Consider the following 243,793-nt stretch of genomic DNA (forward strand, 5'->3'; position numbering starts at 1 on the left):
CTCAATAATTCATTTGTGCAAGTTAATGAAATTTTAGAGTGTTGTAGTCTAGTCTATGTCGTTTCCAAAAAGTCGAGTAACTGCGCTGTGGGTGGTTATAATAGAACTGGAGATATGAGGGGTCAAATTTCACTAAATTAAAAAAAATCAAATCTCCGGTTCTATTTGACCGATTTTGACGTGTGAGGGCGCAAATGAAAGATCTCACAAAATACTACAACTTTCTAGATAATTTTAACTACGCTGGAGGCGCCACAGTCGAAAAAACAATTTTCATAACATATAACCCCAATTATCTCGACCCCTGCTTAACCGATCTTGATGATTACTTCGGTATAATTGTAGAGGACATTTATATCTATATTTCGTCCATACATCATTTTTGCTCAGAAAATTCCATCTGTCCGATTTTGTCGTTTTAGAGTTAAAAAAATCAAGTTTTCCCATAATAACGCTTTGAAACCACTCAGATGCCAATTTAACTATTTCTTCCTGACCAAGACACTTAAAATAGGGTTTTAAATGGAAAGTCTCACAAAATACAACAATTCTTTGATATATTTGAAGTTCATCAAATGAACACTTGGGGCACTCTGGTCGAAAAAACGAGTTCAGAAACAACCCAGCAACGATAGAGTTCCCTGTTCAACATGCCGCGACGGTGGCGGCCTCCCAAATGTTCAGAAAGTGGTGGCCATCAAAGAGAACTATTGCTTCAACCGCGTTCGCTTTTTCCCAGCCCGTAAGGATTTACATTGAACCGAACCCTGTTCCGAACGCGTTTGCTGAACGGTATTTAAACAGGGAACTTTCGTTGCTGGGAAGCAACTTCGATTATCTCGGCTTCATATTAATCAATGTGATCAAGTTCTACGGAAAAATTATAGGGAACATTCTGGTCTACATTTCACCCATTTGTCACTTTTCTGTCACTCCATCCAAATCTTTGATATTTTAGTTTAAATACAAAATTTGTATAATTTCACGAATTTGATTCAAGATAACTGAATGGCGTCCCCCAAATTTAGCTCTAAATCGAATTTGCATGCATTCCGAGTTAGCTCACGTTAAGAATCTCATCTACAATAAGCTGATCTAGTGTTTTATAGCTTTTATTACCATGAAGTGAAAAGAATATCTTGTAAACAATCTCGTAAAAATCTTGTAAAATAGTTTGATTTATATGAACTGCTTTATGTTTGGCTACTCTCGTTGTGAATTTTTTCCACAATTTTACTACCTTTAACGAGATACCTTATTTGATTCGAATCCATAAAGATTATTACACAAGATTCTTGTAAAATTTCTCTCAAAATCTGGTTTTATTGGAATTTCTTAACAGATGGCGCTGCAAAATAGTTCTCTCTTTCATTTTTTATCTCTTTCTCACCACATGGTCTTAGAATATATTCTCTGAAATTATTTATTAATAGCACAATTCGCGAAAAGAATTCTGACAAGACTTTTACAAGATCTTGTAAGATACGTGTAAAAATTGTGATGGATCCTCTGGCACCAGGGGAAGCCAAACATCTTGTTATTTTTCTTTTCGAGGCTACAAGATTTTACAAGATTTGTTTTAACGATTTTTTTGTATTTGTAAAAACTTTCCCTATTTTCCATAGGGGAAAGTACTCTCCCTTCGAACGTTCATGCCTTCGAATAATGTGAATTTTCTTTTATATTTCCTAAGAAATTTTACGTAATTATCACACAATTATTAATAATTGATAATAAGCTAACTAATATTTAATAGAAATGTGTAAGTCTCCTAGGCAAAGTAAAAGAAAATTCACATTATTCGAAAGTAGGAACGTTCGAAGGGAGCGTACTTTCCCCTAGATGTTTAAAATTCCAAACGGTTTTTCCGCAGTAGAATCTTCAGATTTTCCGAAGAGTTCTGCTAAAAGTCCAATGGAATTTCTGCCCCATTTAGCTGAGAGAACAAAACACAAAAAAAAACTGATAAAACATTTCTCTTTCTAATTGTATTCATACAGTTTTTTTTTCTTGATTTAAACTGAAGGGGAATCCCCTTTTTGTAAGATAACATGCAAAATTTTATGCTAAAAAAAATCTTAAAAATAGAAAATTTGTAATACATTTTTAGACGCCTTTGATTAAACATTCAGCTGCCTTGAGGATCTTGGATTCTGGCTTTGTGCAGACAATGGAATTGGTTGTCTGTCCAGTCACTTCTGGAGATTTCTGCTCCATGGCCTTGAGCGTTGTGAGGCACTCCCGGAAGGCAAGAAGGAATTCATCAGCATTCTCAACACTGAACACCATTGGAGGCTTCAGCTTGATGACATTGTTATTCGGTCCATCCTGACTCACCAGGATATGATGGAGATCCTTCATTCGGTTCACAACAAAAGTTGCCTCCTCTGTAGCTGGCTCTAGACTCTCCCTATTCCTTATCAGTTCAATGCCCAAAAACAATCCAGATCCCCGAACATCTCCCACCAAATCGAAGTCATACGTGAGTGTCTTTGAGTGCTCAATCAGATGTTGACCCACCTTCAGGGCATTCTCCTGCAGGCCCTCATCCTCAATCACATCCAGGACAGCATTGACAATGGCACATGACACGGGATTTCCACCGTACTGGAATCAAGGAATTTTTTACAAGATCTCTCTCAAGGAAAAATCTCAAAGGGACTCACTGTGTTGAAATAGGAGATTCCACTGGAAGCAAAAGCATCAGCAATTGCGGGACTTGTAAGGACAATTCCCACTGGATAGCCATTGCCGATTGGCTTGGCCATTGTTACAATATCCGGAATGACATTCTGCTGCTCAAATGCCCAGAAATGCGTTCCAACTCGACCAAATCCAACCTGAACTTCATCAGCAATCACAACTCCGCCAGCCTCTCGAATAGATCTAACAAAAAAGCGAAATTTAGCAAAATTTCACTTCGGAATCCAAAGTATCAGACCAATTTTAAAGAAAGATAGGGTAAATTAAGATAATTCAAAACCTGCTCCAAATGGAAATTTTTCGCTACTCCAAATGGAAACGTCATTCTTTCAACGATAATTACAGTACTAAATTATTATATTTATATATTTTCTATATCACAGTTTCATTATTTAGTTCATTTTACTCCAAATAAAGCGAAAATCCATTCAGATTCACAAATTTTAATTTGTTAATTTCTCAGAAAAATTAAAAGTGTACCTTTCCACCATTGAATTTTTTATCGATCAACCATGTTTTCCAATGAAAAACACAATAAAGCAAGGATGAGCTGATAAGAAAACGCGCCAAATTGAGAAAAACGCGGGACGACTTATTGGCAACCCTAATAGTCAATTTTGTATAATTTCCCTCCACTACCCGGCTGAACCTTAAGAGCGATTGTCAACAAGGGATACATATCAGTGAGTGAAAGGGATTTTCATGCAATTTACGATATAAATAAGTGTGTAAACTCAATATCTATATGCACATGAATAAAAAATCGTTGCATTTCAAAAAGTTTGTCGCACGAATTTCTGTCTAATTCGGCTGACATTTCGGTCCCATATGCCCGAATATGAGAGAGTCTACTGTATATTTTTATGTAAAATCATTGCCGCTCTGAATATGGACAGCGAATTGAACGTGTATTACAGCCTGCTGATGCGGTTTTACATTATTAGTGTGCGAGTTTTTCAATTCTTGGTAGCTTGCATGTGGAACGCTCCCATAGTTTTCTCTAATATCTTAAGTGTTTTGTCTAAAAATAACGTTCAAATTAGTTAAAACAAGTGTTTTCCAACATATAGTGATAAAAAATTAGTAAAAATCAGTCCGAGAAATGGTTAAAATATCAAAAAGAATGAAACATAACCTAACTTTGAAGTGTCAAATAAACTCCAATATTTTATCAGACGGGGCTTCGAAATTGCTAAAAATTGGTTCTGTGATTCATTTACAAGTAGTTTCCAGTGATTTTTGCTGCAAATTAATTAAATTCTTCGTACACAGTAAAATAAAAAATTTACACTATTATAGTGTGTAATCTTTCACACCACTATTAGTGTTAAATTTGGAAAATGTATTTAATTTAACATTGTTAATTTAAAATTATTGAATTTCACATTGTTGAATTTTCATCGGAAACATTACACAGAACTTTCTCACAGGAACTTTCTTCTACTTGTTTCCACCATTTGTAGGAAGTATCATATGTTAAAAAAATAATTTAATGCTTATTTTTCTAAGATATATTTTTGTGACACTCGAAAAACCATTTTTGCATTACATTCTGACAGTCAGTTAAGTGTTTGGTTAGGTATAATTCCCTCCTAATCACACCTATTGTAATCCTCGGATTTTCTCTAACACTTCCAATCGGTCTGACATAACATCTTTATAGAAACATCACTCATTTTGAAAATTACCAGTGACCAATGTAAAGTAAAAGGTGGAAAATTCCACTTGAAAACAAAGCAAATATTTAGCTTTTAGTTAAGAAGTTGTTTGAAAAATAATCGAATTATTTATAGATTTTAAAAATGCATATTTGCATTTTTCCATATATATATATATATATATATATATATATATATATATATATATATGGAAAAATTGCACTTTTGATACAAATGACGGAAACCACGAAAAGAATTTTAAGAAAATCATACGAAATTATGCTTAAATACAATATTTTTTCTAATTTTGAACATATCTGGACGATGAACGCATAATGCTGCCGCTTTGGGCATATTCCGGGCGGCAATGTTCGTTTGCCATGTGTTAGTGTAACTTTGGCATCAGTGTCAACTGTGTCATACACGCTCAATTCCCTATCCATATACAGAGCGGCAATATGGCACAAGAAAGCAGTGGATTAGATTTAAAGGTTTTAGATTTTAGTAAAAACACTTTTTTCGTTTAAAATAATAACAATATATGAGTAAATATAGAAATTTGGGGTATATTTCTGAATTTAAAAAGTAAAATTTTATTTTATTTTCAATAAAGTATCGAATGCTACGAGTACTACTACTAATAAGTGATTAAAAAGAACTGTCAAAGTATTGGTCAGCCGGGTTAATTTCAAGGAAATTTTAGGAAATTTAGAAATATAAACGAAAGTTAATTCTTTTAATCTTTGTGGTCCGTATCCACAAATAGCCGATTTAAAATTAATAAAAAATTACAATTTCAGTCATATAGGACCCATTTTGCAAATCACTTCCAATTTTGCGGACCACTCAAGTTTGTGCTTCTCGAAATTCCACTGCTTTCAATCAAATAGTAGTACATTTATCATATTTATATCTATAAAATTGAACTCCCTTAAACGTTTTTTCTTGAAAACATTTCATTTTATAGGGATAATTGTTCATTTTTACATAGGAAATCAAGTTTTTCCAATATTCAATATTCGTTGATTTTGTTCGCATTTAAAAATTTCCTATCCTTGCAATAAAGTAACTGTTGTTTATTCGTTTTGTTTAACATTTATGTCATATTTCTGGCTAATTTAGGTTAAATTAAGTGCCAATCTTTATTGTTTCTGATTTTTCTGAAGTGTCTGCAAATGCTTCAATACGAAACCCCGGAAATATAATTTCTTTGGATAGATTTTCTTATTGTTTTAGATGGGAAAGGAGAAAAGACCAGGAATAAGAACAAATCCTGCACTCAGGAGCAACTCGACAAGGTTTTGGAAGCCTTTCGTCGCGGTTTCACTTACACTGTTTGTCTCCAATTAGAAAATTTCCCTTGTCTCCATTTGAATTAATTTGTTTCCAATTGAAGCATTTTACACTCGTGTATTTTTCTTGTATTTAAGAAGATTTCAAATTATATCTACAGGATTTTCACTAAACAGTAACATTCTAGAAGAGTCAAGGAGCAAATTTATGTAATTCTCTTCAGAAGAAAATTGAACTTAATGTGTTGAATCTTCTATCAAAGTTAAAGCATCTGGAAATGGTTTTGAATCAGGACATTTACCCCAAAATCTTAAAACAGGAAGAAAATAAAAAAGTAGTAAAAAATCAAAATAGAGTTTCTTACTTGTAGACGGAACTCAGGTACTTTTTGGGCGGAATGATCTGACCGCCACAGCTCTGGAGGCTCTCAGCAATAAAAGCTGCCACTCCACGTCCTTCTGCTTTCACTTGAGCAATGATCTGATCAACTTCGGCAGCATAGAGCTTGGCCAGTTCATCATCAGAATGCTTCCGGCTCGTGTATCTGCCACGGTAGGTGTCCGGCGGCGGAGCCTGTTTTGAGGGGGAAGGACTCAATTGACGGGGGGAATCGTTCGCAGAAAGTGTCTGCGGAAGGGCTATCTTACCACGTGCACATAATCTGGCTTAGGATCACCATTGGGCTGATTGAACTTGTACGGGGAAATCTCCATTGTGGATATCAGATGTCCATGGTAGGCGCTACAAGAAACCTTCTTTTAGCCTCTAAGAATGGCTTTGGGAACGAAAGGGGAGAGAGAAAGGAATAAGACTGCTCATTAGTCGATAATCTCTCATTGCTTTCGTGCAACAAAATGCGGATTACTTTAAATAGTTGAGCTATTACATTGAAAACATTTTTGAAGCTGAAATTCAGCAGAAAAAAACGATCTTTTGAGATTCACTTTTTCGAAACAAAATGTTTTTAGAACATGCAATCAACTTTTAGTACAAGAAGATTGCATCTCTATATTACTTCCCTATCTACCCAAGAGCTTTGAACTCAATTTCCGTACAAAAATTAAAATCCTATCATAACTTAATTTTAGTACATATCTGTACTAAAATTCTTAGTTTCATCTCAACTAGGTTTAATCTATCTAACATATGAAATTTGATTTAAAAAGAGTATTTTCATTACAATTTTCCAGAAATGATAAAAATATTCGTAAAAAATTATAAACGGGATTTTAGCTCATGTCTGTATATATTTGTATTAAAACCCTTTTCCCATATTTTTTTTATTTTGACTATTTTCATAAAATAGCTCGAAAATGGAAAAAAAATATCTTTTTAATAATTTAATTATAGAAGATTAGAAGATTATTTTTAGTACATGCATGTACTAACTTGAAGTAGATTAAAAATACATTTATAATACTTGCACAAAATGAAGAAGATATTCAAAATTCACAAATGCTAACACCTGATAGAGATTTGTATTTTTGTTCAGAGAAAAATTATAATAATTTATATATCAAAAGATGTATACAATTTATACAATAATCAGATAGGTTAATAAAATTCCTGATTAAATATCAATTTTCCTTAATCTGAAATATTTAGTACAGGACTGTACTAAATATTGTATTGGAATAGAGGAATGTACTGAATATTTAACACGAATTTAGGATATTTTAATTAAAAAAAAAAACTCTTAAAGAAAAAGAATTTCTAAACAAGAAGAAATGAAACATTTAATTCTAATAACGTTTTTTATCCAAAGTATTAAGCACGTGCATGTACTAAATACGAAATACCTTACGGAGATTTGTATTTTAATTTAAAAAATAAAATAATTTCAGAACATTCAAATAAAAGCCAGATAAGAAATATAACCCTTGATCAATTTTCAATTTTTTTTTAAACCAAAGTTTTTAGTACATGGATGTACTAAAATAATTACTAAATAAATGTACTAATATAAAATGATTTGTCGATGCGTAAAGTAAGGAAATTAAAAGTTTAATTGTAATAACACATTTTTACCAAAAAAGCTAATTTTATTTTGCACATGCATGTACTAAATACGAAATACATTACTGAGATTTGTATTTTAATTTAAAAAACAATAAATAATTGCAAAACATTCAAATAAAAGCCAGATAAGAAATAAAGTCCCTGATCAAATTTCAGTTTTTCTTAATCCAGTTTTTAGTACATGGATCTACTAAAATAATTATTTACCAGTTATTTGCGACATTTCCGTTGAAAAAATATAAAGAAAATGATTTGTCGATGCGTAAAGTAAGGAAATGAAAAGTTTAATTGTAATAACACATTTTTAAGAAATGAAGCCCTTGATCATATTTCACTCTTTCTGAATCCAAAGTTTTCAGTACATGGATGTACTAAAATAATTATTTGCTATATTTCAGTGGAAAAAGTATAAATAAAATGATTTGTCGATGCGTAAAGTAAGGAAATGAAAAGTTTAATTGTAATAATACATTTTTACCCAAAAAGCAAATTTTATTTAGCACATGCATGTACTAAATACAAAATACCTGACGGAGATTTGTATTTCAATTTAAAAAAAAACTAATTTCAAAACATTCAAATAAAAACCAAATAAGAAATAAAGTCCCTTATCAAATTTCAATACTTCTGAATCCAAAGTTTTTAGTACATTGATGTACTCAAATAATTATTTAACAGTTATTTGCGATATTTCTGTTTGAAAAGTATAATTTAACACTTTTTTAAGCAAAGAATTACGTATATTTAGCACATGCATGTACTAAATTATGTTAAAATAATATCAAGTTGGAATAATTTATCAATATTTAGAAATAATTTATTAGCTTTTGAAAAAAGGGAAAACACTTTAGAAAATATTTACCATAACTTTACTGTACGTGTACTAAATATCATGTACTAAATACTCATTAATTCCGACATGGTTTTCATTGTAATAGCTCCATAAATCCGGGATTTCTCAAAAATCTCAGACTCATCTTCAGGAACAAAAAAAAATCTCAACAAGTCGCCAACCTTATCAACGGAAATTTTGTTTTGGGAGAAATGCAAAAAAACAGCTGGTGCTTTATCACCGAAAAGCCTCGCGTAAAATCTGGCGATAAGACGGAGAAAGAGGGCAAATACTCACTGATCCAGGGTGATGATGTCTCGCTGGTGAGTAGCTGCCCGTGCCAAACGCATGGCCAAATCATTTGCTTCTGAGCCAGAGTTGACGAAGAAGCAGACTGATAGATCTCCAGGTGTCTTATCGGCAATCCTCTGGGCACATCGCACCAGTTCATCGTGCAGGAAGCGATTGTTTGTGGCCAGGAGGGCCATTTGTCGGCATCCCGCGGCTACAACTCGCGGATGGCAGTGTCCCACTGGAAAATGCAGATTAATTTGAATAATTGTGGGCAATCACAAGGGGGAAAATTCCCACAGCTTCTGTCAACGCGGGGCAGTTATTTGGACAGGGGGATGTGTGTGGGTGGGCAAGTCAACAAAGAGATGACAATCAAACAATTATCAGGCGCAATAGCAAATAATTGCTCTCACCGCGACTGATAGCACGTGAAAAGAGCATGAAGAGAATACCTCAATAAATGGACTTTTAGCAGAGAGAAAGTGGGAAGAGGAAAAAAAATAAGTGGATTTTCCTAATAAAGATAGATGGAAAATCGTTTTATTGCGAAAATGGACTTTCATAGGAATTTCTGATACAGACAGAATTACATCAGACTAAAATTACTGGACTTTAAACCAAAACCGATAATCTGAAATAAACCCAGTAAACCTTTGGACCCCTCTCATATACATTTTTTTTGTTAATTTATAACGTGATCTTTTAACCGAAGAAACGGAAGATAAAGACCGAATTTATAAATAAAAACTTGTAATACCCTTATACTATTTGGCCTCAGTATGCTGAGGGACTGTCTTTTTGTCTAAATGATTAATCTGCAATTATAATTTTTTGTCTTTGTACTAAAAAGAGTTGTACTAAAAACTCCACAGATATTTTTCTATATAAAATTTTAGTACAAATACCAAACCACTTTTCTAAAAAAACATTCAGGCATTATTTGCAGAATTTCTTAAATTCCAGCAAGAAATTAGGGCATAAGTTCTGTGAATTACTAAGAAGTACTAAAAAAAAGTAAAGAAATGTTCAGTGATGTGGAGTGGCAAATTTACCTTTAAAATAAAACTCTTGAATCTAAATAGCATCATTTTATTATGGATTGGCATTACTTCACAATTTGCAGATATTACTTTGTACTAATAAGAATTGGTATACTAAAAAAATCCCCGACACGCTTCTGTCTAAAGATCAAATACAAATCTTAAGGAAATCTCCTAATGATCCTTACCAAAAATCCTAAGCATTTTCAGAGTATTTTTGAACTTCTAGGGAAAACCTATTAGGGGAAAGTACTCTCCTTTCGAACGTTCACGCCTTCGAATAATGTGAATTTTCATTTATTTTTTCTAGGCGTCTACACATTGGGAGCAATTTTCGTCAAAAATTGCGTTTTTGACAGAAATTTGACGTTTCCCCCTACAACGCTGCAGGGAATTTCCTTCAAAAAAGCAATTTTTGACAAAAATTGCTTCCAATGTGTAGAGGCAATAAGAGACTTACACATTTCTATTAATTATTAGTTAGCTTATCATCAATGATTGATAATTACGTAATAATTATGTATAAATGTCTCAGAAAAGATAAAAGAAATTTTCATTATTCGAAGGCATGAACAATCGAAGGGTGAGTACTTTCTCCTAGATTTTAGTACAAGACTAGGGAGTACTCATAAAGTGCTTGGAGTGGAATAGTGCTATTTAGTTCTATATTCTAATACTAGTACATTTCTGTTTAAACTGTCTTTTTCCAAATTTATCAAAAAAGTTTAGTACAGGGAGTTTCGCTTTGAAAGAATTTTTCGGGACCGAAAAAAAGAGCGTGAATTAACTCCAGTAACACAGTAAAATTGCATATCTGCAGGAGATATCTTTGGAAAAGTTACGGAAACACCGTGATTTAAGCAAGACTTTTTCGGCGCCAATTTTTCAGCCTATTTTCAGCGCCAACGGTTAATAAGAAATTCATTTCAAATTTACCGCGTGAAAAATATTTGCATAAATTCAGGGGCATTTCAATATGTATTTTAAAAATAGATGAGCTCCCAATAGTAGACAATTCTTATCAAATTGTTTCAGTCCATTTTCTCTCAAGCCGGAACTCCCTGTACTAATTTTATAAAGTACAGAAGATAAATTTTCTAAAATTTGAAGCTAATGACATGAGGATCAACTCCGTGCAGTACTAAAAAAAAAACAGCCAAAAAGATGTCTTCCGTTTTCTTGAATGTGGAATCCCAAGCATTTTCTAAATGACTAATAGACTAATTTCTAAAGGAAAAATGAAAAGGAGAGAATTTTCTACTGAATATTCTTTTTAGTACATGGCTGTTCTCATGCGATTCTGGGCTATCGACTTTTCTGTGTGTTGGTATGGTTGGTATGGTACCTATCATAAATATCTTCCATAGTGACATAGTGATATTCAACAGAAAATACGAAAAAAGAAATCTTCCTTTTGAACATTTTTTTAGTACATGACTGTACTCATGTGCTTATACATTATCGATTTTTCTTTGTGTTGGTTGCTGTCACTTCTTTCTCGTCGTGTTCCAAAACCACCAAACAGTCGTGACAGAAACCACAACGAACTAAATTCGATTACGCAGAAGCATTTCAGAACACCCATGTGCTTAAAAATGCCCAAGAGAATGCTCTCCCTTTCTGTAAAACACAAACCAACGTAATATAATTAACTAGGTGAGGATTCCGGAAATCGTCGGGAAATGCAATTCACTTAGGGAAAACTTATCAACTTATCGCAGAGCTTTCGGCTCGGTCTCCAAGCCTTCATCAGTGGTCAAGTCTTTCAATTGTTCTCTGAGATTCGTTCATTAACTGGGTCAGGATGTTCACAGGGCATATAGTTAATTAACGAAGCTCTCCCTTTCCATTTTTTATTTTAATAGCACCACAACATTTTAAACATAAGTTTTCAAGCCGTAAAAAATTACAAAGTTAAACCTAGTATGAAATTTAGTACATGTATGTGCTAAATTTTTAAATCTATGAACTCCAATAACATATTCATATTATGTTTTCATTGCATTGATATAATGTTAATTACAATAATAAAGGGTAGAGTAATATATTTCGTTTACTCAACTAAGTACTAAAAAAAATAAATTAGTACAACGTTATTTTTAATAAATTTGCATATAGAGTAAAACATTAATATCAGAGATATAAAAACTTGAGATACGTATTCTTAATTCAACATAATTATGATTTTTTTTAAGATAAACTATTCTAATATTTGTACTAAAATTCAAACGAAGTTCATAAAAATTTCTCCTGCTGTTTTTCAGCACAACTTAAATAAGACAGACATTTTCGAAGCTTCTCGGAATCCACCAGATCCAGAAACACTACTTTTTAGTACAATTTTTTAGTACATTTACGTAACCAAACTTTCAACTAATCAATTAGTGTTTTTAACTTAATTTTTATGACAATTATACTGTTTCTTTTAAACGCTGGAAAGTTAAATAATCACTATATTTATTTAAGAATATCTCCTTAAGAGGCCAAGAAGTCTATCGTTCGCAAGGTTAAAGGGCACTAAATATCAAAAGGAAATTTTAATGTTAAAACGTAATCATAGGTCATTAATAGATTAATGACTTGCAAAGAAAAGTGAACTTATGAAAAGCAGACTTTACTGCTTAAAGGCAATTTGTCGTATTTTCGCTATACATTATAAAAAGGGTTAGTCTTAAGAAAATAGTCAAAAGCATCAAAGGAGGAGTTTAGTTAATTGTAACGATACCCGATATTTTTTTAAGCACACCCTTTGCAATTATTCAGCAATGAAAAAGAATAATGCAGACAGTTTTATTTGGATGGTTACACTCAATATTAGATTAGATTCCGTATCAAATTAGAGCGATAAGGTAATTGTGACAAATAGAGAATCGTGATTAGGTGGAATTAGTTGAGACAGTGAGAAGTTCAAAAATAGCCCTCTCGACACATCCGTGATTTCAACACTAAACTCAGCTGTGGGCAGTGTTGACGACATCAATTTTGATTAAATATTTACGAGAGAATGGGCAAACAAGAGTCCCTGATAACAAGAGCCCAAAGCCACGTTTCATGTTGCACAAGTTGCAAGAGTTAAATCACGTGTATAGTGTTTTGGTGCACGCTGCCTCTGAGTGTTTCCTCCTGGCCTTTTGACCCCGACCACTAGCCCACAATATTCCCGTATCAGCAAAGTGATAAAATGATCACCAAACAATGATCGCACCCAAGTCTATTTGATGGAATTATCTACATTTCTCAGCACCGAATTCTTGACATAAGTAAAGTTTACCAAAAGAAAGATTAAATGGGAAAATTTTCCCAGACGCCACATGATAATTTCTCTATTTATGGTAAGTTGTTTGCATTTGGAGACATTTTAAAAATAAATCCCACGTTTTTTTGCACAAAAACTCGTGCATATTCTATGACTGTGTAATTATTTGCAAAATACACTTATCTTTGTTTAATCAGTTGCAAGATTAATTCATATTTGTGGATTAAAATTGATTTATTTCCTCAATTGCATTAAAAATATTTATATTTTCTCAGCAATGTCCCAAAAAACCGTAATGACAATAAATCTTAATCCAAGAAAATATTTAAGTCCCATCGCGTTCACAGATTTACAAAAGCTCTAAAAGCTTTTAAGCTCTAGCAAATCAGAAAACGCAATGGGACTAAAATATTTTTTGGGGAAAACAGTTGATAAATTTGAAAAAAATCGAAAAAAATGAAAATTGCTGGAATACATAGGAAAAAACGATTTTTAAGATTCACTTTCGCGAAACAAGATGTTTTTAGAACAGACCTGTGCTTATTAAGTCATGGAGTATCGGAAATTTTGTGTTGATAGTTCTAATGGAAATTGAAGATAGACTCGCTTATTCACGGTGCCATGATGAATATTTTTGCGCCAAAATGACATAACAGAAAGAGAAACTCTCATAAAAATAAATTGTCTTCTTGATATCTTTGTCGGAAGACGGATAGTTGTTCACTAAACACCCTTTTACTTGAATCTTGCGGAAATATGAAGAAATTTAAAGAAAATATCACTTCAAATGGAAAGTTCTTAAATCGCGCGCAATTCAACTCGAGAGAGAGATAGAGACACAAATAACTCACTTGGCAAACGTCTGGCGGCGCTGCAGTTGCAAAAAATCTCTGAAATGCGACAAAATATTTTCTTCTCTATTTTATCCTTATTAGCAGGTCGTGTCCCTTCTTCTAATATGTACTTTTGCATTCCTTATTAACCAAAATAGGTGTTGTACAAAAGGGTTTTTCTCAAACTTATCCTGAATTTTGGGACAGCTCAAAAGAATATGAGTCTTTCAGCTCAAAATTTTTTCCCAAAGTTTTTGTTGTAATATCGACAATTATTCACAATTAACCCAAATAACTGTATTTAACTAAATTAATAAAAGGATTTTCTTGTGAAAATGACTTAACTTTAAGGAATTAAGCAATTTTCACATTAAAAACTTCTCATTTTCTCTACGTGAATTTTCGCGGCATTTCGAAGAATGCCAACAGGCACCACCAAATTCACTTCGGATTTTATTTTAGCTCAGGGAGCTCAGTTCTGTTTTAGAACATATAATCAAGATTTAGTACGAGAAGATTACATCTCTATATTACTTCCCTATCTACCCCAAACCTTTGAACTCAATTTCCTTACAGAAATGTAAATTAGAAGATTTTCAAAAATCACAAATACTAACTTATTTGTTGATTTAAAGTATTTAGTACATGCATGTATGTACTAAACATCTGCAATATATTTTGAAAACAGGAGACTTTCCCCTAGTTTTTAAAACACATTGCGGAGCAATATTTATTCAGAAACATACAAAAAAAAAGTCATTATAAAGCTTGAGACCGTGTAAAGCATGGGCATTTTCCCCTATTTCCTGTAGAATAGCTCTATTCAGTAAATAATTAATGGAAAATTTTGAAAAGAAGAAATTTGTACTAATAATTGCATTAAATTTGAAGCATCGTTTATAGAAATACTATCGTTTTTTTCTTAATACAACTTAACTTATAGACTAATTTTTCCGGATGAAAAAATATACGAATAAAAGCAAATTTGATTGTTCAATTTTTAGTACAAATTTCTTCTTTTCAAAATTTTCCATTAATTATTTACTGAATAGAGCTATTCTACAGGAAATAGGGGAAAATGCCCATGTTATCATAACTTAAATTTAGTACATACCTGTACTAAAATTATTAGTTTCATCTCTACTCGGTTTAATCTATCTCAACATATGAAATTTGATTTAAAAAGAATATTTTCATTACAAATTTCTAGAAATGATAAAAATATTCGAAAAGAAAAATATTTATGAAACAGAGTTTTAGCACATGTTTGCACATATTTTTTATTAAGATCCTGTTCCCACATTTTTGAACTTGTTTATTTCTACAAAATATCTCGAAAATTAAAAGAACAATACCTTTTCAATAATTAAATTATAGAAGGTTAGAAGATTAATTTTAGTACATGCATGTACTAAATTAAAATGGATCTAAAACATATTAATATTTCTTGCACAAAATTAAGAAGATTTTCAAAAATCACAAATACTAACTTATTTGTTGATTTAAAGTATTTAGTACATGCATGTATGTACTAAACATCTGCAATATATTTTGAAAACAGGAGACTTTCCCCTAGTTTTTAAAACACATTGCGGAGCAATATTTATTCAGAAACATACAAAAAAAAAGTCATTATAAAGCTTGAGACCGTGTAAAGCATGGGCATTTTCCCCTATTTCCTGTAGAATAGCTCTATTCAGTAAATAATTAATGGAAAATTTTGAAAAGAAGAAATTTGTACTAATAATTGCATTAAATTTGAAGCATCGTTTATAGAAATACTATCGTTTTTTTCTTAATACAACTTAACTTATAGACTAATTTTTCCGGATGAAAAAATATACGAATAAAAGCAAATTTGATTGTTCAATTTTTTTAGTACATTTATATAACCAAACTTGCAGCAGTTAGCATTTGCATAACAAAATTTAGTCAAATTTAGTTCAATTTAGAGCTCACTAAAAAAAATTGTTCTACTTTTTTACTGTTCATTGCCTGCACTTTGCAATACGGACTAAATCTTTTTTAGTACCACAACGTTAGTACTTGTACGAATATTTTTCACTTAATTTGCCATATACTTCCGAAAAAATGTAAATTGATTATGTAATTTTTAGTACAATTACATTACTGAATTAAACTTCCACCAAGTAGCATTTTTATCATTTGAATAGCAGAATTAATTATTCAAAGCAAAATTAATTTATTCAATTTAGAGCTTACTGAGGAAAAAACTCCATATTCCAGATTTTTGACTGTACCACAACGTTAGTACTTGTTCTAATGTTTTCTACCTAATTTGCAAAAAACATCCAAAAAATGCAAAATTTGATTATTCAGATTGTTTGTACATTTACGCTACTAAATTTCAGGAAGGTAGCATTTTTATCATTTAAATAGCGTCATTAATGTCAAAGAAAATTCATTCCATTTAGAACTCACTAAACAAAAGCTTCATATTGTAGACACTTTTAGTATTGATTTTCAGCACTAGGTTAAATATTAATAAAATCTGATTTAGTACCCCAAAGTTAGTACTTGTACTAATATTTTTCTTTTAGTTGGCTAAACAGTTTCTTCACAATTTCGCAGAAATTAGTTTTCTTTTTCTAAAGAAACACAATGAAACTGAGAATAAAACTGAGGGATACAATAAACCTGGGAATGCTCTTTGTGTGCAAGTGGTGCAAGTGGCCTAAGCGATCAGTAATCTAATCTAATCTTGTCTTTTCATGACTGTATTTTCATATTATTCGTCACAAGAGTTCTTAATTACAAATACATTTTACATGCAATTTTTGTTTGTCAGATGCTTGATAAAGAAACGATGTCTGGCGGTTTTAGTACACGACGAAAAAGGGTATTTCTAAGTGAGAAAAACTTAATATTCTGACTTTTCTCCTCTATTGGTAAATATTAGCATGGAAAATTTACGCACCATGCAAAATTTATGAAACATCTTGTACTAAAAATCAATCATGTACTAAAAAGAATTACGATCATCATCTTCATCGAAATAAGACTTAAAAATAGTCAGAAAAAATCAAATCTATGGCAAAGAAATCATTATTAGGGGAAAGTGCTCTCCCTTTGAACGTTCATGCCTTCAAATAATGTCAATTTCTTTTATTTTTCGTAAGAGATTTACACTAAATTATCATGGAATTATCAACAATTGATGATAAGCCAACTAATATTTAATAGAAATGTGTCTTTTTGGAAAACCAAAAGAAAATTCCCATTATTCGAAGGTATGAACGTTCGAAGGGAGAGTACTTTCCCACAGGAGGGTGACATTAGCTCTGAAAAATGCGACCAGTTTTAGTGTAAATTTTTTCCTGTTTTCTTACACATTTCACGAGATATCTTCAAAACTACGTAGGTTGCCTATTTGGGGTCTTCGGTTGCCTATTCTATATTAAATTGACTTTTATTTTGTATTTGTATTTTTTAATAATTCATTTTACAATGACAGAAAACAGCTAATAAACTCAAAAGTTTTTTCGGCACGCTAGTAATATACGGGAAACATAGGAAACGTCATGCCCCTGCTTTCCCCTATTTGCTAAAATCTGAAACACATTTTTCGTCACATTTTCTTTTGCCAAAAAATATTATTTTTTATTTAAATATATTCTTGTAGTGAGTCAACATTCTATTTCTAAAAATAAATTCTTCCCAATAATGTTTGTTAATTAACAAGTATTTACGAGACATTTCAATTGATAACGTTTGATAATAGAAATCTTCCTGTGTATCAAAAATCATTGTTTACGCGTATGCTCGGCGCATGACGACAACAAATGCGTAGTTTTTACGCAAGAGAGTAATAAATCCGTCCCATCGCTTTCCCACTAAAACGGAGAGATGAATATGTTTTTTGTTGAAAGAGAAGTTCTTATCAAAATTAGCAACAAATCGAAAGCGTTATTCATCTGCTTGATTTTGGACAATCACAGAAAAGTCTCTGATGGTGTCACGAGTTGGTAGCAATTTTTCAGGCACGTCCCCATTTGCCCTCTGTCAATGACAAACGGATTTTGCGTGACGCAGAAGAGGAGCTTTTTGCCGAAGGAGGGAGGATGGGAGGCTTTTGCGTCAAAGGAAATGCTCCATTTTCTCTAAATTGAAAGAAATGGAAAAATGCGCGTCTCACTCACCGTGAGCAACATTGTTGATGCAGTCCAAGTAACGAGTCCCTTCCTCGTCGTACATGTACTGCCCTTGGCCACGTACGATCTTGAGGGGAGAGCCTCGGTAGAAGAGTTGGCAAGATTTCCTGCGACGCAAGTAGTCACACTTAATTGCCGCTAAATCACGGCTTTGGCGCCAAAACAGTTCACTCACCCAATGTGACGATTCCGAAGTTTGATTGTATCGGACTTACACATGTCCTCGGTCACCTCGATGGAATTCATCCTGGACCTGGTTCAGGTGCACAGAAAACACGTTGAAAGACAGAAAATTTAACCACCGACACGGAGTTGATCCTCCAATTGAGTCGACTGACACTCAATTGAATGCCCAACCAGTCGGAACATCATCTTTTATACTCACGCTCCGTGACGTCATAGCCTCGTGAGCACACACTTTTGGGCAGATTGCCGAGCCTCTCTTTCTCTCGAGTCTCTCGCATGGGACTGATAAGAGGCATCAACCAAGGGGACAACAACTCAGACTCAGACGCCTATTTGCATTATCAGTCTGAGAAACTATTCGAGACTAAACTTTCCCGTCCGTAATCCGAATTCCGTCGTTTGCATCACCTCTTGTCGTATCAGATTATAAGTGCGTCTATTGATCATATCTAACTCATAATAGACCATTGAGAATTCTCTTTCAGGAATAAAATTAATGAAGTGAAGAAAATCGTCCTGGAAGTTATCTAAATGCAGATACGACAACAGATAATGTAGTCGACGGTCCTTAGAAACTCATTAATTTCTTTCTGAAATTTCGCGATTTCCTCCGGAAATGTATTAGGCTGGGAACGTTACGAAATTGATCTTATCACCATCTTATCACAAGGAAAAGTCGATAACACAGGAAAAACACATTAACCCTTTAAGGACGATTGGAACACCGGTGTCCCATAAAGAAAATAATCTTTCCTGACTACCTGAAGTTATTTTTTTTCTTATGTCTGTACATAATTGTAAAGCAGAAGGTTGAAGGAATCTAGAATATTTTTTGCAGGTCTCTAGCTATTTGCTATATAGTAAATATTTAATCTCAAAAATGGCGAATTTTTAAATTCTTAAATTTATAATTAATTTTATTTATTTTTTATACTTCCAATTTTTTTTTAAACAAAACCCTTTTGGCAATAAAAACTACAATACTCATACGTAATATTTTTCATTAAAGCGAAAAATATTATTCATTGGTATTGTAAGAAAAATTACTTAAATTTTTGGGCTATTTTTGTCCCTATCGTCCATAGAAGCACAAAATACACCGAATCAGACTCTGTTGGACTTTCCAAGGTTAGATGTAAGACTTATCATTGATTATATTTCTCATTTTAATTTTTATTGTTGATTTTCAGTCCATAAAAAGTGTCTCGTCGTTAAAGGGTTAATTAACTGCTTTAATTAAACTGTATTAAAATAAATTTAATACTGTTTCAAGTTTCATTGTAAATACAAATCACTAATTCGAGTTTTTGTTATTATTGTTGAGAGAATTTAAATTTCCAACGAGGATTCTAATCAAGATTGTAAAAATATTATTTAAATGCTCACTTACCTGGGATTAAAATTACGTCAGAATGTGAGAAAAACTTGACAACTGTCACTATGACATCAAACAAAATTTATAGAAAAACTTTGACATTTGCCGTCCCGCTCGAATTTCAATTGTTCTTCAAAGTGCAGCTAAAAATTAAAGAAGCTAATTGGTTCTAACAATTCAATTTTTTTTAGAGTCTTCTGTAAAATTCTAAAGCCCATAAGGATTTAACTGTCATTGTAGGGAGAAATGGGGCACTTTTGAAAATGGGGCACCTTTGAAATTGGGATTTTTCACCTATTTTTAAATAAAATTGAACCTTATCATGAAATAATTTAGCTGCACAAACAAATTGGAAAGCTAAATTACATTGTGATATGGCTCAGTTCTACTTAAACATAAGAGAAAAATCCCGATTTCAAAGCTGTCCTATATTCAAAGGTGACCCACTGCCCCCTAGTACTGCCTAAAAATATAATATGGGTCCTATGGTTCCATCTGAAAAATAATTACGCGTCTTATATGTCACTGAAGTTCAAATTCTTTTCATTAAATTCTCTCAATAGCCATTAATTTCTATTGTGTAACTACCTGTTAAAAAAAATTTGCCACTTAGAATTCATATCAGAAAAGGATATGAAAGAAAATATTATCAAAATCGACGCAATGTCAAATTTTCCGTTCGTAACTTCTTGCAAAAACTTTCCACAACTTTCCGTTAAGTGATAAAAAATCAACAAAATGTATTCCTATCTCTATATCCTCTGTATCCTATTACGCATCGAGAAAATTTGCATACCAGCATGGGCTTTCTTTTGAGTAAATCGGCCGTAGAACGAATTTTGCGCGGAGTAAAAGTAGTCAAAACAAAAAAAATCAACTATTTAAAAGGAATGCATTAACAAACAGTACTTTTTGGCCAGAGTTCTTCAATAAATGGTTAGAACAAGAAGGTGACATTAGCTTTGAAAAAATGCGACCGATTTTAGTGTAAATTTTTCTCTGTTTTCGTACACATTTCACAAGATATCTCCAAAACTACGTGGGTTACCAATTTGTAGTTCTCGGTTGCGCGTTCAATATTAAGTTAGCTTTTATTTTGAATTTATATTTTTTTGCTAATTCATTCTACACTGACAGAAAACAGCTAAAAAAAACCCAAAAATTTTTTCGGCGCGCTAGAAACATATGGGAAACATAGGAAATATCATGCCCCTGGGTTAGAATATTTAAAAAATTTACCTTCATAAAAGAAATTAAAGTTTTATTCTGAAAAAGTAGCACGATGTTTTCAAATTTCCGACGTCGCAACATAGTATACATTCAGGCGTATTTCAAAAATGAGTTCATAAATTGACTCCCAATGGTAAGCAAACTTGCATAATTGTATGTGTATAATTCCGTCATATGCATAATCCCGAAGGACTTAATGCCGGGACGGAGTGTAGGTCTAAAATCCGTATAAAGCGGTCTTCAGACTGGAGGTTTAGTCCAGTTCCCGAAGGTCGCCGAATCCTAAATGCCAACCAATTTTATTGCTCTTGCAGAATATAATAGGCCATTCGTTCTTAATAATACAATCCTAAGTTAAATATTCCAAAACATCTTGACTGATAAGAAATTATAATAGTTAAGCCATAAGGCTAAGCCTTAGGTCTCTGAAGTCCGTATAAAAATCAAATATTAAGAAGTCTTTATGGGTTATATACAGTGCCCGCTTTGTAATCCGGATGATTGGGGGACAAAATGACAGATGTTCGCTTCGTAATCCGGATGATTCTTTGAATTTGTTCAACGTCTCGAAAATATAATACAAGATTTTTTTTGTAGAATTAGAATAAAACTTTTAAAGAAGATTTAAAAGACATAACTGGAGAAATCTATTCTATTGTACTTCATTTATTAAACAAAAACATCACAAAATAATTCATTTTTATTGCTGAACACGCATGCATACATAACCTCAAAAGTATTTTAAATGTAACCGTCGTGAACTTGTCCGGATTACGGCGATCCGAATTAGAAAGCGGGCACTGTAACATAAAATGTACTCTTATGTATTGGATAAATTATGGCTTAAGCCGAGAGACAGCTTACCGTAATTATAATCAAAATAATGCTTTAACTAAATTCAGATCAGTTTCCCACTAACCGTTTCTGGACTTAAAATAAGAAAAAGTTTAGTCAGAAACCGATGGAAATGCAATCTATTCATTATTTTGATCATTTGATTATAATTACCAAGCCGCCTCTCGGCTTAAGTCGTAAATGTCTCCAGAACTTTAATTTTACTCAGGTTTTCGTATACGTTTTCGTAAACTTGCTCCCTTAGCACTTACATATATACACAATATCCTTTTACCCCTTTTACCACAATTTCATTATGGGCAAAGGGTTTAAAAATTAATTATCTTTTAATCTTATTTCTAAAATTCACTAACGATATTATTGTCAAATAAAATAAGTGTAATATGCAAAAATTTTGGTTAAAAACCATACGAGAGCGTCATTCTATTAAAATAGGAATTTATTCATGGACCCCCTGGGGCTTGCTAAGCGGGGAGCTCTAATTCAGGAAAAAAAGGCTGGACTTACCCTTATTGACCGTATTGACATCCCTGGAAATCCATTTGGAAATTTCGCATCTTTTCACTAATCCATTCGAGTTTTCCAGAATTTTCTTTCCCGGCTGATATTAGAACGCGCCAAACGTGCCCCACGAAGTTTCCTCAGCCTTTGGGTGTCTTCTGAAAAGTAAACCGCGCAAAAAGTTAGGTTAATTCCCCTGAAGAATTTGTTTTGTGATTTCTTCTGAAACCCTAACTTACTTGCTTCATTTCTCTTTGTAATTAACTTTAATAACAACTGTCCAAGCATTTTCACTAACTTTTTCTATGATTTTTGGGGTTTTTGAAATAAAATAAGGAAAATACAAAGCTACAAAACAGCGCGTAAAAAAACGCGGGAAGCGTGTTCGAAATTTCGAATATCGAATTTTCGGCTCACACCTCGTTTGTCACCAGTTTTTTGTCGCTCAAACGTCATTTAATTTTGGATTTTTGCGGTCGCACGAGCAAGTGAAGGTTTTTGGTTCATCAAGCCGTGAAAAACCAAAGAATAAGCCATGGCAGAACACCAAAGTCCACATGAAAAGCTCATGAACAAGCTTATGAAGAAGAAAGGAAAATTTTCAAATGCAGATCTGCAGAAAATCAAGTAAGACAATTTTTCAGTGGAAAAAAACAAAGTGTCAACAAATTGTTTTCAGGGACATACCTCATCGGGATCTTGGGGAATACTTTGACGCTCCCCGATGTTCCAGCCTCGACAGGAATTACTTCCGGACGAAGTATTTTGACAGTCAAGCTGATTTCTGTACGAGTTTAGAGGATTTGTCTTGGAATCTCTCTAAACAGATACGGAAATCAAGGAGGAAGATTAAACGCAGAAGGGACAGGGGCCTAAAGCCACACCATGTCCCTGACTTGGAAGAGAGATTGCATTTCCGTGAGTATTTTTCTTAATTGATGTTTGTGACTTGTTTTTGCTGAATTTGTGTATTTTTTAGTGGAAGATATCGCCGTCGCAACTCCTGACCAAATGCAGATGCTGTATGAAGAAGGAATTAGAAGGGGTATTAGCCTGGTAGAAGATGAAAGACGTTCGGTTTTGGTACCTACTGATATTCAACTGAAAGAAAATGATTTCTTCGGCGACGAACCTTTTGTTCCTGACAATTTGATTGAAAATCTACCAGATGTCCTTCCAGAGCCACATCCAAGAGAACGTCCAGTTGAGCCTGATGATACATTTAATCCCAGGATTTCCTCAACTCCTCTGGCACCTAATGCCAGACATAATTTGGCTATACTTGGTCTAAGCAGGATCACTGAATCAGAAGAACAAGAAAGATCGGGCATTGAAATTAATAATGCTAAACGTTCGAGTCACTACACTCCTACAGCACGACGAATGATTCATTTTAACGTTGATGTCACAACGGCCGGTCAGAATAAATCCGGGATGGTTCCTCAACAGCCGGAACTGGTTTATCAAGAGCCGGAATTGGTTCCTCAACAGCCGGAATTAGTTCAGCAACAGCCGGAACCAGCTCAGCAAGTCCCGGAATTACCTCAACAGCAGCCAGATTTCGTGCAATTGAGAGCAGAAGCCATTCGCAGGCATATTGTCAATCAACCAACACCAAGCCATCCCCGTCCAAGAAGACGTAGGCGTCCTAGGCCACTAGAACTATGGAGATTTCCAGTTGTGGAACCTAGACTGGTAACAGAGCAGAGCCTGACTGCATTCCTTTATCCTGATATCCCTTATCCAATGCCTCACATCCATCTCCGCCCAGTTGCTGAGCAACAGAATGCAATAGTTCCTGATGATGTAGAACCAAGTATTCCAGCAGAAGCATCCGCAGCCTCCATTCCACAAGCTCAGCATTCGGGAAGTAATGTTCCACAGAACATAAGTTCAGTTTCTGGAGTTGCTTCGTTGTCCAAAGATAATTTACCTTCGACTCCATCAATGCCAATCATTCGTGAGGAAATTGTACTTGAGCCGAATATTCCAGCAGAGGCATCGTCAGCCTCCATTCCTAAGGCTCAGCATTCAGGAAGTAATACACAGCAAAACATAAGTTCAGTTTCTGGAATTCCTTCGCTAGTTAAAGATAATTTACCGGCGATTCCAGAGATTCCACAAGTGCAAATTGCTGTTGAGATTATCCCAGAAATGATCCCCGAAATTATCCCTGAAGCTACAGGTGATATACCAGAGATTGCCCAACTTCCACAAGATCAGGCACAACAGAAATCTCCATTCAATCTTGGGCCCTCGGAAGAGGAAAAAGAGACAGCCATAAAAATGACAAGGTTTCTCTACGGACAAGATCGCGATAAAATAATTATGATAGATTTTAAAGATGAATTCCCAACAAGGGCGGAAATTGTTAGAGTCTTCCGTACACTCCTCAGTAATTTATTTAATTGTTTTTTTTTTTATTCTGGCAAATATTACAACTTGGACTACTTTGCAGATTTCAATGGGATCCTTTGGGAGCTGGTCAATATCGGGAATACTACTGAGTTCGAAATATACAAGTTATCTGAGGAAAAGCGACGAAACTTTGGTAAATCACAGACATAAGTTAATAGTATAAGTTAGACATAAAGAGTAATGCCTTGCGCACAATAAATTTTATTTTAAAAATATAATATTCGAAACAAGGCTCCGGCACACCTTTTAGATCGGGAAAATTTCATAAAGTCGAAATTCACATACCTTTCTTTCTTAAAAGTTTTGCATATGTCTATCTTATTCTTTCACACTCTACTTCTTCCTTTTAACATCACACCAAATTAAATTTAGTTCAGTCGAATTTCGAGTTGGAAAGAGTGGGATTTATGCAAGTCCTTTGATAAAGAAAGGGACACGAATTTTGCTTTCATGAAATTTTACCGATCTAAAAGGTGTGACGGAGGCATAAAAATCTAGTTCTAGTCTTCTTACCCTCATACGTAGTTTCGAAAATATATTTACAAAATTAAAATCATTGTGTGCATGGCATTATCATAAAATTTGAAGTAAACTCAAATAAGTAGAAAAAAGTATACTAAATCAAGTATTAAACATTTAAATCAATCACAAACTAGATAAAGATAAAAAAAATCGTTTTCGAAACAAAGATTTCGAATTAGATTTTAGGCTAAATTTATAACTTCGATATTTTATGTAATTGATAATTTTAAAATTATAATTTCAACTTACTCTATTAAAATGAATAATCGTAAAGTTTTATTTTGATACTCACATAAATTGTAGAATAATTTAAATGTTTAAAAAAAACGTTTTAACATCCCGTTATGTATACTTGAAAAAAAAAAACGAGTGAATGAAATTTAGTACTATTTGTCTCGCTTCCGCATGTCGTTTATAAAATTTGTGTAGAACATAAATGCAATTATGCGTCCACCTTGATTTAAATGAATATGTTTAACTTCTTAAAATTTCCTTCAGACAGGATTAATAATTATAAATAGAAGTACAGTAGACTCTCTCAAATTCGGGCATTTGCGACCGAAATGTCACCCGAATTTGAGAAATTCGGGCGATAAACTTTTTGAAATACAACGATTTTTATTGATCTGCATACACATATTGAGTTTACATACTCAGATATACTGTAAATTTAATTAAAATCCCTTAATAACGCAAAATTACATCAAAACTAAGACAAAATCATGATAAATTTAAAGATATTTGCTTCATTTGATGATCATAATAATCAAACTTGAAAAATGTCAAAAAACTTTTCTTCGAATTTAACTGCCGCCCGAATTAAAAAGTAGTCCGATCTTAAAACAGCCGAATTAGCGAGAGTCTACTGTATAGATAGAAAGTAAATTTTGCAACTCTTAAGTAAGTTTTTCATTGCCAAGGGAATTTCTTCAAACTGTAATGAATATGAATGATTTTTTTTATTATTTTGCAAAGTTAATTTTAAAAGTTATGTGAGATTGAGATTGAGGGCAAATGGGATAAATGAGACGACTTTAACTAGATTTCACTCATTAAAATTTTAAAGCATATTTACAAAATATCAGTTATGCTATGTTCAGAATAGGCAACATTACTATTCCTTTTGTAAACAAGTATCCAAAATTTTGTTTATAAGTAAACAAATAGAATAGAAAGGACCTAGCTTTAACTTTGTAAATTTTTAAAATACCTTTTATCAGGCAAAATTAGATGTGCTTAACTTATAACCGAACACCTATTAAAAACACATTAAATATATTAGTAAATAAAAAATTAAATAATCTGAATAAAGAAAAATATTTGTAAATCAAAATATTTCTTAAAATTTTATTTCCAAGTGTAGGGTAACTGTCCTAATTCAAAACCATTTCCAGACGCTTTAACTTTGACAGAAGATTCAACACATTAAGTACTCATAGTTTTTCTGAAGAGAATCACATAAATTTGCTCCTTGACTCTTCTAGAATGTTACTGGTTAGTGAAAATTCTTTAGATATAATTTGAAATCTTCTTAAATACAAGAAAAATACGCGAGTGTAAAATGCTTCAATTGGAAACAAATTAATCTAAATGGAGACAAGGGAAAGTTTCTAATTGGAGACAAACAGTATAAGTGAAACCGCGACGAAAGGCTTCCAAAACCTTGTTGAGTTGCTCTTGAGTGCAGGATTTGTTCTTATTCCTGATCTTTTCTTCTTTCCCATCTAAAACAATAAAAAAATCTCTCCAAAAAAATCATATTTCCGGGGTTTCCTATTGAAGCATTTGCAGACACTTCAGAAAAACCCTTTTTGTTTACGAAATAGGTAATTATTTCATTTGAAAACTTCACGTACCGTTAACAATAAAGATTACACTTAATTTAACTAAAATTAGCCACAAATATGACATAAATGTTAAACAAAACGAATAAACAACAGTCACCTCATTGTGTTTTTTATTGGAAAACATGGTCGATCGATGAAAAATTCAATGGTGAAAAGGTACACTGTTAATTTTTCTGAGAAATTAACAAATTAAAATTTGTGAATATGAATGGATTTTCACTTTATTTGGAGCAAAATTAACTAAATAATGAAACTGTGGTATGGAAAATATATAAATATAGTAATTTAGTACTTTATTTATCATGAAAACAATGACGTTTCCATTTGGAGCAGCGAAAAATTTCCATTTGGAGCAGGTTTTGAATTAGCTTAATTTACCATAATAACTAGCGCACAATAACTTTGTTTATAAAAATATGTCTTCAAAATTGTATATAGGTGTGAGCGAGATGACTAGATCTAGATCTCACTCGCTCTCATAGAAATGTTAAAAATATGTTTGCAAAACTAAAGTTACTGTGCGTTGAGCATAATGCCTGCCGCACAATAACTTTTGTTTTCTAAACATGTTTTCGATTTTTCTGTAAGAGTGAATGAAACCTAGATCTAGTCATCTCGCTCACTCTCATAGAACTGTCAAAAATATGTTTACAAAACAAAAGTTATTGTAAGCTAGTCATAATGCTTAAATTAATATTAATTGCTTTAAACTACAATTTTTTTCAGAAATTGTAGAATATTCCCTTTGAAAAAAAATAAAGAAAATGTTAATATAAAGAGCCCCTTGATATTTGTGAGCAAAAAACCAAAATATTTCCACAGACCCAGTTTCTCAACTCTACTCGGAAAGTATTTCATGTGTATACAAGTATAATGTTTTCATTTATACACGTGACAGTCGGCTGAACGCGATTAACCCTAGGAACGAGCATGCTTGAAGCATGTGAATATTGGTCTCTCTAAAAAAAATTCTTATCACTCCAAAGCCTCCAAAGCATTGATTAGAAGATTTGATTGAGAAACATTCTTTAACGATCCAAGGAAATTTATTATAAAATTTAGTCTGTCCTTCGACTATTTTCAATTCACCATGGAATTTTCCGATGATATATAAATTCTTATCAGTGCTAATTTCTAAGCAAAATCTCAGTGTAAAGATTTTAAATTAACTTCCCGATTAATTTGCATAAAGTTTGTTTGAGAAAACCAGCTAAATCCACATCAACAGGGCAAATTTGTTGAGTGTCTTGACGATATCTTGATTTTCTCAAGAGCTAAATTGGTCAGATTTGATGGGCTTCAACCAATGCGAAATGACCCAGAAAGGAAAAACTAATTTTCTTGTAATGGCAAATAAATGCTTCCTGGTTTATCACTTGAGAGGTTGCAAATGGCCATGATGAACGATAAGGAATCTCAATATGATTATTCAGACCTTTCGCATCATCTCGAATGGCTTCTTGTGTTATGGCTTGAACCCGTCTTATCATGTTCAAGAAATAACTATCAGAAGCCTAAATACGAGTGCTTGAGAAATGATAAGAAAAACGGTTTCTTATTAAAGCTAATGCTGTATTGAATTACAGTAGCCTCTCCCAAATTCGGGCATTTGGGACCGAAATGTCAACCGAATTAGAGACAAATTCGGGCAACAAATTGTTTGTAATGCAACGATTTTTTGTTCATTTGCATACTCATATTACATTTATATGCTCATTGGTATTATAAATTTCATGTAAACCTCTTAATAATGCAAAATCACATCAAAGCTAAGACAAATCATGGCAAATTTAAGGCTATTTGCTTCATTCGATAATCATACACAGTAAAAAATTGTGTGAGAAATAAAGTTGTGTATTTGAAAAGTTGTGTAAATTCACAAGCAATATGGTTGTAAATTGTAAAATTACTATCATAGTGGTGGTACGATACTAACATAATGCTAGTAAAATTATGTATTGTGTAAGGAAATTTGTGTATTGGAAAATTTGTGTGAGAACTGTCAAAATTCCATTGTTTACTATTGCAATTTTTCTAAGATTTCAGATAGATTTTGCATTTTTAACTGCCTCATTGTCTTCTGGAATCATTCATTGGATTCTTAAAATGTGCCTCAGTCGTGAAAAATTAGGAATAATTATGTAATAACAGAAAACAGAGGAAGCATCATGTAAATTAGAAAAATTGACGATGCAACTCTTGGCCATTTGCTGAAGAGAAGTAAGCAAGTCGGTAGCGCAGGCAGAAAACACGAGACCATCAACGCAAAGATTATGGGTTCAAATCTCAGACTCTCTCTTATTTTTTTTCCTTTTTTTATTCTTTTTTTCTTTTTTTTCTTAGTTTAATACCGAGACATATCACAGATAATACAAATAAACCGATCAAAATTGCTCTACAATCAAAATTATAGACAGGAAGCCATTTTATAAAATTGAAAATACACAACTTTGCCAATACGCAACATTTCCAATACACAAAATTTACAACCATAGCGCTCGTGCAAAAATTACCAATCGTAGTGGTTGTAAATTTTTTTACTGTGTAGTCAAACTTGAAAAATTTCGACAAACTTTTTTCGAATTTAACTGCTGCCCGAAATAAAAAGTAGCCCGATCTTAAAAGAGCCGAATTAGCGAGAGTCTACTGTACTTACATTTTATTAAATACCATTAATAAATTTCAACATTTTGACAAAAGTGTCAATAGGAATGGTTTCCTGTCGAAAAGGTGTTCCTTCGACCCTATTTTAAATTAATGTCAAAATTTAAATTTGACATTTCACTCACACATAACAAACTTTCAAATGTATTCCGCCAGTTGGTGCTCGCGTTCCAATTCCAACACTTTTCTTTCAAAGACCGCAAATATTTTTATTGTTAAAATAACTTTAAAATTATTCATAGAAGACCGTATTTAAAATGAGAAAACGCCATATATCTTCTGATCTACCCTCATTTCCTTTTCTACTACTTCTGTTATAAATTCCACCCAATTGTCCCTAACCTTACTTTTTACTCCGTACTCATCTGGTATATTACAGTACAGTACAGTGGTATACTACAGAAGTTAAACTTTTCGTGAAGTTACTTACATGACGTAATTAATAATGTTAATAAATCATCTAATAATATCCTTTAAATAGCAAGCAAATAAGTTAAATAATTAAGATTCCTATTAAAAAAAAAAACAATTCTCCTGGTTTATAACCATCTGTCTGCCCTTAAGGACTTATTTGTCCAATAGGGGAATTCTTTAACCGTATGACATTGTCATATGACATGACAAATTAATTTAAAATTTCTTATGTGAAGAATTCGGAAAAATTATTCGAAAATGCAATACATACCAATTGCCGAGAGCTCCACAGATCTCCTTACAATAGATATTCGATGTTCAGTAGACTTTAAGGCTGTCCTGCTACCGAATTTACCACTAAAATTTATCATATGACTCTTTCATATTGTTACAGAAATCCCCTTTAGGATTCATGATCCTTCAAATCGCTCCTTGGAAATTACAAGGGGCCAACTCAATGTGAGCCATTTTTCAGGAGACAGCATGAAAAATTCAACTTTGTATAAATAATTATCTCAATTAAGTATATTAACAAAAACAATTTAATTCTCTTCTATTTGTATGAGCATTATTATAAACATCGAAATATACATATTTTTACCTTTCAAAATATGTTTTTTATGAGTTAGCTCTTTGTCATTCTAAATGATGCGCAAATTTTCATGAAATTAGAATGACACGGGATCAACTTGCTTGAGTTAGTCCCTTGTTTCACAAAAATTTGATCGATAAATCTATTTGGTGCCCCTTGACTTCAAACAAAACCGCGCAAGCAATCATAAAGAGTAAAATTTTGAAAAACTTTTCTAATAACAAAATTTATTGACTCATATCATCTGAAATTTTATTAAATTCTCTGTCTGAGTGCATTAAAACCTCAAAATCGCCAAAAAGTGAGTTGGCCCCTTGTAATTTCCAAGGAGCGAAATGTATAACTATTTGACCTAGCGTAATATGTGGTATTTTGGGACACTTTAGCACTTTCACATTTCAAACAGATTAATGACTTCTCAAATTATTTTTTTCTTTGTTTATACAAACATTTATGTTCCTTATTCTATCTAGAAGAAGATTCTTACCGAAAAATGTTGAAAAATGCATCATTTTTTATTCAAAATAGCAAAAAATGTAAAGAAGTAAAAATGGTGTATTTCGGGACAATTGGGTCGTATTTCGGGACAGACAAAAATCGCTATTATGCAAATAAATTTCAATTAGCCTGATTATTTGCCTTTAAATAGAAGGTCTAAGCTTCACTCTTTCATAAAAATTTTGTTTAAATTTCACTTGCAAAGTGGTATAATTTGAAAAAAAAACTCAGCAATGTTTGTGTTGACATCTGCAAAATTGACCACATTGAAGGTTTTGTAAAAAGTGAAATGTGACACTCACAATTCACGCGTTTATGTTTAATACGTAAAGAGCTTAATATTTCGTATAAAACCTAAAATAATTTACAAAAATATTTATTTTGATGTGTCCCAAAATACCCATATTATGTCCCGAAAAGCACCTTATCCAGAAATACCACACGTCACTCTAATCCGGAAGGGCGTAATCTGGACGAGCTCTCGACGGTTACATTTAAAATAATTTTGAGGTTATGTATGCATGCGTTTATCCGAATAACAAAACGAGCACTGTATTCCATCTTTTTAGACACAGCTAAAGTCTGGAATGTAAAAAAAAAATCTACAAAAAATCTGCAAAATATCTACAGAAATTCTTCACAGTATGCACCAGGATTCGTCAGAAAATCTGCAAAAATTTCTGACGAATTTTGTCCCAAGCCCAAATAAAATTCGTAGGAATATCTACACTACAAATTTATCGGGAGTTTTTCGGCAGAGATGTAGATATTTTCTGCAGAAATCTGAAAGATATTTGATGAAGTCATTTGACGGGTAGTTTACTATAAGTCTCCAACCTTTAAGTTTGACAGCTGTCAAACCGAAATCGAAATACAAGACAAAAATGGGAAGGTAAATGTCAAAATTTAAATTCAAATAAAACAACTGCTAACGGAAAATATATCTTAATGGCTTCAGAAAAAGTTCATTAATTAGTTCAGTAGAAAATTAGTTTAGGAAAATTTCATTCAATCAAAATTCACATCCTTTTCTTCTTAGAAGCTTTGCATATGTCTATCCTACTCTTCTACACTCTTCTTCTTCTTTTGAACATCACACTAAATTAAATTTAGTTCAATCCAACTTGAAGTCCAAAACAGTGGGACAGAGTTATGCAAATGTTTTGAGTAAGGCATGGACGCGAATTTTGATTTCATGAAATTTTACCGATCTAAGAGGTGTGCCAGGGCCATAAGGAGTAAATTATGTGATATGAAAAGTCAAACATTGGCTTAGATATTTTTATTCTTTCCTTCTTATAATAATCTGTGGATTTTTTCCCCTTTCTTATCTCTAGAGATACAATTTTTTTCTCAATTTTATTTATACTTTTTTTTCCTTATTGATGCACTGCAATATTTTTTCCATTACTTTCTCTTACTTTTATGTATATTTTTATGTGTATTATCTTGTTAATTTGCTAGAAATATACCTTTTTTTTTTGATAAAATTCAATAATAACTAAATTTCCTGATTTTCATTTCTTTTTTTCTTTATCTGCTTTTATTCTGTCATTTCTTAATATAGATAAAATTGTATAAGAAGTAATGTATTTTTTCTTTATTTTTTTTTTGTATTTTCTTCTTGCTTTAAATATTAAAATTCTAATATAAGATTATGTTAAATATTTTCATTTTTGCTTTAAAAATTGTGCATTTTATTTATTTATTTTTCTTTCATTACAACACCAAGATAAATATGTATATTTTTTTTAAAGTGAGTATTTTTTATGCTCAATAAGAATATCTCTTGTCTCTTCTACTCTTTGATCTCTTTTTTTCATTTTATTTCTGACAATGAAGATTAAGTATTTTTGGTATATTTATTTTGCTTTCGCTTCTGTAAGACACAATATTGCATGATAATTTTCATGTTATGAATTTTCTTTATTCTCTTATTACTTTCTGAATGTTGGTTATAGGTTTTTCAAATGAAATGTCTTTCTTTTTTTTGGTTATTGTGGGCTGGATGTACAAGAAAGAGGGATGTTGGAAATCTTCAGCGGGGATATTATTTTTTTCTTCATTCCTTCTTATCATCTTTAATGAGTGTAAAAATATTTATTTTTGACTCTTTTATTTTTTTATCTTCAAATATATAATTTTCTTTTTACACTCTATAAAATTCTCTTCACTAATCTCTGTTTTTTTTCTTTAAGTTTCCTATTTAATGCTTTTTATAAAGTGTCTGAAGTTGGTTTTTGAAGGTAAAAATAGAGACAAATTCCTAATGTTTCTTTAGAATTTGTCGGAAGAAATCAGCGCCAAACAAGTCAGTGAGGCTATTAATAAGTGCAAAATTTTCAGGAAGATAATAGAGATCGTTCTTAACTAATTATTTAAAAAAAGGTGGTTTGGATTAGTTCATTTTATGGGCCATTTTTAGGATTTAGCATGGAAATATCGTAAGTCCCTCCCAGAAATTTATGCCACGCCCCCTTGGAAATTTTCGTAAATTCAGGTAATTTTTTAAAGATAATTTATTATTATAAACAATAAACAAACTCGATCGTAAAAGTCTAAATGACCTTCATTATTTTATTTGGAATAATGAGTTAAAGATCCCACTTAAAAAAAGACCACGCCCACTTCAAAAGTAAACCGAATTTTACTAAAAAAATATTGTTTTCAATATATTTGTATATTATTTAATATGTCATATAAAAAACAAATCATTCGATCGCCTTTACAATTGGACTCAAGTGAGTCAAAAATTTAGTTAAAAAATTAGCCACGCCCACTTAAAGATTTGTGGTGAATTGTATTAAAAATCTTATATTTATTGTTGGTATAAATGATGGCAAATAAAGTTTCAATTGATAATTACGAATACACACAACCTGAATTGCAATCGTAGATTGAAGTGTTTGCCTAAAAAATATTTAGCCACGAGTTAACGTCAGGAGTTAACGCATTAAAAATCTATTAACTATTTAATGTTCAACGATAAATGAGCAGCCAGAGTAGAAAGTTCGAAGTCTAATGAATTATCAAGAAACAGATTATTCCTTGTTATTTATCATTACTCTTATACACATGTATTTACCATAGACAACTTTAGAAATGTTCCAAACCCACCATTGGCCTCTCAAATGACATAAACTGAAAATACAGCAGGTTAATTTTAAGTTAGTTGCATGTTTTTGACCATTTTGAGTAACTTTTCAAAGGAGGCAACAAACTTTTGGCGTATGCTAAATGAACAACTTTTGGAAAACAATTATTTTTTATATGAAATAAAATTAAATATTTTTCCAAAATACATAAATAAGATCTACGGAATACAGGCAACTAATTTGCGAAAAGAAAAAAAATAAAAAGTAATTTTTTCTATCGTTTTTTTTTTGCACCGGTTTCCCGGACATACATGAGGCAACAAACTTTTGACACCCACTGTATGTGCAATCGTAGAAAACAACGCTTCATGATGCGTTGTTAGCAACGAATGCACTTAGAACAGTTTCATTTTGAGGAGACGCACTATTAGGAACAAGCATCTCATTTCCCTTTGCCAAGCATGTCTAACAGATAGTAGGGTGGAATCACCACTTCTCGCCAATGCCCCACTTTTCGCCACTTATAATGAAATCGCTATTTTTTGCAATTTATGAAATAAATGAGCCACAAAGTTACTTGTATTTTTACTGCTGCTACGTATAGAGTCGAAAAATAGTAATTATTCGTTTTGAATTTAAAATTTTGAGGATTTTTTAGAGCAAAATTTGAAGCAAGTGCATCGAATCCAATATTTCTTATCCAATATACTAAGTGTAATCAAATTTTCTCCAAGAAAAATTGTATCTTTCTGGATAAATAATTTGTCTATTGAATATTTAATTACACTTATGGAATAGATAAAATTTGTATTTAGTTAATTAATATTTCATTTTATATTATATTTATATAAAAATGAGGCATGGCCAAAAATTGGTAATATATTTGAATGATTTTACCACCTGTCGCCATCTCTTTTCAATAGGTGACGCTAACTTCACTTCGTAGCTTCTCAATTGTCAAATCTGGATTGTTTACTTTGTGCAATAGTCCAATAGTTTGATTTCTCAAATAAAAGCGAAGAAAAATCACTTAAAGTGTATAATAATCGGGTGATCATGAGGAAAGAGAAATACTGAATGTATTCTTCTTAGTCTTTGCATAATATTGCCCAAAATAATTGAGATTGAACCTTTCCAAGTGGGTGGCGGGAAATGGTTACAGAACTGGCGAAAAGTGGTAAAAAGTGGCGACGAAGTGGTTATTTTTGCATTGTTAACAAAAATCAGTTTTTTAAGTAGTCTAGAGTTAAATTGGAGGACTATTGTTTTCGTGAATCTGCAGCTTATAAATTTAAGTAACTTTGTGTTAAATTTGAGTTATCTTGTAATAGGGGTTTAAAAGTTATAATAAAATTAATTCCCGTTTTTCCTAAACATGGTGATAAGTGGTTAATCCACCCTATTCATGAGATTTTTTTATTAAATGTGTGAAGAGGATCTTGGCCTACTTTTTTTAAGTGAAAACTTTAAGTCCCGCCCATTAAAGTGGGAGGGGCTTAATTTTTACTTGAAGAGAACAAGAGTGTAATTTCTTCAAGAATACCCTTTTATTGGAAGTAATGTCAATCTTACGATGCATTACTAATTATAATGAAGTTTTAGTACAAATTTTCGCTAGAGAAAAAAGGAAGGAGGGGCATCTTATATAATGGGCGTGGCTAATATTTAAGACGAAATTTATTTATTTATTCAAATATTTAAAACAAAATTTTGCCTTTACAAAGTTTGTCTAACAAACTGCATTGATTGCTTATTCAAGCCCAGTTTTTAGAGCGGTTTTGGCGTGTATTTTGTAAGTGGAGAATTTAGACCCCGCCCATTTCAATTTTTGAAGGTTTCTTGGTTATGACACACCAAAAATCCGTTTAGTATCCATTTAATAAGTTACTGACAAAAATTTCTGAGCAGGACTGAGAACATTATCCACATGCTAAATAATGAAAAGAAGTACCAAAAAAGTCCCACAAAATAAATAAATCCGAAGTATTAAAAATAAAAAAAATGTGCTTACACTAAGAAAAAATTGCTAAAGAAAACTTTTCGTGTCTTTTCAACTTTTCTCTCATTCTAAAATGTACAATAAGTGAAGGACAAGAGGTGGGTAAATTTTCTGTGTGTGTTTTTTTTTTAAATGTAAATGTTTCAATATATCTTTTTAATATTTTGTCAAAACTATTGCTGTTAGAAATTGCGCGTGATTTGCAAATACAATTCTTTCGTGATAAGAATCCACGAACAGAAGAAAAAACTCCATTAATAATTGATAACATCGAATGTACTTGTGTTTTCATGTTGTTTTCTTTCAAGAATAATCTCCTTTTATCTATATTTTTCTTTTTTTTTATAAGAATATTCCTAAATATATTCAATAAGTGTTTAAGGTAAGTTTTTTTTACATGACGCACTAAATACTACGAGTTTTTTTTCAATTTCTATCATCTACTATTTTAATCTTTTCGTTAATTCTTTTTTTTCTACTTTTTTTCTGAGTGTAGGGCGTGTAAGACAAAAAATACAGAGTAATTTTTATCTAACTTTGAAAATCTATGTTATTTTTTATACACGACTCATTTATCTTCAAATACATTAAGTTTATATTTAATATTTTCTTTAAATGTTAATGCTTTCTACAAACTACGACAAAAATCACACAAAATGCAAGAGAAAGGATTTCACAAAAATAAAACTGCTTCGTGAATTATTTCCATAGAAATGCTACCTTCCTTTCGAATATTTATCCAAAATAGTGAAAAGGAATATGTTTTTTTTTTATTATTCACTCGTAAAAGAACCAAAAAGAAACACACAACTGTATTTTCTTTCTATATTCTAAGAACTACAATTTCTTTTGCTTAATTTCTTTACAAATGTCCTTTTTTTTAAACAGCTTCTACGGGGAAAATGCACAACCGTCCTGTGTTTTTTTTTTATCTTTTGTTTTTATTTACTTTTTTTCTGTCTATTTTTTGCAATAGAGATCTCGTGCAAATGTTGCGTGTTTGAGAGACAAAAAGAAAGGATATCAAAATGACCACAGAGAAAGGAATAAAAATAACATTTCAGAATAAAATTGGTGTATAATCTATAAAATAAGAATATATTTTTGTAAATAAAAAAAAAATATGTAAAAAAAAACTAAAACACACTTAAAAAATTATAGTGACAAAAGGATTAATACATTCAATAAAATGTATATAAGGGAAAAAAGGGATTGGGATACCTTTACAAACTCGCAATGTTTCCTTTTTCAATCGCATCATTTGCAGGAAGGTAGGGCTAAAATGTTACATTAAACTCCGCTAAAAAAATAATTTTAACCACGCCCCTTTTCAAAGATATTGATGGTAAAAATATAGACCACGCCTTCGACAAAAATTCTGAGCAGAAGCGAGAATTTTCGGAGGGAAGCTCCGTCCGGACACGGCAACACAAATCCCTCAACTTTCCCAATTTGAGAGCTCTCTCCGGTTGAGATTTTTCCTTTACCGATTCGAAGATATATCAGAGAGCACTTACCTAAAAAATGGACGTTTATCTTACTAAAATTGCAATTCAAACGTTCTGCCATCCTGAAATTCCACAAAACTACACAAAAATTCATTTTTCAAGCAAACGTTTACACACTGTTTACATTGTTTGCGATTGAAATGGCAAGAATATCGAAATTCTAAATGGCAGAACAATCAGCGCTAAAGCGGCGAGTACGTGAACTTGCATTTGAGGCTTCTGGTAGACTTTCGAATAGGTTTGGTTTGGCTTTGGAGTGGCTTTGTCTCTTCGAAAGGTTATTACTGAACGAAGCCATAGGTTCTGTTCAGTAATAACTTTTCGAAGAGACAGCCTTTCCAAAGCCAAGTCAAACCTATTCGAAAATATACCGGAAGCCTAAGGTGTAAGTTCACGTACTCGCCGTTTTAGTGCATATTGCTCTGCCATTTCGAATTTCGGTATTTTTGATACTTCAATCGTCAATAATGTCAATAACAATGTGTAAACGTTTACTGCAAAAAGTGAATTTTCATGTAGTTTTGTGGAAGTTCAGGATGGCAGAACGTTTGAATTGCAATTCCATTAAAATAAATGTCCTTCCAACGGGTTTTTAGGTAAGTTCTCTCTGATTTACCTTCGAATCGGTAAAGGAAAACCCTCAACCGGAGAGAGTTCTCAAATCGGCAAGGTCGTTATTGAACGAGAGGATTGTGGAGTTTTCAGGTCAAAGATCAAAAAACTCACTCTTCTCCAGAGCTTTCGACACGTTCCGTATCTTCCTCAGAAGTCGATTGATGTCAAAGATCACTCGACTCCTATCAACTGATCACCCCAGTGATCTTTGACATTACTCGATCACTGTGAATGAGACGGACTGGTTCCGTCCAGTAATAACCTTTCGAAGAGGCAAAGCCACTCCAAAGCTAAGCCAAAACCATTCGAAAATCTAGGGGAAGCCTAAAGTGTAAGTTCATGTGCTCGCCGTTTTAGTGCATCCCGCCATTTTGAATTTCGATATTCTTGACACTTCAATCATCCAATAATGACAACAACAGTGTGCAAACACTTGCTGCAAAAGTTTAATTTTTGTGTAGTTTTGTAGAATTTCAGGATGGCAGAACGTTTGAATTGCAATTTTATTAAGATAAATATCCTTTTCATGAACTTTCTCAGTTTTGTGTAACTCGTCGATTTAAACGTTCGAACTTCCAACGGGTTTTTAGGTAAGTTTTCTCTAATATACCTTCGAATCGGTAAAGGAAAAACCTCAACCGGAGAGAGCTCTCAAATCGGGAAGGTTATTACTGATCGGAGCCATTGTGTCAAAGTCATTGTGCCAAGTCAAAGATCAAAAAACTCAGTCTTCTCCAGAGCTTTCGACACGTTCCGTATCTTCCTGAGTGGTCGAGTGATGTCAAAGATCACTCGACTCTTATCAAACGATCACCCCAGTGATCTTTGAACTCGACCACTGAGAAAGACACGGAAAGTGTCGAAAGCTCTGGAGGAGAGGCAGGTTTTGATCTTGGATTTCGGAGCTTCTCTGCGAAAATTCCCACTAAAGTTTGAACGGGAATTTCTTCCACGATAGTTCTAGTTTAGACTAGGATAATGTTTACGTTTACATGTTTATGTTCTCGTGTTCTTTAATGCCCAACGCGCAATAACTTTTGTTTGTAAACATGTTTTCAAAATTTCTTATAAGAGAGAGCAAAATGACTAGATCTACATTTCATTCACTCTCATAGGAAACTTCGAAAACTTGTTTACAAAACAAAAGTTACTGTGCGCCGGGCATAAGGTTTACGCAGAATGTTCACACTTCCGTCAACGTTCTCGTTTATGTTTCGGTTCACGTTTCCATTGAGGTTTCCGTTGATTTTTACGCTGACGTTTCAGTTTCCGTTCACATTTGAGTAACATTTTTTTTAGTTTTTGTATTACCGGTTTCGTTCACGTTAACGTTCGCATTTACATTAACTTTTACTTTTCCATTCAGAAAGCTTCCATTGTCGGTTCCTACATTAATCTTTGCGTTTCCGTTCCTGTTCGTTTCTACTTTTTCCGTTTGCGTTTGTGTTCACGTTTCCTAGAGTTTCTGTTAACGTTTCCGTTACCATTTCGTCTAACGTTCGAACTTACATTAACGTGAACTGTTCACGCTTCTGTTAGAGTTCTCATTTTCTTATCTGTCCACGTCTTTCATAATTCATTAACGTTCACAATAATTTCCGTTTACGGTCTTACATTAATCTTTGCATATACTTTTCTGTTTGTGTTTCTGTTCCTGCTTTTATTGATGTTTCCGTTCCTGTTCGTTTACATTTTTCCGTTTACATTTCCGTTTACGTTTCCATTCACGGTTCCTAGAATTTCTGTTAATGTTTTCCTTGACGTTTCGGTTCACTTTGAAGGGTTACGTTAACATTTACATTCACGCTTCTGTTAACGTTCTCATTTTCTTATCTGTCCACGTCTTCCGTTATTCATTAACGTTCAAAATCATTTCCGTTTACGGTCTTACATTAATCTTTGCATATACTTTTCTGTTTGTGTTTCTGTTCCTGCTTTTATTGACGTTTCCGTTCCTGTTCGTTTACATTTTTCCGTTTACGTTTGCGTTCACGGTTCCTAGAGTTTCTGTTAACGTTTTCGCTAACGTTTCGCCTAACGTTCGAAATTATATTAACGTGAACTGTTCACGCTTCTGTTAACGTTCTCATTTTCTTATTGACCTACGTCCTCCATGACGTATTCATTAACGTTCACAAACATTTCCGTTTACGATTTTACATTAATCTTTGCATCTCCTTTTCCGTTTGTGTTTCTGTTCCTGCTTTTATTGATGTTTCCGTTCCTGTTCGTTTACATTTTTCCGTTTACATTTCCGTTTACGTTTCCATTCACGTTTCCTAGTGTTTCTGTTAATGTTTTCGTTGACGTTTCGGTTCACGTCCAAGGCTTACGTTAACATTTACATTCTGCTTTTGTTAACGTTCTCATTTTCTTATCTGTCCACGTCTTCCGTTATTCATCAACGTTCACAAACATTTCCGTTTGTGTTGTGCATTATCGTTTATGCTAACGTATCCCTTGACTTTTTCATTCACTTTAACGTCCCAACGAGCACAGTTAGCTAAAAAAAGAAAACGTTTTCAACAAAAATATGCTGAAAACGTTACCTTTTTTTAGCTAACTGTGATCGTTGGGGTTGAACGTTTCCGTTCACGCTTACGTTGACATTAACGTTTCTGCTCACATAGCCGTTATCGTTTTCCTTTAGGTATTTTTTTTAGCATTTCCGTCTGCGTCTTTCTTCTTCTTGCTTCAAGGCTTCAGTCAACGTTTACGTTAGTAAATTATTTAGTTTCCGATTTTCTCACAAATTTTGTAGAAGGCGTGGCCTATTTTTACTTAACATTTCTTTTGCTCCGTCCAGAATTGAAATTTTGAACAAAACCTGCTTTTTTGCATAAAAATATCAATTCAATTCAATATTGATGATATTTTCTTAAAAGGGGAGTGTCTTAAGACTCCTTTTGGGCGGAGCCTAATATACCTTAGGCTATCTTCCTGCACGAGATGCGCTTCCAAAAATAAAACTTACGGTCAAGTGGAAGATTCCCAAGGGATTTAATCATTCAAAATTCCTCGCGTGTGTTGTTTTCGTGACGTTTTAAAACCCTAACAATTGGCTCCTAGAATTCTCATTTACTATTTCTTCTTTTCTAGGGACGAAAAGGTATTCTTATGTCAAAAATTCATTAATCCGTAAAATAAATTAAAAAAAGTTATTTCATCAGCTCAGTTTTTTTCATTTCACTTTTGCAAGCTGCTTGAACACAAATGGGAACTTTATGCTATTGATTAGAGTTAATATTTCTGAGACAATATAAAAAAAAGTCATTAACTATCCTCTGAAATATTCTAACAATGAAAAAAAAACTATTACTCTGTAAGAAAATTTATTTTGAGATTCTGTCACGGCTGCAACGGTTTTTTTCTTTTAAAAATATTTTATTTTTGCCTAAAAATAACTATCAAGAAAGCATTTTTTTTTTGCAAAAATTCATCTAATATTGTGCTAAAAGAAAAGTGATGTTTGATGATTTTTAACTAATGAATTATTTTTTCGATGGCTTTTACATCAAATTAAAAATTGTTTTACAAGTTTTTTTCTATTTATTTAAATAAATCTAAAAATAATTTTAGGAATTTCAAACCTTCTCGCAAAAAAAAGTCTACTTACTTTCAAAATTCAAATTTATTACTAAAAGAAGAGAGAAAAATTCCCCGATATAATTTTATTTAAATATATATCATTTACCTCTTCGGTAATTCTAAAAAAAATCACGCAACATAAATTTAAATAATTTTCTCTTAGCCTTTTAAAAGAAGTTTTTTTTTTTTGAGGAAAAAGTCCTCGGGATTTTCTCAAAAGAGTTTGCTAAAAGAGATGTAAAAACATGTGATGAAAATGGTCAAAAATTAAATTTTCAACAAATTAAAAAGAAAAAAAGATGTTGGAGACTTTGATCATGTCTCTGCCATTTGCATCGGATAAATGTTGGTTACAGTATTGAGTCCTCAATAGGGTCGTTTGCCCTGGATGTACGGACGCGACTGAGTGCTGCACGGTGCCGAAAGAGCTGGAACAACCCCTTCAGAGCTGACCGAGTCGAGTCTTTGTCATTTGGAATTGTTCTGCAGAGCAGCATTGATCTGTGTCCACAAATCCTTCTTGCAGGATTTTGATCTACAACAAAGTTTAATATATCAGAACTTACCCTGCCAAAAACCTTTCATATTTCTATCTTTTTGGGGTCTTTTGGGTAAATTTTGAAATATCACAGCTGTAATTGCAATGCAAGCAGACAATATCTATTATATCTCGTACAATACACCATTTATCCTAGACACACTCACCAATCAAAGGGACACAAAATAATTTAATTTCAATCCTGTCAAAATCTTCTTAGATTCAATACAATCATAAATTTTATCTCATAAATAAATAGAACAAAACGTTATATAAAAAAATTATACATAAAATTAATAAAAAAATAAATAGAAAATTAAATATTCACTTGTTAGTAGATATTTCTTAGTTCCCTGGATTCTTAGAATTAAAACAAATTTTTGTTAGTTACAAAATTAAATTATTTGGCCGTCAAATTGAATAAAAATACATTAAAAAAGATAAGATTATGGAATCCCTAATGGCCTCTACACACTAGAGAAATTTATGTCCATATTGAAGCAAATTGACATAAAAAACATTTAAAAAACACTCGCATAAAATGGCTGTTTTATAAAACTTCAAGGATAAGCTCTAAAAAATTTGATATATGAATTAATTTATATCGCCAACCGGTAGATGGCATACCCTCAATCAAATTGCATCGGGCAATAGGGTAAGGGCTCATAATTTTGGACAGTCTGCTTATAAGCATCAATGTTCCAAGTGTGAAGTGCGATATTTTCAATACTAATTGGATTTTTTTGTTACTCTCTTTTCAGAAGGGTTGTTTAGAAACTTAGCAAGCTATTTATCGTTTAATTTTTACTAAAATTAGTTTTAATACGTTTAAAAATGAATTGACATGTAGAGGTGAATTTGACTCTTATTTTGGACAACTTGGTTATTAATTTGGACAATTTGGCTGTAAATTTGGACAGCTAATCCGCCTCAATAGGATGCCCATTGTTCTCCATTTCAAGAACCTATCTTACAAAGTCCCCTTCCTGTTTATGTAGGGGAACCGTAGAATGACACAAGAAGCCCGGAAACTTTCCATATCATTCATTAAAGTGAGTTGATTTCGGTACTCCAAGTACGCGCGGATTCGCGCATTCCCTGGCCTTTCCGAGAGCCTTTTAAGGCTTTTCTCACTACATTTCGTTCGTGGAGATGATGCTCCTTTATTTCTCCAGGCATTTATACATCTTAGTCATCACAAAAGCTAAAACTTTACGAAATTTTCTTGAGAAAAACTCCTGTCCAAAATAAGGAGTATCACCTAATGAATCTCTAAGAAAATTGCCCATTTTTCACACGAAAAACGTAATTCACAAGGCAAATCTCACATCAAGTCAAATGTACAAATCACCATTAACGTGAATCAACACAATATTCAATGAATATTCAATAATATCACTCAAAAAAAGCGAGGAAACAAAAAAAACGAGGATGACAAAATAAAAGGAACTACAGCGAATTTGAGCAAATTTGCGTCATAATTAAACGTTAAAATTGTCAACAAAATTTTTCTGCCGATTGAAAAAAAAACCGATTAAGCGAGAGTCTACTGTATTTCACCACAGCGAAATAAGACTGAATTAGCCAACGGCCGCGGCGATTCCACTGGATTTCCAGCAGCCTTTTCTGCAATATCCGCTGATTTTACCGCTAAGAATCCGCGTGGAATTTTCTGGCTTTTACTGCTCGAAATCCGCGTAAGCTTCCGAGATGGAATTTGATGCTAAATTTCTAATTTTAAGTGTAAAAATAACATGAAAAAAGGTAATATTTACACCGATTTTGAATCAATACTGCAGGGTAAAATTACCCTTTCCGGAATGTGTTCCATGGACGATTGCAAAACTCTGTATACACTGACTGAGAGAAATCCGAAAAAGTCAAAATAACATTCCGGAAAAGTTAATTTTGCCCTGCAGTATTGATCCGAAATCGGTGTAAATATTATGGCTTTTAAGTGTATTATGGGTTAAAGTTACCCTTTTTCATGTTATTTTTACCCTTAAAAAGGTATAAAATTAACATTAAAAAATGTTGATATATTTTTACACCTAAAAAGTGTCAAAGTTATAAGGAAAAAAATTAATCGTAACCCCGTTTTTTTTCTCAGTGTAGAACCGTCTAATAAGAAATGTCCGCGAGTTTCCATGGACTTTCCTCTGACGAATATTTCCACGTCTTTTCCTATGGATTGTTAGCGGTAAAATCGGCAGTCAGCCTTTTAGGAATTCGGAAAAATCCTCTTTATTTCCCCGAAATTCTCCGCGGAATTTTCCATACAACGGCCTTAGTGGCTTCCGTGGTTTAATATTCCGGAATTCCACGACTTTTCAGCGGATTTTTAATATATTTTTCTTCAAAATAATTTCTAAAATTACTTGTACGATCAATGTCAATTGGCAACTTGGAACTTGGAGATTATTCATTTATCAGACGAACACTCGGTTGTTCTACTTTTGAGTTGAAAATATTGCTACCATATCGCGCATTTGAGTATGTCTAGCTCGCAAGAATTATAGCGTTAGGGAGAAAAATAATTGCAGATTTTTTTCGTTTACTTCCATAAAGTCTTGGCCGAAAAAATACCAGAAAATCTATTCGAAATATTCAATGGAAATTTTGTTTCAATTTCCATGGAATGTTCTTAGATAAATGCAAGAAAATGCTTCAGAATTTTTTTCAAGGAAAACCATAATTTTAATCAATTTATTTTTAGTGTCCAATTTTACCCTCAAAGTGTCCAAAATTAGGAACTGTCCAAAATTATGAGCCCTTGTCTTACCACTTCTGACTTCAACGTGCAATTCTTAAAGCCTGGGACGCTTTGCCACCCTTTTTTTTATTCTAGGATCGTTTTGTATAAGAACTCTCTGAGAAAAAGAGCAAATATTCTCGTTGTTGTACAAACAAAATTGTATGTTTTTCTATTGTAAATAAATTAATGTACAGCCCCTTGTAATTGCATTGAAACATAAACTCACAAGTAAATAAATCAATAAATAAAATTAGTTTAAAGTTAGTAAAACATTTGTTAGAGCCAAAGGGTTTTTATAAGAAAAAACTAAAGCATGGTGGGCGTGGCCTATTTTTTGTTATCTAAAAATTTTATAATCGGCCTAAAATTGAAAGTAGGAGACAGATTACTTTTGTAGACACCGTTAAAATTTTACAAAATGCATTTAAAACATTGGAAATACAAGAAGAAAAAATAGGCCACGCCCACTACAAAACCTGAAAGAAAATTCGGTAAAAAAACTATAAAAACTCTATTGAATGGATATTGTACTTACCGTCTAATGGACTGCAGCCAATCTTTGAATTGTGCATTCCCTTCTGGAGTAATCTGAAAAGCTGCTCTAGCTGCTAGAATAATACTCGAGAACTCTTCATAGTCTGCCGTTGTGAGGTGATAAAGTTTCTGATGAATGCACTGAATGTACCTGCAAGAATCCGAGCAAAGAAAAAAAAATCAGCCAGAATAGAGCAAGTTCCCCCCCACCAATCCACTCACATTTGCTGGCACTTCTGCACAAGTGGCGTGAGAGCTGACCGAAGATGCTGGAGTACAAGAGCAGGATTGTTGCGTGCCAAGTAATGTGCCGACTCCATGGCCACATCGTGCAGCACAAATGGACTCACGATGGAATTAACGGCACAGACACAGAATTGATGGAGATATTGAGTGCCCAATTTCTTAGAAATTCTCAGCAACCATTTCACATCCTCCCCATAGGGTGGATCCCGGGCATACTTGGCCTGCGGACGATCATCGTGGACTCTCCTCGCCAGAGTCTCCATCGCCAGCATTCCCACATTGTACGCCGCCAGCAAGTATCTCAGCTGGATTTGACTGCAACACCCAGAGAATCAGTCAAAAAAAACAGCCCCCTGTGCACAATCTTCCGCGCAGAGAGACTTACCTGAATTGATGCGGATGCCTCTGACGAACCGGCGGATTCGGCACAAACGGATACATGACGCTATGATGCGACGCATGAGGCTGATGCTGATTCCTGCCCATTGTATTCATGTTGCTCATATTGGGAGGCGGTGGAGGTGGTGCTAGAGCCACGGGCTGACTGAAATACTGCATATTCTGCTGCATTTGCCCATTGTTAGGCGGAGGAACAGGCATCTACAGGCAATCACACAATCGGGAATTTATTGTCAATTAGAATTTAATTGACGCACATGCACAATCATCAAAATCGGTTAAACGGGAGATGAAATAATTGAGGTTGTCCCCAAAGGCGACACACAAAAATTCCCTGAGCGCGCATTTACATCTAACGTAAAATTCATGCGAGCAACTGATACACCAGCGAAAGACATCAAGGCTCAATGAGCGTCTTGAATGGGCTGCCCATTGAGCGGGAACCGTTGGTTCCCAATATCGCCTCCTTCAGCTGTGTGAAAGACAGCGATTGCCTTCGGCAATGCTGCAAGATTAGGCTTGGACTGAGGGTGTTCTAAAACCATCCAGGAAGAAACGAGGCTCTTTAGCGTTTAGCCCCCTTCCTGATTGCCATCAGTTCCCCGAGTTCGTTACCCTGAGCGACAATAGGCAAGAGCGTTGGCTCTTGGGCGGATTGATCCCAAGCTTGAAAAATACATTTTCACTGTGATATAACGTACAGTAGACTCTCACTCAATCGGCTCTTTTTCAATCGTGCGAAAAATGTTGTTGAAAAATTTTCACATTTAATTATGAAGCTAATTTGCTCAAATTCGCTGTAGTTCTTCCTATTTTATCGTGATTCTTTATAATTGAGCGCTTTTTGTGGAATTTGCAAAGGCTTTGACGCCCAAATCTATCGATAAACCGGATGACATTTTGCCCCAAATGCCCAATTGAGAAAGAATCTACTGTAATAAAAATGCACCGTCTCTGCCCAAAACACTCCGGGAACATGGAAGAAATATCTACACTGCGAAGAAGGCGTTTCTGGGCGATCAGCAGATTATAAAGTGTCTCGATACGATTAATAATATTAAACCAGAGAAAATTGGGACCCCAAATACTGTACTGCTTTTTCAGAAAGTGACGAGGCTGTTGCCCCCTTCCGTGACAATTTTTATTGCCCGAGCTCGCCTCCTCGATCATTGAGAGAACGGTTATTATCATAGTCGACTTCTGGATTGGACTTGGAAACGCCATGGTCGTTACTCCTGTTGGCGAATTAGTCCCGCAAAGCAGTTCGAGAAAGAGTGTCGATGTTTTTGCCCCTTCTTGATGACTTAGGGAGAGAGTCGAGACCATTGCCCCCTTTCCTGGTCACCGTCTGCTCCTAATGACTACAGTTTGGTATTTGAGTTCTTCGGAGTTGGAGTTCTTCTTAGTAGATACCAGTATTTAGTCGACGTAGACCAAAACGTTTGTCGTCGAGGTCAGTCAGCGCGAATCCACTTGGGAGAAGCCGCTACACTTCAGTTCGACAGACGAGGCTTTTGCCTCCTCTTCTGGACGAGAAATCTAGACAATTCAACAGGGTTGCACACGCATACTTTCAGTGTACGCACAGATTGTCCCAAATGGGTGCTCTGGCTTCATTAGCACTTTCTGTGCATCTTTCTACCGCGAGGAAATAGAACGGAAAAGCTAGTCCGACGAATCGCGGACCTTTCTGTCCTTGGCTCCCACAGCGAAGATGACATACCCCAACACAAAGAATGCCGACTGACGAATTGTCTCTCAATCCAGCGAGCACCAAATACTAACCGATTTCAATTCAGCTGAAAACATGTGTTTTCAGCTGAATTCTGCTAACCTTTAAACGAATCTGGCCAAATAGTGCCATTTCCATTTAGTTAGCATTTTTTGTTCGAAAACTGCTGAAAAGTCAGTATATTTTTCTGATCGTCTCAGTAAAAATATACTGAAAACGCTACCTTTTTCAGCTAAGGGCAGAATCACTTTGGCAGTAAAATGCTCTCCGTAGCCGCACCGTAGTTTGTTAATTTAAACATTTTCGTTGCAATTCTTACGCAAATTTTTCATTACCGTATTACCTTATCTCATACTCGGTGGCACTAGGTGAAAATAATATAAGGAAATTAAAGAAATAAAACGAAAATGTGATAAACGGTGAGCAAAAAAAACTGTACGAGAAATTAATCGTACAGTTTTTTTTTGCTCACCCTGCTCACTGGGAAGTCAAAGCTCTAAGCCAAATAAACTGTTAAGTTTGAAGTTAACCCTATGTTTTCTGAATGTCGCTGTCCCAAGACTTGGTCTCTTCCTCCCGCTCTAAAGGTCGAAAAGTCTCATCCACAACAATATTTTGGTTTTTTCGACTATGATGCACCCCCAGAGTCGATCTTACAACGTTCAACGTGTTGGAAACTCATAGTGTTATATAAAACCTTTTATTTGTGGACTGTGTCATCAAATTCAGTCAAAAGGCCGAAGATAAAAGCGTTGTGAATGTCGTAAAAATTCCATAAAAAAATTAAAAGTTCTAGCTAGACAATACAGAAACGGCTACGCAAAAATCAACTATAACTAAATTTAATTCAAAAATTGGATTTAGTAATCATATATCTGATCATAAAAATTCTAGGACTTTAAAATTTAGCTTAAATATTTTGGTTATCAAAATTTTGAGGTTACAAAAATTTCGTGAGCAAATATTTGCCTATCGAAATTTTGGTACTCAAAAATTTGGTAATAAAACTTCACTAATTCAAAAATTTAGCTCAAACACTTGATTATAAGAATTGTAGTCAAATTTAGCAAATAACAATTTGGCCATCGAAATTTTGGTGTTTCAAAACTTAGCTATCAAATATTTGATCATCAAAATTTTGAGACTCCTAAATATTTAGTTTTCAAAATTGTGAGATTCCAAAAATTTAGTGATCAAATATTTTCCTATCGAAATTTTAGTACTCAAAAATTTAGCCTAAATATTTGGTCATAAAATTCTAGGACTCAAAAATTTAGCTCAAATATTTGGTTACAAAAATTCTAGAATTCAAACATTTCGCTCAAATATTTTGTTATACAAATTTTAGTCAAATTTATCAATTAACAATTTGGCCATCGAAATTTTAGTACTCAAAAATTTAGCTTTAATATTTGGTCATAAAAATTCTAGGACTCCAAAATTTAGCTCAAATATTTTGGTTATTAAAATTTTGAGATTCCAAAAATTTAGTGAATATTTGCCTATCGAAATTTTGGTTCTCAAAAATTTAGCTCAAATATTTCGTTTTAAAACTTTTAGTCAAATTTAGCACTTAACAATTTGGCCATCGAAATTTTGGTATTTCAAAATTTAGCAATTAAATATTTGATCATCAAAATTTTGCGATTCCAAAAATTTAGTGATCAAATATTTGCCTATCGAAATTTTAGTATTCAAAAATTTAGCTCAATTATTTGATTATCAAAATTTTGTGAATAATAGTGAAGCAATTTGAATGTAAAACGACAGCATAATGGTTTTTGCCTAAATTACAGGGGCAGAAGCAAAGTGGAATCAGTGGAAATGTTTGTAAATGAAGTTTGACTGACCTGAACAGGCACCTGGACGCCCGAGTACTGCTGCTGATTGGGGCACTGCATGGGCGTGTAACCTTGTGGTCCAACAGCGGCCGGATGGCCCATCTGCTGGAAAGGCGGCGGCTGCACGTACGGCCCCGGCTGCTGGTTGGGCCCATGAGGCGGCGGGTAGGGGAACTGCGGCGGCGTCGATATGTACATCTGCATCTGGTTGTGCGGGAAGGGAATATTGTGATGGTGCGAGTAGATTCCCTGACACGGAAAACTGTACGGTCCGTAGTGTGAGATCCCAATGGGCGCCAGTGTCGTCACGGCTTGCTGATACGGCTGAGGCGGAGTTGTCGTAGCCACTACAACGCCCTGCCCCGGAGGCGGCGGCTGCGGCGGCGGCTGCTGCGGCGGAGGCGGAGGAGCCGGCTGAGGTGGTGGTGGAATCTCCTGTGACTCCATCAACGGACCCAAATTCACCACATTGTGATCCAAATGGATATCATTGCCAACTTCATGCTCCATCTCTCCACCCGGCGTATTCCGAATGTACAGCTCGTACCAGTATCTCGCCACTTGGAACAGCACTTCCGGATACACCCCACCACTTTTAGCTGCATTCTCCACAGTCACGCAGGCTCTCTCCAGCATCTGATCACTCTGCTCCTTGCACTGCAGAATGGCCCGTTGGATCTCGTTGGGATTGAGGGCAGCAGCATGCGGGAGCACTGAGAGAGCTAATTCAGCTGCCGGGTAGATCATGTTGTTATCCCAACCCCGGGATGCCCTATCGGCCATTCCAGCTGCCTCCGGAGGCGTCAGATGTCCCTCCCACGTGTCTATGAGAAAACTAATGGCCGGAGCCCCAATCTCCATGGCCTGCCCAATGATCCAGCACACATGCGATGAATACGTTCGCGAAAGCCAATTCGGCGACACGAAATTATGCAGTCCCAGGGCATAGAGGCCCAACTGGAAAGCGCACATGTGCAGGGCACGATGGGGTCCATGGTGATTCTGATTGGTCGAAGCCTGAGTGAAGAGAGACGTTGAACTAGTTCCGCCAGCCTTGATGAGGATATTCTTGGCCAGTTCGAACATGAAATGGGCACTGGCTTCGGATGGTTGATTCGGAATTGATGGATACGGTCGCTTTCCCTTGTACCTGGAATCCTTCATTCGCGTACTCTGCGCCTGAATGGCTCCAGCTGGACCAACTCCCGGAGCACCCATTGCACCACTGCCACCAGCAGCTCCCTGAGGAGCTCCTGATAAACTCATAGCTCCCATGCAACCCTCTAACTCGGCACTTGTGCTACTCTGAGGTCGACTACAACAATAACAATGAGGACAAGCTACTTAATGTCCGATCTCCAATTTACGTAATGCTTAAGTGAGCTAAATCAGAGTGCGGTACTTCAAGTCACTGACTTTACATAAATTATGAATTCATTTGTCCTAAGCGCAACGATCTCAGCTCAATCTCAACTCTGAGTTTTTTGTTCCGAAATATGACTTCATAACTTCGTTTTCAGTATTTCGATATCAACGTTTCGTCTTCGATATTTCGTCTTTCGTAATGTGTCTTCGTTACTTCGCTTTTCATATTTCGTAATCGTTACTTCGTCCTCGTTACTACGTTTCCAGTATTTCGTCTTCAACATTTCGTGCCCGTTACTTCGACTTCGTTACTTCGTCTTCGTTACTTCGTTTTCGTCTTCAACATTTCGTGCCCGTTACCTCGTCTTCGTTACTTCGTCTTCAATATTTCGTCTTCAACATTTTGTGTCCACTACTTCGTCTTCGTTACTGCGTTTCCAATATTTCGTTCTCGTTACTTCGTTTTCAATATTTCGTCTTCAACATTTCGTGCCCGTTACTTCGACTTCGTTACTTCGTCTTCGTTACTTCGTTTTCGTCTTCAACATTTTGTGCACGTTACCTCGTCTTCGTTACTTCGTCTTCAATATTTCGTCTTCAACGTTTTGTGTCCACTACTTCGTCTTCGTTACTGCGTTTTCAATATTTCGTCTTCAACATTTCGTGCCCGTTACTTCGACTTCGTTACATCGTCTTCGTTACTTCGTTTTCGTCTTCAATATTTCGAGCCCGTTACTTCGTCTTCGTTTTCAATATTTCGTCTTCAACGTTTCGTCTTCAATAAATTCGTGTCCGTTACTTTGTCCTCGTTACTACGTTTTCGCTATTTCGTCTTCAACGTTTTGTGTCCATTACTTCGTCTTCGTTACTTCGTTTTCGTCTAAAATATTTCGTGCCCGTTACTTTGTTTTCAATATTTCGTATTCAACGTTTTGTGTCCATTACTTCGTCTTCGTTACTTCGTTTTCAATATTTCGTCTTCAACGTTTCGTCTTCAATAATTCGTCTTGAACGTTTCGTCTTCAACATTTCGTGCTCATTACTTCGAATTCGTTACTTCGTTTTCGTCTTCAATTTTTCGTGACCGTAACTTCGTATTCGTTACATCGTTTTCAATATTTCGTGTTCAACATTTCCTCTTCAATATTTCGTGCCCGTTACTTCGTTTTCAATATTTCGTCTTCAACGTTTCGTCTTCAACATTTCGTGCCCGTTACTTGGTCTTCGTTACTTCGTTTTCAATGTTTTGTCTTGAACGCTTCGTCTTCAATATTTCGTCTTCAATATTTCGTCTTCAATACTTTGTCTTCGTTACTTCGGTTTCATCTAAAATATTTCGTGTCCGTTACTTCGTCCTCGATATATCGTCTTCAACGTTTCGTCTTCAATAATTCGCCTTCATTACTTTGTTTCCGTTACTTCGTTTTCGTCTTCAATATTTCGTGTCCGTTACTTCGTCTTCGTTACTTCGTTTTCAATATTTCGTCTTCAATTTAATAATTCGTCTTGAACATTTCGTCTTCAACATTTCATGCCCGTTACTTTGTCTTCGTTACTTCGTTTTCAATATTTTGTCTTCAACGCTTCGTCTTCAATATTTCGTGTCCGTTACTTCGTCTTCAACACTTCATCTTCAATATTGTTGTGCCGTGGTATTTTAGGAAATCGAAACTTTTTTCCAAGTGCACGATAACCTCAGGAAATCCTCCAGTAGGATCGGTTCAGCGGATGATGAATAACAAATATATTGGGCACCAATAGTATTTATGTCACTCCTTTGGATTACAACCAGTGCTCTCAAGAGAAGTCACTGGCAACGGAACAACTACACTAATTTCGGCAGCCTTTTTATACCATAATTTCAGCTATAGAAGACACTATTCTCCAATCATTGAACCCTATTTTTCTTACTGCTGTTTGCGTTATTCCCTTTTTTATTTTACTATTGGTTGTGTGCTATTTTTGTCTCTATTTTTTTTTGTACTGCACCTGCACCCACGAGATGTGGACATCTCATAAATTATGATCGTAAATTATCTCTGCGCGATGGTTCCTTATTTTTTTTGTCATTCTCCAAGTGAAAATTTCTCCATCGAACTCTTTTTAATTTCTCTTTGGTCTTGATCTTCGTCAACTCCCATAAATTATCTTCGCAGAGTGATCCATAGAATATGGATCATTACAGATCATCTTAAATTCCATCAAATAATTTTACAGAGTGATCCATAAGATTTGGATTACTACAATATTTCATCTTCGTAACTTCGTCTTCGTTACTTCGTTTTAGTCTTCAATATTTCGTCTTGAACGTTTCGTCTTCAACATTTCGTGTCCGTTACTTAGTCTTCGTTACTTCGTTTTCAATATTTCGTCTTCAGAGTTTCGTCTTCAATAATTCGTCTTGGACGTTTCGTCTTCAATATTTCGTGCCCGTCACTTCGTCCTCGTTACTACGTTTTCAATATTTCGTCTTCAACGTTTTGTGTCCGTTACTTCGTCCTCGTTACTACGTTTTCAATATTTCGTCCTCGTTACTTCGTTTTCAATATTTCGTCTTCAACGTTTCGTCTTCAATATTTCGTCCTCATTACTTCACATTCAAAAACTGTTTTACTAATTTCGTCTTCACCATGTCGTCTTCGATATTTCTTCGTCAATAGTGTTTCTTTAATATTTCATGTGGAATATGTTTCATTTTAAAGTTAGTAGCTTTTCTTACCTGTTTCCACCGTACTCCTGCAGAGGATCTGTCATCATTTGAGCAACTGTTTCCTGCTCATCCCGTCTCGATTGCTGCCCCACCGTCCGGATGGGTGGATTGTTTGAGTAGTAGGCCGGCAGGAGAGGAGTCTTCATCAGGACATGAATCTCCCTGTCCAGCAGCTTCTCCATAATCTTGGCAATCTTTCGTGGTTCATCCTTGTAGTAGTACAGCAGCGTCAATGCTAGGTCTCCCCTCTGACGCCTTGTACCTTCGCACAGCAACGGATGTTCAGCTTCTGAGACATTAGCCTTCAGCCCAAGAGCAGCCACAGCTGCCTCAAAACCCAGATTCTCATCCGTCGGTAGCCTGTACGACATACTCATCACCTTATTCCTGTTCTCCTTCCCCGAAACCGAAGGCATCACCAGAGCATCGAAGATAAAACTGGCCAACATGATGGGCAACAGAGCTTCTCCTCGAGACTTCAGAGTACAATCCCTGAGATGCTCTGCCCTCTCCCGAATCACCCTCAATTCCAACTGCCCCAGTGGAATACGTTTCAGCAGAGCCAGCAAATCCGCTTCTTGATTGGCCAACTTCACCTCAAGCGGCTTCGTACTGGCCGGCGGCCTTGGCATCTCCAGACCAAACAAACAAATACGAAATGCCAGGTGATAGTGTTCAGAATTCTCCGCTAAAACCGTACAGAGAAAAGCGCACTTGGACAGCGTCCCAGAAGCCAGGACACTCATCTGATGCGACAACGGGTGAATGGTGGGCTTTTTTCCGCCTTTCCTCTTGGGCGGCGGCGGCAGTTCGATCATCAAATTCGGCGGATTGGCCAGCAATTCCTCAGCCAAACGTACTGCCAGAATACAAGCTTCCCTCCCATGCCCATGAGCATGTAATCCCTCAGCCCGGGCAAAGAGAATATCCCAGGCATCTTCCGTTGGCTTCAGATTCGAGAAGATCTGACTCTTCGGCTCAGGAGGCTTGTATTTGCTCTCATACGTCGGTGGATCGCAGGCTGAATGACAGCCCGATGCTATGGGAACTGTTCCCGAGGCTGATGCCTTCGAGTCATAGTAGTAATTGTACTCATCGATAGATTCCGAGCTCGATAGACTCTCCTCCTTCGACGGACGTCTCAAACTAGTCTCTACAGCTTCCACTTGAGTTACCGTGGAAGCTGCAGCATCTGCTGTTGCCTCCTCAGACTGACACTCTTTCGAGGTCGATGGCTGAGGCTGCAGAATGGTAAGTATTTCAGTAATTCAAAAGAATTTTCATGAAAATTATAGCCCCAAATTCAAAGTTAAACTCAATCTTAAAGAATCCTTAGAGATCCTTATAAGAGTGCTGTTTTGCTTATAACTGTCACTACGACAGACTTAGAATCAATCAAGTGTACTATACGAATTTTCTTTCTGTTTTCAAGACCTAGTAGAGGAATTCTGTAACAGTATGACAGTAATCAGTATCACAGAATTTCTTCCAAAGTCCATTCGATTATAACTGGGCTTTATTGTTATTTTTCTCCCGAATTTACTACGAAAATTTGTCATATGACATTGTCGTATTATTACAGAATTCCTATTTAATTTAATGACAAACTTTACAAACAATAAAAATACGCGTCGTTTGAAGGTTCACTGTATGCGGACCATGCCTACATTCCCCTAGAATTAAAGGCATTGCCCATACCTTAGTAAGTACCTTAGTAGTACCTTAGAAAAGACCTTAGTAAGTACTTATTAAGTCCTTATTTAAGGCAGTTTTGGGCGACAGCAGCGACATTTGGTGGCAAAAATGGATACTGGAATAGGTAAAATTTATTTTGATATTTAGAAAAATGTCTTTATAATCCCGTCCTTTGTCTAAATAAACGATGGCAAAACGTCCCAGCTTTGCGGAATGCTCGGAATCACTAGATAGAGTTCTCCGTGAATTAGTTTTTCGCATAATTTTTTGGTGCTTACTGGTCTACTGGAGATCAAATTGATTAATAAATCACAAAAGCATTTGAAAATTAAGAAAATCGGTACTTAACCGATTCATTACCGATGAAGACCGATGCAGCCGGATACGAAATTTCGGAAATTACAATATCTGTCCAAAATATCCAAATTTAACCAAATCGGTAGAAAAATGGGCCCTGCAAAGTGGTTGACCTTTAATCTTCAATAATTCAAAATCAAGAAAGATCCAGTATTTTCATCTATCTAGTGCTACGTTTTTGTGTCAATTTAAAATTACAGTAAAAATCTAAATCTCACCCATTGTTACAAGATGATAAAATCAGTTTGAAAAAATATTTCGAAATATTTGCTAGTCAAAATTTTGAGTGGAATATTTGAGTAAAAATATTGATTCAAAATTCATATAATTTTGTCTCAAAAATTTTATTCATTTATTTCATCAAAATATTTATCTAAAAAAAATTTTGAGTCAAATTATTAAGTCAATATTTTGAATCAATTTTTTTATTGGAAATTTTTAAGTGAAATATTTGAATCAAACTTTTAATTCAATATTTTAATTCAAACTTGAAGCATATTTTGAATCAAAATTTTGGGACTTAAATATTTGGTAATCAAAATTGTAATTCAAAATTTAAATCAAGCATCACAAAATATTTCACTAATCAAACTTTTCACCTCTTGACTTGAGTCCCAAAACGTTGATTCAAATTTTTGATTCGAAAATTTAGATCAAAATTTTGGGACTCAGACGTCATCAAAAAATTTAGTAGTGAAATTATTTGCTGTTCAAAATGTTGACTCAACATTTTGATTCAAAATCTTAAATTAAAATTTTTGGGACACACATATTTGGGAATCAAAAAAATTGGGGCTCAGTAGTCAACAAAAATGTGGCAGTCAAATATATTTGTTCAGCAAAATTTTAATCCAAAAATTTGATTCAAAATTTTGATTCACTTTGGAACTGACCATCGAGCATCTGTTCCCTGTAAACGTTTTCTTGTTCCTTTTTTTTCAATTTAAATTCATAGTAAAAGATATAAATCTCATCAATTGTTACAAGACGATCCATAAAATCCGCTTTAAAACATATCTGATAGTAAATATTTTGAATGAAATATTTGAGTAAAAAAAAAATTATTTTAAATTTTGATATAAGACTCAAAAATTTGATTCAATTGTTACATCAAAATATTGATCTAAAAAAAATGAGTCGAATTATTAAGTCAACATTTTGAATCAATTTTTTTATTGATAATGTTTGACTAACTTTTTGTGAAATATTTGAATCAAAGTTTTAATTTAATACTTTGATTCAAACTTAAATCAAATTTTGAATCAAAATTTTGGTAATCAAAATTGTATTTCTAAATTTTGATTTAAATTTTTTATTCGAAAACTTAGATCAAAATTTTAGGACTCAGACGTTATCAAAAGGGACAGATAATCCTAACCGGCTTATGTAGGTGAGATTCTTAACGTGAGCTAACTCGGAGTGCATGCAAATTCGATTTGGAGCTGAAGTTGGGAGACGCCATTCAGTTATCTTGAATCAAATTCGTGAAATTATACAAATTTTGTATTTAAACCAAAATATCAAGGATTTGGATGAACTGGCACAAAAGTGATATATGGGTGAAATGTAGACCAGAATGTTCTCTATAATTTTGCCGTAGAACTTGAACTCATCGATTACTCAGAAGCCAAGATAAGCGAGGTTTTTTGTTTCTTAACTCGTTTTTTCATCCAGAGTGCCCCAAGTAGTCATTTGTTGAACTTTAACTATATCAAAGAATTATTGTATTTTGTGGGACTTTCCATTTAAACCCCTATTTTAAGTGTCTTGGTGGAGTAGAGGCAGTCAAATTGACATCTGAGTGATTTCAAAGCGTTATTATTGGAAAAATCAATTTTTTCACACTTAAACGGCAAAATCGGAGTGATAGCGTAGTCTGAGCGGAAAATTATATATGGACGAAATGTAGAGACAAATGTGCTCTACAATTATGCTGAAGTAATCATCAAAATCGGTTCAGCGACAGTCGAGATAATTGAGGTTATGTGATATTGAAATTGGTTTTTCGACTGTGGCGCCTCTGGTGTTGGTCCCACGAAGTTCAAATATTCTAGAAAGTTGTAGCATTTGGTGAGATCTTTCGTTTAAGCCCTCATTCATCAAAATCGGTCACATAGAACCGGAGATATGATTTTTTGAATTTTGTGAACTTTGACCCCTCATATCTCCGGTTCTGTTTTAACCACAGCGCACATACGCACCATTTTGGAAACGTCCTAGACTGGACTACAACATACTAAAATTTCATTAACTTGCACAATGCCGTTTTCGAGAAAAGTGACTTTGTATTTCGATGAATTTTGACGCTATCACAGCGCCACCTGTGGTGACTTTTTGAACTTCCATCTGAAAGTGCTCATTGAGACGAAACCAAAAAGGTAAAATTTATGTCGCTATGTTAGTTAGAACCGGAGATAGAGGCCGGTCAATGTTCGAACTTTGACCCCTTATAGCTCGGGTCAGGGGTTTTAGATCGACTTAAGTTTTTTTTTGTTTGATAGGTATAATCAACGGCTACAACATACTAAAATTTCAGCTCGATGCACAATGGAATTTTTGAGTTATTTAACTTATAAGATTTAAAAATTTTCTTTTTAATAATAGCGCCCCTAGCGGTGGTTTTATGAACTTGCGATGTTAGAAGGGGAAGTGGCATTTCACGAGAGCTTTCCAAAAAGCCCTCACTTTTTTAAATTCTGACAATTAGAACCGGAGTTATGGCCATTTTAAGAAATTTTTTTTGGACCCTTATAGCTCGGGTCAGGGGGGTCGGGGGACCTTAAGTTTGGTATTGATGGAAAGCTCTAAGGCCCAGCTATAACATACTAAAATTTGAGCCCGCTCGATGCCATAGGGGCGGAGCTTTTGAGAAAACAAAAAAAGGGGGGTCTTCAAAATGGCGGAAGGAGGGGTGGGGGGTGAGGGGTCAATGCACCAAGTTGCAATTTTCACCCGATATATAACCTTTGCCGAAAACCGCAAGTCGATATCTTTTTTAGTTTAGGAGCTATTAAGCTCCAAAGAGCGGCCGGGAACGTAAATTAGCCACATATATATTCGTGATCAGGAAGTGCTGAAACACATTTTGGCCAAGTTTGAGGTCGATCGGACGACATGAAATTTTGTTAGGATTATAGTAGGTGAGATTGTTAAGAATCTCACCTAATATTTAGTAGTGAAATATTTGTTGTTCATTTTGAACAAAAATTTAGTAGGGAAAAGTACTCTCCCTTCGAACGTTCATGCCTTCGAATTATGTGAATTTTCTTTTATTTTTCCTGATTCTCTCAAATCAAAATTTTGGGACTCAAATATTTAGTGAGAAAATTTTTGTGATTCCAAATTTAGGGACTCAGTGGTCATTAAAAATTTGGTAGTCAAATATTAATTAATTTACCAAAATTTTAAATCAAAAACTTGACTGAAAATTTTGATTCTCTCAAATCAAAATTTTGGGACTCAAATATTTAGTGAGAAAATATTTGTGATTTCAAATTTTGGGACTCAGTAGTTGTCAAAAATTGGGTAGTCAAATATTTAAAAATTTCACCAAAATGTTGAATCAAAAATTTGACTCAAATTTTGATTGTCTCAAATCAAAATTTTGAGACTCAAATATTTGGCGAGAAAAATTTTGTGATTCCAAATTTTGGGACTAGTCAAAAATTTGGTAGTCAATATTTAATGATTTCACCAAAATGTTGAATCAAAATTTTGATTGTCTCAAATCAAAATTTTGAGCCTCAAATATTTGGTGAGAAAATTTTTGTGATTCCAAATTTTAGGACTCAGTTATTCATCAAAAATTTAGTAGTCAAATATTTAATAATTTTTGAATAATTCCTAATTCAAAATCAGAATTTAAACAACAGTTTAACACTTCGAAGAACCCTAACTAAAAGTGTCACGGAAGGACCAAGTGGCAGCCGCTGCCACTTATCGGATTTTACATAATATTTTAATATTTTTACATATATTTTAACATTCGGAGCCTCAGTCAGTTCTTTTCTGGTGTCTGAATCAGAAATTTCACCTCCTTGGGTACTGTATCTAAAGATTTTTAACCATTCGATGTTTTCATTTTTATCAGAATCATGGCGTCAGGGAAAGTGGTCTGCCTTTGAATGTGGCAGCCTTTGAATATTTCAATTTTTCTCTTATTTTTCAAAGCAAAAATTCTACATATGAACAATAGTTAATACTATTAACTATTTTCTATTAACTTCGCTTAACAAAATGGAATTTTAGCTTTGGGAAATAAGAGAAAAATTGAAGCATTCAAAAACTGACGCATTCAAATGCATGTCACTTTCCCCCATAATTCTTCTCAATAATTTGCAAAAACACTTTCAATTTGTTCTTTTAAGGCTTTTATACACTAAAAATCAAGAAAATTACATCTGCAGAACGTCAAACTCCAATATAAAATGCATATGGCAGCTACTGCCACTTGGTCCTTCCGAGTGCAGTTTTTTGTTTTTGCAATATATTTACATTAATATTTAATTTTTATTAAAAATTTTATAACGAAAAAATAGCCAGATAAATTCTGCACGCATTCAATCGGGTCTCCAGGCGAAATGATATATTCTTCACTATAAAAAATTAAATTGAAAACTAAATTGGCAGCGGCTGTCACTAGGGTCCTTCCAAGTGTTAAAAAACCTAAAAATCTGTTTTAAGTAATTTTTTTTTTAAAAATCTTTTCACTTTGAATTTCGAGCTATAATTTTTTCCAAAATATCCTCAATCATTTAAAATTGTTGATAAAAAAAGGAAGATATAACTCACCGCGTCCTTGTAACTATCATTGGCACTTTCTGATGCTGTCTGCGTTGATGTTTCTTGCTTCACATCACCATGATCATTGAAACTATTTACATGGCTACTATCTAAATGTACACTACAACTAGTACTACTGTCCACTGTCTGCAAATGCTCATCATCCGATGATGTCACCATAAGTGTCACTTTAGCACAAACCCCTGCATCTTCTTCTTCCTCCTCCTCCTCCCCCACCATTCCCCTCTGCCCACACTTTTCCGTGTTGCTCAAGCTATCGTTGCTCGATGTACACGAATTCCCAGCCGAATCACATTCACGTGATGCAGCCACCTGAGTATCGATGCTTACAATCCTATTCGTTGTCGTGGTCTCTTCTTCCTGCCTCTGACCACTCCCTCCTCCCACTTCATCCACCCCAATGGCACCTACTCCTCCCCCTACTCCTCCCCCTCCGCCGCCGCCGCCCTCGGCATTCCCTCCACTGTCCATTCCCTCATCGTCATTCTCATTCTCGCAGAATCCTTCACTACTGGCACTTGAGCGATTCCCATCATCACGAACATGGTGATGCCCCAGTTCGTCCAAATGATGCGAATTGAGACGTTCATTGACACTGTCTGAACTGCTATTGCTATTGTTGCTGCTGGACACATAGCAGCGATCCCTGTAGGACCTCTCCCGTCGATTCTTCAGTGTCGCATTGTGAATAGCCGTCATTGGCTGATAATGCTTAACATTGTTCATCAGAACGGCCTGACTTGAATTCACCTGCAAAAAACAAACCAACGCCCCCCAAAAAAAAAACACAATTAATCTCCGCCCTTCCTACAAAAATCCTGCAAGGAGAATATTTCAGTAAATAGCAAAGTTTCTTTACGTAAGTAGAAACAACACCAACATGACTATTCGAGTCTGAGTGTTTGAAGCACGTGAAGGGACAATGATACATGGGATTTGTGTCCTGAGTATGCGTTATGCCAGCTATTGGATAATCCTCCCAGTCCAGGTAGCACGCCTCGATGGCCGGCTTAAATCCAATGAATACTTCAGCATCTGTCCGGTAGAATTTGGGCCTGAAAACAACAAATACAACCCTCATTGAAGTTTTTTAATGGTCAAAATGACCAAAATCCTCTAAACAAAAAAATGAGAAATAAAAGATAATGTGAACATGGCAAGCAATTTCAACTTTTCAGGACACCTAAACTTCATGTATCCCTCGCAAATGGCGCTAAAATCGCATTTACTACAATTTATATCTCGCCGCTAGAGGGCTCACTAGCTCAATTCGCAAAGACCTAGCCCACCTGACCAAAGTTAACAACCAACAGCTCTGGGTACTAGGGCCCGTATCCTCCACTTTGTGAGAGAAGATTTTACGCGAGTTTCTCTCCTTGACATTTTCTCCTATTTTTCCCACTTGCTTTCTCTCCGTATCCACGAAAATCGGAGAGAATCAGGTGAGATTTTCGTTTGGAACTTTTTGTGGAAATCCTTTTTTAACATTCCGCGCGCTCTTTTTGGTCGCAAAAAAACACTGAATACTGAAGTAATTATAAATTCAATGAATAAATAAACAATTAAATAACATTGTTACAAGCTTCTATTTATTCATCGCGACTCCTCTTTAACACTTAAATGACTGTAAAGGCATTTCATGCCAAATTTCTCTTTTTAATAATTTTACTACAGTAAAAAATTAAAAAAAAGCCCTTTGCATTTGCACCAATTCAATTATAAATACGAATTTATACGTATAAAGATTTTCTCATTTTCTTGTGGTTTTGTATAATTTTTTCTGAAAATTGTCAAATAATGCTAAAGTGAATTTCCAGGGATTTTTCTGACAACAAACCAATTTCCATTGAATTTTTCTTTTTTTTTTAGCAATTTGACAAAGATTATTGGATTCATATCAATATAGGGGAAAGTACTCTAGGTTGGACCACAAATAATATGAAGTTCAAACTTGATGAATTTTTTCTGGGAAAATCGAATCCCAATTTTTATTACATCAAAAAAATCTCCAGTGAATTGACATCCCATGCTTATCTAATTTACCATTCGAAATCCCTTAGTTTCTTTTAATGAGGTAAATAAAAATTCTACGTCGATTTGGCCCAAGGCATGGTACAATTTTTGCCTTCGAATGCGACGGTACATGCCTTTGAATCTAGAATTTTCTCGGAAAATATTTCTATCAAAACACTAAACAATCTATTATTGATTAGCCTGAGGTCTAATACACTCACTGAAAATATCAGTACAGAGAAAAACGCTAACAAAAAGAATCTTTTCCAATTTTTCTGAAATACTGCTATTCCAATAGGAATAAATTGTTGGAAAAGCCATATTATCGATATAACAACCCTAAAATACGACTGTAAAAAGAGAAGGGTGATACTTCTTGCCATTTTGAAGTCAATAAACTGAGGTTATTTTGTTTCCGGAAACAAATAAAAACAAAATTTTGGAAATTGTTTCTTAAATGATATCAACCAAATGTCTTGCCTTTTTGTGATCCTGCAAGATCACCATGGTGAGCAATGAAATAACTGTAGCAACGTACCGATTTGAAGACTTTTAAACATCTTCATCGGACCATCATTTCCAGACTCTCAAAGAGACAACACATTACACTATCACCATTCCGATTGGGGTGGAATGAAAATAAAGCTGCAAAATTTGCTATTTTCCTAACGATACAAGAATAATTCTACTTTTAAGTAAGTACATATACGATGAATTTGGTCAACAGCGACGGTGAATGTATTTGCTTTACTACTAGAATCCTTGAGGATTTTTCGAGCGCAATGTGAAGCAAAACATACAAAAATGTGAGGTTATGGAATAAAATATGACATATTAAATGGCGGTAGTGTTGCTAGATAAGCATTCGAAGGCATGAAATTCTTAAATTCGAAGGCAAGCTATGGGTGATTTTGAAAGTTATCCACCACCCACAAAAATAGTATCCTTCTCGAGAAAAACTATGTTGACGATAATCAACCTTAATTAACCCTTTATCATTCACACTAGTCACGTTTTTCCAAAAATCATTTTAAATAGGAAAAAACACATGTAAAATTCTATATTAAAATGAAGCTTTGAGTCCATTTTCAATTTTTTCTTATAAAAAGCATAAAAACGAATCACTAGGCCCTCTATTTTTGGAGGAGACTCGTAATTGATAATAAGCTAACAAATATTTGATGGACATGTGTAATTTCTTTTAGAAAAACCAACAGAAATTTACAATATTCGAAGGCATGAACGTTCAAAGGGAGAGTACTTTCCCCTATACCCGTAAAATTTAAAAATTCCCATTCATAATTTGCGTTTTTTTTTGAAAATAATTGCAAATAGTTTTTCAATAGAGAAGTTAAGATTTTTTCTTAGATTGTATGTCGAATAAAAAAAGGATAATAAAGATGCGAATATCAAGAATCTCACTCAATATTTTTTTCTAATTTAAGGAAGAACACGTAACTACAAAATTCTTAAATATTTGTTGAATTATTATCAATTTATTAATTTTATAATAAGTGGTATTATTTTGCTGCTTAAAATATTTGTTTTGTTGGTTCTTGAGATCTAACAATTTGAACTCACTAAAAAAAAACCTTTTCACGATAAACTCCCTATAAATTATACGATTTAATAATTCTGAGGTTTTAGGTAAAACAAAAATTAAGAGTTTTAAAGAGTTCACGGCCAAGTAAACTGCTAAAAATCTGTTGAATTCCGTATTTATTAAGAATATAAATAAGTTAATCATAGATCTAATCATTAAATGGCCACAACCGTTTTCTTATTTACGAGAGCTGAAACAAAATAATATTAAAATAATAAATAATTTGGAAAATGATTGGTATCAAACTCAAAAAAATAGAAAATTATAAGAGATAATAAGAAAAAAGTTCGAAATTCCTGCACAGTTTATTAAGAAAAAAAAACTTCATTGAAATTTATTATAAATATACGGAAATTGTATTTATTAGGTGAAATAACCATTTAAAACTTAAAAAAAACGCGGTATTTTAATTTTTTTGCCTATTTTCTATGTAAATTAGTCAAATTTTCACCGGGAATGCCACTCGAGAATTCTCCCCGGTTTTTGATGAGAAAATTTCCAATTGAAAATTTCGTGGATACGTAATAGGCGAGTTCCGCACGGAGAGTTGACTTTTCCCACAAAATCAAACTCTCACATCTGGAGGATACGGCCCCTATGTTAACAGCTCTGGTAAGAGTTTTGGGCCAGTGGAAAGTACCCCATAGCAAAATTCTGCGGAAATTCCAGTGGAAAACTAGAGTCCAAATTGCAAAAATACGCGGAATTTGACGCAAAAATTCCACTAAGTTTTCCATGGAATTTGGAGCCGGAAATTCACACGTGAAACGTCCGCGGGATAAGCTGGAAAAATCACATGGAAATTTCCACTATCTTTCCATAGGTTTCATATGTTTTTTCCACCTTTTTTTCTCGAATGTCAAACAAATAAAATGGTGTTGCGACAACATTGAAAATTTATTTTCAAACCTTCTGCAAACATTTTTAGTGACTCCTGCGACGAATTATAATATAATTAATTATGCGACACTGCGTTTCCTGTATATAATACTGAAGTGATTACATTAAATAGGTCGCCAACCTAAAATAATACTGTTTTATGCCATTTAATATATATTTTATGAAAAAGTATTTTTCTTATAAAATAATTTTTTATTATCTAAAGTGGTAATTCGTTATCGCTGATTCAGTAAAACTTATTAAAATCCCCGTGACCTTTGCTATTTCTTTAATATTCGGAAGTAAAATCACGAGGTGCATGTGACAGCTTCATTTTTTCTCCATTTTATTTTGGTGGAAAAATCCACAAAAAATCCACGAACATTCCATGAATTCCACAGAAAAAAATCCAGCATAAATCCACCAAATTTTCCTTGGAACCTATTATGGAAAAATTCCATGGATTTTCTCAAGGAAAAATACTGAAAAATTCCGAGGAATTTTTCGCTTGTTATTCCTATTCCGCTTTCTTTTGCTATGGGGTGGTCAATTGTCCGCTGGGATAATCTCTAAAAACCATCTCCAAAAATTAAAAAAAAGATCGCATGTGCATTACCGAATTTCCTTCGTATTCCCAGAAAATGTCTAAAAAATCCCCTTTTCAATTGTCATTGGAATAGTACCATATAGTCATTTTCCATTGCAAAATAAGAAGGAGCATTTTTTCTCATGAACATTTTTTTAGTACATGACTGTTCTCAAGTATATCTGCATACCGATTTTTCTTTGTGTTCCAAAAAACTGTCCCAAAAGATTTCCCCTTTTCATTTTCATTGGAATAGCACCATGTTAGTTATTTTCCATTGCAAAATGAGAAGGAGAATTCTTTCTCCTGGACATTTTTTTAGTACATGACTATTCTCAAGTGCATCTACATTGCCTATTTTCCTTTGTGATTATTTTGCCTATTTTCCTTCCTAAAAAAGTGTCCAAAAAATTTCTCAGTAACATTTTTCATTGGAATAGCAGGATAGTCTTTTTTCCATTGCAAAATGAAAAGGAAAATTCTTTCTACTAGACATTTTTTTTAGTACATGACTGTTCTCAAATGTATCTGCATTACCAATTTTCCTTTGCGTTCCAAAAAAATGTTTAAATATTTCCCCTTTTTATTTTCATTGGAATAACACCATATAGTCATTTTTCATTGCAAAATGAGAAGGTGAATTCCTTTTCCTGGATATTTTTTTTAATACATGACTGTTCTCAAGTGCATCTACATTGCCTATTTTCCTTTGTGTTCCAAAAAAATGTTTAAATATTTCCCCTTTTTATTTTCATTGGAATAGCACCATGTAGTAATTTTCCATTGCAAAATGAGAACGAGAATTCTTTCTCTTGGACATTTTTTTAGTACATGACTGTTCTCAAGTGCATCTGTATTAGCGATGTTCCTTTGCATTCCCAATAAAATATCCAAAAGATTTCGCTATTTTAATTTTCATTGGAATAGCACGATGTAGTCATTTTCCATTGCAAAATGAGAAGGAGAATTCTCTCTCCCGGACAATATTTTAGTACATGGCTGTTATCAAGTACATCTGCTTTACCAATTTTTCTTTGTTTTCCCAAATGATCTCCAGAAAATTTCCCATTTACATTTTTCATTGGAATAGCACCATGTAGTCATTTTCTATTGCAAAATGAGAAGGCAAATTCTTTCTCTTGGACATTTTCTTTTAGTACATGTCTGTTCTTGAGAACTAAAATACTGTTTTTCTTTTCAAAACAGTGCGCCACTTTTCACGACATAAAAATTGTTATTTTAAAATGTTATTAAAAATATTTTACTGAATATTGTAAATAAGGTAAAGTACCCTTACTCGACCGGGTTCCTCTATTCGACCGGTGGGTCAATTTTTGAATATTTGATGGTGAATTTCATCAATTTCTATGAATTTGTCACTGATTCGTATTATTTAAAGAATAATTGACCTGTTAATGTTAGATCATACACAAAATATTATAGCAAATATAATTAAATTGAATAAATAAATCTACCGGTCGAATAGAGGAACCGGTCGAATAAAGGGTACTTTACCTTAAGAATAAAAGAATGTTTCTAAAATTTAAAGTAAATACAATTTAGAATAACCAACTAACATTTTCTGATGATATTGCATGCCGTCTCAATAATAAAATTATAGAGAAACTTGCCTTATCGAATTAGGAAGTTTCTTGAGAAGATTTCTGCAATACAAATCAAATTTTAAGTGCAAAAAACACTATGAATACATATAAATGAACCATTGAGGCTATTTCTAAATATAAGAAAACAAAAGATCGTCGTTAGCATTGCAAGATTTTCACCCGAAAACTTTTTCTTCAATTAAAAAATAAATTTTAAAAATATAAATAAAAATTGTTATTGGCAAAATGAGACTCACCGAGAATTCTGTTGTTGCTTCGTACTGTGCGACGAATTCCCAACGCGATTCTTTGCCACTCTGTCCAGAATCTTCAGGTGCCAGGCTGTAAATTGAGCATGCAGCATATCCCTCTCATCTGGCGCCAGGCCCGGATTCAGTGCTGCCAGTCTCCACAGAACCACAATTTCATCGCAGAGAGAACTGCAAGCATGCTGCGAAGCGTTGGAATTGCTGTGAGTGTTGCTGTGCTTGCCTCCACTGTGCCCTCCAGTGCCCGCCAGGAGGGAGAGTTTGGTATTGAACCACCAAACGAGAATCTGATCGCATGCCATACATTCCTCCGTGATGATCTCCAGCAACCGAATGGCATTCCTATCACACCGTCGATACATCTCCCGGACAATCGACAGAAGATTCCACATGCCCTCGGGCTCCCTGCCACGCAGAGGACGCAACAAGGAGCTCCATTCAGACGCAGCCGGAGGAGCGCAGCTAGTCAAATAGTTGACATCGCTATTTCCGGGCAAAAAACAAACCAAATCATTTTGTTTTCCTTTAGCAAATATCAAGGAAAATCCTCTTTTTCCACCCCAATCATTAACAATTAATTTCCCATCATTGTGAATACAAGGATATTTTGCATGACTTGGAATATTTGCCAAAATGGCCAAATTGAATCACTATTGAACAGATGTTACCTATCTCTCACTCAGAGGAGACTAAATTTTGCATATTCTCACTTAAACTTGAAATTGCTTTGAAAATTGAATTGTCATTTTATGCAGAAAACCACACAAATTTCACCCAGACACAATTTCTCTGAATTTATCCATTAAGATAATTAGAAAATAGCTTATATATATACGCAAGACTTGTGGCAAGAAATTTAATTAATTAAGAGATTAGGCAAAATAAAAAAAAAACTATATGCTTCCAGCTTTAGAGGAATGCAAAGTGCAAAGAGATGGTATTCGTTGCCTAATTGTCTCTTGAAAAGTTAAGGCTGAATTATATTATTTGTTCAATGATTTACACAAAAAAAAACAGTAAATTATAAAATAAGGAAAAAATGTAAATCTTTTATAGTTAGCCGAGACACATTGAAAAGGGTCGTTAAACGTTTTCGCATTCAGCCAGCCAAGACACATCAGAAACACAGTCCAAGTGCTCACGGACCAAGAAAAGACATTCAGGGAGCATCTAAACAGGGGGATTTTATTTCGAAACCGCCATTTTGACACAAAAATCCCCCTCTTCGAAAGCTCCATTTGTTTATGTTCGAATATTTTGACATTTCAAGCGATTTTAAAACTTTTTTTTGTATATCAAGAGATGTTTTTCTCGTGAACTACTTTCAAAGTTATCAAAAGTCGAAAAGCAGGTGAAATAGGGACACGGTATCGATCACTCTTCTGAATGTATCGTTTAATCTTTATTAGAATATGGTCGATTTGTTAAACAGACACTCTTAAATAGAAATAAAGAAATAGTCGAAATAGTTAAATAGAATAAAGTTGAATAATAGAAAAATAAAAGCTTAGGATATATTTTTTTAATTTAGCAGCAATATTGGCATAAAATCCTGCGGTAGGACGGTTTTGATATAGAGGATGGGTGCCTCATCTCCTCTTCCTTATAAAGTGTTCATCACCAGGCATAAATATTAACTTTACCACTCTTTAACAAATTCTTTGATTGTAAAACACTGTGTGATTGACGTTCGAAACGTTTCGAAATAAAATAGAAAGTCTTCCAGACTATCTATTTTAGTTAGAGCACATTTGGAGAATTTATAACAGAGGGTGGAGAAAATTTATCTCAGGAATAAACCACTAGGGGAGATTTCCCGAGACTCACCGGTGCATAGTACAGTGGGGTGCATTTCGAAATCCGAGAAAACGCCTTAAAGAACGGTTTCGAAAGCGAAAAAATTGCTTAATTTTCCGCGCTTTGGCGTCTTCTACATGGGGGGATTTCGAAATGCACCCCACTGTGCTATGCACCGATGAGTCTCGGGAAATCTCCCCTAGTGGTTCATGCCTGAGATAAATTTCCTCCACCCTCTGTTATAAATTCTCCAAGTGTGCTCTAACTAAAATAGATAGTCTGGAAGATTTTCTATTTTATTTCGAAACGTTTCAAACGGCAATCACACAGTGTTTTACAAATCAAAGAATTTGTTAAAGAGTGGTAAAATTAATATTTATGCCTGGTGACGAACACTTCATAAGAAAGGGGAGATGAGGCACCCATCCTCTATATCAAAACCGTGCTGCCGCAGGACTTTATGCCAATACTTTTTGCTAAATTAAGAAAATATCCTAAGTTTTTTATTTTTCTATAAATCAACTTTATTCTATTTAACTATTTCGACCATTTCTTTATTTCTATTTAAGGATGTCTATTTAACAATTCGACCAGATTCTAATAATATTAAACGATACATTCAGAAGAGTAATCGATATCGTGTCCCTATGTCACCTGCTTTTTTCGACTCTTGGTAACTTTAAAAACAATTCACGAGAGAAACATCTCTTGAAAAATAAAAAAAAATGATTTAAAATCGCTTGAAATGTCAAAATACTCGAACATAAACAAATGGAGCTTTCGAAGAGGGAGATTTTAAGCGCCAAAGGATAGGCGAAAATGCACCGGTCTAAAGCTCAATGGGGGACTTTTGTGTCAAAATGGCGGTTTTGAAATAAAATCCCCCCTTTAGATGCTCCCTTTATGGCTGAAGTATTTTCAGTTTGAATTTCGAAGTATTTCGAAATTCTGTGTAGATTTCTGTGTAGACAATGCCATTCGAGTTTTTTTTGTCATATCATGTGAATAAACATTCGAAAATGCAATTCATTGATTTTTTTAATGAAATTCCTTTACATGATGATTTTATGAAAATACAGTTCGTCTTGGTTGATTTGTTTAACAAAATTCATTGTCATTTGAATTGCCAGAAATCTCAAATATGTGACTTCTGACAACATCACGTGAGCTGAAATGTCAATGTCACGGCTACAGAATCGCATTTTCGAAAAAGCTCTCCTATAATTCAAACCCAATTTGTCATATGGCATTGCCAGAGCGTTCCAGAATTCCCCTCCTGGATAAATCGTCGGTTGCGTCTACCTCTGTCGTATCGGCATTTCTTTTGTGTCAGCATTTCACGCAAGAGAGGACGTCTGTATTGCAGCTTGCACCGAATGCAGATACAAAACAAATGCAGATACGACAGAGGTAGACGCAACCGACGAAATATTAACTCTTATCATTCACAAGTAGATCTTCAAAAGTTCGAAAATCTATTGGAAAAGCCAAAAAAGAGACATTCTTACTTCTTTATACTTTCGCAAGGTGGCTTACATCCTGTTCCGGATAGGAACATGCCTTTTCTTCAATATATGAGAAATTGTATGTAAAACCCCACGAGCAAAAATGATAAAGTTTAGGCTTAGATTTTTGCACTATAAGTGATCCAAAATTAGAAATTATCCGTCTCATCAAGCAGATATATAATCCAAATATGCTTTAAGATAGTTTCATCCTTTAAGGATCATTAGTTTACTTAATAATCATGCCAATCCTTGGGCATAACATTCAGATACAAAATTTCTCATTGAACACTAAATTGCATATTTTTAGGGATAGTTTTTTATCATAAATATCCATAGTTTATTATTCATATATGCAAGATCATTTTTCTACACTATCAAACTGTAACTATACTTGATATCGTTAGTCCAATCCTTATAGTGTAAGAAAAAACCATATGAATCCTTTATCATGTCTCATAGCATCTTCAATTTAAGATTAAATGCACTGTTAATCCGAATTTCAGATGGAAATTACCATCAATAGAATTGTACTAAAGCCGATTATCACTTTCTAAAGGATTCATCCTTCAAATCAATATATTTCAGGATATATTTAAGATATTCATTTTTATATGACAATTCATCCAGTGAATGACCGACCTATTTAACGTGCGTCATTGGGTGAAGAAGACAAACAAGAAAAATGCAATTCTGCATATCAGGCATATATTCAAAGGGACAGATAATCCTAACCGGCTTATGTAGGTGAGATTCTTAACGTGAGCTAACTCGGAGTGCATGCAAATTCGATTTAGAGCTGAAGTTGTGAGTCGCCATTCAGTTATCTTGAATCAAATTCGTGGAATTATACAAATTTTGTATTTAAACCAAAATATCAAGGATTTGGATAAACTGGCACAAAAGTGATATATGGGTGAAATGTAGACCAGAATGTACTCTATAATTTTCCTATATAACATGATCTCATCGATTACTCAGAAGCCAAGATAATCGAGGTTTTTTGTTTCTTAACTCGTTTTTTCATCCAGAGTGCCCCAAGTAGTCATTTGTTGAGCTTCAACTATTTCAAAGAATTGTTGTATTTTGTGGGACTTTCCATTTAAACCCCTATTTTAAGTGTCTTGGTGGAGTAGAGGCAGTCAAATTGGCATCTGAGTGATTTCAAAGCGTTATTATGGGAAAAATAATTTTTTTCACACTTAAACGGAAAAATCGGAGTGATAGCGTAGTCTGAGTGGAAAATGATGTATGGACGAAATGTAGAGACAAATGTGTTCTACAATTGTGTCGAAGTAATCATCAAAATCGGTTTAGCGACAGTCGAGATAATTGAGGTTATGTGATATTGAAATTGGTTTTTCGACTGTGGCGCCCCTGGTGTTGGTCCCACGAAGTTCAAATATTCTAGAAAGTTGTAGCATTTGGTGAGATCTTTCGTTTAAGCCCTCACTCATCAAAATCGGTCACATAGAACCGGAGACATGATTTTTTGAATTTTGTGAACTTTGACCCCTCATATCTCCGGTTCTGTTTTAACCACTGCGCACTTACGCACCATTTTGGAAACGTCCTAGACTGGACTACAACATACTAAAATTTCATTAACTTGCACAATGCCGTTTTTGAGAAAAGTGACTTTGAATTTCGATGAATTTTGACGCTATCACAGCGCCACCTGTGGTGACTTTTTGAACTTCCATCTGAAAGTGCTCATTGAGACGAAACCAAAAAGGTAAAATTTAGGTCGCTATGTTAGTTAGAACCGGAGATAGAGGCCGGTCAATGTTCGAACTTTGACCCCTTATAGCTCGGGTCAGGGGTTATGGATCGACTTAAGGTTTTTTTTGTTTGATAGATATAATCAACGGCTACAACATACTAAAATTTCAGCCCGATGCACAATGGAATTTTTGAGTTATTTAACTTATAAGATTTAAAAATTTTCTTTTTAATAATAGCGCCCCTAGCGGTGATTTTATGAACTTGCGATGTTAGAAGGGGAAGTGGCATTTCACGAGAGCTTTCCAAAAAGCCCTCACTTTTTAAATTCTGACAATTAGAACCGGAGTTATGGCCATTTTAAGAAATTTTTTTTGGACCCTTATAGATCGGGTCAGGGGGGTCGGGGGACCTTAAGTTTGGTATTGATGGAAAGCTCTAAGGCCCAGCTATAACATACTAAAATTTGAGCCCGCTCGATGCCATAGGAGCGGAGCTATTGAGAAAACAAAAAAAGGGGGGTCTTCAAAATGGCGGAAGGAGGGGTGGGGGGTGGGGGGTCAATGCACCAAGTTGCAATTTTCACCCGATATATAACCTTTGCCGAAAACCGCAAGTCGATATCTTTTTTAGTTTAGGAGCTATTAAGCTCCAAAGAGCGGCCGGCCGGCCGGCCGGCCGGCCGGCCAGCCGGCCGGCCGGGAACGTAAAATAGCCACATATATATTCGTGATCAGGAAGTGCTGAAACACATTTTGGCCAAATTTGAGGTCGATCGGACGACATGAAATTTTGTTAGGATTATAGTAGGTGAGATTGTTAAGAATCTCACCTAATATAGGGACTTAGCAATTTTCAAACAATGCTCAATAGTGGGAGACCACAAATTTTGTATAAAAACCCATAATTTTTGTAAATAAATTTAGATTTCGCATTACCAGGGAACCAAGCGTTTCTTTTCGGCATTTAATTGCCTTTGTCTCTTCTGCGATTTCTCAGGACCACTTTGGCCAAGTCCAGCGGCACTCCAGTGCCTTCCACTTCAGCGGCCAAAGAGTCTGGCTTGTCTTTAGCGGCATCTAAAGTGCCTTTCTCTCAGCAGCCAGACGCTCGGCTCTGTTGCCTGGACTCAGCGGCTTTACATAAAGCCTAAGGACCTAAAGTGGCAACATCTTCTGGCTTTGTTCGTCGGCATTAGGATTGCCTACTTTCAGCAGCCAGAAGAGGCTCCGCTGCCTACCACTGCGGCTTTAAATAGCCTATCTTAAGTGGCAGCTCGGACTTTGAGGAATTGAAGATATTTTCTCCCTGAGGCATTCGTGCCCGGTGCACAGACCAAGTCTCTGTTTTACGCTCTGGAGGCATCAGATTAGTCTGGTCGCCATCACTGAGGGGCATTCCTGCCTCTATCCCAGTGGCATTCAATTGCCGTTACCAGGGGCTGTCTTTAAAAGACGCCGAGCGACACCGAAAGGGTAGAAAACCTTCAATAAATCAACAGTCTAAAGAGCAGGGAATTTCTTGGCGAGATCTGAGAAATCTTCCTCCTCTATATTGGCTCCTGCAGCCTGATTGGAGCCAACAAATATGTTACTTCTGACAATGTCACATGAGCTGAAATAGCAATGTCACAGCTATAGAATCGCATTTTCGAAATAGCTCTCCTGAGACTCAAACCCAATTTGTCATATGGCATTGCCAGAGCGTTACAGAATTCCCCTCCTGGATAAGTATTCACTTTTAATCTCCGAAATTATAAAACAGTTAACCGAAACACATACCATATACCCGTCATAATCAAAAGCGTGACTCGCACGAGATCGAGATACTTTGCAAGAGGGCACGTATTTCGTCAATATGCCTCCTAAAGCCCAAAATAAACACAGGGATCGGCTTAGGTATCAGCTCGAAAAATTAGGATTGGTGTCAATACACTCACAGTGATCAGCCCAAAATTTGGAGGATCACGCTGATCTTCTAAATTCATGAGGTTTAGTGAAATTACGAGAATTATGCGACATCAGCGCCAATGTTGAAAATAAAAAGCTTCACTTTGGGGGTTTTTGGGTGCTTTTCGAAATGTCAATTGGATGAAAAAACATGGAGAGTAATGGTTCACAATGTCGCAAAATCATAAAATTCATTAAGATAGGAATAATGGGAAGGTCAGAGTAGTCCTGTCTGTATGAAAAATGCATTGATATATCACTTAAGAAGTATTTCAGCAATAAAAGTGGGCACATTTAATCGAAATTTACGCTGAAAACTCTAATTTTTGATCTTAAATCCTCAGTGTATGATAGTTTGGGCTGATCTTTTACCGCCAAGTTTTTCGAGCTGAGTATTCTCGAGGATCAGCCTGTGTCTATTTTCGGCATAACACTGCAACTTCTAGCTTTTAAGGTGCGGGTCTCGGCTCATGTTTTTTTGCATCTATTCTCTACAAAAGAGTCCCCGATTTTCTCTTTTTTTGTGCTATCTGTCAGCTTATCTGACATTAGTATTTAGCTATTGAGCGCCCACATAGCTGTCGTAGGTGTAAATAGCCGAGACAGCAACAACTGAGCGAAAACCATTTTTTTACACTTCGTGTCTCGGCTATGATAATTTTTTTTTTTTTTGGTAATTATTGAGGAATTACTATTTTAGGTGTGATTCTTTCATAATCACACCTACTATAATCACCTAGTTTGACGACCATCTCCTATCGGCTTCATATTCGCAGGATATATATTTGGAGCATCCCTGATGCCGAAAATGAGCAGCCGAATTTTCAGAAGTCAGCGGTTCCTGAGATATCTTGAAAAATGTGTAAAAACACGGTTTTTCTGAATTATCTCAAAATCCTGTTATGCTTTTTCGCCCCTTTTAGTTTTATTTTGTAGATCTTTTAGTGTAGATGAGTTTAAAAGAAATAAAACGTAAATGACAGCATATTACTTCTTGAGATATTTCGTGTATTTTCGCGATATATTTTCGTGTATATTTTTTCGTGTATTTTCGCGAACTGCGGTATTCTTTGTGGCTTGCGGAATCGTTCACGGATTTTCGCGGACCGAGGTTTTTTTTCGGACCTCGGATTTTTTTCGCGGACCGTGAAATTTTTCTCAGATTTTCGCGTATCGCGAAAATTTTCAATTGAAACTTACCATATCTTAAGCCCAATGAAGGCTCTAAATGAACATCAAGTTTGAGGTCTCTATCTCTCATAGTTTCCAAGATATTCGGCTTTAAAGTCTTAGAGGTATTTTTGTGCATTTCTAATAATCGAATTTGCACGCTTTCCAATTTGCAAGAATCTTGAGTTGCACGCATTTCGAGGTTGCTGTAATTAATCTCAGCTACCATAAACTTATATGGACTTCGAATTTGCCCCCAATCCGAATTTGCAATGAAAGAATCACACCTACCATAAGACCAATCAGGCTTATCACTGTGAACACACATTAAATGAAAATGTATTAAAAAGTTACCAGAAAGAAAAAAGTGGCAAACAACGAAAGTGAAAATGTGGTAATACTAAGCTGAGACACAAACCATTGAATCTAGGCGATAGAAAAAGAATAGAAAGTTTTACGCACTGAGCTGACCGAGCTGACGTTAGCCGAAATCCTCCCGAAAAAGGATTGTGCCGTGGCTCACCCGAAAAGCTAATAACCGACAAATGGTTTGTGTATTGGCTAACCCAAAAGGCGCATCATCTTGCCGACTAAAAATGTTTTTTTCCCTTAAATAAATTGATCTAAATGAACATATTGGACCTTCATTCTTTTTTAATTAAAGGGTTTTAATTTTTAAATAATTTTACCTGCAGGCAACACCAAGATTAATACTATCTTTGATTTGGGAATGATGAACTCCTTTCCTCAAAGTTAATCGTCAGTGAATTAGAACTGAAACATTTTTTTTAACGAACTTGTCTTTTTCGTGCCTCAGAGCTAACTGCAATTCATTTAATTTTATTATTTTTGTGACTACTGTAATTGCATTAAGAAAAATTTCTAATTTCAATCATTTCAGGTTGATTTACTTGCGAATCTCTCGTACCAAAACCTAATTCAGCCTTAACAAAGATTTTCGGGTGATTAAAAAAGTGAATTTTTGGAAGAAAAATATCCTACCTGAAGACCATTGGAGCTGGCAGACAGAACTTTATGAGGATCTTCTTGATGTTATCATGGAGTGTCTTCTCATCGAGATACCAATTAGTCTGGTCATTAGCTGAGGCTCCAGCCGTCGGATCTGGTGCTCCGCAGACCGTATTGATGGCCGTTGGCTGCGAACTGAGCAATTCATCGAGTAATCTCTGTGCTGTCGGCAAAATCTGCTGTGGCAGCTCACTAATGAGGTATTGGGCAAATTTCTGAAGCTGATCCCGCTGCAGGCGAGTCAGGGATTCAGAAACCGGAGCTCGTAGGCACACTTCATTCGGCTGCAATCAACAACAAAAATCACAGATTTTCACCCGAGGACACAAAAATTCCCGAGGACACTCACGCAGTGAATTCGATGGAGACAAACTGCCACAACATGGGAACACCAATAGGCTGCCGAGGTGCAAGTGCAATTGCATGAGGAGATGCGTCGTCGGTCAAAGGTCACGGCCACATTGAATTGAGCCCGTGGCTGAACACAGACAACCGTTGCTGACAAATGAAAGCCAATTTGCAGAGGATCCTTCACGGAACGATTCTTAAACAGAGACTCTCCGCGATGGAATTCCTCGGCTGAGCTATTGGCCAAGCATGAGTACAGACGAATGTCCTCCTCATTGTCCGGGAAACTCCAGAAGGCGATTCGCAGCTGGAGTTGCTCCGGAACTGGCGGAAAGACATGCTCCACCAATTCAAAAGGAATATAAGAGGCAACACATCGAGCCGCCAATTCCGTGAGCGTTGTCACTTGTTCTGAAACATCAGGAAATACTAGTGAATTAAGGACAAGGACCTCGAATGTCCTGGCTTTAGTTCAAATAGATACAAAAATTTAAATTGATATTGCTTTAAAGGAGAGGACAGAAATTTAAGGAAGGAATATATAGTTAAGTGTGCTAATCCGGGCGCTTCGCTATGTGGATCGTTTATGTCTACGCTAACTAGATAATCCACTTAAAATAATATTATTATTTTTATTTCCGTAATATTAGTCACTACAGTAACATAATATAACTATTCAAGTTTGAGAACAAGCAAAAATAATATTTTTATCCATTAAATAGATGAGTGTAATCGACTCATTTCAATCTTGTGCCAGTTGGGTTCTTCACTAAAAATTTTCTAGTCAGTGATATTTTTACTAATGACAGCTGTCATGATTGAAAAGGTATATTTAAAAGTGAATTAGCGAAAAAGCGACCCACTTAGTGCATACTGACTTATTTCAGTATTATCATTATTTTATAAATTTTCTTTAATCTTTTTAATAATTTCTTTTTATATTATGTTTCTGAATGAAACAGTGAATAATTCTATGGATTTAGAAGAAGTAAAAAAGAATTTCATAAGTCCAGAAACAAGCGTTTAAGTAGCACTCTTCGGAAAACGATCCAGTTACCTCACCTTACTATATCAGGAATTATTATAATTCCATTTTTATAAATATATTTATTTTTTTAGATATTTTCTTATTATTTTTCATTCAAAAAGTCTTTTTTTATATAATTAATCCCTGACTTCAAGATATTGTGAGAAATCGTCAAAACGAAACGTTTTGAAGTGAAGCGCTTAAAGCCTTGGGAACATTTTCGTCAAAAAATGCATTTTTGACAGAATTTTGACATTTTTACTTAAAAGTATCTATACAAAGAGCAATTTTTATCAAAAAAAAATCCAAATTTAACCAAATCAGTTGAAAAATGAGCCCTTCAATACATTCAATAATTCAAAATGGCGAATTTTCCGTTCATAGGTAAGTTCGCCTGCGGTGGCAGCCAAAATCCCGAAAGCCAAAATCCCGAATGTTCAAAATCCTGATAGGAATGAAATTATATGGAGGAAAATGTTTAGAATAATTGCCTAAGACACAGAAAATTTCCCTTTGCCTCCAGCAAGCGCGGGTACAATCGTGGGAGCAGCTATAACACTTTTAAGAATTCGGGATTTTGGCTTTCGGAATTTTGGCCCTTTCGGGATTTTGGCTTTCGGGATTTTGACCGGGACCCGTTCGCCTGGACTACCTCTTAAGCATATCCGAAAATCATTGAAAAAACTTGGGCGAATTTTGAAAAAAAAAAAACCGGAAAACATGGTTTTGGAGGGAATAGAGGGCGTGGAGGAGAAAAAGAATCGTCTGGAGATATTGTTTTTTTTTTGGGGGGGGGGGGGGGGTCATCGAAGACTGGAAGTTGATATCTTTTACCGTTTAGGCTCCAGGACAGTCACGAGTTCACAAAAAAAAGACGATTAAGTTCTCTATTTTTGAGATCGAGCAGTAAAATTGCAGTTTTTTTATTGCAGTATGGAGAGGAAATCTGAGTGAACCCAGGGATATACCCGCGAACTCTCCTAAAAGTCAGAGGTTGGAAAAACTAGGGGACGTTGGTATTTCTAGGTATTTCTTATTATTTTAGTTCTCTTCAATTTTTTCCCTTTTTTACCATTAATCTTTTTGTTACTTAGTTGATGTCTCGTATGGCTCGTATGTATGGTGCTCCCTCACACGGCTGCTTGAATTCCCTTATTCATTTATAAAATCTTCGATGTTTGAACTTTGCAATCAGAAAACCATTTCGCCCGAAGTATAAGCTTAACTTTTACAGAATTTCCCCCATGATTTCAACTGAACCGGCCACGGAATTTTCATGTATCTCCGGAAGGAATTTTCCTCGTCCAGAGAGAATTTTCCCCTCGACTTTCTTGGGAAATCTTCAAGAATGCTTTGGAAAATTAGAAGACTTACTCGGAAAATTTGGAGGAATCCTCTAGGAATGGCCAGGAATCTTCCTAATCACTAGGAAGAAATTTCCCTTTTAAATCCCCAAGAATGGCAGTGGAAACTTTCCCATAAAATTTCTTCTTGAATTCATCGGGAATTCACTTGGCACTAGCCAAATTTTCCGAGGGATTTTTTAAGGAAAATTTTCCAAGGGAATTTAAATGTTTAAATGTTGACACCTCAGCGAGGAAATTTTTCCGGAGTTCCACCCTAATAATTCTCGTTGTTGAAATCGTCGGAGATTTTAGGGAAAAAACCCTAAAAATCCTAGAGAACGATAATAGAAACAGCACATAGAAATTCCTCTATGAATTGCATTGGAATTCCCTAGGAAGATCCGAAACCCCTATGATCTACGTGGGAAATTTTCACTCTTCAGTGGGTAGTTTCTCGAGCAATTCCACTCAAAGTCCTATGATTGATGTGATCACATCAAAACCAGTGACTGGTTGTTCCTATTCGCCGTGTGGAACATCGGCACTCTTCGTTTTTTTTGACAATATTTGCCCCATGCCCCATGCCTTCTGACGCTTCTGACAAATTTTACCCCGAGTGTTCATTTTTAATAAAACTACTTCTGGAGAAAAATCAGTTTGGAAAATTCACCAACAAAAACAGATTCGTGTTCAGCAGATCCGCATTATTCAAAATAAGTGGAAAGTAAGTCGATGAAAATTGGTATCTCTTGAAGGGCAAATATTTTACAAACAGGGCTCAAAATTTCATTTTTTTTATCTTCTATATTCCTTGCTCGAATTCCATAAAACTTTTGACGTTTATTGAGGTTTGCGAAGGCAATCTGTGATAAAAATTTGCAGTTTCAGTGTCTTTTCTCTTGGAAGATATTGAATTTTAAAATTTTCGATTTGACAAATTTACCCCAGTCTCCCCTATATCTAAGAATTGAAGGATATCTTGAAAAAAATATGAATAACTTTCCTTTCACGCATTTTAAGTGGCAATAAGTGGCTCCATCATCCTATTCTCAAATTTTAGAACTTTACTTTTAATAGATGTAAAATCAATCTTTTTATTGATTTACTCTTTTTTTTGATAAAATATTTTATAAATATATACATTTGTATCTCATCCTTAAGTTTGTCTCAGAAAACAATTATTTTATCTTTTATTCCACAAACCAAAAATAAACAAATTCAACATCATCTTCTTGATGAAGAAATATTAAATAAACTATTGGTTGATATCGCCCCACCTATTTATCAACATTTTCGCCAAAAACACCAAAACAAACCATTTAGAAAATGTTATTCTTATTTTTTTGTTCTTATATATTGTTATTAGCAATCTAAAAAGCAATGAGAGCAGTTGAAATTTATTTTCTCACGCCTTGTAAACTTTTGGCAATTTATGTACATTATTTTTTTTATAATTGCTATGCAATAAAGTGTATTATTATTGAGAAAAACAAACAAATTAATAAATCCTTTGGGGTCAATGACCCTGGGATGAGAAGTTGATATTGAGGTGGTCCTGGGTTTTTTTGTGGTTTGGTTCTTTATTTTTGATATTTTGTATTGGAGTTTGGGGAGTTTGGAGTTGCCGGATTTAGAGTTTTTTAAAGCGCCCCACATGAGATCGTCGTGATTGTCAACTGTATATTGTTTTGATATTGTTCGGTTCTTTGTCTTCCCATCCTCTGTTTATCTCAAAAGACCAACACATAGGCAATCCGGGGCTCCTGCTCTCACGAAGAAGAAGATGAGGAAGAGCGGAGGAAAAGGAGAGAAAAGACGGGTCAACGATACAAAGAACTTGCCTTCTCGCTTTTGTCGTGTGTATTATTCCCTGTCGCGCGTTCTTTCTCAAGTCCCCCCAAAGAGAAAAGAGAGAAAACAAAAATGCCGTGGCACAGAGGAAAAGTCACACAAGGGGGGATGGGAAAATGCACAAGTGTTGGTTAGAGAAACACCTGCCCAGAGAGAGAGGCTGACAATGCAAGGGCAACAGAGTAACTTCCTGATTTTTCCACGGGCGAAGGGAGAATGCGAAGGACTGCGTGGGATTGGGAGGGTTTTGGGGTGGTTTTCTTGGGGTTTGGGGTGATGGGGGTAGGCTATGCTGGAGGTGGATAGTTAATGGGGGATGCCAGGAAGGAATTGAATGGGATTTTGGGGTGATTTCTGCAGGGGTTGGAGGAAGAAAATGAGAGTGAAAATTTTGTGTTTTTTCTGCAGCCTGAACTCTACCCTTTGCGTTAGCGCCATCTTTGTCCCTTTGTGGCAGCCACAGTCTACTTTGTTCCGCTGATTCCCTCTTCCACCGCACACCCGAATTGGCGTGTGTGTACGTGTGAATGAGACAGAAAGATACTCAGATTGATGGGAGTGAGAGGGATAACAGGAATTATGGGGGCTCTGATCGATAGAGTGGAAGGGTGAGTTTTCTCACCAAAAAGAGAGAATTATTTTTTTTTCTGGCTAACAAAAACACTAACCTTCAGCTGATTTCCTGAATGTTCCGCCCCCGAAGGTGCTGGAAGTCGTTGGTTTCTTCCATCCGCGCCAATTGTTGCACAGACTTTCGGGTTCTGAGCTCCAGCTACAGAGGGAATCCTCCTCAAATCTATCAGAATCATCAAAACTTATCTGATCCAATTCCTCATTGTTCCATTCGGCCGTCTCGGCGGGCTGCTTGCCGGAAGCACCACCCGGATTGCTCCCCGAAGTCGCCAGCTCGATATTTCAAGCACCCCACACACAATTCCAAAACATATAACACAGAGATGAAAATTGCCCTTTTTTGTCCAGCCTCTGGGGGCCTCACACAAACCCTAATTCCCTAGTACACTCCCACACTCTGCAGGGCCTCCCCAGAAATCTCCGAGAGAGAGCACCCAAATCCGAGACACAAAAAGCCCGACTCGGGGGTATCCCGTCAGCCCTAAAACATCCCCAAATTACGGGTTAACACAACTGGCTCCATTCCCAGATTGCACACTGTGATTCACAGAAGCCTTTTGAGCCATTTTTCCCAGGGAAAATTGTGGATTTCAACAGAGAAAAAGCACTTTTTTGGGGGAGAGACAAAATTTGTCAACACACACGAATTCGCACCACACTGAACTTCAACCCTTATGAAACTTTTACAAAAGCCCAAAGACCGTTAACAGATTTTGTCAAAACTTCAGCAGTCTCTGTCAAAAATCCCGGATGACCAGGTGTTAACAGTTGGCAAACAGCTGGCTAACAACTCTGTTAACGTTGGTCTCCTAACAAAAACATCTCACTTTTTGTTCCTAAATGCCCGCCCCATAGCAAAATTCCGCAAGAATTCCAATGGAAAACTTGCGTCCAAATGGCTAAATTCGCTGGAATTTGACGCTAAAATTCCACTAAGTTTTCCTATGGAATTTAAAGCCGGAAATTCCATGGAAATCATAGTGCTCCATGGAATTTACTAGTACGACATGCTGGAATTCCAGCGTTAAATTCCGCGGTATTCCGCGGAAGATTTATATGGAAACTCACACGTGAAACGTCCGCGGGATAAGCTGGAAAAAACATATGGAAATTTCCACTATCTTTCCATAGTGTTTTATATGGATTTTTCCACTAGTTTTCTGAAATGTCAAACAAATAAAATGGTGTTGCGACAACTTTTAGAATTTGTTTCCAAACCTTCCGCAAACATTTCTAGTGATTCATGTGGCAATTATAATATAATTAATTATGCGATGCTGCGTTTCGTGTAGATAATAATGAAGTGATTACATTAAATAGGTCGCCAACCTAAAATAATGCAGTTTTTATGTTAATTAATATATATTTTAGGAAAAAAATTTTTTTTTAACAAAATATTTTTTTATTGCTCAAAGTGTCAATTCGTTATTGCTGATTTAGTAAAACATATTATAATCCTCGTAATCTTTGCTATTTCTTTAATATTCGGAAGTAAAATCACGAGGTGCATGTGACAGCTTCATTTTTTCTCCATTTTATTTTGGTGGAAAAATCCACATAAATTCCACGAGCATTTCCATGGATGTATTCTATATGAAAAATCCAGCATAAATCCATTAAATTTTCCTTGGAACCTATTATGGAAAATTCCTATGGAATTTTTTAAGGCAAATAGTGGAAAATTCCAAGGAATTTTTCGCTTGTTATTCCTATTCCGCTTTCTTTTGCAATGGGGCGGCTAGGAATTTTTAACAACCAACAGCGAAAAGTAACAGAATGTTAACAGTCGATGTTACCAATTTCATGCAAGTGGAAAGTAGGTGACGGTTGGCATGAATTTCATGCCAATGCTGTTAGGTTTTTCAGCTATTAGCACTCCAAGCGGTCGATCGCAAATACTTTTGACATTTGGCTACTCCTTGGGCGCGGTGATTTTGTGAAACTTGTGAAATATTAAGATAAAAACTGAAAACTTGTGTCCGGATGCAAATTTTCTGCAAAATAATTAATGAGGTAAGTGCCCAAGAAACATGTAATTATGTTGAAGAAGTTGTTGAAGGTATAAAGTAGCACTGCAACACACTTTTATTTGCTGAAAATTAAGAGACTTCTAGGATTCATTTTACTTCACAAAATTCTGGGCAGATAAGCACCTTAACAGGCCTCAGATCTTGTTCATCCTCCTAAGAATCACATGTATTATACTGTGAATCTATATGTTCAGAAAATTTCAGCTGCAATCCCAAAAAATTGAGAAAATCTGTGGAATCCCACGATTCAAAATCTTTTTGATAATTTCCTGGTAAGAATACCACCGGGAGTGGATATTAGTCTCAACTATCCCTGTCTACAAGAGCTACTTCTCATTCACTATCGTTTATCCAGGAAATTTCAGCTGAAACCGCAAAAAATTGAGAAAATTTTAGCTTTAGAGAGAGAGAGAGGGCATTATCCTCACAACTCACCTCGCAATCCCGTCTCTTGCCTAACTTTCTTCGTTCCTCAAGGAGTCAGTGAGGAATGAATTTTTCTGTTTTCTGGCTTTTTGGACGATTTGGCTCGCGTTGCTCTACTGCCTGAGTACTCTTTGGACTCTGCGGTACACTTGCAATATGTATCGATTCTATGTCTTATTTTATTCAAAAAATTCTAAATTTCGACTGTTACCGTCCTGAAGTTTAAACAATGACTCCTTCATATTATCATAGACGAAAACTAGAAAATTTTACTCAAACATTACATGGTCGCCGATAGATATCTAGAAGCCCAACGACTTTTGCCGATCGCTACTCGTCCGCTCGACGCGGCGATGATATGAAAGAGATGATGATGAGAAAGAGAGAAGGACGATGCTTTTTCGTTTTGGTTAAAAAGACGCTTTTTTCAGTTGGGGTAAGTGGGGCATCCTTGAATGTGGGGCAGCTTTCAAATTGGGATTTTCTCTTATATTAAATGGAACGGAGCCTTATCGTGACGTAATTTAGCTTCTATCAATCTGTTTGTTCAGCTAAGTTACATTATGATATGGCTCAATTCCATTTAAATATAGAAGAAATTCCCAATTTCAAAGCTACCCCACATTCACAGGTGCCCCACTTCCCCTACTACTATATTTTTCGCTTTTATTAATAATTTTATTACTAACAAAAAAATGGATATCGTCGGTTCCAAAGAATACTATTGTAACTCGAAAATGCAACTTTTCAGGAGAAAGATTTAAAGTTTGACAGCTAATATTTATATTTCAATAATCTCACTGGATATAGTATACTTTCTACTTCTGAAAGTATTTTATCATACATAGGTTTTTAACATCTTCTGGTTAACGCTGTTTTTAAACTATTTGCAATAAACTTGTGGGCAAAAACGTGATAATTGGGCACGGTGGTTTTGAATTTTTTCATTATAATTTTTACAGGAATGACTTAATCAACATACAATTTTGTGGGAATGTATATTTAATGTTTTTGCATCCAATGGTACCATCTTTCTGTACTATTGTAAGAGCCGTCGATATAAGATTGCTTAAATTACGTGATATTGAATTAAAAAAAAAAATATCACAGGATTCTTAAAAGCGTCAAAAATTACAGTATTAAACTCAAGAAGCTAATTGAACTATTTAAATACTTTTTGAACAATTTTATTTGACAACAAATGATCACATTGAATAGGACTTGGTAAAAGATAATGAGCGAGATCGAGTAATCAATGCAATCGTTTTCATATTTTCACAATTATCAGTAAAATAATTGACAAAAGCGGAAAACTTAAAGAATGATATCTAGATTTGCTTTGATTAATTGAGAATTATCTAGCACCAAATTTCTGCAATTAATTTACGTTGCCGCATATCTGTAACAGTAGCTCAATTATGTTTTACTTTATATTTATAACTAAAAACAAAGAATTATGAAATATAAGAGTACTTTATGAACGTAATTTTCAGATCGTTTATGCTGCAATTACCGTATAGAATCGTACTTCTTCTATATGAAATTTTTTGAGTTGGAGAATATATTCTAAAAATGTTATTAAGGTATTTCTCCCTTCTTTTTTTCCTCTTCAATCATATTTCAGATGAATATTAAATATTTTCCTAAAGTATTTGAATTGAAAAAGGAAATGTTTTGAAATTTAAGTTCAACGGCGCGGCAAAATTGAGAAGAAAAAAAAGGGAAGAGTCACATAATCTGGTGCCGCACCAATCCAAGCGCTTTATAAAGTGACTACCGAATACATTCAAACCTCTACCTATCGTCTATGGTAATATGAAGGAGTCGTTGGTTTAAACGGTAAAAGATATCACGTTCCGGTCTTCGGTGACCCCCAATAAAAGAACGATATCTCCAGACGTTTTTTATTCTTTTCTCCCCACCCTCCTCCATACCCCCCAAAACCATGTTTTTTTTCGAAAACGGCTCCTACGATTTCTTTTATTTTTAGATGTGTTTTGGAGGTGGTTCAGACGAACATTTCGTCCAAACATACCAAAGACTTTTAAAAAATCGCCATCTTGAATTGGTTGGTAACAATTTTTGGCCAACTCTGTGCTACCATGGGCCCATTAAGCCTAATTAAAAGTGAAGCTATTTTACAGTTTTCCTTGTAAAAATTTTGCAGACATTGCACCGCGACTTAAACAAATTTCCTCGTAGTTCTTGTATTATTTCGGCGAACATTATGAAATATGTATTTTTAGATAGCTTTTAGTGCACAATTTCAAAATATATCAGACTGATAATTCAATTCTCTTTAGTAAAAAACTTGCCAATAGTCTTCAGTGCCTCTATACAAAAACGTATGGAAAAATTAAATGTCGAGAGGCCCTTGGTGCTACTTTCCACTGGCCCAAAATTGTTACCAGTGCTGTTAACATTCTGGTACAGAGTTGTTGGTTGTTAACTTTTGGTCAGCTGGGAAATCTGCAGAAATTTGCATCTGGCAAGTGGATTTTTCGGGTTGTCACATTGACTTCCTTCGGCCATTTTCGCTCTTTTCCATTCATTCCCCGTGGAAACGTGGATTGTGTTCGCGAATTACTGCGAAAAGGTGAGCTTTTTCCTCAGTTTCCTCCCCCAAATCCCATCAGAAATCCTTCCCAAAGAACTCCCCCAAAATCCCTGACAAAAATCTCCCGGGTAACTCCAAATATTCTCGAAATATCATCAAAGCAAATCTTGTTGACATCAAACCTAACCTGATTTTTCTTTCTAGATTCTCTAAAAAGATGCCTCCAAGGAAGAATAAAACCCAGAAAGAAGAGGTCCAGGTGTCCCTGGGTCCTCAGGTGCAGGAGGGAGAAATGGTATTTGGCGTAGCGCACATTTATGCCAGTTTCAATGACACCTTCGTCCATGTGACGGATCTGTCCGGCAGGGAAACAATTGCCCGTGTCACTGGAGGGATGAAGGTGAAGGCTGATCGTGATGAAGCCTCCCCCTATGCTGCTATGTTGGCTGCCCAAGATGTTGCTGAGAAGTGCAAGACACTCGGAATCACGGCGCTGCACATCAAACTCCGAGCAACCGGAGGCAACAAGACAAAGACCCCCGGTCCAGGTGCTCAGTCAGCTCTTCGGGCACTTGCTCGTTCCTCCATGAAGATCGGTCGTATTGAGGATGTGACACCAATTCCATCGGACTCCACGCGCAGGAAGGGAGGTCGCCGTGGTCGTAGATTGTAAACAATCCCAGCCTCAGGGCTTGTCCTCCGGCTCCACAAGAATTAATAAAGTCGATGAGTTGGTAAGGAATAATTGTGTTTATTTCAATTGAAAAGCAAAGTGATTAGTGATCGCAGTAATCGTGAATTTTATTTGCCGGAAATTGTTCCGCAATTGATGTAAACGCGTGAGTTGAGCGTATGAGTCTGTGGATCCTTCTTCTCAGGCACCTGGACAGTGTTCACGTAGGAATACTGCACGGTGAATCCGATAATTGTCTCAGATCCGGGCGCCAGGTTGTCCTGAGGCTCCATTGAGAGCTCAATGCAGGCTTTGTTAGCTCTGCGCCAAATGACGAACCTAAAAATGGATTTTTTATATTAATTCTGGAAGAAAAACCTGGCCAGATGCCAATTAATGGTAGGTAGGTATTTTCATCAAATTGAAAGAAAAGTGAGTAAATATTAAGAATAGTAAAATTCTTGAAGTACGGGGGCAATTCATTTTAGAAGTAGAAGCACATTGATTCAGAAATCTCGATGAAACACTGAGATGTTTTTGAAAACACGGAAATATTTCTACGAAGTTGATAAAACGAAAGACATCTACACATTGGGAGAAATTTTCGTTAAAAATTGGTTTTTCACTGTGAGAGAAATCCTAAAAAGTTAAAATAACATTCCGGAAATGTTAATTTTACCCTGCAGTATTGATCCAAAATCGGTGTAAAATGTAAATATTACCCTTTTTAGGTGTATTATTGGTTAAAATTGCCCTTCTTTCATGTTGATTTTACCCTTAAAAGGTGTAAAATTAACATTAAAAAATGTTGATATATTTTTACACCCAAAAAGTGTTAGTTATGACGAAAAATCGCAGCCTCTTTTTTCTCAGTGTTTGAAGGATTTATTTTATCTACAACGCAGAAACGTCAAAATTCTGTCAAAAATTCAATTTTTTGATGAAAATCGCTCCCAATGTGTAGAAGCCTTAATCGAGAAGCATAGAAATGGTTTTGGAATATGGAAACAATTTTAGAAACACGAAAACGCATTTGGAATTCGAAAGAAACATGAAGCCGTTTTTAGACACGGAAACATTTCTAGAAAAAAAAGCGAAAATGTTTCTAGAAACGAGAAAAATCATCTAAGAAATACGAAAATGTTCCTACAGTGATGGAAATAAGTATAATTCCACTCAATAAATTTAGTTATTGCTACGGTCGCTACGGTATTTATTTTTGACCAAATTTAGGTTAATATAATTTAATTTTTAATTAAAATTAATAAATTAAGTTCCATTTTCTAAAGTTTTGCATTAGTTTTTGCCGAGATATCGTGGGGAAAATGTTTATCAAACAAAAATAAAGGAAAAAAGTCTTGGTGGCGTTGAATCTTACTTAGAAACTACGAAAAATGACTAGATTCCTATCAGATAATTGTCAAATTTATCAATATATCTGCCTTACATGCCTCGTAAGGTATCCCAAGGGTCTAAAATCTTCTGTTAGATGCCAAACGAGCTTTTTGTCTGTTCATTTCTAGAAACATGAAAACGTTTCTAACAAAAATTTTATTTCCATCGCGGGAACGCAAAAAGATACAAGAAACGCATTTCTAGACATACGGAAACTGTTACAAAGACTCGGAAATGCATTTAACATTCAACCATGTCAAATTGATTTCCCAAAACACGAAAACGATTGTGGAAAATGCAGAAAGAAACATATCCAAGAAATACGGATTTGTTTCTAGAAACATAGAAACATTTCTGGATAGATGAAAATATTTTTTCGGACACGGAGAGCGTACAGTAGACTCTCGCTAATTCGGCTCTTTTAAGATCGGGCTACTTTTTAATTTATTTTTCGGGCTACTTTATTTTTCAAGTTCGATTACGATTATCAAATGAAGCAAATATGTTCAAATTTGCCATGATTTGTCTTAGCTTTGATATAATTTTGCATTATTAAGGGATTTTCATGAGATTTGTAATAGCAATTAGCATGTAAATTCAATATGAGTATGCAGATGAACAAAAAAATCGTTGCATTTCAAACAATTTGCTGCCCGAATTTCTCTCTATTTCGGTTGATATTTCAGTTCCAAATGCCCGAATTTGAGAGAGTCTACTGTATTAGGGAAACACATGATTCACGCAACATGAGAATATCTGCATAAGAAACACAGAAACGCTTTCGGACATACATAAAGTACGTAAATGTATCGGAAAGATCGGAAAACAACACGGAACGTTTCTGGAACGTATCTAGAGACACGAAAACGTTTCTAAAAAGATGGCAAAGTGTCTCAGCTTGGCGGAATGCTCGAACTCACGAGATAGGAGATAGAGCTCACCGTGAATTAGTTTTTTGCATCATCTTTTGGTGCTTTCGAAAATTGGAAGTTCGTATCTCTTTCCGTTTCGCCTCTAGATAGGTAACGAATTTACGGACAGAAAAAATAAAAGATTAGTAATTTACGAGAATTTAACCGATTGATTACCGATTGTGACAGATGAAATCGGATAGGAAATTTCAAGACCTTTCCAACAAATCCAAATCGGTTGAAAAATAGACCCTTAAATAGTACCTAATCTCACCTAATAAATCAAATTCTAACCTCAGAAATATATCAAATTCTGGACATTTAAAATTATTCTATGCTAAAGGTATAATTCTGAAAAAATTATAATAATTGTTTGAATTTTTAACAGGGTTTTATAATGTATACTGAATTTCGAAATTTTCGTTTTTAGGTCATTCGTTTTTTGAGGTTAAGTCATACATAACCTCAAATTCTTATTGTAACCCAAATAAAAAAATCTCGTCAAAGTTTTAAAATTAAAACAAACATAAATTTTGTTATACATTTTTCTTGCGACTTTGAAATTTATAAAAATCGAACGAATCAAATTTACTTTTTCTGCAACGTTCTAACAGCTATAAAAAAAAAACTTCGCCATTATTGAAAATTTGAAAAATACTATTGATATGTAACAAAATATACAAAATTTTAACAATTTTATTCATAGAAAATCGTATTCTATTATTTTTATTGCTAAAATATTTGGTTATAAAAATTTGAGGTTATTTTGTATTTAACCTCAAAAATCAGGCAAAAGTTAAAAATTTGAATTTCATAATTTTCCTTTAATTCTAAATAATTTTAGTGAATTTAAAGACAAATAGAGATTTTAAGTTTTTAGTATCCTAACCTTATTTTTATTTTCTACCAAAATAAATTTTAAGAGCTAAAGGTTAGCTTTACAAAATTTCTTGTCGTAAAATCCAAAATTAATCAAAATTGTACTAGAACTTTAAATATTGGGTATCACTGCAATATATTTAGCTAATAAGCTTGAGAAATTTTAGGTTATGTTGGGCCTAACCTTAAAAATTTTATGATTATAAGTTATTCGTAGCACAATTTTCTCAACCTGCCTTTGAAAGGAGTTTTGCACAATGAAAAAACGATTTAAAAGAGTAAATTAAGTTTCAGATAAATCGCGTTCTAACCTCAAAAAACACGCTTAATGTTTTATATAAGCAACATAAGTAGATTTGCCTTCATTCAATAAAATCAAGTTCTTCGGCAAAATTATAGAGAACATTCTGTTATATATTTCAGCCATATATCACTTTTCATTTCATTTCATTTTATTGAGGGGTTTTCGTCATTGTTGGCGATTCCCCTAGTATATATCACTTTTCTGTCACTCCATCCAAATCCTTGATATTTTGGTTTAAACGGTTTAAATACAAATTTATTTAATTTCACGAATTTGATTAAAGAACTGCAGAAGTTCGTCAAAATACAGCCAGTTACAATTTAATTAAACAAATTTTTTCCGACTTTTTTGCAACAAATTAAGGTATATATTCGATCGATTTGACACCTATGGTTGTGGTTTTGTTTTTCAATTTTTCTTGAAGAGGTCGATTAGGTAAGCCGGCGGCAGCCGCAATCATTAATTCACAAGAAAACCCACAAAATAAATTTTACACGATTTTAGATATTTTTTTTTAAATTTCAGTCTATTATTCAGGTGTATTTTATCATTTATTAGTTTATTGTACCGTCGTTGCGGGTGACTTTGCACTCGGGGGGTGACTTTGCACTCTGCTGTCCGTAAGACTTTCACAAATTCTAGGACTTATTGATGGTCTTCGCCGATCCGGTCTACCATGTCAAAGTATATAGGGATATGTTAAGTACCAAGTAAGGTACAATGATCCTCAAAAGGATTCTTGTAGTTTCAGTAATAGTCAATGAAATCCTAGTATAGGTATTTTGTCAAAAAACGGCTCCGTGAAAAAGTTATCTGAGGGTGCAATTCCAAAATCGATTTCAGAGAAGTAAATTGTCCAAATCTATTCTAAATTTATCTGGCTAGAATAATCCAGTTCGATTTTGTTCATTATTTTTACTAAAAACCTTTTTTTCACTATTATCTTCCTACGAACGCATGATTTATGTTATAAAATTGCATATAATGGTCTTTCTAAAGATTTATTATAGAAGTATTTGGCTAAAAATTATCCAATTTTGTGGGAACTTAAGATAAAATGACCGAGATCTACAAGATGGTATGGTCGCCATCTTGATTTGACGTTTCTGTCCGCCATTTTGAATAACTGTCAAAACAAAAATCTCATCCGATTGAGCTGAAATTTTAGTATGTTCTAGCTGATGTCAAGGCCTTTTCAGAACATATATAAAATCCGACCTAGGTCAAGTGATTGTCTGGATATAGGGGCTCCAAGTTCAAAATTTTGACATTTTCATGAATATAGAACTACATGGAGCTTCTTTTATCAAAATCATCACAAAAAAGACAGCGCTATCGTTAGACGATGAGATCTAACAAACAAACAGAAAGAAAAGTAATGTTTTTGTTTATAACAGCGCATTATTTGAGAATCTTATAAACTGTTTTCGCAAAGATGAAAAATAAAAAATTAATTAAATGTACTTTTCGTTTATTTATTTTTTAATTATGTTAGAGTAAATAAATATATAAAATAAAAGCCTCAACCATTTCTAATGATTACTGAGGCATTTCGTTTAGGTTTCAAATATTGAAAATTAAAAAATAAAGATCTCCAAAATATGAGTATTACAAAATTTTAAACTTTGAGCCTCTGTATCTAGGTAAATACTTGACGTAGACTGGAACATAAATACGTTTTGAAAAGGCCTTGACATCAGCTACAACATACTAAAATTTCAACCCAATCGGACTAGTTTTAGGGTTTGACAGTTATTCAAAATGGCGGACAGAAACGTCAAATCAAGATGGCGACCACGTCATCTTGTAGATCTCGTGCATCTTACCTTTAGAACTGAAGATCTTCATTGTCGTTTATTATCAGAAATTGGTGATTTTTTAGTATTTATTAAAAAGTGCAAAGTCACCCGCACCTTATCCCATGTGCAAGCCTTTTTTCTTGATTTTTTTTAACATGGTAAAATTTTATAAAATTAATGTTAGTGGCACAAAATCCATTCATTAACAACTGAATACAAATAATTTTACCCATTCACCCCCGTCCTTTCACTTTAACTATTCACTTTTAGAGGGTAAAGTTGAAAAACAGCGAAAAAACGTGCAAAGTCACCCGCAACGACGGTAGTTCCGATTTTAAGATTTTTGAGAAGAATTCGATTTTAGAGGGAAATTCATGAAATGTTTCAAGGGGTTCAAGGGTTTCAAATGTGTTTCATAAAACATGATTGAAACTTACTTGGGATCTTCCCGCGGAAGCTGCAGATCCTCATCAAACTCAGCCGAATCATCCCGATGGGGCAGCACAAAAGACTCCTCTGGAAGCTCAATTTTAGCCGTGACCCTCTGATCGACAAATCTTGGCTCCTCTGTCAGAGAAACTTGCCGGGAGAGTGAAACATTGAGACTGGAAGGCGTTGAGGAGACAACAGCCTTCTTCATCTCCTCAATCAGGGCTGTTTCCTCGTCTGACGACGGCAGCTCCTTGATTGCCACAGTCATCTCGTGGATTGTGGGATTGGAGAACTTGAGCTGAAGTTTCACTTGAATGCCTCCTTGGAGTTTGTCCGGGAGCTTGACGATGCGAATGTCAGGCACATGATGGGCAGCAAAGAGTTGAATGCGATACTTGATGGATGATGGATTGTATTCGGGCTTGATGACATTGTGCTCACACTGCCGGCAGCGCAGAGAACGCTTAATGGAGAGACTCTTGTGCTGAGGGAATAAATGTTTGACGGTGACGGGTTGTCCAGCTGGTTGGGAGAGTCTCTGCTTGATTGTCGTGAGCTCCCGGAGATTCACGGGCTCCGTGAAGATGGAGTCAGGAAGTTGATCAACTTCATCTGTGGCTTCTGAGGGATTAACTTCAATTGGCTTGGCTTTGGGTGGAGTTTTGTCTGACCATCCCATCTGCCGACGGATCATTGAGACTGTCAGGCCAGTGCGATCAGTCAGATTGGGATATTTGTGCTGTTTTGGGGTCTTTCGGCGCAAATAATCCTGCCTTTCCTGCTTATCGCGCAGCACAACGGCCTGGAAGTGCTCCATGAGGAGAGCAAATCTCGTAGCATGGGAATATTCACACTCTGGCCATGATCCCGTGGCTACAGTTTGATCAGGGATGCCCACATCTCTGGACGTCCAGCGACAGGCCAAGCAGGCCAGGTAGTACATCTTCCGGGTGATTGCTGCTGCTGCCTTGGAATCCCCTGCAGCTGGTTCTTCGTCAGCTTTCCTGGGCACCGTGACAGTCGTAGCCCGGGCTGAGAGGGTGTGTTGGCAGCTGGGACAATCGAAGCAGCTGCTGCACTTGTATTTCTTCAGTTTGGCCTCCGAAGATGGGATATTTTCCACGCAATTGTAACAAAAGTGAGAGTCGACTTCGTGGCAGAGGCAGAAATCGCACCTCAAAGCCAGACAATGACGGCAGAAGAAGAGTTTGGTGAGAGGATTGAGAATCCCACAGGCACAGACATACTGCACAGTCGTATTGGATAGGAAATGGGCCATTTTTCAGCCAGGAAAATGCCCTTTTCTCGGCACCCGGACAGAAAACACTCCCAGAAAATTCGTCAGACTGCCATTGGGCAACACTAAAATCAGTGTTGCCAACTTCGGTGACAGTTCCTATGACATGCTCAAATCTCCCAAAAATCTCCTAAATTTTAAATGTTTGAATTTGAATATTCACCGGGAGTCCCGGGAGTATTGCCTTATCTTCTTCTTCTTCTTCTTCTCTTTATTTAACTGGACGTCATCCATTGGATGGTTTCCCGTAGAGTATTGCCTTATTGCCTTGGTCAAGAATATTTGCGTGCGTATAAGGTAAATGTACCAGCGATCGCCAGTATTCCTCGGATCGGAAGGTAGCCCGTTGCCCCGCGTATCGGCACCCTAAAATAAAATGTACTTTTGAAAATTATTCACTGTATATATTTTAGTAATTTTCTTTAGCAAGATGCATCACGTTTGTTCATATTTAATCTACAAAACCAATTTTCTCGTTGAGTTTCAAACAAAATTGCTATTATTTACCTAATTTATTGAATCACTGTATCAGAGTCTTAGCAAAAAATCCGCCATTCATCACTTTCTTAATATTTCACGCGAGAATTTGTCTACACAGTAAAAAATCGTGTAAAAAAAATAACGTGTAATTTCCAAATTACCACTTAAAAAATTGTAAATTTTAATTTTTACCACTATAAAAATGGTAAATTTTGAGTAAAAAATAATTTGTGTAAAAATTTTCAGCGTGTAATCCAAAAATGTAATTTTACCATTATTCAAGTGGAATTGTGTCACTAAAAAAGTGGTAAATATTCCATTGCGTGTAAAATTTAGTGCGTGTAATCGAAAACGTGTAATTTCGCCACTACAGTTTGACAGCTGCAGGAAGCATCCACTTCGGTGAGTATTTCCCTTTGTTTTTCGAGTTTTACGCCCTAATTTTGTTTAAAAACGACCAAATCTCTTAAGTAAAAAGTAAAATGCATCTCCTCAGTGCGGGTTTTCAAGTGTTATTGCGAAAAATAATGAAAAAATCCAGTGTGAAATGCTTGGTTGCGGGGCGTCATTTTACTCACAAGTTTTCTGTCTAAAAGGGCAGTTTTTGGCCACTGGTGGCCCCCCAAGTAGCCCCCCAGGGTGATCATCAATCCTACAGTGATCATCCCCCTAAAAATACGGTGAAAAAACTTCATTTATTTCAACAGGTTTTGAACGTGTTCGAAACTTGTCAAAATTCCATGTATTGTTCCCGGAACAGACGATTTCTCTCGGTGTTCTGTCCTGTAGTGCGCTCCTGTGGTTTTAGTGAGTTCAAAATTCATCCCTCAGTGATCCCCGCATGTTCAACTGATTTATCTTAAGCTAATTTTTTCATTATGGAATTTCTCCAGTCGCACTTCTGCCATTCCGGGAACAGAATTTCCCTACAGAGAATCTCTGATTATCAAGGGTTCACGTCATTCCCATTTTTATACAATTTGGTTTATTTTCTATTCACAGAGGAAAACATTACGGGGATGGACAACAAGACGGGATAAAAGTCAAGAGGCTGACGGAATGACAGGAAGACGGAATTCAGCAATTTGTAAGGACGTGAAGGAGGAATAGCTGGTGGAGCAGTGAAGGAAGATAGCAGCACCCTTAAGGTTTCAGCCTTTTTCTTATTTTTTTGTGAGTATACATATGTTCATGATCGTGTTAATATCGCTCCCGGAACAGCAAATTTTCTATTTCAATCTCTCATAAAAAATTGTCTCTTTTTTACAGATTCGCTCATAATCATCAACAAAAAAGTCATCCCTAGTAGTCTGGACATCATCTTTTGGAAATAGAAAAAATTATGGAGCAAGAAAAAGAGCGGGAAAATAACAATTTATATTTTGTGAAGATTTGAGATAAATAAAATTACACGTTTGAAATTACAAGTTTTTGTATTTTACACTCACCACTTTACACAGAATTCTAGATTACATTCTGCATATTTCACGCAAGAGATTACACGCGGGAAATTACACGTTTCAAAAATTACACGTTTTTCAAAATTACCACTAAAATAGTGATGCAAAAAATTACCCACTATTTTAGTTGTAATATTTTTTTACTGTGTACATGAATATGAGGAATTAGATTTGAATAAAATGATTTACAAATCTGTTTTAATTAAAAAATGAATATTCAGGGACTATAATTTCACTATCAATACACTTTTTCAATTATTTCGGCAAGTAATATTGAAAATAAATCATTTTTTGCGAACAAGTACGTTTTCTTTCATCTGTTCCTCGAATCGGCACATTTTTTCGTGGAAAATTGTGCTCAGCGCGCTCAGATGTCATCTTCACAGCCATTATTAGATGTTTTTGTTGTGATAGAACAATTTACCAGTGAAAGATTCATTAAATTTAACAATTTTAGTAGTTGCATCATGTGAATACACAGTGCACAGTGTAAGGATGACAAAGAAGCTTCAATGATGCCTTGTAGAGTGATTTAGATGCCAAGAAAGCAAAAGAATCCTCATCAAAAACATCTGCCGATCCGTGGCTCACCCCCTTCCGATCCGCAGAACACATTGAATCCTTACAATTATATACCTAATATATTATTAATTTCCGTGATTATCAAAAGTGTCAATACACGAAAATGATTAAATGGATCACTAATATATCAAATTGGCATGTAAAAAATACCAAATAGTGTTTTGGAACTCATATATTTAACTAACTATGGAGCACGTCTCTTAACATTCCGATCCGTGGTACACTTCCCTTATCCTGTTGCTAACTATTAGTAATATTTTTCTGCGTTTTAACATTTGGTATTCGCAAAGCTGTCTACACATTATTAGAAATTTCTAAAAAAGATTTTCTAAAAAAAGAGAAACAACAAATTTTCGTGAAAAACAATCACAAGAGCAAGAGACTAATTGGGAATATGTTAACAATCTGTCAAAAATGTTTGAAGAAAAGAAACACAGTGTGGAAGCATTTTTCTCCTAAAACTTCTTCAAAAATAGGAATTATTCTTTAACTCTTTCGTCTCCTTTGGGACTCTGGGTACCCATGGAAACAACAATTTTTTAGACTATCTAGAATCGATAAAAATCCGATTCTTGTGGATAATTACAAACTATAAGGATGTCCAAATCTCGGATACTTTTTGCAGGATCCCAATTAACTCCTGAACTAAGATATTTTTGGTCAAAAATGGTGAATTTTCGATTTCCTGCTTCCTTGCAGATATTGTGACTTTTGATATTTCTAGAATAAGAAAAAACCTCTCGGGGCCAATAAGTATGATAACTAACAATTACAGATTGCATAAATTCGAAAAATATTTTTTTCCTAAATTTTCAAAGAACTTGTTCAAACTTTATGTGTACTCTCGTCCACAAAAATCAAGAGGTCAAATGTAAGGTTATCCCGCCATGCCCGCCATTTGCTTTTTGACACCAACCTTGTAAGAAAATTCCAAGCGGGAGCGACATTTTTGCCCATATGGCCGATAATTTTGACATTTGGCAGCGAGGGAGATTGCTTTCAGGGAAGTTTTTCCTCTTCTTCCTGATTTTGGTGAATTCTGATTGTCCAGGAAGTGTTTTTTGGCTCTTGAGAAAGCTTAATGTGTCTATAATAACATCGTGTTAAAAGAAATGTGTTTTAAAGTGTTATTGTGTGAAATATTTTGAGGAATCTGTTGGCAAGCAGGAGCTGGGTGTCCTTTTTAGCACTTCCTGGACATCCCACAAGATACTAGTCAATAACTTTTCTTGTTTTGGTAATCAACCTTGTAAAGGAGTCATTTGACACGCAAAAATAGTTTACAAAATCGATAATATTGGCTTTTGGAAAATTGAAGTTTGTCTCTTTTTCGTTCTTTTGGGGACGAAAGTACCCATGAGTTTTCCAATTTCCCAGAGGCGGAGAAAATTCTTTCTCTACAAAAGTATCATATTTGACCACTAATAAGACTTACAATGAAGTGAGTTTTACTGAAATTCGTTCGCTAGATATATTGTGGTCCGGAAAGAGTTAAAACTTAGAACCTTTTTGAAGTATTTCTTGATGAAATCAGTTCCAATGTATAGATACTTTTAGCTTTTAATTCAAGCGAGTTTCGTTTGATTATGCTGTTGTTGACATTTTTCACGTTAGATTGTGTTTTTCGCAATTTTTTGATAAATTTTATAGATAATTTTGATTATTTCTAAAAAAAAATATTCTACCCAAAATTCTCCTAACTCCTAGCTAGATCAAAATTTTAGGTCTTATGCCCACTCGAATCTCCTAAATCTAGGGAAAATCTAGAGTTGGCAACACTGCCAAAATGGCGGGAAATTTCGCCGCGCCCGGCGAAAAATTGTCACTTTTTTTCAGCGCGGCAACTGTCAGATTGTCAGCGCAATTTCTCGCGGAGCAAAATATTTTCACGACAGAGCAAAATAGAGTTCAATTTTGATAATTCCTCCGTGATTACAAACAAAAAGTGAACAATTGAAGTGGATGAGTAAAGTGTAAGGAGTGGATAAGGTGATAAAATGAGTAAACACATGTACACCACGGCAAATCTCACGGATACAGAGCTGAAGGAACAAGGAAACAGACTCTTCAGTGCAAGGAAATTCGAAGAAGCGATACAATGCTACACAAAAGCGATCGTTAGTACCCATCATCTTATCTCTATTAATCCACATTTATCATCATTTCAACCCCAATAAACATAAGAATGGCCTGATTTTGTTTCCTGACCAAAAGTCTGAGCAGAAAAAGTGAAAAGAGGAGGTCCAATTGTTCAATGACACGAAATTTCGGGGCGCCATCGCTCAAAAAATTTCCCTTCACGCCAAATCAATTGGATTTATTAATATTTGCACGATTTTCTCTCAGAAACTTTCTCCAAGGTTTTCACCCCAAAACCCCAAGGAGTTAGCAAAATTTCCCAGCTGCAGAAAACGTGGAAAATTAACCAAAAATCAAGATCAAGAAACGCGAATTGTTTTTCTCTCATAAAAAAGCTATTTTAGTCGCATTGTTTGTGTTATTTTTAAACTCCTTTTTTCTTCTTCTTGCCATTCGAAGAGATAATTCAATTAACTCAAAATGCTCAAAGACAAATTGGATTGCAAATTACTGTGGAATTATGAATATTTCTACAAAACATTGCTCTGCAGAAGGATTTTTTTGCTGCCTTTTTGGTTCTTTGTTACCGAAAGAAGTCCTAAAAAAGTCTGGTAAATGAATGAATAGAAAAAGAATACCTATTTAGAGCTCCAAGAGCAATCCTAACAATTTTTAGAAGTGATTCAAAAATTTACAGTAGAAAGCAAAAGAAGAGGAACGATAAAAACGATTTCTCAAACTGTCACGTCGTCACGTGCCTAAAATAGTGACGCAGGTGGCGCAGATATAAAATGAAATCATGTAGAGGAGACCGGGGCTTATTGGACAGCATGATTCTTTAACCCTTTAACGGTGTTTTCTTTAATATGCTAAAAAAAAGTCCTAAAACAATGTTTTCTAGGATAATTATTATCCAATAAAGTCGAAAAAACCATCCATTCTTCATTATCTCTTTTAGTTTAGGCGCTAGGTGAGAAAGTATAAAATTTTTTTGAGCTCTTTTTGCTTCTAAAATTCACATTTTTAATTTTTTCATTTTTTTAAAATAAAATACACAAAGTAGAATGACATATCTTTCAGTAAAAAATAAATTTCTTTTAGTCAAATAACTTTAAATCGGTATTTTTATGGAAATTGGAAATGAGTTTTTTTGCACAAATATTTTCTGTTGCTTTTTCTCTGATCTGTCACACAAAACTGGGAATAGCAACAAAACGAAGAGTCAAAATGAGTTCAAACTTTCAAGAGATGTTTATAAGACTATTACCGAGGACACTAACACTTTTAAATAACTAAAATCTTCATTGTCGCTATAAATGTTATTTTTGTGAAGACCGCTTGGAGGCGGTCTTACCCGTTAGAGGGTTAAAGAAAAGTCATCTTGGTGTTTTAAGCTAGTTTTCAGCTTACGACATTCAAAAGGTTCATCAAGAATTTGTTTAAAATACAAAGACAAATCAATTTTAAAATATTTTAAAGGTTTTAGAGAGCAAAGGTGAGCAAGAACCGTTTGAAACCGAACAAACGTCAAATAAAAATTGTGCGTCTATGGGACAAAACGCTACACCTGGACAAACTTTTTTTGACGTTTATTCTGTTTCATCAAACGGTTCTTGCTCACCTCTGATTTGTTGTGGAAATTTTCTCTTTACAAATAACGCATACAACTTAGGATCATAAAAAATCGACGTGGGCATAAAATTATCGTAAATTTTAAGTAGAAAGCTTGCACGTAATTTTCAAAGGGAGTTTTCAAAATAAAATTGAATCTACTTTTGATTGCTTTTTCTTTGATTGAAAAAAATCACCAGCTAATCCAAATCCGAACTATATATACGTAAAATCATCAAAATCGGATAAAAATGGACCTCTTCCGATTTTTCAAGTCAAGCCAAAAATCCGGTTTGGGCTAAGAACATTTCTTTTGGGACATTATCTTCAAGCTAAAAACTCAATTTCTCTCACTGAAAAACTATAGGATGGAGTAACCACTTATCGCCACTTTTAGAAAAATGTGAAATTAATTTGATTATAACTTTTGACCCCTTATTATAAGATATCTCAAATTTGACACAAAGTTTCATCAAAAAAGTAGTACTCCAATTTAATGCTGAACTACTTAAAAAACTGATTTTTATTAACAATGCAAAAATAACCACTTCGTCGCCACTTTTTACCACTTATCGCCAGTTTTGTAACCACTTCCCGCCACCCTCTTATAAACGTCCAAACTCGATTATTTTGGGCAATATTATGCAAAGAATACATTCAGCATTTCTTTTTCCTCGTGACTACCTTATTATTACTAACTTTAAATGAATTTTCTTCGGTTTCATTTGAGAAATCAAATTATTAGACCAGACTTGTGCTTATTAAAAGCCATGTAGTATCGGAAATTTTGTGTTGATAGTTCTAATGGAAATTGAAGATAGACCCGCTTTCTCACGGTGCCATGATGAATATTTTTGGGCCAAAAAGACATAATAGAAAGAAAAACTCTCATTATAATAAATTGTCTTCTTTATATCTTTGTTGGAAGACGCATAGTTGTTCACTAAACACCATTTTACTTGAATCTTGCGGAAATATGAAGAAATTTAAAGAAAATATCATTTCAAATGACAAGCTTCCTAAATCGCGCGCAATTCAACTGTGAGAGAGAGATAGGGACACAAATAACTCACTTGACAAACATCTGGCGGCGCTGCGATTGCAAAACAAAATCTCTGAAATGCGACAAAATATTTTCTTCTCTATTTTATGCGTATTAGCAGGTCGTGTCCCTTCTTGTAATATGTACTTTTGCATTCCTTATTAACCAAAATAGTGTTGTACAAAAGGATTTTTCTCAAACTTATCTTGAATTTTGGGACAGCTCAAAAGAATATGAGTCTTCTAGCTCAAAATTCCATCCCAATGTTTTTGTTGTAAACAGCCTTGTTGTCACAGCCTTTGTAAATTCCACAAAAACCGCTCAATTATAAGGGATCACGATAAAATACGAAGTACAGCGAATTTGAGCAAATTAGCTTCATACTTAAACGTGAAAATTGTTAACAAAATTTTTCGCCCAATTGAGAAAGAGCCGATTGAGCGAGAGTCTACTGTATAATACAGTGCCCGCTTTGTTATTCGGATGATTAGGAGACAATATGACAGATGTCCGCTTCGTAATCCGGATGGATTTTTTCGAATTTGTTGAACGTCTCGAAAATATAATACGTTTTTTCTTGTAGAATTAGAATAAGTTTTAAAGAAAATTAAATAAATATAATTAGAGAATTCCATGCTATTAGGGTAAAGGCTCATAATTTGGGACAGTCTGCTTATAAGCATCGATGTTCCAAGTTTGAAATGCGATATTTTCAATACTAATTGATTTTTTTTGTTACTCTCTTTTCCGAAGGGTTGTTTAGAAACTTAGCAAGCTATTTATCGTCTTATTTTTATTAAAATTAGTTTTAATACGTTTAAAAATGAATTGATATGTAGAGGTGAATTTTACTCTTATTTTGGACAACTTGGCTGTAAATTTGGACAGCTAATCCGCCTCAAGAGGATTCCCATTGTTCTTCATTTGATGAACCAATCCTACCAAGTCCTCTTCCTGTTCATGTAAGGGAACCATAGAATGTCAAAAGAAACCCGGACACTTTCCATATCATTCATTAAAGTGAGTTAACCTCGATACTCCAAGTACGTGCGGATTCGCTCATTCCCTGGGCTTTCCGGGAGCCTTTCAGGGCATTTCTCGCTACATCTCTTTCGTAAAGATGATGCTCCTTTGTTTCTCCAGGCATTTATACATCTTATTCATCACAAAAGCTAAAACTTCACGAAATTTCGTGAGAAAAACACCTGTCCAAAATAAGAATCATCACCTCACTGGTGAATGTCTTAAAACATTTCCCATTTTTCACACGAAAAATTTAATTCACAAGCCAAATCTCACTTCAGGTCAAAGGTACAAATCACCATTAACGTGAATCAACACAATATTTAATGAATATTCAATAATATCACTCAAAAAAAGCGAAGAAACATTGTTAGTCCTTCGCCATAGCCAAGCGCCTGGCAAGTTGGCCTTTTTATATGGAGCTATTTGAAGCCAATTCCTAAATTGATCTCGGACTCAGCTCACAGTGCTCCAAGGAAAAAATTTATTTAAACAAAAATTTAGTATATTCATCCCTCCATACGGAAAGGTATCTTATAATACGGAAAAACTTCTCTCTTTTTAAATATTTAGCATAACGATCACGTGTGCAGAAAAATTCCCATACGCATTTTTATGTGAAAGTAAGAAATAGGCTTCAACTTTGAAAGCCACTCGCCGGGGACTAGGCCATAGCTAATTGAGACTGAAGTAAACACGATGTTCTGTCATATTTCTCGTAAGCAATTGCTCACACTGAATTTTCAACAAAGCAATTTTAACTCAAATCATATTCAAAATTTAACATATTTATTGTTAAAATCTTCCAAAAAGAACAAATATTTAGATAGAATTCATTATTCATCAAATATTGGAATAAAAATCAATAATTTTAATCAATTTATTTTTAGTGTCCAATTTTATCCTCAAAGTGTCCAAAATAAAAAACTGGACAAAATTATGAGCCTTTCCCCTATACTTCATTTATCAAAAAAAAAACATCACAGGATAATTCATTTTCATTGCTGAACACCGTTCTTAGTATTTCGCTTAAAGGCCTCTACACATTGGGAGCAATTTTCGTCAAAAATTGCATTTTTGAAGAAAATTGCTCCCAATGAGTAGAGCCCTTAAGAAAATTCCCTTTTTACTTGATTCTTCCCAACAGATAAAGAATCCCACTGTGGCCATTTACTTCACAAACAGAGCCTTGTGCCACCTGAAACTGAAGCGATGGGATCAGTCGTGCAGCGACTGCAGGAGAGCCCTGGAAATTGAACAGAATCAGGTGAAGGCACACTTCTTCCTGGGGCAGAGTCTGATGGAGATGGAGCTGTACGATGAGGCTATCAAACATCTGCAGCGAGCAAATGATCTGGCCAGGGATCAACGGAGGAATTTTGGTGATGACATTGCGTCACAATTGCGCCTGGCCAGGAAGAAGAGATGGAATATTCAGGAGGAGAAGCGCATTTGCCAGGAAATTGAGCTGCAGTCGTACCTGAATCGTCTGATACAGCAGGACATGGAGAACAGGATAGCCAAGTTGAAGCTGGATGACAATGCCAATGAGGATTTTGTGAAGGAGAAGAGTGCAGAGATTGAGAGGGAATGTGAGAATCATGTGACAGAGTTGAATAATCTCTTTGCCAAAGTCGATGATAGACGGAGGAAAAGAGAAGTTCCTGACTACCTCTGTGGCAAGATAAGTTTTGAGATACTGCAGGATCCAGTGATTACGCCATCGGGCATCACGTACGAACGGAAGGACATTGAGGAGCATTTGCAGCGAGTGGGACATTTTGACCCGGTCACAAGGGTCAAACTCACGCAGGATCAATTGATTCCTAATTTCTCCATGAAGGAAGTTGTCGATGGATTTATAGCTGAGAATGAGTGGTCGTTGGATTACTAAGAACAACAAAAACAAACGAAAATGCGACGAAAGGACTGAAAAAAAGGGACAGAAGAGAGAGCACAACTTTGTATTGGGAGCTACAGCTAAATCCTTTTTGACTTTTTGCCCACGACTTTCCTCCCTCTTTATCAAAAAAGAAAATTCTCTTATATCTCATAATTATTCTCGATGCAAATGTCAAGAAAAATAGGAAAAAAATGTCCATTTTTGTGTTTGATTAGCGAAATTTTAGAGAAAAAAGTTTTAAAGTTATGAAAAAGAAGAAAAAAGTTTCCGGCTTTGTTTTCCGTTGACAAAAGTGATAATGTTGGACTCAATTCTCTATCTATTGTTGAATTTTTCGATGCGGGGTATAATGTAATTAAAAAGAAAATAAAATGATGTGCATTTTAGCAATTTATGAATAAAGAACTGCTCAAGAAAATGCAACATGACAGCAATATTGAACTTTTTTCGTCCACTTTGAAATTCTTCTGGGTCGTGTTAATTGGATTAGCGCAATTTTTTGTTTAAAGGTAAGTTATTAATTTAAAAATTAAAAAAAAATACAATACAATTTCCAATTTTAAGATAACTGTTCTTCTCTTTTATTAAAAACAAAATTGGTTTTCACTTGCCATAGAGAAAATTTACATACCTGCAGGAGATTTCTTTTGAATAAATCCGTAGAACGAATTTCGCGCGGAGTAAAAGTACAGGGAGTTCCGACTTCAAAGAATTTCTCGGAACCAAAAAAAAAAGCCCGCGAATTCACTCCAGTGACACAGAAAAATTGCATACTCACAGGAGAGGTCCTTGGAATAAGTTACGGAAACGCCGTGATGTATGCAAAACATTTTCGGCGCCAACGGTGGGATCTCAGTGGCGCAATAGGTAAGGCCCCGGCCGAAACAAAATCGGAGCTATAGGGGAAACTGGGGTACCACCAAACACTAATTTTTATTTCTAAACTACTTGGGCTATCCCTATCATTTCTTCAGTGAACAAGCATCCCTATAGCGTCTATAAATTTCTATAAGTCTTGTCCTCAGAAGTAGGATATCTGATTAAAAAATTGCAGTGTTTGGTGCTACCCCGTGTTTGGTAGTGCCGCAGTTTCCCCTAACATATTTCTACGATACTTGTCTGACAAAATCCGATTTTGTCTGATTCCGCGATTTTTATTATATTTTTTATTCATTCGTACCTTGTAATGCCCAACGCACAATAACTTTTGTTTAATAAACATGTTTTTAACATTTCAATGAGAGTGAGTGAGATCTAGATCTAGTCATCTCGCTCATTCTCATGGGAAATTTTGAAAACATATTTACAAACAAAAGTTATTGTGCGTTGGACATAATTGACCAAGATAAGTGGATTCATTCTACAGTGTCTCTGATATCGCTCCTTGGAAAATACAAGGGGCCAACTAATTTTCGGCCATTTTTCAGGAGACAGCATGAAAGATTCAACTTTGTGTAGATAAGTCTCTCAATTTAATGACTGAACAAAAACGATTTATTTCTTTTTTATTTGTATGAGCACTAATATAAACATCAAAACTTTTATATTTTTACTTTTCAAAATATGTTTTTTAATGAGTTAGCTCCTTGTCATTTTAAATGATGTGCAAATTTTGCTGAAATTAGAATGACATGGGATCAACTTGCTTGAGTTAGTTCCTTGTTTCACAAAAATTTGAACGATAAATCTATTTTGTGTCCCTTGACTTCAAACAAAACCGCGCAAACAATCATAAAGAGTAAAATTTTGAAAAACTTTTCTAATAACAAAATTTAATGACTTATATCATCTGAAAATTTATTAAATTGTCTGTCTAAAAGTGCATTAGAATCTCAAAATCGCCAAAAAGTGAGTTGGCCCCTTGTAATTTCCAAGGAGCGATATGCTGAAGAGAGTACTTTAATATTTAGTTTAGTTTAGTTTATAATGATTTTTCAAAAGTTGCTTTCTTAGGCCATTTTTGAGAAATTTTAGTTTGATTTCGTTTTTCCGCCCCCAAGGATTTTTTGAAAAAATATCACATAATTTTCAAATTGAAGCACAACTACTTACCTTTCCAACGGATGCCCATTTATTAAGTTCTGTACACTAGAACCGGAGGAATAATTGATAATATGAGACAAAACAGCAAAAACAAAAAAAATTAATTAAAGAAAAATTGTTACGTATAGGAGAAAACCAAGAACAGATTCTTGATCAGGGGACTCGACTCTACCAAACATACCATGTGAGATCCGTGTGCCAAAAAAAGTTGTCAATTTGTTGCATAGTGTAATAATTTGTCTAATATTGTATAACATTTGTTCCGGCCGGGGCCGTTGGGTCTTGGGCGGTGAGATCTCTGAATGTCGTCTTAGATAAATTTCACAAGTAACAATAACGTAATAATAATGCACCGCCTTCGCCAACAATTCCGGGAGCGTGGAAAAAACAACCATACTGCGGAGAAAGCGCTCCTGAGCGGTCTACAATGGACTTAGTGGATTCTTCCAATACGGAATAGAACAACATAAATATGAATACATGGTACAAATATCTCAATACGATTAATAATAATAAGCGCCAATGGTCCAAGAAATAAATTTTAAAGTTACCGCGTAAAAAAAAATTTGCATACATTTAGGGACATTTCAAAAATTATTTTATAAATGAGCTCCCAATAGTAGACAATTTATATAAAATTCTTTCAATCCGTTTTCACTTAAGCCGGAACTCCCTATAGTGGAAGGTTTTGAAGGTTCGTATTAAAAAAGTGGTTCAAGATTTAAGATTTTTTACTGAATGCCACACACACTGAATCAATTGTACAGTAGACTCTCTCTCAATCGGGAATATGGGGCAAAATGTCATCCGGTTTATCGATAGATTTGGGCATCAAAGCCTTTGTAAATTCCACAAAAAGCGCTCAATTGTAAAGAATCACGATAAAATAGGAAGAACTACAGCGAATTTGAGCGAATTAGCTTCATAATTAAACGTGAAAATTGTCAACAAAATTTTTCGCTCGATTGAAAAAGAGCCGATTGAGTGAGAGTCTACTACTGTATCACTATATTAAAAAAAATCTCTTACTTATTGGTTTCATAATTCTGCCTCACAAAATTCCTGGAAGTCCTTGGATTTTCCCCTACAGGAAAATGAAAATGTAGCGACATTTTTTACGAAGGTGCCCTGGTTAACTCAGCTTCGTATCACTTTTTCCCACCTCTGTAGGCCTTACTTTCCTCGGAAACATTACACCGGACGCAAAAATTTGGGCATCACTACTTAGATGGAACTTTCATCTACTTGTTTTCACCATTTGAAGGAGAGACGCATTAAATATCAATTTTAAGCTGTTTTTCTAACACATGTTTTTTGACACTTGGAAAGCCATTTTTGCACTGCATTCTGACAGTCAATTTAAGTGCTTGGTTAGATGTGACTCTCTCATAATCACACTTATTCTAATCCTCGGATTTTCTCTAACACCTTCAATGGGTCTTACAGAACATATTTCAGACGTAACTGATTTCAAAAATGACCAGCCACCAATTTCAAGTGAAATGTGGGAAGTTCCACTTTAAAACAAGGAAAATTGAATGAGAAATACTCAATATACATCAAAGTGGCAATTAAAGAATCACATCTACCATAAGCAGTCTGGTTTGATCACTGCACAAATCAGAAAGTAGTAATCACACTTATTGTAATCCTTGTTTTTTCTCTAATGTCTCGAATCTGTATTACAGAACATTTTCTGAACATCAGTGATTCTTAGAATTACCAGTGATTAATTTAAAGTAAAATGTGAAAAATTCCGCTTGAAACAAAGTAGGGTAATGCCCAACGCACAATAAGTTTTGTTTTGTAAACATGTTTTTGACATTTCAGTGAGAGTGAATGAAACCGAGATCTAGTTATCTCGCTCATTCTCATGAGAAATTTTGAAAACATGTTTACAAACAAAAGTTATTGTGCACTGGTCATAAAGTGGTACAAGTAGGACAGGGCTTTTTTCTTGATAAATTTAGTACTTCGTTTTATTTGTATATTTTTAATGCTTTAGTTTTATAATTTGGTTCCTTGTGCTTAAAAACAAATTTAGTACTGTATTTATCAAGAAAAAAGCCATGTCCAACTTGTACGGGCGAATTCTCCAACTTGTAACACTAATTCCAAATTATATCACAGTACCCTAAATTGGATAAAAAATTCTCAAAACGCACCGTATGGGCATTGTAAGAATCACACCTACCATAAGCAGATTCAGGCTTAATGTTTAATTTGACAGAAGTGAAATAAAAACATCTGATGAAGTCTAATTTTGATGGGGAAGTGCGTGTTTTCCTTCGAGATTTTAGTGAAAATTGTTTATTATCCCAATTTTCTTGTGAATTTATTCAGTGGAATATCTGATGTGTCAAATATCCCGAGCGGCGTGCACAGTGTGACCCAAAACAGTGAGGAATTCTCAAATTCGGTGGTCAGCAATTTTGACAGATGTTTTTACGAAGCTGCAAAATTCAATTTTCCTGAGCTGCAAGGATGGTAATTTTTATGAATTTTCCTCCAGCCACAAAAACGACTCCCTTCAAGCAAAAGATCTTCACGGTAAATATTAACCCTAATAAACTCTATATAACTTGAAATAGTTGCTTTTTAGAAAAGACACTTGCAGTGCGCAAAAATGCATTAAATATGACACATCAGAATTACGATTTTAGGCCCATTTTTTTTTATTTTTGCTTTTTGGACCCAGGAAAAAAGGCCTAGGCTTCCAAGTTTGTCAGGAAATGTGAGATGTAGCACTAGCTTTTAGATTATATGTCCATGGATGAAATTCATTTAGTAACTTGGAAAAAATCAACTTTTACGAAGCTGCAAAATCATCCCAAATCCCCAAAAATGATACACAAATTCTATTTTTTATTCATTTTATTATACTTTTGTCTACAATATTCTTTTTTTTTATTATCGTATTTTAATAGTTGTGTAAAGTATTATTATTCATCAAAATTCATTTAAGATTAAATACGAATAAAATTTTTTTCTGATCTCTTGAGAGACGAATTCTTCTTTTTTTTTGTCTATTCATTTTCTAAGTCACATAATGTTATATAACTACGTTTAAAATATTTTTTTTTTAATTTTTTCTTTTTGTCTCACAATAATTTTTTTCTCGAAAAAAAGGACATTTATATAATTTCAAACCTCCTGCTGATATAAATTATAAAACAGGTTTATATTAAAAATTAAAAAAGAGAGATTTAAATTAATAAACTTTTTCAAAGTGTGTCAAAATAAAAACAAAAAAAATTACAAGATAGTGAGATAGAGAATTGAAAATGCATTTTGCGTATCCGAATAGATTTTTTTCTTGCAGATTGTATAAATACTTATAATTTTTCTTTTTATTTTTCATCTCATCAATGTTACATTAAAATTTGATTCAACTTTTTTTTCCACTACGATTTTTTAAGTTATTTTCTGTATTTCTTTTTAATTAATTATTATTCAAATATTTTTTTTATTTATTATATTTAGGGGAGAATTATTACAATAGCGCACTATGCCTAGTGAATATCTTCAAATATTGGTTCATTGTATGATTTCTTCTCTTTCCGTCTCCATTCATTTTTTCTTTTAAAAACATTTGTTTTTCTTTAATATTTTCTATTTTGCAGTCACTTTATCATCACTTATTTTTCCACAGACGTCCATTTTTCTGCTTGATTTCTTTTTTTTTAAATTCTTTTCTTTCTTTTCCGAGATTATTAGAAGGGACAAAACACTTTGAACACTGCTTAATTCTTGTTAATACAGTAAGTCCATACAATCACTTCCATTGTTGTTTTAACTTATTTGATAGGTGAAATTAGGTAAAATAAATAATTTTTCTTTTCTTTTATTACACAATATCAAAAGAGCTCTCGCATAGATGGCAAATTTCATGAAATTTCACCGTAGTCTCCATCTACAATAGGCGGAAAAATGTGAAATTTCATGAAATTTGCCATCTATAGCTCTGACAATGCTTGAGGTGCATTTTAGCATTCACCATGTCATTTTCACCTCGTATTCCTTCTCTTCCTCCTGCGACTTCTCCGCTCAGCCGTCACTGGTGCGACTCAATGATGTCTCCGAAGAGATTTGGTCTTTAGTCAAGTCTTGCTCTCGTCACTTGTTGACAAATTCAGTGATTCCTCAGCAGCTGCTGCTGCTGCCGCCGCTTTGGCCTCAGCGGCAATTCTTGCCGCAGCTGCGGCAGCTGCACGACCTGCACTGGAACGAAGCTCACGCTTGCGTTCCGGCTGTTGCAGTGCTGCAAGTGCATCGTGGTCTTCACCGGACCTCGGTCTCTTGCCCCTGGTCCTCTTACCAGGCGGCTTCTTCTCGCCCTCAGTCTGCTCTTGAGGCTGAGGCTGAGGCTGTTCCTCTGATTCCGTTGGTGCTTCTTTCTTGTCGCCTCCGGCTCCGCCAACGGTTACGCTGTCCTGGACTACAACTTTCGGGCTCTTCTCCTCCATTAGCATACCTCCGCCCTTACTCACCTTTGACGGCGCAATGAGATCTTCCAAGTCCATCTCATGCGTTGCACTTGGAGATGGTGCCGCTATGGGAGTTGTCTCAACTGGCGCTGCTGCAACAGCTGCTGCCTTTGTGAGATTCTCAGGGACAGCCGTCACCGTTGCCGTTGGCGACGTCACACTACTCGCCGGAGCTGTACTGTGATGAGCCACCGGGGAGACATGAGCAGCTGGCGATGGGGCAATTGTGATGGTAGTCTGCGATGGAAGAGATGACAAACTAACTCCAGATACCGGAGAAACTGTCACCTTTTCAATAGTCGCACTGTCTGAACTGCTACGAGTTGATCTCGTATGCATCTTCTCCTCCATCACAAGTGGCAAAGCTTCATCAACCTTATGCCCACTACTGCCTCCCATCGCTGCTGCTGTACTGTGATGATCACTGGTCCTCGCTCTCTTAGACGGTACTCCGCCCTTATCCTCATGACTCGGACCCGCTACAGACGCCGCCGACGCTGACGCTGCTGCTGCCGCCAACGCCGCCGACGACGACGACGACGTACTACTCGTTGACGTCGGAATGAGCGAAATACACGAACTCATGCCCAAATTCCTCGCCAACATCTCCATCTGTGACTTACTCATATGTTCAAAACTCTCCTTCAACTCCTGCTCCCTGCCTCTCTTCCCCGACGACGACGACGACGACGCCGACGCTGACGATCCAACACTAACCCCAGCAGCTGCTGCCATCTCAGCAAACAACGCTTGACTGAAGTCCGGTGGCAACGGGATCGGCAACGAATCCTTCGAACTACCTTTACTCGACCCCGAAGACGGAGTTAACGACGTTGACGGCAGTTTCCCTTGAGCAAATGCCTGCATGGCCGCTAGATCCGATCCAAATCCTGTCCTTGACAAATTATCCATCAATTTTCTCCTCTCCTTCTCCAACTTCTCCATGGCATCCTTCGTAGCTGCCAGTGTTGTATCCCTCGCCATCTTTGCATCCATCTTCGAACTACCAGCCAAACTCCTCGATGACTGTGTTATATCCAATCCTGCCACCCTACTCAGTGATTCCAACAAATGCGGATCATGTGGTGACAGAAGATTCTGCAGTTGACTCGTATCAACCCTGGATGATGACATTGATGAACCTCGTGTCTTACTGCTACTACTCGGCGATGCACTCGACTGTGAACTACTATTTCCCCTACCACTACTCGATGACTTCGTACTAGACTGCCTCGGTGACGATGTTGTTGTTGACGACGAAGCTCCTGAGCTCACAGAACCCAAACCAGCTCCATTCAGCAAACTATACTGTGCCAATTGATCATACGGTGACATACCCGGTGTCAGTGGATACGGCAAACCCAGAGGATACAGTAAACTCGGATTGGGAAAGAGGAATGGAAAGGCAGCATTGGCACTACCACCCGAACTGCTCGACGATGTCGCCTTTGATGTTGACGGTGTTGCCTGTTGACTCTGTGATGATACCTGTTGCTGCGATCCTGACATCCCTCCATCACTCTTTCTCGTCTTTGAACTACTACTACCACTACTACCTCCAGCACCACTACTACTACTTGAACTTCCCTTTCCGCCCATACCTCTTGATCCAGCCGCCGCAGCTGCTGCTGCTGCAGCTGTTGCAGCATCCAAACCACCACCAGCTGCCGCCATCATCGTAGCTAGGCTCTGTGGATCCAATCCGGCTAAATTGCCCAAACCCAATCCGGCCAAATTAGCAAATAAATTCATATTATTGAGATTGCCAAGACCACTCATACCAGCCAGACCGGGCATACCCGTGAATGGCATCAGTAGAGGATTCTTCGGGTCAAATGATCCCAATCCCGGTAGACTTGACAGTAAATTGGGATTGAGACCAGCTAGACCGGGAAATTGCATAGCAGCTGCTGCTGCAGCGGCATTTGTAAGGGCAGCCGAGGAGTCATGCGAACGTCCCTTCTTAGAAGTGGACGGCAGTGACTGTACCCCAAATGTACTGCCAGCTGTACTGGATTGTACCAGTGAACTGGTAGCACTTGATGATGCTGCACCGCCCGATGAACGATGCGGTGCCTTTGACGATGACGACGATGAAGTACTGGCCTCTGAAGGTGATGGTTTCGGCGAAGGTGATTGAGGATTCTGCGTCATCTCCAACCATTTTGGATCAATCTCATACGCTGGATTCTCAGTCAACCTAAAACATTGTTTTAATCAAAATTGTTCCAAATCTATCACAAAGCCGCACAGTTGCGGCAGAATACCCAAATTCTTGGCAAAAACTATATTATGATATTTTTGCATTCTGATAAAGGAGAATGGTCAAAACTATATGGGTGCTGGTCCCGGAATCGCCACAAACGAGAGTAGGCGCATTTTGCAGATACTGGTGTAAGATTAAAAAAAAATTCCGGAACCCAGGACAATAAACGCTGGGAATCCTTGTAAAAAAGCCTTTATCCTTCCGAAATATCGCTGTTTTGACAACGAATTACTCAAGAACGACTAAAGCGATCTTGATGGAATTCGGTATAGGGTCAGTGTATGACTTAAGCTATTTATCCATGGATACTACCCCCTCCCCCCACGCCTCTTTCCAGTAGCCCCCATACAAAATGTGGACATTTTTAATTTTAATTTTCCTCTGAGAAGACGTAGAAAGCTGAAACTTGGTACGGAATCAAGGTTTATGAAAAATTTCTTAACCATGTATATATAGAATCCTCCCCTCTTTACTCCTTCTTGTAGCCGGCATACAAAATAATGACTTTTTCCACTATAACTTCTCTATGAAAAGAAGTAGAAATCTGAAACTTGGCATAGGATCAAGTACAATGGATGGCTCTTTAACCAAGTATATATACGTTTCCCCCCACCACTCCTTCCAGCAGTCCCCATACAAAATGAGGACTTTTTCCACTACAACTCCTCTCTGATAAAAGATAGCAAGCCGAAACTCGGCACGCGAACAAGGTTTATGGAAGGCTATTCAGTTATATAAAATCAGATTACGATTTCAAAAGAAAATAAATAAATAAATCACTGTTAGAAAAATAAGTCAAAATATTTAATGATTCTACTGAAATCGATGAATACAATGAGGCCATATGTCTCCCTATAACATGTTAATAGTAACAGACATATATACATAAGATCATTAAAATCGGTTGAATAGTTTCGAAACTTACCACATTTTTTGTTGTGGTAAGTTTTTATGGTAATTTTTTGTTGATAACCTGAACCGCCCCTTGCGATCGATTTGTGAACTTATTTATACCGCCATTTTGTAGGATTTTTCGAAACATTTCGCTTGAGTAATTCATTAATTAAATTCGGTTGATAAATCTCTGAGATAAAAGGTTTCAAGTTTTGACTTTCAACCCTTATATTTCAATGTCCTCCTACGCATGTTATGCATTCTAAAGACATATGCTTTTATGTCTATTTTAAGAATATGCGGTCATTTAATGCATTTCATGTTACAATTTATTCTTTTTATTAAAAAAAGACAGTTTAAATGCGAACATTTCATATAAGAGATTATTTTTCTTCTATGAAAATAGTTTTTTTTGCTCTAGAACTTTTCCCCCACGGTTTAGAACTTTGGTCCCGAAACAAAAGTTGTTACCTATACCAAGGCCTATTCAATGATATAGGTCTCATTGGTGGTCGCACTATGGACCACTTTTGCTCATTGTCCTTTCTATTAATTCTTAAAAATCAACATTTTTTCTGCATATTTTATAAATTTATTTTTCTGAAATACCTATTATGTAAGGGATTATTACTTCTGAACTTTTTCGTGCAGAAAATTTGGATAATGGTACATTTTACAGTTATATAATCTTCAGTGACCCTAGCTGTTTTTTCAAGGACAACATTTCCGTAAAGAGGACATATTCTTACTTCCAATCCTTTTCATAATTTTAAGGATATTTAAGGATATATAAGTAAAATCTGTAAAATCACAAGGAAAATGAAGAGAAAAAGATATGATTTGTTCTAGGAAAATGTAATTTAGGATTTCCTCGACAAATTGTCCTTGCACACAGCTCAGTCATAAAACAGCAAATGCGCTTAAAATCACGCACAGTTCCATCATAAAACGGTCAAGATTACGCTTAAAAACTTTCTCAGCTCAATCATAAAACGGTAAATTCGCTTGAAATCACGCACAGCTCAATCTTAAAACGCTTAGGATTGCGCATAAAATAGCGTATTCTTAACAGTTTTATGATTGAGCTGTGCGTGTTTTTAAGCGCATTCTTAACCGTTTTATGATGGAGCTGTGCGGATTTTTATACGAATTTCTAATCGTTTTATGATTGAGCTGTGCGTAATTTTGAGCGTAATCTTAACCGTTTTATGATTTAGCTGTGCGTATTTTTTAACGTGATCTTAACCGTTCTATGATTCAGCTGTGCGTGTTTTTAAATACAATCTTAACCGTTTAATGTTTGAGCTGTGCGCGTTTCAAATGCAATCTTAATCGTTTTATGATTGAACTGTGCTTATTTGTAGCGTTTTATTTAACCATTTTATACTTGAGCTATTTGTAGCACAGGGTTACTCGTTCTATACTTAAACTGTACATGTTCTAAATATATTTTGTACCGTTTCGTGATTGGCCTGCGTATTTTTTTCTAAAGATGTCTAGTATGACTTTAAAATATTTAATTTTAAAATTAAGTTTTCCAGAAAGTAGCATTTTTTGTTCATGATTGCATGCATATAGGTCTTTATATACTTGTAATTCAATACATTATTGTTGTAATGGATGATGGTTTTCTCCTAAGATGTCCCATTTCATTTCATTTACAAATGATAACCCTTGTTATAAATTTAAAAAAAATTAATGTAATTAATGGTAATGAAGTTTCGTGAAAATTTCATTACCATAATGTCTGACTTCAGGAAAACAGTCAATGCCCAATATTAGAAGTTGGTAGACATAAAGTATTTTTAATTTGGAATTGAAGTATATGTCAAAAACGTGTCATGGCATTAAAGTGGCTTAAATAGGTTTATATTCATCAATCAATAAATTAGTGTTATTAAAAAATCATACCTGATAAAATTGATTTAAAAAAATGAATATTTTAAGCGTAATACATTTGACCTTGAAAAATGACTGAAGGAATGTTTCAAGGTCATTGGTATGTATGGGCGAAAAATTTTTTTTGGGGTTTTTGCCAAGAATTTGGGTATTCTGCCTTAGTGTGCGTCGTGGTAACCTTACCATTGAGTCAATCTCTTGAGTTGCGGAGCCTTATTTCCCGTAAGTCTCTTTCCTGTAATCTTATTTATCACTGGGACACTTTCTTCTCCCGTCAGAGCCTTCCGACTGAAGATATTGTCCTGCATTGTTGGTGTTGCTGGTTGCCTCGATCTCGATCTCGATCTGTAATCCATGCCCAGAGCTTCTTCCGTCAGTGCTGCACTCTGCTCAGCCAACCATTTATTAACCTTAGCATCGTGCGTAGGATATGAACCCAATTTTGAGCTAGAAAGGTAAGAACTAAAATCATTTAAAAAGTGGAGTTTTGCAAATCAACCCAAAAACTCTCACAATACCTCAAATGTTTCATTTCAGCAAACATCGCCTCATACGCCTTCCTCTGTTGCGACGATGCTGGTAGCTGTTGCAGCAACTTCTGATGCTGCTTCAGCATTGCCTGCTGTTCAGCCTTTGCGGCCTCAGCCAAGAATGCATTCATATCTTTGGTCGATACACCACCAAGTCCAGCCATATTCTGCAATGCCTGTAGTCCTGTGGTAGCCGATACTGGTGGATTTTTCATAGATGAACTCTTATTTGATGATGCTAAGAAGGGAATTACATGTAGTTGAAAAAATACACCAGCCAGCGGTATTCAGTTGCATTACTTCGTTTTTTACCTGGAACACTTGTTACAGTGATGGTAAATGGTTTCTGATTGGCACTCGATGCTGCCGTCTGCGATGGCCCACTGGCCGGTGTAACGGAGACACTTGGAGCCACTTGAGGCTTCTTCATGGACATCGGTGGAGATGGATCTGGATACATTTTCTGTTCTTGTGCTGCTGACAGCCCCAACACAATTTCATCCAATTTTCTACGTTTCTTCTCCTTCCCCACAACTGGCTCCTCAACAGGCTGCTTGGATGGTGGAAATCATACGCAGAAATCATTGATTAGACATTTGTGAATTACTGAAAATTCTCTCTAACTCGTGAGGAAGGTGTTTCGTTCATATCAGGGTATCCTACATCATCCCAATTGCCTATTTGGGACTCAGATTCCAAAGATATTGGCTTGGAAGCTAAGTTTTACACTTAAGCATATACTTCGGGAGGGCAACACATATGGCTTTGTGTATAGGGTACAACACAGTGTCATCTGCAATGTTTCGCGATTCAGACACGGTTCCTCTGTCGTAAGAGCTCATGGTCATACAAACCGCTTTGGGGATTCTTCAGATTCAAGAAGCAGAACATCTTACAAGGAATAAGGTATTAATAATCGTGTCGAGGCCTAAGTTTGTCTTGCTCAAAAATGGGCCACGTCAATGGCAAGCGGACAACGGACAAACACAGAAGTGGAGGGTGATTTAGATCACCTTAGAATCACAAAGGATGTCACATTCGAAAAATCCCCATCGCCGTCTGTTGTCTCTCGAGCGCACTACGCCACTTCCCAAACGATTGAGAGACTTCTATGTCTTCCAGTCTTGGTCACTACCAGAAGGAAGGCCTTCCCTTACTTCGACAAAATCTGGTGGAAAGACTTCCTTCCACAGATTGAGTCTGGCCTCCTCCGGAGATTGGTCAAGTGGTTTGACAGAGTGGCGAGCCTCAAGTGGGCCAGTGGATAGAACAGTGGCTCTATGATTGTGAGGTCTTGGATTCAAAGCTGAGCAGCAGCAGAAAAAGATTTCTCATGCCATATCGGCTTTGAATTCGTCCAGTGAATGAATGAATAGTAATGTCAATGGTGCATATTGGCAAAAAAGTGAACCGCCTAAAAACAATAGAGGCTGGTACGAAAACGAGTTTCGACATGAAAGTGGTACTTCAGTCGATACAAATATTCACTGTCACTGATCCCAAACACACACCGAGAAGGGATGCTGTGATATAGTAACGGCACTGATTGCCCACTGTTGAAGGATGAACATGGATACACAACATTCAAATATTTTAAGAAATTGTTCAATGTTCATTAAAGCCCACATCAAGCACATATTAATGGTGTAGGGACTTTATCATCAATATTTACAGCGAATCCTGATACGTCCTGTAAGGTAACTATCATCAAACAAGTCCTTTAGACTAACAAGGCAGAAAACCTTCATCTTCCTTCTCAGAATGTTGATAGGATCCGTTCAAAGACTGAACTATTAGAATAGAATATTGCTGAGTGATTGCAATGCCCAAGGATGGGGCATGTTATTTCCCTTACTATAAGGACCAAAGGAACAGGACTAGTCTCAATATATTTTCTATATCCTTAACTAATAGGACAATAGAGTCTCGTCCTTTAACGACCCATAGTTTCCTTCAGGGGGATGACATTAGCTCTAAAAAATGTGACCGGTTTTAGTGTAAATTTTTCCCTGTTTTCGTACACATTTCACGCGATATCTCCGAAACTACGTAGGTTGCCAATTTGGGGTTTTCGGTTGCCCATTCCATATTAAATTAACGTTTATTTTGTATTTGTATTTTTTGCTAATTCGTTCCACAATGTCAGAAAACACCGAATAAACTCCAAAGTTTTTTCGACACGCTAGAAACATATGGGAAACATAGGAAACGTCATATCCCTGGTTTCCTTAATATAATATATCAAAAACACTTTGTGCAATTTGCTCTTAAAAACCTCTAAATTTATCGATATTTGACTTGAAATTTCAAGGACTTCTAGAATGAATCCTGGAATAAAATTTGTATCAGAGTACTTCTGGGACTTTTAATTCCAGGGATTCATCCATAAAATACTAATCATCTTTACAATTTAGCTAATATTAATGAAAAAGGTTTATGATGCGTTCCAAATCATAAGAGCAAAATTGTACATTTTTAAGGCTAAATTTAACACATTTACAAAGGTAAATTGGGAACTTTGACTTATGTCAAACTATTTTTTAACTATTCAAAAGGATGTTTGGCTAAATCAAAATTATAAAATAATCAATAGTTTAAGAACTATTGAAGATTAAAAATATATTAAATACCCATCAATAAGGTAAAGTGCCCTCGAGACAACCGGTTCCTCGATTCGACCGATGGTCAATATTTGAATGTTTTAATGGTGAATTTCTATGAAATTTTCACTGATTCGTATTTATTTATAGAATAATTGATCTATTAATGTTAGATCTTACGCCAAATATTAGTGCAAGTATAAATAAATTGAATAAATAACTCTACCGGTCGAATTGAGGAACCAGTCGACTTGAGGGCACTTTACCTTATTTCAAAATTTCAATGTCTAACTTGCACATTTCATTAAAAACAACTTTAAAGACGACATTTTGAAAACTATTTTTGGTAATTTACGGTTATAAAATAGAAAATTTCAATCGCATTTTTTTTTCAAATCACAAAATTTCATGAACACAATGAAATTTTCATTGAAATTTTTAAAATTTCACATCTCAATTTAAATAAATCTTGGTGAATAAGGTAAATAATAATAATGGACAAGAATTATTTTCATACTAATTGTGGGAATGTTTCTTTGACTAAAAATTAATTTTGCCAAAATCATGAAATTTTCGTAAATTTTAGACAAATTTCTATGATTTTTCATGAAATTTTCGTAATTTTTCAGGGAATTATTTCAAATGAAGGGAATATTTTAATTAGTGATCGAACTTGGCGGAATGATTCAAAACTGAATTGAATATTTTAAAGGTAAAGAAGAAATATTAAAAATAGGGGAGTGTGGGACTATTCAAGCAACGCAAATTTTTTTTTGCATAAGACTTATTACAAATATTAATCATTTTTGTCAATTAAATTTTGTATCTATTTGAATACTAATTCATTGAAAATATTTAACACTGTTTCGAAAATTTTATCTGCCCCGCCTTCCCCTATTAAGGAAAAATACAAAAAATCAGTAAATTAAAATTGAAACTTACGCAGTTGTTCTTCTTCATCAATTTCGTCAACATATTGTCCAATTTGCTCTTTCCAGCTGCCGATGAATTGCCATAGGCAGACGCCATTGCACTCGAATTTGATGACTTGGACTTTGACATTGAAAAGTCCTGAACTTCACTCAAGTCAATTGGATTCTTAATCATTTCAGCCATATTGACTTTTGGTAAACTTCAGAAATACAAAAAAAAAATAAAGAAAAAGTCAGCAGTTGCAAAGGAAATGGAAGGGTTTTTGAGCAAATGTACCTTGAAGATAAATCTATGGGAGTCAGGGTACTAGAGGTACCGGGTATAACTGTTGGCTTATTGTAGGACGACATTGTAGATCTCGTAAGAGGTTGATGTTGATGGGCAGGAGGTGGTTGCAGTGACATCGATGATGAACTTCTGCGTGATTCATTTGACTCTTCATCACCCCAAGAAGGTTTCTGCATACCTCCTAAAAAACGATTTTGATTTTTCAAGTTTGAACGTTAAAAAGACCGCAGGAAGCGTATTTCTCAACCGATTTGGATAATTTTGGATTTAACTGAAAGGTCTTCAAATTCCTGATAACTTTGAACGTATTGAGCTCAATTTGAAGCATCCTTTAGAGTATCTTTCCTGGAACTTGATTTAATATTCCTGTAAAAAATGTATTTAAAAAAAAATCCTACCTGGATTTTGAGTATTGTTGAGCAGAGCGTGAAGTTTGGCCCTCTCCGTCTCCACATCAATTGCAATGTGTCTCTTTCTCTTTTTGTTGGATGCTGCAACAGCTGCTGCCGCAGCCGCAGCCATGCTCTGACTCAGAGCAGCAGCACTTCCGCCCATATTTGACGCATTCATGGATGCCAAATTGGGATTTTGGAGTTGCTTGGACAATCCCTGATCTGTGGTAATTGTTATGACATCTGGCGTATTGGATCGACCACCGGTCATTCCAACATTGGCAACAGCAGCTGCTGCTGCAGCCAGATTCACATCAATTGCCGTAGGAATTCGCTTGACAGTCTCATAGAGTGGGACATCCAAGTCCATTCCCTGGCATCCCGTGTACGCTGAATATGATCTACCCACTGGCCATTCATTCTTCTCAACACAGTGAATAATGTGACTTATTCTCTTTTCCAGAGCAAAGTCACGGAACCACTTAATGAGGATTTGCTTCGACAGAAGCTTCGGAATAATTGGTTTGATTTCTGAAAGGCGAACAAAGGGGAAACCTTTTTATAAATACAGGTCAAATGATTCCAGATATCTATTATAAGTTTTCGATGACCCCCCATCTTACAAATCAATATTCTTCAGAGGAAATTATTGTAATGTTGTCTTCATCATTTTCTTGACCATTTAGAAACAGCTTAATTCTGCTTAACTAATTTTAAAAATCAATGATGAAAGTATCGATCGATAAATCTATGCATGTCGACCTTTTAAGCATTACTTGCCCATTCGTTGTGACATTCTTAACCCTTTAAGGACGATTGGGTCACCGGTGACTCAAAAATGAAACTTTTCCTACGGCCTTCTAAAGTCTTGCTCTAAAAAGTTAGAAAAATTATTTTTCTGACCTTCAATTTTTGACCTTCTCGTCCTTAAAGAGTTAAAAGAATGTGACTGTTGATAAATATCTAAATTAGTTACAGGAAATGCAACTATCGTTTAAATTTTTCACAATCGACAGTTGATAGTATTGAAAATAAGTTGTCATGTTATCCCAGAATTGACTTTGAATGACATTGAAAAACGGCGAGAAAAGCTAGATGATCAATTATGATGCTATTCCAATGAAAAATGAACATTTTTTTAGCACATGACTATGCACAAGTGCTTCTATATTATCGACTTTTTTTATATTGATTCCTGTCACGACTAACAGCAACAAACGAAAACAGTCGAGACAGCAACCAACACAAAGAAAAGACGATAATTGCAAAAACATTTAAGATAAATGAAGCGCTAAAAAACAATACCCAGAAAAATGAAACTGACAATGAAGAAAGAAAAAATGACAAATTTTCCTATAAAAATACTTGTAAATGTGATTAAAATAATTTTGAAAAACGTATTAAAACTAAAAGATCTTTAGTTTTTGTTTACAGATATTTTTTCCCAAAAGTTTTTAACAAAAAATAAACAGTGTACTAATTTTAAAATCAAATTTGTAGTCCTAGAGGAGTAACTCATTAGAGAAACAGAAACCCATTTTGCTGAGAAACGTTTTTGCAAAACGTAGAAAATTTCCAAAACATGGAAATGTTTCTGGAAACAACAAAGGAAAAATCTTTCGAAAATGCTAAAATGTTTCTGGAAACAAGTAAATATTCCTGGAATCAAGAAAGTTTCTGGAAACACAAAAATATTTCCTGAAACATGAAAGATTTCTGGAAACACCTAAATACACCATGAAACCGAAAAAAGATTTCTAAAAGCATTGATTCTAAAAACTGATTTCTGGAAGCATTGAAACCCTTCTAGAAGCATGAAAATATATCTGAAAACATGGAAATATTTCAGGAAACACGGAAAAACTTTTCCAGAAGCACGAAAACATTTCAGAAAAGCACAAAATATTTTAAAATTAGCATGGAAATGTTATCCGTGTTGTCGAGTTTTAGCTCTGAAATATTCCTTATGGACACCAAGGCTTTTCGCAGTTAATTGCCCAGCAGCGACCCAGCTTTGTGCCCCCATCCGAACACTCCCAGGCCATGTTACCGACTAACTGACAATGTCGCCTGTGTTAGCCAATCTCCCATACGGAGGGCAACAGAACTATATCGTCAGTAAAAAGCCTTCCATGGAGCGAGAGGTGGAAAATATGAATTTCTCGCCTCTCTGGAAAATAACTACAACACTAGTAACATAAAAAAGTTTCCAGAAGCATTGGAACATTTCTAGAAATACGAAAGTATTTCTAGAAGCATTAAAAGATTTCTGAAATTACGGAATTTTTTTGTGGAAACATGGAAATATTTCATGAAGAAGACTTTTACAGAAACAGCAATGTGAACATTTCTGAAATGCACACAGAAGTATTTCTTGAAAGCATGAAACGCATGAAACCGTTTTTGAGAAACACCAAAAAGCATCTTCTGCATTGAAACATTTCTGGAAACACGGAAATATTTCTATAAGCATGAAAATATTTCAGGAAACACGGAAATATTTCAGGAAGCATGAAAACATTTTCAAAAGAATAAAAATAATATTTCTGAAAAACACGGAAATATTTTTAGAGCATGAAAATATTTTTAGCAACACGAAAATATTGCAGTAAGCATTGCAATATTTCTGGGGACATGGAAATAATTCAGGAAAATACGAAAATATTTCTGGGAACATGGAAATATTTCTGGAAACATGGAAATATTTCTGGAAACACGGAAACATTAAAAGAAGAACGAACACATATAATCTGGAAAGCACAAAAATACTTCTAGAAGCATGAAAATGTTTCTAGAAACACAAGAAATCCTATGGAAGGATTGAAGAGCATTTCTAGAAACACGAAAATATTTCTAGATGCATGGAAATGTTTCTGGGAACACAAGAAAGTCTCTGGAAAGATTGAAAAACATTTCTAGAAACACGAAAAAATTCCAGAAGCATTGCAATATTTTTAGAGACAAAGAAATATCTCTGGAACGCACCAAAATATTTCTAGGAACATGGAAATATTTCCGGAAAGCACGAAAATATTTCCGGAACCATGGAAATAATTCTGGAAACACGGAAATATTTCAAGAAGCACAAGAATACTTCCAGAAGGGCAAAAATATTTCTAGGCAGCACGGAAATATTTCTAGAAACTTGAAAATGTTTCCAGAAGCACAAATAATTTGTCAGTTAAATCAGCATTTATCGTAACTTTATTTGTGCGATTTTGAGATATATACATATTTAGAATCGGCGTAATTTTGTTTACTAAACGCATATGAGAAACAGAAACTTTTATAATCCCAATAAAAATTATTTTAAGCAAAAATCGCTAGTGCCCTTATTTAATAAAAATTTATCAGAATTTGTCGTAACTTCCATTTTTGGAGAAGTTACGACAAATTTCCATACAAAATTTTCTCTAATCAGCATTTGCCGTAACTTCTTTTGCTCGTTTGCGTGGCTTGTAATTTGCAGCAAAAATGTAATATTTTTCAATGAAACGGTCACAAACACTTCCAAATATCCAAAGACAGTGCGAATAATGCAACATGAAATCATTTTAATTCAATTTTTGTGAGAAAAAAGTAAGAAAAAATCCCTGCCCATCTGTCATTAATTCAAAACAAAACAAGCGACGCGGCGCACAAAATTTATTCAATAAAATTTATAAAATAAAAGCTTTAAGGGACAGGGATCAGAGTTTAATTGATTAATTTAGTCAAATAAAGGCACTTTTTGATAAAAATCATTAGAATAATTGAAATTGTTATAATGCATTTTAGAAAATTGTCGTAACTTCCAAGATCTCCATACATTGGAAGTTACGGCTTTATAAACGATGGAAGTTACGATAAAATCTTATTATGTTTTATCGAACATATATCTCAATATCTCAGCTTTTAAATCATTTTATAAAGATTTTATCGAGTTAACTTACAGTTTATTAGTGTCACTTTTATTATTTTGACTCAAAAGTATTGCATTCGGGGCTCATTTTTAAGAAAAATAATATTGAACTGAAAATTTCGTCTCCTGAAAAGTTGTCAAAAAGAAGTTACGACAAATGCTGATTTAACTGACGAATTTACGGAAGCATTGAAACATTTTTTTCAAGCACGAAAAATATATAGAAACAGCAAAAATGTTTCTGGGAACATTGAAACATTTTTGGAAGCATGAAAATTATTTCTAGAAACACAGGAAAGAATTTCTGAGTTTCAAAATATTCTAAAATATTTTATAGAAGCATGACAATATTTCTGAAAACATGAAAGTATTTCTGGAAACAGATTTTTTTTTGAAACATGAGAATTTCATTTATGTTTCTGCTAATGAGTTGCTCCCCGCTTAGACTTTAATTTTCCATTGATTCGAAAGTTTTTTTTTTAAACTTTTCATAATGAAAAAAAAATTTCACTTCGTCTTTTCTCTAAGCCCATGCCCTATTTAAATATTTAATCGCGTAAAATGTCAGAGTTTCCTTTGCATAAGCCCATTGGCTTCAAAATTAATAAAAAGAAGAGGAAAAAACTGAAAAAATTAATCATTAAAAAATGTAACTTACCTCTGAGTGATAGAAGTTCCTTCGGGAAAACTTCAGCAATTCTCGGCTTAACAACTGGCTGAATAACTTCCAAATCTGGGAATCTGGCCTTGAGTTCAGCTGCTTGTTTATTGCATTCCTCCTCGACTGAGATCTCCTTTTCACTTGAAGCAGCAACTCTTTCAGGAGTTGCTGCCTTGTTTGCACTACTTTCTGGAGATTCTTCCTTGCCTGGAACCTTTTCTTCTGGACTTTTATCTTCAATTTCCTTTGGTTCCTTGTCCTTTGCTTCGTCTTCTTCGCCCTGAACTGCCTCTGAAGTTGCTTTGTCTTCTTTGGGAGTGGGAATTTGTTCTTCCTCTGGGATCTTTTCCTCCTTTTTGTCTGCGTCAGTTACTTCCGTCAAATCTTTTGGTGATTCATCGTCATCCATTGCTTCGGGTTCGGGTCTGGGCTCATCAGATTCCTCCTCGTCAACCTTCTTCTCTTCATTTTCTTCCATTTCATCATCGGCCTTCTTGGCTTTGTCATCTTTTGACTCAGTCTCACTTTCTGTGCTCTTTTCTGGAGATTCTTTAGCTTTTTCTGGATCTTCAATCATTTCTTCTTTGTTGTTCTTCTCTTCCTGACCTTCAGTGATCTCTTCCTGATCAACTGAAGCCTCTACAGATTCTGCCTTAACTGCCACTTTCTCTATTTTCAGCCCTGAATCTGCGGGTTTTTCCACTTTGAGCGATAACGCTTCCTTCTTCTCCAGATTCATCAATTCCGCTTCCATCTTGAGCAGAGCCTTTTGATTTTGAGCCTCAAGCTCCCTTTCGTACTTCTTGGCAGCTTCGTAGAAGCAGAATTCAGTATCATTGAAAATATTGGCATCAGATCGATAGAGACCATGCTTAAGGACAGCTCTGACCAATTCCCTGTCATGCTTCCCAGATTCCCACCAATCTGGCGTATCATAGTTATTCTGAGCCAGATAAACTCTCTCCTCCAACTTCGGATGCTTCACCAATTCCCTCAATTTCGACAACAATTCCAAACGATCCAAAATCAATCTCGCATGATCTTCACTGATATCATCAACAATTCCCTCTAGGCCCTTCTCATCATCCAACAACTTCACACTTGCCTGTCTCTTGCACATGGCAATGAAGACTTTGTAGTAATCCGACAGACTCTCATCACTTTTCTTCTCCAACTTGGCCAGAGACTTGAATTTAGTCCAATCGGGCGTTGGAATTGTCGTGCATGCTTGCAAATCAATTCCATAGCCCGTGAGAACTCTCAAAAATTCATTCTCTTCCCTTCGATTCCATTTCTTCTGCACCGATTCCAGCCTCATGCGTTCCTTCTCACGCACTTGCTGCTCAATCTTCTCCCGATGGCCCATCTTTTGCTGCAAGAAATTCATTGAGAAAAACCCTTCTCAATTTTCTGGATGAAATCAAAGTTCCCAAACAAACCAAAAAATCACTGAATAAATCAGCAATCCGTTGCAAAACAATCACTTTTTCAAGTAAAATTTTTCTATACGGAAGCATTTTTGTATTGTCCTCTGAACAAGGGAAAAAAAACGAATAGAAATGGAGAACAAACAAGAAGAAGCACCAACTGAAGGATCTCCAGTGGATGCCCCTGCAACTCAACCAACCGACGCAAGGAGGAGAAGAAGAAGAGCTCCTTCTAGAAAGCGTTCACGCTCACGTTCACGTTCTCGCAAATCGACAAGATCAACATCCAGGAGAAGGAGACGCTCCCGGAAGAGGATGATGCCATCCGAAAGAATGTAAAATACTCCAGAAAATCTCAATTTGATCATTTCCACGAGGAAAAAAATTCGATAATCCGTCTAAATTCTATCTGTAATAAATTATACTAATTGTAAATTTTTCTGGGGTTTTCTTTGCGCATTTCCTGAATTTCTGAGGTTCAACAATTTAACATCTGTAGACCATATCTACTGAAGCGGTGAGTATTTTAAAGATGAAACAAATTCTATGGGTAACGCAATTTTTTGGAGAATTTTAATTAAAAAACGTATAAATTTTAAGAAGCTCCTAGTATAGCCTAGTATTAGCCCAAAGACTCCTTTCACCGGAAAACCACCATCTTTCATTATTCAATGTTAAAATTCAATCACCCTGGAGGGCTTATTAGGTGTGATTCGGCCCGGTCGTCCCTAGTACGCAATATCTCTGGTTTGGAAAGATATCTTCATAATTTTTTATTAAAAATATATTTACTCGCCCGTACGACAATTTCTATGCTATTAGTTTTTTTAAGCGTTTCTAAACCAGTTAAAAATCACGTTTTGTAGTTTTTATGTGGTAGCGCAGAAAATTTAGACTAATTAAAAAAAAAGAATGTTGATCGACTATTTCTCGAGATATTGTAGTTAAAAGCTCGGAAAAAAGCGAGAGAAGCGACGTCAGACAGTATCTTCCTAACACACACTCTCTCTCTCTCTCTCTCTCTGCGAATTTTTTCGCGGATTTTCACGAGGCGCAAAATCTTTCACGAATTTTTACGCAGATTTTCGCGGGACGCAAATTTTCAAGCTAATTTACGCGGATAGCGACTTTTCGCGGGGTGCATTAAGTGGATTTTCGCTGGTCTCGTGATTTTTCTCGCAATTTTTTTACAAGTATTTTCACTGATTTTCGCGGGTCGTGATTTTTCTCGCGGATGTCGAATCTTTTCACGGATTTTTGTTGGTCGTGACTTTTTCCACGAATTTTCGCGCAACGCGATATTTTGCGGATCTTCGCGGGTGTCGAATCTTTTCACGGATTTTCGCGGGTCGTGATTTTTATCCAAAATTTTTTGCGATTTTTTTCACGAATTTTCGCTGGTCTTGTGACTTTTTTCGCGGTTTTTCGCGGATGTCGAATTTTTTCACGGATTTTTGCTGGTTGTGATTTTTTTCGCGAATTTTCACGGGCCGTGAACTTTTTGCGGATTTTCGCGAGTGGAAAATTTTTTTACGGATTTTCGCGAGTTGTGCTTTTTCGCGAATTTTCGTGTAATGAGAAGTTTTTTGTGGATTAACACCACTGTCGAATCTTTTCACAGATTTTCACGTCGCGAGTCGTGCATTTTTCGCGAATTTTCGCGGGTGTTGAATATTTTCACGGATTTTTGCTGGTCGTGATTTTTTCGAGAATTTTCGCGGGCCGCGAATTTTTGCGGATTTTCGCTGATCGTGATTTTGTTCGCGGTTTTTCGCGGGACGCAAGTTTTTACGGATTTTCGCGTGTGTCGAATCTTTTCACGGATTTTCGGGAGTTGTGCTTTTTTCACGAATTTTCGTGGAACGCGAAGTTTATACAGATTTTCGCGGCTGTGAAATATTTTCACAATATTTTTTTCGCGAATTTTCGTGGGTCATGAACTTTTTGCGGATTTTCGTGGCTGTCGAATCTTTTCACGAATTTTTGCTGATCGTGATTTTTTCCGCGAATTCTCGCGGGCCGTGAATTTTTTGCGGACTTTCGCGGGTGTAGAATCTTTTCACTGATTTTCGCGAGTTGTGCTTTTTCGCAAATTTTCCTGGAACGCGAACGTTTTGCGGATTTTCGCGGGTGTCGAATCTTTTCACAGATTTTTGCTGGTCCTGATTTTTTCCGCGAATTTTCGCGAAACGTGAACTTCTTGCCGATTTTCATGGGTGTCGAATCTTTTCACGAACTTTCACGTGTCGTGATTTTTCTCTCGAATTTACGGGGGACGCTAACTTTTTGCGGACTTTCGCGGATCGTGATTTTGTTCTCGGTTGCTCGCGGGGCGCAAATTTTTATGCAGATTTTGCGAGCCGCAAATTTTTTGCGGACTTTCCTGGGTCGTGATTTTTTTCCAGGATTTTCCGAAGGACACAAGTTTTTACGCGGATTTTCGTGTGGTGTGATTTTTTCCACAGATTTTCGCGGCGCGTGAATTTCTTCGCGGATTTTCGCGGACAGCGAAAGATTTCGAGGATCACGGAATTTGTCGTGGATTTTCGCGGACCGCGTAATTTTTCGCGAATCTTCGTGGAACGAGAATTTTTTCACGGATTTTAGCGGATTTCTCCGAGATAATCGACTTTCAATTTTTTCAGAAACTTTTATGCATTTCTCATCGAATTTTCCTCATCAATTTAAACTAAATTACTTTAATTATATTAAATTAAAAATCCCATACAGTTTAAGAATTATTAAACTAAACTTGCATTAGTTATGTATAAATATCGTTGGAGTTTGGCACAATCCAAATTTGCAATGAAGGAATCGCATCTTTTTTTTAACCAATTTGACCAAATTTGGACTTAATCGAAAGGTCTTTGGCATCACTTGACCACTGAGGAAGACACGGAGCGTGTCGAAAACTCTGGAGAAGATGTTGACAAGAACTCCACAGATTGTGTTGTTGTTTCCGGATGGAGCTTCTCTCCGAAAATTCCACTAAAGCTAAACGAAAATTTTCCGCACGAAATATAATTTCACGAGTAACTTCCACTGAAAAATTATTTAGGCCACGCCTTTTTTTTATTGAACCTATTTTGGGAGCGCCCCGACGGCCCCGACACATGTACATTCGGATTTTTGAGTTTTAGGTAAAATGTTTATTTAGATATTCGGATATTCAAATTTTCTGACATTCGGATAATCAGATGTTCGAATATTCGAATAATCATATTCGAATTTTCGTATAATTGGATATAAAAATATTTCGGACATTTGGAAATTCCAATATTTGGATTATTCCATATTGGAATTTTAGAGTAATCGAATTTCAGATATTAGGGTAATTGGATATTCGATAATCGAATTTTCGAATAATTATTTGAATTTTCAAATTTTCGGACAATCAGACATTCAGGTTTTCAGCTATGCGAATTTTCAGATATTCATTTGAGACAACATAAAATTATCATAGCATGGTTCAAATTTTAATATTACTAAATAAACCACGCCCCCATAAAAACTCGCATAAATGCACAAATTTATTAAATTTTGTTTTTTTTTTAACGCATTTTACTGGTATTACAAAAATCTCATGGCAAACCGGATAAAGAATAGTGACTCTTGGCGGGAACTAATGACAGTGGATTCTTAAGGGGCGTGGCTTATAATATCATTAAATATTTATTTTTTTCTAAAATATATCAAAATGTTATACTAATATATTTAAAAAAAAAAATCTTAGATAAAATCATAATTTTAAAATTTGTCAAACTTACCAAGTACATTGCCAATTTTGAGATATCCCAGTTGGCTAATTGGTTGGCATCAGCTGGATTTAGTCCCAATCCAAGGCTCAGCATCAATGAAAAGTCCGCAGCCGTTGGCATTGGTGGATTCTGCTGTTGTTGCTGCTGATGGTGATGCTGTCCTTGCTGATGTCCCTGTGATTGCGCAGAAGTGCCAGGCATTTGATGTTGTGATGCAGTTGCAGACGTTGTAGTTACACTTGTTGAAATAGATGCTGGTGAAATGGACAATCCTCCCATGGAGGTTGGTGTCGAAGACGGAGCCATTGATGATGGTGTCACCAGGGCCTGTAACTATATTTTGTTCAATTAACTCGTTCGACACGGCATTTTGATTTTTATTCAACACAGACCTTTGCCTTCTGCTGCTGCTTCATTTCTTCCTTCTTGTAATTCCTCTGATATGACGTTATCACACGACGCAGACGCGTATTGAGATCTTGCATCGTTGGCCATGTGTGTGGATCATCCGAAGATAGTGTGGCAGCAAGAAGAGCTTCCTCATCTTCGATTCCTGAACAAATCAAATAATCTAATTGAGTCAAAAGGCTATGAGCCCTTTTTTGGTTTAGCATCAATCGGCCTTGCAGTCGTACAAGATAAACTTTCTTCGCCTGAAGTTTACTATTAATCGTAAATAAATTTATAAATGAATATTTAAGTTCCTCATGGTCAAACAATTAGTGAGAATCGAACCAAGAAGACATTTTAGTCCTACAAAACAATGTTAGGACTACCAGGAGGATTCATTCGGAGTTTTCAAACTAGTTCTCAGAGATTCAGGCGGATCCATGAAGATAAGTTTTCCCTACACGGTAAAAAGTTTTGAACACTGACCAAAATATTGGAACAAGTTTTCCTTGGAATAATTTCTTTTTTTTGGAATCAATTTGATCCTAGAGAAGATATTTGTTTGTTCCAAAAAGTTTTTTTTACAGTTTTGTTACGAAATATAGTTACAATTCTGTTAGAGTTTTCTTTTGGAACCGTTTTGATACGGTGGAATGTCTACAAATTTGAGTTGATTACTTTTCATACAAATTTGTTCCTGAAATTTGGAATAGAATTTGTTTCACTTGGCTGTTTTGATTCCACTGTCAGGTCAGGAACAAATCGGTACATATTTTTAAAACAATATTATTCCTACATCTGTAACATATTTGTTCCAAAAATTTTCGATGTCCATGAAATAAGTAATTTTTGGAACGTAAATGTTACTCTTATGGGGAATCTTTTTGTTCCCATTGTCGGGAACAAATTCGTGTAAAAGATTTCGTCTTACAGTTAAGGCCTATACTTCAGTCGAGATGGATTTTGGTGGCAAGAGTTCATAAGGAACATCAAATAAAAATCAACTTAAAGGCCTATACATATTGGGAGCAACTTTCGTCAAAAATCGTATTTTTGACAGAATTTTGACGTTTCTACCTACAGCAGTGCAGACGATTTCCTTTAAAAGAGCCATTTTTGACGAAAACTGCTTACAATGTGTAGACACCCTAAGAGTGTGTTATACAGACGCATGCATGACGAACATTCCAGAAAAGTTAATTTTGCCCTGCAGTATTAATTCGAAATCGGTGTAAATATTACTCTTTTTAGGAGTATTATGGTTAAAGTTACCCTTTTCATGTTAATTTTATCATAAAAAGATGTAAAATTAACACTAAAAATTTTGATATATTTTTTCACCTAAAGAGTGTCAAAGTTATGAGGGAAAAAGGTTAATCGCACCCTCTTTTTTCTCAGTGATATTCAAGTATTAGGTTAATTATATATTTGGATATTCAAATATTTGGATAATAGGAAAATCACGTATTCGGATTTGTGGATAATTATTGATATTCGATACTTGGATTTTTGCAGTTTGGAATTGGAGAAATAAGCGGATAATTGGATGTTCGAAAATCGAACTTTAGGATAATTGGATGTTCGAAAATCGAACTTTAGGATAATTCGTTAACCGGATAAATCGATTAATCGGATATTCGATTTTATAGAAACAATATACTGATCAGTCGGGTTTCCCGGTCCTTTTTTGAGACCGGATTATCACATTTATATATGAATGTTCGAATTTGAGGTCAATTGTATATTTGAATTTCGAACATAATCAAATATTCGAATTTTCGGATATTAGAATTATCGCATATTTGGATAATCGAATATTCGAATAATCGGATAATCACATTGTAATGAATTTACTTCATGAATGGCTGCGGGCAGTAAAATATTCATGACAATCTCTCCCCCTCCCCTTCTCGTACCTCCATAATTTCCGTTGGGTCCATCCTGTTTTTGGACGAAAATTGCAGAATATTGTCTTAAGTGTAATTTTTACACTTAAGTTCTATACTTCGGGAGGGAAAACATATGCATCTGAGAGAAAAGATATGTTTTCCTGTTGAACATTTTACGAACATTTACTAACAAATTACAAAATTTTACGGACATTTTTTGTGTGTTTACGAAAATTTACGAACAAATGTTTGTAAAAGTACAAAACATGTTCGTCAAATGATCATTTTACGAACAATGTTTGTGAAAAAAGTACAAACTTTTTCAGACATGTTTGAGGGTTATACGATTCACGAGCATTTTGTAACTCCCCCATAGGAATTCACAAACATTTACGAACATTTTTACAAATTTTTTTTTTCTGCGTAGAGACAGACAAAATTCCTGCCTCACTGAGAAAAAACTTGGTGCGATTAACACTTTTTTCCCCAGAAATTTAACACTTTTTAGGTGTAAAAATATATCAACATTTTTTAATGTTAATTTTACACCTCTTTAAGGGTAAAATTAACATGAGAAAGGGTTAATTTAACCCCTAATACACCTAAAAAGGGTAATATTTACACCGATTTTGGATCAATAATGCAGGGTAATTTCTCTCACAAGGGAGGTCATCGAGTCATCAAATTCAGATTGGCTTCATATTGAGAACATAGACGCGGATAGGGATCATAAGGATCGTGTCATACTCAAAAAGTGCTAAATTTTTTTTTCCTTTGCAAAAAAAGCAATCAAAGGATTCCATAAAATGTTAATGATAAAGAAAGTTCTAGAGAGCCAGCAGGAGCAGTCGTGGTGCAGTGGGCTAGCGGACGGTGTTTACAACGCAAAGGTCTCGAGTTCGATTCTTGCTTTGTGCCGCCTTATTGTTTTTTTTTCTTCTATTATTTTTTTATCTGTTTTTTTGTCGGATTTTTTTTTTCATTGACCGTAATTTTTCCTTAGTGTATCTATATTTGCTTTGCACTGTAATATACTCCTAATATGAATGTTTAACTAAAGTAAGTGTCTTAAAAGTTCTTCAACGCGTCTGCTTGTTTTAATTTTTTTTAAGGAATAGAAATTAAGAATTCATCCATATACGGTCTTATTGGTCCTACATATTACATAGCGTTATTTTTATTTGCTTTTTTAAATCACTTGCCTAAGCAATGTGTCTTGCAAAATACATCAATAAATCTATGCACAAGAGATAGAGAATTTAAAAAACACTCACTCATTTTTAATCAATTGTCTGCAGAAAGATTCAAATGCAGTTTCAAATATGCATGGCACAAATCAGGATATGTTGATGAGAGGCCCGAAAAATTTGAAAATCCAAGTCAATACTGTTTTACAAAAGTTTATTTGGAAACTTGCTCTCAAACTGATTGTGAAAGCATATCTTTTATTCGATGTGCACATTGTGACTGTACATTCTGTTTTAATCATTTCTTTACAGAAATCCACATGCACTAATTAGTTATTAAACTAATTTGTGCATTGAGGACTTTTGTAAAGAAATGATTAAAACAGAGGACAATGTTCACAATGAGCACACCGAATTAAAGTATGACTCACAATCAATTTAGGCAAAAGCTCCCAATAAACTTTTTCAAAACAATATTGAATTGAATTTTCAAATATAACAAAATTCAACATATCTTGATTTTGTGCAGATTGCTAATTATAATAATTCTCTATCGCTTTGTACATAGATTTATTGATGTATTTTGCAAGACACATTGCTTAGGCAAGTGATTTAAAAAAGCAAATAAAAATAACGCTATGTAATATCTAGGACCAATAAGACCGTATATGGATGAATTCTTAATTTCTATTCCTTAAAAAAAATTAAAACAAGCAGACGCGTTGAAGAACTTTTAAGACACTTACTTTAGTTAAACATTCATATTAGGAGTATATTACAGTGCAAAGCAAATATAGATATAAACTAAGGAAAAATTACGGTCAATGAAAAAAAAATCCGACAAAAAAACAGATAAAAAAATAATAGAAGAAAAAAAAACAATAAGGCGGCACAAAGCAAGAATCGAACTCGAGACCTTTGCGTTGTAAACACCGTCCGCTAGCCCACTGCACCACGACTGCTCCTGCTGGCTTTCTAGAACTTTCTTTATCATTAACATTTTATGGAATCCTTTGATTGCTTTTTTTGCAAAGGAAAAAAAAATTTAGCACTTTTTGAGTATGACACGATCCTTATGATCCCTATCCGCGTCTATGTTCTCAATATGAAGCCAATCTGAATTTGATGACTCGATGACCTCCCTTGTCAGTGAATACATTCCTAAAAACTAAAATAAAATTTAAAAAAAAAACAGTACCTGAACTACTTGGACGATCGAGATCTGTGTCCTTGGAATCAGTTGCCGATGGAGCTCTCTGTTGTTCATCCTTCGAACCAGTGAGATCATCATCTCCCTCATCACCCTCCTCGTGCTTCGAGTTCGTATCCTCTTCCAAACTGCAGAGAAAAAAAGAGAAAGAAACAAGAGAAATTGACAAATTGTCACAATTTCTCGCGAAAAAATAATCATCCATTTTCTACTTCAATGATCTCTAAAAAAATATATATTTTGCGCAAAAATTTCATTTGAAATATTTATGTAAAATATAAATTGTGGATTGGTGGAGTGATAGAAATGGTAAGGAAAATATTATGTAATTTATTTTTTGCACAAACATGATGGTTTAACTTTTTGAATAATGTAAGAACGATATTTGTAAGGTAAACTTAAACAATACAATAATAAAAAAATGGCATGCAGAACATTTTTTTTGGTAAATAATAAATAAATAAAATAAGAATGTTAACATGTAAGCCATTTTGTAATGATTTTTAGTTTTAAGTTTTATAAAATATATTTGGTATAGTAAATAACATGCCACAGCATTAAGGAGAAATTTTTATGTAAAAAAAAATATTATTATTAGAGGAATTAATGGAAAATATCCCTGGGATTTAACATAGCAACATAGCTTTCTTCATTGATGATTAAATATATCACTCTTTTAACGGGAATACTTACTCGTTTAATTTTTTTTTAATTATTTTTTTCTTTTGGGCAAATTACATAATGTCCTGAGACAAGATAAAAAAAAATAATAATGGGTTTTCTAGGTAGAATTTCAACGAACGTAGAGCCTTCTCTATTTTTTTTCTTTAATTTGCTGTGTTGAATTTTTTTAAACGACTTTTTTTTGTCTTTTTAAATTTAACAATTTCAGTTTTGTAGAGTCTTGAAAAACAGGAAACTTACTTTGCCGTTGAAAATCCCCCATCTTCCGGTGGACCACAATGAGACAGAAAACAAAGCGTTGCATCTGCCCGGATCTGACGATAACTTTCACAGCCGTGTTTATATGTTCCAACCAATAGACTCTTGTCACAACATTTTGGATTCCACCAAGAGCTTGGCATCTGATCGCTGGTAAGCGGCGGGCGAATTGGGAGATCGCTACATGATACACAGATAACCCAATTTGGAATTTAGAAAAACAAAAAGATCTTTTTTGAGCATAATCACTAAAGAAACAATAATTAAAATCGTCTCTTTTTTTTACTAATCACGAAAAGTAAAAATTAAAAAAAAATTGTAAAATTAAATCTTTTCTTTTTTGTATATTCGTCTACTACAATTCAGTGACCGAATCTCAAGAGTTTCTTTTACTTTTTGAAAATACACACAAGTAGTATATTTTGCAAAATACTACAAATTGTTTTCGGTGATCACATTAAAAAAAAACTAATAAAGAAATTCACTACTAAGAGTAATTCAAATGAAAAAAAAATCTACTACTCTACAGTGACTAATTGTATCCACAAAAGCTTCAGATATTTTTCATTAAGGAAAATATTACTTGAAAAAAATAAAATAAAATGCAAAGAAAACTAAATATCAAATTAATTTGCCCGTATAGTCGCATATTAGTACAAGTGCATAAAGCTAAATTGTACAAACGTATCGGATTGAAATGTACAAACGCATTGAGCTGGAATGTGCAACCTAGTAATTAAATCGGTTCATTCAGAAGTAGCCTTTCCTGATATAAAGCTTCCTTTCGTAGTAAACACGGCTTCAGTTTTGTCTAAAAGTGTCTTGGCTAAGCGAGTGTTCGAAAAATTCAAACTTAATTTCGAATTTTCGAACTGCATTTCCCAACCCAGAAATTTCATCCAAATAGAGACAGGAAAAATTTCAGCTCCTCCTGCCTGCTTTGCCACTGATCACAACCAATTGCCATGCGCACTTCAACTCGTTTTCGACACACTACGAGCCTTGAGAAACGGTATTATGCGTACACATGGAAAACATGGGCTGTGGTTCAATTGTACGCATGATACCGTTTCTCAAGGCTCGTAGTGAGTTGAAAACGAGTTGAAGTACACATGGCAATTGGTTGAGATCAGTGGCAAACACAAACAGAGCCAGTGCCTCCATAGTTCAGTTGGTAGAACCCAGTCGTGGGTTGGGAATCACTAGTTCTGATTGTCGCTCTGGTCAATCACTTCAAAATCTATTGAGCCCAAACAGAAGTAGATTTTGATTCTCTAATAATGTCTTGGCTAAAAGGCAAATGGAACTCTATTTGCACAAAAAGTCGTTGAAGTTCGAAGAATTCAAATTCAATTTCGAATTTTCATACTAAATTTTCGAACAAGGTGGGGAAAATTTATCAAATATCACACTAAAAAGCTAGCAAAAGTTACTCAGTGATTAAATACTGGGGCAAGAACAGTAAACGTCGTTGTTCTGTTTTGTTCCTCACAACAATGTGAACAATATGAACATTTGAGCACTTTGAAATTCGAACAGGATGTAACTTCCACCACCTTGCGAAAGTATTAAGACGTAAGAAAGTCTCTTTTTTGGATCTTCAAATAGATTTGCGAATTTTTCAAGATCTACTTCTGTACGGAAAGATTGAATCACTTTCACAATAAATTCTTATCATTCACAAGTAGGGTAAAGTGGTACAAGTTGGACAATGGTACAATTTGGACAGGGATTTTTGTCTTGATAAATTTAGTACTTCATTTTTAGTTGTATATTTTTAGTGCTTTAGTTTTATGATTAGGTTCCTTGTGCTTAAAAACAAATTTTGTACTGTATTTATCAAGAAAAAAGCCATGTCCAACTTGCACCTGCGAATTGTCCAACTTGTAACACTAATTCCAAATTGTATCACTTTACCCTAGACCTTGAAAAATTCGAAGATCTATTTAAAAAGCCAAAAAAAGAGACTTTGTTACTTCTTGATACTTTTGCAAGATGGCTGAAGTACATCCTGTTCGAATTTCGAAGTGCTCAAGTGTCAAAATGTGCTGATCCTTACTTTGTTATGCGGAAAAACACAAAGCAACAACGTTTACTACATCTGTACCATTATTTAATCACTCCATAATCACTGAGTAACTCTTTTGCGAGATTTTTAGTGCAATATTATTTCATAAATTCTCCCCACCTTGTCCGAAAATTGACTATGAAAATTCGAAATTGAATTTGAATTCTTCGAACATCAACGACTTTTTCCATTTACCTTTTATCCAAGACACTATATCACCTCCATGGCAAGTTCTCTTTTTAATATGGAGATATTTGAAGCCAGCTCCTTTATTCAGCTCACAGAGCCGATCGGGAAAAGTTATTTAGTCCGAAATCTAGTATATTTATCCCTCCACAGGGATCAGTAACTTCCAAAAGGGGAACAGGCCCCACTTTTAAGTTATTTTGCGTAACGGTTGGCAAAGCAGAGAAATTCCCATACGTGTTTGCAAGTGCGCTTTGGCTTCAACTCTAAAACACGAAAATTCTCTGTCAAAGCTTTCGTCATTGCAATGTGCTTTTCTGCGATAATTTTGTCAAAGATTTTTCTTTGCATTGACTTTCGTCAGAATAAAGTCCAGAAACCAATTGTTGATACTTGAGACATTTCGAAATTCGAAAAAGAAATCACGTAGCCATCTGATAGAATTATGAAAAAGTCAGTGCTGTTCACAACGGAAACTTGAAAAATTCGAAAATCGGTGTGAAAATCTAAAAAAAAAGTCATTTTATCTAATTAACAATTTCGAAAATTCTCGAGTGTCAAAAATGACAGTCTTCATTTTGTCCGTGAAGAAATTTGGCTATATGGACGCGACTGAAACCGACAGCCTAAACGTTAAATACAAGAAGAAGAAGAATTTGAGAAGAAAATTCCAAGTTGAGTTCAACTTGTGAAGACTTTGAAGTGATAATCATGATAACAATCAATTTCGGGTTGAAAATGAAGCAATGAAATAGCAGCAAAATTTGCAAAATTTGTAAGATTCAATTCGGTTGAAAAATTTACCAGAAAACAGATAGTTAATTTTTTTTTATAAAGTTTTGAATGGATATTACGAATATTGTGTGTAATAGATTAATGTTTAATTACACACGATAATTGTAAATAATATTCCATCCTAAATTGATCCACATTGATTCAATTTTGTACAGAAAGATTTTACAAAGAATATCCTTCGAAATTTAAACCAAATTCGACAGCTAATTAGTTGCTATAATCACAGCAGGAGTTTAAAAAAAATCGAAGATTGATTTCGAAAGTCAAAGGAAATACATTTTAACCTCTTGTCTCGTTCGAATGGTGGCCGAACTAATTCCTGTTCGAATATCGAAATTTTTCGAGTGTCAAAATCTTAGATACTAGGTGTGCAAGAACCGTCGAAAGCAAATAAATGTCAAAATAAGTTTGTTCAGGTAGCGTTTTTACCCTTTACGTACAAGTTTCATTTGACGTTTGTTCGGTTTCAAACGGTTCCTGCACACCTCTGTCTTAGATATTTAGGTAGGATATTTAATTGATAGGATTCCGGAGTTTGATTCTCTATCAAAAAGGTAAAGGGAACTCCATTTGCACAAAAAGTCGTTAGTGTCCGAAGATTCATACGGAATTTCGAATTTTTATACGAAAATTTATGAAATATCTCACTAAAAAAAAATCTGGAAAGAGAGTAATTATGAAGTGTATTAATAATGGTACAGGAATAGAAAGTGCTGCTGCTTTGCTGTTTTTCCTCAAAACAAAATTAATACCGACACATTTTGCCACACATAAACTTCGAAATTCGAATAGGAAGTACTTCAGCCACCTTGCGGAGTAAACAAGAAATACAAATGTCTCTTTTTTGGCTTTTTAAATAAATCTTTCAATTTTTCAAACTCTATTTGAATGGTAGGAATGAAAAGAGATAATGTTTCAGAACTTTTCCCAACTTTGTGCGAAAATAGTGCATAAATCCGAAATTCAGTTAGAATTTCGAACATCAGCGGCATTTTGTGCAATAATGGTGCTATTTATTATTTTTAGCCGAGATTCTTTTAGACAACCAAACTCCAGCAAGGTTAATTTGATTCCTGGAATTCAGCTTAACCGATTCGAAGTCAAATCAAAAATGAATTTCCAAAAATGTATCTATTGTTCGAAAATCTTTTTTGAAGGTAAAAGAATGAAAACTATTAAAAAATTGTAGTTTTAGGGTAAAATTTAGAATTTCGGATAAGAAAATGTTGTATTCGAACATTCGATCAATTTAATAAACTTCAATGTAGAGTAATTTATTAAAAATCGGGTACATTGTAAATCGGACAATAAAAGGCAGCTTTAGCACAGCTGTTTCTTAAATGTCCGACTTTCAACAATTTACCAGTCTCTACACGGATAGAAATCCGAAAAAGTTAAAATAACATTCTGAAAATGTTAATTTCCCCCTGCAGTATTGATCCGAAATCGGTGTAAATATTACCCTTTTTAGGTGTATTGGGGGTTAAAGTTAGCCTTTTTCATGCTAATTTTACCCTTAAAAAGGTGTAAAATTAACATTAAAAACGTTGATATATTTTTACACCTAAAAAGTGTTAAAATTATGACGAAAAAAAGTTAAACGCACCCTCTTTTTTTTCTCAGTGAATAATTGAATATTATATTATCAAAATCTGAGTTTTTATTTTTTGTTTTGTATTGAAAATCTGCGTTGTCCGAAATATCAAAGTTTACCATATTTTAAGTGTTTTTCACGAGCATTACATTAATCAATTTCAAATCGGTAAAACGCAAATTCCAAAAGAAATCCTTGCTTGTGTACCAGTATATCCCAAATTAACTATGCAGTTCTATACATTCCAACTTTACACGTTTGTACATAGCATCTTTATGTTTTTCTACTTAATATGCGATAATACATCTGGACGATAATGTACAAAAATGTAATACCCATCCTACAATCAATTTAAAAAGAAAAATAAATCAAAACAAATAAAAAAATACATCGTGAAAAAGAAAGAAAATAATAAAAACAGCCCTTTAAACTCTTTGATTCGGTAAAATCCACTTGATATTTACAAAATGTTCATTTTAAATAAAAAAAATAATGTAAACTAGTGCCAAAGTTTTTTTTTTATCGATAAAATTTCCGACAAAAATTTAATAAAATGGACGCAACCAATTTTGTAGCTTAGAACGCCCGATTCGCCATTTTTTTTATGTAATTTGCTCATGGTGAAGGAAAAGGTAATATCGCAGAATATTTCTTTTCTCTTATCAATCCATGAATTTTTTTATAACTTTGTTTTCTTAATTTTTTGACTTTTGTTTTTTTTGTATTCCTTCAATTAACCCACAAATAACTTCACAGATAAAATACCGAAGATCATCATTCACAAAGTAACATACACTCGTGGGTCTTTCAAATAAGGATCAATTGCATTTTGATACAAAAGAAAATTAGGATTGTTAGCGAAGTTTTTTTTTTGGGAAAGTCGTCAAATAACGTACATCAATGAAAAATATTTCCATTTCTTTTCTTTTATATATATAAATTATGAAATAGTTGTTATAGCAGGAAGAACAAATTGCCAAATAAATACCTTCTATGTTGTCGAAACTTACTTATGATCATTTTTCTTTTGTGCTCAAGAAGATGTGTTATACTTTTTTTTTCTTCATACATCACATTAAAAGGAACAGAAAACAAAACATAAGAATAGTCATTCAAACAGAAAGAAGAGAAATTTGTAATAATTTCGTGCTTAATATGCTTTTAAAAATGCACCTTTAAAAACATGTATATAATTATATTGTCATGGCGGAAACAATGAAAATGTAATCATGAATTGACAAAAAATAACTTACCATTCATCAAATTTTTCTCTAACAAATTTTCTTAGAACGATTCTTTCTTTATGGGAATACCATTTAGCGCAAATTTTTAACCATATCTTGCAGAGAAGAACAAATGCGGTACATTTAAGCTCCTCCCATTGAAAATTTTAGGCCACGCCTTCTTACAGATTTATGAACGATTAATGTTGGTTTTGCCAATAAGCGAAACAAGCCAATAGTTTGGGTCTCATATAAAGCATTACAGGGCCCCATCCGAAAAATAAACCACGCCTTCGAAAGTACTTAACATTTTTAATCCAATAAGTAGGGTAAAATTGAAGAATTCGGAATCATTTCTGTTGTATTTTTAAGATTGTCTCAATATTTGATGACTAAAGAGTAAAAAGACCACAAAAAAGTTCAAGTTTTATACCCTAGACATACTTACGACTTAAGCCGAGAGACGGCTTAACGTAATTCTAATCAAAATAATGATTCGATTAAATTTCCATCAGTTTCCCACTAATTAAGCAGCTTCTCCGCTTAATCCGAGAGATGGATTAGACAGAAACTAATAGAAATGTAATCTGAATATTACTTTGATTTTGATTGCGTTAATCCAGGGGCATGACGTTTCCTATGTTTCCCATATGTTTCTAGCGTGTCGAAAAAACTTTTGAGTGTATTAGCTGTTTTTTGTCATTGTAGAATGAATTAGCAAAAAATACAACTACAAAATAAAAGTCAATTTAATATAGAATGAGCAACCGAAAACACCAAATTGGGAACCTGCGTAGTTTTGGAGATATCTCGTGAAATTTGTACGAAAACAGGAAAAAGTTTACTCTAAAACCGGTCGCATTTTTCAGAGCTAATGTCATCCCCCTGCGTTAATCCGTCTCTTGGCCTAAATCGTAACTGTGTCTAGAGCATTAAAGCATGTAAAAGGGAAAAATTCCCCAACGCTTGACATGAAGTCACTCATAGTAGGCTTTAGATTTTGTTTTGTTCTTCGTTTTCGTTTCAAAACAATTTAATTTGCTTTCTTTTGATGAAATTCTTGTTAAAAAATATTGATTTTTAACTGAGTTATTGCAACCGGATTTCGAAAAGAAGTAAGAAAAATAGTGAGATAAGTTTTCTAGGCTAATTATGGTCCAACAAACACAAAAATACCATCTGTTCGGTATTATCTTTTTTAGTTTGAACGCCAGGTGAGAAAAGGTGAAGATACCCTGAGGAGTATGATAGCGTTTAAGTATCAAATGACTAAAATATTTTTATTAAAAAAATTTAAACAAAGAATAAATTAAATTAATTTACAATACATGATTCCGCATTACCCCATTTTCCCCTACATGAAAGTTCTTTTATACCAAAAATGCAGTGAAGCAGGTCTGAATGAAAATAATTTTAAAAAATACATTATTACGTCGCTAAACCCCCGCAGGACATCCTAAAATACAATATAGGAAATCCCCGATCGAAAATGCGACGAAAAGGCATCAAAATGAGAAATTTACACTAAACGGTATAATTCATGCGAGCAACACTGCTGGGAAAGAACCCGACCTTAAGGGGCTTAAGCAGAGACAAAAACAAACTCGGAGAGGAGCAAGTAGTTCGTTAGTGGGATTATCCTGAATAAATTGTCCATTGAGCGAGAACCGCTGGTTCCCTATCTTGCCTCCTCGGACAGTGTGAATGCAGTTAGAGTACATTGAAAATTGATAAGTTAATTAGGTGAGATTCTTAACAATCTCACCTACTATAATCCTAACAAAATTTCATGTCGTCCGATCGCGCTCAAACTTGGCCAAAATGTGTTTCGCCACTTCCTGATCACGAATATATATGTGGCTATTTTACGTTCCCGGCCGGCCGGCCGGCCGGCCGGCCGCTCTTTGGAGCTTAATAGCTCCTAAACTAAAAAAGATATCGACTTGCGGTTTTCGGCAAAGGTTATATATCGGGTGAAAATTGCAACTTGGTGCATTGACCCCCCACCCCCCACCCCTCCTTCCGCCATTTTGAAGACCCCCCTTTTTTTGTTTTCTCAATAGCTCCGCCCCTATGGCATCGATCGGGCTCAAATTTTAGTATGTTATAGCTGGGCCTTAGAGCTTTCCATCAATACCAAACTTAAGGTTCCCCGACCCCCCTGACCCGAGCTATAAGGGTCCAAAAAAAATTTCTTAAAATGGCCATAACTCCGGTTCTAATTGTCAGAATTTAAAAAGTGAGGGCTTTTTGGAAAGCTCTCGTGAAATGTCACTTCCCCTTCTAACATCGCAAGTTCATAAAACCACCGCTAGGGGCGCTATTATTAAAAAGAAAATTTTTAAATCTTATAAGTTAAATAACTGAAAAATTCCATTGTGCATCGGGCTAAAATTTTAGTATGTTGTAGCCGTTGATTATACCTATCAAACAAAAAAAACCTTAAGTCGATCGAAAACCCCTGACCCGAGCTATAAGGGGTCAAAGTTCGAACATTGACTGGCCTCTATCTCCGGTTCTAATTAACATAGCGACCTAAATTTTACCTTTTTGGTTTCGTCTCGATGAGCACTTTCAGATGGAAGTTCAAAAAGTCGCCACAGGTGGCGCTGTGATAGCGTCAAAATTCATCGAAATTCAAAGTCACTTTTCTCAAAAACGGCATTGTGCAAGTTGATGAAATTTTAGTAAGTTGTAGTCCAGTCTAGGACGTTTCCAAAATGGTGCGTAAGCGCGCTGTGGTTAAAACAGAACCGGAGATATGAGGGGTCAAAGTTCACAAAATCCAAAAAATCATATCTCCGGTTCTATGTGACCGATTTTGATGAGTGAGGGCTTAAACGAAAGATCTCACCAAATGCTACAACTTTCTAGAATATTTGAACTTCGTGGGACCAACACCAGGGGCGCCACAGTCGAAAAACCAATTTCAATATCACATAACCTCAATTATCTCGACTGTCGCTAAACCGATTTTGATGATTACTTCGACACAATTGTAGAACATATTTGTCTCTACATTTCGTCTATACATCATTTTCCGCTTAGACTACGCTATCACTCCGATTTTGCCGTTTAAGTATGAAAAAAATGATTTTTCCCATAATAACGCTTTGAAATCACTCAGATGCCAATTTGACTGCCTCTACTCCACCGAGACACTTAAAATAGGGTTTTAAATGGAAAGTCTCGCAAAATACAACAATTCTTTGATATAGTTGAAGTTCAACAAATGACTACTTGGGGCACTCTGGATGAAAAAACGAGTTAAGAAACAAAAAACCTCGCTTATCTTGGCTTCTGAGTAATCGATAAGATCATGTTCTATGGGAAAATTATAGAGAACATTCTGGTCTACATTTCACCCATATATCACTTTTGTGCCAGTTCATCCAAATCCTTGATATTTTGGTTTAAATACAAAATTTGTATAATTTCACGAATTTTATTCAAGATAACTGAATGGCGTCTCCCTACTTCAGCTCTAAATCGAATTTGCATGCACTCCGAGTTAGCTCACGTTAAGAATCTCACCTACATAAGCCGGTTAGGATTATCTGTCCCTTTTTACTACTCGGATACTAGTTTGAGCATTCTGTCGGGCAGGTTTTCGAGCCAGATGCTACTTTTGAGCGATGAAAAAGACACGCATTGACTTTACTGCTTTTCTCTCCTTTATTATACTTACCCTTGTAAGCATTATTATTATTATTATTATTATTATCCTTGCAAGGATAATAAAGGAGAGAAAAGCAGTAAGGTCAATCCGTGTCTTTTTCATCGTTTACAATCCAAAGAGACCGAATTTCCCTACGATACTTTTGAGCATCTGCCATTTCCATCAGTTCTATTTCTTAATAAACGAGCAGTGAAATTCTCAATTAATACTGTTCTATTTGTCGCCCTTCCGAATGATCAGTACCGTAGTTTGGCCAATTGAATTGACGCCAATTGGTTGAAATCAGTGGCAAAGACAATCAGAGCCAGTGCCTCCATAGCTCAGTTAGTAGAGTATTCGCCTAGACAGCGAAAGGCTCCCAGTTCAAACCTGGGTCGAAGCGGGAATTTTTGGAAATTGATGGAGTTGGGAATAATAATAATACGCGAAAAATATGAAGTGTTTGAAGCCAGAATGTGTGCGAACCCTGAAAGCCTTCCCATACTACTAAATCTTTATTTTATGATTTAATGCAGGCCTGAGCTAAAAGAAAAACCGAAAAGAAATGCCTTCGAAATGCCGCGAAAATTCACGTATAGAAAATGAGAGGTTTTTTAATGTGAAAATTGTTTAATTCCTTTGAGTTAAATTCATTTTCACAAGAAAATCCTTTTTATAATTTAGTTGAATACAGTTATTTGGGTTAATTGTGAATAATTATCTATATTAGAACAAAAACATTGGGATGAAATTTTGAGCTGGAAGACTCATATTCTTTTGAGCTGTCCCAAAATTCAGGACAAGTGTGAGAAAAACCATTTTGTACAAAACTATTTTGGTTAATAAGGAATACAAAAGTATATATTAGTAGAAGGGACATGACCTGCTAATAAGGATAAAATAGAGATGAAAATATTTTGTGGTATTTTAGAGATTTTTTGCAACCGCAGCGCCACTAGACGTTTGTCAAGTGAGTTATTTGTGTCTCTATCTCTCTCGCGAGTTGAATTGCGCGCGATTTGAAGGGGCGTGGCTTAAAAATATTTATGGGCGGAACTAATTTAAAACGTTCAATGAATCTTTTCTGCAAAATATGGCTTTCTCTTTTACTTACGCTAACGTGTAATAAATTCCTTTACAGAAGTATGAGGTGATTTTCAATAAGTTTGTAAATTCATTAGAATTACAGTCGAAAAAAAAATTAAATAACCAAAAAAAAAAAGAAATTGAAATTTTGTAAGTTTCAACAACTAAGCCCAAATATAACACTATTGAGAATATATTACATTTTCCATTGAAATAAAAATTCAATAGAAAATAAAACGGTTACCTATAGACTCAACCAGCCATAAGGAAAAAATGAAATTAAATGATTTTTAATTGAATTAAAATGATGACATGATGATCTTATATCCAAAAAAAATGAACCAATTAACCAATATAATTCAGTATTAGAGGGTTACCAACTCTCATTAAAACATGCTAATATTAACTTTCCCAATGAGATTCGATTAATTTTTAAATTTTTGAAGCTTTTCAACAACAACAAAAAAATGCCAATATTTGAATAAGTTTCAATTGCCAATTAATTTCACCAATTTCTCTTTCAAATTGGTAACCCTTTGATTTGTTTTTTTTTTTGTCTTGCAAATTTAACAAAGCATTTCCACAGTCAATTGAAAGAGGTTTTAAACAATGGGGAGAGAAAAAAGCTCAAAAAGCTGTTTGTCGGTTTTTTTTTCTATGTGTTTAAACTAAATTAAAGAGAGTTTGGTAATGAAAAAAAGAAAATTATGAATTAATGCAAGTGGATGGATTAAGATTAAGTTTTGATGGACATCACGATAAAAATTTAAAGAAATGTTTGTTGTTTTTTTTTAAATGAACAGAAAAAAAATCACTAAAAAGCAAAATTTGAAAGGTAAAACAGAGGAAGAATAAATGCATTTTTTGTTTGCTTTTGTTTCTTTTAAATACCTTATGTTGACACCGTCATTGATCTGCTGCACCAAATCTCCAATAATTTCGTGTTTAATGTAGTATAGCATCCTCACTCTCAATAGAACCCTAAAGAATATTGCAAAAAAACACAAAAAGGAAAAGTTTAGTTGTAAATCTTCATTTGTATGTCATTAAAAAACTTTAAAATCTGAAATTTTCTCGTTTGAAACCTTTCAGGACGCTTCAATCAATGATCCGTAAGAAAATTATCACGGCTTTATTAAAAAAGGGATGGCAAAGCGTCCCATGCTTTGAGAAATGTTCGAACTGGTGGCTTAGATTCTATACCTTAAAAGTACTTTGGTATCATTTTCCATTTACTGATTCTCAACCGATTCATGAATCACTCTGAAGGTCGCCCAAAATGGCTTATGAGTAAAAAAAATTAGCCGTACTCACTATGGCGCTGTTATCTTGTAATATCGTTATCTCGTTATCTCGTTATGTTCTCGTAATGTATTTTATAAATGAAAAATTATAACAAGATAACAGATTATGGAGATTACGAGATAACAACGCCATAGTGAGTACGGCTAAAATACATTACGAGAACATAACGAGATAACGAGATAACGATATTACAAGATAACAGCGCCATAGTGAGTACGGCTATTGATTTTCGGATTTAAATTAGTTATCTGTTATGAACCGGTTAATAACCGGTTCGGAACCGATTGAAATCGCTTCATAACCGATTAGAACGATTCAACTTTGTAAAGAACTTCAAGACCTTTCCGACGAGACCAAACGTAGCCCATCCGGTTGAGAAATAGGCTCTCTAGACCCCTTTTAACCTTAGACCTTGAAAAAACGGTTAAAAAATCAAAAACTGGAGCCAATTCAAAATTCCTGAAAAATGTATTGGCACATCTAATGCAGTCATTTCAAGTTAAATTTGTGAATTCCTCAAATAATTCTCATAATGAAAAATTATTTTCTACCCTAAAATGACAAAATCGGATAGATAATCTGAGCAAAAATTGTAATATAGACAGCAAAACTTTTATTTATTAATTTTCAATCGGTTACGCAAGTACTGCAACATGCATTGTTGCAGGAAATGTATTTTGTCAAATAGATGCTCAAAAATCCCCGTGAAGTCTCCTAGTTCAACAGAGAGACAATGCTTCAAAGCACTTGGACACAAAATTTCATTTTATTTTTACAAAAAGTATAAGAATTATAAGGTTGTCAACCCTTAAGGTGGCGAAAAGTACTTACTCTAGCCTACAACCCTTATAACACCCCAATTTCATCCGATTTAATCGAAGGTTCGATTAATCGAAAAATCGATTTTCGAAAATTTTATTTCGAATATTTCGAAAACTAGACGATGCTTTTTCTTCAAATTTGAGTATGTTGTAGCTGAGGTCGAGACCCTTCCAACGGTAGGTCACACTCCTCCCTCGATGTTCCCTGACCTGAGCTATAATCGAAAATGTCTTGATAGAACTGTTTTCGGTGTCTATGCAGCGATTTCGATGAAATTTTAGTATAAACGATGAATCCCATCCGTCTCTACAGAAACCCACTGTACCCCGACCCTTACTATATCCAAATAGACCGGACTCTATCTTCAATGTTTATTAACCGATTTCAATGATTTTTTTTCTTTCGTTGGCCTTCTGCACTATTTAAAATAGAAATTGACCAGTGATAAGCCCAGATAAGCTTATGGTAGCTGAGATTCTTTACAGGTGACCTCGAAATCCGTGCCATTCGAAATGCGTGAAAATTCAAATTTACTTTTTATTCCAAGTGGCACACATTTCGAAGTCACCTGTAAAGAATCTCAGCTACCATAAGCTTATCACTGGCTTATCACTTATTTCTAAAAATAGAAAATGGCCAGTGATAAGCCCAGATAAGCTTATGGTAGCTGAGATTCTTTACAGGTGACCTCGAAATGTGTGCCACTTGGAATAAAAAGTAAATTCGAATTTTCATGTAAAGAATCTCAGTTACCATAAGCTTATCTGTGCTTTTTTTATTGGTAGGTACAAAGTGCACCTAGGATGAAAGGAACATCTATTTACGCTTTAATTTCTTTCCTACGGTCCAGAAAGGGTTAAATTATTAGGCTTAAAACCACAAATATGGATGGCTATAATAATAAATAATAATAGTGGTGACACAACGTTCGATACAGGAACTTAGGCCTTCCCAAAGGGGAGTTCGGGACATCCATTATTATTTTTTCTTATACAGGGATGAGGTTGTCAATCTCATGCCCGTGAAATCAAGTGCAGTGAAGCTCACTGGATGCAATCCGAACACCTTTAACGCCGGAAAAATTCCTGGTGATCTAATGGATTCGAACCCGGGACACTTGCATCATAGAGCGAGTGTTCTACCACTTGACCCATCACTGAGAGAAATCCGAAAAGGTTAAAATAACATTCCGGAAATGTTAATTTTACTCTGCATTATTGATCCGAAATAGGTGTAAATATTATGCTTTTTAGGTGTATTAGGGGTTAAAGTTACACTTTTTCATTCTAATTTTACCCTCAAAAAGGTGCAATACTAACATTAAAAAATGTTGATATATTTTTACACCTAAAAAGTGTCAAAGTTATGAGGAAAAAAAGTTAATCACACCCCCGTTTTTCCTCAGTGATGGAGTGCCCTAGGATGGCCAGAAAAGTTTCTTTTTTAATCAATGTGTTACGGAAAACTTTTTGGAAGAAATTTGAGCCCGATCAGAGGTTGTAAACTTGACAATTTGACAGAATTCTTATCACACTTCACATGGAAAAAACATAATTTCGACAAGATTTTAACAAGATCCAGTTGGTTGCCGATTTAGCAATTTTTTTCATATTCTGTATGGTAGAATATTCTTTTGACAAACTTTTTTGTTAATTTGAAAAATCATTTATCAATTCGGAATCCATTGAAGGATTCCAAGACCTTTCAAATAAATCCATTTTTATCCAAATCGGTTCAAAAATACACTCTCAATCGTCTTTTTAATCTTTGACCTTGAAAAATCCGAACAAATGCTGTATAGGGGTCAAAGGTGAACCAGTAAATCAATTGAGGGTTAAGGTGCGTAGGAACCTTGAGGTTTATGGGTCAATAAAGTGATAAAAGAATTGAGACTCACTTGTTGGCATGTCTCGACAGATGCTTGCGATAGCTACTCTCGAGAAAAATGTCCGTGTCGTATTTGTCATCGTGACTCCAGTGATTTGGATCACCATCCCGTGGAGGTCCTCCAGTGATGGGTGGTGTCGGATTAACTGGAGTTGACGATGATGAGGATGCCGTTGAGGATGAGGGAGTTGCTGGGGTAAGAGTCGTGGTTGATGTTAAATTTGTGGCTGACGTCAAAGCTGCCGCCTGTTGCTGCAATTTTGCCTCACGAGCAGCAGGATCTTTGTTACCCTTTCCCTTTCGTCCTGTCGTCACAGTTAACTTTAGTTTTACATTCTCCCCCTTTCCCCCTTTCCACCTTACCTTTTGCATTGCGTCCACGAGGCACCAAATTGTGCAGTCCACTGTGATTTCGACTAACTTTGTGCTCCTCACCATCTTCCGATGGTGTTATCAAGTCCCATATAAAATTCTTAATTTTCTCATCACCTTTGTAGCATTTTAAGCAGTACAGTAACTACAAAGAAAACCCAAGTATTTATTCCCATCTTCACTGAAAAATCTTATTAATTATTTTCTATCATTTTTCGTGTCAATCAGAAATTATTTTGAGAAATAGGTTGTATTCAGCGAAAACCTAAAGTTTTCTCAATATTAGCATAGCATACATCATTTTTTCTTTAACAAAACATCAATTAGAAAAAGAATTTCATATATTTACTCACAATAATTCGAGCCAATTCCTCCACTTCAATTTCTCTCCAACCACGTTTGAATTGACCATGTTCAAGTATTTCAGACCATCGTCCCCAACTGCAAAGTGAAATATTTGTAAATTTTTTGATCATTTTTGTTAATTGCATTGATAATGCCATTACCCATATGTGAGTAATCCTTTTTCAACTTTGAAACATTCAGATCGTGCCCAATTGCCATAGGCTACATCATCAATGCCCATACTGGCAAGTGCTTCACGATCTCTTGGGCAGTATTCCTCATTGCCTCTCTCCAGATTTCTCGCACGATCTTTGGCACGTTTATCTCTTCGTCGTTTACTCCTCAGTCCTATTGAAAGTTTTGCTTATTAACACAATTTACAAATATTTCTCTCTAAACATAAATTATATAACTGAGGAAAAACCGAAATCTGGAATTTTGTCATTTAGCTGAGACACATTCCATTAAGTAGCTACACAAACCGTAAACGACTTTATAATCACTTTTTATTGATATGCGAAGCTTTTCTCATCGAAAATTAAAAAAAAAAAATTGAAAATAAATAAAATAAATAAATTAGTAAACAATAAATTAATTAATGGAGATCCTGTAACAATTGATGCTATCTGGTACGTGTCTCGGCTAACTTTCCTTTTATTGTGAGTATATTTTTACGGTCTGTGTTCAATTTGATGTATTTATGTTTACAAAGCCTTCAAAACGAGTAATACTCAATCCCAAATTTGCACCAGGTAGAGACAGGAAAAATGTCTATCTCCATCCAATAGGGGAATTCCATAACTATATGACAATATCATATGACAAAATTAATTTTTTGTGTGGTAAATTCAGAAGAACTAATCGTAAGTCTGACTTAGACCAGTTACTAAAAGCTTACCAAATTTTACTACGAAAATTTGTCATATGACATTGTCATATCATTACAGAATTCCCCTTCAGGAATACTGTAACAGTATGACAATGTCATGACAAATTTAAAACTTTAAACCTTTTACAATCGCCATTCGACGCTCAGTAATTATTAATATTGTCCTGATCTAGAATTACGAAGAAAATTTGTCATATGACATTGTCATAATATTATAGAATCCCTCTGCAAGATTGAACTGGGGCCTTTCGCAATCACTTGAATTATACGGGTTATACGGGATTTAAGGTTTACTAGTTTTCCAAACTAGTTGGCTTTGGCACTTTTTTTCAATTTGAATTTTTTCAAATTAAAATCAGATGTAATTGTTTCATTCTGTCCATCAAATCAAAATTGTAAATGAAATTTTAATTGTGATTGAATCAAATCGAAATTAAAGTTGTAATTGAAAATAAAATTTCAATAGCGATTCAATCAAATCAAAATTGAATTTGAAATTGAAACTGAAATTTCAATTGTGAAGGAATCAAATGAAAATTGAATTTGAAATTGAAAATTAAATAACAATTATGATTTAATCAAACCAAAATTGAATTTGAAAATGGGAACGAAATTTTAATTGCCATTGAATCAAATCAAAATTGAATTTGAAATTGGAAACGAAATTTTAATTGCTATTGAATCAAATAAAATTGAAGTTGAAATTGAAAATGAAATTTCAATTAAGATCGGATCAAATCAAAATTGAATTTGAAATTGAAAATGAAATTTCAATTAAGATCGGATCAAATCAAAATTGAATTTGAAATTGGAAATGAAATTTTAATTATGATTGAATCAAATCAAAGTTGAACTTGAAACTGAAAATAAAATTTCAATTATGATTGAATCAAATCAAAATTGACTTCTAAATTAAAAATGAAATTTCAATCATTGAATTTAAAATTGAAAATGAAATTTCAATTATCATTTAATGAAATCAAAATTGAATTTGAAATTGAAAATGAACTTTCAATTACGATCAAATCTAATCAAAATTGAATTTGAATTTGGAAATGAAATTTCAATTATGATTGAATCAAATCAAAATTGAAGTTAAAATTGAAAATAAAATTTCAATTATGATTGAATCAAATCGAAATTGAATTTGAAATTGGAAATGAAATTTCAATTACTATTGAACCAAATCAAAATTGAAGTTGAAATTGAAAATGAAATTTTAATTGTGATAGAATTAAATAAAAATTGAATTTGTAATTGGAAATTAAATTTTGTAATTGAATCAAATCAAAATTGAATTTGAAATTGAAAATTAAATTTCAATTGTGATTAAATTAAAATTGATTTTGAAATTGAAAATGAAATTTCAATTGTGATTCAATCAAATCAAAATTGACTTTGAAATTGAAAATGAAATCTCAATTATGATTAAATCAAATCAAAATTGACTTTGAAATTGAAAATGAAATTTCAATCATGATTGAATCAAATCAAAATTGACTTTGAAATTAAAAATGAAATTTCAATAATTGAATTGAAAATTGAAAATGAATTTTCAATTATCATTTAATGAAATCAAAAATGAATTTGAAATTGAAAATGAACTTTCAATTATGATCGAATCTAATCAATTCAATTTTGAAATTGGAAATGAAATTTAAATTGTGATTCAGTCAAAACAAAATTGAATTTGAAAAAGGAATTTCAGTTATGATTGAACCAAATCAAAATTGAACTTGAAATAAAAAATTTAATTTCAATTGCAATTGAATCAAATAAAAATTGAAGTTGAAATTGAATTTTTAAATTTTAATTTGACAGAAATAGGCAATTATATCTGATTTTAGTTTGAAAAAGTGAGAGATAAAATTTCAATCGATTTAAGTTCTTTGAAGAGGTATGTCAGAGTCATCAAATTTTTAAAAAAAATCTAATTTTAAAAAAAATTTAAAAATTTCTGTCATCGTGAAAAACTCGCAAAAGAAAAATTTAGATTTGTGCTACTATTCTGGTAACAAAATCATTTCAACGTTTCAACTATTTCTTTTAGTCTTTTGACTCACTCTAAATCAAAATCTAAATTCATGTCAGGCAGACACCTTTTTGAATTAATTAATTTTAGATTGGGAAAATTTCATTAAATCAAAATTCACATCCTCATTTTTCTGTCTGAAACTTTTCGCATAATGTTTTTTTCACTCTCTATCGAACTCTTCTTCTTCTTCTTTTGGACATCACAACAAATTCAATTTAGTTCAATTCAGATTTAGTTCAATTCAATTTTAGTTCAATTTCCTTTAATTCAATTTCGATTGCGAACGAGTTAAATAGACATTATGCAAAACGTATGGGAAAAATGGGATGTGAATTTTGATTTCATGAAATTTTACTGATCTAAAAGCTATAAGCCAAAATATTAAAAATATAATTTAGTATTAGTGCCTCTGGCACACTTTTTAGATCAGAATTTCGTGAAGTCAAAATTCAAAAAGATTTTAAAAAAATAAAGGGGAAGTAAACAAAATCTGAAACAAAAATTCAACAAAAGAAACTGAATTACTTACCAACGCCAACTCCTTCTTCTTCCGTGTCCGTTCCCGAATCTTCTGACATTTCCATGACACTCTCATCGTGTCCGTATCTTTTGATTTGAGTCCTTCTACGAGGTTCAGTCATGACGAGATCCTCCTTTTCGTCGCGTTCCTGAACAGGATCAATGTCAGCCTTCTTGGCCCATTTCTTCCAAAAGTCCGGATCATCGATGTTGATGTCAGATCGATTGCCGGACATTGCAAATGATGCCTTCGAGAAGGTTGATCCTTTCTCCTGTTCCATTGTAATAACTTGCGTTCGTCGTTTGAGAATCGAATCGATATCTTCTTCGCAGAATTTATCTGCTGCATCTTCTTCCATGATAGCTCCATAGGCACCCTTCTTCAACAGATCTTCAATCTCTTTCTTTGACAGCTGTCTATTGTTACTATCTTTGCCCTGCGACGTATTCATACTCTGAAGGATGGCCTTATCTAGGCCCAATTTCAGTGATGCCTTGTCAAACATTTCACGTTCGTAGGTATTTCGGCAGAGTAACCGATAGATCTTTACCATTTTCTGTTGACCAATTCTGTGGCATCTTGCCTGAGCCTGGAGATCATTTTGTGGATTCCAGTCACTGTCGTAGATAATTACGGTATCGGCAGCTGTTAGATTGATACCTAAGCCACCGGCTTTTGTACACAGCAGAAATACAAAACGATCGGAATCTGGTTTGCAGAAACGATCAATTGCCGCTTGACGCAAATCACCACGAATGCGTCCGTCAATCCTTTCGAACGGATACTTTCTGTACATCAGATAGTCCTCGAGGATATCCAAGCATCGTACCATTTGACTGAAGATCAAAACTCGATGACCGTTTGCTTTGAGCTTCGGCAGGAGTTTATCAATGAGAACCATCTTTCCGGATGAATAGATCAAGTTCTTGTAGTACGCTTCATTATCCTCCCCATGAGTTGTCTTGTACTCATACTGAATCTGATCTTCTGCACCGTTCAGCAAGTACGGATGAATACAGCACTTTCTCAATTCCATCATGGTATTCATGAGATTTGGAATATTTGCCGTTGTCGTTCCTTTGGTCAAAAACGAAAAGTTCTGCTCCAAAATACCTCTGTAGTATTTCTTTTGGATATTCGTCAGTTCGACTTCAACAATTGTCTCTTCCTTTGGTGCTAGTGACTTCTCTACGTCATCTTTGAGTCGTCGCAGCATCATGGGTTTCAGAAGAGCTTGTAGCTTCTCCACTTCAACTTCAGTCTTTAAGCTACCAAACTCCTTCAAAAACTCATCACTGCTGGCAAACTGACTCGGTTCGAGGAAGTTCAACAGTGAAAACAATTCACTGACATTGTTCTGAAGTGGCGTTCCCGAAAGTAATACACGATGTTCAAGATTGAGTTGACGAAGTCCTTCTAGCAACTTACAATTTCGATTTTTCAGTCTATGGGCTTCGTCAATGACGCAAACACGCCAATTGAACACCCTCAAATCCGCATAATCTGTCACAATCATTTCGAATGTCGTTATGAGAACATTGAACTTCGTGAAGTCTTTGTTCATCTTTCCACTGTCATTCTTGTAGTAGAATTCATATTCTTGAATCATCTGTTTACTCGTTACTGATCCATGATAAACAATAACATTCATATCGGTCCACGCTTCAAACTCTCGCTGCCAATTTGGAATTGTTGACAGCGGAGCAATAACCAAAAACGGACCACGAATTCCGTAATCGTAGACCGAATGAATGAACGTCAAACTCTGAATGGTCTTCCCAAGACCCATTTCATCAGCCAAAATACAATTGTGCGAATTGTACCAGGAGAATTTCAACCAATTGAGTCCTTCCAATTGATAGGGTCTCAATGAATTACCACCCTTGTATACTGGAGTCTTTTCCAGTTTCTTCCACATATCCGGATGTGGTCGTCTCTTGGGTTTCCACTCATTCTTCGGCGGCAACTTACTAAATCGCTCATACTGTTCAATTTTCAATTGATCAGCATCCTCTTCCAATTCCCACGTTGAATCTTCATATGCCAAACTCTTCCACTTGATCAGATAGTGTTTGGTCTTTTCCCCTGTATTGGCATCTGTATGCTCAGACACATCAAGAATTCGATCAATTTCCACAAAATCCGGATTGAAGGGTTCCTCCTCCAGATTCTCAAATATATTGATCTGTTGCGACTGCTTCTGATGGAAACGCTTAATTTTCGACGCAATCCTCCTATCACCTTTGTACAATTCCTCTTCAGTTCGCCATTCACAGTGCAAATACGAGAAATTTCTGTATTTCACAAAATACTCCTCAACATCAACATAGACAGGTTCTGATTTTCCTTCTGGTTCACCTGATTTCTCTACCACAACCTTCTCCTCTTCCTTTACATCGATTTTCTCTTCTTTCACATCTTCCATTTTGATTTCAACATCTTCCACTTCCTTCGCATCGTTCACAACTTTGACTGATCCTTCGGGTTCTTCAACCGTGCCTCCCTTTCCGCCTTCTTCGTCTGCTTCTTCTGCACATTCTTTTTTGCTCACTTCTTCTTCTTTTTCCTCTTCATCCACCTCCATCTTTTCTGGTTCTTCCTTCTCACTAGATGGTGCTTCTTTTTCATCTTCAGCCATTTCTACAGGACTTTCGGTGGGTTTATCGTCATCGATCTTGGATGCATCGTCAGCAGTCTTGTCTTTCTCAGACTCGATAGCCTCACTTTCAATTTTGGGTTTGTTCTCCTCCTCTTCCTCCTTTGCATCAACATCCATTTTCTTCTCTTCACCTTCTGTCTCCATCTTTTCCTCCGTACTCTCCCCAGTTTTCTCTTCTTCGCCATTTTTCACAGGTTCTGGTTCAATTGGTACAGGAGGTGGTGGTGGATCAGGTTTCAATTCTCTTTTACCCATTCTCACAGCCAAAACATGTTGAACAACCATTGAATCCTCATCAGTTGTATTCACATAAACATAATTAGGCTTTCCACCGAAATCTTCAGCTGGTTTCTCAACTTCACCCTTCTCAAGGGTCTCAGTTGTTGTTACATTGTCAGTTTCACCAGTTGCTGCTGGGGCACCACCCTCCTTAACTTCCTTCTCCTTCTTCTCCTTCCGAGCACTACTCGTTGATGGTGATGTTATGGCACCTTCATCATCGGAAAATCGCAGCATAACATCATCTACATACTTCTTACGTTGAGTATTTCGAGCACTTCGTCTCTTAGAACTGTCAGCTGCTTCGGAGTCTGGCGGTGGTGAAGGTGGTGGTGTTGATATCATATCATCACCTTCTCCATCAGATTCCGGAACAATCCGATTACCCTTTCTCTTTCCACTCTTCCCTGAACGCTTATTGCCGCCATTTCTGTTGTAACGACGATTACCACTTGAGCCTCTATTGCGCCTACTACTGCTTTTCTTAGGTGTCGGTGTGTCATTTTCAGCTGGCTTTGAACTATCTGAATTCTCATTACTTTCATCTTCCAACTTTTTGGCTGCTCCCTCCTCCAGGAGACTCTTAATAGGGATCTTTGATACAGGAATATCATCAAAATCCGTAACTTCTTCAGACAGAACCGGTTTTGGTTCCTTGGCATCAGAAGAATCTTGATTCTGTGCAATTTGATTGGATAGTGAATTATTCTCATCAGACGGTACGACTGATGACTTAACTTGATGATCCGTACTAGTTGTATCCAATGACATGGAATTATCAACAGTTGAATCCAAATCAATTTCACCCGGTTCAGCACCACCACCACCCTTTCGACCCCTCTTCTTCTTTGGTTTATTCGGATCCTTCGGTTCCCTCTTTTTGCGTTCTTTAGGCTCCTTTGGCAATTTTGGCTCTTTTGGTGGTTTTGGTTCTCTTGGCTTACGTGCCTTCTTCTTTTTACCCTTGTCATCGGTTTGTGTATCTAATTCATCAAATGCTTTATCTTGAGATATATCTGCTTCGGAATCATTCATATCTGTCATACCAGATGTCATATCACCCAATCCTGCACCTGGTGTTACACAATCTTCAGATACGGGCAATTGTTGGGATATGGCCGATGGCAACATATTTGGATCAGCTGGACTCGATTCGGACGTATTGAGAGCTGCCTGAGCTGCTAACTTTTCCGATTTTTTCTGTCTCGGTTTGCGTGGTTTATTGATACCACGAGCACGCCCACGTCCCGTTGTACTTGACACCTGTGGACTCTCAATCATTGGTGATGAGTACATTGAACTCTGCAGTATACACTGTGCTCCACCATTGCACTGATCATTGGCCTCATGTTGCTGCAGCATATTCAGTCGTTCCTGCAGACGCATAATTTTCTCCTGTTGCTCAGGAGATGGTGGCATACAGTAGAGCTCCTGCAGTTGTTGCTGCAAGGCAGCTTTCTCCTGATGATGCATCAATGGACCAGGTCCATAGGGGCCAACATCGGGCATTAGTGATTGCTGCGGAGGTAATCCATGATGAGGTATCATCCCCGGAGCCATTTGCATACCAGGTGGTGGCCCTTGTGGACGTCCCATCATCATCTGATGATCGTACATTGGTGTCTGTGGTGGCATACCGGTATGCCCCAATTGACCTTGTTGAGGCATCACTCCCGGCATCATCCCAGGCATCCCTGCCAAATGAGGCTGCTGAGGTGGAACAGGGAGTGTCTGTGGTGGAACTGGTGTTGTTTGTCCCGAAAGTTGCGTCAACTGTGGCAGTTGCTGTGTTGTGGTTTTCTGTTGATGCATTGGATTCGTATCTGTCTGCATCACAGCAACACTATCAGTTGTCACATTGGTATCACTACCCTCAGCTAGTGCTGCTGTAACGGACGACAACAATCCCGTTTGTGAATTGTCACTATGTGAATCATGTGGTTGTTGTGACTGAGATTCTCGTACCGTTTGTCCCTCCTGCGTTGAACTATCTTCCGAATGACGCTGTATTGAATTGGAGGGTGATAAAATTGATTCTTGCTTTGTTGAATCCTCAACATCTGCCATATCCTTATTGGCAGCATCATCTGAATGACATGTTGCACTCTCACGACTCAATTCAGTGTTGACTTCATCAACTTGCGACAACACATTAGCAGCCGCTGAAATACTTGAATCATTTACCGATGAATTTGTATCTTGATTCTGTGACAATTCTTGATGATTGCTATCTTGAGTATTGTCATCTTGTCTCTGATGGTCATGTTGTGGTACTGTGTGGTCCATTGTTGATTCTGACAACACCGGAACAGCCGATACGTGTTGCATGGGCTCGAGGACACCCGAAAATGGATCAATTAGTCCTGAAATGTCTGTTGACGAATTGGAATTCTGAGATGAGCTCATGACATCAGGGATTTTGATTTGGGAAACCTGGGTTGTTGTTGTTGTTTGGGATACATGTGTTGGTTGTTGGGATTGATGTTGCTTCTGCTGTAGCAACAAATCTTCAGTCTGTTGATGGGATTTATCCACCACTAAGTGCTCATCAACGTTCAAGGGGGTTGTTGTAGGTGGTTGCTGTGGTGATTGATCTTGCTGTAGTAGCGGTTGCGACGGTGGTTGATGCGACTGCTGCTGCTGTTGCTGTGGCTGAGATTGCTGTTGCTGCGAAAGGGATTGATGTTGAGACGTTGGCGGTGGATGTTGTGGATGTGGTGCCTGTTGATGTGGCATTTGTTGATAGTGCGTCTGTTGTAGTGGTGTTGCCGTTGGATGCGGAATTGGCGGTAGAGACTGCGATACCGGTGTTAAGCTCGATGACAGATCACTCAGCAACTGTGGATGCTGCGGTTGTTGTTGTTGTGGTGACGTCACATGCCCAATGGGCGGTAGCGTTTGCTGTGGATAGAGATGTTGTGCCTGCTGCTGCTGTTGCTGCTGCTGCTGTTGCATATGGCTTCCACTGCCTGGTCTATGCATCGGCGGCCATTGTTGCTGCGGCTGCTGCGGTGACATTGGCATCCGCGGACCCATTGGCGATAGTGGATTCGACGGCATCTGTTGATGCTGTTGTGCCCGATACGATGTCGGTGGGTATTCCATGGCAACAGAACTAGGTGGCAGTGGTCCCGATGTCGGTGGCATCACCATCTGTTCGAGTGCCTGAAGCGTACTAACGGGTCCAGCGGGGCTGGCATTTTTCGCCTGTGGCATACTCTGCTGCTGACCCGGCCTAGGACTCGGTACGCCCGATATATGGGGATGTGGTGACAGAGCTGATGACGAATTCGGCGGTTGTGGCTTCGCCGGTGACATCACAGGACGCGGTGACATCTGCGGATGCGGTGATATCTGCGGGGGTCTTGGTGACATTTGCGGTGACAGCTGCGGAAATGGCGTTCTGTACTGCGGACTTCCGCTGCTATGTTGTGGTGGTTGTGCCTGTTGTTTGGCCGCCGTCAAGTACGACGGCTGTTGCGAAGCAGCTGAATGAGTCTGAGCTTGCTGTTGCTGCTGCGGCGGCGGCACGACTCCGTAAGCATTCAAACTGTGCCCACCCATTTGATGGGCATGGGCTCCGCTGTGGCTATGTGGAGGAATTCCTGGTTGTTGTGGCTGTGTCGGTTGATGTTGATTGGCACCGGCAACCGGATGCAGCATTCCCGGATGCGTTTGCTGCCCATGCACCATTCCGGGATGCGGCTGTGGTGCCATATGTTGCTGCTGACTCGGTTGCTGTGGTTGATTAGTCGGTTGTGCCACAGTCGGCGTCTGCTGTTGACTCTGCTGTGGTGCATGCAAACTTGCCACACTCGGCAAACTCGACAGTCCACTGTGTTGGGGATGGGGTTGGGTGTGAGATTGCGTACCAATTGGATGGGGCTGAACATGTTGGCTAGGATGCATCTGCTGTGACGTCAAGTGTCCCTGCGACGGTTGACCCAAGTGATTCTGCGTCTGTTGACTCGGATGACCCGGTGGCAGTTGTTGGGCCTGCTGCTGCTGTGGACCCGTACCCAGATGATGCCCTGCAGCAGCTGTACTCTGCAGATGCTGCCCATAGGCTGCTGCTTGATCGAGTTGCGTATGTCCATACGCAACATGCGACGATCGACTACTCTGATGCTGCAGGCCTGCACTGTAGCCAGCATAGGCCTGGGCAGCAGATGGTTGAGGTTGTGGTGCACCCGGATACATCGGATGACCTCCAGTTTGTGTATAGTGCTGAGGAACTCTTTGCTGTGGCTGAGCCTGCTGGGGCTGGCCAATTGCCCCATAGGCCTGCTGTGGCATCATTCCAGCCATCATGGATTGCTGAGTGGAAAACTGCATTTTCTGAGGATCCTGAGGATATCCTGTCATGTGCTGTCTATAGCTGCAACAAAGCAAATAGAAATCATTCAAGCACCATCTCACTGATGCTCTCAACCTAAATGTGTAATTCTCGTTTACAACAAAACAATTTTCACTGAAAAGGAATAGGCCCATGTAAATTTTTCTGGCTGAGTCACTGTAATGTAAAATGAGATAATTTGGAATCATCTACAATTTGGGACATTTGAGAATTTCTTCTATTTCGCAGTATTTGTTTTCTCTTTGCTCATCTGAAACAATGAGAAAATCTCAAATGTCCTAAATGGTTCCAAATTACCTCATTTTAAATTATTTCATTTTCATTTTACGGGGAATCAGTGGCGCAATAGGCAAGACGGTTTGCTCTTGGGCGGATAAATTTCCCGGCTCGGCTCACAGTGTTGTGAGTTCGAGTCCTGCCCGGTGCAAAGATCTGGATGTCTGATTTAGACAATTTTCCCATGCAACAATAACGTAATATAATGCACCGCCTTCGCCCAACACTACAATGGACTTCGCAGATTCTTCCAACACGGGAACAACAATATAACATAATATGATTACATTTTAACATAAATATCTCGATACGATTAATATTAATAATACCTCATTTTAACCTAAATTCATTTATTATCCGATAATTTTGATTTTAAAGATTTTCAAAGGTAAAATATGCATTACACAAAAATCTAAAATACCAAAAATAGATTTTTCTATAAAACTTTTTCAAAATAAAACGTATTGCTGCGATTTTATATGCGATATTCTGCAAAAAAAAGCATTTTTTCGCTTTTATATTATAATTTTTGCGAGGACCGCATTATACCATTGAAACTATAAATTCTGGATCGTCTTATGGAAGAGAAAACCATTATTATCATAAGTCATAGTCGTATATTGCCAAAAAGTATTATCCAAAAAAAACTACGATTATCGTGTGTAATGGGTAAACGACATATTTATAGTAATAGCATTTCAGTCTGTTAAACTTTTTATTTTTACAGCGACTATCGCTTGAAATTAATTAACACAATAAAATGATTTATATTTTCTGGTTGATAATCGTTGTAATATTCTACATTAAACTGAAAAAAAAAATGGTCTTTTCCGTCTTTTCTCTACGACAATATTTGGAAATATTACTACGAATGTTTGTTATTTCACATTATAATCGTCGTGTTTTTTTTTTCAATTCACTATGATTATCGTACGTAATAGGAATAACATGTCTATCGTAGAAATATGTCAAAAAAAATTACTACGATTATCGATTGCAATTAATTAACGTAATAAAAAAGACTTAAAATTTTCTAATTGACATATATTATTGTTTCAATAATTATTGGAAGTATTACTATGATAATCGTGTTACTTCTATTATACATGATAACTGTAGTTTCAATTGTCTTAAAGTAGAAAATTACTACAATGATCGTTTGTAATCCTAGTAACACAATTATTATAGTAACATTACCATTGAATGTTACGTTAAATTTTAGAATCGGTTGAAATTAACATTAGTTGATTCTAGTTGATTGTAGTTGATAATCGTTGTAATATTAAAATTTCGGATAAAAGTGACACTCTGCTGCGTTAATCGTTGAAAATATTACTAAGATAATCGTATACTTTCATTGCATACGATAATACTAGTATTTTTTCCCCAGTAGAAAATTACTACGATTATCTTGTGTAACAGGAAAAGAAGAATATCGTAGTAGTATTTCCGTTTAAATTCGGTTGATAATCGTTGTAATATTATTTTTCTATATATTTTTGCTAAGACCTTTGGAAATATTACTACAAGAATCGTGTTACTTTAATTTTTCATTGCACATAGTGATTTGTTTCACAGTGAAAAATTACAACGATTATCTTAGTAATATTTCCACTAAGTTTTACTATTTCCTTCTGGTTGAAATTAGTTGACACGATAAAAAAGTGTTAAACTTTGCTTGATAATAGGTGCAATATTCAATTTTAATAATCGTACTAATGCTTTTACACATGATCATAATAATTCCCCAGTAGAAGATTACTACGGCTATCTTTTGTAAAGGGACTTACGTGATTATCCTAGTAATACTTCCATTGAAGGAGAATGGTTAAAACTACTATATGTGCGCTCGTCCCGGAATCGCCACAAACGAAAGTAGGCTTATTTTGTAGGTACTGAAATAAGATTAAAAAATTACCGGAGCCCAGGACCATACACACTGGGAATCCTTGTAAGAAGGCCTTTATCCTTCCGATAAATCGCTGTTTTGACAACGAATTACGCAAGAACTGCTAAAGCGATTTTGATGAAATTCGGTATAGGGTTAGTGTGTGTCCCATTCGTGGCGATTCCGGGACCGAATTTGACCATTTACCTTTTACCACGATTATCGAATGAAATTAGTCAACACAATAAAACCGTATAACATTTTTCTAGTTGATAATCGTTGCATTATTCAACTTTCTGTTGCAACTTAACCTTTTTGCAAAGTTAATTGTTGGAATATCACTACGATAATCGTGTTACTTTCATTACATACAATAAATCATAATATGTTATTTCCCAGAAAAAAATTACTACGATTATCTTGTATAATAGTGGCAGCACGTTCATTCTACAACGATTTATCTATTGAAATTGGGTGCCAACAAAAAGGGGTTAAAATTTACAAGTGGATAATCGTTGTAATATTCAATTTCCTGTTGAAAAATAGCCCCTTTGCCACGATAATCATAGTTATTTGTCTCACAATAAAAATTACTACGATTTATCATTGTATTTAAGAGAAGCTTATCTAACATAGACGAGCGCTGATGGGTAAAGCTGTGCTGTCTCATGAAGATCCATCAAGATTAGGGTAAGTGTGCTAAATTTCGTCATAGTTGCATGAAAACGCCAGACTCTCAAGTTTGAAATGTAATATTTTTAATACAAATTGAATATTTTTGTTACTTTTTTATAAGGAGCGTTGCTTGAAACCTTGTAGACAATTTATCGTCTTTAATTTCTCTAAAATCATTCTTAATACATTTTAAAATAAATAAAATGTAGACATAACTTTGGTGGCTTATTCCGGCCACCTTCATTCTTACAGTTCCTTGCCTTTCCGGGATTCTTTCAATGCCTTTTTCAGATCATCTTGTTCGACGGAACGATATTTTTTTATTTTTTTTGCATTGTATAATCTCTAGAGTACGTAAAATCTAAAAGTTCATGGAAATTTGAGGAACAAAAAATGTGTCCGGAATTGCAAGCTGGCCGGAATTGCAAACTGGCCGGAATTGCAAACTGGCCGGAATTTGGCACACTTATCCTAAAGCAGCCCTGTTTAATAGAATTTATCCGAAAACCCGACTGACTTGAACCATCTTGCCCTCAAAAGGGTCTAATTTAATTGGGGATGCATAATGGACCCAGTAGCGGTTCCTGTAAGGAATCGCTCCCACTGTAATCTAATCATTGTATTTTTTGGGAATTTAACTATGAAAATTTCAACTAGTTTTTGCAGTGTAGCGAAGGATAATTACTCTGCGTTATCGCAAACTCTTGTCCAGATGAAAAGACTAAAGTCTTCCGTTTTTTTTTCTTTTGTGGAAAGTGAGTTAATTTTATTCATAACTTCATATTTTTAATCAAATTTAATCGGTCAAGTTATTGCTAAATAAATTTACTGCCATGGGACTTTCCATTGTTTCTTTTTTCTTCATTTCTTTTCTTTCATTTTAGCGTAAACGAGTCGGATTAATTTGGAAATTTTGTCGCTGATTGAGAATATTGAAAGTATATATATATTGATTGAATTTCTCACCTGGGTTGCGGTTGTGGTTGTCTCTGTTGTTGCTGTGGCGTCTGTGGATGTCCATAGCCCATTGTTGGTGTCCCATATGGGCCAGCCTGTCCGGGAGCACCCCATGCCGAACTAATATCAGCCATACCACCCATTCCAGCATGTTGATCACCCATGGTGTACATGCTATCGGTTGGTGGTTGATAAGACGGATATTGGGGCTGTTGCTGCTGCTGCAGTGGATGTGGGGCCCTGTGCCGAGCATATGCACCCGGTGGCCCCATTGGACGTGGTGCAGATGTATCATATCGATAATAGGCATCTCCCTGATGATTTCCGTGAAACATATTTTGCGCATTTCCATCCATTAGAAATGAGTTTTTTTTTCACTATACGTTTCTTTCTTTTCTTTTTTTGTTTTGTTTTGACTTTAAATGTATCTAAATTTGATGCCCTTCATTAATTCTTTTCTATTTCGTCCTTTTTGTTTTTCTACTTCGAGAATAGCATTTGTGCTTCTCTCTTCGTCTACTTAATTCCTACTCATTCTCGTTTATTTTTTTCTCTCTTCAAATACTTTCCACTATAAAAAAATCTGAAAGAAAAAATTTATTCCAATAATTCAAGGCAAATTCCGTGGAAAATTTCCAATAAAAAAAAAGAATTTTTCTCACTTGTATTAACAAAAAAATCCTTAAGCGTTATCCAAGTAAAGTTATTCACAATGTTCAAAATTATGAGTTGTTTTATCTCCTTCTCCCTCTAATGTGTTCCTTAGAATCCTAGTTTTTCTTCTTTTTCTATTATTTAGAACTTTACAATTTAAATTAATATATTTTTTTTTTATTTTATCAACGTTTTATCTCCTGTTTCTTCTTTTTTTCACCTGTGGTTTTTATTCAAGCCACATTGTAAGTTTTTATTTTTCTTTCTATTTGTTTATTTTTTTAAGTTCTCATTATCGTGTGGTCTCTCTCAAGAAATGAGTCTCAACTTTAAAAATTTAATACTATTCATTCACTTTCATCAATTGTCTGACGATACTGCTGTCTCAATGTTTTGCACAACATTGTGTTTGACAGATTACCTCTACTATTCTCTCTCCTTCTCTCTCTTTTCCTCCTAATATTGTTGTTATCAACATAGTTCTCAAAAAAGTGATAAAATTCAACAGTCAGCTGATGGACTGTTGACTGTGATGTTTTGTAGTGTGATACTTTCTTCATTTTCCAAGCCACAATGGTGGATGCTGAAGAGTTCCATCTTTTTTTTCGCGGGGAATCTCTGCAAGAACACAGAGAAAATCTCTATTAATTCACTAAAATTTTTACTGAAAAAATGAAGAAATCAAATGAACTAATAAAACTACTCACAGTTGATTGATTGCACAACACCAAAGGGGAAAAGCTATACGCTTATGATTTTGAATATATCCACATAAAACGTACAGGATTTCCCCCTAGATATCGCACTTCTGAAATGTTGTTGATCAAAAAAAATCTGTCACTTTATTGAGACATTAATATTATAATATTATGTCTATTATGTATTTAATATTACGTGATAATATAGATGTATTTGACGATTGTTTGATTTTAGTTGATTAATATAGGGGAAAGCGCGCTACTTTCGGACGACTCAAGATTCGGACAATTCAATTTTTTCTATATGTTCCTTATGGTTTTCACTCATAGCTCTTTTCTGAAAATTTGAGGCATTGGACTAGATATTAAAATATATTATAATGGGCCAAATTCATTTATAACACTTTGAAAAAAAAAAAAAAATTGTGCGAAGCATGCGTCCGAACGGAAGGTTGGGCTGTTTCTTGTATATAATTTATTATCAAAATATATTTTGTATCTTAAAGATAATGTCCACTTATGGGGGGAGAGTCACCGAAGACCAGGAGTCGATATCTCTTACTGTTTGACCTCCAGCTCAGGAACTAACTTAAGGTCAAGTAAAAGAATAATTTCCGAAAAAATTATTCAAATATCGGTACTTAACCGATTCATTACCGATGAGGACTGACTCAGCCGTGTTCGAAATTTCGATATCTTTCCAAAAATTCCAAATTCAACCAAATCGATTAAAAACTTAGCCCTCTAAAGATCTTAAATAATTCAAAATGGCGGTTTTTCCGGTCATATGTCTGTATAGACGATATAAATTCGCCCAGGTTACCTCTAAAAGGGGTCCCGGTCAAAATTCCCAAAGCCAAAATCCCGAACGCCAATATCCAATCGGGATTATTGAGATTTTGACCCTTTCGGGATTTTGGCTGCCTTCGCTCTAAAACATATCCGAAAATAAAGGAAATCTCTAGTGCTGCATTCGAAATAAACCAAAACTAAAACTAAAAACTAACTAAATGGTAAACAGAAACATGATAATAAATATATAAATAAAAATAAATTTTGTATTTAATATTTACTTTCAAGAAGTTAAAAAAAAAATTTAAAAAAATCATCCAAATAAGAAAGCCGGTAGTGTATTAAGTTTAATCAGGGGCCTATCAAGCATAATAAAAAGTGAAGCTATTTTTCACTTTTCCTTGTAAAAATTTTGCATCTATTGCACCGCGACTTAAACAAATTTGCTCGTAGTTCTTGTATAATTTTGGCGAACATTATGAAATTTGTATTTTTAGATAGCTTTTAGTGCACGATTTCGAAATATATCAGACTGATAAGTCAATTCTCTTTAAGAAAAAAAACTTTCCAATAGTCTTCAATGCGTCTATGCAAAAACGTTTGCAAAAATGAAGTGTCGAGAGGCCCCTGGTTTAATAAAACAAATAGTGAAGTCTTAAAACCCTTAAATTTTACTCCCTCCGTTCCGAAATAAGTCGTACGTTTGGCGAAAAATTAGGGATTAAGGAATTGTTTTAGAGAATGTTTTTGTTATTTGCAAATATCTTGTGTATGAAATGTCCTCCATGTTCAGGGATAATATGGGGATACTACGACGATGGTAAGTTGAGGAATCGATGTGTTGAAGTTGTCCATTTTTCGCGTTTTTTTCAAATAGCTCCGGTAGATAGTTAATTACTACAAGATGGACTGTAATTAACATTACAGATTAGAATTTGTTCTAAATTTTTAGTATGCACAAGTAGAAATCAACAGTTATTACCTATATCACATTTTTTATATCTCAAATTTTGCAGAATGAGCAATGAAAAGAACATCCTTTTTTACGTGTTCGAATATCTGGATGCAAAATGGTGAGAGATAAGGACTTGGAACCTTCAGCGGACCCCTCATAAGTTGACCCTGGGACCGTTTCTCTAAAATATATCCAGAATTAAACAAAAAATCGCACAACGTGTTTTTCGAGCAATCCCAAAAAATATGATTTTGGAGGGGAAGGGGAGGAGTGGGGGCAAAATAAAGGACATATTAATGGTCCCAGGGTCAACTTATGGGGGGGTCCCCCGAAGGTCCCAAGTCTCTATCTCTCACCTTTCTGCACCTATTTTAGATTGAAAATACAACGCCAAAAAAAGACATTTTTAAGACATTCGTTCCTCAACATACCATCAAAACTGGACCCCAATTTTAGTACTAAACATTAACAATAGTTCTTTACAAGAGATATTTGTTGATACACAAAACATTTACCAACAAACTTTCCCTTAATCCCAATTTTTCCCAAACGTATGACTTATTTCGGAACAAAAATTTTTCTCAAACGTACGACTTATTTCGGAACGGAGGGAGTAATTTAATAACGAATTTTGCCTTCAGATTTTAAAATTAGAAATGAAATTATTACATTCCTAAATTGAAATTATTGGTTCCTCTAATGGAAAACAGTAAGTGCATAAAACTTTCATAGTACTTAATGTGGTAAAAGCAGATGACACATAAGATCTAGTTGAATCATTGTAGAATTACAGATAAAACTTTTTCAATTTCTCTGTATTAAGATTGCAAAAAAAAGCCCAGATACGCTTATGGTAGCTGAGATTCTTTACAGGTGACCTCGAAATGCGTACCACTCGGAATGCGTGAAAATTCGATTTTGTTCGTTCCACAATGGCGGAAGGAGGAGTTGGGGTTGCATCTGACATCACCTACTTCTTTCTAGCCGTTCATCGACATTTAATCTTTGCCGAAAACCGATTGTCAATATCTCTTTTCGTTCTCTCTCGAGAAGTGGTTATATGACGGACGGACGGCCGGGACATGACGTCCACGAAAATCGATTTTTAGCGCATTTGATATTTGTGATCTATAAGTGTCAAAACGTTTAAATCCAAAATTCGGACCCGATTAAACAAGGTCGGATTTAACCTAGGACCACAAAAGCTGAGATTGTAAAAAATCTCAATTAAAATGTGTAAAATATTAAACATCAAAATTACGATTTTAGGCCCATTTTTTATTTTTGCCTTTTGGATACCGGAAAAAAACCTAGGCTTCCAAATTTGTCAGGAAATCAGAGATGTGGGATTAATTATTAGAATATATGACCAGACCATGAATGATATTAATTTAGTAACTTGGAAAAAATTAAAATAAAAAAGCCGCGACGTTACGAACCTGCAAAACCTTCCCCTACATTCTCTAGATTTTTTTACGAAAGTTCTGACTATGGGCTTTCATTTAAAAATTCAAATTTTAATATTGCTATCATTAGGCAATATTTGAGCACTCTGAAAAAATATCTTGTTAAACGGACAAAATGATGTTGTTCAAATTTTGTCAAAGGATGTTGGTTTGCCATTGTGACAAACTATTTTCCTACGTTTTATATAGAAAAACAAACTTTTCTTGTTAATTTGACAAGAAATTTTTTCAGAGTAACAAACTGGTAGGGTACGTGTGCCAAATTTCGGCATAGTTGCATGCAAGCTCCAAAGTCTCAAGTTTGAAATGTAGTATTTTTAATACAAATTAAATTATTTATTACTTCTTCTTAAGGAATGTTGCTTGGAACCTTGCAGACAGTTTATCGTCTTTATTTTCTCCAAAAATCATTATTAATACATTTTAAAATGAATAAAAATGTAGACATAGCTTTGGTGGCCTATTTCGGCCACCTTCGTTCTCATAGTTCTTTGCCTTTCGGGAATTTTTCTAATGTCTTTTTCACATTATCTCGTTTGTCGAAGCGACATTCTTTCTTTTTTATTGTATAATCTCTAGAGTATGCAAAAACTAAAAATTCATTGAAATTTGAGTAACAAAAAATGTGGCCGGAATTGCAAGCTGGCCCAAATTTCGTACACTTTCCCTAAGTATGTAAAATATGGATGTGAAAAAATAAAGCAGTCAAAATGCATGGAAAATTTGAAGTGACTGAAGAGCCCCTACTCTCCCCTATTATGAACAACCAGCCGGCCGGCGTGGTTATCAAAATACCCATATCTGTAGGATAAGGAAGCTATACTGTTTTCATTTTAAAAATAATAAATAAAAAGACTTTCCAGTAAAGTAATACCCTCGCGGATATTTTAATATGCTGATTTTAATGATACTAATCATTTTAATATAAATACGTAATATTAACGTTTTAAGGTGGCAAAATCTAACGTGTCATTGACCGCTCCTTTACGACACTCTGCAAAGAAGGAAAGTTTTTTTTTGCTTCCTAATTTGTAGCCCTATTTCACAAATTTTAATTAACACAGATTCAGTGTTGTACTCTCAAAATAGTTACGCAACAATTTCCAAAATATATTTTATATTTATATCAAAGATAAAGTGAGAGAGATATTGGTATTATAGAGTATTAGTGTATATTGAAAATTTTAAACACGATATTGGTGAGAATGCGCATGCAGAAAAAGAATTACGAGTTATAATAAAAAAAAGCAACATGGGAGCATTTAAGACACTTTAGTTGAGGTTTTTCCTTTCCACACATAACTTTTTCAACTAATAATGTATATATATGTATGTATATCATCGTGTACAGAAGAGACTCTCTCACAACACAATAGATTAACCATTTGGGTAAAAATATAATTCGATTTTGTCTCACTTCGACCTTTTTTTCTTTACTTCACTCTCTCATTTTGCTTCTCCTACAAATACACATATTTGTTCATTACATTTCCATGATATTTTTTTTTCTCTGTTATATATATAGCGCACAGCAACAAATATATATATATATATATATATATAGATATAATTTGTCGCCATCATGCATTGTAATGAGGCTCTGACAACACTCAAGTTTGGAAAGAATTTTTTCCTTCTGTCTCTCTCTCTTTGATCGCCATTTCTTACACTTCAATTCGCCTTTATTTTAAACGCTCTACGTGTATCTTCTATCTCTTTCACCCTCCCCTTACATTTATATTCTCTCATATTGAAAATTGACCATTATAGTACCATCTTCTCAAATAGAAAAAAACAAGCTTTAATCATTTGATGAATGATAATGTCTCCAAAAATTATTTAAAATGCAGTGACATATGTCAAATTTTGACAGGCAAAGTCTCCAAAAAAAAACAACACAACCCCTTGCATTTATACGGAAATGATATTATGAGACCTCTTTAATGTCTTTCTTTGCACCATATAAAAATTTATATGGTAAGTGTGCCAAATTTCGGCATAGTTGCATGCAAGCGCCAAAGTCTCAAGTTTGAAATGTAATATCTTTAATAGAAATTGATTTTTTTATTCCTTCTACTTAAGGAGTGTTTCTTAGAACCTTGTAGACAGTATATCGTCTTTATTTACTTTAAAATCGGTCTTAATACATTTTAAAATGAATAAAAATGTAGACATAGCTTTGGTGCCCTATTTCGGCCACCTTCATTCCCATAGTTCCTTGCCCTTCAGGAATTCTTCCAATGCCTTTTTCGCGTCATCTCGTTTGTCGAACCTACATTTTTTGTTATTCTTTTGCATTCTATAATCTCTAGAGTATGTAAAAACTAAAAATTCATGGAAATTCGAGGAACAAAAAAGGTGGCCGAAATTGCAAGCTGGCCGGAATTTGGCACACCTACCCTACAGTACAAAAAAAATTGAGTATAAAAATAATTTTTATTGCTAATAACTACTCTAATAAATAATCTTTTTAAACTTTCACACTCAATGCTGTGTTGGCTCTCTATAAAAGTACCTAATACAATTTGCATTCTTGTACACAATTACATACACTCCCCTGACTCTCTAACCAATACAAAAAGAAATATTTAGCTTCTTTAGATAGAGGAGAAATATATTATATAGATATATATGTAGATATGCCAAAACCGCGACGGCGTACAATCGTCATCATCATTAATTCGCAATTCAATATACAAAATGTACTACTCTCTTCCTCGTCACACAAAATATAAATGCGCTGTGTATGCATTTTCTCCCAAGTCAAATTATGCTCTCATCCCTTTTCATCAAAAAACATTAATTTTCCAACAACATAGAATTTTGCACTATTCCCTGGGCATCACCATAGTGATAAGAAGGGTCCAGGACACCTCCTTCACACAACCTATGTACACATACCATACACAACTCTACTCAAAATCTCCACGAGAAATTTGTATGATTTTTGCACTCACAGTAAAATTGTCATTGTCTCTGTGATGCCGCGGCGCGCTCCAACACGGCAGCATAGATATTTTCAGGTGCTCCAACTCCAAGAGCACCAAAAAGAGAGGAGACACCATCATGTACTAAATGATTGATTTCGCGTCGAAAATGGTACAACAACACACCATTCTTCGCCATATTAAAGACCAATACTCACAACCATCAAACATTTTGTTGGATAAAACATTTTCACGTTCATTCTCTTTTTAATGCTCTTGGCTTCTTAATTATATTTCTTTTCATAGGTTTACACGTATACAACACATACATAGACACATTGACGCGTAAGTAAACGCCGAAGTACAATTAAATAATGAATAAAGAGGAAAAAAACTCATGATTTTCTTTTTTTTACATTTCTTATACCAATTCTTGGGAAAAGAGAAAAATGACAAAATTAATTTTAGAGGTATTCGATTCTATTTCCATATAAAAAATAAATAAAAAATTGGAAACAGAAGAGGTAGCGAGAAGCAAAAGGGTATTTTGAGTGTAGGGGAGACTCAGGTAAATCCACTCAGTTTTACATTGTGCTCTATTTCAGGCCTGTGCTAAAATAAAAGCCGAAGTGAATTTGGTGGTGCGAAAATGCACGTTGAGAAAATAAGAGGTTTTTAATGTGAAAATTGTTTAATTCCTTAGAGTTAAGTCATTTTTACAAGAGAATCCTTTTAATAATTTATTTGAATACAGTTATTTGGGTTAATTGTGAATAATTGTCGATATTACAACAAAAACATTGGGATGAAATTTTGAGTTAGAAGAGTCATATTCTTTTGAACTGTCCCAAAATTCAGGATAAGTTTGAGAAAAACCCTTTTGTACAACACTATTTTGGTTAATAAGGAATGCAAAAGTACATATTACAAGAAGGGACACGACCTGCTAATAAGGATAAAATAGAGATGAAAATATTTTGTCGCATTTCAGAGATTTTTTTTGCAACCGCAGCGCCGCCAGACGTTTGTCTAAGTGAGTAAGGTGGTCTTCAAAATACTCAAATAAAAAATTATCAAAAAGAAGCTTATTGCAGTTTGCTGAATAGAAAGGGGTTTTACGTAATTTAAGTAATTTAAAATTATTTTTTCAGACAGAAAACAAGTTAAGACAAGACCTATCAATTTTTTAATTAAAAAAAATTGTACCACTTAAATTAGGTAAAACACCTTCTGTTCATCAAACTGCAATAAGCTTCTTTTTGATAATTTTTTATTTCAGTATTTTGAAGACCACCTTACTCACTTGGAATTCTGTTTTGGGGCAGAATCAACAGGACATGATGAGACTGAGCAGTCAGCATTGTTTTACATCAAATTTCGATATAAAACTTGTTTATTTCGACTGTAACACGGAAATTTGTACACTTTTGCCTCTAACAAAAGAAGGTTTTTAGCCCTGAGAGTGGTTTAAAATGCATATATGTTGGCTATATGGACAAATTCGGATGAAGGGTGATAGGATCTTGTCATTTTTATGTAAATTTGTTGGTTGTTAATTTCCATCCATTTCAAGACCTTAATTAATCCCTTATTTGTGTTCATAACACATTTTCCTTACAAGATTTCAGCAAAATTCATGAAAAACTTTATAAAAATGATTCTAATTAGCTTAATAAAGTTATTAATTAAATTACTAAAAGATATTTACCTTCACTGATTGAAAATAAATACCCTGGAGTCAAATTTATTGAGTGAAGCAATAATTATTGCCACTCGAAAATCGCCATTTTGATAAAGGTTCTATTACAGTACTCACAGTTCTAATGGTATGAAATTCAAATGGCAATTTATTCAATTCAAATGGCAAAATACCTTCAAATGATTTTTTTTTATTTTTTTCAAAAAAAAAAATTTTTCAAAGTTTTTCCAGTATGAAAAAGTGGAGCTATGATTATTGCCAACAGTGTACAATGGAAATCCAACGTCACTTTCTAATGGAAGTGCATGGAAGGTTTGTACGGAAAGTTAAACGTTAAACGTCCGCGAATTCCACTGGAATTTTCCATGGAATATTCCTGAAATTTTCCTATCGATTTTACCGCAACACGCCCCCTTTTTTGCACAAAAATTCCTGCTTATTTCCTGATGAAAATCCAAGGAATAATTCCATGGAAAATTCCACCACTTTTCCATACAGTTTTCTAAGAAAATTCCACACGTTTGTTTCTTCGTTTTATCGTTAGAATGTTTGTGGCATCATTTTCTAGTGGAAGTCCATGGAAGATTTGTATGGAAAATCTAATGTGAAACGCCAGCGGATTCCATGGAAAATTCCACAAGCTTTCCTATGCATTTTCCATGCAATTTACTATTATTATTATACTACACTGATGAGAGAAATCAGAAAAAGTTAAAATAACATTCCGGAAATGTTAATTTTACCCTGCATTATTGATCCGAAATCGGTTTAAATATTATGCTTTTAGGTGTATTAGGGGTTAAAGTTATCCTTTTTCATGTTAATTTTACACTTAAAAGGGTGTAAAATTAACATTAAAAAGTATTGGTATATTTTTGCACCTAAAAAGTGTTGAAGTTACGAGGAAAAAAAGTTAATCGCACCCTCTTTTTTTTCTCAGTGTATGCAAGACGATTTTTGTCTCAGAGGTCTCACATGATACGTTTGATTGTGTCGAGTCCCATGATTAAGAATATGGTTTTGGTTTTGGTCAATCTCGTTACAATAATTAATACTTTTATATTTTTTCTGCTTTGCCTTACATTATCCTTTATATCTAGGGCTCTAGTAAACAGAACTTAAAAAGTATGAGTCCGTTGGAAAGACCATTAATTGTGCTTCAATTTTGATAATTACAAAAAAAAAACTTTGTAAAAAACACTTCTTCGGGGTGTAAAATTGGACTTTCTCTAAAAATTGCCAAAAGAGTGAGGTTGTAAAAACTTGTATTAAATAAACTAAACAAAATATTGAAAATCCATCTACACCAGACGATAGGCACCACTTAGGACTACAATTTTGTTCATCTAAGACATTGCACTCCGATCACTCTAAATGCCTCATTTGTTGGTTTTTATCATTTTCCAAAAATATGAAGTAACCTATTTTAGAGCAAATTTCCTAAAGATTTCTGAGAAAATTATCTTTTAGAACTTATGTGAAACATAGATAAATGTTGAGATTCTTTTTAAATTGATCGGGGGACCATCAACATAATTTTCATTATGTTACGCTGTTTTAATAATCATTTATAATATATTTCTTTACAGGATTCTTTTAATTTTTTTTTAAATCGTGTCACAATACAAGAGAATTCAAAATTAATAACATATTTCTACTCAGTTTTTATTTATTCTGACACTTAGTCAGCAAATTATTTTTTATTGCGTAGAATTTAAAAAAAAAATGTATCAGGCTATTAAGTATTCCAATGAATAGGAAGGTAAGTGTTTACTTCGAATAAATAAAGATTTCCTCAATATTTCTTCTAAGGCGAACCATAACTTTCCACCAATTAATACTATTTGTGGCTATCTGCCCCGGTCTCCCCTATACGACTTCTTGTATAAAGTTTTCGTACTGAGCAACATATTTACATTTCACGTAAATTTAAATTATCCGTACTTTTAGCTATATATTATATTTGTAGAAAAATCGAAAATACACTATGTATTATAATCCTATAGGGGAAGGTGGGGTACCTTTGAAATTGGGATTTTTTACCTATTTTTAAAATGAATTGAGCCTTATCGTGATATAATTTAGCTGCACAAACGGATTAAGAATCTAAAATATATCCCGATTAGTTTTAATTTTATTTAAAAATAAGTGAAAAATCCCAATTTCAAAGCTGCCCCACTTCCCCCTACCTGTTAAACAACTGTTTCAAAAGGAAAAGCCTAACGAAAGAGCCTTTTTTGCGCATGAAAAAAGCAATCCACAAAGAAAAGATAGCAGTAGAAGAAAATATAAATATTTTTGTTTACTTCACTACTGCAACGGTAATAATTTTTCAGACTAAATGGTGATTATAATTATGCAAAATTAAACACTGAACTCAATTTAGATACAACAACCAAAATTCTAACCACAATTCAACTCCCTAGTGCTCATTAATTGTGGCACTTTTCCCTTTTATTAATTAAATTAATATTCAATAAATTTTACTTATAATGAGATAATTAAATAAATAAATAGTAAATATATTCACCAATTTTTTGAATATTATTAATATCCGTCTTGGAAACAAATTATCAAAATAATTTGTCTCAGAAACTGTCTCATTTTCGAATATTATGTTGCAAGAATATGTTCCCAGGGGATGGAAAGCAGAAATTTTGAAAAGTCAAGTAATGGTATGATTTATACTGAACTTTCGATTGAGGTGCATCCAAAATTTCATCTTTAATATGTCAAGTTAATTGATTTAATGGAGATGAATTCTGTCTGGATGATTCATGGGGGCTATAGGGGAAGGATATTGTGCTTCGTGCATACTCTAGCTTCGAACACTTCATATTTTTCCCATATTCCTTAAATGACAGCTCTCCCCTCGAATCGTGGCGTTTGTCTTTGAAACTTGTATCAAAAAAATCCTGGCTTTATTAAGTATTTTAAAGTTAAGTGGCTGTCTAAGGTGAAAACTCAATCCTGAAATAACTTTTTAAGTATTAAAGCCCTAATGCCCTAGACACACTTATGACCAAAGTCCAGAAACAACTAAGTTCAAGTCAAGTCAGTTCCTGACACACTACAAATGAGGCTTAACGTTTACTGGCACTCACAAAACATAACTTTCGTGGGTTTTCTGCAGATATTCCTACTGAAATGCACTAGTACTCCTTTGAAAACGAAATTACTTGCATTTTTTTGACAATTCACTTATAACAATAAGAATTATTCACTAGAATCGCGGAAATTGGCTTAAGTCGCAAAATAGCGTCCATCTCACAAATAATTGTAATTAACAATAATTACTGCACGTAAATATATAAATTTACAAATAGTTTCATTCTAAATAGAGTACATGTATATTGCAATAAAAATTTCTGCATAAAAAGCCACAAAAGCTATGTTTTGTGGATACCAGTGAATGCTAAGTCTCGTTTATAGTGTGTCAGGAACTGACTTGACTTTGAACGAGCTTAATCGTCTCTAGACTTTAGTCGTAAGTGTGTCTAGGGCATAAATCTCTAAACAAGTTATGAACAATTTCTCTAAACTATCGATATCAAACTTCTTAAACTTGTCTTTTGTAAGACAATCTTTCCCAATTGTTAAGGAACGGCGATACAATTCCTTTATTTCAAAGTAGTGCTAAGTGGTAAGGTGCCTGAAATACCTAATCTTAAACCCATTTAATTTAAACCTTAATTGACTAATATTCAGCATTGTCTCTAACCTCACTTAATGAATTATCATTATTTCATGATAGTAACAAAAAGAAAATTTAATAATGTCCAGGTTATAGGTAAAGGAATTAGTTTTGCAAAACTATTCTATTAAAAACAATGAATAAATGATATTAAGTTCGACTGAAATAAAACTAAATGAAAGAGCGTGAGACAAGTTTTTAGTGTGAAACCCTCCTAAAATCTGTCAGTCACAATTTCAGAATTAACAAAATGTAAATAAAATGAATAGGGGAGACTGGAGCAAAACTTGTCAAAACGCATATTTAATTCTTTCACGAGCTCTGAGAAAACTTAAACGTTTTATAATGAGCATATTCTTATAGGAAATTTACTCCTCTACAACATTGCAGAAGACTATTTTCCTCTCTCTCGAAAGAAATGTGATTTTCGAATCATTTTCTAAAAGTCGATTTTGTGGAGATTCTCAAAATTGCTGGGGCAAATTTTGTCAGTCTTCGGATAATTTGTGACGTTTTACTCTCGCAAACGTTAAAAATATCAAATAGACATATTTTTATAGGAAATTTATTCCTCTACAACTTTGTCGCAGATAATTTTTCTCTATCTTAACGAGAAATTACGAGAAATTTACATAATCCTTCCTCGAATCCCTTGAAACTTTGTAAGTTTAAGAAGGTTCATGAACGCTATCTATAATAAAAATTTCAAGCCTCAGGCTGCTATTCTGCTATCTTTATAATTTTGTAAGATTTTGCGGAATTTGGAATTCTTGTTAGAGTCAATCCAAGGTTGAGCAATTCTGCCGCCAAGAAATTTTATAGCAAAAATCGAACAAGATATAAAAAATTTGGAGACTTGTCGTGCAGCATCATCTGCGGAATTATTTGACACTGTGTGTTTACAGTGGTTTGTAATTTTTCACGAAAAAAGCATTAAAATATCTTTAAAGGTAATTATATTCAATTCAACCTTGACAAAACTTTCACTTTACAAAATTTAAAAGGACCTCTAAATTTTTCTTGGATCGTACAAGAAAATGTATGGAACTGTCAAAGAATTTTTGGATGAATTGAAAAATTCTTGGATGTAGAATATGGTAATTGGAAAATTTTGTTGGAGACTTTATAACAAGGTCTAAAATATTTGGAGAGTACTAATATGTTTTAGAACTTAATATTTTTTCTGTGAGAATACCAAATTTCTTGGATCTTGCTTAGTTACAAAATTATAAAGATGGCAGAATAGCAGCCTCAGTCTCTTTTATTTTAGAAAATAGTAAATATTTAAAATTTCGTTTTGACAAATTTTGCCCCAGTCTCCCCTATCATCAGAAAAAATACTTAAATTTTTGGGCTATTTTTGTTCCTATCGTTCATAGAGATAAAATTTACACCAAATCAGACTATGTTGGCTTTTCGAAAGTTAGATGTAAGACGTTTCAAAAGTTTGGTTTATCGGTTTCATTTTTATAGCTAATTTTCGATCAGCGAAAACTGTCTCGTCGTTAAAGGGTTAAGGGCTTCGAACACACTCTGGCTTGACCCCCTTTATTTTTTCTCCATATTCCTTTAATACAACTGACCTATCTATGGCAATATGAATAATCAGAGATAGCAAATATAAAAAATATTATGTGTTGGAAGCCAGGGTATGTACTGTACGAAGCCCGAAAGACTTCAAATCCTATTTTCATATTTATAGAAAATATTAATTGTTGGCGACTTAATTTGAAAGTAGGGTAAAATTAAAGCTTTCGACAAACAAAGTTTGATGTAATTATTTAATCGATTTTTTTAGATCTTTTTATAATATTTAATGCTTAAACATCGATAATATGGTGATTTTTATAAGCTGTTTTAATTACTTAGATGTTATTTTATTACTTGGAAATTTGTGATATACAAAATAACACTTACAAGTTCAAAAACTAGTAGTTTTGTGTTTCTCATAGTTTTATTTAGGACTAGTTTTAGATTTATTTCGACGAAAATTACATAATCATGAGGTTAATGCTGATAATTGTAGAAAAAAACTTCTAAAGAATAATAAAAAATTGAATTTGAAAAAAGGCTTCAATGCAGAGTTTTCCATGAATAACTGGTATGTAAAAGGTAAAATAGATGCTTATTGATTATAAAACATAAATTTAATAAGAAATATTTAAAATGATGCAATCAATAATGCCTTCTTTTTTGTAATAATTTTTTTTAAGATTGAAGTAAGACTGAAATCTATAGTTACGAAGAAAATTATTTAAATTATTAACTTGTATTATATCTAAACACATTTTATAAAACAGAAAAAATGATTAAACTTCTACAGTTGTGAAAAACAAGTTAAAGAAAAAGTCAAAATGTGTGAAATAGTAAACATTTTCTCTAGTTGGCTAAGTGCTCGATTTTCCTTTGAATCTCAATTTCGGGGTTAAAAAACAATCTGACTGAGAGGAAGGTTGTACATGGATGAAAATGTAGCTAATAAAATTCTCTATCAAACCCATAAAACAGATTGTTAGGGACAGTCCTAGTTTTCGAGATATTTTTGACTAAAGTTGCAAAAAAAGCTCGATTTTTCATTGTTTTCTGACATGAGACTACAGTGCCCCTGGTGTCAGTTGCACGAACTCCATCTGTCCAAAGGATTATCGGGCATTTAAAGGAGAGCACATTTTCCCATATTAAGAAAAAATCGGTTCAGCAGAATCGAATATATACATCCAAGTTTCAAAAAACGGCAAAAACGATTTTGCCTAGATTCCAGGCGCAAAAACAAAATGACATCAAAATGATAAGTATTTTCGTAAATCATTTGATCTTAATAATAGAAAAAATAGCATGAGAACCCAGGGACAAATTCATCGTTGCACAGTGTAATTTAATGTAGATTCTTAATTGTTTTGTCTATCCAAACTACATTACGTTAAGGCCTAGTTTCCATAAAAGATCGAATATTAATGTAACCCCACAGCTCAAAGTAGCCCCACCTCCCTCTAGGATATGGTGGATAATTCTGAATCATGTCAATTTTGGAATTTTGATATTTTCTCACTGTTTCAGATTGTCAAAGTGAAAAAGAAAACCACGATAAAGTACAAGACTTTACGTTCGACAGAACTTCTTCCTTGTTTTTTTTCCTTTTGCAATCTAAAAATATAAAAAAAATCTCACAATTCCAAATTAAGAATGATTCCAAATTACCTCATCTTACCCTACAGGAAATATCCAAGATTCGGACATTCTTATAGTTTGTAATCATCCACAAGAATAGTATTTTTATCTATTCTAAATGGTCCAAAAGAGACGAGAAAGTTAAACACTAAGGGAATGTAGGCATGGTTCGCACAGAGTGAACCTTCAAACAACGCAAATATTCTCTTTGTTTGCAAAGAGCTAGTTCGTAATTTCTTAGCCATAAAATAGATCATTATTAAGCTTATGAAACGAGATGAGACATGGTAGGCCATCTCTTTGCAAACAAAGAGAAAATTCGTATCGTTTGAAGGTTCACTCTGTGCGAACCATGCCTACATTCCCCTACTAATGTAAGGACTACTTTGCATTAAGGGGTTTTCATGAAATTTACCATAAAAATGAATATGTGAACTCAACATGTGTATGCAGGTGAATAAAAAATCGTTGCATTTCAAAAAATTTGTCGCCCAATTTCTCTCTAATTCGGGTGACATTTTGGTCCCTAAAGCTCGAATTTGAGGGAGTCTACTGTAACTGAAAACGTGCGAAACATGCTGGAAACGAGGAAACAAACCAAGAAACACAAGGATACAAATTTTCTAGCAGTAGAAACAGAAACGGAGAAACGGGAGAAATATTCCTCGTGTTTCTCGAAATGGGAATAGCATTCCTTTTCTTATGAGTAACCCCTCGTTCCTTCAATTTATCAGCCTGTTACATTTTTCTTGCTAAAGGGGAAAGTGGGGCTACTTTGAGCTGTGGGGCTAGATTATTATACAACTTTTTCGCCTATTTCTAAATGAAGTTGGACATTACAGTTTTATTTGAATCCACAATTACTTTGTGTATCCAAATTACATCATGTTAAAACATAGTTTCCATTAGAAATATGTGAAAAATCGTATAACAATGTAGCCCCACAGCTCAAAATAGCCCCACCTCCCCCTACCCAATGAAAAAGTTCATTTGCTGGCTAATCTGCCCCGGTCTCCCCTACTAATGTCAAAAGTTAAAATACATCAAAAAATGTGTGCAAATTAAATGTTTTTAATCGAAGAAGTGCAAGAAGTATAATGGTACACATTTTTCCCATAGTATACCTCTCCTTTGACTAAGAATAGTCCAAGAATAAGTTTTAATCATTTTTTTTCTTCATTCCGTGCCTATACAATATTTTTATTGAATTTTTGTGTGAAGAGAATGAGAGAAGCCAATGATCAAGTAAATCTAATTGTCAGTATGTTTGTGAATAAGTAAAAAAAAAACAATTAATAAATATGAAAAAAAGAAGAACAAACACATGCACAACACCTTCACGAGAGAGAAATACATCTTATAAAAGCCTCTGCCACTTCTCTCTCTCTTTGGACGAGAAATGTCCATGTAATGAGTGTTTAATAAATTATAAAATTCAACAACGAAATGAGAATCGCCATTATTGCATATGTATGTATCATGATTTTTTCTTCACTCTTGTATGTCTCTCTTTTTTTTTTACAATTCATTCTTTCTATCTCTCGCACGGAGGTCGTCGTCATTTTGTGTGTAAAAATGATGAAAGATCCAGTGAGCTGGAAGAGTAGAGATCCCTCTTCTTTCGAGAGGTGCGTTCGCCCCAATATTTCCCCCAACATTATCATACTTGATAGATTTTTATTGAATGGCAGAAGGCTTTGGGAGAAACCAACAAAAAAAAAAGAATTTTGTCTCTTGAGAGATGCGCGAGACAATTAGAAAGTAACATAAAAAAAAGATGGAAATATAGGCAAAAATCATTAGTTTCTGTCCCATCTTATGCTACAGGGATTTATGTTGGGCCCCAGTTTATGGGGTACATTGCAAGGGAAGCTTCCAAAGCATCTACTTACGCTATTTAAGAGACAATTTCTGCTCGATGAATTGGGTAAATCCAGGCAATTTCGAATATTTCAGCAATCATCGGGGTACTCCATTTCTATTGAGGGACGCGTTGCACCATCATCCACTGCCAAATACCTTTTCTCTCTCACCAAAAACCAAAAACCACTCAACACACTACACACCTCACAATCCGTCCACTTTCCTTCCCCCAAATCCACCAAAATATCCCAGTCTTTCCCTTTTTTTGCGGTGAATTTGACGCCGATCAGAGTTACCCCTGCATTTTTTTTTCTCTTCTCCGAGATGCAGTATACCCCCCAATGTCTCTCGCACACAAGAAAAACTTGCGACAGATTTCACTGGCAGTTTTCTCACCTCACCGCACCGTGGGCACCGAGGATTTTTTCACCAAAACACTACAAAACCTTCCAATAACTAAAGACTAGAGTTAAATATAGGATTATTTACACTAATTTCACATAAATTTCCCTTAAAAATACGCACCACTTAATCGCCATTTTGTGTTGGAGACTTGAGCAGCGGCGGTAGCGGCACTGTTTGTCATGCGGCTGAAAACGAAAACATACCGAAAGCCTCCGACCAACAGCGCCATCTGAACTTTTCGAACAAGTTTCTTTGCTCCATTCACTGAGAGAAATAAATCACTATGAAAAATATCTGTGGATACTTTGATTCACTTTTTTCCATAAAAGATAATAAATTAGACCTCGAATTGATTCTATTTGTATTATTCACATTTTGATATGCTTTTTACCAATTTTACCATACTAAATGAGAAAGAGAGGCAAGCTTTTTGCCCATGCAGTGCATTTTTCATCATAGTGCGGGAAGCGACACCTGGCAGAAACAGTCGGAAGCATATTGCCGGTGGAATGGCTTCCGGTCCGGGCATTTTTCTCGATTACCTGCTGAACTTCCTGAAGTAAAATAAATATGAAACACTAAATATCCCGTATAAATTGTATAAATTAAACTAATTCGTCAGACATTAAATTAAAATACAGTGGTAAAAACAGGAAGAGAGAAAGAGACTCAGAAAAGTTTTCCAGAACAGATCATTTTCCTTTATTTTCCCTGTAATTTTTCAACTGCAATAGATTGGTAAGTATTTTGGTATGAAAAAGGGTAAGCCAGTAAAAAATAAAATTTCTAACGTAGGGAAATGTAATTGGCAGAGGGAAAATTAAAAAAAATTATGGAAGGGAAAGTGGGGTAGCTTTGAATTGGAGCATCTTTATATAAGAACTTTTTTCTCAGGTAAAACTTTTTTCAAAGTGGAGCAGGTGCTCGTGCCCCACTTTAAAATTCACCAATTTACTTTTTAGGGGAGACTGAGGCTAATTTATCAAATTGAAAATTTTCATTCTATTTTTTGAAACAAAATACACCAAGATTTTGCTGATCGAAAATCAGCAAGAAAAATGAAAACGATAAAACTTGTGAAACGTCTTACATCTAACTTTCGAAAAGCCAACATAGTCTGATTTGGTGTATTTTTTATCTTTATGAACGATAGGATCAAAAATAGCCCAAAAATTTAAGTAATTTTTCTGACAACTAATAATTTTCACTCTAACGAAAAATATTATGTTTGAGTTTGTTTAAAAAATTGAATGTATTGAAATTATTGAATTGTAAATTTGAAAGTATATTGAAATTGAAAGTATAAAAAATAAATAAAATCAATTTTCAGTACGAAAATTTAAGAACTCGTCATTTTTTAGCTTAAAAAATTACTACAGTAGAGTTCTTCAAATTTGAACATTTGGGGGGTAAATGACATTTCACATAACCTAAAATTTTACATTTTAAACTCAACCGTCTTTCAAATTTGAGGAACTCGACTGTATATAACAAATAGCTGGAGACTTGCAAGAAATATCCTAGATTTCCTTCAACCTTCTACTTTTCAATTACGGTATAATCATAAGAAAAAAAAAGTAATTTTAGGAAATCAGGAAGAATTATTTATTTTATGGGACACCGGTGATCCAATCGTCCTTAAAGGGTTAACCCTTTAAGGTTAAAGATATAGAAAATTAGGGTAAAATATTTTTGGTAAATAACTTAGTAAATTAGTAAATTAAGGAAAAGAAGACATTGTGAGCATTTTGGCAAGTAAAATACGAAGATTGATTCAAAGATTCAACCTTTTTAATTTTTCTTTTGCCACTAATTTCCCTACCAATTTTCATTTTATTTCTTATACCATTTTTACCAAAATACTTACCAATCTGCTTCAGCATCCTTTTAAAATCAATTTAAAATCCAATTTTTGTGAATGATTTCAAAATATGAATATGTCGAAATCTAGAATATTTCGCTCCTTGGAAATTACAAGGGGCCAACTCAATCTGAACCATTTTTCAGGAGACAGCAAGAAAGATTCAACTTTGTATAAATAATTATCTCAACTAAGTATGTTAATAAAAACATTTAATTTCCTTTCTATTTATATGAGCACTAATATAAACATCGAAACATATACATATTTTTACCTTTCAAAATATGTTTTTTATGAGTTAGCTCTTTGTTATTCTAAACTAAACTAAATGATGCGCAAATTTTCATGAAATTAGAATGACACGGGATCAACTTGCTTGAGTTAGTCCCTTGTTTCACAAAAATTTGAACGATAAATCTATTTTGTGCCCGTTAACTTCAAACAAAACCGCGCAAGCAATCATAAAGAGTAAAATTTTGAAAAACTTTTATTTACGAAATTTAATGATTCATAATCATCTGAAATTTTATTAAATTCTCTGTCTGAGTGCATTAATACCTCAAAATCGCCAAAAAGTAAGTTGGTCCCTTGTAATTTCCAAGGAGCGATTTGTAGCAAAAATCGAACTAATTCCAGAACTAATATATTTTCGATTAAATTCTAATAAAATTGTAAATTGGGCCAGTGAAAGCAAAGGAGAATGGTCAAAAGTATATGGGCGCTGGTCCCGGAATCGCCACAAACGAGAATAGGCGCATTTTGTAGGTACTGATATAAGATTGAAAAACTGCCGGGACCGAGGACGATAAACGCTAGGAGTCCTTGTAAAAATGCCTTTATCCTTTCGATAAATCGCTGTTTTGACAACGAATTACGCAAGAACGGCTAAAGTGATCTTGATGAAATTCGGTATAGGGTCACTGTATGACTTAAAGTTTTTATCCATACATATCACCCCCTCCCCCCACCCTCCATTCTGATAGCCCCCATACAAAATGGGGGCGCTTTACCTTATAACTCCTTTCCAAGAGGAGGTATAAAGCTGAAATTGGGTAAGGGAACAAAGCTTAGGGAAGACTTCTAAACCATGTATAATATCTCCCTCCAGTGGTCCCCTTTCTGGTAGCCCTCATACAAAATGAGAGCATTTCACCTTATAACTCCTTTCTGAGAAAAAATAGGAAGTTGAAATACAGCATGGAAACAAGGCTTAAAGAAGACTTTTTAACCATACTGACCAAACTCTTCCTCCATCACCCCTTCTGGTAGCCCCCTTTACCTTATAACTCCTTTCTAAGAGGAGGCAGAAATCTGTAATTCGACTAGATGTCTATAAATGCATATAAAATCTAGGAAATGATTGTTAACGTTATTAGTTATTCATTTTTTTCATTCTTTTACAAACAAACTACTTCTTCTCAGAAAGGAGGTCAAAATGCTCTCATTTTGTATAGGATTACTAGAAGGGGTGGTGGAGGAGAGGGTTAGCATGCATGGTTGAAAAATCTTCTATAAGTATTGTTCCCTTGTTGAATATCAGCTTTCTACATCGTCTTAGAAAGGAGTTATAAGGTAAAGTGCCCCCATTTTGTATGAGGGCTACCAGAACGGAGGGTGGAGGGAGGGGGTGGTGAATAAATAAAAAGTTTAAAACATACACTGACCCTATACCGAATTTCATCAAGATCACTTTAGCAGTTCTTGTATAATTCGTAGTCAAAACAACGATTTTTTGGAAGGATAAAGGCCTTTTTTACAAGGACTCCCAGCATTTATCGTCCTGGGTCCCGGCATTTTTCTCAACCTTATATCAATACAGTAGAGTCTCGCTATAGGCCATCGCTCTATAGTCCACAATTTATCGACCGTTGATTTCAAAACACTGATTTTAAGTTAGGTTATGTTTTTAGTATGCGACATGCATAATTATTTTAATATTTTTGGCAAACTTTATTAAGTAGTTGTGATAATTGTGATCCACAATGGAGAGAGCAAGGACAAGTACCACAATCGCAAAGAAAGTGGAAGCCGTCGAGCAATTTCAATACTAAAAAATCGTTGATAATTTTAAAAAATTACATGGACTATAGTGCGACCCAAGTGTCAAATTTGAAACCAAATATGGACTATAGCGAGACTCTACTGTATCTTCAAAATGCGTCTACTCTAATCTTTGTATGAAGATGAACCAGCGCCCATATACTTTTGATCATTCTTCATCATTCTAAAAAATAGTTTTTATGCTCTAGAACTGTTCCTCCATGGTTTAGAACATTGATCCCAGAACAAAAGTTGTTACCTATACTAATGTCTATCCAATGACATAGGTCCCGTTCGTGGCGATTCCGGGACCGGATTTGACCATTCTCCTTTATTTTTTCTGTCGCTCTTTTTTTCTTTATAATAAAATGAGTAAAAATAAATTTCTTACTGGTGTGATGATTGATACATTCGTCCTCAAAGGATTAAAAAACTAGGGTGCTAGGATCACCTAGGATCCATAGTTGTATTTACTGACACTGTATGTAAAGTATTTTTATATGGGAAGAATATCGTTAAATGAAATCTTCTTCGTGCGAAAGATTTATGAAAAAAAAATTGGAAAATTACACAGCAAATGAAGAGATATATGTATTAGTTTGTTCTAGGAAAATCTTTCTTGAATCATCTTCTTCCATGGACAATTAGTGCCTTTGTAAAGGAAAATTCCTAAGATGTAAATAAAGCTTCGAGCCAAGAATGGCCTATATGAGCCTGATTAATCCGAATGTCGCCCTCGTCACTTCCTTGAAATATTTTATAATCAAGGAATCTTCAGAAATTATTTCAGGTCTGGCCAGGACTTTTTGAATAAGCCTCAACCTGAACCTGCTTTCAAACAACACAAAAAGAAATTTAGTAGAATAATGGTCATTTGAGCTTTTAATTCTCAAGTGGTTTGTTTATCGCAAGAGAATTGAAGAAGTCAGAATCTGGAAAGACCCCACTAGGAACACTTAGGAACTTAAATACAGAATAATTACTGAACTAATTAATACGAACTAAATTTTATTAGATTATTAATTAACGCCTTGTTTATTTATTTAAATTTTATCTAAAATATTTATTTAAATATTTATTTAAGATATTTATTTAAAAATATATCATAAAGTGGAATTATCGCTCGTTTGGTAGTACAAGAGCACAAAAGAACTCGCATTGCTGCTGTGGGTGAGGGGAAGCCTTATTTTCGTTTATATTTTTTTCATTTTTTAATATTACCATTAGTATTATAAAATAAGTAATAATAGAAATTGTCAAATTTGTAATACATTCCTGTTCTCATAATGTTCAGAATGCATAATTTAAATATGAAAGAGAAGCTCAATGTAGATTGTATTTAAAGGAATCTTTAATAGATGCAGGATAATCTCTGATCTTCATTTAGAGCAGGAGCCTAGGAGCCTCCATATGCTAAATAAACCTTGCGAAGCGAAGGTATACCTTCCAGAAAAATTATTAAAACTTTCTAAAATTCTTGCATTTCTCTCTGAAAATTGTATTATTCCATTAGATTTCTGAACAATTTCTTCTCTTATATCAATTCACATTGTTGTTAATTAGCATTTGATGCACTTCTTGTTGCCCCTTTTTTGTAAAGCAAGCCTCCCGGAGATGGTCAGGAATATAAATTAAAATGATTCTTCCATTCTTTCTGAGAATTTCAAGAGGTTTTCTCATGATTTGGCGCTAAGTAGAGTAATTCGAGTAATTAGTGTTTTAGATTTAATTAATTAGTGAATAGATGAGCTCCATTGTAATAGAAATCTTCCCGGGAAAACTGCCAGACAACTATTGAAGTCTTCAGAGAATTTAAGACCGTTTTTGCCGTTTTTGTTAATTGATTATTTTGTTAATTGGTGAGATGCCAAAGTAGTAAAACCTGAGCGCCTGAGCCCCTTTATCCCAATTAATCCTTCCGGAAGAATCAGTGGGAGAGATTGATGAAATCTCTTCCTCTGTCAGCTTTTATGATCAGGAGAATGTCCATAAATCCCATAAATGCTCCAAGGCTAAAAAAGCGCTCCTGTGTTGAGGGAAAGGAAGAAAAGCCTCTTGTAATTACTAGAAAAAGGTCTCGGAATGTTTCCTCCATTTCCTATTCAAACCAAAGGCATTATTTGCTTATTGGTACAGCTATTTGGTGTGTCAGTTTTTAATAAAGAACCCCTGGGTCACTTCGAGCCCTTCATGCCGAGAAAGCCCTCCGGAACAGTCAATATGGAAGGAGTTTTCCTTTAGTAGAATTTCACGTCGTTTCCAAATGCTTTAATTAAATATGCCCAAAGCAAGAGCTACAAGAGGAATTTGGGGCGCTCAACCTTTCCGGACAAGGGACAATTTATTAGAAAAAGGGACTAAGCGGATTAAGATAAACAGATCCTTCGAGTTTTTTTTTAATCATGTTCTCATGGAGAATACCTAGACTACCTGAACAATCTGATAGTAAACTCTAAAGCCCCCATTGCCCGTGAAGTCCCAGAACGCAGGGAACAAACCAAAACCCTCCCAAAAAAGGCACATTTTCGACAGTTTTGCGCTTCTTTAATCATTCAGATACATCATCCACAGAACTTTAAGCCTTCAGGGCATACTTGCGCTGTGGGTATTTCGCATTCTTCCGGATCTCCTTCATGGTCTTCCGGTTGGCATCGCGTTCACTCAGAGCCCGACGGATTGCGCGGGTTTTCTTCGGTCTCAGATCCAGTGGCTTGAACTTTTTGCCCTTGTACACCTTCCTGAGGTTCTCCTTTGTCTTCTGGTGCATCACAATGTGCACCCTGGCAATAGCCTTCCGGACGACGCGGCTGAAAGGAAGCAACAATTAACATAACCTCACATTTCACTCCCGGACGGCAAAATTTCGCGATTTTCTGCGAAAAATCACTCAGGATGGGAAGGATTTTGGCCAAAAAGTGGTCCGGAGATGATTTTTCAGGGAGGAAAGGAATAAAAAGGACTGAAAATTGAAGTTTTCGGGAGGAGGAATGCCAGGAGGTTGCTTACATTTTGGAGAGTTTGCTTGGGGCTCCACCCGTCACTTTCGCCACTCGCAGATTGAGGAGCTCCGTCTTCAGCTCATCGAGCTGCTTCAGGAGGTCCTTTTTGTCCTTTGTCCGCAATTCTGAGCACTTAACTTTAACCATTTTGGCAAAAACACAACACGTTTTCCCAAAAGAAAATTGTAGAAAGGAATTCCGCAAGGTGGCGCTGCGACTGGTTTGAGGGGAAAAATGGCCGTCTGGGCTGTTTTTTATGCAAACAGCTGATTTACTTTGGGGAATTTCCTCAAGGAAAAACACAACTTCCTGGACGATTGATAATGCAGGGGCAGCAGAAAATGATAAGGCTGTTTTTAGGGTTTAATTTCAATATTTATTTCATAATATTTTGCATTAACTCTACTCACAATCTGGATGCGAAGCGCCACGAATAAATAATGTCTTCTAGAGGCCAGCTTGAATCCCAAATCCTGGACCTGTGGGCTCTTCAGTCAGCGATGTTAACCCTCCGTTGGGTTCTGAAGCAAACCGGCCACTTCGTGGACCAGCCACTGGTTTGCGTCCCTTTGACAAATCCTCCAGAATCTCTTCTGTATCCTTAACCGTTAAATCCTCCTGGAAATCAAGGATTCAGTGACGAAATTCTGGACAAAAGGGAAGAAATTTCAGGTACTCACGTAGTAATCATCGTTTATGGCCATCATTGGGGCATTGACACAGGCTCCTAGGCATTCCACTTCAGAAATTGTAAATTTCTGATCTTTGGTCGTTTCCCCAACGCCAATATTGAGCTTCTTCATGCAGGTTTGGAGGACTTCGTCTGATCCACGAAGCCAGCACGGGGTTGTGGTGCAAACCTGGATGTGATACTTTCCCGTGGGCTTCCTCAGGAACATCGTGTAGAAAGTGGCCACTTCGTAGACGCGCATATTGGGCAAGGAGAGAATCTCAGCGACTTTGTGCATAGCGGAAATGGGCAGCCAACCATGCTGGCGCTGAGCAAGATCGAGCAGAGGGATCATCGCTGCTCTCTTGTGTCCTTCCGGATAGATACTCATAATGGCTTCAATCCGTTTCTTATTCTCCGCTGTAAACTCAAACGGGATGCTCGGATTATCCTCAGGGGTATCACGATGGACAAAGAGATTGTCACTGCATTTTGTGGCAGAAGTCTGGAGCAATCTCGCAGAGCCCCACTGAAAAAAATCCCAAAAGAAAACAAAAAACCCCATTTGAGGTTATGTCAGTTATGTAACCCAATTTCACAGGATTCCACACTAAATCCCACACCCATCTCCCTCCCTGGACAATACTCACAATCTTCTGAACAAAACTTCGCGATTTTGATAACATTCTCAGGGATATTTCCTGAATTATCACGCGGAAAAACACAAATTCACAAAAGACCACTCTGTAAACTTGCACACTTCGCCCGTGGGCAGCAAAAACGGCGCTGCAATCGTCAAAGAGGCAATCAATCAGCTGTTTTTGGCCAAAAAAGAAAACAAAGTTTTTTCATAAATTAATTATTTTGGAATAAGCTTCTGAGTTGAAGAATCCTCAGTAGAGAGGGATTTACCGGGACTGTGATGGCTCTAGTGAGAATTCCAGAACAAAAGATAATACTCTGCGGGGAATATGGTGTTGGGAAATCAAGCCTTTTCCGGCGATTCCTGAACAACACCTTCGTGCCAACTTCCAACCGGGCGTCCACCCTGGGGCTCGATCATTTCGACAAGAGCTACACCGTAGGAGACAAGGAGATCAAGCTCCAACTCTGGGATACAGGCGGGATGGAGAGGGTTCGTAGCACACTTTCTTTTTTTATTGGTTTTTAAATGTCTCTGCACTCAGAGAAATCAATGTTTCTTCTTGGTTTCATTTAAACATTCAAAGTGTTAATTTAATACGTGTTTTGTTAAAACAGTAATTTTAGTACAAAATATATTATTTAGTGATTTTAGGGATATTAATAAAAAGAAAATAGTTTTTCAAGCAGAAATTTTAAAGTTTAAAGGTGTTTTGCAATGCTTTAACAACGCTAGAACATTTTGTGTAAAGTTTTTTTTCTAATTCGAATTAAGGGAAATGTACCAGCGATCGTCAGTATTCCTCGGATCGGAACCCCAAAATAAAATGTATTTTTAATTATTATTCGCTGCATTTTAGCAATGATAATTGATAATGAAAATGATAGTTAGTTCATACTTAATCTTATTTAGAATGCACGAGAATTAGTCTGACAGAATATGAGGAATTATGGCTGATTAGAATGATTTACAAATCTGTGTTAATTAAAAAATAAATACACAGTGACTCTAATTTCACTATTAAAGCACTTTTTTAATTGTCTCGGCAAGAAATATTGAAAATAAATTATTTTTTGCGAACAAGTAGGGGAAATCTTTGATCGTTCGCACATACGCTACCTTCAAACACTTCGTATTTCTACCGTATTCACTTATGAATAAAAACTCAATAAAAAAAAAACAAATGTCGAAAAAAATTCATACGTACACAGTAAAAAAATTTACAACCACTATCGTTGGTAATTTTTTCACGAGCACCATGGTTGTGAGGTTTGTGTATTGAAAATGTTGTGTATTGGCAAAGTTGTGTATTGTTAATTTTATAAAATGGTTTCCTGTCTATAATTTTTATTGTAGAACAATTTTGTTCGGTTTATGTGTTTTATCTGTGAAAACTCTCTGTATTAAACAAAGAAAAAAAGAAAAAAAACATGAAGAGAAGGTCTGAGACTTGAACCCATAGCCCTTGCGTTGATAGTCTCGCGTTTTCCGGCCGCGCCACGAACTTGCTTACTTCTCTTAAGCAAATGGCCAAGAGTTGCATCGTCAATTTTTCTAATTTACATGATGCTTCCTCTGTTTTCTGTTATTACATAATTATTCCTAATTTTTCACGACTGAAGCACATTTTAAGAATCCAATGAATGATTCCAGAAGACAATTAGGCAGTTAAAAATGCGAAAAATGACTAAAATCTTAGAAAAATTGCAATAGTGAACAATGAAATTTTGACAGTTCTCACACAAATTTTTCCATACACAAATTTCATTACACAAACTTAATTTTACTAGCATTATATTAGTATCGTACTACAAATATGATAGTAATTTTACAATTTACAACCAAAATGCTTGTGACAATACACAACTTTTCCCATACACAACTTTATTTCTCACACAATTTTTACTGTGTAGAGTAACCTAAATTTGGTCAAAAATAAATACCCTAGCGCTCGATTTATTGAGTGGAATTATACTTATTTCCAGCCTAAAAAACAAAATTTTATTATATTTCTAAAAATGCTTAGAATAAAAAATCAAAATGTAGAAATTTTATATTGGCATGAGAGGACGTTATGGTCTACGTATAAATTTTTTTCGACATTTCACTTTTTGTTGAGTTTCTTTAAGGTTTATGGCGTGGAATTATACTTATTTTCACCCCTGTATGGCTATATTTTTAATAACTAGTCTTAAATCCCACCTTTCCTGAAAAAATTGGGAGTCTAATCAGATGATATGAGTCAATAAATTTCGTTATTAGAAAAGTTTTTCAAAATTTTACTCTTAATGATTGCTTGCGCGGTTTTGTTTGAAGGAAAGGGGCACAAAATATATTCATCGTTCAAATTTTTGTGAAATAAGGGACTAACTCGAGCAAGTTGACCCCGTGTCATTTTAATTTCATGAAAATTTGCGCATCATTTAGAATGACAAAGAGCTAACTCATAAAAAAACATATTTTGAAAGGTAAAAATATGTATGTTTCGATGTTCATAATAATGCTCATACAAATAGGAAAAAACTAAATTGTGTTTATTAACATACTTAATTGATATAATTATACAAAGTTGAATCTTTCATGCTGTCTCCTGAAAAATGGCTGAGATTGAGTTGGCCCCTTATAATTTCCAAAGAACGATACGATTTTGCACAATTAATATCACATTTCTTAAAAAACGACTATCACAGGAGGTAGAGGGGTTATTAGGGTTTATATTTATGTTAAAATCTTTTAGGCTGAAGAGGCACTTTTTGTGGGTGGAACAAAATTCACAAACTTGACTCACATTCATCGATCGCACATAGAAGACATTGCTTCTTCGCACATTTTCCAGGAAACTTCATTTTAGAAGCGATCCCTCATATTCACATCTATTGTAATCTACCGATTTGATCCACCACTAAAAAGTAAAACTTAAAAATCTTAAAGTTGATAAACAAGAAGTGATTTGACTCAAATAGACCGCAGTTGAGTAATTTTTAAGCAATTTTGTATTTCTTTGATGTAAAAATATTTTTCAAGCTTTTTCCCTTTAAACAATTATGTGCAACTTTTAGTGTCCGGTGCAAAATATACGGTGAAAATAGGGTGTTCAATGATGACGTGAATCGTGTGCGAAGATGGAAACTTGATTGAATTTTCGCACAAATCGCCATTCAATTTTCATTTTCCTTTAGAGGAAAATCTGACGATTCTTGGAGTTTTGTGAGATGGGATTATGAACCCTATAAGAAACTTTTTTAGCATAGTTGGAGAATCGATACGGTTTGCATGGTAGTCAGAAAAAGTAACTGAACTTGAACATCATTTTTGTGTGCGAAACATCAAAGCCTCCCCCTACATTTTTCATAAAAATTAATGTTTTTGTGAACCAGTCTTCAAGATTCTTTGAGACCAAAAATTGAATGAAATTTTTTAAAATTAATTTTTGATCGTTTTAATTTTTACTCGTACTCTATATATATATTTTTTATTATTACAAATATATTCAAGTTATTTATCTTTCAAAAATAACAGAGCAAACGAGTAAACTAGTCGCCTGGAAAATTTTGTGCTTTTTTACCTTTAAGGACGACTGGGTCATATATGACCCATAGTTTTCCAGGACTCGATTTCATTGAATTTCGCTCAGCGGAAAGCTTCTCGTCCTTAATCCTTTAAGGACGATTGGAACACCAGTGTCCCATAAAGAAAATAATATTTGCTAACTACCTAAAATTATTTTTTTCTTATGTCTGTACATAATTGTAAAGTAGAAGGTTGCAGGAATTTAGAATATTTTTTGCAAGTCTCTAGCTATTTGCTATGTAGTAAATATTTAAGCTCAAGAAATGGCGAATTTTTAAATTTTCAAATTCATAATTGATTTTATTTATTTTTTATACTTAAATTTTTTTTAAACAAAACCCTTTTGGCAATAAAAACTACAATACTCATACGTAATATTTTTCATTAAAGCGAAAAATATTATTCATTGGTATTGTCAGAAAAATTACTTAAATTTTTGGGCTATTTTTGTCCCTATCGTTCATAGAAGCACAAAATACACCAAATCAGACTCTGTTGGACATTCCAAGGTTAGATGTAAAACATATCATTGATTATGTTTCTCAGTTTAATTTTTATTGTTGATTTTCAGTCCGTAAAAAGTGTCTCGTCGTTAAAGGGTTAAACATTTACCTGAAAACAATATCCCCAATAGCCCATTCTAAATGATTTTACCTGAAAAACAAGTTTTCGCGAGTAACAATTTTTTAATAATTTTTTTAGTAATAATATTTTCGAATACAATGTCAAATATCGTTTTTTTTTATTGAAATCTGTTAAAATATTAGATAGATTGTCTGCCGTGCTTATATTTACCCATTTTTATTAAATGAGTGTTATCATGGATTTTTCGGAGTGTAGAATTGTCGCATGCTTTTCTAGGTGGCTTCAATCACATCGAGTTACTATAAATTTGCCGAGGCTGCGATACTGGTGTTCGCCCTGGACAATGCTGCCAGCTTCCATTCACTGTCCCAGCACATGCTGGAGATTGTTACTTATGCAGAAAATGCCAAAATCTATTTGTGCGGCAACAAGTCCGACCTGGAAGTCAGCACGCCCCAAGTGACTGATTCGGACATGGAGGCGTTCTGCGAACAGTGCCATAGTCTCATTAGTTCCACCTACAAGACGTCCTGCAAGACGGGCGAGGGTGTCGAGGAGATGTTCAGAGATATTGCAACTCATCTCGTCACCCTCAATCGTTCGCGCTTCGAATTGCAAGCCCTGGAGCAGCATGGCTTCAAGATTGAAGCGGCCGAGGAGGAGGGCAGGGATCCTTCCTGCATCTGCTAGGGTCTACTCCTGAACTGCTACACCAAATCACCAGGTACTCTACTCAACATCACCAATCTCTCTGAATTTTTACAACCAGATGTTGGGCTTGGTCCAAGAAGTCTCTTGACATGCTGACAACTATTTTTTTTCTTTTTTAATTTAATACATTTATTATTCCACCGCTTAATCGAAAAAAAGTGAAACAAGTATTAAACAATTTGTTTTTATTATTCTCCTTTGGTCGATTTTGTGATCCCTGCAACTGAGCCTACATCTTGGTCAAGGAATTCTCCTTTGCAATCCTGCTGATGCTTGCAAATTGGATTAGGAAAAATTGATTTTGGTTTAAAAATATTTTGATCAATATGGCCCCGGCACACCTTTTATTTTTATCATTTTTATTGACCAATGTTAATTTTTCACTGATCAAAAATTTATTTTAGTAACCAAAATCGATTTTTCAATAACTTAGATCGAATATTTAACTGTAGAAAATTATTTCTTCCACTGACCATTTTTTACTGATCAAAATTTATTTTTTACTGTTCAAAATCGAATATTTTTATTGACCAATTTGGTTTTTATGGCTCCGGCACACCTTTTAGATCAGAAAAAAATCAAGAAGTCAAAGAAGTCTTTCGTAACTCCAAATTCAATTGAGTTAAATTGAATTTGGTGTGATGTTTAAAAGAAGAAGAAGAGTGCGAAAGAATGTGATAGACATATGTAAGAAAGAAATCAATTCAAATTTCGACTTCATGAAATTTTCTTGATCTAAAAAGTGTGCAGGAGCCATAAACTAAATTGGTCAGTAAAAATATTCGATTTTGAACGGTAAAAAATAAATTTTGATCAGTAAAAAAATGGTCAATGGAAGAAATAATTTTCTGCAGTTAAATATTCGATCTTGGTTAGTGAAAAATCGATTTTGATTAATAAAATAAATTTTTGATCAGTAAAAAAATAATTTTGGTCAGTAAAAATAATTTGATTTTGATCAATACAAAATGATTGATTTTGGTTGGAAGAAAAATTAACTTTTGTCAATTTTGATTAGTAAAACAAATTTCTTGATCAGAAGAAAAAAGATTTTGGTTAGTGGGAAAATAAAGTTCGGTAAAACATTCGATATCAATTAGAAAGAATCAAATTTTATTAGTGAAAAAAGGCTATTTTGGGCAGTAGAAAAATTAATGCTGTGTAGCACGAATTTTGATCAGTAAAAAAAAATGAGATCAGTAAAAAAATGATTTTGATCAGGAAAAAATCAATTTAGATTAGTGGTAAAAATGATTTTGGTTAGAGGAAGAAATAATTTCGTTCAATAAAATACTCGTTCTTGGTTAGTAAAAAATTAATTTTCGACATTAGAAAAGTTAATTTTGTCCAGTACCAAATATTAATTAATTTGGTTATTAAAAAAAATTATTTTGGTCAGTAGATAAATTTTTGTCCAGTAAAATATCCAGATTACCGGTTTTAGGCAAAATTAATTTCATTCAGTAGAAATATTCAATTTAAGACAGTAAAAATCAATTTTGATCAGCAAAAATTATTAATTCTGAGAAGTGGAAAAAATGATTTTGGTCAGCATAAAAAAGTTTGTTTTGTAAAAGACATTCGATTTAAATCAGAAAAAACAATTTTGGTCAATACAAAAAGAAACATTTTAGGCAGTAGAAAAATTAATGCTGTGCAGTAGGAATATTTGATTTTGATCAGGATAAAAATCAATTTCGATGAGGAGAAGAAAAAAATGATTTTGTGTAGTAGATTTTTTTTAAATAGAAATATTCCATTTGGATGAGTAAAAAAAATAATCAATACAAAAAGGAATGATAATGCCTGCAGCATACCTTTTAGATCGATAAAATTTCATTAAATCAAAATTCGCGTCCCTTTTCTTTCTCAAAAGATTTGCTTAAGTCTATCCCCAAACGGCAATTTTGAGGAAGATTACTGTTGGATCGTATTCTATCGACTCCAAATTAGACTGAACTAAATGTTATGAAATTTTCTTGATCTAAAAGGTATGCCGGAGCCATTATGATCTAAATTTTATTTTTTTCTGTTCGATTTTCAATTAGAAAAATATTTATTTTTGGAAAGTGAATAAAAACGATATTAGGCACTAGAAAAAATTTAAACTGAGTAGAAAAAAATTTGATCAGTAAAAAATCAATTTTGATTAGAAGAAAAAAATATTTTGGTTAGCAGAAAAAATAATTTTGTTCTGCAAAAACATTCGATTTAAATCAGATGAAATTAGAAAATCAATTTTGATCAGCAGAAACCAACGATAATAATTCTATTCACTAGAAATTTTTCATTAGTGAAAAAAATCAATTTTGGTCAGCAGAAAAAATTAATTTTGTTCGATAAATTTTTCTATTTAATTAGCAAATTAAATTTTCTCACTTATTAAATTAAATTTGTACAGCTTATTTTAAATTTACTGACGATTTTGAGTTTTTACTGATCAAAGATACTATTTTTCAAATCAAATTTGCTATTTTACTTCCGAATTTTACTTTCTTACTAATCACGCTGCATGTCTACTGCTCATTTTTAATTTACTCTGCAGTTTGAATGTTTACTGACCTAAATTTGATATTTTACTGACCAAAGTAGGTGTTTTACTAACCAAATTTGAATTTCTCACTGACAAATTGAATTTATATTGCCAAATGTCCGAGTTTGAATTTTGACTGACCAAGATTTGCCATATTACTAACCAAGTTTGCAATTTGACTGACAAAATTTGTTTTTCCGCCTGACTAAATTTAATTTCTGCTGCTCATTTTAAACTGATCGATCAGTTGAATTTTTACTGACCTAACTTGAATTTTGACTGAGCAAAGTGAAAATTTTACTAACAAAATTTCCCATGTAACTGAACAAATTTGCAATTGACCAAACTTAATTTTCTGTTTGAACAAATTGAATTTTTTGCTGATCATTTTGAATTGGCTTTGTTGTTGAATTTTGACTGACCTAATTTGATAATTTATACACCGAATTGGCTACTTTGCTAACCAAGTTTGAATTTTCAACTAAACAATTGAATTTATACTGTCAAATGTCCGAGTTTGAATTTTGACTGACCAAAAATTTGCCATGCTACTAACCAAGTTTACAATTTGACAGATCAAATTTGTTTTTCTGTCTGACTAAATTAAATTTCTGCTGATAATTTTGCAATTTTACTGAACAAATTTTCCATGTAACTGAACAAATTTGCAATGTTACTGACCAAGCTTAATTTTCTGCCTGAACAAATTGAATTTTTGCTGCTCATTTTAATTTGGCTTTGCAGTTTGAATGTTTACTAACCTAATTTGATATTTTACTGACCAAAGTGGGTATTTTAGTAACCAAGTTTAAATGTTTCACTGACCAAATTGAATTTATACAGTCAAATGGTCAAGTTTGAATTTTGACTGACCTAAATTTGCCATTTTACTAACCAAGTTTGCAATTTGCTTGACCAAAATTGTTTTTTCGCCCGACTAAATTGAATTTCTCCTGCTAATTTTGAACTGATCGAGCAGTTTAAATTTTTACTGACCTAACTTGAATTTTTACTGAGCAAAGTGACAATTTAATTAACCGAATTTCCCATGTAACTAAACAAGTTTGCAATGTTACTGACCAAGCTTAATTTTCTGTTTACAAATTGAATTTTTGCTGCTTATTTCGAATTGGCTTTGCAGTTGAATTATGACTGACGTAATTAGATATTTTATAGACCGAATTAGCTATTTTGTTAATCAAGTTTGAATTTTCAACTAAACAATTGAATTTATACTGTCAAATGTCCGAGTTTGAATTTTGTCTGACCAAAAATTTGCCATATTACTAATCAAGTTTGTAATTTGCTTGACCAAATTTGTTTTCCGCCTGACTAAATTGAATTTCTCCTGCTAATTTTGAACTGATCGTGCAGTTGAATTTTTACTGACCTATTTTGATATTTTATAGACCGAATTTATATTGTGAAATGTCCGAGTTTGAATTTTGACTGACCAAGATTTGCCATGTTACTAATCAAGTTTGCAATTTGCCTGACCAAATTTGTTTTTTCGCCTGACTATATTGAATTTCACCTGATAATTTTGAACCGATCGTGCAGTTAAATTTTTACTGATCTAATTTGAATTTTGACTGACCAAATCTAATGTTTTTTACTGACCATTTTTACCAAAATACTGCCCATTCTGCTGCATTTTTCGAAAATTCCGGAAAACTTTTTCCGGAAAATGAATAAAACAAATTTCACAATTCTCTGCGTAATTTAATAAAACCATTTAATCCTCAATGTACATCTATCACCTCGTGTAACATTTAATGCTGAGACCACTGAATCGTCTTCAAGTCCACTCCGTCCTGGAACATTTCCCAGAGCGGAGACATCTCCCGGAGCCGTGTGACGTGTTTGATGCATTTGTCGGCTGTATAGTCAATCTCCTCGACGGTTGTGAACCTGCCCATGCCGAATCGGATGGAACTGTGGGCGAGATCTTCGTCTGTTCCAATGGCCCGGAGGACGTAGGATGGCTCCAGGGAGGCTGAAGTGCAGGCTGATCCACTGGAAAGAGCCACGTCTTTGAGGGCCATGAGCAGAGATTCTCCCTCGACGTAGGCGAAGGAGAGATTCAGGCAGCCGGGGTAGGTTTCCTTGGGATCTCCATTGCGGATGACCTGGGGCAGGGCTGAGGTGATTTTGTTGTGGAGCCGGTCTGAGAGGAAGGTTATCCATTTGTGATCGTACTCCATTTCGCGGGAAGCGATTTCACAGGCGGCTCCTAGACCAACGGCAAGGGGAGTTGGGACAGTTCCGCTGCGGATGCCTCGTTCCTGGCCACCTCCGCTCTGGATCGCCTCGATTCGCACTCTCGGACGCCGGCGGACGTAAATGGCGCCGACTCCTTTGGGACCGTACACTTTGTGCCCAGAGATTGACATCAGGTCGATCTTCATGGCGTTGACATCGATGGGAATCTTGCCGATGGCCTGGGCAGCATCCGTGTGAAAGAAAATTCCCTTGGAGCGGCACAGGGCGCCAATCTCTGCCACTGGCTGCTTCACTCCAATCTCATTGTTCACTGTCATCACGGAGACGAGGGAAGTGTCTGGAGTGATGGCTTTTTCCAACTCTTCCATGCTGATAATCCCATTTTTGCCCACTGGCAAGTACGTCACCCGGAATCCTTCACCCTCGAGCGCCCGGCAAGAGTCCAGGACGCATTTGTGCTCAGTCTGAGTCGTGATCACATGGCGTTTCTTCTCCCCATAGAACCTAGCCACTCCCTTGACACTGATATTATTGGACTCAGTGGCACCGGAAGTGAAAATAACCTCCCTCGGATCTGCCCCAATGAGTTCAGCCACTTGAGCCCTTGCCTTCTCCATGGCTCCTTCACTCTCCCAGCCATAGGCATGGGTTCTGGAATGGGGATTCCCGTAGTAACTGGTCAAATAGGGCAGCATGGCATCGAGAACTCGAGGATCCTGAAAGAAAGAGCTCTGGTCACTTCCTCCAAAAACGCAATTTCTAAAAAATTACCAAAGGAGTCGTGGCTTGGGCATCCAAATACAGAGGTCTGCCGTCCAATACTTCATCCCGAATACTGAATTTTGACTTGATATCTGCAAAAAAAAGAGCCAAAAACATCCTTGAAATCCCTCGGTCAACCTCAAAAGAAGTATCATCACTTGCCATTGGACAGGAGTCGCGTATTTCGACACAAAACGGACACTTTGAAGGGGATCTGGATGAGTGATGGACTTGAGGAGATTTTCCGGAAAATTTGATTCATCTTCAGTGAAATGCGCACTTTACAACGATTTTGGGAGAAAAACAGATGAGTAAATTACGATGCAGCAAACACTGACACTCAGCTGATTTTTTTAGAAGGGCCATTGAGAAAATGAGATAAGACGCAATAGACTTGTTGGAGTGATGATTCATAAGTGTACCATTCAAGAAAAAAAATCTCAAGTGGATGATTTGCTAAAAATTCAATTTTATCTTATTTCAAATAAAATAATTACAGACAATTTTCTCTTTTCATCATATTTGCTTTATTTATTTTCTAGATTAAAAAAATCGTTAGTTAAATCAGCAGTTGTCGTAACTTTCTTTTTGGCTGGATCTAATTTGAATCCGACAACCGCAAAAGTAAAATAAAGAAGAAGAAGAAGAACTTTCTTTTGACAACTTTTCAGGAGTTTTTTTTATCCATCAATTGGAAGAGAAGCCGATATAACAAGCATCGCTTGATCGATATTTAGAGCGTTTTGATATAAGGAGCTTCTACCCTAAACTGTAAATTAACTCGAGAAAATCTTTATAACATTATTTTAAAGTTGTGATATTGAGATATATGTTAGAAGAAACATAATAAAATTTTATCGTAACTTCCATAGTTTATAAAGCCGTAACTTCATATGGAGATTTTGGAAGTTACGATAATTTTCAAGAATGCATTATATCGATTTCAATTACTTTAGTAATAATAAGCGCCTTTATTTGAGTAAATTAATCAATTAAACTCTTATTCCTGTCCCAAAAAGCTTTTATTTCGTAAATTTTATTGAATAAATTTTGGGCGCCGCGTCGCTTGTTTTGTTTTGAATTACAGTAGACTCTCGCTTATCCGTGGACTCTTTTTCCGGGTGACATAGAAAAGTCCGTGAGACAGTTGAATTTTAAAAATTTTGTTGACATAATTGTCCCCGTTTTGGGTTTTTTTTTGTTAAAGCAAATGTGTTCTATCTACTGTAATTCTTTCTCACTGTGACTTTTTTGGACAGTACGCATGTTTAGAGACAATCTCAATTCAGTCAAGTCAGAATTCACTCCACAAATTTTCAATGTAAATAAAAAAATCGTTGGATTTCGAACAATTTTATGTGTATCAATCTCAAAATCCGTGTGACATTTGGTCCCGCTCTCACGGATAAGCGAGAGTCTACTGTAATGACAGATGAGCAGGGTTTTTCTTACTTTTTTTCTCACAAATATTAAATAAAAATGATTTAATGTTGTATTATTCAATTCAATTCAATTTATATATTTCTCCTCAACTAATGCTTGGTTGCGTCTGCCGCCGACTTACCACGACCGATCTCATCAGGTAAACGGCAGAAACCCTGAATCATAGATCATATATGCCAGGATTTATGCAGTTCTACAATTTCAATCAGTTAGTTAAGAGCGCTGTCGTTGCGTAAGGAAAGGGCAACAGGAGCAAGCATATTGAGGGATTAGTGCCAGCTTGGCCAAAAAAGGCACGTGTTGCTGACACAAGAATATTAAAATTATTCGCACTGTCTTTCGATATTTGGAAGAGTTTATAAACGTTTTATTGAGAAATATTGCAATTTTGCTGCAAATTACAAGCCACGCAAGTGAACAAAAGAAGTTACGGCAAAATGCTGATTATTGAAAATTTTGTTTGGACATTTGTCGTAACTTCCCCAAAAATGAAAGTTACGACAAATTCTGATAAATTTTTCATAATTAAGGACACTTACGATAATTTTTGTTTAAAATAATTTTATTGGGCTTATAAAAGTTTCTTTTTCTTAAGTGCATGTAATAAACGAAATTATGCTGATTCCAAATATGCATATATGTCAAAATCGCAAAAATGAAGTTACGACAAATGCTGATTTAACTGACGAAATCTTAAGGGGCTATGTAAGTCAATAAGACTAAAAGGCATAGTGTTCAAGATGAACATGTAACGGTGCTATCACACTAAGATTTTTCACGTTTTAATTTTAAATTCAATTGAGCCAATTGAGCATTAAGATTTCTAGAATTTACAGTAGGACCTCGATAGAGTCAATTAATTATTATTGATAATTAATAATTATTATTAATAGAATAATAATTGTTAATAATTATTATTAATAGAATCCCAAGTGACTGAGGTGGTCTTCAGAATACTGAAATAAAAATTATCAAAAAGAAGCTTATTGCAGTTTGATGAATGGAAGGTGTTTTACGTAATTTAAGTGGTTTAAAATTATTTTTTCAGACAGAAAACAAGTTAAGACAAGACCTATCATTGTTTTATTCGAAAAAAATAATTTTGTACCACTTAAATTAGGTAAAACATCTTCTGTTCATCAAACTGCAAAAAGCTTCTTTTTGATAATTTTTTGTTCCAGTATTCTAAAGACCCCCATAGTCACTTGGGATTCTGGTTTGCGACAAAATCAACAGAACATGATGAGACTAAGCGGTCAGCATTGTCTTACATCAAATTTCGATAGAAAACTTTTTTTTCGACTGTAACACGGAAATTTGCACACTTTTGCCTCTAACAAAAGAAGGTTTTTAGCCCTGGGAGTGGTTTAAAATGCATATAATGTCGGCTATATGGACAAATTCGGATGAAAGGTGATAGGATCTTGTCATTTTTATGGAAATTTTTTAGTTGTCAATTTCCATCCCTTTCAGGACCTTAATTAATCCCTTATTATTGAACATTTTCCTTACAAAATTTCAACAAAATTCATAAAAAACTTTATAAAAACGATTTTAATTAGGTTAAAAAAATTACTAGTGAAATTACTAAAAGATACTGACCTTCACTGATTGAAAATAAATACCCTGGAGTCAAATTTATTGAGTGGAGCTATAATTATTGCCACCCGAAAGTCGCCATTTTGATAAAAGTTCTATCACAGCACTCACAGTTCTAACTGTATGAAATTCAAAGGGCAAATTTTCATATCGGTTTGAAAATACCTTCAAATGATTTTTTTTAAATTTTTTTTCCAAAAAAAAATGTTTTCAAAGTTTTTGCAGTATGAAAAAGTGGAGCTATGATTATTGCCAGCAGTGTACTAATAGTTTCAAAATTTTATTTTATAATTGCAGTATTTATTTGAATTCTCTTAAAACCATAAAATAGCAAAAATTAATTAACGTTATAAATGCCACAATTTGTTGAATAAATTGCAAGAGCTGTGATTGCAAAAGAAAGCCGCTGCGAGCACTATCCAAGTTGGCAGCCCTGTTATCCAAGATTCCAAAAATAAACAAATGCACGCGTTCACGCCGCGCAAAAAATGTAAACTTTCTCGTTTCTTACAAGTTTTTTTTTGTGTTTTTGTCCAAATTGTGATAAGAATTTGTTGTTGAAAAGCTTTTGAGGATGTCGAAGCGTTACTCAAGCCTGTTTCAGGACACATTTGAGAATAAGAGAGCGCGCCTGGACGTTAAAGTTGCATCAAATGTCCAGATAAATACGAATTTTCCGGCGTCGAGTGTAGCCGGGCCCTCGAGGGCTCCTGTGGTGCGATCTCACGTGGTCAGCAACAATGATCTGTGGGATCTGGCTGATGATGAAGATGATCACTTTGTCCTACTGGCCTCTCAGGCAGCCGAAGCCATGGAGCAGGGCGAGAAGGTGCTGCCCAAGATGAATGTTGACAATTCAGAAGTGTCCTTCTCGCGCTTCAGCAAGGAAGTTGATTCTAGTACCCAGGTCAGGAGGAAGAGCCCAGTGGAGAATGTTGATTTCTTTGGGGATGATGATGCATTTAAGGGTTGGACAGATTGTTTTGAGGATGAAGAGGAAGGGCAGAAGACGCCTGAAAGCGAGGAGAGACTCTTCAAGGAGCCAGAAAGGAATATGTCAGCAGCTGTTGGACATGCCCAGGACATTCAAATAGACTACCTGCAGAAGGAGCTGATGAAGCTGAAGAAGGACAATGAGAAACTCAGAGCAGAACATATCCAAATGCACGAAAAGTTCCAGACAAAAGACGGAGAAGCTGCTACTCTTCGGCTGGAACTGGAGCAGATCCGAAAGAACCGCATCACCAGTCAGATGAAAGCCAATGCATATGCTGAGAGCAATGTCAAGAGTCTCCAGGCACAAATCCAGGAACAAGATAAAATGATCAAAGCTCTTGAAATTGAGGCTAAAATGAGAACGGCAGTCAAGAGGCACGATCACTTTTCCACGCAGTACCCTCAGCAACCTCAGCAGCCTCAGCAAGATCCTCCCAAGGAGCCACCCAAGGAACCTGATTACAATCTCCATCTGCCTTCCTTGGAAGAACTAGCGAAACACTTCGAGACAAACGAAGACAGGAACATCAATATCTTTCGCTTCAAGAAGGAAGCAGGATGTTCCGAAAGGGGAATGGCCGCTTATGTCAATGATTTGGTGAATCTCCTCTCAGACACAATTTTGGGTCCGAGAGACGAAGAAGAAACCAGAATCCGGAATTTTTTTCAAGTGATTTCCAAAGGAGTTCTTCACATTAAGAATTACTTGCTGAATCTGGAATATGACGACTACAAAGAATCCCAGTACATTCCTGCATTGCACATTCGACACCTAAATGCTGCCTATTCCTTGGAATCTTCAATGGAGAAAGAAATGGATCTGTATCAGAAAGAGTGAGTTACGTTTAAATATTTAAAATTTATTTTCCAGGATTCTGGGTAATCAGGGATTGCAAGACCTTTCACATGAATTCTTATTTGTCCGAATCGGTTGAAAAATACGCCCTGTAGAACCTTTTTAAACTTTAACCTTGAAAAATCGCTAGAGAGAATTTTTCAAGGTTACTCGCATGAAAATATTGAATTTTAAAATCGCTTAAAGTGTAAGGAGTTAACAAGGGGTAGTTCATAAAAGAAAGAAATGGCCAAATGATTTATGTTTCATAAATTATGTTTCTTGAATGCAATTCTGTGTTCCTGTGAAATTTCGTATGTTTATAGAAACGTATCTACGCTTTTAAATGTGACCACGCGTCTCTAGAATCGGTTCCGTGTTTCTTAGATGCGATTCTGCATTTCTAGAAATGAATTTCCTTGTTTCTTGGATGCAATTCTCTGTTTCTGTCTAGACAAGTTTCTAGAAACTTAGTCGAGTTTCCTGGATGCAAGTCTGTGTTTCTGAAAACGTATCTGCAATTTAAGTTGTAATTATGCGTTTTTAGAATTAGAATCGTTTCTGTGGTTATTAGATATGATTCTACATTTCCAGAAACATTCTCCTGTTTCCTGAATGTTATTTTACCTCTTCAGCAAAGGGTAACTCATATTGTGAAACCCTCGTCAATTGTCCGAGAAACCGAATTTTTGCATCGCGAAACCCGAGAAACCTAATTTTTGTATCGGGAAACCTGAGAAACCGAATTTTTGCATCGCGAAACCCGCGAGAAACTCAATTTTTGCATCGCGAAACTCGAGAAACCCAATTTTTGCATCACGAAAACCGTGAAACCTAATTTTTGCGTCGCGAAACCTGAGAAACCCAATTTTTGCATCGCGAAATACGAAAAAAACCCATTGCTTGCTTCGAGAAACCCAATTTTTGCGTCGCGTAACTTGAGAAACTCAACTTTTGCATCGCGAAACCTGAGAATCCCAATTTTTGCATCGCGAAACCCGCGAGAAACCCATTCTTTTCATCGCGAAACCCAGGAAAATCAATTTTTGCATTGCGAAACCCGCGAGAAATCCAATTTTTGCATCGCAAAACCTGAGAATCCCAATTTTTGCATCGCGAAACTCGAGAAACCCAATTTTTGCATTGCAAAAGCCGAGAAACCCAATTTTTGGATCGCGAAACCTGAGTCGCGTTTCTTGGATGCGATTCTGCCTTTCTAGAAAGGTATTTGCATTTTTTGATGCGATTGTGTATTTCTAGAATCATATCCGGGTTTCTTTAATGGGATTCCTCAATTTCAGAAAGCTTCCCTTGTTTCTAGAAACCTAGCCTTGTTTCTTGGGTGAAATTCTAAGTTTCAAGAAACATCTGCGGAATTTTAGGTTTAACGTTTCCGTGTTTTTCACCGCTCTAGAAAGATTTCTGTGTTTCTAAAAACATACCCGCGTTTTTTAATGCAATTCTGCTTTTGTGGAATTCTAAATCTGATTACCTGTTTCTAGAAATGTTTCTGTGTTTTTTAAAGAAACGTTTCCTCGCATCTTGAATGGTATTTACCGGTTCTAGAAGCGTGTCTGTATTTTAGATGCGATTCTACGTTTCTAGAAACGTTTCTGGGCATCTGGAATGTTATTCACCGTTTCCAGAAGCGTATCTGGGTTTTAGATGCAATTCTACGTTTCTAGAAATGTTTCTAGAAACGTTTCTGGGCATCTGGAATGGTATTCACCGTTTCCAGAAGCGTATCTGGGTTTTAAGATGTGATTATGCGTTTCTAGAATCATTTCTGTATTTATTAAATGCGATTCTGAATTTCTAAGAACGTTTCCATGTTTCTTGAATACGATTTTCCGTCTCTAAACAGGTTTTCATGTTCTAGCCTATGTCTTAGATTCTATTTTGTGTTTCTAGAAATGTATCTGAGTTTTTGATGTGACTATGCGTTTCGAGAATCCTTTTCGTGTTTATTAGAAGATACGTTTCCACATTTCTAGAAACCTATCTTCGTATCTTGGATGCAGTTCTGTATTTCTAGAAACGTATCTGCATTTTTAGATGCGGTTCCGCGTGTTCAGAACCCTTTATGTGTTTATTACTTTCGATTATTCATTTTTAGAAACGTTTCTGTGTTTCTTGGATGCAATTATTCTGACTCTCTCAGGATTCCAAGTTTCTAGTAACCTTTCATAATTTTTAGAAGCGATTATGAGTTTCTAGAATCGTTTCTGTGTTTATTAGATACAATTCTGCAATTCTAGAAACGTTTTTTAAATGGTATTATGCGTTTTTTGGACGACGGTCTGCTTAGGATGATTCTTAGAAAACATTTCTGCCTCCATGTTACAGGTCTCCATGTTTCTAGAAACGTCTCTGTATCATCTTTCTAGGATACAGTTTTGTGTTTATAGAAACGTATCTTCATTTTTAGATGCGATTCCTCGTTTCTAAAATCGTATTAGTGTTTATTAGTACTGGGACATTAATCCACAAATAAATAAATAGTTACGATTTTTCATTTTTAAAAACTGAGCTGTGTTTCTCGGATGCAATTCTGTGTTTCTAGAAGCGTATGTCCCTTTTTAGATGCGGTTCCGCGTTTCTATAATAGTTTTTGTGTTTATTTTGTGTGTTAAACCGTTCCGAAAAACATTTCCATGTTTCTCTGATGCGATTTATCGTATTTAAAAAAAAGTTCCTGTATTTCTAGAAACCGTTTCGCATTTCTTATGCTCAGCGCACAATAACTTTTGTTTGTAAACATTTTTTTAAAATATCCTATGAGAGTGAGCGAGACGACTAGATTTAGATCTCTTTCACTCTCACTGATAGGTCAAAAACATGTTTACAAAACAAACATTATTGTGCTTTGGTCATTATATGTATTTCTGTGTTTTTAAAAATGTTTTCATGTTTCTGGAAACATTTTCGTGTTTCTACAAATTGTTTCCGTGTTTCTCAGAAGTAACTCTTCGCTTTTGATAAGATTTCCGCGATTTCTGTGTTTCTAAAAGTGTATACTTGCTTTTCTTGGATGCAATTTCATGCTTCTAGAAATGTTTTCGTATTTCTTGAACCGTTTCTGTATTTCTTGTATACTATTCCGCATTCGAAGTATCGTTTTCGTATTGTCAGAAAATTCATTCTTATTTTGACAGCAATTTCGGGTTTCTAGAAAGTCTCTGCACTTTTTTTTTAAATTGTTTTTATACAATGAGATTGAATGTTCCTAGAAACGGTTCGGTGTTTAGATTAACATTTCTTTGCTCCAGAATTGTACCCAGTTTACTGGTTTTTTCTTGGATACGATTCGGCCAAGGGGGAAACAACTCGCGAGTCTAGAACATCTACCAACGTAAATATCGCGAATATTGGCATTTTCTCGTGAATATTGGAAATATTTCATAAATATCGTGAATATTGCGAATATTTTCTCAATATTGCGAATATCGTAAATTATTCCTGAATATTGCGAATATCGCGAATATTTCCTGAATATTGCGAATATTTAGGGAAATATTTGAATATTTTCTTCTTCCCATATAAAATTGTGAATATTTTGTGAATATTGATTTTACGACATGACATTTTGGTCAGTTGTTTTCCCCTTGGATTCGGTGCTTATCCGATCGTATCTCTGTATTTTTTTTGCACATTTTTCCACTAAATTACTTGTGTTTCAAAAATGAATTATCCCTTGGTAATTATTCCTTAAATATTTATTGACTGAATTTAATTTTTCAATTCAATTTGATTGAGAAATCCTTGTCAATTACCCGAGAAATGCTTCGGGAAACTCGAGAAACTAGGAACCCTTCTCAATAAAATTCATTCTCATTTGATTTAACCCTTTAAGGACGATTGGGTCACCGGTGACCCAAAAATGAAACTTTTCCTACCGCCTTCTAAAGTTGTATTTTGCCCTAAAAACTTAGAAAATATGATTTTTTCTGACACTCAATTTTTGACCTTCTTTTCCTTAAAGGGTTAAACGATATTCAATATGTTAGAAATTTCTTGGGAATCCATAATAAATTAAATAACCGATAAACCGATCAATTTCAGTAAATAACCGATTCATGACTAAAAAAATAATTTCTGGAAAATTATAAAAAAATGCGATTTTTTTGTTTGCACATTTCTGTGTTGTGCTCTTCACCACATTTTGCACAACTGGTAGGATCATTGCAAGTCTCTGTCGCATAACCTTTAGGGTGGCAGTTGTGACAATTTTTCTGGGATAATTTGTTTACAGAAAACTCTTCAAATTTGAGGAATGCCACATTGGAAGGCGCTTCCTGGCAATTGTGGCCTTTGCTTGTACAAAGTTGCCTCTAATTGATTGTTTTATTGAAGAGATTCCCTGCAAAAGCGATGGTCCGTCTTCCACTGGGAATACAGAAACTATCGTAAAGTGCTTACAGGATATTCTCCACGATATTAGCTATACTGTAAGTTATTTAGTTGAGAGGATCAAGAGAATTTCTTTCCATGTTGAGAAAAATTTTCTTTTGACTTTTCTTAAAGAAAAACTTGATTGGATATCTGGGACTTGTGACTGCATCTGCAGAGATTTTATGTGCATTGGCGTATCAGATTGTTGATAGGCAGGAACATGTCAATTTGGCCAATGATCTATTTAGAATGATTCTTCTTACGCGGCCACGATTGCAATCTATGTTGGCACTGTCACGGTTTCTTTCGAGGTTGCCATCAGATAATGTGTTACCCAAATTCTTGGAAGGTTTGTGCCATTCGAGTCCTAAGGAAACCTTTTTAATGGACGAAGTATACAAGATTCAACGGTTTACGAAAGAATCCTGCGCTATGCAGGTCTTCGGTGCACTTTTGGAATCAACATGCTTGGAATTGTATCACAGCAAAGACACTAAACAATGGTATGTGGATTGTGTGATGGAATTGGCATTGAATATGATCAATTTCTACATCGAATGCTTCGGAAATCAATTGACGTGGATCCAAAGGGTGACAGAAAGCAATTGTGATTGCTATAACAAAATTGGATCATCTGCGGTAGTTCTTCTTCATTTCTGTCTCAATCATTGGCTCGTCAGAGGTGCACCACAGGACAGAAAAGTGTTCTTAATAGCTCAACAAGGAGTGTTGCTCCTGCATTATATTTTCGGAGTCAATTTCAAAGAAACTGTGCTTAAAAATAATAGCCATGGTGTGAAGAGTCGCCTTCAGAAAGTCTACAATCTCGCAAAGCACTACCACAGACAATTGCAGTTCAAGGAGTGTCACAGTAAGTTCATGGAAAATTTTACTCTAAAAATGAGGTTAGATTCTTGAAATTGAGGTTAGATTCTTAAATTTGAGGTTAGATTCAATCTATTGTTGCAATTGTTCGATCATTGGCGCAAACGAAAGATCTTGGGAAATAACTACAACTTTTCTGAACATCCCAACTTATAGCTTCCGCCACTAGTGGCGCTGCTGTCGATTTATTTTCTTAATTTCAAAGTTTATTATTCCAGAAACGCAATTTATTAAAAATTTTAACAAGTTTCAGCTGAAATAGGGGCTTGGAATGAGAAAATATCCATCGGATATGATTTAAATTGAGAGTTCTCAAAAGTGTTCCCAATGAGTTCCCAAGAATTTTCACAGAATTTCAGGTTTCCTGATTAGATTATTTCAAATTTCCTCCTTCTCTAATCCTAATTGGCGGAACACATTCATCAGCGGCGCAATAAAAGGTCTCGTGATTTTTAAGTCAAATTTAGGAAAGTCGATAATGCACAAACACTTGAGAACAGTCATGTGCTAGAAAGGTTTCACACCTTTTTATTTTAATTAAAAAGGGGAAAACTTTCTCCTGAACACTTATAGCACTTTACTGTTCTCAAAAGCTTCTGAATTATCGATTTTTCTTTGTGTTTATTCCTGTCACGACTATTTCATGTTTTTGGAACCCAGCAGGTGCTGCGGAAAACAGTCGAGACCGAGACAAGAACTAACACGAAGAAAAGTCCATAATGCAGAAGCACTTGAGAACAGTAAAGTGCTAAAAGTGTTTAGGAGAAAGTTTTACCCTTTGTAATTAAAATAAAAAGGTGTGAAACCTTTCTAGCACATGACTGTTCTCAAGTGTTTCGTGCATTACCGACTTTCCTTCGTGTTATTTTTTGTCTCTACTGAGTTCCTTGAGCACTTGAGAACAGTACAGTGCTCAAAAGATTTCACAAAACAAAAAGGGGAAAACTTTCTCCTGCACACTTTTAGACACTTTACTGTTCTCAAGTGCTCAAGGAACTCAGTCGAGACAAAAACTACTGTCTCAACTGAGGAAATCAGTTGAGACAGGGACCAACATAAAGAAAAGTCGATAATACCGAAGCATTTCAGAACAGTAAAGTGCTAAAAAGCTTTTATACCTTTTCATTTTAAATAAAAAGGGTAAAACCTTTTCCTGAACGTTTTTTTCTTGTTGCACTTTACTGTTCTCAAAAGCTTCTGCATTATCGACTTTTCTTTGTGTTTGTTCCTGTCACGACTATTTCATGTTTTTGGAACACGACGAGGACTGGTGAAAGCAGTTATGACAGAAGCACTTGAGAACAGTCATGTGCTAAAAAGATTTCACGCCTTTTTATTTAAAAAAAAGGGGGGAAATTCTCCTGAACGACTGTTTTCCTCAGTTTCACGGTGTTCCAAAACCACCAAATAGTCATGACAGGAAATAACACAAAGAAATATCGATAATGCAGAAGCACTTGAGAACAGTAAAGTACTAAAAGTGTTCAGGAGAAAGTTCCCCCCCCCTTTTTTTTTAAAATAAAACGGTGTGAAACCTTTCTAGCACATGACTGTTTTCAAGTGTTTGTGCATTATCGACTTTCCTTCGTGTTAGTTTTTGTCTCGACTGATTTCCTTGAGTACTTGAGAACAGTAAAGTGCTCAAAATATTTCACATAATAAAAAGGGGAAAACTTTCTCCTGAACACTTTTAGTACTTTACTGTTTTTAAAATGCTTCTGCATTATCGACTTTTCTTTGTGTTGGTTCCTGTCAAGACTATTTGGTGTTTTTTTTTAACGCGACGAGGACTGGGGAAAGCAGTTGTGACAGAAGCATTTGAGAACAGTAAAGTGCCCAAAAGATTTCACACGTTTTTATTTTAAATAAAAAGGGGAAAACTTTCTACAGGAAACTTTAGTAATTTACTGTTCTCAAATGCTTCTGCATTATCGACTTTTCCTTGTGTTTTGGAACACGGCGAGGACTGAGGAAAGCAGTCGTGACAGAAGCACTTGAGAATAGTAAAGTGCTAAAAAATGTTCAGGAAACAGATTTTCCCTTTTCATTTGTAATTTGGAATGGCACCATTATTCATGGTCAGCCCAGAAGTTGGACAATTTTGCCTATTCTCCTTTAACCGGATATTTCCTTATGCTTAATTTTTCGGATTTCATTATAAAATATTCCAATTTTAATTGTTTGAACACAAAGAACTCATTAAGAATCTAACTTACGATAAGTTAACAAAGCCTCATCACTTTTTTCTCCTGAAACTAAATTCTTTTCCTTTTTGTAGGATGTGCTATTAACACCTTAGGAATGAATTTAATCGTCGTGGATCCTTTGTGTACATCACAAAGTGGAAAAACTGCCTCTGACTCAGAAAATGAATTCATCAGAGATCTGGCTGAGACATTCTTCAATACTCTCTGATAAGAGAAAAGAGATACTAAATTATAAATACATTTTACCTGATTTTTAGCAACATGTGCACAGCAGTTTCAATTCAAAAACTACTTGGATAATTTCTATCCAAGTTTATCCAGGTGATAAGAGGTAATGTCATAGTTAAGTGATTGAACTTTTCCGGCTGCATTTTATTGGTGTTTTTTACTGAGAAAAAGACAATGTTTGTAGGAATTAGAATAGTGATAGTGTTAATTGTGATCAGTTCCGTGTCCTGCACGTTGACGCCCAATTCGAAGAGTCAGAAAGGAAGTAAAACCGGCGAGTTGAAGGTCCGCAAAGGTCCAGTCAATAATCCTCGAGATCTTGTCCGGGAGGAGCCAAGTGCTAAGGAGATTCTCAAGGAAAATGGTGCTTACTACTATAATACATCGATTAAGAACTTCAAGGGAACCGTCCTGGCATTTGTTACCCCGGTGAGTTGATTACTTTTCCATACGGCATTTGTTGACAAAAGGGGCTTATCAGCATGCAAAAGCTAGTATTTAGTTTCTCTTAACATAAGAGTTTTACTTTTAATTTAAAAGGTTCTGGTTTTAATTTCGCTTTTAAATAATTAAATTAGGGTAAGTGTGCCAAATTTCGGCATAGTTGCAAATAAGCATTGAAGTCCTAAGTTTAAATTGCAATATTTTTAATTCATATTGTTATTTCTTGTTACTTCCTTTTCGGGAGGGTTGTGTGAACTTCCTAAAATATTGAAAAATTAATAAAAATGTGGACATTGCTTTGGGTAGTATTCCGGCCACTTTGAGTGAAATTCCGGCCGCCTTTTTTCTGGTCACCTTTTGTAACGCAAAGGATAGAAAATTTCAAAACGTCATACGTCAAATATTTACTTTAATACGTTTATATGACCCACAAAGCCTGAGATCTTCCATGTAATTTGTCCTGAAGACCTGAAGAGTAGCATCTCAAATTTGCGCGCAAATTCCCGTAGCAATTTGCGCTTCTTGAACTCTTCCAAGACCTTTTCTACATCATCTTTTTCATAGAAGCAATGTTTCTATGGACATTGTAGAACTCAGAAATCGAAAAAAAAACACAAAATGAATAAGAAATTTAGGAAAGCAAAATATGTTGCCGGAATAGGCAACATTACCTCACCGGAGAGACGTTCACAAAGTATATACTTTTTACGCGAAATACAGTATACAGCTGGGAAATTTTACCCGAAATTTAATGATTGATTCACTATTAACATAAACAGAAACAATCTTTAATGAAAACTAATCAATTTTCATGAAAAACCCCGAAGGAAAACCTTCTGCACTTCACCACAAATCACAAGACTGCTAGAAACACAATCGATCTGTCATATTTTTTGTAAGACTCTTTCCACACTGAGTTTGTACAATACAATTTAAATTCAAATTATACCTAAAATTTAACGGTCTTTGTGTTAATACATCCTAAAATGAATAAATATTTAAAAGCAAAATGAATTCATTGACTATTTCCATTTATTTCCATGGCCGAAATTACACTCAAAGTGGCCGAAATTAGAAGCTGGCCGAAATTTGGCACACTTCCCCTATTAATTTACATTTAGATAGATAGATAAATTTATTCATCAACAATGCTTTCGAAGTACAGTTTTGTTTCACTGAGATCCCGTGCAATTTTTAGCGTCCACCGTTCCAAGTTGTCTACGAAGGCTTTTTGTCTTCTTCTTCTTCTTCTTCCGTTTTACGTTTTCATTGTCAAACTTGCTTGAGTTCAAATAACGTTGACGATGCTGACGTTTACTTCATATACGAAAACGGCTCATGACCCCTTTGACAGTTTTTCAAGATTATACGTTAAAAAAGCTCTACTGAGTATATTTCTAAACCGATTTAGGCGCGATTTGGTTCGTTAGAAAGGTCTTGAAATCCCTTATTAAAACCCGATTTATTAAGTCCCGTGTTTTCTGTCAAGTGGTTCTTGACAGATATTTGTGGTTTTATCATAAATTCAATTGTATTTGCACCTAAGCTATTTTAGGCGACTCAAAAATCGGATAAAATCGGTTGTGAACAGACAAATGAAGAGAAAATGGCGAAGTGGGAAAATACTCTGCAGAGTGCTCGAATTTATGAACACTACCTACACTTTTCAATTTTTAGTGAGTTTCTTTACAAACGCAGCTTTTGTGGTACGAGATAAAAACAATTTCTGTGACTTACTCTTTATCCGTTTCTCCGTCCGTGTAACGCTCTTAAAGAGAAAGAACGGTCTAAAATTCTATTTCCGGATGAATTTCAAAGTTTTTCTTTACATACGCGCGATTATATTCAAAAAAAGAAAATTTTCATGAAAATCGCTCCCAATTTGTAGAGGAATTTTTCTTAGCCATATTATCTCTACACATTGCGACTAATTTTTGCAAATTTTGGCGCAAATTTGGCGAAAATGTACTTTTTCCCTAGGTTTAGCGTAAATCATTTTTGCAATAATAGAAAAAAAACAATATTGTATATGAGACACAGACAGTACTTGTACAGACAGTGGCGGAGCGTTTTCTCCGTTTTGACTGTCCTGAAGTGAGCCGAAATCCTCCCGAAAAAATGCTGGTATCTCTTCGACTGACACGAAAAATGGTCGGTGTCTTAGCTATTTATCGCTGATCATAGCGATTTCCTCGAAAAAAAAATTATTTCGATTGAAAAAATTATTCAAGAGCACCATTCTAATTGCAATAGAAATAATATTCTTCTTATTCAAAATATAATGTATCCGTTCAATTCCTTTTAATTCAAATGCGTTTGCGATTTTAATTGATAAATTTATTGGCATTTTATTGGTAATGTTTTGAGTCCGTGCTAATCGGTTGTGAACCGATAATGAACCAATTATGAATCGATAAGCAATTTTTGTCCGTAAATGAATTTTATTGCTCTTAAAATTATTTTGTGGGGTATTTCGAGTGATTTATGAATCGGTTTAAATCGGATGAGAATCGGTAAACAGTAAATGATGCGAAAGTACTTTTGAAGGATAGCATCTAAGTAAGTCACGAGTTTGAGCACTTTGCAAAGACTGGGACGCTTTGCCACCCCTGTTTCATTTTTGTTTATTGAAAAGTCACTTTATCGCTGATCCCAGTGATGCCCGAAAAAGGTATGTCCTTGATCAAAGGGACTCATCCGAAAAAAGGTTGATGGCTTGGCTATTCCAGCGACTGGCCCAATAAAATTAGAATTAAGTCTTCTTATTAAAAATATTCTCTTCAATACAATTTTCAATACAAGTCCGTTTCCAGTCCGAAAAAATAGAATATTTTCGACGGAAAACACAAGATATAGACGTCGAAAAATAAATCTTTGAATGACCAGAGCTTCTTTTCTAATTGTCCGAATTTGATTATTGATGGCGCAAATGAAAGGTCTTGTGAAATATTACAACTTTTGAAAACACGTAACTTCGTGTGACCACTGCTGTGAGCGCTAGAATCGAAAAATCAATTTTCGAACAAAGGATATCGAAAGAACATTCAAAGTTCGAAACCACTTTGTGTCTAGGCTAACTATTTTTTTTTTAGTTTTGCTTTTCTTGATGTTTTTGCACATTTTCGCTTGTGGTTGTTTGCTTTCCACGCTTTCCACGTTTTTGTGTAATCGCTTTTGGGTTAAAAGTAAATAAATGAGTGAATTTGAAAATATTGGTTTTGCAGTGGAATAGCTTAGGGTATGAGGTTGCGGAGACCTTTGCCCCAAAATTCGATGTTGTTGCGCCGGTTTGGCTCCAAATCCTCCGGAAGGGAGACAAACAGTACAAACTGGGCGGAATGCATGACATTGATGAGATGTGGATGAAGGAAATTAAGAGGAACAGCGATTATAGGACCAAAAGTGAGTAATTTGTTCTAGCGTTAATTTTTCCCTATGTGGAAATTTGAAATCAGAGAGATTTCTTTCTCTCGTCAGTTACACCAAGAGTTCTGTTTGATAAATTCAAAGATGAGGATTTTTCGAAGCTCCTTGCGTTCCAGGAGGAGAGAAAAATAGTGTCACGGATCATTCTCAATGCATGCGATACTTATCGTTTTGATGGGATTGTCCTGGAGATATGGGCTACATTAGCTCTTCGGATGGATGATCCTTTTCTCTATAATCTCGTGATTGATATTGCTACGCCTCTGTTGGAGCAGAAATTCCATGTCTATCTGGCCGTTCCTCCGGTCAGGGATCACCTCAATAACTTATTTACGCCACAGAACTTTGAGTATTTGTACAATTATGTGAGCGGATTCACGATAATGACGTACGATTACTCAAATGCACAGAGACCAGGACCAAATGCCCCAATAAAATGGGTGAGGGATTCAATTGAATACATCTGCCCAAAGACACTGCGCAATTACAAGGAGATGCGAAAGAAACTACTGCTGGGACTCAATTTCTACGGGAACGACTTTACACCGGAAGGAGGTGGCCCAATTGTTGGGCATGAGTATCTAAGACTTTTAAAATTTGTAAATGGAAGACTGCAACTCGATGAAAATGATGCGGAAAATTTCTTCGAAGTTAAAACGCCTACAGGACGTCATATAGTATTCTATCCAACGCTCTATTCCATTCAGAAACGCATTGAACTTGCCGAAGAACTTGGCACCGGGCTTTCCATCTGGGAAATCGGACAGGGACTTAATTACTTCTATGATTTACTCTAAGCACAATTTCTCTATTCCTTTTGTTACAGTGTTACAGAGCCGAGAGATCAATAAAGCTTTTATTTCAGTTTAGTTTTTTTTCCCCTTTTTTCCTTCTTTTATTTATGTTTTCTAAGGTTATCAATTTGATTTAGTTGGAAAATCTTTTAACCCTTTAAGGACGATTGGGTCACCGGTAACCCAAAAATGAATGAGTTGTGTTTTGCTCCAAAATGACAGAAAAAAAAGGTTTTTTCTGACCCAAAATATTATTGACCATCTCGTCCTTGAAGGGTTAAAGAAGTCTGCTTTGTCGGACTTAACCCTAATTTAGAAAAGCAAAGAAGACATAGTCCTCTGATTTCGCGAAAAAAAATTAAGGAAGTAAGGTTATGTCGAACATAACCTAAGAAAAACAGCCTTATTCCTCCCTTTACGATTGAGAATTGAAATGTCATTTTTAAGTTGAGGTTATGCTTAATTTAACCTCAAAAAAATCTCATTGTAGAAAAAATGCAGAGCCTTAGTTGCAGTTTTGTAATTTTTGTAACTTCTGAGAGATAAATAAAACGATCGATTTAACTTATGAAAATAGTATTAAGAAAAGGCACTGCATAAACGGGCAGTAAAAAGTCAAATCTGGTTAGCAAAAAATTCAAAATGATCAGTAAAAAATAAAAAAGGGCAGTAAAAAATTATAAAAGAGCAGCAAAAAATAAAAAAGCAATAAAATTAAAAACGAGCAGTGAAAAATAAAGAGTGGTCAACAAAAAATTAAAAATGAGCAGTAGAAATATTCAAGTTAATCAGTGAAAAATTAAAAAGTGATCAGTAAAAAATTAAAAATCAACAGAGAAAAATAATAAATCGGTCAGTAAAAAAAAGTGGTCAGTAAAAAATTAAAATCGGACAGTAGAAATATTCTAGAGGATCAGTAAAAAATTAAAAAATGATCAGCAAAATAATAAAAAAATGATCAGTAAAAAATAAAACATGATCAGCAAAAAGTATAAGGTGATCGATCAGTAATAAATGAAAAGTGATCAGTAAAAAATAAAAAGTGGTCAGTAAAAAATTAAAAAATGAGCATAAAAAAAATTAAAATAGCAGTAAAAAAATTAAAATGTGCAGTAAAAAAAATAAAAAGCGGTTAACAAAAAATTAAAAATGAGCAGTAGAAATATTCAAGTTAATCAGTGAAAAATTAAAAAGTGATCAGTAAAAAATTAAAAATCAATAGAGAAAAATAATAAATCGGTCAGTAAAAAAAAGTGGTCAGTAAAAAATTAAAATCGGACAGTAGAAATATTCTAGAGGATCAGTAAAAAATTAAAAAATGATCAGCAAAATAATAAAAAATGATCAGTAAAAAATAAAACATGATCAGCAAAAAGTATAAGGTGATCGATCAGTAATAAATGAAAAGTGATCAGTAAAAAATAAAAAGTGGTCAGTAAAAAATTAAAAAATGAGCATAAAAAAAATTAAAATAGCAGTAAAAAAATTAAAAATGTGCAGTAAAAAAAATAAAAAGCGGTTAACAAAAAATTAAAAATGAGCAGTAGAAATATTCAAGTTAATCAGTTAAAAATTAAAGTGATCAGTAAAAAATTAAAAAGCAACAGAAGAAAAATAATAAATCGGTCAGTAAAAAAAAGTGGTCGGTAAAAAATTAAAAACGAACAGTACAAATATTCTAGAGAATCAGTAAAAAATTAAAAAATGATCAGCAAAGAATTAAAAAATTAGCAGTAAAAAATTAAAAATGGTCAGTAAAAAATAAAAAGTGATCAGCATTAAAATTAAGCATTAAGTGAGCAGTAAAATATAAAAAGTGGTCAATAAAATATAAAAATTGGTCAACAAAAAAATAAAAAAGAGGAGTAAAATATAAAAAGTGGTCAGCAAAAAATTACTTTTGTTATTTTTGTTAACAAATTTTAATTTTTTTACTGACCACTTTTTATTTTGTACGGACCACTTTTTATATTTTACTACTCATTTTTAATTTTTTACTGAGCAATTATTATTTTTTACTGCTCTTTTTTTAATTTTTTTACTGACCATTTTTTATTTTTTGCTGATCACTTTATTTTTTACCACAGAATTCGATACTAGAACGGAAAATGGCGTTGGAGATATTCAAATGTCTCGTTGCAAGACCGATTGCAACCCCCTAGTGGTAAGACAAATAAACTCACATGCCACAGTGTCCACCTGGTGGCACGTTTTGGGAACATATTTAGACAGTGGCGCTTTTAACGGCAATTCGTGTAAACTTTTTAAATTTGATTCTTAACAATTTTTTATTCAAAAAATTTTATAATATTATAAAAAATGTGTTTAATGTCTTCTTAGAGATTGTGTGTTAATGTGTTATTGACGAAAAATAATTTTCTCTATAAGTAAGTAAACAAATACTACACAAATGGTGTAAATTGTGATAAATTTGTTATTTTGTAGAAGAATAGAAGACGATAACCAGTGGCATTGCAATTGGATCTACCTTCCAGGCCAATTCTGAAGAATTTTAATTAAACAAATGATATAAAATATCATCAAGATTTCACTATTCTGAGAATGTTGTTCGAATAGTGAATCAGAACAACTGCTGGCAGTAGTGTTACAAAACAGGAAAGGTGAAGAATAGTAATCTGATCTAGACTTCAGTTTTTTCAGGATCTTCTGCTTGTCTCCAGTCAGATGCCACTAGGAATCCAAAGCATAAAACTCTGTATTCCATATCCCATAAGACTTTTATTTAAATCAGATAATAAAGAGAAACAGAAATAAAGAAGTTTTTATTCAATAATTATTACAAACGTGATTACAAGTTTGCAAGTTTTTAAAAATTTTTAATATAATAATATAAAAATATAAGAAGAAAAATCAGAATAAATAATTAAAAAAAAAAATAGAAAATAGATTTAAAGTTCAAAAAAAGAATTTTGAATTATATTATATATTTGTCGCTCTTCCTCGGACGTTCATTATTCACCATGTACGTTTAGCAATTAATTACGTTTATTCGCGAACACCTTCAACAGTCACATCTGAAAAAATAAAAAATAAAACAATAAATAAATAAATAAATAATAGCAGGTGAATAATTTGTCCAAAATTAATACAGTGCGACTGCAGTAGAGTCAACAAATTATTTTCAGACCCTTTGACGCTATTGGGGTCCGAAATCAATTAAAGTAGGGAAATTCTGAGAAAAATGCGTATTTTATTTGTTTGTTTTAGATTTTAGATCATTGATAATTTCACCAGAAATAGTAGAATACGTTATCCAATTCACTTACAAACTCTATATGAACAATATAAAAAAGATCAATATAAAAGTCGTCCATTTTTGGGCTTTCATTTGTCTAAGTTCAGGAGATACCAATATAATGATTATCAAATAATACTGAGTAGGGTAAATGTCCTAATTCAAAACCATTTCCAGACGTTTTAACTTTGACAGAAGATTCAACACATTAAGTTCTATTAAGAAGAGAATTACATAAATTTGCTCCTTGACTTTTCTAGAAAGTTACTGTTTAGTGAAAATTCTTTAGATATAATTTGAAAAGTTCTTAAATACAAGAAAAATACGCGAACGTAAAATGCTTCTATTGGAAACATATTAATCCAAATGGAGACAAGGGAAAGTTTTTAATTGGAGACAAACAGTGTAAGTGAAACCGCGACCAAAGGCTTCCAAAACCTTGTTGAGTTGCTTTTGAGTGCAGGATTCGTTCTTATTCCTGGTCTTTTCTCCTTTCCCATCTAAAAAAATTAGAAAATCTCTCCAAAAAAACATATTTCCGGGGTTTCCTATTGAAGCATTTGCAGATACTTCAGAAAAACCCTTTTTGTTCACGAAATAGGTAATTATTTCATTTGAAAACTTCACGTACAATTAACAATAAAGATTAGCACTTAATTTAACTAAAATTAGCCAGAAATATGACATAAATGTTAAACAAAACGAATAAACAACAGTCACCTCATTGTGTTTTTCATTGGAAAACATGGTCGATCGATGAAAAATTCGATGGTGAAAAGGTACACTTTTAATTTTTCTGAGAAATTAACAAATTAAAATTTGTGAATATGAATGAATTTTCGCTTTATTTGGAGCAAAATTTACTAAAATATGAAACTGTGGTATAGAAAATATATAAATATAGTAATTTAGTACTGGATTTATCATGAAAATAGTGATGTTTCCATTTGGAGTAGCGAAAAATTTCCATTTGGAGCAGGTTTTGAATTAGCTTAATTTACCCTAATAGTTTAATTTTGTTGAGTTCTACAAATGGGTATAAAAAACTAAATATATCAACTTAGAACTTTATTGCTCCGACACACCTTTTAGATCAGGAAAATTTTATGAAATAAAAATTTGCATCCCTTTCGTTTTTCTCAAAAGTTTTGCATATGTATATCTTATTCTTACGCACTCTAAATTAGGTGGAGCTAAATTGAATTTGTTGTGATGTTTAAAAGAATAAGAAGAGTGTGAAAAAGTGAGATAGGCATATGCAATAGGTTTGAGAAAGAAAGAGATGGGAATTTTGACTTCATGAAATTCTAATCCCTTTCTTTCTCACACGCTTTGCATATGTCTATCTCATTTTTTCGCATTCTTTTTCTTTTAAACAACACGCCAAATTAAATTTAGTTCCATGTGATTTGCAGTGCAAAAGAATGAGATGGACACATGGAAAACGTGTAAGAAGGAAAAGGATGTGAATTTAGATTTTATGAAATTATCCTGATTTAAAAGGTGTGCTACCGCCATTAAAATCTGCAGCCATAATAGAGGTTAGTTACATAAATTAACACCATTTTTGCGAAGACTTAGGATTAATTTAATAAAATTTAATAATTTTCTGAGAGAAGATACTACGGATGCACGGACGAACGGACGGAAGGACGTACGGACAGATGGGACGGGACGTCTACGAAAATCGATTTTTGGCGTATATGATATTCGTGATCTATGAGTTGCAAAACGTGTATATCCAAAATTTGGGCCCGATCTGACGAAGTCGCATTTCACCTGTGACCACAAAAGCTGAGATTGTAAAGAATCTCAGCTAAAAAACAAATTTCATTTACTCAATAAACTTTCCAAAATTCATATTATTTGAATCTATTTGAGCATATTTGTGAAAAGTCGATTTATTCATTGTTGATTGTCCTATAATATAAATTATTTATAAAACCGAAAAATGAACCCTCAGCATTGAAATAAAACTGATTAATTTACAGTTTTTATGACTAATTTATTTATACTCCTTAGTAAAAAAATGAACCGAAAAATTTAAAAATCAACTGGAGGGAAATGTGAATTTATTGAACCACGATACTGGCACCAACTGGCACAGTGGGCAAGAAACTAACTTCATATAAGAATATTTTAGAGAAAGATAAATGATAGTCTTGCGCAAGAACTAAAATCTTCAAAGATAAAACAATTTTTTAGACCACATATTCAATTTTAGATAAAATCGAATTTTCAGAGGAAAGTTCCGTCCGGATACGGTAACACAATTTGTGAAGTCAAATTGATAGCGATCAAAAACTTAACTCTTATCGAGAGCTTTAGACCATGCTCCATGTCTTCCTCAATGGTCGAGTGCGTGGAGAATCTTACAATCTCTCCGGGGATACCAGGATGCTCACACAAAAATCTTGGAGACAGCACTAGTCAATTTCCAGCATTTCCAGTTATGAGGAGACAACTGAAATTTGGAGAACAATTTTGATTTTCTCCTTTGATTTGATTCTCCAAACTTCATTTGTTTCGGGATGATTGGAGAGTGACTGATGCTGTATCTTCGAGATCTTTGCATGAGAATCCTGGAACCCCCCGCTAGGATTGTAAGATTCTCTATTTAATGAAACCCAGTGGTCTTTGACATCACTTGACCACTGAGGAGGACACAAAGAGTATCGAAAACTCTGAAGACAATTTAAGTTTTTGATAAAACTATCGGATTAAAGGCTCCACTTGCGTTGCCATGTCCGGATAGAGATTCCCTTCGAAAATTCCACTGCAGCTGAACGACAATTTCCCCCACAATTTACGATAAATTTAGAATTTTGTCAAAGAAAAACGAACAATGCATTCCCTGTCAGGTTCCGGAAAGCATTTTGGGACAATTTTTTATGAGAATTTAGATATAACTCTAGATTATTAAATATGGGAATTTAAATAGTAATACTCACGGTTTCTTGCTTAGCGACTGTGGATTGTGGGATTGGTTGTCAGGAAGGATCCGGCGAATGGCCGCGTTTTTCAGGAACTTCCTGACGCCTCCGGGAAGAAAATTCTCCTGTTTAAAATGTTTTCCGCAGATTCTCGCAGAGATCTTGTCTAGATGTTGTCCACTTCCTTCTTGGATGTGATGAATCTAATGAATCCAATATTGGTGTACCATGGGGCCCAGAGGAAAACTAAAATTACAAAAATTGCATTAAAATGGAAAACAAAGTCATTCGATTATGCTGTTTTTTTCTCGAAGAATTTATGCTTGCCAGTGGAAGGAAACCCCACATTGTCTCGTCTGGTTCAGGCGACAGCTCTCCACAACACATTTCACTCCCATTGAATATTCAAAAATGTTTTTAATTGTATTTTTATTCACTTTTTCACTAAATATCAAAATATTGTAACCATAAAACGCAAATGGCGGTGGCGACGTCGTGAAAGTTCTCTAAAATTTTTAGAGATGGCGCTCGGGCCACAAAAATATTTTCGAAGAAGAAGAAGAAAGTAGGTGGCGCTATTATCATTCTTGCAACCAACGGACATCCAACACCCTTTTATATGGGATTCTCATTCCAATTCCGTTCTAGTATAGAATTCTGTGTTTTTTACTGACCACTTGGACCACTTTAAATTTTTACTGATCAATTTTAATTTTTTTCTGACCAATTTTAATTTTTTCACTGCTAATTTTTACTTTTTTAGTGCTCATTTTTAATTTTTTGCTGATCACTTTATTTTTTACTGAGCACTTTTAGTTTTTTTCTGACCACTTAATTTTTTTGACCAATTTTTTTTACTGCTGATTTTTAATTTTCTAGTGCTTATTTTTAATTTTTTGCTGATCACTTTATTTTTTACTGACCACTTAATTTTTTTGAATGAAGTGTACTTCATTCGATTATTTGTGAAAGCGAAAATTTTAAAAGTGACGTTATATTTTACATAACCTAAAAGATGACATTGCGTAATTTTAATTTCCAATCTTCTATCAGAAACTTGTCGGAATCTATGACGACTATTACTGAGAACATAAATTTCGATAGATACATGTGGAAAGCTTATTCTAACCATGTAAATATATTTAAGGTTAAATTTTTCAGGTTTTTGATAAAGTGTTGTGGGCTTTATGAGAGGAAAATTTGTTAAATCGTTTTATCATTTACTAAAAAGAACAAATTGATTGTTCACACTCGCCACGCCACTTTGTAATATTCAAGAGTTTTTGCTTTCCAAACCATTTCTAAATATACTCACCTGACGTAGGGGCTACCCTGATCATCAACATTTCTGAATTTGTTGGGTTATGGTTAACATCATGTAAAATTATTGTAATATTTTTTTTGTAAAGTTTAGTCTAATTTATGTTAAAATGTAAAGAAACAAGAAACTTTAGTATGATAATATTGGGTTTCATTTGTTTATCTAACAGCTTAATCCGAAAAGAGTTAGGTTATGCTATCTGTTAAATATTTGAGGTTAGAATGAAATGTTTATTTTTTAGAGTGTCATAAATAGTTATTTTTGTCGTGACTAATTTGTCAAAGGTTCATAAAGGCGGCAAAGTAAGAGAATTATGCTACACAAAGACTTTTGAGAATTTTTTGAGGTTAGGTTTAGCATAACCTTTAACTTCTCAAATTAATCCATTTACCAATAAATATAACAAACGGGAAGTTAGTTTTCCACAGTGTTCTTTTGACCAGTTAAAAGAATTAGATTGACTTGATCACGTTGTATTGCAAAACATTACTTTAAAATTTGAGGTTATGTGACGTTTAACCTGAAAAACAGGCTGTCACATTTTTTATTATTATTTTTTGAAAATTATCTACTAAAAATAGCTTAGTAACTTTTTTATAATTTTCAGAAGAACGTACTAATTAAGTAGCAAATCTTGATTGATCAAATTAGAAATATTATTCTTATGCACAAACATTTTAAAATTATTTTAACTGTATAATAAGTAATCTAATTAGCTGAAAAAGTTGCCTTCGTACGTGATTTTCTAGAATACTTAAAGTTCATATGAATTTTTGAGGTTAAATCAAATATAACCTCTTTTGTAAAATAACCTCTTAAAGATAAATAAGAGAATGAGTTCATGAAGGTTTATTTAATTGGGTTATGCGACAAAGCCAATGCAAATATTTTTATCCTCTGAAGACTACAATCGATATTTTAATGTAAATTTGTTTAAAAATGGTGTAAGAAAAACATTACAGTCATAGAGACATGACTTCAAAGATCTGTTTACAATTCTCATTGCAATAGAATTGTTTGTACAATTATTTGATCAGTAAACAAATTAAAAAATAAATTTAGTGAATGTCTCGGCAATTTCTGCGAAAGAAGAAAAAGAGATAGAGAGCTTAGGCAAAGATTCCTTTTGGTACTACAATAGAAATTATAATGCAAAATGTGGAAAAAAATACTTTATAAAATTTGTATGAGTGGATTTTACAAAAAAATAAAAAAAAGTAAACAATTTATCCAGCCGCAACTCGTCCGCGTCCTTTGAAGAGCATCATTGAGTTCGGACCTTTCATGACCCTAGCCATAAGTTCCCAGCAAACTTTAGACGGTAGCCAGTGCTTTAGAGGCATCAGGATTCTTACGCTGTCCGGAAGGACACAGTTAACCTCATTTTTCCTCACAGATGATACAATAGAATCTGCAACAACTTGGGGTTCCAACATTGGGAACAAACGTGGTCGAACTCCGGCAAACATTGCAGTGTTGATGTAGTAGGGACAAACAAGGGTCATGTTCACGTTGTCATGACCATGTGTCCTCAATTCGGTGTAGAGAGCCTCGTGAAAGCCAATGCATGCGAACTTTGTAGCGCTGTAATCGGTGCATCCGTAGGTGCCCAACATTCCAGCAACCGATGCAACCGTTACTGTTTACGGAAAAACGATTAATATCAATTTTAAACTTGTCTATTAAGAAAACGTTAAAAATTTGGATTTTCATTTTATTTAGCCGGAATATAGGCAAACTGTGTGTTGCTGTTTTTGGTACTTAGGTGATCTTAGCTCCGATTCTACTTAACCAATTTGATTCTTCACAGGGTAAAAAATAAAGGTATTTAAATGATATATAATTTTCTAAATTTTCTAGAACAAGCGAAGTTTGTAAAACCATCACCAGAGGCGCTGTAGCCTCATCTGTGTCTTTCAAACCAAAAAAGAGACAGAGAAAAATTGCACTTTTAGCAAAAGTTAGTGGACAAAAATGTATGGAAGGTGGTCTAATCTTTCAACAGAAATGATACCAGTAAGATTCTATAATATAATATCATGACAATGTCATATGACAAATTTTCTGAGTAACTCCTGAATCAGGAGAGCATTAGAAGCCAGTGATCGTAAAATGGCGATTGCAAGGATTTCTATGAATCACTCAGTAATTGATATGAATCGAATTTTCAAATATTTTTTCCGAATTTACGACGTTAAAAGTTTTAAATTTGCCATATGACATTGTCATACTGTTACAGAATTCCTCTACTGGCCCATTTTGTAGGAATTGGTTATGATATTTATTTAAGAATTACTGATATCTAAGCCAAAAAAGGATTCTCGATCCTTGGGAAATTAGCAATATCATTCTGAAGATGAAAATGCACAACTTTCGGATTTTATTGTCCGAAACTAGCTTCATCTCAATAAATATTTTTAACCCTAACTTTAAAAAAAATATTTTTTTAAAGAATGTTGAAGGAGCTCACAACGCTTTATAACATAGGTAAATGTAAAAGTGTTATATCCCTAAAATGATTAGACGGATTTAAAAGAACGGTAGAGTTTTTCAGGCGTACTTACTTTGAGTCAAAAATCGTTCTATAGAGATAAAATCGAAAACCCAGTTTTGAATCGGTTTAAAAACGGTTATAAAAAAGCCGTAGAACAAAGAATTATGGATGCAAATGTTAATAATTAAAAAAAAAAGAATTAGAGATACTGAAAACTCGCGCATACCGGACCTGATTTTAGCGGTTGCTCCTTATCGGAATCAGGGATGTTCAATACGGGTTCCGGTCAAAATCTCGAAAATCAAAATCCCTGAATATAAAATCCTGAAAAGCCAAAATCCCGAATGCGTTGAAATCCTGAATGGGTCAAAGTATCGAAAATACAAAATGCCGAATGGGGCCATAATCCCAAAAGAGCCAAAATTCCGAAATGCCAAAATCCCGAATGGGCCAAAGTCTTGAAAATCTAAAATCCCGAATTGGAGTCAAAATCCCGAAAAGTCAAAATCCCGAAAAGTCAAAATCCCGAATGGGCCAAAGTCTTGAAAATCCAAAATCCTGAATTAGAGCCAAAATTCCGAAAGAGCCAAAATCCAGAATTGGTCAAAGTCCCGAAAAGTCAAAATCCCAAATGGGCCAAAGTCCTGAAAAACCAAAATCTCGAATTGGAGTCAAAATTACGAAAAGCCAAAATTCCGAAAAGTCAAAATCCTGAATGGACTAAAGTCCTGAAAAACCGAAATCCCGAATTGGAGCCAAAATTCCGAAAAGACAAAATCCCGAAAATTCAAAATCCCGAATGGTCCAAAGTCCTGAAAATCCAAAATCCCGAATTGGAGCTAAAATTCCGAATGGGTCAAAATCCTGAAAAGTCAAAATCTCGAATGGGCCAAAGTCCTGAAAATCCAAAATCCCGAACGAGCCAAAATTCAGAAAGAGCCAAAATTCCGAAAAGTCAAAATCCTGAATGGACCAAAGTCCTGAAAAACCGAAAACCCGAATTGGAGCCAAAATTCCGAAAAGACAAAATCCCGAAAATTCAAAATCCCGAATGGGCCAAAGTCCTGAAAATCCAAAATCCCGAAAGAGCCAAAATTCCGAGTGTGTTAAAACCCTTAATGGATCAAAGCCCCGAAAATCCAAACTCCTAATCGATATCCAAGTGTCGGAAATCCAAAATTCTCAATGGGACAAAGATCCAGAATGAGCCGAAATCTGGGATTTTGGCTTTTCTCGATTTTGGATTTTCGGAATTTGACTCAAACGGGATTTTGACTCATTAGGAATTTTGATTCATTCGGGATTTTGATCCATTCGGGATTTTGTATTTTTTTGGGATTTTATCTCTTCGGAATTTTAGCCGGCACAGAAACAAATCATCTTCCCTGTGTATATAAGGTGGCTAACCAAGCCACAGCATCACAATAGCTGTGAATGTGAAAGGATTATAGCTAAATTTATTTTCGGTTTTGAAATATTTCCGTTATTTTCCCTATCATCTAGTATAGAGAATACAGCGCCCCTGGTATTGAATTTACAGACTTCACTTGTTCTAGAGAATTCTTATGCATTTCAAGACCTTTAAGTTTTTCCACATAAAGAATTAATTTAGTTAAATGGAATCTGAGTTAAGGGCATTTAAGTATCAAAAACCGAAAAAAAATCAATTGTCTAGATTACAGGCGCTAACCAACAAAAAAAAATGCACAATGGCTTGAGCTTAAAACTTGTGGTGGTTGCATAAAGATCTTACCAATGTGTCCGCCACTTTCAATCATATCGTCTAGACAGCTCTTTACGGTCCAGTAGTGAGACAAGATGTTCACTGCGTAGGTGTTTTCAATGACCTTCTCAGGAAGGTCCCACAGCGGTTTGCAGCAGACCGTACCGGCGTTGTTTATGAGGATTTTAACATTGCCAACATCTTCCCTGACTACCTTCATAGTTTCCATGACTTTTTCCCTATTAGCCAGATCCACGACATATCCTTTGCAGGTATATCCTTCTGACTCAACAAGATCGATCGTTGCATTAATTGCTGCAAAAGAACATCAATATTGGTAAAGTTTACACAATTTTATTAAATAAAATAGCATTAAATGCAAATTCGCAATTATATAATTTTCCCATAGACTGATTCTGCTATTATGAGAGCAGCATTCGACTGTCTTTATGATCTTAACTTTTGAAATTGAAATACAAGTATTTAGGTAATGGAATTTCTATGAAGTTGGTGAATGAGAAAGTTGGTACAGAGCATTGAGGCGTGACAAAGGTTTTCGCAATGAGGGAAAATTCGTTATGACTTATAACTAATGTTTATGTTGTAAATTTAAGCGGCAACAATTTGATCTAATACTTTACAAAAACCAATTAAAAAATAAAAAGAAAAATAAACAATTAAGAGGTAAAAGGTGGTGAACAGGTGAAAACCATGAGATAAATCTAGAGAAGCTTATGAAAGGTGAGATTCTTTTTAGGCAATTATCACAGTGTCACTTTGGAATGTGTACAATTAAATTTGGTAAGATACGAAATTGTTTTTGCAGAGTATCCATTTTTGGTACTTCACTGAGAGAAATCCGAAAAAGTTAAAATAACATTCCGGAAATATTAATTTTACCCTGCAGTATTGATCCAAAATCGGTGTAAATATTACCCTTTTTAGGTGTATTCGGGGTTAAAGTCACCCTTTTTCATGTTAATTTTACACTTAAAAAGGTGTAAAATTAACATTAAAAAATGTTGATATATTTTTACACCTAAAAAGTGTTAAAGTTATCAGGAAAAAATGTTAATCGCACCCTCTTTTTTTCTCAGTGTTAGAGTCCCAAAGGATACGTAAGAGTCACGTAGTGAGATTCAAAAAAGGAAATCTTAGATGGAATACTTCATTGTTCAAATTCGTAAACCGAAACACGATATAGGATTAAATCGAAAACTAATTTAAAGATTTCTTTTGTTTTAGTCATCTGTATATGATGATAATCTTGAAATATTTAATTCAAGGTCATTTAGAGGTCACTATTAATTAATCGGTCTAGAACATCTAATAATGCGTATTTTTGTTTTTAAAGGTTTTCAACAGAAATTTATATTCTTCTGATGGCTTTCATAGCATTCCTATTGATTCCTTATAATGAAAAAATCTTTATAAATTTCTGATTTTAGCAATTCACACATAAATAGCTAAATTATTCATTTATTCCTAAATATGTTTATAGCATTAAATTTTTTAATTGGCTGGAAATTCATGACATTTAAAGTTTTAGGCAATCGGAGAATAAGATTGGGACGTTGTACTCGCAAAAATTCTAGTATTTTCGTGAAATTAATTTTTTATATGGCTTTTAAAATGAAATGAAATATTAACAAATGCTTAATGAAGCAGCACTTTATTACAAATAACCTTGAGTCTTGTTTTATTTTATTATTTTTAATTATAGGAACTTTACAAAAAACTCAATGAGTAAGAAAATGTGCGTTAGTGACCTTGAAACATTCCTTAGAAAGGGTTTTAGAGGTTGAATATTAAACAAATCTGGGGAATTTATTTGCCAAAGTTTCTTTTGAAATCAAAAAATAAAATATTTTTTGTTAGTAGATGAGTTATTGTGCTATTCCAATGAAAAATTGTTTTTTTTTAGTGCTTTACTGTTCTCAAGTGCTTCTGCATTATAGGCCTTTCTATGTTTTGATTGCTGTTTTTTAAACTGGTTCTCTCAGTCTTTGTCGTGTTCTAAAATCACCGAACAGTCGTGACAGAAACCAACACTTAGAAAAATCGATTGTGCAGAATTTGAGAACAGTCATGTACTAAAAAATGTTTAGATAAAAGAGTTCTCTTTTTCATTTTCCAATGAAATTTTTAATTGTGCTATTCCATTGAAAATTGAGAAGGGGAAAGCAAAGAAAAGTCGATTATGCAGAACTTGAGAACGGTCATGTACTAAAAAAATGTTTAGGCGAAAAATTTCTCTTTTTCACTTTTCAATGAATTTTTACCAATGGTGCTATTCTAATAAAATTGAAAAGGGAAAGCTTTTTCTGGACAGGCTTTTAGTACATGACTGTTCTCAAGCGCTTCTGCATTAACGGCCTTTCTATGTTTTGATTGCTGTTTGAGTTGGTTCCCTCAGTCTTTGTCGTGTTCCTAAAACCACCGAACAGTTGTGACAGGAACACATAGAAAAGTCGATTGTGCAGAACTTGAGAACAGTCACGTACTAAAAAAATGTTCAGGCGAAAGATTTCTCTTTTTCATTTTCCAATGAATTTTTTCAAATGGTGCTATTCTAATGAAAATTGAGAAGGGGAAAGCTTCTTCCTTGACAATTTTTTAGTAGGGGAAGGTTTTGCACCTTCGTAACGTCGCAGGTTCGTAAATGTTGATTTTTTTCCAAGTTATTAAATGAATGTCATCCATGGTCATATATTCTTATAGCTAATCCCATATCTCACATTTACTGACAAACTTGGGAGCCTAGGCCTTTTTTCCTGGGTCCTAGAAGCAAAAATAAAAAATGGGCCTAAAATCGTAATTCCGATGTGTATTATTTTATGCATTTTTTCACGCTTCAAGAGTCTTTTCGAAGAAAAACAACATTCCAAGTTATAGAAGGTTTATCAGGGTTAATATTTACCGTGAAAATCTTTCGCTAGAAGGGGGTGGAATTGTAGGCGAAGAAAAGTTCACGAAGATTGCCTTCAGTGCAGGTTCGTAAAAATATCAGTCAAAATCATTGACTACCAACTCTGTGAATTCCAGACTGTTTTGGGACAGACTGTGCATGACGCTCTGGATATTTTGACCCATCCAGAGATTCCACTGAACAAGTTGACAAGGAAATTGTGATATTACAACGATTACAACATTTTTTAAGCAAATCTCGAAGAAAAACACGCACTTCCACAGCAAAGTGAGACTTCATCAGATGTTTTTGTTTCGCTTCTGTCAAATCAAACATTAAGCCTAAATCTGCTTATTGTAGGTGTGATTCTTTCATTGCCCAAGCGGTGCGTTTTGAGAATTTTACATTCCAAATTGCTTTGTTTTCAAGCGAAATTTTCCACATTTTACTTTAAATTAATCACGGGTAATTCTAAGAATCACTGATGTTCAAAAAATGTTCTGTAAGACTGATTCGAAGTATTAGAGAAAATACGAGGATTACAATAGGTGTGATTGCTTCTTTCTGATTTGTGCAGTGATGAAACTAGACTGTTTAAGGTAGATGTGATTCTTTTGTTACCACTTCAATGTATTTCGAGTATTTTTCATAAAATTTTCCTTGTTTTAAAGTGAAACTTCCCACATTTCATTTTAAATTGATGGCTGGTCATTTTTGAAATCAGTTATGTCCGAAATATGTTCTGTAAGACTATTTGGAGGTGTCAGAGAAAATCCGAGGATTACAATAGGTGTGATTATGAGAGAATCATGCCTAACCAAGCTCTCAATTGACTGTCAGAATGCAGGAAAAAATGGTTTTTCGAGTGTCAAAAAACATGTGTTAGAAAAATAGCTTAAAATTGATCTTTTAATGCGTGATATCTCCTACAAACAGTGAAAAGAAGTAGATGAAAGTACCATCTAAGTAGTGATGCCCAAAGTTTTGTTTCCGGTGTAACGTTTCCGGGGAAAATGAGGCCTACAGGGGTTGGAAGAAATGGTACGAAGCATTCCGGTACCGGATACATTCGTAAAAAATGCTACTACATTTTCATTTTCCTGTAGAGGAAAATCCATGGACTTCCAGGAATTTTGTGAGGCAGAATTATGAACCCAATAAGTGAGAGATTTTTTTGACATAGTGATATAATTGATTCGGTTTGTGTGGCATTCAGTAAAAAATCTTAAATTTTGGATTCCTTTTTTAGTACGAAGGTTCAAAACCTTCCCCTACATGAGTGTTCTAAAGAGCGTCTGCATTATCAACTTGTTTTGTTTTGGTTCCTGTCAAGACTATTTGTTCGTTTTAGAACACGACAAGTGTTAGCTTGCAGAATACAAGTTCGAGTGTTCAGCAAAAGTTATACACTCTGTCGCACCTTCTTTAAATTTCACTAAATTAGCCTTATTACTTATTCTTCATGCATCAATCAAATTTTGGTTTATGATCGCCACAGGTGCCACAATTAGTAAACATTTTGTACAATTAGCACATCGTTGAAGAAAATGAGAAATTGACATTATGCAATGACATAATAAAAAATGAATTCGCATGATAATTGATATAACATTTATGACGTGTATAATGTGCGAGATAACTTCCTAAATAATTGCTTTGCATATACAAAGTGAAGAAAATAGTGGACGATATGTGATCAAGTTCAATGGAACGCCTGAAAAGAGTTATATTAAAAGACTGCAACCGGTTTCTTAATCAACATCTTCAGTTCATTTTGGTCAAAAAATGCTGTCTCACACGGAATTAAATTATCATAAAACATTAGGAAGAAAGCTTTTTTTTTGGTTTACACGTTTACGATCCGCATTTGACCAAGGTTAAATTGCAATAAAGCCTAAAAGTGGTTCATTGAGGAAAATAAAATTGAATTAAACACGAAAGAGCTGGATTTAGTGATACCCCATAATTTTTCACGAAAATACCAATGAGAAAATTTCTTGTTTGTTTTTGTTGAGCGGTTGATCCTCTATTTGTTGAGTTGAGTTAATTGTTGCTCAATGCTAAAATCACAAGTACTCGATGGATATAAAGAGCGTGTAGTGTGACAATATTTAAATTTTATTTGCAAATGGAAAAATACATGTCCTCTTCATTCTCAAAATTTAATTTAAATTTTACCTCAATTTAAAATATGCACAATTCGAGGACGAAAAGGCATAAGATTGTCCATTGATCATTTGCTATTTCTTGTTTATTTTCGAAGAATAATATAATCAAAATCGTTTTAAATGTATTGAAGCTATAAGGTTGGGTGAATGAACGGAATAGTAACTGGGAGTTTCATTGAAAAGATGAAAAAGAGAAATTTTCTTCACTTCATGTGCATAAGGTACTTCATTCATACATATCTATAATTACTATCTTCAGTACAATGCGGTTGTGAGAAATGCGAGAAAGGCTATGATCTTTGCCAAATGTTGGTTGTGCAACTTTTGTATACTTTTTAGGAGCATTTGATACGCAAGATCTCTTTTTCTTATTCGAAAGATCATTGAACCAAGTTATAATACCTTCCTGATTGATGTCCCAAATGACTACTCGGGATTGAAGTCTTGCAAAATTGAGCGCCAACAATTTGCCAACACCTCCTCCCCCTCCAGTTATTAAAACAACTTGGTTTCGCACATCCTAAAAAAAAAGAAAACAAGAAAAAATAAATACTTTGTTCTAAAGATCATCTTACATATTCTTATGCTATATAAAATGCCTTTGTCAAACTACATACTATACATATGATAGTTTGATAATAAAACAGAGGAAGAGGGAGTTGTCACCTAAAAGAGTGTTAATAAAAAAGAAATTTTTCAAAATGTGCTAAATATTTAAGTAAATAGAAATCAACGCTTTGTTTGAGCAAACGTTAGCAAGTACCGCTCTCAGATGATTTAAGTAAGAAAGCTCTGGGAGGATTTACAAGTTTACTAGCTCCTAAAATTTTCCGCTGTTTTCTAGAAAGCTTTCAATTTTAATTCACACTTTATATAAACGGAATTTACGTTTACAATTGAAATAGTAAGCAGTCCAGATTTGTCAGGGGTTCAAAGACCGTTCTAATGAATCTGATCGTACCCCAATCGGATGAGAAATACATCTAGTTGATGCGATTTAAGTCAGAAAAGCCAGTGATAAGCCTGATTTGGCTTATGGTAGGTGTGATTCTTTCATTGAAAATTCGGATTGGGGGCAAATTCAAAGTCCAAGAAAGCTTATGGTAGCTAAGATTCATTACAGGCAACCTCGAAATGCGTGAAACTTGAGATAGATAGATAGGGGAAACTGGGGCACCACCAAACACGGGGTACCACCAAACACTGCGACTTTTTAATTGGTTATTCGATTTCAGAGGATAAGACCTATAGGAATTTATAGGCACTATAGGGATGCTTGTCCACTGAAGGAATGGTCGAGATAGTCCAAGTAGTTTAGAAATAAAAATTAGTGTTTGGTGGTGCCCCAGTTTCCCCTAGAGCCCTCAAACAGAGCCTTTTTTAGGCTTGAGATATGCCAAGTTTTACTTGAAAATGAAGAAAATTGTAAAAGAAATACACAAAAATATCCGAATATCTTGGATCCTTCAAAATCTACGAAAAATTCCGGGGACCGCGAAAATCCGCGGAAACTCCGGGGTCGCGAAAATGAGCCAAAAATTCCGGGGACCGCGAAAATCCGCGGAAAACTCCGGGGACCGCGTGAATCCGTGAACGATTCCGCGATCCGCGAAAATCCGCGAGAAATACCGAGTTCCGCGAAAATACATGAAAAATTTCATGGTTCGCTAAAATCCGCGACAACTCCGTGATCCGCGAGAAATCTCGCCGTTCGCGATGTTCCGCGAAAAATTCCGCAGTTCGTGAGAAATTTCGCGATCCGCGATTATTCGCGAAGAATTCCTCCAGAGCGAGAGAGAGTGGCATCAAATGCCGGATTTCCCGCATATTCCCGCCTTGTACATCTGCCTCAATTTTGTTGTGAGAATTCAGAAATGTAAATTTCTTCATTTTTTTCATTCATATTCAAATAGAAATATCTCGAGAACAAATATACTATAATTTACGTTCTTTTTTAAATTCATTTACACAAAAGATCTACAAAATAAACCTAAAAGAAGCGAAAAAGCATAATAGGGTTTCGGGATAATTCAGAAAAACCGTAATTTTACACATTTTTCAAAATATCTCAGAAACTGATTTCTGGAAATTCGGCTGATCATATTTGGCATAAGGGATGCTCCAAATAGGGTAAGTTAAGCTAATTCAAAACCTGCGCTAAATGGAATTTTTTCCCTACTCCAAATGGAAACGTCATTGTTTTCACGATAAATACAGTACTAAATTATTATATTTATATATTTTCTATTCCACAGTTTCATTATTTAGTTAATTTTGCTCCAAATAAAACGAAAATCCATTCACATTCACAAATTTTAATTTGTTAATTTCTCAGAAAAATTAAAAGTGTAGGGGAATGTAGGCAGGCTTCGTACGTGTGAGCTTTCGAACGATGCGAATTTTCTCTTTATTTCCAAAGAGTTGGTTTCGCATTTCTTAGCCATTGTTAAGTATTTATGAATCTTATCTTCATTATAAAAATAGGGAGCCAAGCCCTTCTTTCCTAGGTGCTAGGATCACAAATAGAAAGTTGGCCCAAAATGGGTAATTTTGATGGCGCACATTTCATTTGATTTCGCATAGTTAAACTCATTTTAAAAAAAAATCACTTATACAGTGGATGAAGAGTATACTTGAGATGATATTTACGTAATAACTTTTTGCATCGGAGGGAAATTATTTTCACGGTGGCGGAAAATTCGCAAGTACTACACTGTGCGTGGTTTCAAACACTGAATGTGTGAGCATTCGCACATCCATCAGACAACTCCAGCTTGAAAATCATAACCTCACTAAAGCCTCATAAGCCACAGTGAGACATTCGTGGTCATTTCCTCTTCGACAGGCATATAGTCTCCTTCCCATCTCCATGAGACGACGGTTATTGACAGTGTGAACCGTGTGAACATGTTCATAGTCTATTTTTCGATATTTATTTGGAAGAAAAAAACAGTGCTCCAGAAAATATGAAAAAAGGTGTTTTAAAAATCTTTTATTAGTGCAGTGATAGTTTCCGCGGGTTCACGAGGATACAGTAAAACAATCGGAAAATAATTTTTAATTGTGGATAAAATTTATTTCGAGAAAAAAAGCAATGACGAACCCGAACCCCCATCGTGTGAACGCTGCCTTCGGGGACAAGAATCGCACAAATCGTCATATTTTTTTCATTATCTTGTCCAGGAAAAACCAACAATTCTGTGATAGTGAACTAGGAATGCATAGAAACCTAAAAGATCAGAGAACTTTTTGGTGTAGTGCAATTCACTGCCCATTTTACAGTTTAGTCAGAAAAAAGTCCTGAATATGAAGCACGAAAAAATGTGCGAAGGCTGCCTACATTCCCCTACCTTTTCACCATCGAATTTTTCATCGATCAACCATGTTTTCCATTGAAAAACACAATGAGGTGACTGTTGTTTATTCGTTTTGTTTAACATTTATGTCATATTTCTGGCTAATTTTGGTTAAATTAAGTGCTAATCTTTATTGTTAATGGTACGTTAAATTTTCATATGTAACAATTACCTATTTCGTGGACAAAAAGAGTTTTTCTGAAGTGTCTGCAAATGCTTCAATAGGAAATCCCGGAAATATGATTTTTCGTCGCGGTTTCACTTACATTGTTTGTCTCCAATTAGAAACTTTCCCTTGTCTCCAATTGGATTAATTTGCTTCCAATAGAAGTATTTTACACTCGTGTATTTTTCTTGTATTTAAGAAGTTTTCAAATTATATCTAAAGAATTTTCACTACACAGTAACATTATAGCAGAGTCAAGGAGCAAATTTATGTAATTCTCTTCAGAAAAAATTGAACTTAAAGTGTTGAATCTTCTGTCAAAGTTAAAGCGTCTGGAAATGGTTCTGAATTACGACATTTACCTTACTCTTTGATCTAAAAAAAATATATTTCATTTTATTTTAAAAATATTTTAATCAATTTTAGAAATTTAAGAATGACATCCTGTATAATAAAATTATTTTTAACAAAATAAGCTAATCAGTCCAAATATCTTTAAATAAATTTCCTATTTTGCCTTGAGGTTTTGTAAAAAAAAGGTATGGTTATGTTTAGAAATAACATTCTAAAACATATTTTTGAGGTTAGAGTTTCCTAATTTTTCACCACAAAAATATATTTTACTGCAAATTTTCTAATTCAAATAAAAAAGAAGGTTTGTGGTTTGGGAAATTTAAAATATTTTGCACGTTAAAATGCATGGAATGACGCACAAGATGCATAAATTTCCGGTTATCAAAAAATCATTTTCTACTTTAAAATTAAAATGAAATTTCGATGCGTAATCAAATTTGTAAAGTTGCGTCACTTTTTTAAATTAATTTTGCTGTAATTATTTTCCTTATTATATTTAAATTCTAGGTTATGTTTTTCAAACATAACCTTACTTTACAACCTTAGTCCTTCAAAAATATTTTTTAAATCTTTTTATCTTTCAAGAATTTTTAATTATCAAGCCAAAAACACTAAATAAAGTTTTTTTTTCAAATATCAAAAACATTAAATATCAATTTTAAATTCATATTTAAATTGCTGATGCGAAAAAGATACTTTCTGTGCGCTTGAACGAGAAATATACTTTTTATGTTTTCTTTTAGAAAGGAAATAAGTGAAATTTGTTTTTTAAAGAAAAAACACAATGAAAAAAGAGCTCTAAAGAAATCTCTGAACGAAAGGTGAAAGTACTGTTAGATTTTAGTCGGTTAAATAGCTGAGGTTTGTCTTAGTTTCTCAAGAGTGCAATTACCTTTAGATTTCTGAATTTTGTCGGTGTGATACTCAAGAAAAATGCTTCACAGATGTACACAAATGATTTAATATAGAACACTAATAAATCCCACAGGAGCATATAAATATGCTCAACACGATTTTCATATAAAAGTTCTGCCATTGCTCTTTTTTTTTAATTGAGATTCAATCAATGGAAATGATAGCCAGTCTTATGGGCAGATCTTGGAAATTTAGTTCTTTCACGGTATACTACTTTCTTCTTCGGTGACTAACTTCCAGTTTGGGCGTCTGCCTCGGTCTAAGGTGGAGATCTAACTGAATGCAGAGAAATGTCGACGTGATTTTGAATTTACTTTCATGGGGAGAAGAGGGAGAGGGCCGGATTTAAACTACGACTAACAACTATTTTCTATGCGGTTTACCAGAAAAAGACGAATGAGTGCTTTGTACACCTTGATTACCATGGTGGAATAATTTAGGAAAAAAATTATTAATGATGGTAATAAAAACTTTTAATACCGCATCAATCACTATGGTGGCTTTTTTCTAAATACGTACCTGGTATTCTTGTGCAAATGAAAGTTAAATGTAAGAATCACAAAATAAACAAAACTCTTCAAACGTGAGGATGTTTTTTAGTCACACAATTTTGGGCATAAGCTGCAAAAAAATAAAAAAAAGGTATGAAATTATCCACTTATAGAGAAATCCAAGATTTTAAGCATGTACTCTACCATGTGACTTATGCAAGAAGTTTTCCTTCACTATGATCTTAAAATTACAAATGAACATTTTGTGAAGTGCACTCTTCAATAATTGTATACTCATCGGAGGTAATGTGGGGTGAAAAACTTTTGCAATCTTTGCCGGTACAGTATTGGAATAAAATATTAATAACTTCACGTAACATATGCATATAATGATGCGTCTCTTTTCTTGTCTCTCGCGAATGTTTCACGTCTATCATAAAAAATATTCAATTTGAACAAAAGCAATTGCAATCACATGTCACACGTAGGAAATAAAAGATATTATTGTTGTATGATTATGTGATTATGATATTTTAAAATTTGAAAATTTAATATATTATCATTTCCAAGAAAAATCAGAGCTTTAGAGGAGCTTTATACTTTGACCAAACTTTTCGATTAAAAGCTCTAAAATTGGTAATTAAAAATTGAGAACAGTTACCACTTAGCAAACAATAGGTAAGGTATTACTAGCGCAATGCTCAAGGCATTGTCCATGTCCACGCTTTTAACCCATTAACGACGAGACAGTTTTCGCTGATTGAAAATCAGC

The 243,793-nt window shown here is 34.9% G+C and overlaps 14 protein-coding genes across 29 annotated transcripts; 6 read left to right on the forward strand and 8 right to left on the reverse strand.

Moving 5' to 3' along the window:
* Window positions 1-1,960: 1,960 nt before the first annotated feature.
* LOC129806485 (alanine--glyoxylate aminotransferase 2-like) lies at window positions 1,961-18,462 on the reverse strand. Its single transcript, XM_055855122.1, has 7 exons — window positions 18,276-18,462; window positions 18,089-18,207; window positions 8,803-9,037; window positions 6,302-6,395; window positions 6,019-6,227; window positions 2,667-2,886; window positions 1,961-2,607 (listed from the first exon to the last, which is right to left on the reverse strand). Exons 1-7 carry the CDS (start codon window positions 18,344-18,346, stop codon window positions 2,107-2,109), a joined length of 1,449 nt encoding a protein of 482 aa, XP_055711097.1. The 5' UTR covers window positions 18,347-18,462; the 3' UTR covers window positions 1,961-2,106.
* Window positions 18,463-23,149: 4,687 nt separating this feature from the next.
* LOC129805171 (titin-like) lies at window positions 23,150-24,827 on the forward strand. Its single transcript, XM_055852928.1, has 3 exons — window positions 23,150-23,165; window positions 23,227-24,642; window positions 24,706-24,827. Exons 2-3 carry the CDS (start codon window positions 23,259-23,261, stop codon window positions 24,813-24,815), a joined length of 1,494 nt encoding a protein of 497 aa, XP_055708903.1. The 5' UTR covers window positions 23,150-23,165; window positions 23,227-23,258; the 3' UTR covers window positions 24,816-24,827.
* Window positions 24,828-42,075: 17,248 nt separating this feature from the next.
* On the reverse strand, window positions 42,076-82,590 carry LOC129806464 (zinc finger SWIM domain-containing protein 8 homolog). Of its 4 annotated transcripts, none has more exons than XM_055855079.1 (12): window positions 82,349-82,590; window positions 77,458-77,867; window positions 77,082-77,392; window positions 67,925-68,419; window positions 61,842-62,037; window positions 60,971-61,732; window positions 54,137-55,368; window positions 50,062-51,367; window positions 46,466-46,680; window positions 46,057-46,395; window positions 45,836-45,985; window positions 42,076-42,542 (listed from the first exon to the last, which is right to left on the reverse strand). In XM_055855079.1, exons 3-12 carry the CDS (start codon window positions 77,090-77,092, stop codon window positions 42,476-42,478), a joined length of 4,773 nt encoding a protein of 1,590 aa, XP_055711054.1. In that variant the 5' UTR covers window positions 77,093-77,392; window positions 77,458-77,867; window positions 82,349-82,590; the 3' UTR covers window positions 42,076-42,475. The 4 variants fall into 4 exon arrangements, with proteins under 4 accessions (XP_055711054.1, XP_055711055.1, XP_055711053.1 ...); XM_055855080.1 differs by having other exon boundaries at window positions 61,863-62,037; window positions 77,458-77,885; XM_055855078.1 differs by having other exon boundaries at window positions 54,137-55,362; window positions 77,458-77,885.
* Window positions 82,591-87,261: 4,671 nt separating this feature from the next.
* On the forward strand, window positions 87,262-88,068 carry LOC129806509 (40S ribosomal protein S14). The gene is made up of 2 exons (XM_055855153.1): window positions 87,262-87,365; window positions 87,531-88,068. Exon 2 carries the CDS (start codon window positions 87,544-87,546, stop codon window positions 87,997-87,999), a length of 456 nt encoding a protein of 151 aa, XP_055711128.1. The 5' UTR covers window positions 87,262-87,365; window positions 87,531-87,543; the 3' UTR covers window positions 88,000-88,068.
* Window positions 88,058-95,098, reverse strand: LOC129806482 (dynactin subunit 4). The gene is made up of 2 exons (XM_055855119.1): window positions 93,725-95,098; window positions 88,058-88,338 (listed from the first exon to the last, which is right to left on the reverse strand). Exons 1-2 carry the CDS (start codon window positions 94,996-94,998, stop codon window positions 88,128-88,130), a joined length of 1,485 nt encoding a protein of 494 aa, XP_055711094.1. The 5' UTR covers window positions 94,999-95,098; the 3' UTR covers window positions 88,058-88,127.
* A 4,264-nt stretch (window positions 95,099-99,362) lies between these two features.
* On the forward strand, window positions 99,363-105,624 carry LOC129806501 (E3 ubiquitin-protein ligase CHIP). Its single transcript, XM_055855144.1, has 2 exons — window positions 99,363-99,655; window positions 104,441-105,624. The coding sequence occupies exons 1-2, from the start codon at window positions 99,536-99,538 to the stop codon at window positions 105,185-105,187; spliced, it is 867 nt and encodes a 288-aa protein (XP_055711119.1). The 5' UTR covers window positions 99,363-99,535; the 3' UTR covers window positions 105,188-105,624.
* A 5,210-nt stretch (window positions 105,625-110,834) lies between these two features.
* LOC129806461 (chromodomain-helicase-DNA-binding protein 7) lies at window positions 110,835-185,283 on the reverse strand. Of its 13 annotated transcripts, none has more exons than XM_055855064.1 (21): window positions 184,715-185,283; window positions 167,432-168,041; window positions 166,779-167,352; window positions 155,688-162,988; window positions 152,396-152,582; window positions 152,243-152,330; window positions 151,881-152,034; window positions 151,528-151,822; window positions 148,395-148,484; window positions 136,876-137,073; window positions 135,940-136,079; window positions 131,668-131,828; window positions 131,285-131,608; window positions 126,088-127,462; window positions 121,535-122,059; window positions 121,125-121,317; window positions 120,858-121,047; window positions 117,616-117,868; window positions 117,304-117,553; window positions 116,969-117,247; window positions 110,835-113,926 (listed from the first exon to the last, which is right to left on the reverse strand). In XM_055855064.1, the coding sequence occupies exons 3-21, from the start codon at window positions 167,123-167,125 to the stop codon at window positions 111,340-111,342; spliced, it is 14,937 nt and encodes a 4,978-aa protein (XP_055711039.1). In that variant the 5' UTR covers window positions 167,126-167,352; window positions 167,432-168,041; window positions 184,715-185,283; the 3' UTR covers window positions 110,835-111,339. The 13 variants fall into 13 exon arrangements, with proteins under 13 accessions (XP_055711039.1, XP_055711038.1, XP_055711045.1 ...); XM_055855063.1 differs by having other exon boundaries at window positions 131,285-131,602; window positions 155,688-162,994; XM_055855070.1 differs by having other exon boundaries at window positions 116,969-117,232; window positions 117,628-117,865; window positions 155,688-162,994.
* A 6,258-nt stretch (window positions 185,284-191,541) lies between these two features.
* LOC129806511 (60S ribosomal protein L35) lies at window positions 191,542-192,294 on the reverse strand. Its single transcript, XM_055855155.1, has 2 exons — window positions 191,998-192,294; window positions 191,542-191,798 (listed from the first exon to the last, which is right to left on the reverse strand). The coding sequence occupies exons 1-2, from the start codon at window positions 192,135-192,137 to the stop codon at window positions 191,567-191,569; spliced, it is 372 nt and encodes a 123-aa protein (XP_055711130.1). The 5' UTR covers window positions 192,138-192,294; the 3' UTR covers window positions 191,542-191,566.
* Window positions 192,295-192,343: 49 nt separating this feature from the next.
* On the reverse strand, window positions 192,344-193,368 carry LOC129806503 (NADH dehydrogenase [ubiquinone] flavoprotein 2, mitochondrial). The gene is made up of 3 exons (XM_055855146.1): window positions 193,311-193,368; window positions 192,671-193,189; window positions 192,344-192,608 (listed from the first exon to the last, which is right to left on the reverse strand). Exons 1-3 carry the CDS (start codon window positions 193,344-193,346, stop codon window positions 192,438-192,440), a joined length of 726 nt encoding a protein of 241 aa, XP_055711121.1. The 5' UTR covers window positions 193,347-193,368; the 3' UTR covers window positions 192,344-192,437.
* A 79-nt stretch (window positions 193,369-193,447) lies between these two features.
* Window positions 193,448-198,344, forward strand: LOC129806507 (ras-related protein Rab-30). The gene is made up of 2 exons (XM_055855150.1): window positions 193,448-193,795; window positions 197,735-198,344. The coding sequence occupies exons 1-2, from the start codon at window positions 193,583-193,585 to the stop codon at window positions 198,146-198,148; spliced, it is 627 nt and encodes a 208-aa protein (XP_055711125.1). The 5' UTR covers window positions 193,448-193,582; the 3' UTR covers window positions 198,149-198,344.
* A 4,059-nt stretch (window positions 198,345-202,403) lies between these two features.
* LOC129806489 (cysteine desulfurase, mitochondrial) lies at window positions 202,404-204,077 on the reverse strand. Its single transcript, XM_055855125.1, has 3 exons — window positions 203,850-204,077; window positions 203,697-203,779; window positions 202,404-203,641 (listed from the first exon to the last, which is right to left on the reverse strand). The coding sequence occupies exons 1-3, from the start codon at window positions 203,947-203,949 to the stop codon at window positions 202,475-202,477; spliced, it is 1,350 nt and encodes a 449-aa protein (XP_055711100.1). The 5' UTR covers window positions 203,950-204,077; the 3' UTR covers window positions 202,404-202,474.
* Window positions 204,078-207,161: 3,084 nt separating this feature from the next.
* Window positions 207,162-216,306, forward strand: LOC129806471 (ATR-interacting protein mus304). Its single transcript, XM_055855098.1, has 4 exons — window positions 207,162-208,559; window positions 212,813-213,008; window positions 213,085-213,823; window positions 216,116-216,306. The coding sequence occupies exons 1-4, from the start codon at window positions 207,304-207,306 to the stop codon at window positions 216,250-216,252; spliced, it is 2,328 nt and encodes a 775-aa protein (XP_055711073.1). The 5' UTR covers window positions 207,162-207,303; the 3' UTR covers window positions 216,253-216,306.
* Window positions 216,307-216,359: 53 nt separating this feature from the next.
* On the forward strand, window positions 216,360-221,011 carry LOC129806492 (chitinase domain-containing protein 1). The gene is made up of 3 exons (XM_055855130.1): window positions 216,360-216,701; window positions 219,941-220,118; window positions 220,194-221,011. Exons 1-3 carry the CDS (start codon window positions 216,447-216,449, stop codon window positions 220,937-220,939), a joined length of 1,179 nt encoding a protein of 392 aa, XP_055711105.1. The 5' UTR covers window positions 216,360-216,446; the 3' UTR covers window positions 220,940-221,011.
* Window positions 221,012-229,603: 8,592 nt separating this feature from the next.
* Window positions 229,604-242,896, reverse strand: LOC129806498 (short-chain dehydrogenase/reductase family 16C member 6). Its single transcript, XM_055855141.1, has 4 exons — window positions 242,508-242,896; window positions 238,142-238,259; window positions 232,694-232,978; window positions 229,604-230,085 (listed from the first exon to the last, which is right to left on the reverse strand). Exons 1-4 carry the CDS (start codon window positions 242,649-242,651, stop codon window positions 229,673-229,675), a joined length of 960 nt encoding a protein of 319 aa, XP_055711116.1. The 5' UTR covers window positions 242,652-242,896; the 3' UTR covers window positions 229,604-229,672.
* Between the last annotated feature and the right edge of the window lie 897 nt (window positions 242,897-243,793).

This window comes from Phlebotomus papatasi, chromosome 3 (assembly GCF_024763615.1).
Source record: "Phlebotomus papatasi isolate M1 chromosome 3, Ppap_2.1, whole genome shotgun sequence".
NCBI classification, from domain to species: Eukaryota; Metazoa; Arthropoda; class Insecta; order Diptera; family Psychodidae; genus Phlebotomus; species Phlebotomus papatasi.

What these genes read in the sequence shown, in the direction of transcription:
- LOC129806471 (XM_055855098.1), top strand. Translation starts at nt 207,304, where the DNA reads ATGTCGAAGCGTTACTCAAGCCTGTTTCAGGACACATTTGAGAATAAG. An exon ending in ATGGATCTGTATCAGAAAGA is followed by an intron (nt 208,560 to 212,812) that starts GTGAGTTACGTT and finishes ATTTGTTTACAG; the next exon opens with AAAACTCTTCAAATTTGAGG. An exon ending in TCCACGATATTAGCTATACT is followed by an intron (nt 213,009 to 213,084) that starts GTAAGTTATTTA and finishes CTTTTCTTAAAG; the next exon opens with AAAAACTTGATTGGATATCT.
- LOC129806498 (XM_055855141.1), bottom strand. Translation starts at nt 242,651, where the DNA reads ATGGCAGAACTTTTATATGAAAATCGTGTTGAGCATATTTATATGCTC. An exon ending in CAAAATTCAGAAATCTAAAG is followed by an intron (nt 238,260 to 242,507) that starts GTAATTGCACTC and finishes CTTTTTTTTTAG; the next exon opens with GATGTGCGAAACCAAGTTGT. An exon ending in TTGGGACATCAATCAGGAAG is followed by an intron (nt 232,979 to 238,141) that starts GTATTATAACTT and finishes GTTCTTTTGCAG; the next exon opens with CAATTAATGCAACGATCGAT.
- LOC129806509 (XM_055855153.1), top strand. Translation starts at nt 87,544, where the DNA reads ATGCCTCCAAGGAAGAATAAAACCCAGAAAGAAGAGGTCCAGGTGTCC.
- LOC129806507 (XM_055855150.1), top strand. Translation starts at nt 193,583, where the DNA reads ATGGCTCTAGTGAGAATTCCAGAACAAAAGATAATACTCTGCGGGGAA. An exon ending in ATACAGGCGGGATGGAGAGG is followed by an intron (nt 193,796 to 197,734) that starts GTTCGTAGCACA and finishes ATGCTTTTCTAG; the next exon opens with GTGGCTTCAATCACATCGAG.
- LOC129806511 (XM_055855155.1), bottom strand. Translation starts at nt 192,137, where the DNA reads ATGGTTAAAGTTAAGTGCTCAGAATTGCGGACAAAGGACAAAAAGGAC. An exon ending in CCAAGCAAACTCTCCAAAAT is followed by an intron (nt 191,799 to 191,997) that starts GTAAGCAACCTC and finishes GCTTCCTTTCAG; the next exon opens with CCGCGTCGTCCGGAAGGCTA.
- LOC129806482 (XM_055855119.1), bottom strand. Translation starts at nt 94,998, where the DNA reads ATGGCCCATTTCCTATCCAATACGACTGTGCAGTATGTCTGTGCCTGT. An exon ending in CTTCCGCGGGAAGATCCCAA is followed by an intron (nt 88,339 to 93,724) that starts GTAAGTTTCAAT and finishes ATCCATTTTTAG; the next exon opens with GTTCGTCATTTGGCGCAGAG.
- LOC129806485 (XM_055855122.1), bottom strand. Translation starts at nt 18,346, where the DNA reads ATGAATTCCATCGAGGTGACCGAGGACATGTGTAAGTCCGATACAATC. An exon ending in CTTCGGAATCGTCACATTGG is followed by an intron (nt 18,208 to 18,275) that starts GTGAGTGAACTG and finishes CTTGCGTCGCAG; the next exon opens with GAAATCTTGCCAACTCTTCT. An exon ending in GACATCATCACCCTGGATCA is followed by an intron (nt 6,396 to 8,802) that starts GTGAGTATTTGC and finishes GGTTTCTTGTAG; the next exon opens with CGCCTACCATGGACATCTGA.
- LOC129806501 (XM_055855144.1), top strand. Translation starts at nt 99,536, where the DNA reads ATGAGTAAACACATGTACACCACGGCAAATCTCACGGATACAGAGCTG. An exon ending in AATGCTACACAAAAGCGATC is followed by an intron (nt 99,656 to 104,440) that starts GTTAGTACCCAT and finishes TCTTCCCAACAG; the next exon opens with ATAAAGAATCCCACTGTGGC.
- LOC129806492 (XM_055855130.1), top strand. Translation starts at nt 216,447, where the DNA reads ATGTTTGTAGGAATTAGAATAGTGATAGTGTTAATTGTGATCAGTTCC. An exon ending in TCCTGGCATTTGTTACCCCG is followed by an intron (nt 216,702 to 219,940) that starts GTGAGTTGATTA and finishes TTGGTTTTGCAG; the next exon opens with TGGAATAGCTTAGGGTATGA. An exon ending in CAGCGATTATAGGACCAAAA is followed by an intron (nt 220,119 to 220,193) that starts GTGAGTAATTTG and finishes TTCTCTCGTCAG; the next exon opens with TTACACCAAGAGTTCTGTTT.
- LOC129806489 (XM_055855125.1), bottom strand. Translation starts at nt 203,949, where the DNA reads ATGAATCAAATTTTCCGGAAAATCTCCTCAAGTCCATCACTCATCCAG. An exon ending in TACGCGACTCCTGTCCAATG is followed by an intron (nt 203,780 to 203,849) that starts GCAAGTGATGAT and finishes TTTTTTTTGCAG; the next exon opens with ATATCAAGTCAAAATTCAGT. An exon ending in CCCAAGCCACGACTCCTTTG is followed by an intron (nt 203,642 to 203,696) that starts GTAATTTTTTAG and finishes TCTTTCTTTCAG; the next exon opens with GATCCTCGAGTTCTCGATGC.
- LOC129806464 (XM_055855079.1), bottom strand. An exon ending in ATGATAGTTACAAGGACGCG is followed by an intron (nt 55,369 to 60,970) that starts GTGAGTTATATC and finishes ACCATTCTGCAG; the next exon opens with CCTCAGCCATCGACCTCGAA. An exon ending in CAGGAGTACGGTGGAAACAG is followed by an intron (nt 51,368 to 54,136) that starts GTAAGAAAAGCT and finishes TTATTGTTGTAG; the next exon opens with TCGACCTCAGAGTAGCACAA.
- LOC129806503 (XM_055855146.1), bottom strand. Translation starts at nt 193,346, where the DNA reads ATGTTATCAAAATCGCGAAGTTTTGTTCAGAAGATT. An exon ending in GAAGTTTTGTTCAGAAGATT is followed by an intron (nt 193,190 to 193,310) that starts GTGAGTATTGTC and finishes GATTTTTTTCAG; the next exon opens with TGGGGCTCTGCGAGATTGCT. An exon ending in CCATAAACGATGATTACTAC is followed by an intron (nt 192,609 to 192,670) that starts GTGAGTACCTGA and finishes CTTGATTTCCAG; the next exon opens with GAGGATTTAACGGTTAAGGA.
- LOC129806461 (XM_055855061.1), bottom strand. Translation starts at nt 167,125, where the DNA reads ATGGATGGAAATGCGCAAAATATGTTTCACGGAAATCATCAGGGAGAT. An exon ending in AGAAGAAGGAGTTGGCGTTG is followed by an intron (nt 152,583 to 155,687) that starts GTAAGTAATTCA and finishes AACTTTCAATAG; the next exon opens with GACTGAGGAGTAAACGACGA. An exon ending in CAACAATACTCAAAATCCAG is followed by an intron (nt 121,318 to 121,534) that starts GTAGGATTTTTT and finishes ATCGTTTTTTAG; the next exon opens with GAGGTATGCAGAAACCTTCT.
- LOC129805171 (XM_055852928.1), top strand. Translation starts at nt 23,259, where the DNA reads ATGCAGATGCTGTATGAAGAAGGAATTAGAAGGGGTATTAGCCTGGTA. An exon ending in AGTCTTCCGTACACTCCTCA is followed by an intron (nt 24,643 to 24,705) that starts GTAATTTATTTA and finishes ACTACTTTGCAG; the next exon opens with ATTTCAATGGGATCCTTTGG.